This window comes from Ricinus communis, chromosome 8 (genome assembly GCF_019578655.1).
Source record: "Ricinus communis isolate WT05 ecotype wild-type chromosome 8, ASM1957865v1, whole genome shotgun sequence".
In the NCBI taxonomy this organism is placed as follows: Eukaryota; Viridiplantae; Streptophyta; class Magnoliopsida; order Malpighiales; family Euphorbiaceae; genus Ricinus; species Ricinus communis.
The window spans coordinates 12,041,334-12,301,896 of record NC_063263.1 but is presented as its reverse complement, the minus strand read 5'-3'; the positions used below and the strand labels follow the sequence as shown (position 1 = coordinate 12,301,896).

At 33.3% G+C, this 260,563-nt stretch overlaps 39 protein-coding genes, 1 non-coding gene and 3 pseudogenes across 76 annotated transcripts; 18 read left to right on the top strand and 25 right to left on the bottom strand.

Annotated features, from left to right (window-relative positions):
• Nucleotides 1-1,022: 1,022 nt before the first annotated feature.
• Nucleotides 1,023-4,858, bottom strand: LOC8285276 (protein AUXIN SIGNALING F-BOX 2). Its single transcript, XM_002512820.4, has 3 exons — nucleotides 3,785-4,858; nucleotides 2,249-2,744; nucleotides 1,023-2,162 (listed from the first exon to the last, which is right to left on the bottom strand). Exons 1-3 carry the CDS (start codon nucleotides 4,234-4,236, stop codon nucleotides 1,395-1,397), a joined length of 1,716 nt encoding a protein of 571 aa, XP_002512866.1. The 5' UTR covers nucleotides 4,237-4,858; the 3' UTR covers nucleotides 1,023-1,394.
• A 9,243-nt stretch (nucleotides 4,859-14,101) lies between these two features.
• LOC8285275 (nucleolin) lies at nucleotides 14,102-18,440 on the bottom strand. Of its 2 annotated transcripts, none has more exons than XM_002512819.4 (2): nucleotides 17,618-18,440; nucleotides 14,102-14,402 (listed from the first exon to the last, which is right to left on the bottom strand). In XM_002512819.4, exon 1 carries the CDS (start codon nucleotides 18,281-18,283, stop codon nucleotides 17,633-17,635), a length of 651 nt encoding a protein of 216 aa, XP_002512865.2. In that variant the 5' UTR covers nucleotides 18,284-18,440; the 3' UTR covers nucleotides 14,102-14,402; nucleotides 17,618-17,632. The 2 variants fall into 2 exon arrangements, with proteins under 2 accessions (XP_002512865.2, XP_015570697.2); XM_015715211.3 differs by lacking the exon at nucleotides 14,102-14,402 and adding an exon at nucleotides 16,468-16,958.
• Nucleotides 18,441-21,565: 3,125 nt separating this feature from the next.
• LOC8285274 (long chain base biosynthesis protein 2a) lies at nucleotides 21,566-26,410 on the top strand. 2 transcript variants are annotated; one of them, XM_048378217.1, is made up of 12 exons: nucleotides 21,566-22,033; nucleotides 22,121-22,186; nucleotides 22,666-22,754; nucleotides 22,889-23,034; nucleotides 23,108-23,232; nucleotides 23,323-23,416; nucleotides 23,631-23,794; nucleotides 24,194-24,355; nucleotides 24,833-24,959; nucleotides 25,073-25,239; nucleotides 25,330-25,437; nucleotides 25,955-26,410. In XM_048378217.1, exons 1-12 carry the CDS (start codon nucleotides 21,908-21,910, stop codon nucleotides 26,048-26,050), a joined length of 1,470 nt encoding a protein of 489 aa, XP_048234174.1. In that variant the 5' UTR covers nucleotides 21,566-21,907; the 3' UTR covers nucleotides 26,051-26,410. The 2 variants fall into 2 exon arrangements, with proteins under 2 accessions (XP_048234174.1, XP_048234175.1); XM_048378218.1 differs by lacking the exon at nucleotides 21,566-22,033 and having other exon boundaries at nucleotides 22,119-22,186; nucleotides 22,846-23,034.
• A 4,247-nt stretch (nucleotides 26,411-30,657) lies between these two features.
• On the top strand, nucleotides 30,658-35,027 carry LOC8285273 (B3 domain-containing transcription factor FUS3). Of its 2 annotated transcripts, none has more exons than XM_015715207.2 (6): nucleotides 30,658-32,040; nucleotides 33,560-33,616; nucleotides 33,819-33,919; nucleotides 34,076-34,122; nucleotides 34,211-34,287; nucleotides 34,397-35,027. In XM_015715207.2, the coding sequence occupies exons 1-6, from the start codon at nucleotides 31,678-31,680 to the stop codon at nucleotides 34,682-34,684; spliced, it is 933 nt and encodes a 310-aa protein (XP_015570693.1). In that variant the 5' UTR covers nucleotides 30,658-31,677; the 3' UTR covers nucleotides 34,685-35,027. The 2 variants fall into 2 exon arrangements, with proteins under 2 accessions (XP_015570693.1, XP_002512863.1); XM_002512817.3 differs by having other exon boundaries at nucleotides 30,670-32,040; nucleotides 33,560-33,649.
• Nucleotides 35,028-36,276: 1,249 nt separating this feature from the next.
• LOC8273127 (V-type proton ATPase subunit C) lies at nucleotides 36,277-40,507 on the top strand. The gene is made up of 11 exons (XM_002512816.3): nucleotides 36,277-36,518; nucleotides 36,626-36,694; nucleotides 36,892-37,019; nucleotides 37,140-37,239; nucleotides 37,776-37,843; nucleotides 37,923-38,064; nucleotides 38,227-38,343; nucleotides 38,452-38,577; nucleotides 39,024-39,107; nucleotides 39,193-39,272; nucleotides 40,074-40,507. The coding sequence occupies exons 1-11, from the start codon at nucleotides 36,405-36,407 to the stop codon at nucleotides 40,174-40,176; spliced, it is 1,131 nt and encodes a 376-aa protein (XP_002512862.1). The 5' UTR covers nucleotides 36,277-36,404; the 3' UTR covers nucleotides 40,177-40,507.
• Nucleotides 40,508-40,614: 107 nt separating this feature from the next.
• Nucleotides 40,615-43,419, bottom strand: LOC8273126 (mitochondrial phosphate carrier protein 3, mitochondrial). 15 transcript variants are annotated; one of them, XR_007217022.1, is made up of 5 exons: nucleotides 43,032-43,419; nucleotides 42,204-42,306; nucleotides 41,368-41,384; nucleotides 41,160-41,266; nucleotides 40,966-41,079 (listed from the first exon to the last, which is right to left on the bottom strand). XR_007217022.1 is itself a non-coding variant. In XM_048378009.1 (4 exons), exons 2-4 carry the CDS (start codon nucleotides 42,210-42,212, stop codon nucleotides 40,780-40,782), a joined length of 225 nt encoding a protein of 74 aa, XP_048233966.1. In that variant the 5' UTR covers nucleotides 42,213-42,306; nucleotides 43,032-43,419; the 3' UTR covers nucleotides 40,615-40,779. The 15 variants fall into 15 exon arrangements, 2 of the variants coding, with proteins under 2 accessions (XP_048233966.1, XP_015570933.1); XR_007217016.1 differs by adding an exon at nucleotides 40,615-40,863 and having other exon boundaries at nucleotides 40,950-41,047; nucleotides 41,368-43,409; XR_003078153.2 differs by adding an exon at nucleotides 40,615-40,869 and having other exon boundaries at nucleotides 40,950-41,079; nucleotides 41,368-43,408.
• A 4,184-nt stretch (nucleotides 43,420-47,603) lies between these two features.
• Nucleotides 47,604-51,597, bottom strand: LOC8273125 (rRNA-processing protein FCF1 homolog). Its single transcript, XM_002512814.4, has 11 exons — nucleotides 51,358-51,597; nucleotides 50,347-50,508; nucleotides 50,110-50,207; nucleotides 49,915-49,980; nucleotides 49,708-49,813; nucleotides 49,401-49,443; nucleotides 49,084-49,156; nucleotides 48,624-48,711; nucleotides 48,261-48,317; nucleotides 48,106-48,184; nucleotides 47,604-47,862 (listed from the first exon to the last, which is right to left on the bottom strand). Exons 3-11 carry the CDS (start codon nucleotides 50,178-50,180, stop codon nucleotides 47,849-47,851), a joined length of 597 nt encoding a protein of 198 aa, XP_002512860.2. The 5' UTR covers nucleotides 50,181-50,207; nucleotides 50,347-50,508; nucleotides 51,358-51,597; the 3' UTR covers nucleotides 47,604-47,848.
• A 1,351-nt stretch (nucleotides 51,598-52,948) lies between these two features.
• LOC8273124 (mitochondrial phosphate carrier protein 3, mitochondrial) lies at nucleotides 52,949-56,519 on the bottom strand. The gene is made up of 6 exons (XM_002512813.4): nucleotides 56,055-56,519; nucleotides 54,628-54,989; nucleotides 54,503-54,546; nucleotides 53,722-53,936; nucleotides 53,495-53,619; nucleotides 52,949-53,410 (listed from the first exon to the last, which is right to left on the bottom strand). The coding sequence occupies exons 1-6, from the start codon at nucleotides 56,349-56,351 to the stop codon at nucleotides 53,353-53,355; spliced, it is 1,101 nt and encodes a 366-aa protein (XP_002512859.2). The 5' UTR covers nucleotides 56,352-56,519; the 3' UTR covers nucleotides 52,949-53,352.
• Nucleotides 56,520-57,952: 1,433 nt separating this feature from the next.
• Nucleotides 57,953-59,774, top strand: LOC8273123 (protein NETWORKED 3A). The gene is made up of 2 exons (XM_002512812.4): nucleotides 57,953-58,617; nucleotides 58,845-59,774. The coding sequence occupies exons 1-2, from the start codon at nucleotides 58,521-58,523 to the stop codon at nucleotides 59,543-59,545; spliced, it is 798 nt and encodes a 265-aa protein (XP_002512858.1). The 5' UTR covers nucleotides 57,953-58,520; the 3' UTR covers nucleotides 59,546-59,774.
• LOC8273122 (pentatricopeptide repeat-containing protein At3g26782, mitochondrial) lies at nucleotides 59,554-62,821 on the bottom strand. The gene is made up of 2 exons (XM_015715293.2): nucleotides 61,188-62,821; nucleotides 59,554-60,958 (listed from the first exon to the last, which is right to left on the bottom strand). Exons 1-2 carry the CDS (start codon nucleotides 62,154-62,156, stop codon nucleotides 59,915-59,917), a joined length of 2,013 nt encoding a protein of 670 aa, XP_015570779.2. The 5' UTR covers nucleotides 62,157-62,821; the 3' UTR covers nucleotides 59,554-59,914.
• A 155-nt stretch (nucleotides 62,822-62,976) lies between these two features.
• On the bottom strand, nucleotides 62,977-63,669 carry LOC107260786. Its single transcript, XM_015715300.3, has one exon. The coding sequence runs from the start codon at nucleotides 63,440-63,442 to the stop codon at nucleotides 63,116-63,118; it is 327 nt and encodes a 108-aa protein (XP_015570786.1). The 5' UTR covers nucleotides 63,443-63,669; the 3' UTR covers nucleotides 62,977-63,115.
• Nucleotides 63,670-64,761: 1,092 nt separating this feature from the next.
• On the bottom strand, nucleotides 64,762-68,542 carry LOC8273121. Its single transcript, XM_002512810.4, has 2 exons — nucleotides 67,520-68,542; nucleotides 64,762-65,738 (listed from the first exon to the last, which is right to left on the bottom strand). Exons 1-2 carry the CDS (start codon nucleotides 68,084-68,086, stop codon nucleotides 65,055-65,057), a joined length of 1,251 nt encoding a protein of 416 aa, XP_002512856.1. The 5' UTR covers nucleotides 68,087-68,542; the 3' UTR covers nucleotides 64,762-65,054.
• Nucleotides 68,543-69,115: 573 nt separating this feature from the next.
• On the bottom strand, nucleotides 69,116-71,809 carry LOC8273118 (annotated as a pseudogene).
• A 4,827-nt stretch (nucleotides 71,810-76,636) lies between these two features.
• LOC8273117 (zerumbone synthase) lies at nucleotides 76,637-80,128 on the top strand. Its single transcript, XM_002512806.4, has 3 exons — nucleotides 76,637-77,221; nucleotides 77,366-77,449; nucleotides 79,292-80,128. The coding sequence occupies exons 1-3, from the start codon at nucleotides 77,202-77,204 to the stop codon at nucleotides 80,094-80,096; spliced, it is 909 nt and encodes a 302-aa protein (XP_002512852.1). The 5' UTR covers nucleotides 76,637-77,201; the 3' UTR covers nucleotides 80,097-80,128.
• Nucleotides 80,129-83,661: 3,533 nt separating this feature from the next.
• On the top strand, nucleotides 83,662-87,647 carry LOC8273116 (transcription factor ICE1). The gene is made up of 4 exons (XM_015715294.3): nucleotides 83,662-85,260; nucleotides 85,888-86,112; nucleotides 86,427-86,597; nucleotides 87,299-87,647. Exons 1-4 carry the CDS (start codon nucleotides 84,058-84,060, stop codon nucleotides 87,380-87,382), a joined length of 1,683 nt encoding a protein of 560 aa, XP_015570780.2. The 5' UTR covers nucleotides 83,662-84,057; the 3' UTR covers nucleotides 87,383-87,647.
• A 404-nt stretch (nucleotides 87,648-88,051) lies between these two features.
• On the top strand, nucleotides 88,052-91,006 carry LOC8273115 (thioredoxin H-type). Of its 3 annotated transcripts, none has more exons than XM_015715299.3 (5): nucleotides 88,052-88,860; nucleotides 89,380-89,445; nucleotides 89,802-89,957; nucleotides 90,105-90,227; nucleotides 90,315-91,006. In XM_015715299.3, exons 2-5 carry the CDS (start codon nucleotides 89,425-89,427, stop codon nucleotides 90,480-90,482), a joined length of 468 nt encoding a protein of 155 aa, XP_015570785.1. In that variant the 5' UTR covers nucleotides 88,052-88,860; nucleotides 89,380-89,424; the 3' UTR covers nucleotides 90,483-91,006. The 3 variants fall into 3 exon arrangements, with proteins under 3 accessions (XP_015570785.1, XP_015570784.1, XP_002512850.1); XM_015715298.3 differs by having other exon boundaries at nucleotides 88,052-89,131; XM_002512804.4 differs by having other exon boundaries at nucleotides 88,052-89,445.
• Nucleotides 91,007-91,329: 323 nt separating this feature from the next.
• Nucleotides 91,330-92,926, top strand: LOC8273114 (mitogen-activated protein kinase kinase kinase 20). Its single transcript, XM_048377661.1, has one exon. It carries the CDS (start codon nucleotides 91,583-91,585, stop codon nucleotides 92,537-92,539), a length of 957 nt encoding a protein of 318 aa, XP_048233618.1. The 5' UTR covers nucleotides 91,330-91,582; the 3' UTR covers nucleotides 92,540-92,926.
• Nucleotides 92,927-95,057: 2,131 nt separating this feature from the next.
• On the top strand, nucleotides 95,058-100,342 carry LOC8273113 (aspartokinase 2, chloroplastic). Of its 2 annotated transcripts, none has more exons than XM_015715295.3 (14): nucleotides 95,058-95,349; nucleotides 95,521-95,998; nucleotides 96,097-96,179; nucleotides 96,266-96,306; nucleotides 96,422-96,576; nucleotides 97,203-97,352; nucleotides 97,478-97,573; nucleotides 97,838-97,954; nucleotides 98,403-98,522; nucleotides 98,599-98,691; nucleotides 98,776-98,898; nucleotides 99,082-99,198; nucleotides 99,663-99,725; nucleotides 99,940-100,342. In XM_015715295.3, exons 2-14 carry the CDS (start codon nucleotides 95,594-95,596, stop codon nucleotides 100,036-100,038), a joined length of 1,662 nt encoding a protein of 553 aa, XP_015570781.2. In that variant the 5' UTR covers nucleotides 95,058-95,349; nucleotides 95,521-95,593; the 3' UTR covers nucleotides 100,039-100,342. The 2 variants fall into 2 exon arrangements, with proteins under 2 accessions (XP_015570781.2, XP_015570782.2); XM_015715296.3 differs by having other exon boundaries at nucleotides 95,067-95,349; nucleotides 98,776-98,892.
• Nucleotides 100,343-101,753: 1,411 nt separating this feature from the next.
• LOC8273112 (uncharacterized protein DDB_G0279979) lies at nucleotides 101,754-102,539 on the top strand. Its single transcript, XM_002512801.4, has one exon. It carries the CDS (start codon nucleotides 101,823-101,825, stop codon nucleotides 102,405-102,407), a length of 585 nt encoding a protein of 194 aa, XP_002512847.1. The 5' UTR covers nucleotides 101,754-101,822; the 3' UTR covers nucleotides 102,408-102,539.
• A 195-nt stretch (nucleotides 102,540-102,734) lies between these two features.
• LOC8273111 (putative pentatricopeptide repeat-containing protein At2g01510) lies at nucleotides 102,735-105,375 on the bottom strand. Its single transcript, XM_015715292.2, has one exon. The coding sequence runs from the start codon at nucleotides 105,226-105,228 to the stop codon at nucleotides 102,769-102,771; it is 2,460 nt and encodes an 819-aa protein (XP_015570778.2). The 5' UTR covers nucleotides 105,229-105,375; the 3' UTR covers nucleotides 102,735-102,768.
• A 1,056-nt stretch (nucleotides 105,376-106,431) lies between these two features.
• On the bottom strand, nucleotides 106,432-107,322 carry LOC8273110 (light-regulated protein, chloroplastic). Its single transcript, XM_002512799.4, has 3 exons — nucleotides 107,067-107,322; nucleotides 106,777-106,935; nucleotides 106,432-106,674 (listed from the first exon to the last, which is right to left on the bottom strand). Exons 1-3 carry the CDS (start codon nucleotides 107,252-107,254, stop codon nucleotides 106,599-106,601), a joined length of 423 nt encoding a protein of 140 aa, XP_002512845.1. The 5' UTR covers nucleotides 107,255-107,322; the 3' UTR covers nucleotides 106,432-106,598.
• Nucleotides 107,323-108,419: 1,097 nt separating this feature from the next.
• Nucleotides 108,420-112,989, bottom strand: LOC8273109 (sialyltransferase-like protein 1). The gene is made up of 11 exons (XM_048377982.1): nucleotides 112,753-112,989; nucleotides 112,578-112,654; nucleotides 112,208-112,294; nucleotides 112,015-112,092; nucleotides 111,842-111,933; nucleotides 111,544-111,745; nucleotides 111,125-111,215; nucleotides 110,510-110,568; nucleotides 110,027-110,175; nucleotides 109,545-109,626; nucleotides 108,420-109,434 (listed from the first exon to the last, which is right to left on the bottom strand). Exons 1-11 carry the CDS (start codon nucleotides 112,868-112,870, stop codon nucleotides 109,057-109,059), a joined length of 1,413 nt encoding a protein of 470 aa, XP_048233939.1. The 5' UTR covers nucleotides 112,871-112,989; the 3' UTR covers nucleotides 108,420-109,056.
• A 115-nt stretch (nucleotides 112,990-113,104) lies between these two features.
• LOC8273108 lies at nucleotides 113,105-115,334 on the top strand. Its single transcript, XR_007216980.1, has 3 exons — nucleotides 113,105-113,251; nucleotides 113,389-114,423; nucleotides 114,581-115,334. It is a non-coding gene; the product is annotated as an uncharacterized LOC8273108 (transcript).
• Nucleotides 115,335-115,801: 467 nt separating this feature from the next.
• Nucleotides 115,802-121,739, bottom strand: LOC8273106 (RING finger protein 10). Its single transcript, XM_002512795.4, has 9 exons — nucleotides 121,418-121,739; nucleotides 121,025-121,071; nucleotides 119,568-120,809; nucleotides 118,634-118,722; nucleotides 118,073-118,175; nucleotides 117,886-117,990; nucleotides 117,401-117,515; nucleotides 116,568-116,762; nucleotides 115,802-116,365 (listed from the first exon to the last, which is right to left on the bottom strand). The coding sequence occupies exons 1-9, from the start codon at nucleotides 121,605-121,607 to the stop codon at nucleotides 116,211-116,213; spliced, it is 2,241 nt and encodes a 746-aa protein (XP_002512841.2). The 5' UTR covers nucleotides 121,608-121,739; the 3' UTR covers nucleotides 115,802-116,210.
• Nucleotides 121,740-123,204: 1,465 nt separating this feature from the next.
• Nucleotides 123,205-134,078, bottom strand: LOC8273105 (probable alpha-mannosidase At5g13980). 2 transcript variants are annotated; one of them, XM_048377979.1, is made up of 29 exons: nucleotides 133,607-134,077; nucleotides 133,397-133,480; nucleotides 132,626-132,714; nucleotides 132,282-132,456; nucleotides 132,062-132,181; nucleotides 131,875-131,961; nucleotides 131,711-131,782; nucleotides 131,096-131,209; nucleotides 130,410-130,510; nucleotides 130,225-130,318; nucleotides 129,957-130,124; nucleotides 129,778-129,867; nucleotides 129,318-129,383; nucleotides 129,156-129,212; nucleotides 128,756-128,975; nucleotides 128,497-128,636; nucleotides 128,264-128,338; nucleotides 128,071-128,130; nucleotides 127,920-127,991; nucleotides 127,126-127,173; nucleotides 126,830-126,949; nucleotides 126,480-126,545; nucleotides 126,153-126,265; nucleotides 124,754-124,838; nucleotides 124,339-124,449; nucleotides 124,162-124,257; nucleotides 123,889-123,936; nucleotides 123,701-123,769; nucleotides 123,205-123,603 (listed from the first exon to the last, which is right to left on the bottom strand). In XM_048377979.1, the coding sequence occupies exons 1-29, from the start codon at nucleotides 133,808-133,810 to the stop codon at nucleotides 123,382-123,384; spliced, it is 3,066 nt and encodes a 1,021-aa protein (XP_048233936.1). In that variant the 5' UTR covers nucleotides 133,811-134,077; the 3' UTR covers nucleotides 123,205-123,381. The 2 variants fall into 2 exon arrangements, with proteins under 2 accessions (XP_048233936.1, XP_048233937.1); XM_048377980.1 differs by lacking the exon at nucleotides 126,480-126,545 and having other exon boundaries at nucleotides 133,607-134,078.
• Nucleotides 134,079-135,114: 1,036 nt separating this feature from the next.
• Nucleotides 135,115-143,553, bottom strand: LOC8273104 (alpha-mannosidase At3g26720; the record flags this gene model as incomplete). The annotated part of the gene is made up of 29 exons (XM_048377981.1): nucleotides 135,115-135,626; nucleotides 135,723-135,791; nucleotides 135,884-135,931; nucleotides 136,138-136,233; nucleotides 136,311-136,421; nucleotides 136,552-136,636; nucleotides 136,764-136,876; nucleotides 137,070-137,135; nucleotides 137,359-137,478; nucleotides 137,587-137,634; nucleotides 138,177-138,248; nucleotides 138,345-138,404; nucleotides 138,550-138,618; nucleotides 138,798-138,937; nucleotides 139,058-139,277; nucleotides 139,599-139,655; nucleotides 139,761-139,826; nucleotides 140,329-140,412; nucleotides 140,513-140,680; nucleotides 140,795-140,888; nucleotides 140,976-141,076; nucleotides 141,252-141,365; nucleotides 141,731-141,802; nucleotides 141,884-141,967; nucleotides 142,135-142,254; nucleotides 142,359-142,533; nucleotides 142,700-142,788; nucleotides 142,878-142,961; nucleotides 143,083-143,553. Coding segments are annotated over 29 exons (3,312 nt in total), but the record flags the coding sequence as incomplete, so codon positions are not given.
• Nucleotides 143,554-144,474: 921 nt separating this feature from the next.
• On the bottom strand, nucleotides 144,475-146,760 carry LOC112533796 (annotated as a pseudogene).
• A 2-nt stretch (nucleotides 146,761-146,762) lies between these two features.
• On the bottom strand, nucleotides 146,763-148,017 carry LOC125370914 (ankyrin repeat-containing protein ITN1-like). The gene is made up of 2 exons (XM_048378365.1): nucleotides 147,661-148,017; nucleotides 146,763-146,780 (listed from the first exon to the last, which is right to left on the bottom strand). Exons 1-2 carry the CDS (start codon nucleotides 148,015-148,017, stop codon nucleotides 146,763-146,765), a joined length of 375 nt encoding a protein of 124 aa, XP_048234322.1.
• LOC8273100 lies at nucleotides 147,900-152,336 on the bottom strand (annotated as a pseudogene).
• A 1,418-nt stretch (nucleotides 152,337-153,754) lies between these two features.
• On the top strand, nucleotides 153,755-155,663 carry LOC8273098. The gene is made up of 2 exons (XM_002512787.4): nucleotides 153,755-154,320; nucleotides 154,494-155,663. Exons 1-2 carry the CDS (start codon nucleotides 153,880-153,882, stop codon nucleotides 155,418-155,420), a joined length of 1,368 nt encoding a protein of 455 aa, XP_002512833.2. The 5' UTR covers nucleotides 153,755-153,879; the 3' UTR covers nucleotides 155,421-155,663.
• A 929-nt stretch (nucleotides 155,664-156,592) lies between these two features.
• On the bottom strand, nucleotides 156,593-171,239 carry LOC8273097 (histone-lysine N-methyltransferase, H3 lysine-9 specific SUVH4). 3 transcript variants are annotated; one of them, XR_001534804.3, is made up of 16 exons: nucleotides 170,269-171,239; nucleotides 170,093-170,158; nucleotides 169,914-169,982; nucleotides 169,207-169,261; nucleotides 168,922-169,028; nucleotides 167,953-168,129; nucleotides 166,249-166,347; nucleotides 165,325-165,423; nucleotides 163,237-163,286; nucleotides 163,061-163,149; nucleotides 162,081-162,240; nucleotides 161,846-161,951; nucleotides 161,558-161,740; nucleotides 160,518-160,754; nucleotides 157,078-157,258; nucleotides 156,593-156,997 (listed from the first exon to the last, which is right to left on the bottom strand). XR_001534804.3 is itself a non-coding variant. In XM_015715474.3 (15 exons), the coding sequence occupies exons 1-15, from the start codon at nucleotides 170,740-170,742 to the stop codon at nucleotides 157,145-157,147; spliced, it is 2,085 nt and encodes a 694-aa protein (XP_015570960.2). In that variant the 5' UTR covers nucleotides 170,743-171,239; the 3' UTR covers nucleotides 156,593-157,144. The 3 variants fall into 3 exon arrangements, 2 of the variants coding, with proteins under 2 accessions (XP_015570960.2, XP_025012031.1); XM_015715474.3 differs by having other exon boundaries at nucleotides 156,593-157,258; XM_025156263.2 differs by having other exon boundaries at nucleotides 156,593-157,258; nucleotides 170,093-170,187; nucleotides 170,269-170,409.
• A 3,354-nt stretch (nucleotides 171,240-174,593) lies between these two features.
• LOC8273096 (N-alpha-acetyltransferase MAK3) lies at nucleotides 174,594-176,689 on the bottom strand. The gene is made up of 4 exons (XM_002512785.4): nucleotides 176,287-176,689; nucleotides 176,082-176,205; nucleotides 175,944-175,999; nucleotides 174,594-174,971 (listed from the first exon to the last, which is right to left on the bottom strand). Exons 1-4 carry the CDS (start codon nucleotides 176,482-176,484, stop codon nucleotides 174,726-174,728), a joined length of 624 nt encoding a protein of 207 aa, XP_002512831.1. The 5' UTR covers nucleotides 176,485-176,689; the 3' UTR covers nucleotides 174,594-174,725.
• Nucleotides 176,690-177,532: 843 nt separating this feature from the next.
• LOC8273094 (ethylene-responsive transcription factor ERF113) lies at nucleotides 177,533-183,512 on the top strand. Of its 2 annotated transcripts, XM_048378265.1 has the most exons (3): nucleotides 177,533-177,919; nucleotides 181,274-181,533; nucleotides 182,370-183,512. In XM_048378265.1, exons 2-3 carry the CDS (start codon nucleotides 181,344-181,346, stop codon nucleotides 183,011-183,013), a joined length of 834 nt encoding a protein of 277 aa, XP_048234222.1. In that variant the 5' UTR covers nucleotides 177,533-177,919; nucleotides 181,274-181,343; the 3' UTR covers nucleotides 183,014-183,512. The 2 variants fall into 2 exon arrangements, with proteins under 2 accessions (XP_048234222.1, XP_002512829.3); XM_002512783.4 differs by lacking the exon at nucleotides 177,533-177,919 and having other exon boundaries at nucleotides 181,073-181,533.
• A 4,965-nt stretch (nucleotides 183,513-188,477) lies between these two features.
• Nucleotides 188,478-191,579, top strand: LOC8273093 (cytochrome b-c1 complex subunit Rieske-4, mitochondrial). Its single transcript, XM_002512782.4, has 2 exons — nucleotides 188,478-188,838; nucleotides 190,636-191,579. Exons 1-2 carry the CDS (start codon nucleotides 188,640-188,642, stop codon nucleotides 191,277-191,279), a joined length of 843 nt encoding a protein of 280 aa, XP_002512828.1. The 5' UTR covers nucleotides 188,478-188,639; the 3' UTR covers nucleotides 191,280-191,579.
• Nucleotides 191,580-191,955: 376 nt separating this feature from the next.
• On the bottom strand, nucleotides 191,956-193,552 carry LOC8273092 (protein COFACTOR ASSEMBLY OF COMPLEX C SUBUNIT B CCB1, chloroplastic). Its single transcript, XM_002512781.4, has 4 exons — nucleotides 193,030-193,552; nucleotides 192,811-192,935; nucleotides 192,406-192,558; nucleotides 191,956-192,293 (listed from the first exon to the last, which is right to left on the bottom strand). Exons 1-4 carry the CDS (start codon nucleotides 193,363-193,365, stop codon nucleotides 192,107-192,109), a joined length of 801 nt encoding a protein of 266 aa, XP_002512827.3. The 5' UTR covers nucleotides 193,366-193,552; the 3' UTR covers nucleotides 191,956-192,106.
• A 2,806-nt stretch (nucleotides 193,553-196,358) lies between these two features.
• LOC8273091 lies at nucleotides 196,359-207,377 on the top strand. Of its 6 annotated transcripts, none has more exons than XM_048377838.1 (13): nucleotides 196,365-196,707; nucleotides 198,098-198,501; nucleotides 198,597-198,733; nucleotides 199,450-199,578; nucleotides 199,657-199,740; nucleotides 200,479-200,655; nucleotides 202,461-202,602; nucleotides 203,600-203,760; nucleotides 203,846-203,972; nucleotides 204,115-204,195; nucleotides 204,361-204,441; nucleotides 205,372-205,452; nucleotides 205,657-207,377. In XM_048377838.1, exons 2-13 carry the CDS (start codon nucleotides 198,178-198,180, stop codon nucleotides 206,938-206,940), a joined length of 2,808 nt encoding a protein of 935 aa, XP_048233795.1. In that variant the 5' UTR covers nucleotides 196,365-196,707; nucleotides 198,098-198,177; the 3' UTR covers nucleotides 206,941-207,377. The 6 variants fall into 6 exon arrangements, with proteins under 6 accessions (XP_048233797.1, XP_048233796.1, XP_048233795.1 ...); XM_015715393.3 differs by having other exon boundaries at nucleotides 196,368-196,707; nucleotides 199,450-199,563; XM_048377839.1 differs by lacking the exon at nucleotides 204,115-204,195 and having other exon boundaries at nucleotides 196,362-196,707.
• A 1,009-nt stretch (nucleotides 207,378-208,386) lies between these two features.
• On the top strand, nucleotides 208,387-217,664 carry LOC8273090. 2 transcript variants are annotated; one of them, XR_001534782.3, is made up of 16 exons: nucleotides 208,387-209,041; nucleotides 209,576-209,670; nucleotides 209,787-209,900; nucleotides 210,216-210,320; nucleotides 210,452-210,523; nucleotides 212,214-212,326; nucleotides 212,744-212,878; nucleotides 213,813-213,881; nucleotides 214,256-214,343; nucleotides 214,428-214,499; nucleotides 214,581-214,681; nucleotides 215,497-215,614; nucleotides 215,914-215,973; nucleotides 216,073-216,183; nucleotides 216,816-217,036; nucleotides 217,288-217,664. XR_001534782.3 is itself a non-coding variant. In XM_015715396.3 (16 exons), the coding sequence occupies exons 1-15, from the start codon at nucleotides 208,936-208,938 to the stop codon at nucleotides 216,921-216,923; spliced, it is 1,467 nt and encodes a 488-aa protein (XP_015570882.1). In that variant the 5' UTR covers nucleotides 208,391-208,935; the 3' UTR covers nucleotides 216,924-216,938; nucleotides 217,288-217,664. The 2 variants fall into 2 exon arrangements, 1 of the variants encoding a protein (XP_015570882.1); XM_015715396.3 differs by having other exon boundaries at nucleotides 208,391-209,041; nucleotides 216,816-216,938.
• Nucleotides 217,665-218,784: 1,120 nt separating this feature from the next.
• Nucleotides 218,785-224,808, top strand: LOC8273089. 2 transcript variants are annotated; one of them, XM_002512778.4, is made up of 16 exons: nucleotides 218,785-218,913; nucleotides 219,016-219,137; nucleotides 219,460-219,554; nucleotides 219,654-219,767; nucleotides 219,940-220,041; nucleotides 220,203-220,274; nucleotides 220,852-220,964; nucleotides 221,278-221,412; nucleotides 221,697-221,765; nucleotides 221,942-222,029; nucleotides 222,128-222,199; nucleotides 222,272-222,372; nucleotides 223,255-223,372; nucleotides 223,761-223,820; nucleotides 223,935-224,045; nucleotides 224,403-224,808. In XM_002512778.4, the coding sequence occupies exons 2-16, from the start codon at nucleotides 219,041-219,043 to the stop codon at nucleotides 224,490-224,492; spliced, it is 1,437 nt and encodes a 478-aa protein (XP_002512824.2). In that variant the 5' UTR covers nucleotides 218,785-218,913; nucleotides 219,016-219,040; the 3' UTR covers nucleotides 224,493-224,808. The 2 variants fall into 2 exon arrangements, with proteins under 2 accessions (XP_002512824.2, XP_048233800.1); XM_048377843.1 differs by lacking the exons at nucleotides 218,785-218,913; nucleotides 219,016-219,137 and adding an exon at nucleotides 219,241-219,360.
• A 784-nt stretch (nucleotides 224,809-225,592) lies between these two features.
• Nucleotides 225,593-231,123, top strand: LOC8273088. Of its 2 annotated transcripts, XM_002512777.3 has the most exons (16): nucleotides 225,593-226,039; nucleotides 226,789-226,897; nucleotides 226,983-227,077; nucleotides 227,158-227,271; nucleotides 227,530-227,634; nucleotides 227,798-227,869; nucleotides 228,158-228,270; nucleotides 228,459-228,590; nucleotides 228,684-228,752; nucleotides 228,968-229,055; nucleotides 229,170-229,241; nucleotides 229,346-229,446; nucleotides 229,995-230,112; nucleotides 230,318-230,377; nucleotides 230,487-230,597; nucleotides 230,697-231,123. In XM_002512777.3, the coding sequence occupies exons 2-16, from the start codon at nucleotides 226,801-226,803 to the stop codon at nucleotides 230,811-230,813; spliced, it is 1,464 nt and encodes a 487-aa protein (XP_002512823.1). In that variant the 5' UTR covers nucleotides 225,593-226,039; nucleotides 226,789-226,800; the 3' UTR covers nucleotides 230,814-231,123. The 2 variants fall into 2 exon arrangements, with proteins under 2 accessions (XP_002512823.1, XP_015570948.1); XM_015715462.2 differs by lacking the exon at nucleotides 230,697-231,123 and having other exon boundaries at nucleotides 230,484-230,597.
• LOC8273087 (LRR receptor-like serine/threonine-protein kinase RPK2) lies at nucleotides 231,121-236,385 on the bottom strand. Its single transcript, XM_025156262.2, has 3 exons — nucleotides 231,952-236,385; nucleotides 231,601-231,672; nucleotides 231,121-231,482 (listed from the first exon to the last, which is right to left on the bottom strand). Exon 1 carries the CDS (start codon nucleotides 235,241-235,243, stop codon nucleotides 232,091-232,093), a length of 3,153 nt encoding a protein of 1,050 aa, XP_025012030.1. The 5' UTR covers nucleotides 235,244-236,385; the 3' UTR covers nucleotides 231,121-231,482; nucleotides 231,601-231,672; nucleotides 231,952-232,090.
• A 6,340-nt stretch (nucleotides 236,386-242,725) lies between these two features.
• Nucleotides 242,726-247,196, bottom strand: LOC8273086 (UPF0496 protein At3g19330). Of its 3 annotated transcripts, none has more exons than XM_048378616.1 (4): nucleotides 246,629-247,196; nucleotides 245,045-246,492; nucleotides 244,040-244,249; nucleotides 242,726-243,091 (listed from the first exon to the last, which is right to left on the bottom strand). In XM_048378616.1, the coding sequence occupies exons 1-2, from the start codon at nucleotides 246,726-246,728 to the stop codon at nucleotides 245,423-245,425; spliced, it is 1,170 nt and encodes a 389-aa protein (XP_048234573.1). In that variant the 5' UTR covers nucleotides 246,729-247,196; the 3' UTR covers nucleotides 242,726-243,091; nucleotides 244,040-244,249; nucleotides 245,045-245,422. The 3 variants fall into 3 exon arrangements, with proteins under 3 accessions (XP_048234573.1, XP_048234574.1, XP_048234572.1); XM_048378617.1 differs by having other exon boundaries at nucleotides 242,726-243,019; XM_048378615.1 differs by having other exon boundaries at nucleotides 242,726-244,249.
• A 2,180-nt stretch (nucleotides 247,197-249,376) lies between these two features.
• Nucleotides 249,377-251,131, bottom strand: LOC8273085 (UPF0496 protein At3g19330). Its single transcript, XM_002512774.4, has 2 exons — nucleotides 250,823-251,131; nucleotides 249,377-250,718 (listed from the first exon to the last, which is right to left on the bottom strand). The coding sequence occupies exons 1-2, from the start codon at nucleotides 250,920-250,922 to the stop codon at nucleotides 249,649-249,651; spliced, it is 1,170 nt and encodes a 389-aa protein (XP_002512820.1). The 5' UTR covers nucleotides 250,923-251,131; the 3' UTR covers nucleotides 249,377-249,648.
• Nucleotides 251,132-251,871: 740 nt separating this feature from the next.
• LOC8273084 (proline-rich receptor-like protein kinase PERK8) lies at nucleotides 251,872-256,535 on the bottom strand. 3 transcript variants are annotated; one of them, XM_048378094.1, is made up of 8 exons: nucleotides 255,291-256,535; nucleotides 254,621-254,752; nucleotides 254,286-254,497; nucleotides 253,708-253,834; nucleotides 253,365-253,436; nucleotides 252,939-253,125; nucleotides 252,721-252,853; nucleotides 251,872-252,381 (listed from the first exon to the last, which is right to left on the bottom strand). In XM_048378094.1, the coding sequence occupies exons 1-8, from the start codon at nucleotides 255,340-255,342 to the stop codon at nucleotides 252,118-252,120; spliced, it is 1,179 nt and encodes a 392-aa protein (XP_048234051.1). In that variant the 5' UTR covers nucleotides 255,343-256,535; the 3' UTR covers nucleotides 251,872-252,117. The 3 variants fall into 3 exon arrangements, with proteins under 3 accessions (XP_048234051.1, XP_015570906.1, XP_002512819.1); XM_015715420.3 differs by having other exon boundaries at nucleotides 254,621-254,838; nucleotides 255,291-256,509; XM_002512773.4 differs by having other exon boundaries at nucleotides 254,621-256,513.
• Between the last annotated feature and the right edge of the window lie 4,028 nt (nucleotides 256,536-260,563).

Sequence of the window (260,563 nt, the reverse complement as noted above, 5' to 3'; positions counted from 1 at the left end):
CTATCTGCTCCAGTTTCTGCTCTTGGATATAAGTTATGGAGTAAAAAACTTCATGCATGAAGGAAATGAGGGAGCAACAGAAATAATTTGAGCTAAGCTGTAACTTAGTCAAACAATAACATTTCTTAATTGATAATTACAGTCTAGAGCTATAAAAGTATTATTTTTTTGAAAGACACATAATCAAACACTACTGATTCTAACCTAGGAAAAAAGTGTGAAAAATCAGTAGTTTTAGACAGGAGGGATGACCTGGCCATATACATACAGATACTGTGTTTGCCATAGTGAAAGAAATGTGAACCGTACCATTTCTGCGACTAGCGCAAGATTTTTGCTCCAGCAATCAGCACAAAGCTTGTCAAGGCAACAATATAATTATCACAAATCCGAACAGCTTTCGTTTCAGCCTGGCAGTCTCCAAGTCATGAAATTTCTACATTTTCATATGGTATGGCTACGGAGTATTATCATGCCTATCACAACCAGATTCAAATACAAGGAACGGCTAATCTTATCCTTCGTTATGCTCAAAGATTAAGCTCCATTCTCGGCTTTTAATATTTTTAATATTCAAGTCGTTTTTGTTATTTTTCTTTTAAGAGGATGAATTCAGAAAATCTTATGCAATTACTTTTTGATTTCTTGTCTGTTTTCAGAACATTTATAATCTCAGGCTGGCCAACTATACAAACAGGCTAACCCGTGTTCAAACCTTTACACTTTAGGTCCGAGTCCAATATATGTCGGTTGATTGAACCCGGGTGTTTTAACTAAGCTTGATCCATGCATAAAATGATATAAAAAAAATTATAACAAATGTATACAAAAGAACACCCTGTCAAAGCCCCTCTTACAATATCAGACCAGGGACACACGACCTGTGATCAGGGCCCCCGCAAAAAATTGCTTGCCTTAACCTACTGGAGTGGTGTGTTCAGAAAAATAAATGAAGGAAAATGTTCAGAAATTGGATTTTGCAATCTTCTACAATTGGCAAGTTAAGATTCATAATGAACTAGTTGAGAAAAAAAACAATGCAGCATCAAAGCTATACATCCTTTACTCGCAAGGGGAAAACATACTGTTTCAGAGTTAATTGCGAAGCTGCAGAAGCAAGTAGCAAATCTTTACCTAATGCTTGTTTAGCATCTTCAGCTACTTCTAGAAATATCTGCTGAAACTGGCCATGTCTGCCAATACTAATGCAGTTCTATTTATAATAACAAAGATTACAACTAGCAAATCCCTGATAAATTCAACAGTAGCGTACCTCTAGAACACCAACAGGCTAAAACAAAGTCCACAAAATCAGCTGGCCTAAACAAAGTACTACTTGATAACAAAGAAAATAATACTTGGCAGAGAAGAGAAAGATAGCTCCCCAGATTCACCTATAAAGTCCACACAAAGTCCGGTGCATCATTCCGGTGCCCTACCAATGTCCGATATAGGTACATCTTGTCCACTTTCTGTGTATCATCAGCACTAAAATCTGCTTGCTCATTTTCATTCATGATCTCCACATTGAGCCATGGCATCTTCTTCGCAAGGGTCTTGCAGCCTCCAAGAGTAACTTCACAGGACGACATCCAAAGGGATCGCATTGTTTCATACTTCCCCACGTCCATTAGAAGTGCTGCATTACCAAAAGGGCTGTCCCTGATCTCTAGCTTCCGAAGTTTCTTGCAACCATTTAACACATACTGCATTCCCTTGTCACTATTCCCAGCAAATGCAATTGAAAGCATCTCAAGATGCTCAGCATACATCCCGATATAAAGGAAAACTTGGTCAGTCAAAAGGCCAGAAAGTGATAACCGCCTGAGACCCCTGCATGAATGAACAATTGCCCCAAAACCTTCATCCAATGGCTGCATGGTCACAGCGTCCGGTTTTGTGGGGTCGAGGATGCACAATCTGAAGCGGGTGAAATTGGGGCAGTTTTTGGCTACTGTTATAAGGGCTGCATTGGTCATCTGCTGACAAAAGTATAAGATTGAATCAAGCTTAGGGCAGCCGCTGGAAATGGCAACCAGGCCTTCCTCTGTCACTGCTGCATTTCCAACATAGAGATCGGATGGGAAGACCCTCAACTCCTGCAAATCCTTGCAAGTGGAAGCCACAACTTCTAGTCCTTTATCTCCGATACAGTCCAGTATCTGCAATTGCAATAGCTATTGTAACATCTGTGACAATGAATAAGCAACAACTTCAATTTCCAATATATCAGTTAATAGGATCATACCCATAAGCGCTGAAGTTTCCTGCAGTGGCGAATCAGCTTTGTAAGCTCACTACCTTGAATTCCTGGTGCATAACTTAGGTTCAAGGAAGTCAGGTTTGGGCACATGAGGTGAAAGGCTGGTAGGCAGTGAGGAGCAACATCCAAAAACCCTGACAAACTCCTGACTGATTTACACTTCTGAACTGCAGCCACTAATTTACTATAGGTCTCCGAATCAGGATCATGTACATAAGATCCTACACCCAAATCCACCAGTTGAGGCGCTTGCATCAATATCTTTTGAAGCGTATCAAGGGGCACTGCGCGATTTAACCTCAAGCTCCTGAGATTTGGAGATCTTGCTACAAGCCTCTCAAGAACTCCTAAATTAATATCTCCTTTGAGGCAAGCAAAATTAAGTGATGTAAGACATGTAGAGCTGTCAGGGAAACAACTAAGCCAGTGGCCTCTGTGATCCTCAACTTCATTTTCTTGCAGGTCCAGCTCCCTAATATACCTGGTTGAAATTCAAGAAAGTCGCAGAAAGTAGTAAGAACACCTCTATTGTCTTTACCCGAATTATAAACATCCATCATTCATGCTACTCTCCCAAGACATATTTTCTTATTATAGTCAGCCAACGCCGCAGGCTTTTGAAAAGATTAAATTAGATAATGATCTTGACATGCAGTCATACAATAACTAATCAGGACTATCTCAAAAATTTCTTAACTAAAATGGGTCTTCATGGACCTATACTCACATATGACGGATCTCACAATATAAATGGGATGCATTTATATCAATGTGGTCCATTATGGAACCAGTCTAGTCAAGAAATTCTTTTGAACCACTGATAGCATACTCAATGCTGATATGAAATAGGTGAAAATTTCTCAAAATTTTGGGACAGCAGTACATCCCTGCAGATGATACACTGATATGTTAATGAGATGAGGAAAGTGCCATCCACTATATCAATTGGCACGCCAACAACGTCAACTAAAAAAATAAACAAATAAACGCAAAAGCAGACAACAACTTGCAAAATGTGGAAGGACATGAAATAGCAAATGAAAACAAGGATCTGCAGAAAAAAGAAGTTCCAAATAGTCTTCTAGTTCACAAACAAGAAACAATTATCAAACCAGATCCATTGCAACTGCTACACCTTCCTGGTTAAACCAAAAATATAACCAGTGCAAAGTTAAACTTGGTCAGCTGCTAACCTACTAATTCGAGCAGTAGCTGCCTAACAAACAGGAAATTCCATGTAATGACATCAAACAGACAAAACCTAAAATGCATTAAGGACTTTGTACATATAAAAATAACTCGAAATTCACTTTCTACTTGGACAAGCAACACATAGTCAGCCAATCATGAAAAAGTCAAAAAGGAAATATTTTTCAGCAACCCAAATGAGAACCAACATTCCATCCAAAATAATCAAAAGTGAAAAAATAAAAGCCAAAATTGCTTGAACTTAAAAGGCCAAATCATCCACACAAAGGATAACCCACAAAAGATTCTTTCTTTATTGTTCGTTTCTCTTACCTACAATTAGCAGCAACAGAAGCAAGGCCATCAGTAGTGAACCCTTCACAACTGACAAGAACTAAAGACTTAAAATTCAGAAAAGACCTTGAAAGCAGCTCTAAACTCTCATCAGAAACCACCATCCTCTTCAACCGAAGCTCCTCCAACCCGACCCGATGCCGGGCAAAAGCTTCAATCCAAGGGTAAACATAGCCTCCCCAATCATGTGGTACCAAATTAAAATCAGCAAAATGAGGCTTTCCCTTCAAAGTAATGGACTTTAGATCAGGAAATCTCTCAATCACTCTCTCTGGACTGATCGCGTAACAGTTTCCAATAAAAACCTTTCGCCTGCTACAGCTTTCAATCCTGTACCATGATTTACATACTTGAGACACTGAATTCCTGTCTCTGTGAGACGTTACAAAATCAAACACGTGCTCTAACACCTCATCTGGGAAATAATTCATTCTTACAAAGATTGGGAACAAAAAACAAGAACCCACTAAAAATAAAGGAGAGATTTTTGATACAGAAAACAACCCAGATCTAAAGATGTAAAACTTAAGGTATAGATCTTGCAAGTACAATAATAAGATATCAGATCTGGAGATGCAAAAAATAACTAATGGGTATTATTAAAAATGAGAAGAAAAAAAAACTGAACTTTTCCCAAGGAAGTGAAGGAAAAATGGCTAATGGTTGATGGGTTATGACTAATGAGTGATCATATTTGAATCAAATAGTGATGATTACAGAAATTGAGAAGGAAAAAGAGAAAAAAAAAAAAACAGGTCAGAGAGCAGAACAGGGAGATCTAAGAATCTGATACTTCCATAAATGGAAATTGTTAACTAAAAATCAAAATCTAATGATAATAATAACCAATAATAGCAAAATGAAGAAGCTGCTGCTGCTACTACTACAACTACTATACTAACTACTAACTACAAACAGAGAGAGACTACGCTCAGATATTCTCTTCTCATTTCTCTCTTCTCTCTGTCCCTCTCACCCTCTCTGAAAAAAGAAAAAACACATAACTCAGTTTGTGTTTTGAGTTTAACTCAGAGAGAAGCAGCTGAGATTTTTTGACCGTAGTTCAGTTTTCTTTTCAACTATGGTTGAGCTTGTGGAGTTTTGAGATCTCATGGCGAATATGATTCGATGAAAAAGTTAAGACAATCTTAACCGTTCATTTTCGTGACATGCATGTGTCCTTATCTCTCTCGTTTCGAGGGTAAAGTTTACTTTCAGTCCTTAACTTTAAGCCTATTTCCCATTATTGTCCCTAAACTTCAGTTGGTCCAACAAAACCCATTTAAACTCTAATTTTTTATAAACAATAATATCCTTAACTTCAACAGATAATGATTTTGGCATCTTGAAAATATCAAAATCTGCCATTAGATCTGTGAGGTCTTCATTATTTCAATTTTATTTCAATTTTAAAATTTCAGAAATATTATTATACAGAAAGTAATTGTTAGATTTAATTTTAATATTTCTTTTGACGAGTAAAAGTCTGGACTAATCGGATAATGAATTTAATTAAAATAATATATATTTTAATAATTTATTTGAAGCATAGTGGTAAATAAAAAAAAAGAGAAAAAATTATAAAAAAACTAGCATATAAATATAGTGAAATAATATGCTATTTTATTTTTTAATTTATATCTTATTATTTTTAAAATGTAATTTTATCAATTTATTACAATTGTATCAGAAATTCGCAGTGAGGATATTATAGTCACATAAACTAAAAGCATATGACTTTTGGATAATAAATTAAAATTCAAGGACAATAATGAAAAACACGCTTAAACTGAGGAACGGTGGTTGAAATTTTCCCTTTCTTTCGTCTCTATCTACCAAAGTCCTTTCTAAAGAGACCAGCAATGGAGTGTCAGACAAATGCCATTGGGTTTTCAGAAATATTTCCATTGTGCCATTAAATAGATAAGATTTACCGCTTCTGTACTCGCGAGAGTACACAGTACTCGCATCGCCGGTCGTAGACATCACCATGTGGGAGCATCTTAACACCCTAGTTTCCCAGGCAAAGCAGTAACAAAGCGAGTACAGAATATCTATACTCGCGAGAGTCTGCTTTTATTTTTGTTTTGAATATAGACCTTTTTTTCTCTTTTTTGTTTCTGGAAAAATTACATTATTTTTGTGGATAAATGAATTAATGTTTTGATGATTATTAGGGTTTTTATTGAAGAAAAAGGGAAATAAAAATGTGCATAAAAGATCCTACACATGAACTTAAGAAAGTACACATTGCATTTGTTTAAAGGCTTTATTATTGTTGCTGTTGACTTTCTTTTTCTTTTTACCAACTAAAAGATATTGGATTTCTTACAACTAACCTTTTCTTTTTTAATCAGATGTTGTGAACAAAATCCATGTGGATTGACAATTTTGTTAAATTAATGTAGAGATTAGGAATTTCAATAGATTGTTAAAGATTTGAATTTTAGATTTAGATTTTATAACAGATGTTTTGTTTAATAATTACATAATCTTAATAATTAATTATCAAAATATTAAAGGTAAAAAAAAATATCATTTAATATATATATATATATATATATATAAATATTTAAATTTTAGGGTTTTGAATTTGAATAAGTTTGGAATATTAAAAATTAGTTAAGGATTATAAAAAGAGATAATATAAATTATCTACATATTTTTAAAATCTAAAATATAAGTAGATATTTTATATAATTTCTAGTTCCTCCATTTCAGGAACTTGAACCATCGGTTTAGATTTAAGAGCGATTCTTGGATAATTTTTTGGAAGTAATACTTTGGTTGGATTATAGTTTCAAGTCTGATTCTAAATTAATGATCTTTTCTATCTTTTCTTTTTTTAATCTTCAAATTCAGGTTCCTTTATCACTTGACTATTATGTTATTTTATAAATTATATATATGATTTCAGTAATTAGCTCTTACAAATTTAATTTTTCTTTTCCTGGTTCACAATTAGCATTTTTTATCTCCAAGAACTATAATTAGTTACAAAATTGTCTTAATTATGAGTGATGAAATTTTATTTTCAAGAAATAAAATTGATGTTTAATATAATTTTTAGAAATTATTAGTATGAAACTGAGTGGGTTCCTAGTTAATAGCTGAACCGTTGGCTCTGGATAAATAATTAAATTGATAAATTAAGATGCTGTTGTATTCGAAATTAATATTATCTTTTAGTTATATAATAATAGAGATAGTTTTTTTCAGAAAAAATATGAATCTTATTCCATATAAAACTTGTCAAAATTTGAATTCAAAATATTTATTGATGAAGTGTGTACGAAGCAATTGACCAAAATATCAATGAAAGATACTCATAATTATTTAATTATAAATATCACATTCAAATTATTTATTATTAAGTGGATATATGGTTTTATTGTTTTCATTATTATATATACGGTTAAGTATTTTCAAGTGAATTATATTTTTTTTGTAGAATTATAATTTATTATTTCATTAATATGATTATTAATTATCAAAATTATTTTTTATATATTTTTTACCTTTTGATGTCTACTTTTATTCTTAAATCAAAATATGTTTAAAGATTTTATTAATTAAATATTTAATTTCTTTCTGAAAGAAAAAATAAAAAGCAGACCTTTACTAGTGCTTTTCAAAATCTTAGCTGAGTTTGACTAAGACAATTAAATAACGTTAGCCTTATTATACTAATGGTAACATCATAGAATTAATAATTGAATTGTCTAACATTTAGCTTACCGAATCTCAGACCTTCATTATCTCATTATTTACTAAAGATTTGGAATATAAAGAAAATAAATTAATTAAAATTCTAATTTCATTTGCTTGATTTGATTTATTAAATTGAATAATCAATATCATTTCACAATTAGCTAATAACTTGTATAACACTTTGCCTGTTCAGAATAAATAATCAAATTAGTTTTCTTTAATCACCATATACTTTTAAACTCTAAATTTTAAAAAATGAATGCACCCATTTTTAATTAGTGTCTCAAGTTTATAATCACATAAAATAAACTTATTAATCTCTTCTTCTTTTTTTTACTTAAAATTTGTTGCCAACCATTAAGTTTAATCTCTAAGTTGGTGTTCCCAATCATTTGTCACTTTGACCAAACAACCATAGTCCATGGGTTCAATCATCTCCCTTTTCCTCAGAATGGTTTGTGGGAATTTTTCTTTTTCCTGGAAAAAAAGAAAAGAAAAAGCTGCTTCATGAGTCAAATTGTCAAAAGATTGAACAAACAAATACTTTTCTTGGTGGAAATGATAACTGGAAGCAGGACTCCCTTAAACCAAACCCTTTGGTTCAAAATATTTGCTTCCAGAGTACATAACCTCTTTGTTATCATTACAAAATTATTTCTATTATTCTGAATTTTTTTCTGAACTTCTTCTTCTTCTTCTTCTTTTTTATTTATTTATAATTATATCATAGCCAATTTGAATGGCTCTTGCTTTGCTCAAAATAAACAATAAAGGAATTCAAGAAACTACCCACCAACATTGGATAAAAGTTTATTATTTTTATCATTGCTTCTGTTCTGTCCACACCCTTATCTCCAAATATGGCTTTATGATCTGTTACCCCTAACATGGTAACATTTTTTCCACTTTTCTAAACAGATGCCCTTTGCTTTCTCATCCCTCATTGTTTACTCAAAACCCTTTCTTCTTGTCCCCTTATTTTTTTTTTTTTGTTTCTAATTTATTCAGACACTTTCTTGAAAATCTTTTGCCTTTTATTGGAAATATAGAAATGGCTGTGATATGAGTATTACTAAATTGGTTCTTTCGAAAGAGATGATTTTTATTTAAATATCATAATCAATTAAAAATTTTTTTTAGAAAATTCTCTAACAATGCCAGAGTGGTATATATGTATCAAATATAAATCTAGAGATAAATCAAAAAAAAAAAAAAAACTGCTTCTGGTTTCATTTATTGATAAAAATAGACATAATTTATTTTTTTTAAGAAACAATTATTTAATTTCTTACTCCATTTATTAATATTGTTAAGAGTTAAGCATCGAAATCCTCTGATATCTTGAATAGTATGTTGGTATAAATTTAATAACTTAAGTTTTATTATTGAATAAATAGCCACTCAATGCACAACATTATGAGAATCGAGATACTTCTCTAGGGACACTGAACCCTAAAAATGGACTTCCTCTTTACAAGTCGACCCTGAACCCTACAAATGGAGTAAGAGGTTTCCATGCCAAACAACAAGAACCCTCGACAGTGTTGCGGGCTATAACTTAAGCTTTTTCGAGGAATTGGGTCTTGCCCTATTGCCTAATGCATGCGTACTACAAATAGTGCATATGAAATTGTTCTAACCCTAACCATGTCATCTGGGATTCTCTTTGTTTCTTTCTTTCTTTGCTCGCTTAAACTATAGAACTAAAAAAGAATACAAGTGTTTGTCATTTTGCCTGCAATTATATGTTAAATAAAGCCAGTATTCCTGTAGTTGATCTTTCATACTTTAATTATTTTCATATCATTATCGCCTTATGTACGGTTTGCAGATTCTTTTTTTCCTTTTATCATCTGTATACATCCACAAATTCCTACTGTTAGGCATCCATTTGGAAGACCATCAATCCAACTAAAAATATGTCTTTCAAATTTAATAGTTAATATTTATGGGATATTTAATATATTTTGATCATATAATAAAAAAATAGTCATTCTTTTATATTTGCTAAAAAAAAACAAAGCATACGTGAAAATTTAAATTGAAAATCTTTTTTTTTTCTAAGTGATCTTATTATTTAAACTAAATCTCATATATTAATCTTGTAATTTAGCTTCTTATTTTTGTGCATTTTATTCTTCTTCATTTTTCTTTGATTTTCTTGTTTACTTATTGGCTCTTCTTATAGACGAGTGCTTGAGAGGGAATTGAAAATTCTTAATATTTATAACTACAATTCTTAACCGATTAAAGAAATCGAAATGGATACATGTTGATTAGAGCTTAATTACCTTTTAAAACTACATGGGTATTATTTACAATAAAATGAAAAAATTCAAATCTCGTCGAGTTAAAGAAAAAAAATTCATAATTTTCTGGATTAGCAAACAAATAAATCACTCGAACAATACCAAAAATGATTTGAATTGGCAACAAAAAGAGTAAAATATATCAACATGTATATATATGTTCAAAGCATGTTTGAGGAAAAAAGGAAACAAATAATAGTTGAAAGAATATATACATATAATACATTAGCCTAAACTGTGGAATATTACTTAGGTTGCAGATACAACTATTGAGGAGCTGATAGAAAAGGTTTTGTGGCCGAAAAGCAACTAATACGTTTGGCAATAGTCAACTCCTCTGGCCAAAATCTTACATAATAATAATAATAATAATAATAATAAAATAATAAAATATAATAATAATAATAATAGTTTTTTAAACGTATTTATTTACCATTTGCTTTAGAAAAAAAACCTCAGATTTTAGAAGAAAAGAAATTAACATCTTTAAAAGCTGTATTCTCTTATCATACTTTTAATATGTAATTGTTATATATAATATATATAAAATTATTTTTATATAATTTTTAATTTTTTTATACAGATTAATTTAAATTTTATTTAATAAATGTATAAAAATATTAAAAAACACTCTTTAAACTATAGTACCTTAGAATTTATTTAAATTTTTTTATAAAGTAAAAGTATAAAGATAAAAATAACTTCAATAAGCTAATCCATTCAGAGAGAGAAAAAAAAAAAAAAAAGCAGATCCTTATCCTATGGAAACAGACCTACCTATGACTTGCCCAAAGGTTGCTTAGAGTCACCCCCACCATCCGCGGTGGCCGGTGGCCGATGTCTGATATGTTTATCTTTCTTCTTCTTATTCTTCTTCTCTTTTTTTTTTTTTTTCTTATCTCATTTTTGTTTTCTTTGTTTTTTTCCTCAACAGTGAACATGTTTTGGAATATGCAGTGTATGGCAGTCAAAAATGACCCACTTGGTAGAAATTGTAGTGGACCACTTAGGGCTAGTATTTTATTTAATTTCTTAATTTTTAAATTGTAATTCTGGTGCTAAGTATTATTTACCTACTTTGTTGAATTCTTTTGATGTGGGTCAGTGCCTAAGGAGCATCATGTGATGGTGGGTCATGCTCTCTATCCTCCTTTTTATGTCTTGTTATCTATTCTCTTTCATTATTTGCTTACTTGTGTGTATTATCTTCTTCATGTGTATGGATAAGTTTTGCTAACCCTTCATTTCATTGGCACTTCCCTCTAACCCATTGAGTTTTTCAGATCAACTGCAAGTTTTCATTTTCAATTTGAAAGGAATGCGTTGAATTACATCTTTCCCCATGTTGGCAAGGTTTCTCTACACTAAAATTTCTTTTTCTGTTTTCCATTAGTTCATGAGCTTACTATTTGTTAAAATTCTAAAATTAAGAGTTAGTTTTTTTATATAAAGGAGCAGAATATTCTAAGAAAAAAAGTTAGTAGTAGGTGAACTATGCAAAATAGAGCAGTCAGCCTCTTATAATCTTTATAAAAAAGCGTAAACTCATTTAGTACAGAAGAGATAACTCAAATTTAAAATCTCTGAGTTCTAATAGCAAACTTTATTACCACTTGAACAAAATTAAAAATTATTTTTATTTTTCAAAAGAAAAATTTTCATTCCTTATTGCAAAAAGCGTCAAAGCAAATCAGTAATTTTTTTATTTTCATAAAATTTACGCAATATGAAACCCTTTATTATTTTAATAGAACTTTCTAAAATAATTTACCAATCGATATTTAAAAAAAAAAAACACTGAGCTAGATTATGTAAACTCTAAATTAATGATAAACCAAAGAGTTTTTTTTTTTTTGGGTGAAAACTCAATTGATTTTTCCCTTTTGTACAATATGCACAAAATTAATGTACCTAACATACATTTAAGAAAATACTTGAGGAAAAATCTTGTTATAAATCCAAACTGGTAATGCAACAAATGCCAACTAACCCAATTCCAGTTCCCTTGTCTTTCATGAGAGGTAGATGCCCATGATTGGGTGCTATTGAATCATCAGTACCACCAGTTCTTATCATTACCAATAATTTAAACACCACCAAAAGGGTGGATTTGGTACAAAGATTACAAATCATTTCAAGATTCCACGGATTCTTTTCGATGTAGAAAACACATCTTTTTTACAGTAGAGCACAGTATTAAGGTATCCTAATCTATATTAGCTCTGTTAAGATTCATTGGACAAAGAAAGACCTTTCCTTCAATCCAAAAACTTTTTCTTGAGAAGGGTACTGCCATATTTTGTATATGAATGCTTATTGAACTTAAAGTGAAATGCACACTTTGATATATAAATATAATTAAAAGAAAAATAATAAAAAATATGATTTCACTTAATTAAAAATTAATTCGTTTAACTCTATTTTTTTTAGTACGTATCAATAAATAGTTAAAAAGAAATTCTATAGCTATTTTGATGTATTGCACCTAAATAATTGGATAATCGAACACATCTTTTAAGTATTTTATATCTGAGTAATAAAAAAGTGATAAATATTTATAATATTATAACTATTTTATATACATTACTCGTCTAACCGTGAAATATTATGTACCAAGAAAAATTCTAATCATAAAATAATATTTAATATAAAAAGTTTTTAAAAAAAATGAAAAACATAATATCAGAAGACTGAAGCTACGATGTAATTCATATAAAATGTACGTAATAAGCAATGAAGGTAGTAGTGAGAGTACAAAAAGGAAAAAAGTTGAATTAAAAGGATTAAAATTTGCATTGTCTGAAGAGGGAGTGGTTAGGCAAAAAGGTGGACTAAATTTGTAGACCCACTTGCATATTATTACAAGGAGAAGAGCATAATTGAAAGGGAAAGGGAGAAGAGAATTATAAATATATAAAATTTCGTTTTTCTTTAAAAAAAGAGTCATCACTCATTATTATCATTTCAATATTCAAATGCTCCTCCCATCATTTGCTAGGATTGCTGCCATGTGAATTGCATTTAACTCAACTGGGTACACAAGGACATTACATCAGCGTATCAACAACACCATTATTTTTAGCATACATCCACATAGTATTAGTAGCAATTAAGAGGTCTAGTCTACAAATACACTTGTTAAATAACCTGTGAGATTGTACAAATTCTCAACTAGCGTATTTGATATCATCAAATTAAAAATTCCTAGTATAAATAATAAAAAAAAATGATATATCTCGTAATATTATAAGATCATGGCATTATTATTTTATATGAGCCCGATGTTATTAAATTAGTAATTCAATAATTGAATGTTTATCTTAGGGAAGGGGATGGATGGAAAGTTTGGAGGAAAAAAAAATCTGAAAATGGGCATGCGGAATTATAACGCATGGTGGTCCTTAGTAATGGCACGTATGATTGTGAGAGTAAGCATAGGATAGGAACTTTTTATTTGAAAGGGAGATGAAATAGAAGATGTTCCTTTTACCAATTCAGATGGTCCATAAAGTTTTTTTGTCCCACTATCAAACTTTTTCCTAGTAATCCCTACAACAGCAACAAGGACAACGAGTTTCAGTCCTCCCTCCATACACAAAGTAGAACGAAAGCAAAGCAAAATGAAAATGAAGGGTGGGCTTGAGAAGAAGTTAAGGACCACACCATCCCATCTTTTGTTAGAGGAGAGAAGAAGAGCACACTTGACTATTCTCCTTCCCTCAGTTGGTCAAGATGAGACCTTTAGTGTCTGCATCATAGTTGCATGAGCTAGAAGAGTCCTCTTCATAAATAAGAGAAGAGATCAAGGGTTTAAATTGTAACACCCTTTTCTCCTTTAAAAAGTTCCTAGAGTACCAATCAATAAATAAATAAGTCTATACACCTTGCATCGCCTGGTACAGGGAAAGATTTTCTTTTTCTTTTTTTTTTTCTTTGGAAAGAGTTGAAATTGTAGTTTAAATTCCTTAGAGAGAGTTGTCTCACGCCCCTAGATATTCTCTACCTACCAACCTGTGTCGGTTTGGGTACAGATACCCTTCTGTGTTCGAGCTTTTCCTGTATTAGTTGAAATGATCAGAAAGAAGTGGGCCTATATTGGGCGTAATTAGTTCTCATCAACACATAGGAGAGAGGGACCTCCCCCATTGACTCGACCAGTGGCAAGGGTATAAATGGCCCTATATAAATAAATATAGACTCCAGGCCTGATAAACCATGGATCGTAGCATAATTGTGAGAGCGATAGACATCCAAAGATAGAGCAGAGACCCAGTAATAATGGAGAAACCGAGTCATATAACATGCATTCTCAACCAGAAGTTCAAATAACAGATGATGAGATGAAAATGTGTGCCTAAAATTCAACTGCTCAAGAATGCCATATTATTTTTCTTGATAATATTAATTGGAAGATAATTCCATAACATATGCCATCTTAATATGTAGTAAGATCTCATTTTGATTCAACAACATAAGAACCAACCAGATTGTTAGTTGCTTTTATAAGATGTTCAAAGACTCCACGAAACTCCAGGCTAGGATACCCATCTAGTAAGATGCCATGCAGTCAATGATATCTGAAAAGTGAAAAGAATATTAAGAAAAGCTCAGAACAGAAGCTGAAAACAGGACCTCAACAATCACATTGGATATAAAAGGACCAGCATATGCAAGGCCTAAACAATTATGGCAAGTTCATTTGCATAGCCTAAACTAACCACCCCCGCGAAGGCGAATTCCATTTATGGATATTTCATATTTATACACTTGTCTAAAGAATTTAGAGAAAACTAGAAAAAAGAGGGAAGAGCAAAAGGTTCAGCGTGAAAGCGTGCTGGCTAAGAACGGTTTCAGACAATGTAATAAACTTAGGCTGGGCCAGATTTGGATTCTAAGCAAACACGAGATTAAAAAAGACAGTTTCAGACAATGAAATAAACTTATACTGGGCCAGATTTGAATTCTAAGCAAACACAAGATTAAAAAAGACAGAAGCTAAGGCTCTAGCCAATTAGCATAGTTGCATAATCTATAAGGATTGAGACAGTTAGGAAAAACAAACAAGAATATGGGAGTTTCAGACATATATCCAAGAACTTGATAACCGTCATAGAATATCGAAGCGAAATTTGCTCAATAAAGAGATGATTAAGTTCTCTGGAAGAATAAATGCCTCAGAGAATCCAGCCATGAACTACATAAAGATCCTTCAGATGTCACGCCGTTGCGTAACAAATCAAATTCTAGTTGGCTGCGTAAATAGTATTACCTTAGTGATTAAAAGAGAATTTCTTCGATTTTTGCTACTTAATTCTGAGTAACTATTGTTCCAGAGAGTATCTGGCTAAGCAGTTAACTCTATAAGAAGCACTGAGATCAATCCAAGCACCGAGATCAATCCAACACGATACTTGGGCAGCTAAATGCTAATGCAACTAATTTCAGGTTGAATGAATTGTCTTGGGACAGTCGTTTAATCTGCTAAAGAACCAAATGTTGGACAGAAAAGGGCAACACGAGATGGAAGTCAACCCCGACTTGAAAATATCCAGATAAATGCTTGTGCATTGTACTCAGTATAAACATGCACATAGCATGATTCATCTGAACGGCCATTTCTGACACGACATATGCTCATGCCAGATCCTTCAGTTGGAAACTCAAGACCAATACTTATTTTGCAGCAAGAAAGATGCATGGATAAGGACATGATTCGCGCAACATAGTTGTAATAAAAGACCAACACTTGTAACCAATACACAAGTGCCTGCACAGAGGACCATTATTCATTCAAGGGCTAGTGCCAGTCAAACTCTCAATTCAAAGTTCCATAATGCACGATCAAATGTACATGCATACAGACATAAAATCTAGCTCGAGCTAGGCTCGGCTAGACGTCAAACTTTAGATGTAAATTCAGAAACCAAACTATTAGTCAACTATAGTTCAGATTGGCTGGTGCTTCTAATACAAGCTGCAGTAAGACTAGGAGGTCATGGCTCATCACAAGCATTATACTCATGATCATGATAAAACATTGACAATTGGACATGCAGAGAAAACACATACAACTTCATCATAACATAACTTCATACTAGATCCTTGAGATATAAAAAATAACTAGTGGGTTCAACCTACTCAAGCTGCAGTACAGTTAGGATGTGAAGGTTCATTGTAGTCATGCCAAAACTCATAAATATGACAAGACTTGAGCATTGGACACATAAGGAACGTATGAAGCAAAATGTACAAAAGACTAGCTAGCATCTCCTCAGTATGGAGCAGTGACATCTATTCTAATGCAGATGGAAACGCAATAAAACTTGAGGTTTCCAATAGTTAGACAGCAGTGCTTCTTTTTTTTATTCATAAGATACTTGAAGCACAACTTGCTTACCTAAATAACCTGATATTAGAAGAGGAGAGATGAAAACAGGGCGCTTTCATCAAGGAAAACCAGTATGTCTGAACAGAATCGGGCTGAATATTTTAGTGAAATATGTTGGAAAGTAAGGTAGGGGGGTTTGGATTAATAATATTCATAAAGTAAACTTCTTCTCTTAGTACATTAAGCAGCCATATCTTCTCATTTACACCATGAACACCCTAACAAATATGCACTTATCATCATTCTCGGAGAGGAAACAAAAAAAAAACAGATGCAAACTTCCTTCAGTATACAAGTTATACTGCTTATACAAAAACCAACTTGACTGTAGAAAAAGGGACTTGCATCTCCTAGCAAAAACTCCATTAAACTTCTTTCCCGAAGTTAAAACTGCAGCTCAAACACTTTTTAGTCCTGTAAAAAGTTTTCACCACTACTATCTTCACATAATTTAGCAAACTATAAACTACTTCTTACCCCACATTGGAACCCTCAACGTTTTGAGAAGTATCACTATACAACGAAAAAGTACCATAAAGTAAGAAGATTTATCATATACAGACACTTGAAATAGAGGTGAGGGAATCCTCCTACACCTCATCCGCACAGATAATCCAACACTATAACGATTGCAAATTGCACTCTTTACCACATATTTACAAAGTAGAAGAAAATTATATCCCAGATATTCCCATAACAGTTTGTTGTGGGGGAAAAGGCATATGAAACTTGATGTCACATGAAGCTGCAAAACAGAGCTGGACTTGTTCAGCATGGAAACATTTATCTCAATGGTGGACTAGGCCACTAGGCAATACATAGAGCAACGTTTATTATAATGGAAGAGTTAATTGGGATGACCACTTAAATATAGTACTCATATTATTTCCATGCCATGAAAAGATAGTCTTTCTAATGTAGCTATTCAAACGTGTCAATTTTCAATAAAGTGTTTTGTGTTTTCTCTTAACTGTGGTTAGCTTTGGCCTTTGAAGCATGTTCTATCAAACATTATTGATTTTTTATGGCAAAAAGAAAAACAGAAAAGCACCGGATCAGTGATATAAACCCCAACATTGAATGCTTTGCTTAATTGTTACCAAATTGACAGAGGGCCTTTTATATGTTTGGTGAATTTTCAAAGCAGTGTGTACAAAAGCAATTCAACGGCATCCAAAAAGAGAACGAAACAAGATACTTAAACTATAAAATTGCTGAACTTTCAAGAAATCCTAGTGGGATATTAATCTAAAGTGCAAAACCAAAGATCCAAGAAAATGACAATGCCTAATCAGGGTTACAACATTGAATTTTTTAACACCCGAAAATAGCTCTAAAACTCTCCAAAATCACTAACACTAATTACTAAAACCCCCAAAATGAAGTAACAATTTCAAAACTAACCTTTCCTTTGAATAGTCAAGCATCACTATCATCATCATCATCATCTTCTTCTTCCTTACCAAGATTTTTACCGATAAAAATTCCAGGATGCTTCGTTTTTCGCCGAGTCCTCGACGGTAAAATGTTATCCAAATCAACCTCGGCCAAAGGATCATCCTCCAACTCCACATCATCATCATCACCACCGTCCATTTCACTCGCATCGTCATCGTCGTCGTCGTCATCATCTTCCTCTTCTATCATTATCCCTTTACCTTTCCTATCCACCACCGGATTCTCTTCCTCTTCCTCTTCTTCCTCCTCCTCCTCCTCATCATCGTCGTCGTCGTCGTCGTCGTCTTCATCCGCATAATCAACATCGTCTTCTTCTTCTTCTACTAAAAGGACGTCGTTTTCGGGTTTCTCTTCGGGAATCGAGAAATTAGAGGCGATATCGTTACTAGAAGATTCAAGAAGTTTGTTTTCTCTGGATTTCTCTTCATTGCCGTTGTCATTGAGAGAATGCGATTTTTGAGTTTTATTCGGCTGATTTGTTTCTTCTGCTTTTTCTTTAATTTGAGAAACTGGAAGTGAATCGAGTTTACGCTTGGAAGGCAATGTGGTGTCGTCTTTACTTATGGTTTCTGGCATTGGTACTTCTTCTTCGTGCAGGATAGAATCGGACATCTTTGGGGTTTATTGGAGAATGACAGGTTTTTAGGGTTTTGCAGGATCCTCTTCTTAATTCGTCAAGTTTGGAGTAAGTGACGATAGAGGGAGGCCTTTTTTAATCTGTTTACGGCATGTCATTTGCTCCGCTATGCCATGTTGTATTCTTTTCTTGTGTTCTATTATTATTAGTAGAAAGAATTACAAAAACATACACTACGGTTAGACATTTTTTCACCCTGTGGTTTATTTTTTATAGCAAACTGACCTTCTTACAACCTCATAAATTAATATTTTTAGATTTTTATGATAATAAATTATTTATAATTTTATTATTAAAAGTTACATTACACTAATATTAAAATTATAAAAAAATCAATTATATATTAATTATAAAATTATAAAAAATTAAATCAGAATATATTTTTTATTATAAAAGTATCGGATCATATGAAATTTTTTATATTTTTATTATATTGTCGGTGAAAATATCTTTTAATTAAAATTAATCTACAAAAAATAAATTAATACCTTGAGTTAGAGTATAATTTTAAATTTTATAATATATATATATATATACATATATTCGAATTAAGACAATATATTCTCGTTATGAGTTAGAACATTATGGTAGTTAAAATAATTATAATAAATTTAAATTTTTTTGAATGTTAAAAGAAAATAAATTTAAATTTTTAATTTAACTGTTACATCAGCTTTAACAAATAATCAACTTTAAAATTTGTTAGAAATTACTTTTTGTCAAATCTATTTGAAAGAAGATAATAATTTTTAATCTTTTTAAAAATAATTTTTAAAACTTAAAATAATAAAAAAAATTATTTTTTAATACAGTATTTAGTTGAAATTTATAATATTTATAAAATTTATTTATAAATTTAAAATTATATATTTTAACCAGAATAAAAGTTAATTAATTATTTTATATAATCAAATTTGCATAAAATTTATTATAACTAAATTAAATTAATGATAAGATAAATAAATTTATTTTAAAAAAATTATATTAGTAAATCAATATATTATCCATTAACATCAACATATATAATTTAATTTAATTATTTTTATTTTATTAAACAATATCCAAATTAGAGCTTTCGCACTGCGGTAACAGTCACTACGAATACATAACCTCCATATTAATATAATATACTTTATTGAGAAGGTATTTTAATTTGAAAACTTAAATCCCCAGTCCCCAGGAGAAAAACATGCAAATGAATTCCACCAGGGGAAGCTTCAAAAATCAACCATATGAAGAATGGAACATTTTATAATTAGAAAATACAAACTGTCATCGGTAAAAAAGAAACCGAGGACCACAATGATAAATAAAGTCTTCTAAAGAGAAATAAAAGTCTAAAAGAAAAGTATTTATTATAAATATTATAAATTTTTATAATTATCTAAAAACTATATATGATTAATAACAATACTAATTTATGAAACTTGAACTGCAAGTTAAAGGCTCTTGAGGGGAAAGTAACTGCAACATTGTGGCTGAGGCCCTTCGTCCCACCAAGTTCACAAACTTTCACAGAAAACCTAACATGACTTCTTAATGAGATCCCACGACGCGCTCCTAATGTCCTCCCTTAATAGCACAATTAGCAGGATCTGCATCTCTCTGCTAATTTCCAATATTTAAAAATACGCTAGCATGACGTAATCAGCCAGTCTCATCCCGTACACAAAAGCTGACCGGTCAGTGTCATTGTGCCTGCCTTTTTTTTCCCCTAACGTATTAGACGAGGAGCCATTGGCACTTAACCTATTTTTTTAGTTCAATTAAACACAAATTTAGGCAAAATCTTTAATCTAGGTCCTCTCTCTGTTTAGATTTTTAACGGATCAAACTTCTGTTTATTTGTTGCTCACCTGGATGATAAATGGGTTCCATCTATATTCACTGTCTTTTTTTTTTCTTTCTTCCAATCACCGTTGTCCCACACTGTAACTTCTATCATCAATTCATCATTATCCCGCCACTGTCTTTTTTTTGTTTTCTTTCTTATTGAATCATAATTACTAAGCACAATAAATTAAAACAATATGTGAAAAATAATCAATTTAAATTAAAATTCAAAAATATAGAATGCTAAATCAATAAGCAGGCTTAGTTGCAGTAAAAAACACAGCAAGCTGTGAAAAAGCTATTGTTTTTCTAACTTAGTTATAGTCGTAACCATCTCTAAATTGATTTGTTGATAGTGCTAATGATTTGTTAAAAATCTGATGAGAGGTGGAGTGAAAAATATCAAATTCTTTTACTAATAGATTAAATTGTATTGATGATAAAATCAAATTGTTCAATCCATTAGACTTTACTATTGCTTGCTAACACAACCACTAATAAAATTCATTAAAATCAAAAGTGGTAACCTAATTGCTTGATAAAACCGCATCAAATCTTTTGAATTTATTAAACCTTTATCATTCGATTCTTTACTAGTAATTATTTAAACTCTAATTTGAGATATGGAGCAAAATAGAGTATATACATGAAAGAAAAAAAAAAAAGAATCAATGGTATCTAGCCCCAATTTGAACTCTAATTTGAGATATCCACTAGAGAAGATAGTGATTGTTGTAGATGCCTTGAAAAATTTAAAATTGCAAGAATGAAGCAAATTGCACCGCCACTGCCACTATAAGCCAATAGTTGATGTAACCGTCGTCATTGCTGTCACTGAACTCTCTACTAGTTCCAATTCAACTATTATCATTGAAAATATATTGGGAAACTAATTTCATCAAAGAGTTATTTTGATAAAACGAATTCTAAATTGCTTGTGACTCTCCGGTACGAGTTTCATTATTATATTGGAAGAGATCATGAGCAAAATGTGGACGTGAATATTCTTATGAGTCCATAATTAGATCATGATAAATTTTCAAAAGATGCACATGAACAATCTTAAAATCGAAGGAGGTCGCCATTTGTTCTAAACTGAAGTACAAACTATTGTTTAACGACTTTTTGAACTCTTAAAAACTTAGTTGGAAAAACAAACTTCTGAATAGATGGAGAAAGAAGAAGAGAGAGAGAGAGAGAGAGAGGAGTCATGGTGTTAAGTTGACCGTTATATTGGGGTTCAAAATACTGGTTTTTTACAATTTAAGAATTAAATTGAAATAAAAAATAACTTTAAGTGCTAATATGGCTATAGGCCCAAATCTTAGGGGTAACTTTTTGCCCCCAAAAAATTTTCGTAATATAAATTTAACTGAGTGCTATAAATAATCATCTGGCCCGAAACTGCCAGGTTGTGCCCGGTCATTGCGTCCAAATAAAATGGACATAATTACAACAACAAGAAAAGGCTGTTCTTTTGGCTCCATCTTCCTTCTCGGGTTGAATAACCCGACTTAAGATCCACGCTCGAATATCCAATTACCGATTAGTCGCCTTCAACATTTTCAAATCCAATTCCAAATATTCCACCTCCTCTTTTGTCACCCACAGAAAATCTTCAAGATAAAAATATATATATATATTATCAAGTTCAGATCTGCTCTGCATCTCTCCGGTCTGCTTCTCATTTAGATTTGGATTGTATACAAATATAAATTTTAAATACTACACCGAAAAAGAAAAGAAAAGAAAAAAATACCGAGGAAATGATTGCAATTCCGTACTTAACAGCGTTAACAACGTACTTTAGCTATGGATTATTATTCGCGTTTGGTCAAATCAGAGATTTCTTTCGTAAAATTTTTGACTGGTGCAAGTCTAACAATCTTCAGGTCTGTTTTTCTACACTAGCTTGTTATTTATGCTCTTGTTAATTAATGATTTCATTAACATATGATTTTAATTTTCTTCTTAAGCAGGGTTATGCCCCAATCTGTTTAGGACTTGAAGATTTCTATATTCGTCGTTTGTATCTCCGTATTCAGGTTTTTTTTACTAAATTAGCTATTTTTAATTTTTTTTTCTAGTTCTTTTAGATGATATTGCTGTTGCTGTTTCTGTTTCTGATTCATTGAAATAATTGGATTTGTTTCATGATTTTATACCATTCAGAATGCCCTGCCTTCTTCTTCTTCTTCTTCTTATTTTTAATAATTAGAATTGAATTCTATCAACTACGCATGGCTATTTCACACATGAGAATTCACGAACTAGAATTCAATTGAATTGGATTTTTGCAATTTTTAGATTTTCCAAACACTGAAAGTCGTGCTCTGTGGTGTTCAAGATATTGTCTAGCGAGTATTTTATTCTTTATAATTTTGTAATCAGAACACTTGAAATGCTGGAATAAGATCAAACTTTTAATGGCCATAATGACTTCTGCACGTTAATATGAAAGAAGGAGACTTCCTATGATTTGGCAAATTGATTTCTTTTTTCTCCCTAATGTTCCCCTTCCTAGGACTGTTTCGGGAGACCAATAGCTAGTGCTCCTGATGCTTGGTTTGATGTGGTTGAGCGTTTCTCGAATGACAATAATAAGACGCTAAAGTAAGATTCTCCATTGTCCTTCTTTGTAGCATTATGTTTCTTCTTGAAGCATCATAGTTTTTGGTTTTTATCTTATCTTGTCTGTCTGAAGTAACGGGATTGAGAATCTGTGTAACTGATTGCCCCTGGCACAGACGATCCACAAACATGAGTAGATGCCTTAACTTGGGGTCGTACAACTATCTTGGCTTTGCTGCAGCAGATGAGTACTGCACACCTCGAGTAATTGAGTCATTGAAGAAATATTCTCCTAGCACTTGTAGTAGCCGTGTGGAAGGGGGTGAGTAATAATTTTGTAAAATATATTGAATGCATTTTTTGTCAAGCTTTTTACTAAATCAATTTTCTCATAGGAACAACGGCTTTGCACAATGAATTGGAGAAGTGTGTTGCAGACTTTGTTGGAAAATCAGCAGCTATAGTTTTTGGCATGGGCTATGTTACGAACTCTGCTATACTTCCAGTCCTGATGGGGAAGGTCGATACTGGACTGAGTGTGCTATATACAATCTTTGTTCTTAATTGTCACTTTCTTTTTCCTCTGATGGTGTGATATTATCAATTACAGGGCAGTCTGATAATCAGTGATTCCTTGAACCACAACTCTATTGTAAATGGTGCACGTGGATCTGGAGCTACCATTCGTGTTTTCCAACATAACAGTGAGTTTCTTGGACCTGGTTTTACCATTTATGAGTTTTCAAGCCATTAATAGAAACGTGTCCACATTGCTATACCATGCAGAAAAGTTTTTTCCTTTTGGCTTCTCTTGTCTGTATATCTTTTATAATTTGTTTATACGGTGCTTTTAAATGGAGACATGCTGTCTTAAACGTATCTCCTGCTCATGTTTGTAAATTGTTTTGTTACTTATAGCACCCTCTCATCTGGAGGAAGTCTTGAGAGAACAAATTGCAGATGGACAACCTAGGACTCACAGACCTTGGAAAAAAATAATGGTTATTGTGGAGGGGATATACAGCATGGAAGGGGAACTCTGCAAACTTCCTGAGATCATAGCAATTTGCAAAAAATATAAGGTAGTGCGAACAAGGTTGCAGTCATTTCACTATGTATTTTAAGATCCCATCTTGTGGTTCATTTGATGGTTATTTAGAATTAATGCTTTGTATGTTCTTTTTTAAAAAATTTCTCCAGAGTGCAGCCATTTGTACAATGCACTACTCAGCTGGGTTGTTATGACGCTTTCCATTTATGTACTTTCTGTCACTCATGTTGTGCTGATCAAGCAATTTGTTTTGGTAGCTTGATTTAGTAAAGAAGCTGCAGTGTGATATGTTGATTATGTGCACCTCAAAACTCAGGAAAAGACTATGAAAGCTTTCACTTTGATTTCCTACTGATAACTTAACTGTATCTGCAATAAATATTTTTTTATTCCCTTTTATCATTGACACCATTTTGATATTGTGATACAGGCATTTACATACTTGGATGAGGCCCATAGCATTGGAGCAGTGGGCAAAACAGGAAGAGGAGTTTGTGAGCTCCTAGGGGTGGATACTGCTGATGTGGACATCATGATGGGAACTTTTACGAAATCATTTGGCTCATGTGGTGGATATATTGCTGGTTCAAAGGTTTGTTTGTTTTCCTTTTCTCCCGACTTAATTCCTAATTTTGGTGAACGCAAAGAGTAGTTTATTAGCTCAAGTTTATATTAGGCACAATATACTCATCTGAATGTTGCTGCTATATCTAAGTTGTTCTTTTCTAAGATGAATGAAATGACAAGGCGTGAAAAGTTACTCTTTAACATAGAGGAGGCATGGTTAAAACAAGGTGTCATGGTGTCTGATATATTAATAGAGAGAAAATTGGCTTTTTAATTTCTCCTCATAATGCTGTCTTCCTTACTTGGTTCACTTGTTCTATTAGCTCTTTTGGATGGTGAAGCAGCAGCAACATTCTTTACTGCTTTATCTGCAATTTCAATGTGGTTTACAAAAGTGATATGATCTATCATCATTCTTTTTTACCAGAAAATATAATGATGCAATTGAAATGTCTTCTTTTTGCATTTAGTATTTGTAAGAAGCTTCCATTGTCTCCTGCAGGAGCTTATTCAATACTTGAAGTACACTTGCCCTGCCCATCTGTATGCAACATCAATCTCACCACCAGCAGCTGAGCAAATTATATCTTCCATTAAGGTTATTCTTGGGGAGGATGGTTCAAACAGAGGTTTGGATAGATGCCAATGTTACCCAGTTTTAAACTTTGTAAAGTGGATATGTTAAGCACAAGCCTCATCTTGTCAATTAAATGTGTTTTGAACTGCTTTCGTTTTCATGTAGGTGCACAGAAGCTTGCGCGTATACGTGAGAATAGCAACTTCTTTAGGTCAGAATTGCAAAAGATGGGGTTTGAGGTTCTTGGAGACAATGACTCTCCTGTAATGCCAATTATGCTTTATAATCCAGCCAAAATTCCCGCCTTCTCAAGGGAGTGCCTCAAGAAGAATGTTAGTATCTATAGATTTAAAACCTTTAAATGCTCTACAATTAGTGATTTCTCACGTGAATGTCTACGATTTATCTTGGTCCTGCTGCAGGTAGCAGTTGTGACAGTGGCTTTTCCAGCAACCCCACTATTGTTGGCTAGGGCACGCATATGCATATCTGCTTCTCATACTAAGGAAGACTTGATTAAAGCTTTGGAAGTAAATTCTGATATCTGATTATTTATCCTTTTTTTGGCTGTTGTATTTGTTTCAGTATTTATGCTTAGAGATCCTGTGATCTCCTTGAGTTTGGCATGCCCATACATGCTAGTTGGAAGTTAAAATTTAATTTATGTATATAGAATGAGCACCGTTTATCTCATTTAAGCATGATCTCATGTGCACATGCACGAGTGGAGACACACCTGTACATGTGTTTGCAAAAAAACTCAGCCAGATTTGTAAGGTTGTGAGCTTCTATATGCTTGTCTGTGCTGTACATATGATTTGTCTTATCAGGATATGTGATTGAAATTGATTGCTAATATTGTTCTGCTCTATTGACTATATGTGCATTTTTACACACTGAGCCAAACGAGGGTAACTCAACGTATGCTTTAATTTTGTTCTTTAACATGTGCACCTGGTCACTCTGACACAGCCATTTCATGATGTATTCTTCTTTCGCAGTATGTTAATACCATAAATCCTTGCTGGGTTTCTTTTGTTCTTTCAGGTCATTAGCCAAGTTGGTGATCTTGTGGGTATAAAATACTTCCCAGCAGAACCAAACAAGCAGCAGGAAGACGATAAGATTGTGAAGCTGGATTGAGTAACTAACTAAATTTTTCTCGCATACTTTGATTAATTGGTTGTTGCAAGCAGCAGATAGGAAGAAATATTGTTGAAGCTGGAAGTACTTTGCATTATAATTTCTCTTGCATTGGAACAATTGGTAGTTGGCCTAGAGCATCAGCACCTGTACTACTAGCCCCTACCATTTAGTCTCCTGTATTTGAAAGTGTAAATTATTTTTTTGCTTTAAGTGGATCTAAGTTTTGCCTCCAGGCTCATGCCAACATGAGTCGCCGCAGAATGCAGCAGCTTGTATTTCCCTTTTCATATTTTGTTAACTTATCCTCTGATTTTGTCCTATTTTTATGATGATCTGTACATATGTGGTAATACCCTATTTTTTGTGTTCTCTGTTTGAAATTGTATTTTTCTGATGGAATTTTTCATCTCTTTGTAATATCTGTTGAGAATTTCCTGCTAGATTCTTTTAATTCCTTTTTACCTTCCCCCTATTGTTCATCTTGTCAGTCCGACCTGCACTTGACTTGTAAAGTAGTACGGAGTACAAGGCCTAGATTGTCTGCCTTGCAGTGTTAGTTCAAAATCAGTTGTTTTTGTTTCTTAATTGATTCTGGAAAAAAAAAAAAAGACAGAAATTCTAAGCCAGGCTGGAAGTTGAATTTTGCCTAAGCTAGTTTGGGTTTTTAGTGTGGTAGTGTTCTAATATTTCTGAAAGTCACTGACACTAGAATGATTTAATTAAAATTGCTTCAACATCTGATAACCTCTGGTTTAATTTTGTCAGCTTCATAACATTTAGAAATTCGAAGTTCTTAGGCTCTATTTTGGGAGACAGTTAGCTAATGGTTAATGCAATAACAACCATTTCCTTCTCCTTTCCTGGCCTGCCCGAAAGATCTAAATATATAATAGGGTTTTTATTTTTTATTTTAATTTAATTGATAATGCATAAATATTAAAATACAGTAGTCAATTAGATACTTTCTTCTATCTTTTATTTACAAAATGAATTTTATAATTATATTTTTTGAGAGTTGGCACCTCTATATTAACATAATCTGACACTTAAATTGTTGTAATTTAGTATTTTATATTTTTCACACTTCAAATTCTTTTCTTCTTTGTTGTTGATAATAACTCTAGCAGTTTATACAGTTACTTAATATTATTTCAAGATAGTATTTTCCTTATTTTATTTTTGCTTTATTTTAAAGATTCTAACTTTTTAAAAATATTTATTAATAAAATTAATATTATATTTTTATTAAATATAAAATAAAGATTATAATTCAAAAATAAACTTTCTATTTTATATTTTAAAAAAATTTTATTGTAATATTATTTTATTCTATAGTAAATAGCTATGTAAATTTATATCTAAAGATCAAATACATTTAATTTAATTTTTTTATTAAATTACATTTAAATTTGTGTTTAAAAGTTAAATATATTCTATTTAATTTTTTAAAAGTAAACTAACATTGAGTTTTAATTAGACTTTACAAATTAAAAATAATATTTATTTTATTAATTTATTAATATAATATATAGTGATACATTATATAAGAGTATATTTAATAAAATTTTAATTCAGATTTAATTGATTTAAAAATAATAAATTATGAGTCTATTTACTAAGAAAGTTATAATTTGATTTATTTAATTCTTAAAAAGATTAAATTTTTAATTTGTGCAATATTTGTCATTTAAAATTTGATTTTCAAAAATATAAATTTTTTTAAATGTTATTTTAAAAAATATAAATACAAATTTTTAAAATATTTCCAGGTGGGTCAATAATAAAATTTATATATGTTATTTTGAAAATATAATTTTTTTAAAAATATTGTAATAAAATAGAATATTATATCTAATTTTATGATTTAACTAAAATTTAAAAATATTTTTAATTAACTTTTAAATATAAATTTATAGAGATATTTACTAAAATATCTAAATTAAATATATTTAATTGTTATAGTTGAATTTAAAAAATTATTTACTAAAAAATTAAATTAAAAGTATTGAACTCTTGAACTGATCAAATTGATCCTTTGTCCTTAAATCATAGCATAATGTTGTGGTATATACTTATTATTGACCCACCTGGAAAGCAATTGTCTCATCAGAACTTGTCCATATAGGCAGCAAGAAGACTACAATTTTATCTTTAATCTCTCAATTTCTTTCGTTCTCTAAGTTGAAAAGGAAATGAGGTGTGGTTTTGGATGCTTATGGAAAGAATATTTGTAAACTGTATGATTATAATAATTTATAAAGCATTAAGGAGGGTGATTCATTTTTCAGGATATAAAGTTGATATTCTCTCATTTATTACGTTGTTATTTTTAATTATTATTTCCATTTTTGCATGGGGAGCACGTGTCTTCGTTTCAGGGCCCCGATCCCAAATCTTGCCGGTTGTACAAGTAACCATGCTTGGAATTTGAAAACCCAAAAGTATCTCCGTTTCGAATCCTTTTAATTAAGGCTCAATTTAATTAATTAACTAATGATTTTCACCCAATATTTTAATTTGCTTCTACACAATTGAAAATTGTATTTATTTTCATTGATTCTTTTTATTTACTTGTATTCTTTTTATAATTATGGATTAAATACACTTTTAGATAAATTTAAGAATATTTTTTCATCTTCAATTTATACCCAACAATATATTTTGTATACTAACAACAATATTATGATAATATTAAAAACGCAAACTTAATTTTTAATTAATATTCGTAAGATTTCTTCTAAAAGGTTTATTAAGATGCATTTATGTGCATAAAAGTTTTTATAAATATTATTGAGATCTGAATTCTAATGTTAGATTTGTTTGAAAACTATGATAAATACAATTTTGTTCCAAATAAACTGGATTTAATCTTATTATAACTTATATTTATATTTTTGACTTTTTAATTAAGAGATTCATACAGATATTTATGCTCTACTGTATAAAAAATATATTTTATACATAAAATAATATTATATATGATAAGATATTACTATACTAAAAAAACAAGTCTAATTTAAGTATTTTTAAATACTATTTGTATTTTTTTCAGAGAAATATTTGTAAATAAAATTATCCGATCGCACTTATTATTTAAATGATTTTAATTTATCCAGACTAATTATAATGCTAAAAAATTGTACAAATGGTAAAATTTCTACATAATATATTTAATAAAAAATTAATTACATGATAAATTTTGTATTTTATATTTATTTTTAAAATTAATATATAACTTTTTATTTTCTTAAGATATTAATTATATATTTTGATTTTAACTTTCAGATAGAATTCTCAACTAAGATTAGCTCATTTGGCTATAATTTGAATAAAAATATTAAATTGGTATTAAAGTTGCCTATCATTCCACACATTTTAGAACAGTCATATTTTTATTTGAAAATGATAAAAGTATAAGGATTATAATACTTTTAACTGTTACCACAAATAATAATGAAAAGAAAAACAGATAAAATATTATGTTGTCTTATTTTTTTAATTCATCTAAATATAAATAAAATATTTTTTAAAAATATATTATTAAAATATGTATTATGTATTTACTTGAATAATATCATTCTTTTCTCTTTTTAGAATAAATAATGTTACTTTCAATTATGGGATGCATCAACAATGACAATATTAATTTTCTTTTATTATTATTCTTAGAATTGTAACTACATTAATAAGTTTTAGTTAATAATTTTATTAAACACAAAGAGTAAAATTTATTTGCTAAATTTGAATATTAATTTAAAATACAATAATTATTAATAATTAAATTTCAAATAAATTCTTTTTATAACTACAATTACCAAATTTTTTTAAAATTATTAATTGAATAATTGAATATGTAATATTAATTTCAAATTTTGGCTCACCCATAATTTTGAAATCATTTAAAACAAGAATTATGATGGATATTTCTCATAAATAGTTTAAAATGAAACAAATTATATTAAAAGTCTAGAGAATTAAAAAAGGAATATCACATTTGCCACCATCTAATATAACAAAAAATAATAAAAACTCAAATATAAAGATATAATAGGAATATAAAACCAGCATAATAACAAATCTAAAATTATATAAGTTAGTAGTTAAGTAGAAATTTTAAATTAATTAAAAAACTTATCATTTTAAACTATTTTATATTTAATTAAGATTTATAGTATATGGTATCATCAATTTTTTTTTTTTAATTGTTTGAGATATTAGTTAAATTAAATTATATATATTTATCATTAAATCAAGCCAGTCACTGTTTAACAAATCATTTTGAAAAAAAAATTAAATTTTAATCACTGAATCGGATATTAAATATCTTCTGGATATATATATCAACAACTCGCAAAGCATCAAATAAGACGAACATACATACGTAAATGACATGTGGATCCTCGGCTTCACTCAACATCCACATGTGTCCTACAGAATCACACACTCACAACAATGGGTTACCGTACGAGCACATAACACCCAAGTAGACACATGCACATATGATTTGAGATACTATTATATAGGTTTAGCGCGCAGTGAAAACCAAGACAAATAGCGGTTTTCTGTTTTCCATTATCGGTTTCGGAACAGGAAAAAAACCACTGTTTCAGTCATCTTCTTGAAAAGAAAAAGAAAGAGAGAGTAGAGTAGCGGTAGTATTATCACATGGAATTAAAGACGGAGAGTCCAATAAGACCCTAAAAACGCCATTGATTTCAGTAGACAGGAAATCAGAACTTTATCAACACCTGTTTTCTCTTCACCTTCCATTCGTCATCCCTTTCTTGGCCATTTCCCTAACCACCCCCTATCACCATTTTTTTCTCCTCCATATTCTCTCCTTCTCTTCACTATTCTCAATACTAACCCTAGCTCTCTCTCTCCCTTTACTCCTCGTAACCCATCTCTCCAAACCCTAGTTACTTTTTCCCTGCTTTGTCTCCACTTCAATTAAAGAAATGGGTATCACTCAAAAATATCTAATACCAAACATATGAATCCACATTTCACATTTTGTCTCCATAACCTCCTCCCCATTAACCCTAACATGTTTGTCTCTCTACCTAGAGCATGATTTTCTACTCCTATTACTACCCAAACCCGTTGTTGTGGTTGTTACTTTGAGCTAGATGATCATTATTAGGGTAAAGATAATAATCTACATACATATGTGTAATGAGAACAAAAGATCTAAAGAAGGAAGAAGGAATACAAGTAGCACAAATGTCACTACAACCAGAACTAGGTAATGTACTCACCAAATACCCTTGCTAAAAATAGAAAAAAAAAAAAAAGAAACAAGAAAGAAAAAAGAAAGAAAGAGAGAGAGAAAGAAAGAAAGAACTAACTCCTCCTCTCTTTTTCTCTCTGTCTCTCTGTCTCTCTCTCTCTCACTCACCAGTCCCAGCTTTCTCTTTTCACAGACAACCCATTTCGTGATTGCCGAGCGTCGATCACCGGTATAGTTTCGATCTGAGCAGCCACAGAGACACTGTCTATCACTGAAATCTAAACACCCACAAAATACTCAGTCTTTTTCTTTTTTCTTTTTCCCTTTTTCTTTAAAAGAATTAACAAGGAAAAAGAATACGAATAACATTGTTCTATATCTATATCTAAAGCTAATGAAGACGGAACGAGGGGCGGTTCACGAGAAACCCGAGGCCTGTACTTGGATAACAAGTGGAGACAGTGTTACTGAAGAGGGAGACAACAAAGCTAATAATACCTTTGAAGAAGCTAGCAGTGATCAGGGGTCGGGTCGGACCGTAATGATGACCCGAAGTAGTGGTGATGATGATAATGTTGTTGCTGTGCTGGGCTTTAGTGTGATAAGGAAAAAAAGGATGCCTAGACAGAGAAGACCTTCATCTTCCATTAACAACCTTTTCTCTTTCCCTATTGCTACTAATGCTTCTTCATCTTCCTCCTCCACCACCACCACTACTACTTCGCACGTGCCTGACCTCCCCTCTTTCCCCGCACGTGTGAGATTCTTTTTTCTCCTTTTGTTTTATTTTACTTTTTAATCTTTCTTTTATGTCATTTATTATTTAATTGGGAATTTGCTAGTTGACTTCATGGGCAATTTGTTGCTCAAAGTTACTGCACCAAGGTGAGCTTTGCTAATTCTGAGCATATATTATGCTGTTAATTAATTAATTAATTAATTTTCATCCTTTTTTTTTCTATATAACCAAATGTTTATTTGCTATTAATTTTCAGTCAGTATATTTCCCTGTATAAATTTATCAAAAAATACTCATTATATTATTGTAGTCTTTTCTATAACACGCAGATTTCAGTCCAATTTTATATGTTCAGATAATTTCAAAACAGATCCTTCTGCAAAGAGAATTCGTGAATTTTGTAAGTGAATTATGTTAGTGGCCAGCCTCTTTAATAGGCAAGGTGAGACTCAGGTTCGAGTCACCTTCACCGTTGTACAGAAAGATGAATCGTAGAATATCCTGAGAAAAAGAATTGACTTTTGTAAAAGCAAGTGAATAAATTCAGCCATGGAAAAAATTGACTTTTGTAAACTGACAGTCCGGTATAATCGTTTATTCTCATATATATAATAAAATTGTTTCGATTTATAAAACGCAGAGACAAGGGGGCTGATCCTGGAATCGGAGAAAGGATTTGCAGGTTCCCGATTAAATTGACTTATTTAAAAAGAAAAGGCCTTATTCTTTTTGAAGATCTATCTCACACACGAGGGGATATTTCTTGGCTTGATAATAACACTTGGCCACCTTTTAGATTATAGAGACTGGACACAATGCTTATGCTTGCCAATCTATTAATTCACAGTAGTATAAGTGAACTCTCTTTGAAATTCTTATGAATATCTGTGTAGTTATATATGTATATGTATAGTTATAGTGCATAAGCATAAGCAGAGTGAAGAACTTGATGGGGCAGCTGGTTGGATTAACTGAATTTCTAAATTTAACAAGCTTTTATCATTTTATGATAAGTACTCAGAGAATGTGGAATTTGCTTTTCATATATACTTCCACTTATCAAAACATCTAAAGTCTATTAATTCTCTACCGAGCCATTAGTCCGATGTAGTATCTTTGTCGATGATATTGTGTAATGGAATTTTTGTCGAGTACTTCGTTGTTTGCATGCGGTCTACATATAGTTACTTTTGTACTCTTTATGGTAGAGAGCCGACTTCAGAATTAATAACGCAATCAACCTTTTCAGATTTGTTTTTACTAATTGTCGCAATGTGCTTGACATAGAATTCGAATTAGTGAATTTTATGATTGTATTGAGGGTGTATATTCTGCCATTTGCAAGCAGACACGATACATATGCGGGTCGAATCATATTTATTATTATATATGATGGCGATATATATTAGTCATGTTATACGATTGTTGGAGTATATGAAAATTAATTTTCACCATCTTTCTGATTTAATTTTTAGATTAACATTCCTATTTGATGTAATTATTGCGATGATGACTCCGAATTTATCCTATGCCATAGGTAATTGATCAAAGGAGATTGAGTTTCCTCTTTCAAAAGGAACTTAAGAACAGTGATGTAAGCTCCCTAAAGAGGATGGTTCTCCCAAAGGTCTAATTAATATTTGCATTTCTCTTTTGTTAAGATTTTATGTTGTAATTCTTTGTTATTCGCTTTCACTTGTAAAAGTGCACCGATCATCATAGAGGCAGCATTTTTCCTTATATGTCCTTAATCCCGTAATGGTATTTTATTGTGATGCTATGGCATAAAATTGCAGAAAGCAGCTGAAGCACATCTCCCTGTCCTTGAGTCGAAAGAAGGGATTTTTATTAGCATGGATGACTTGGATGGCCTACATGTTTGGAGCTTCAAATACAGGTTCTAAAAAAATTGTCGTTTTATTCCCATCTGTCACTCCATTGAAGGTCATTTCGATGAAGTGGATATTAGCTTGCTGCATAAAATGTCACATGTAAGGAATATTTTTCCCTTTATATATGCGCTCAACGTGTTAGTTCTTTATATTGTCATCAGGTATTGGCCTAATAACAATAGCCGAATGTATGTACTTGAAAATACCGGTACAGCCTTTATCTTCTCTCAAAATTCTCCATTTATTGCCCTTTATTTCTTCTAATGAATCATCAATCTTGTGTTGAATTTTGCTAGGGGACTTTGTTAATACACACGGTTTACAACTAGGAGATTTTATTATGGTGTACAAAGACGATCAAAACCAGAATTATGTATGTAGTTTAACTCTAAATTTCAGATTAATTTGAAGGTTTGTGGCATTATTTTTTCTTTAACTCGTAAATACTAATAGCAACTGAACCTCAATGTTTAATTCCTCAGGTCATTCAAGCTAAGAAGGCCTCCGATGAAGATGTATATGCTAATATAGCTAGGACTGCAGTCAATGATATCGTTCTTTACGATTGCGAGATCAACAAATCAAGCTCCTTTTACATGAATTATCCGATAGTGGACAATACCGGCTTGTCATTTATCTACGACACCACCACCTTCTCTGACGACTCACCGCTTGATTTTTTGGGCGGATCTCTGACTAACTATTCAAGGATTGGGCATAGGGAAACTTTCGGACCTGTCGAGAGCTTGTCTTTGGATGAGTTCAATTAGACTGGGCGTATATTAGGTAGTTGCATATTGTTGAAAACCAAAAGGTTATGCATGCACTACCTGAGTAAAAAGAAAAAGAGAAAGAAAAAGAAAAAGAATGGAAAAAGGGTGAGACTTCATTTTGCACCAAGAAGTGTACTTTTTGAAGTGTGCCCTGTAAATTGTATGTAATAAAGGGCAGCGACTGTGTAGCAGGAGCACTGAAAACTTGTGGCATGAATACCCAATTTCTGTTTCTCTGTACACTGATAATCATCGTGTCATGAGATTACAAACTGTTAACTAATTTGAGTGTTGCAGTTTAATACCAATAATATGAATGCTGATTGTATCTTAAGTTTTAGTTTATCTGTTCCATAATTACGATTGATGAAGAGTATCTATGCATTATTATACTTCAGAAAGGTAAGTCCAAATAGGGAAACACCAAAGCCCTGGTCACAGAAATAATAACCTTCTCTATTGTTTTTCTCTTATTTCCTCCTTTTCGTTTTTCTTCTCTTTCATTATGTTGCTCTTCTAATGTTTGCTTTTCTCATTTTATTTTGATTAGGTAAACACATCATGAATTGCTTTATTATGAGGATTAGGTTAGGGTTAAAGTCCAATTCAATTTTGAAATATAAACGTATTTATTTGTTAGGAGAAAACAAGCAAACTAAGTTTTCTGATATTTTACTTTTAGTAATTTTAAATTTAATTATTATTTTTGTGATAATAAATAATATAGTCTCAATTATTAAAAATCTAGGGCGCATGGCATGTGAGTGAAAAATTAATAATCATTGAGATTTGAATTCTGAATTTATTTTCAAGCTAGTTTTAGTTCAAAGTAAAGAGAAATTTAAAACATAAAAACGAAAACTAAAATTAAAAAAAATTGGTTGAGCATATATAATACGTTTATTATAATAAATATAAATATATTGAGATAATTTTTTTTAATAATTATATAGTTAATATTTTATGATTAATAATATAAGATATTTTTCAAATTAAATAATAAATTTAATAGCTAAAATTATTTTTAATCTAAAACATAGCATATTTAATTATTGTTTATATAAAAATATATAATTTAATAAGTATTTAGAATAATTTTTATAATTTTAAATATTAAATTTTTTATTAACATTTAGATATTATCTTTTAAAATATAATGAATAATAAGAAAGATATTTAAATTATTTTTATTTTTTAGAATATAACAAGTAATTACAAAATATGAGAAATCTTATTTTTTTTTATAAATTTATATTATTACTATTTATAATAACAATAATAGAAACAATAATACAATGTATAAATAAGTAATCATTTATTATTTAATTTATAAATTAATACATGTACATAAGAATGAATTGACTATATTTTATGCATATAACAAGAGGTCAATCCCGTTTGACAAAAGTTAATTTTGGAAAAAAATATTATCTTAATTTAGTATTTTATATAAATTTTATGTTTTTAAAAAAGTATAGAAAAAAAATGCTAAACCTAGTTTATTAAATAAAAAAATCTTATACGATTTTAAACCACCCAACAAAAGAAATACAGCTTCTTCCAAAAGAAAAATAAATAATAAATAAAAGTAATAGTGGAAATCTCACCTCCTGCGAAACTACTAAAAGGCCTCTGTTTCTGTCTGTGTCTCTCTTTCTGTGTGTAAGCTTCCAAATCAAAAGAAGGAAGAACCAGGAAAAAGAAAGGCTAAGGAAGAATGGCGAGTAGATATTGGGTGGTGTCATTGCCAGTTCAAAATTCAGCTTCCACTTTATGGAACCGTTTACAAGATCAAATCTCTAAGCATTCATTTGATACTCCTCTTTATAGGGTTATCATTCAATTTCTCTTTCTCTTTACTTCACCTGATCTGCTTTTTTTTTTTTTTTTTCCCGCATCAATTTTTTCTGATTTTGATTTTTGGGTTATTCTGTTTAGTTTAATATTCCTAATCTCCGAGTTGGAACCCTCGATTCTCTCCTTTCCCTTAGCGATGATCTCGTAAAGGTATATTCTTTTTTTATCTTAATTTGACCAAACTCTGCATCTTTAGCTTAATCTGCAATGGAATTTTGTAATGTCAAATTGAAAGTTTGTTCTCTTTTTTATTTAGGTTGTCGAATTGGATTTTGATAGAGTATTAATTGGACTTGTTGTTATAAGTAAATATTCTGAGTTCTTGTTTGGTTGAATTGAATATGCAGTCAAATAGCTTTATAGAAGGAGTGTCTCACAAGATCAGAAGACAGATCGAGGAATTGGAAAGGGTATCTGGTGTGGAGAGCAGTGCTTTGACTGTTGATGGTGTACCTGTTGATTCATATCTCACCAGGTAGTGTTTAATTGTTTAGTTAAATATTGATTCAGGCTTATGGCCTTTTCTTCTGTTTGTTCTTTGATCACAAATTTCTGCAATTTTATGAACTGGGTTTTCTTTGTTTCATGATGATAGGTTTGTTTGGGATGAAGCTAAGTATCCAACAATTTCGCCTCTAAGGGAGACTGTTGACAGCATTCATACTCAAGTTGCAAAGATTGAGGATGATCTCAAGGTGATATGATTATTTTCTATGTACTAGAACAGTTGATTTACTTTTAATGCAAGTTTCAAAATAACTAGAAGTGACAAACTAAGATAAGGCATGGCATGACCTCTTTTGTTAAGGCATTATCACAGTTGATGTACTTCTAATCCAGCGTGTAGAGACAGTTGTATGCTGTTACTGTCTTGACAGCAATAATATAACTTGTGTGGGATTTATGACCTATATGCAGTATGAGTTATTTCATAACCATGGTGTCATGCATGTAGCATTTTTTTTCTGAATCAATTGAAAAAAACCTTTAGATTGTTGTGCTTATCTCCATTTTTAATTTTGTGCTCTGAAGCTTTTTTCTGCTACAATTTATATATTACTTTTGCATGATTGTGGGCTACCAGCCTTATTTTGGAGTCTTTTCTGCATTAATTGGTGAAACAGTTGAAGGAATTTATTGATTATTTCCCAAGGAAGTGTAAATGTAGGATACATGACTCATGTAGGTGGCACTGAAAGTTTTGGCCTTCAAACTTTGTGTCTTGTGTTAGGTTCGTGTGGCTGAGTATAACAATGTGCGCAGTCAACTCAATGCCATTAACCGGAAGCAAAGTGGAAGGTATAAGTTTCCCTTTTATATATTACTTAAAGTTACTGTGATTTTTATTCCTTGTATGACCATTGCCTATGTAATTCAGCCTAGCAGTCCGTGATCTTTCCAATTTGGTGAAACCAGAGGATATTATTACCTCTGAACATCTTACGACGCTCCTTGCTGTTGTTCCCAAGTATTCACAGAAGGACTGGTTGGCGAGCTATGAAACATTGACCAGCTATGTGGTAAGATTTGTTTCCTTTATTTGTGAATCATTAGTTCAATGATTGCCAAACTGTTGCATTAGATTTAATTAAACTTATTAATTTTTCACTTAACTTTTCTTGAATGTCCGTACTTAATTTCGTTTTACAGTTACCCTGATTCATTTGGCTTGGTGTTTTCAGGTTCCCAGGTCCTCCAAGAAGTTATACGAGGATAACGAATATGCCCTTTATACAGTGACACTATTTAACCGTGTTGCAGACAATTTTAGAACCAGTGCACGTGAAAAAGGGTTCCAAGTGAGTATAATTTGCCATCAGCATAAGTTCTCGAATATCTTACATCAAATAATTGAGTTGCCGGGAAATTTCTAATTGACAACTGTGTCTACTAATCTCATGTTTCAGATTCGTGATTTTGAATATAGTCCGGAAGCACAAGAGAATAGGAAGCAAGAGTTGGAACAATTAATGCAAGATCAGGAAAGCTTTAGAAGCTCTCTTTTGCAATGGTGCTATACCAGTTATGGAGAGGTAATGAATGTTCTGTCCTTTCCTTTTCCTCTTTTCTTCTTCTTTGAGATCATATGATGCACGATAGGTTTTGATTGACATGCACATGTATGTTTGTTACGGATTAAGGTTTCATGAATATAATTATTTTGAATTTGAACTTAGAGGGAAACCTTCTGGGTTATTGTAGACCTAATTGGGCTATGGTGATGTTTAAAAGAAATAGAGCAGCAGTTACATAGCTGGAATTATGTCTTCCATTATCTAAAAGTCTCTGACAGTAAATTTAACTCTGGATTAGTCTCTGATCAAAGGTACCTGGAGTCTTATATCAATATGGTTCTTAGAATTGCTGAATTCTTTGAGGCTTTTAAATACTATTAATCTGTCAATTGATCACTGTAGAAAAATGTTATTTGCATTGTACCCTTGTAATTCTCTTGTAAACAAGGATTTATCTCGTACAGGTTTTCAGCTCCTGGATGCACTTTTGTGCAGTACGTGTTTTTACAGAGAGCATCCTAAGATATGGATTGCCACCAGCTTTCTTGGTAAATACCCTCTTTATGCTGTACATTTCATATTTTCCTATGAAGGTTTGTTCTTCATCAAGCATTGGCTATTGGGATATTTCAGGCTTGTGTTTTAGCTCCATCTGTGAAAGGTGAGAAGAAAGTGCGTTCAATTCTTGAAGGATTGTCAGACAGTGCAAACAGGCAAGTTTTCAAATGTACTCTCAAATATTGTCCCTTGTACATTGGATGAGCTTTACCTAGTAGACAAACTGCTACTGCTTGAGGTTGATTTGATTTTCCTGGGACTGCTTGTATGCATGAAGGTTTCAAGATTATTTGTCTAGTTCTCTTGTTTGGGGCAAAGCTTTTTGATCCTGTTGACAAATAAAAATTGTATTACGTCCAAATTATATTACTGTGAATGGTCAAGAAAGGTTTGGAGGACTGTCACATGACACTCTTCATCCTATATTAAGAGGGGTGTGTAGTTCAAAGTTTGTGAAATTCTAATTGCTGTTTCCTTTGAGATTCGGCATCTCTAAGAAGATTAAGTAGACAAAGTTTTGTAATGCAAGAACAAATCAAAATCTAAAAAATCCATCTAAATCCACTGCTGGAAATGGCCAGGAAGATGGAGTTGGTTAAAGACTAAAAGCACTATGGCTCTGGCTGTATTAGCTGTGGGAAGAGCAATATTCTACTGATTATTCTTTCTTTGCTTTCCATAGTATTTCCGTCGGTTGATGCCTTGTTTCTTTTCTTTGTTTCTTTCAATGTAAATTTTTTGGAATCCTTCTCTTCCTTTTTGTTTTGTTTATTTCTGACATTGCTGGGTGAGATAGTCTTACCCAGTGATTTATTATTTATCCATGTGCATGCCCCACCAAAGGCGCATTAATTCATCTGTATGTTTGTCTCTATAATGAATAGGGTTTTGTGAGCCTAGGTACATTCCATTGACTCCTGCACATTCTTATTTTATTTACTGATTTGGTAATGCAGTACATACTGGAAATCTGAAGATGAAGTGGGAGGAGGGTTGGCTGCTTTAGGGGGGGATGCCGACGCTCATCCCTACGTGTCCTTCACAATCAATCTTGCGTGAATCATGCACAGTCCCAGTTCCTTGTCTGCCAAATTCCAAGTCCAAAGAGTGCTTTAGACATCAATAAATGGACAGGAAGGAAGATACTGTATATTAGCATTTGATAGGTCAATTCTTTGGTTTATTTATAACTGGAGCATGTCAATTTAAGTGTTCTTGGTTTAATGAGTGAGCAGTATTTGCGGGGAAGATTCAGCACTTTACCATTATGTATTGACACAATTATATTTTGAGGTTCCAGCTTTGGAAACATGTTTGTAGTCATTTGCTTGATGCACTTGTATTTATTGTATTAATGATGATTTGCAGGACATGCTGCAATTTCTAGTTACTCGTTGTGCTTCCCTTTTTAAACATTCTGCAAGGATTTAAGCATGCTTGATTGATACTACATTTCTCACGTAAATATTTGGGTCAGTATTTGGTGTCCCATGAAACTAGTATCATAAAAATCTTACCTTCACTGAAATGTTGTATAATAGTGGAATAAAATATCAATTTTGCTGAATTTCTCACATATCTATAACATTGTGAATAAATTGAATAAATCTAAATGATCCAGAATATCCATGAAACAGAATCAAATTTTCAGTTTTTTAGGCATTATGCGTCCACCATGTTCAACTGGTACGCAATTGAAAATGATATGTCGGTCCTAGTGGTGCCTGGAGCTCCTTTTCCATAGTACTGAACCTTGGGCAAGAAGAAGTTTCTGATAAGATTAATTCATAAATCATAGGTTAATATTAATACTATATGGGTTGAGGTTTGACCTGTTACACTGCTGAGTTGTGTTTTTTAATATCAATCTAGTGAGTTCTGTGCATATTATTCCAACGTACTGTTTTCAGAAATTACAAGCTCAGCAGGGCTGCAGGAGCAGCACCACCAGCAGTAGCTGAACTGAGAATTACATCAAAGGCCATTTATATAACATCCCAAATAGAGCAGCAAGAATTCACAACAATCTTAGGGATACTTACAGTCCTACAGAAGCTTTGAATGCATCATAGATACCCCACTGTGCTCCAGTAAGAGTTCCAATCATGACAACACGGAACTGGCCCCGCAGACCAATCTTCTTAACAGCCTGCACAACCAGAAAGGAAAAATGAACCAGATAAGCACAATATTTTAAGCATGGAGTAACTGAAATAGAGAAACATGATTCTAGAATGAAAAGTTACTCACACTATCGACAGTTGCGCCTTTGGCATTATTGAGGAAAGAGACGAGATTATCAGCAGGATTGGGATTGGGTTTAGAAGCAAAGGCTTTAATTTGATATACAAACTGGGCTTGATTGTATGTGATCGACACAGCTAAATGAGGTTTTCTTAATTATTTTTTTTGAACAAACAGCTGCATCATCATGAGGCCGATCGACACAGCATGTAGACGTCTCCGGTATCCATTGGCTGGCACCAATGAGGAGACTGTCCACGGAGTTCCAATTGCCTACCAACCACTAGTGCTAAAAACTATGCTAATTACCATAATTTAGGACATTATGTGCTATGGAGTGGGTCTCTGGTTCTCCCAAGTGAGCATACAAAATAAAAGCAAAAATGCTTTCACTGAAATGAAGACCGGCATTTACCATCACATGGTGCTCTTACCATCTAGCTATCTACTATAAAATTATTCACACTTGATCCCCCCAAGCAATATGTTTCTAGCAACTGAATAAATTCTTTCCTCTACAATGCGTTTTCTTATTTTTTGATCCCATCTCAGATTTGACCCCTGCTCACTTGCAATCGTGATTCATATTTGGAACATTTTTAGATTATCAAAACTAGACAAACTACATTAATAATAATCAACTCAATAAGAAAGGACCATTGCTCAGCCATGCATCATGCACTGTTGGGGAGCGACTTCATAGCAAAAGCCATGTTTGCTAAAACATAAGAAGCCTCCGTTTTTTATTTTACAAGAAAACATTATTCCAGGAAAACATATGTGGAGTTCTGAGTGATTTCATTAACAGGAATTGAAGAATTTCCAATTATCAAATGACCTACATTTTGCATAAAGCGTGTCCGAGAGGGAAGGTCATTCAGTCAATTTGTTGCAGTGCAACGATTATTTCCTCCCAGAGGCATCAACCATCACCATAGGACTCCACTGCTCACCAGCAAATCATTTGCACTTTTTCCTCAAATTTATAAGGGGCATTAAGAAAACACACAGCATCGCAGAAGAAAAAGAACTTGATGCATTCACATATCCGGCATACATATTCTCATATACCAAAACTATCCGGTATTGAAGTGGAAAGCACAAAATGTATCCCCACATTTGAAAAAAAAAAAACACAGTTAGCATATTAAATAATCCTGCGACAGAAATTTGCACATCATATATCAAACATTCAACTAGGATAGACTAATCAGAAGATAAGTGGAAATTCACAAGGAAGAACACAGAAGATGTAAATACTACAAGCTCAAAGTTGAAACAAAATGCAAAAGATCAAGAAAATACATAAGTAGAAGCTTCAGCAGGCACAGACAAGAACCCAGCTTCACATGATTGGAGGGCAAGAGAAAATTCGATCACTCTGACAAGGATGAGTTACAATGCATCTATAACCAACTTTGGATAATCCTATGTTCTATTGGCTCTCTGACCAGCACAAATTTCTCGCTCACACATTTGCAGTAACCAATGAATAGACACGTTTATGAAAATGAAAATCACACTATCTCACCTTTAGTCATATCCTCAACTTAAACATCTGAATATTATCTTGTCAGAAGCGAAAAGATCAAATAATTTAGTCGGCATACACAAAGCAAACAGACTCTGCACTTCGTATACCAACAACAAGAAGGGCGACAGAAATTTACCTTAAGGCGACAGCAGCAAAGGGACAGCAGCAGCCGATGAAGAATGCAGCAGCGGGTGGAGGCGACACAACGAGTAGACAGCAGCAGCCAGCAACAAAGGGACAGCAGCAGCCGATGAAGAATGCAGCAGCGGGTGGAGGCGACACCACGAGGAGACAGCAACAAGGTTTTGCGAGGGTGGAGGCTTGATTGAATTAGGGATTAATGTTGGGTATATTTGTTTAGTTTGTTATATCAAAATTATGCAGTGTAGTTTTATTTAAAAATTATATAAATTATCTTAAAACTATGTAGTAGTTTTTGTCTTTGATCTTGTATGGAAGCACATATTCATATTGATTAAAATATTATACAGAGGATTTTTATCAAGAATATCGAAACCATTTTATCTTTAGTTCTTCTTTGTTCCTCCAATGTGGGCTGCCCTCTTTTTTATTAAGAGAGAGGAAAACCGGGTTGGGTACAATCATTAGTAGTCTAGTCTAGTGCACTTTTTGAAGTGAAATAAAATGTCTCAAATTCCTGATGGAGAATAGAGAGCAATCTTTCCGTCCTTTTCGTCAGAAACTTGCTATTTGAGATGATTCTGACTCCGACTGAAGGGTATACGACCCTGTTCAACAGGAGCTGGGTGGTAGAAAAACTGTAGTAAATGGAGAATGTCACCTAAGGTCAACAGATCAGTAACATGAATCCTTGACCTATACGTTCTATTCATATTGGCAATGATCGTTGAAGCTGTAGAACTGCTGTTTGCAGACTAATATAGGGTTTTGGTGTCAACAAAAGTGGCTGTCCGATGATTTTTTCTTAAACAACAAAAGTGGCTGCACGGTATTAACTTCTTGTTTAGTTAGCATCCAATAAGTTGGAAATGATAATAAACTGATGTTTAATCTCTCTCCTCGTCGCTATCCTTCATGTACTCTTTTCAGAGAACTCCTTCAGTTCCATTACGCCACAACATAACAACTATGTCAAAAAGTAAATTCTTGAGGTAGAGAACTCCAGTTGAACTGACCACCAAGGAACATTATCCGCAGCATCCTCGACAGTTAAAAATTATTTAAAGTTAAGGTGTTGAAGTAATTAAATAATTAAGATTATACATTTAAATAATTTTATTTTGTTAATAATTAAGATATTAAAAATTATTGGTCGAAGAAAGTATAAATTAATATTTTGCATGATTATTAAAGCTTATCAGGTTTGAATGTAATATAAAGTATAATTACTTCAAAATGTATAAGTTAAGAGCCATTTTTCCATTTTCAAAAAAAAAAAAAGAAAAAAGCCATTGTTCCCAAAGGCTCATACAAACATTACACACTTTGTTTTTTTTTTTTTTTTGCATCACGAAAATTGGATTGATTTTTTTAATTTATTAATAAAATATTTAAATTTATATATAATATTCTACTTTTCATATAAATATTGAGTTTAGTCATTATATATATATATATATATATAATATTTAATAATCTTTACATGATTATAATGTATTTTTATATTTATATGTACATAAATAAAATAGCTTTCATCCTATTAGAGTTCGGTCTCGTTGAATATTCGAAAATACTCATCCGACTGCTATTTTATTTTTTAATCTTTTTAATTTTTTAATTTTTAAGTTAATTTCATGCTGAATAAAAGATACATATTATAAATTATTTAAATATTATAAAAATATAAATTAAATAATTGATTAGACTATATTTAAAGTTAAGGTGTTGAAGTAATTAAATAATTAAGATTATACATTTACTCGGAGAAGAAATACATATATATATATATATATATATATATCTTATGGATAACTACATTTAGCATCTAAAAACATAAATAATGTTAAACTTAGTTCAGCTCTCCTCTGACATACGAAAAGAGTCCAAGACTGTTGTTGCTGTTAACACATTACAAAAAAAGCTGCGGGAATTGCAAGGCAGGATATATCCTTCTACGGCCCAATTCCATAGGACTGGCTCGGCCCAACCCAGTTTCCCTGATGCAAAAAAATAAAAGAAAAAAACCAAGTGTGTAGAGTTTGTATGAACCTTTGGGAACAATGGCTTTTTTCTTTTTTTTTTTGAGAATGGAAAAATGGCTCTTAACTTATGCATTTTGAAGTAATTATACTTTATATTATATTCAAACCTGATAAGCTTCAATAATTATATAAAATATTAATTTATACTTTTTTCGACCAATGATTTTTAATATCTTAATTATTAACAAAAAAAAATTATTTTACAAACCGATGCTGCAGACCTAGTTAAAAAAAATTCTCTTTACTTTTCTTTTCTCCGAACTATTATAATATTATATTATAATGATCACTCACTACAACTGGCTCTCTCAAAATTAAATTTGACTTTTGCTTCCACAAGAGCTAGCAAGCACCATGATGATGATGATAATGGGGTTGAAGGATTCGTTATCCACCCAGCTTTACCTGGAGGAACCCACAAATTTAATAGCCTAATCCACACATACCTTCTATCATATCTCATGCAACGAAGGCATATTTTATGTATACTTTATTTTCCTTAGAATCTCAAATATACAGTCTATGTTATAATAATGCTCAAAAGCCACTATCTTCAATCCTTGAATTATGGCTAATATTGTCTTGGACATTTTCCATGTCAACATAAGTTTGAAGTGAAATTCTCTTCTTCTTTTTTTTTCTTTTTAATTAATTTGCAACCCCAAATCCCTTAAATCTGGTTTTAGTTAACTTTAAAGAAAAAAACAATAAGGAATGATATTAAGCATTTTGGTAGGATTATTTATCATTTAAAGTAATGCAATGATGTGATAGGAAAACTTGAACAGCACACAATTTTCCAAATCTCCAATTCTAGGAGAAACCCACTACCCAAATTAATCATGATGCTTCACATGTTTGAGACATCGATTTAATTTTGCTAAATAGACACTGCTTTTGCAGGATGATTTAGTGGATGCTAAGTTGTCGACGATACACTACATGGTCTCAAATATGCAACATATTGAGCAAGAATGGGCGATTAGTGTCACTGTCACTTTAGAATCTTATTTCTTTTCAAGAATCAGTCAATCTAAAAATTCAAGAATGTAGATAATGGTCTCCAAGAATGATTTTAATATCAACAACTGGGATATGAAGGGGGGAACATGGACAAAGAATGAGCTGATGCATGGAAAGAAAATGGACGTTTTCTTTATATGTATATATTTAGGGATTAACAATAATACAAGAGGAACAGGAACATGCACATATGGAGTTGAGATAGCAGCAAGGATTTGCAAAGCTTTTCTCTTAGTTACTGTCTCCTCAAGCCCTCTCACTTGTCCTTGTTGCCCTAAAATATTCCTTATGTTTGCCCTAATATCCACACTACAAAGATCTTTTCTCAACCATAGAATATAAAATCGATGCCCCTTTTGTGTCTGTTGATCCTTGAAATCTTAATAATAATATTAATCTCTTGAGGTAATGTCTTTAGTTGCTTACTATTTTATTGCATCCCAACCAACTCATATTTCTAACAAAATGGGTATCATTTTCCCTTTGTCTTAGATCTTGTATGGAAGCACATATTCATATTGATTAAAATATTATACAGAGGATTTTTATCAAGAATATTGAAACCATTTTATCTTTAGTTCTTCTTTGTTCCTCCAATGTATTCTGCTCTAAAGCTTAACTCGATGCCAATTAAAAATCTACAAAGTGGGCTGCCCTCTTTTTTACTAAGAGAGAGGAAAACCGGGTTGGGTACAATCATTAGTAGTCTAGTCTAGTGCACTTTTTGAAGTGAAATAAAATGTCTCAAATTCCTGATGGAGAATAGAGAGCAATCTTTCCGTTCTTTTCGTCAGAAACTTGCTATTTGAGATGATTCTGACTCCGACTGAAGGGTATACGACCCCGTTCAACAGGAGCTGGGTGGTAGAAAAACTGTAGTAAATGGAGAATGTCACCTAAGGTCAACAGATCAGTAACATGAATCCTTGATCTATACGTTCTATTCATATTGGCAATGATCGTTGAAGCTGTAGAACTGCTGTTTGCAGACTAATATAGGGTTTTGGTGTCAACAAAAGTGGCTGCACGGTATTAACTTCTTGTTTAGCTAGCATCCAATAAGTTGGAAATGATAATAAACTAATGTTTAATCTCTCTCCTCGTCACTATCCTTCATGTACTCTTTTCAGAGAACTCCTTCAGTTCCATTACGCCACAACACAACAACTATGTCAAAAAGTAAATTCTTGAGGTAGAGAACTCCAGTTGAACTGACCACCAAGGAACATTATCCGCAGCATCCTCGACAGTTAAAATGTAGCCTTCTATCACCTTTTCTTTTGGAGGACAGGTTCAGGTTGATGTTGCATTAGTGCAACTAGGATCCGGATAACAGCTATGTTACAGCTAAGTCTGGGGGCCCCATGGAAATAAAGGGATGCAATATTTGCCCCATTATTCCAACAGACTGAATTAATTTATCCTGCGCTGCCAGTTAGATTCGTATGTGGTTAACCATATGGTTACCCAGTGGGGTGAAGTTTAAGTGCAGAATAAAGATATGCAACTCTCAACTCAAGACTTTAAAACATTAGTAAGACCTTTCCGTTCCAACAAGCAGTACAGAAGCTGAAAGTCATTAATTAAGAAGAAAAATAATTACAGGACGATATAAGCAAAATGTCAAAGTAGAGATTTGAACTATTATAGATCTGGTGCCAAATTCTATTACTATCTTTTGATGGAAGAAAACAGCCCAGCTCATTAGAGGTGTCAAAACCGTCATCTCCTTTTCCTGTATGATGTCTCAAAATCTTGGAGCTGCACCAGAAGCATACAAGTGAGTCAGAAAAATCCTTAGGAGCCGATCTCAGAACAAAGTGATAATCATAAAAGTAAACAAATGACTGGAGAAAAGGTGCAAATGATCCTCGTAATTTTGCATATATAACAGTGGCTTTGTCCTATATCAGCCAGATTTATCTTTGTAAAGATCAGGCCAGTTGAATCTGCCCATTCTTATCACACCAAGACTATAGATCGTGCTTTTCAAATGAAGCTTACCTCCACCCATTGTTGCTTCAGGCAACCGCTCAATTGAGTATTTGTGTTGTGTAATGTACATGATTGGCACACCAGGGACCTGGAAGAAACAAGGAATTTTGTCACAGCGCAATTACATTCGAATATATTGAAACTATCTTATTTCTTTAAGGTACCTTGCGTATCCTCCGCTTCAAATCTCGGTCACATGTAGCAACTATATAACATTTATGCTGTTGCACACAAAAATTGTTCAAGTCAAGCCAAGCCTATATTAATTAATCACAGAGTAATAATCTGATAATTATGAACGATGATACTATGGCAACTAATAAAAGGAGAAAAATCTCCACACAATACCTAAATAAAATATTAATACAATGCAAGAAATAAATTTTGCAAAAAGCAACAAAGCCATGGCAATGGTAGATAATACTACTTGTCTTATTAAAGTCGTAAATCATAAACAATAACACTTAAATAGAAACTTCAATTAACTATAAAATGACATGTGCAAGATTTTAGCAAAACAACCATACCTGAGTAACTCTGTCAACAATGCAGTCATCAGCATAAGTCCCTTTATGAATACAGGGAAGTCTCTCAAAGCGTGGATCCTTAGCAATCCTGTTAAAACAAAAAGCAATAATTTCATGTCAGAGATAAAAAAAAATTTACAATCAAAATTCTAACAAAATGGAGTAATGATGTCAATTGCACATGAACCAGTTGTTGGTCCATAAAATGCATAGGACAGGCGATGGAGATATAGGATAGCTAAAACTTGCCATAATAAGTATAGCAGATATCACAAGTACATAAGGAGTCTTCTATATTTTTGTTTTCAAAAATCAATCATACTAATTATAAGCAGATATTATCCACCCCCGCAGACACCTTCCAAACACATAAATCAAATAACTTCAAACCATGACGCAAAGAAAACAAAATGATAATATCAGCAAGTTTTTGCAGTACTTAAGTTACGGAGAAAAGTACCTGAGAGCTACACGGTATTTCTGACCTAACTTCTCAAGTTCTGCCATCACACAATCTGTGATACAAGGTGTACCTTTAAATTGCAAAGGAGGAACACATCAATAAAATTAGAGCAGAAATAGCTAAGATTTACCTCATTATTTGATTATTTACTAAGACAATCAATGTATAATTCTTTCCAAAGCCGATAATAAATTAGCAACAGGAGTACAAAAATGACCACTATGGCAATTTAAGGCATCAAACATCAACAGAGATAGAGACCAACCAGCACAGCCAAAGTACAAGATAAAAATATGACCCCAGACGAAACTCACATTTTGCATACAAACAATCCATCATCGCCTTCTCCAAATCCAACTGCAATCCAATAGGGAGGAAAGAGGGAATTGTAAGTGCTAAATAAAAGAGTAAAATTCTGAGTAATACCACTAAACAATAAATGCAAAAAACTATTATGATCATCTAAATTTTGAAAGTAACATAAATTAACATCAAATTACTATAATTTTCAATTGCATTTTGACCTTCAAAGATTTCTCTCCTATTGTTAAATATTTAAGCTTTTACACCTATTTACCAAAGCAATCACAATAAATTGAGAACACAAAAAAAAGCGCTCACTTTATTTTGGATGGAGAAATTGATAAAGTTGGTATCAACCAACACCCTGTAGGGTGGCCCCAACGCGGTGTTGTATTTGAAGTAAAGCGCAGAAGAAACTTGTGGCCTAATTTGCAGTAAAACATCAAAATTAAAGAAAAATGATAAACCTTTAGATGAAAAATAGATTAGCCACAACAACGACCAAAAATATAAAAAGAGGCTTACACATTTCTGGGGAGCTTGTCCTTGGAGAGGTCCTTTTTCTTAGGATTCAAAACCTCTTCTTTGTAACTTAACATAGAATTAAACAACACAGTGAACATAAATAAACAGAAAAACAAATAAAGCTGATATATAACACGTGTAGAGCATAAAACAAATTATTATAATAATATTAATAATTTAAAAAGAAGAACTCACTGTTTAATTGCTTTTGAGGTGATTATCTTCTTCATTGCTGCAAATTTAGGTCCTTTTTTTGCTCTTCCCATTGTGTACACTTGAAATTATAATAAAACCTAAAAACCATTCAACCAAATAGTATTATATCATCTTATATCCGCAGAAATTATGAATCTATATCATGCCATAAGTCTCCAATCTCAAGTTAACTATCATGTTTTACAAAATCTGGAGTCAAAATTTAACTGAATTTACCAGAAGAGCTGTAGTAACGAAACCGATGGAGAAGATGAAGGAGGTTAGAGGCGGTGCGGTAGCTTCGGCGATGCAAAAGAAAATGACTTTTTTTTCTTTTCTCCGGAATAAAACCCTAGCAAAAACCTCTCTCTGGCGTCTTCACGACAGCTGGGGTCTTACCTGCGATAACCGGCAAGTAATGGTATTGGAACTAAAGTCTAAATTTCAAAAAGAAGAAAATATTATTTTAAAAAATAGGCAGAAGGAGTATTTAGACACCTAAACTTTAATCATTTAGTCAATTTTAATAGACTAACTTTCATTTTAAACTTATAAACACTTAACTTCTGTTTTTATAACTAGGGATGGAATTAGGTACGGTACCCACATATTTAATAATGTCCGAATGCGAACTTATTTAAACAATACATACCTGAACCCGTCCCACCCATTTAATAATGTCTGAACAAAATAAAGATTCTGTACGTACTTTTAAAACATAAGCAATTAATGCCTCTAATCCAATTTATAAATTAAGTCTGGCTGATCCTATAGTACTTTTAATATCCAACTTCAAAGAATTCTATTTTATGAATTCTTTACCTAATGCCTCTGCTTCTCAAAAGAATTTAATCAAATCATTATTTTTTTTAATCACTAGTGTCAATCAGACAATGTTCATAATCAAATCATTCATCTACTAGACAACCACAACTACGAATCATTAACATGCTTAATTTAAAAATCATTTTTAATTTTTTTGTTCATAATCAAATCATTCATCTACTAGACAACCACAACTGCGAATCATTAACATGCTTAATTTAAAAATCATCTTTAATTTTTTCTTAATCACTAGTGTCAATCAGAAAATGTCCATAATCAAATCATTCATTAGCATGCGAATCATTATCAAGAGTAAATCTTAATTTTTACTCTGCACAAACAGTTCAATAATGCAACGGGAACAGCAATAAAAATGGCAGCACTAAAACAGTATTTCATCGTTAAAAATAGCAGCAACAATACCTGACGGGAACAGCACCAACGATGGGCGACGGGAAGAGCAGCAACGATGGGCGACAGGAAGCGACGGGAACAGCGGCAACGATGGGCGACGGGAAGAAGCAACGATGGGCGACAGGAAGCGACGGGAACAGCGGCAACGATAGGCGACGGGAAGCAACGGGAACAGCAGATGGGCGACGAGAATGGCAGCAATGATGGGCGATTGGGAACGGCAGCAATGAAAAAACCCTAACTTTGTTCTCTTTTGACAATTTTTTGTGAAGTTTTGTTTTATCCTTTTCCAAAAAAAAAATTAAACTGTAAATATAATTTAATATATTTTTTTTATATTTTAATTAACTCTCCCTGTCGACTTCAACACGGCCGTATTGATGCCTGTATTCCCAACACGGGCTGGTGTTTATGCCCGTGTTACTCTCTGTGGCCGTGCTCCCTAAAAGTTTCTTTTTCTTTGATGTTTGATGCATTCAACACGGCCGTGTTGATGCCTGTGCTCCCAACACGGGCTGATGTTTATGCCCGTGTTACTCTCTGTGGCCGTGCTCCCTAAAAGCTTCTTTCTTTGATGACGATGCATCCAACACGGCCAGTGTTGAAACCAACACGGCCATGTTCAGTTTCCTCATGCCCATACTTAGCTCATTTCGGCAGTTTTGACGTCCAATTAAGCTCAAATTCTTCCCTTTATCATCCTTTGACTTCTTTTGAACCTAATGCACACAAACAAACGCATAGGGTGAGTGTTGGGATCAATTCACATCCAAATATCCATAAAATCAATCTTAAAAACCTCTTTTAGATGTGTGTATTTTACGCACATCAAATAACCCCACACTTAGCTCATTGCTTGTCCTCAAGCAATCAATAATAAAATAAGAAAAAATAGTATGTATACTATATTACTAGTATCAATATATTATGTGACATATTAATATATATATAACTTATATTTTTTATAGAGTATAAAGTATATTATAATATTATAGTTATTTTTAATATATATTATTGTTTGTATTTCGATAACAATTGCTTTAATTATATAAATGATAAATATAAAATAATTTTTTATAGAGTATATGTATTATTTATATAATATAAATAATTATTTATAAATATATGTAAAAAATTCGATTCTACGATTTGGTTCGGATCAGTACAAGACGGGTCGGTTCTGATACAATTACAGTACGATTTTTACTAAAAAACCAGTACCATACCATAATAGTAAAAAAAATATCAGATCGGTACAATTCGGTTATAAAAACTTTTGATTTTTTTTTATTCTGATACTTTTCGGTACGGTTATTCGGTTCGGACGAGAATCACCGAGATCCATATTCAGCCCTAGTCCTTGTTACCCGAACCTGTTCCAAATCCTAATAAGAAGACCCACATACTACCTGAACTCGATTAAAACCCGATTAAATTAAATGATTATTAAATAAATTTTATAGTTATTTAAATGGATAGCGGATACCCTACCCGTTAAAAATCCGTTTATATGAACATATAAAGGAAATTAAATGGATACCCGTTTACCGAACCTATTTACAATAATTCAAATTAATAGAAAAAATTATAAAACATAAACTAAAAAAGAAGTATTCAACATTAAATGTTTGAAATATTAATAAGACCCAAGCATAAATTCAATAAAATTTAAAATAATGTTGTAAATAAAGAGTGCTAATCTACCCCCATCTGCCCGTTATTTTTGGTTGTCTTGACAGGGGACATCTTGATCCTAACATCGGAGTGAAATTTCATATCTTGATCTAACTAACAAAAGGTATTCATGATAGGGAGGATGAAAACAAAACCATCCCTCCGGAGTCATATTAGCCAAAATGACAAAAATTGATTTAAAGTTCTGAATTTAAAAAGAATTATCTCCTTTGCCTTGGGAGTCATCAATCCTATGCTTGCTTATTATCACTATAGTTTTCCCAGCTTCAACATTGAACAGCACAATAAATCTCTTCTCCTCTGGAATTATTATGCTTTTGCAAGCTCAGCAGCAGGGGCAGCAGGAGCAACACCACCGGTAGTTGGCCTGGAAATAAAACATCAAAAGGCCATTTAACATGAAATCCAAAATAGAGCAGCAAATTTTCACAACAATCTTAGGAATACTTACAGCCCCACAAAAACTTTGAATGCATCATAGATACCCCACTGTGCTCCAGTAAGAGTTCCAATCATGACAATACGGAGGGGAAGCCCACGGGTAAACAGGCCCCACAGACCTAGCTTCTTCACAGCCTGCACAACCAAAAAGAAAAAAATGAACCATATAATCACAACATTGTAAGCAAGGAGTAACTAAAATACAGATGCGCAATTCTAGAATGAAAAGGTACTTACATCACCGACAGTTGCGCCTTTGGCATTGTTGAGGAAAGAGACAAGATTATCAGCAGGATGGGATACAATAGCACAGAAAACACCAGCAACATAACCACCAGCAAAACTAACACCGAGCTGTAGACTTTTGCTGCATTGGTCCTTTGGTGTAGGGATGGCATGCTTGTAGATCATCTCAACAATAGTCTCAAAAGATGCAAACTTCATCATTGTATCTATGAGAAAAATATTTTGTATGAGTTGCCAGTAACCACAACCACTAATGTGGTAAGCAGAAACAAACCAGGCACAATCAGCAACTTGCAGATGCAGACTCACATCAAAATGAACACAAAGTACAGGCTAAAACTCCCTTATCCTAGCACTAGCACTCTAAGCCTCAAGCTCAGTGCTTCACAAAAAAATGGAACCTTTGAATGGAAACATACAAGGGAACAAGAAACAGAAAGCAATACTGAGAGATCTCATTAGTGAGATATGAAGAACAATCAAAATGTTATTATTAATATAGAAGCTTGCTTACTTGCATGTAAAATAGTAAATCCACTCACTATAACACAAATAAGTTAATATATTGGTTCCTTTAAACTATTCCTAAGATTGCATCACAATAATTAGAATGTTGGCCACATCAAATTCACACTTCAATAATAAATTACCAAAAAAAAAAAGGGAAAGAAAATCAATGGCACATATATTGAGCTAAAAAGGTCGGATGATTATAAACTTTTTCTTTGAAAAAATTATAGGAAAAATTAAAGCGAAGCTGATGGCAACTTACATGGAATCTGCCGTCCCCAGAGAGGAACAATACCTTTGTACAACCTGGAATAATATGACAAGTTTATTAATAAAGCAACTAACAGTTCCACTGAAAAAGAAGCTTTGAAAATTCATAATCATTACCCAAGAGCGCCTTCAGATTTGACAAATTTGGGAAGTCCATCTGACAAGCCCCTAGCAAAACCAGGCTGAGTTTGAACTCGAACCTTTACTGCCTCAAAGGGGCAAAGAGCAACATCTGCAATAACCTCAGCAGATGCTGAACCAGCAAGGTAAATCAAGGTCTTGTACTTGGCTGCATGCTCAGGCCCAGCAATGTCGGAGTAGTACTTTTTGAAAAACTCATAGAATCCAAATTTGCAGGCACCCTGAGCACTGTAACCAAGGAGGGTAGGCACCCAGCCCCTGAAGAAGCCTCTCACTCCTTGCTCCTTGAGCAGGATTCCAAAACCAGATGAGATGCTTTTGTACTTTGCAGGATCAATCTAGCAAACCACACTATCTTCACTTTAGTTTATGACCTTATTATATAAGCATAGCATGCCAAATCAATTATCTAATACATATACATAATTAAATTAGCATAACTGCCGCTTCAAGAAGCAGCAAACTAGAAGTATCCAAATTTTCTTCAGGTTGTATAATGGATTTATTACTGCAATGCAAATTATAGATAAAAAGCAAATTCTGTTAGTTTCACCATTAATGATCACTAAGAAGGTCATAGAATCCTGTTATCATATTAACATACAAGCAGTTAAATGCATAATTTACCATATATACATAGCACCGACCACTGAGAAAAATCATTATTTCTGAGATCTCACACTCATAAATACAAGTAAATCAAAGTCGAGGCTGAAAACCCAGATCTAAAATATTAATTATTATTCCGATAAGTTATACTACCATGATAAAGGACCAAAAATTTGGAACATTACTAAGAATTTGTGGGATCTATTTTTTCTTTTTAATTCAGGGTAATAAGAAACACAACTGGCGTCATCATCATATATAGTAAATAAAAGACGTTGGTAACATCAAAATGAACAAACATTCAACATAAGAAATGATCAAATTAAGTAATAATTATATGACACAAAGGAATAAATTACTGTACACGTACAAAATCGATAATTGCACAAACAATAATCCGTATATAGATGAAATTTGGTGAAAGACTATATGCAGCAAATTAGTAGAGGAAAATGACATCATAAAAACTCTGTAGCAAAAAATTTTCATAAGAAAAAGGAGTAAACACTGACAGAATGAACAGACAATTCGAAGAGCTGATAAAAAAAAAAAAAAATTCCTTCCACTAGATCTCTTTAAGAATCTAAACAACATATATATACATAGACAAGCATGAAGGTGAATAATAAAAAATTACACAAAACAATACAGTGAAACAGAGATCTAGTACTAAAATACAGATCCAAAAGAAAGCAAACAATACAAGCAAAAGTACCAAATCAGAAAACAGATCTAAATAAAACCTAAGAAACGACGAGAAATAGACAAATAAAACACGACAGTAAAAGATATACCTGCATATTGCACTTGACAAGATCAAGAGGAGTAACAGTCATGTGAGTAAGACCACAGCTAAGAATACCACCAGCTGTACAAGCAGCGTAGAAAGCAGGAGAGTACATCTCGATCTTCCCTGGCTCACTTGGAGCAGGGATCACGAAATTTCCGCTGCTCTTCCTCATGAGAGATGGCGACGGCGACTGTTGGTTAGAGTGGAGGAGTTTTGAGAGAGTGAGGGTTTTAGAAGAGGAAGAAGAAGAGTAGAGGAAGCTAGGGATTAGGGATTGTTTTGAAGAATCGGAGAAAGCCATTGGAATTCAAAATTTGGGAAAGCTGGAGAAATGAGGGTTTTCTGAGGCTAAAGGAAGCGAGAGAGAGAGAGAGAGAGAGAGAGAGAGAGAGAGAAATGAGACAGACTAGTCTCTCGCTCGCTTGTGTTGCCAATAGCTGTGAAGAGCTGGCCAATTCTTAGTTTTATTGCCTCAGTAACCGGCCCTACTTGCTCCTGCTTGTACTCATGCCCCTGGCGTTCTTTATACGAGATGTGTCTCTTACCTTATGGCCATGCTCTTAGAACTCAATTACAGTTTTACCATTGGAGAAATTATGATTTTTGCCCTATTGTCTACCATGGTCTGATTCTAAGTTACCAAGTAAAAGATTGACCCTTCGGTGCGTAAGACGTCCAGTAAATTTTTGCCAAATGTATATACTTGGAGAATTTTAGTTATTCAGTTATTTTAATGTCCTAATCTTTTATATAATTTTATAAATATTTAATATATTTTTTCTTGTAATTTTTAGATGCTTTTTAATATCAAATTTTATTCAATATGTATATATAAATTGAATATTAAATATTTTAATATTATTAAAAATAGAGTTTAAATGTCTATCAAATTAAATCAAATTTTAAAATATTCAATAATTTATAAAAATATAATTTATTAGATTAAATTAAAATTTTAGATGTCTAAAATAGGTATTTTATCATAATTTTTATTACATAATGATACATACAATATTTGGTTTTGGTTGAAATTATATGTTGAATTTATCTTTTTTATAGAATCTAAATAAAATTTATTTATAATTGAATTTAATATATTTATATTTTACATAATAAATGTAAAATTAAGCATGGTAGGTATAAAACTGAAATCATTATTATCTTGTTGTTTTTCTTAAAAGAATTCAATAGTAATATTGGTGGAGATGTTTTCTTATTTAAAAGATTTATTATTAAAAAGTTGATGATTAAGATTAACATCTTAAATTCTAGATTTTCTGTCTTGAAATGTAATAATTATAATAATATACCGGCATCAAGAGGGCCAAAGTGAAGAACTAAGACACGAAAGTAAACGAGGAAGACACAAAGGTGAGGAGCATAATTTAGGTCAAGAAAGGGAGGGGCAAGATGAGTAATTTGGATGGAACAACAGTGGCATTTGTGGAAGACGGTTATGGGAACGACCTGGCAATTTCAATTTGGCATGGCTGATGGCATATTCCTGGAGACATATTGGAAACGCAAACACCAAATACTATATTAGTCAGCTAATTTCTTTACCTTTTCATGGTTGGTTTGTTGGCTATTCAAAATCTGACAAATTACCATTTTGAACTAACATTGCTCATCTTTCCTTCACGGCTGTGCAAGATGTATTCATGTTTTTTGGTCTTCTCCCCCTGAAGGCTGCTGTGCTCAAGAATAATTACTATGTAAATTTGTTTGGTTAATGTGAGCAAATTACCGGCTTATTTTAGTTTATTTTTCTATTATGGACCAACCAAACAATTGTCGAGAAATTGTTGCAAAAGAAAACAAATGATTTTACATTTAAGTTATATTATAGTGTATTATAATTGGAAAAATTATGAACAAATAAAGAATTTGAAGTCAACCTTTTGAAGAAATTATCAGTATTGCTGTTTCAAGAGTCAATGCTTCATCTTGGGGCCAACTATTTAACATTATTCATTATGATAAATATGATGTCTGCTTGGCCCCAAGAGAAAAAAGAAAGAATTTTAGACCAACCTCTGAATTGAACTTTCAACAAACACAACTCAAATTTTCATAATTGTTTCTCTCATCAACCTCTGACCAATTAATATAACCATTTTTGTTCATTTCTTTCTTGTTTTTTTCCTTCTTCTTTCACCGGCACAGCAGCACCGACGATTTTTTATTCAAACCTTGGTATTAATGCATTCTTTTGAAAACTAAGAGAAGGGAGAGTGCATCAAGCCCTAATTTATGTTTCATGTCAACAGCTGCTTCGTCTCCATAAATCCATGCACTGATGTTGAAGATTAAGAAGGGCACATGATCATATCTGACAAGAGAATCTCTACCTGCCTGTTGTGTCCTGTCTTTAGAGCTTCCAAAATTCTTAACTTCCATCCTTTGTTTTGCTTTGTTCTATTTTTAAAGCTTGGAGAAATTCTTGACTGAAAACCATCATTGCTGTTCAATGGGAAACAATGGATCACCCTTTTCTTCTTCTTCTTTGGCTGCAGATAATCATAACAGTATACAGCAATCTCAGTGGCTTCGGGCAACACTATCAGGTCAGTTCTTTCAATTAAATGAAGAAAGAAATAAAATGAGATCCATTCGTTCTTTCAATTAAATGAAGAAAGAAATAAAATGAAGGTGTCTAGAGTTATGATTCACGTAGTTTCAAGGCATCTTTCCATCCTCTGCATTATTTAGCTCAAATGATGCTTCTCCTAGTCATGCCGCAGAAGGATGCAAGTTATGATTCACCTTTTGTGTTTCTTTCCTTTATATGCAGACATGAACAAGAGAATGAGGGCCATTATGACCCTTTTGGCAGAGGATGAAAATTCATCAGCAAAAACTAAGAATTATGATAACCGGAGGCTGGAACTCTTTCAAATGCTTGAACATTTCAATAATTCTTATTGTTCTTTAGCTGAAAAATACGATCGGTTGAGGTCCAAGTTATGTCATGTAACTGATTCAGGGCTCATCCCTTCATCTTCTAACGCTAATAACAAGACAAGATTGGTAGGAGGTCTTGATGATCCTAAACCGGAGCTTTCTGTTTCCTGTCTGGATTCCATTCTTAGCGATGCTGATGTTGATTGTGATAATGAAAAAGCTATAGATTTATGCGACAAGAAAGGTATCAATAAGATCAATTATAATAACTTAGTACGAGATCAGTCTATAGATGCGGATGTCCTCAAAGCTAGTTCTGAGCAGGGCAATAGTTCTGAGCACGGAGGTACATGGTTTGAACTCAAGTTTCAAGTTACAAACCTGATGGAGGAGAATCTGAGGCAGCAGGCCGAGTTGGCTAGGAGAAATATTGAAAAGAAACTAATCATTAACAGGCTGCAGTTGCAGCTAGAACATCTGAAGGGTGAGAATAAAGACCTCCAAAGTTGTATCAGCTGCTTAAAAGCTGTCGACAAGGATAAGCAATTTCAGATGTCAAAACTAAGAAGGATGTTTTCAGGTAGTTCATAGGTTGAGGATGTTCATGAAAAAATTTCAGTTGCCGTTTCTGCTCCAGCATATATTGTAGTTCATATCAGATACAACTCTAATTTCCAACATGAAAAATATAAGAGCATCCTCTGGAAAAAAATATATGGGAATTAATTTTCCCACATGGTTGTCATCCTCTTTGCAGTCATAAAGTGACTATGTTTCAGATTTCAACTTGATTCATCAATGAATTTCTTGAGTTCTACAACTAAACTCTTAGATTTCAGAAGTTTTCCAGCACCATGTCTTTCCGTAATTGCTGCAAGAAAAGCTTGCTGATCCAACTGAAAATAACCTTCACAATACAAGTAAAATTGCTACAAATTTTTTCTTCCATCTATATAAATATCACCAATAATCTCCACATGAACAGAAGCCATCCTTGAAGTGATGAAATCGCTTTGAGTCTCTTACCACGACTTCTCGATCAACAATCTTTGTAATAAGCTTAATCATAGTATGACAGTCACCACAAACCCTAAGATTTTTGATGATATGAATTGTTGAACCAGGAAATGAATTCATGACTCCAAAGGCAACAGCCAGCTTCTCACTGTGAACTCGTAGGGTCATTTCCTTTTCTTCCTCATCAACATCATGAAGAACTGATGCCATATTAGGTACATAGCCAGCCTGTTGTAGCTTTACAATGAGTTCATCCAAAAAACTATAAATCTTCTCATAGTGAGGATGCTCTTTATCTCCAACCAAGAATACATGCACCCTGCCCTTAAGTTCAGCCAAACTGAATCCAGGTGGTTTAATAAGTCCACGATCTTTCACAAGTACTCTCATCCTTTCAACTTCTTTCCATCTTCCAGCATCAGCATATATGTTTGAAAGCAAGATGTAATACCCACAATTGCTTGGATCAAGCTCAAACAGTTCCCTTGCAGAAATCTCTGCAAGTTCCACATTTTTGTGAATTCGACAAGCTGCAAGAAGAGAACCCCAGAGTACAAAATCAGGCTTCACCTTCATCTTCTTTATCAAACCATAAGCTTCATTCAGATAACCAGCACGCCCAAAAAGATCAACCATGCAACCATAATGCTCAACTCCAGGTTCTACTTTAAATTGATGGTTCATGGCATTGAACCAGTACCAACCTTCATCTAACAGACCAGCGTGACTACAAGCAGCTAGCACTGAAACAAAAGTTATGTAATTTGGTTTGACCCCACTCCTTATCATCTTGTAGAAAATATTCAAAGCTTCTCTTGCACAACCGTGCATTCCATAACCTGCAACCATTGCAGTCCATGACTTCACATTCTTCTCCTTCATGCCATCAAATGTTTTCCTTGCCATTTGTACCCGCCCACATTTGCAATACATATCTATTAAAGAGGTACCCACAATCACATTATCATCCAAACCCATCCTTATGACCTGTTGATCAAAGCATGGCAAAAGTAAGCATAATCCAACCTAACAAAACTATTTGAATGATGCATTCAAACATACAAGAAGCAGATGGCTTAACTAAAATTTGATGCAAAATGCAGAAGTCATTTATCATTCATCAGAGTAATTAGAATATGTTACTGTCATTGAGGCAATATTGTTAAACGACCTTATACTTTATGAACAAACTCTCCAATAGGAAAGCATCAAGTACCTGATCATGTATACACTTCCCTGTTTGCAAAGCCCCAGAATGCGCACAAGCTAACAATAAAGTAGATAATGTCACCGCATTATATTTTACATAACCATACTTTATCATCCCATGAAAAACTTCAAAAGCCTCACTGGATAACCCATTTTGTGCATAAACAGCAATCATAGAATTCCAAGAAATTGCATCCTTCTCAACTATCTCATCAAACACCTGCCGTGAAACACCCACCTCACCACACTTTGCATATGCATCTAACAAAGTATTCTCAATTCCCACATCTTCATCCAATCCCTTCTTCACCACGAACCCATGAACTCCCTTAGTCATTCCCTTCCCGGAAATACGAGAACATGCGGATAAAACCGAAACCATAGCAACTGAATCCATAAGAACCTCATCTTTCTCCTCGTTTCTCTCACTCTCTTCAATCAAGAACTGCTTAAATAGCAATAATGCTTCATGGGCATGGTCATTTTGAATATACCCAGTAATCATAGACGTCCAAATTACAATATTTCTATGAGTAATTTCATCAAACAGGATTCGAGCATCGCTTAATCGCCCACATTTTGAGTACATGTCAACCAACGCTGATGAGACAAAGAGGTCTGATTCGAACCCAAAAACCAGTGCTTGTTGATGAGTCTGTTTACCCCAGTGAAGATCGAGCAGAGATGAACATGCTTTGATTGCGCAAGGGAAAGTAGAGCGATTCGGTTTGAGATTGAGCTTCCGCATGGAATAGAAAGCTCGAAGAGACTCGATTGAGTCGCCGCTCCGAGCCAAGTCGGCAATGAGAGAGTTCCAAGAGAAGACATTGGTCTTCTCGAAGTATTTGTTGAACCAGGTTCTGAGGTTAAAGGCAACTGTTGCTGCTGCTGCTGCTGCTGCCGCTGTTGTTGCAGATGCGGAGTACTGGCGTTTATGGATTTTGAAACAGAGAGTAACAAGTGATGAATTCTTCATTCATTCTTTGTTGGAGCTTTTGGGTTTCTCTCCCTCTGTGTTTGGTTTTTATTTCAAAGGACAAGTCACTGGATATCAGTTTGTATGAGTTTTGGAGGGAATGCTTTTGCTTCTAATAGATGCGTTCGTGTGATTTTTCTTTTTATTTTTTTCTTTTTGTTTGAGAGATGATAGGTGTGTGTGATTAACACTTGAATAATGGGCACAATTCATTGAATGTTTAAGGACACTCATCTCTACATTTTATTTCTTCAATGTAATTTATATTGAATTTGAGAATATAATTTCTTTCCGCTTCACCGAATCTCTTAGGATAATACTATAAAAGCTCCTTTCTTTTAATTTTCTTTTTCACTTTTCAGTCTAAATTTCCGATAATTCAAAATTACAGATATTATAAATTTATGAATTTATCAACTTGATGCTACTGTCATGAGACGTGATACGATACATGTAAAGTTAAGAAGCATGAATCGGATCCGAGACATAGATACTACAAGGCAAGACACAAATGTCATATTGATATTAAAACAAATTTAATGGACACAAATGGACACTTGCCTGCATTTCAACTCGATGGCGTTTTTCAATTGCATATGACACAGCAGGGTATTTTAGTCTTTACAGAGAATGTGACACCTCTACTTTCCAGATTTATATTCGTTTCCTTTTTCCTCTGAGACATGAAAACCGAAGAAGGTAGCAGGGGGTAATTAAGTCTATAAACATTAACTAGAATCACCTGCTAGCTTCTTCAGCTTTCATATGCAGTATAATGGCAATTAATTTATTCTACAAGATCTGTTGCATAGATCCATCATCCAAGAAATATGGTCTCTTTTATTCATTAATTTGGTCTCAACAGCAAATCAAAGGTACGATGATGGTAAATGCTGTAACTAAGAATGAATCCATAGAATCACTTCTACCACAAATTGAATACATACAGATGTCTATGCTTAAACAGCAGAAAGCAGTCTAATTGCAAAAATTATGCAGCTTCCAGTGGTAAGATAATGATAACTGAGCTTTACTGAGCTAGAGGAACTCTTCCCTATAAACTCACCGGAGCTCGGAATCGGAGCTAATGCCTCTGCTTTTGGAGGATCTGTAAGCCACTCGTTGGTTGGTGATGGGAAGAATGAAGACATATTAGGTGCAGTTACGTATGGAGAAACACCAGGAGAAGCTGAGGTCACAGGCTTGCTATCAACGGCAAGCACATCAGAGAAGAAGATAGCAGTTGACAAAGCAAAAGCAGCAGAGAACTTGAAGAAAGTAGCCATGAATGAATGTTGTTGAGAGTGAAATCTGCCGACTGCCTTTTCAAGGTTAGATATAGTGACCGAAGGGAATGAGTGTGACCATTAGTTGATCATCACGGGTAGATAGTATCAAGATTTAATTCTTTTGGCTTTTGCATATAGGGCCTTGTTTATTTATTTATTTATAAGAACCCATTTGTTTCTCTTAATGCTTTTGTCTTGAGCTGTAGTGTGGCAATTTGTGAATTTCCGGAGGGAGATTATCATGGTTAGTAATAAAGAATGACTATAACCATAGTGCTCTAATAGGAGACTCACTGGACTTACGACTGTACAACATGAGTAGTCGTCTTTTTTTAATTTTTATAAAAATAAAAATTCATCTAGCGTAAATTATCTTTCAAGAGTAAATACTCTTACATTCTCTATAAAAAATAAATACAGAACACCTTATTTCCCCAAAACAAACACTCTTACCATATGGAAAACCTTACCTAGCTGTAATATATTTAAAAAGAAATGGGAGCAAACTATCACTCACATTAACGATGGTGGTTGAGCTATCAATTAGATTCTTTCCTTTGTGCCTGTGGGCACCAATTGGCCCTATGTAAAGGGGGGGGTAACGGAGGCCGTGGTTAATAATTTCACATGCTAAGTTTGGATAATTGGGGAAAAGGATCCATATCTGTCATGTTCCTTACCCTATCCCATTCCCATGTGTCTACGTTTGTGAAATAAAGGCTAATCTTGACATGAAGTTTCAATTAAAGAGGTTAAGACCCATTCCTTGTGTGTATTTAACCTTTTCTTCATTAGTTTCAAAAAGATGAATGATTGGTGATTATATGAATACTAGAAAGTCACATATCATCATGAATTTAGGAAAGACCAGACTATAATCTGTATTAATTTGGAAAAAGGTTTAAACAGTATTAATTAAATGCAGAAGGGACTCTCTTTCTTCCTTCCTTTTATCTCAAATCCCCGCTGTATCATTTCACCAATCATCATCATAGTTACAGCAGCTGGCAATCTCAATTCTCTAACAGAAATAAGATCTTTGGGGCCACAAAGACAGAATAACTATGTACCTAATCTCATAGTTATCCAAAGAATGTATTGAAGTTCCAAGAGATCCTGGAGCACAGGAGCAAAGCGCAGGGCACAAGCCGAAGTGTAATAAGTTTTTAAGGCCAGAACTGGCGAAAGAGCCGAAATGCGGCCGAACATATAATTTTTTTTCTTCATTGTCGCAATAAATATCATAAAAGAAAAACTGCACTATCAAAACAAAAATGATTAACATTTGCACAAGGGAATGTGAGTAACAGAGATAATTCAGACAGAAATCGAATAAAATTGTATTAATCAGCAAAAAAGAAAGTACAATTTAACATTTCTTCATCCTATAATAACTTATTGTCTTCCTAATACAGGAAAAATAAAAAAGAAGCATTTTCTTTCACTCTACAATAACACTTGTAATCCTACAAATCAACTCCCAAACCAATCATTTTTTTTTTCTTTGAAGGGGGTGGTAAATATATGTCAAAAACAATACAACAGGATTTGAAAGTACCATCATTTGCAAGAAATCATGAACTCAAGTCGAGGAATTATAACTTTGCAATTAGAGAAGTCTAAGATGTGCAGTATCATTCAAGCGTTTTATCTGCCAACCTGTTTTCCAAGAATGCTGTAATACTGTTACTGAAGAATCTTCTATGCAAATTTTATGCGACATTACTGGACTGCAGCCCAAGAGGCCTGTGAGGACGCACTTAATAGGAATTGAATGAGTGAAAACACCAATACAAGAAGAGATGGAGGAAGATGAGCTCCTGATGTTTAAGTTATGGAGTGGATTTTGGTGGTTGTCTTCCCTGGGAGAGATCTCATCCTCACCATCATGATTGCCGGTGGTACTCACAAATTGTAGCCTGCTTTTACCAGATTTCTTCCTTGAAAACACAGGTCGATGCCTATGATGCATATCCCAATGCTGTGGCAGTAAACCAGGTGGATCTCGATCATGAGAAAATACCTGGCTCTCATTTTGATGATGCAATGAGAAATCTGATCTCAATTTAGCAGGCAGTCTGAGGACTGTCCCATTTAGGAACTGAACCATCCTAAATTCCACCTGCCTAAGTGATTCTCCAGATGGTGCACAAAAATCAGGCTGAAAATTTTCAATCAAGCTTAGCACTTCAGGTGTATAAATTTCTGAACCCGGGCACCCTTCCCAATGCCCCAAACTCATCTCTACTAGTGCATCTGATGATTGTATTTGTCCCTCTGCGAAATTCATTGCCTGCATGATTGTAAACTTAGAAAATTTGTTCAATTTATAAAAGCAAACAAGGATGCAAAAAAGATCTACCTAGTAATATCCTAGCTCCTACCATCCAGCAGGAAAATATGAGCATTTAAATCAAAAACCATTGAAAGCATAAGCTACTAACCAAGATCTACCATGTATATCTATATATATATATAGGCAATTTCATCACATATACCAAGCCCTAGTCTCATCTTTTTGGAGTCTTCATAAATATTCTGATGGCCAACCACTTGGAATTGATATTTCTTATAGTTCAGTTACTGGGGGAAACACCTATCAATAAATTACAGGCTATCATTCTTCTCCCACAACAACAAAATCTTTAACTTCCTCTGGTATTGGCAGCATCGTCAACATCCAAGGAATCTCTCTCAGCAGTTCATTGGATGCTTCTGCCACACAGGATCCAATAATTAGATGATGTCCACTTTTCTAGTTCACCTGTCTTGTGGATACAATTATTTCCTTTCCAGGTCCTAAAACAGAGTGACATAATGATCATACAGTATTAAAGAATTTAAAGCAAAGCCTATCCGTTATGCTCTATTTCAGTCACTGGTATCTGTGAATAAAATAACTCTTTGGTAAACTTCACTGTGAGTTCAAAGAAAAATCATATCTACTCCTAACTTAACTATAGTCCATAAAATGTCCTTTACTTTGCCCTACTTAACCCAGCCCTTAATTCTCCAACATGCCAAAATGTTTCATCAAAGAACTACACAATATACTTTGTGAAGAAAAAAAATGTTTGGGCATACTCAGCTGTGAGTTCACAGATGCATCATTTCTACTCCTAATTTAACTTTAGCTTGGCCAACTTACTCCAGCCTTAAATTTTCAAGCGTGCAAAAATTATTTCATTGCGCAATCACGCAATCTACTGCAAACCTGTAGACAAATTAAGATAACTTTCCAAAAACGAAAACTAATGAGTCAGTAGTTTCTAATATACAATGACCTAACTAGAACACAAACATTTACATCGATCTTTCATCCCCCCATTATGCATTTCTTTTACATTTATGTCTTCCAACTTTCAGCTTTCATAAAGCATGCACAGACAAAGACATAACATGGTGCAAGTAAAGCTTAGTTAGTAGTTTCTAACATAAACAACCTAACTAAAATACAAACAATTTTACATTGTTTACTAGTCATCTCTCTCTCTCTTATGCACTTGCCCTGCATTTATGCCCTCTAAATTTCAACTTTTCATAAAGTATGCACAGACCCCACAAAATGGTGCAACAAAAGCTAACAAGTTAGTAGTTTCTAACATATAACAACCTAACTAAAATACAACATTTACAGTGATTGCTAGTCATCCCTCCATTATGCACTTTCCTTACATTTATATCTTCTAACTTTCAACTTCTCATTCAACATAGACAGAGAAGCACTAAATGGTTTTAATGAAAAATAGTATACATCATAACTGATGCTTCAGCACATGCTCATTGATTTTTTATTTTTTATTTTTTTAAGAAAAAGAGAAGTTGAGATTTTATCAAAAGTTTATACAACAAGCACTACCGCACTAGGCATTAAATTGAAACAAGCAATCCAATTTGTAGGGAGCAATTAGACTTGCCAATTTCTTGTTCCGGCTCTAAATTTAGCTCATCAAAATTCATAAGAATACAAATTTTATATTACATGCCTAATTCGCAAGATCAGCAAAGCAATTTAATTTTAACTGTATAGTCCACATACAAAGATTTTATGAAAATGCAAATCCAGAAGTTTACCTGACAAACAGAAACCGCCATTGATCTAGCACGATCCAAAGGCGAACAGTAAACAGCATTAAACCTAACTCCATGAGAGTTCAAAAACACAGCTAAAGCCCTAGCTTGGCGTTTCCCATTCGTAGTTAAAGCCGCCACGTGGCACCTTCCACCTATCAAATCAGGTCTCAGATTAAGTTCACACTCTCCATGACTAATTAAAAACACCTCCGTAACCGTAACCGCCCGATCTTCATCAGCAGCAATCCCGTCTCTAGACGAAGATGAAAAACTCCGCGAAAAAACCGGAGGAGGAGGAGGAGGCGGTGGGGCCAGAACATTGTAAGGGTCCCACACCTTAATTGAGGGGCCAAGACGGGGCGTGCCTAGCGAAGAAGGCTGCGGAGAAAGCGGAGATGCCGACGCGTGGCAAGGTAACATTTCTGGTTCTTGTTCCAGAACTTTTTTAATTAAATTGTTAGCATCATCAATGTCTCTTGAATTACCTTCTCCAATATCATCCTCCTCTTCTTCTTCTTCTTCTTCTTCTTCTTCATCGGGTACTTGTACGGACTGCGTGGAACCCATTTTAAGGTAATGAGTTTAATGTAAAGGTATTAAATGGAAAGATCAGATTCTTGATAATGGAATTGGAATTGAAATAGAAATAAGAAGAAACTGCATTGTAAAATTAGAAATGCGCAGAGAGGTAGTTAGGGTTTGTGGAGATCAAATAAATTATATTGAAGAGTGTGAAAAGGGAAAAACTGAGGGTTCTGCTGGAAATAGAAATGGAAATGGACAGAGAGCTAAAAGCGCCAGATCTAATTTTCTCTCTCTTTTGTTTTTCACTTTACATTGTCTATTACCAGAGAAGGTACTTCTGTAGTAGATCTACTTGTTTTGTTTATCTCCACTTTCCTTTTGTCCGTTTCAACAAAACGGCTCTTCTTTTTCTTTTTTTCTTTTTTTTCTTTTTTTTTAATTTTTTGTATCCTATTGGTGCATCGTGTTTTTTTTCTTTTACTGTATTATACTTATCGATTCGTAATTATCTTTTTATATTTAGACATTTCAAATTAGTATATAAACATTAAACTAAATTCTAAATAATGTTTAATAAGATAAAAATAAAAAATTAAATTAAATACATATCAAAAATATTTTTTATTTAAAGAATAATTTTATTTTTACAATAAAAATAATATTCTAATGAAATAATTTACTTTCATGAATGAATTATTTATATTTTTATTTTCTTCATAATTGACCAAAATAAAAATAAAATATCAATTAATAAAATATATAAAAGTTAATAATATAAAAATAAAAAATAAAATTTAGCTCTTTAATATAGAAATTCAAATAAAAAACTCTTTATATTTATATTTTTTTTAATATAAACTCTTTATATTAGGAGTCGGTATATATATATATATATAAATATATATAAAGAGTTCCCTAAATGGATTCTTATGTTATGTTTACACATTAACTATTATAAAAATGAGATTATAATATAACTATAGTTACAAAATTAAATTTCAGTAGTATAATAATGAACAAAGATATTCAAAGTTAAAAACTTTAGATTATCCATCTAAGGATTTGTGAGTTGCTAACTCGAGATAATTTCATTGCTGAATTCAATTTTAATCTACAGATTATAGAAAATGACATCAATAATAGGCCACATTGCCTATTTCAAGATTTTCTCTATGAACATTATTATGTTTCCTAGTGCATCAACGTCGATTTTAACAGAACTTCCCTCTTTTATCTCTCCAGTCAAGATTTCTTCTGCTAAATTGTCTTATATCAACCTTACAATGGCCCTCTTCAAGGGTCTTTCTCCATATTCATAGTTATTTCCTTCTTTGATCAACTTCCTCTTCATACCCTGTCACCTGAAGCTCTATGTTCTTGGTATTAAGCCTTTGATAAACTTTTTCAAGCATCATTTCCACAATCTGTTGTAGCTTGGATTCTGCAAGTTGCTCAAACACTATGACCTCATCTATCCTGTTCAAGAACTCTGGCCTCAAATGCTTCTTTAGTTTTTCTGCTACAGATCCTTTCACCTGCTCAAAACCATGTTTATTTCCCTGGAGAACTGCTTTTCCTCCAATATTAGAAGTCAGAATGATAATCGAGTTTTTGAAGTCTACTTTCTGCCCTTTCCCATCTGTCAATATGCCATCATCCAATATCTGAAGAAAAACATCATAAACATCACCATGGGCTTTCTCAATCTCATCAAACAGGATCAAAGTATGGGGCCGCCGGCGAACAGCTTCCGTCAGCTTTCCTCCTTCATTATAGCAGATGTAGCCAGGAGGTGAGCCAATATGCTTTGATACTGAATGTTTTTCCATATATTCACTCATGTCAATCCTTAGCATTGCTTCCTTGGACCCAAAATACTCGTCAGCTAACGCATTGGCCGGTTCAGTCTTTCATACCCCTATAGGACCTATAAACAAGAAGCTTGGAACAGGTTTATCTGGGTCTCTTATGCCAGCTCTAGCTCGACGAATTGCTCGGCAAACAGCTTTAACAGCTTCGTCCTGTCCAACAATGCGTTGTTGCAATTTCTCCTCCATTTTCAACAGCATGCAGGCTTCTCGGGGATTTACTTTCTCCACAGGAATTCCAGTCCACATGGAGACAACCTTCTGTACGTCCCCTTCGGTCACAACTGATAATGCTGGTGATTGATAATTCTGAAGCTGAATTCTTGCACCCGCTTCGTCTATCAAATCAATTGCTTTGTCCGGTAGAAACTGCTCGCTGGTGCGCATTTAAGTATGGTATAAAAATTAGAATCTTGTAGTCATAAACTTAATTAGACCTTGAACAAAAACTAGCAGGGCAAGACTATATGGAGCCAAAAATTAAAATGCATCCAGCAATTTGCACAAGCAATGAAAATGAAGCACTGTAAAGATTTAGCAAAAGCCATTAGGCTAGTTCTGAACTCATGTATCGCTTAGACAAACGAACAGCTGCCTCCAAAGCCTCATTCGCATATTTGACTCCGTGGTGATCTTCATATTTTGGGACGAGACCTTGAAGTATTTGAAAGGCTTCATCAATTGAAAGCTCAGGAATCTCGACCTTCTCGAAACGCCTTTTCAGCGCTCCATCTTTCTCTATATATTTTCTGTACTCCTGAAGTGTGGTAGCCCCAATGCACTGCACATGCACGAGGAACTAAAACTAAGAGAAGACAATGAAAATTCTGAAAACTCATAATTTTATTATGAGACTGATGATTTTACCTTCAGATCCCCTCTTGCTAGGGCAGGTTTCAGTATACTAGCCGCATCCAGTGCACTGCCGCAAGCACCAGCTCCAGCAAGTGTATGCAATTCATCAATAAACAGAATTATTCCTCCATCACCTGCCTTCACTTCATCTACCACCTTCACTAATCGTCTTTCAAATTCTCCTCGAAAAATGGTGCCAGCAACAAGGCGGCCCATGTCTAGAGCAAAAACCTGAGTTCCAAATAATACATTAAGCAGCAAAGTAACATTGTAAGCATTTATGCTACAAGTTTTGCGAAAGATTTTATGTGTATACCTTCTTTCCCTGGAGCTTTGGAGGAGCTGTAGCGTTAACAATCTTCATTGCAAGGCCTTCTACAACAGCCGTCTTTCCTACACCAGGATCACCGATAAGACATGGATTATTTTTCCTTCTTTTGCAAAGTACTTGCATAATTTGTTCCAGTTGGTGTTGCCTTCCGAAAAGAGGGTCCAACTTGGCCTATCAAAAAGACCAAACCAATAGCATATCAAAGCTAATAGTAGCTATGAATATGATAATGTGAGACGGAAAGAAAAAATGAGTTTACCTCTTCTGCCATCTTTGTTAAGTCTGTCCCATATTTGCAAAGCATCTCTGTCCCCAAAGAGTCCATCTCAAGCTTCTCCGTTGCTAATTGTTAGGTTGTTACCACCTCTGGCCTTGCAGGAGGTATATGTGCTTGCTTCTATATATACTTGCATTCATTGATTAGATTAATGTATTACTAAATCCAGAGCATCTGCATATTAATGCCAAACCAATTACCAAAGTCATTGCTTGCACTTCCCCAAGTCTAGATTAAACCATCGCATCCTCTTTCTTTCTTTATTTTCCTTCTCTATATTATCAATAAACTAGGGAGGGTACAGCTTTCAATGAGCCCATGAGGCATGAGCATTAATTTTGAAATGCATTATTTGTTATGTGACCATTGGTGTTCCTTCTTTCACCTTTCGTTATCTCTTCAATGACCCTTGTATAATCTTTGTGTATGTCAATAGTTAATGGCCCACTAAAATTTTTCCACAAGAAAAAAAAAACTACTTTGTTGTCGCAAGTGCTAAGAGGCTGAAAAATATACATATCCTTTGTTCAATTTGCTTGGACAAAGATGCTGAAAATATGATTTTTGAATTAACTCCTTTTCTTCTTCACCTTCCATTAAAATTTCTGATTTCATTGCACTCTTCTTTCTTGTTGCAATGTATTGGTGGTTTGAAGAGGTCTAATATGAGAAGTTGATTGAAGAACATCAAGGTAGTAATGAAGCTTGAGAATTCATTCATCAAACAAGCAGTTCATGAGCACCAGATTAAGGTTTTAGGCTAGCCACATTAGGTAACTTAAGATTTTTGCCTCATCAAAAGAGAAATTAAGTTGTCAATTGCAGGAAATGTGAATTTGAAGCCTGTATGATAGATAAAATAGTGATTATGAATGTTGACAGCGTAAGAGATATACACACCCTAAGTATGATTAATCATTTCTTCTTCTTTTTTAAAGAAAAAAAAAAGTTAGCTAGTATAAGTTATTTTGTATCGTACGTTTTAGTCTGTCCACATTTTCTGACTTACGATGGTAAGCAAAATTATCGGACATCAGATAGATTATCTGCAACCTGCAATGTTATATCGCTAATCTGTTATGTCCGCTCTGATGAGCCAAGCTTAGCAATAGTGTAGTAACGCTACAAGGTTGTCAGTAGGGCAATAGCTTAGAAATCAGGATCTCAGAAACACTTATATGGCAAGGATCTGTTTCAGGAATCATCTCTTTAATGTGTTTAGATCTTGATCACGTACGACCACTATGACAAGGCCAAAATCAAATCATCAAAGTAAATAGTAGTACCTTACAGTGAAGGGAAATATAAATAAACCAGAAGGGATATCAAGGTCTTTATAATGCTGCTGGATAAAATGGAAATGAAAACCAAGTGGGTTGCAAACCACAAACAGTTATACCAAAGTTAAAAACTACTCTGTAAAACTAGTAGAACTAAAAAATAAAAACAAATCAAAAAGTAAAAATGGGCAAGTGACCCATTAAATATAATTGTGTTGGCGTCCAGTTCTGCAGTACTGTTCTTAACCAGCAAGTGAATTTCTTTCGCAGCTCCCACAGGGGCAAATCAGTTCCTTCTTGTCCTGAGCAACCATTACAAAATGCATTTTCATCATGCTATTACATCCGAGGAACTTATAACAAGAGCCTAAATATCTGATGGAATCTCCTGATCCTGAATAGGATCAACCGCAGTACCAGGTGCCATATACAAAATAGTCTCTCCGATGTAAGAATGATCAAACTTTCTCTTCTTGCTCTTTACAACCTTTTTTTGCCAACTCAGAATCCCCTATCGTTGGAATAAATTTACCAACAGAACCGTCAGTAGACACAAGTAGAATATTATGGGGCTTCAAATCACAATGCACATAACCATTACTATGAATAATTGATGGATAAATCCTGTTTCTTAATTTGGGTCTCTTTAGATTAGCTAAATAAACCGACCCAAATCTTCCTAGGCCAATGAATGGTCCTCTCCACATGGACACGCCAGGATTATGCATGCACACCCTCTGCTCCTTCTATTGTCACTGGCTCAAATCTCCTCGTCATTGGTCCCTACTCTTCTACTAATTTTCTAAACTGAAAACAAGACATCTTGTAACTTGAGGTATTAATACCAAAATCTCTAAAATTAAGAAAAATGCTTGAGGTACAAGTTCTATAATCCAACTTGCCGCGTAGCCTAAAGAAAGCTGTTACTCTGGAATTGACTTAGCGTTTCAACTGTCATAATGAAAAAAGAAATGCTTAACCTTTTATTATCTACGTCACAGAAAGACGATTTCTTTTTTCTTTACCAAAATTCAATAGATTTGAACTCTAAGTGGTCTTCAGGTAAATGTCTTCCAGAGTTCAAAAAATAGACTCTGGAAGTGATAGCAAAATTGAAGAGTTCATGTAGTATAAACAAAGTAAATTAGTATATTATCAGTACAAACAATTAAATACATAGTAAATTAGTATGGAACTAATTGATGAATTTTGTATATGCAGTGTTAAGAAAAGAAAGTCATTTATCAAACATGTAATCCTAACAGAAGTTTTTATCAGAACTTTGAGACGAACCAGACTTGCTTACTTTAAGTTCATTAATGGCTATACTTAAAAAATAATATATGATAAAGGAACTTTTTCAAGTTGAGTAAGGACTAATTATTACCCAAGAAATTGCTAGGTAAAGAAAAGAGTTAGGTAGCCCTACAACTGACAATCTTGCTTCCCCTAGTTACTGCATTTAGCTTGTCTTTAGTGAGAGAAAATCATAGTACAATCCCTAATATGAAAGTCAGTGAAATCAGAGTGTCCTTTATCCTTCTTGATTGCACTTTTCCATAGATCTTCTTATTTTGTGTTGGTATTCATGGTACAAGTTTCTGTGAATGGTGTTGCATGCATGTTTGTGTATACCTGTTCTTTCGCTGAAGTTTCAGAGAAACTTTACCAGTATTAACCAATCTTTACTGCAAGTCCTTCTTCAACCACAAGTCTTTCCTACCCCGTGATCACCGCACTGGTTACTCTTTCTTTTCCACAGGGTTTAATATGGATCGTTCTCTATGTTGTTGGATTCCTGTTGGAGTGTAATACTCTTAACTTGCCCTGTAAAAAGGCCAAACCAGGATAGATTAAGCCCTTCAAGACAATTAAATAACTAATTGCTGTGTGAAAAGTAAATGACAAATTGAATTTGTTATATTATTTAAAATTAATAAATATGTGTTAATTATTTATTATTTTATTAAGCATATCATTTATTAATTTCTGTTCTTTTATTTTTAAAGTATGCTTTATCATGTTGATGGATATTTCAAACATCTAATGTTAGACCGTCAAGAGTATATAGTCTATGATACTTTATTTTCGCCCCTAAAACATCAATCTGATGATTTGTCATATCAGCAATTAAAGTTAATTAATTTAGGGTCTTACAAATTAGTCCCACCACGCTCTAATCTCTAATAAAAAATCTTTACAAACTATTACAACCAAACTTTTTTGACTCCTTTATCAGTCCAATGTAACAGTGAGTGGGATCCAATTGATCACTAGACATGTCTATTTATGCATTGTCTGCCCATTATCACATGGAAATCATGAGAACAAGTTGTACACTAATTTGGTGTATTACTAATTAATGGCTCATATCCAGACTTGGGTTTTTTGTGGGATGATTTAGTTAAGGGTTTGTACAAGTAATAGTGAATTATAATGGCATGTTTGTGTATTAAGATAATGGTTCAAAGTGTAGAGGTGTGATTAGATTAATTAAGAGACAGCAAACATTACAGGTTGTAGGAACATCAAGTTGTCTGCCCATTGTCTCCACAGTCTAAGTAACAAAAATGACAACTTTTTCTGTTCCTTTTCATGACCCAATTATTTGTATCTTAAGATCATAATTTAATATGCTTATACTGTAATGCTGGCTTAATACCCGGATTAATTTGTTAAGCGTAGCATGGACACACCAATTGTTTGTCCATCTTTTTGCTCTGAATTTTAGAATTTCCATGTTCTTTTTACACTACTATTTACAAAAAAGGAAAAGGAGAAAACCCATTTGACCGTTTATGAACCTTTTGTAATTTGGTAGTGGGGTGCTTTTCTTTTCTTAAAAAAAAAATAATAAATTATTTGGGACTTTTTTAATGCCTCAAATGGATATTTATTTTTGAAACGTGGTTCAAAGTGATCAAAATACAAAATGGTGCCGTTTCACAAAATTCGTATTATAGTTTTCTGATTTTATTTTATTTTTTATTTTTATCTTTTTCACTTTACTTAGCCTTTTTACATTTTACTGTGTTCAAATGAATGAAATGATCGTTTGAATTTCAATAATAATCTCTTTGTTTGCTTTTTTCTTTTTTGCTGTAATTTTATAACTATGTGCAAATATAATTAGGGATAATTTAATTTGTACTATAATATTAGTAAAGACTTATATATAATCAAAATTAGGAATTAATGGACACTAAATAAAATTTTAGATTAATTTGTTAAATTTGGGCCTATTTAAAAGCTCAAGGGCAAATTAAGCTTTATCCTATAGGCTATGGTAGACTTTTTAGGTTAGTCTTTAAAAAAAGTACCTTTTGTCTTTAAATGTGCCCTTGATTAAGACTAATTAATTAAAAATGAAATACATATTATATATGGTCGGTCCAGTAATCTAACTTTGAGCCAGAATCAAAATCTTGTTAATGATATTCTTTTTACAAATTATATTATTTATTTAACATTTTGATTAATTTTACTGTTCTACAGCTGGTTCAGTTTGTTGTACCAATAATAATAAGAATTTAATTATAAGCATAATCATCTCTTTCCTAACATATCTAATGGAAGATTATGCTTCTTCTTCTTTTTTCTTTCTTTTCTTCTTCTTCTTTTTGTCACTTCTCATAATTGTATTATCTACTTATTATCCACTGCCTGAACTTGAGATCTAGTGTTTAGTAATATACAATTTACTAGTATCTCAACTTTTATAGCACTAAAGTCGCATAAAATATAGCACATACCAAATTGGTTAAGTATTAATATTAAAGATATTTTATTAATAACATACTCATAATATAATTAATTAAATAATTCATTATAAATTCAAAATACAAAATTAAAAAGATTCACTTTTATATTTATATGCGTATACATGATCTTTTAAATAATAATTACATTTTTTTTTATATTCTTTACTATTTCTTTTACTAATAGGAGTATTTGACCATAATTTTTAAAAAATTTAAAATATATTTAAGAATTTTTAATGAATTACACTCGAGTCTAACACAAGTGAATATAAAAATATGACTATTTTTTATTATGCGGTCCATATGAAAAGCAAATCTACTTTAATAAAAAAAAAAATTATAAGTTTATATTATTTTCAAAATGTTTATGATATTCGTATGTAGTTCATCGATCCCTATCCATCGTGAAAGAGTCAGGGCAAAACAAAGAAAGAAGCAATAACATAAATATTGGTCTGACTTTTGAAAAATGAAAAAAAAAAAAAAAAAGGGATTAAAGTAGTTAAATAAATTGAGGTTCTGATTTATAGTAAAGTTCAGTAATAAATAGGACAGGTCATAAGTGCCAGTAGTACCCCCTCACCATCTTCAACTCTTCTTCTTCTTCTTCTTCTTCTTCTTCTTCTTTTCTCTCTCTTTTCTGTGCATGGAAATGTGGGTCTAATAAAACTGATGTTTCCTCTCTTTCCTTCTAATAAATTCTCGGCCAAATCTGCTTCTTCAAATCTTGAGATCCATCTGAGGTTTTTCATATTATCGGATCTTAGCTTTCAAACTAATTAAACATGCTCCCTTCAGTATACAGGTTCTTGATTCAGTTTCTCTTTCAAATTTCTGTATAAAATCTTGATTTGTTATACTTTTCTGTCATTTTTTTTTTTCTTCTTATAACGATTTTATTTCTTAACTACTTGTCTCGCATATTATGTTTATCTGGAACCATTAATAGAGGGTTGAAGATAATCATTCATGATGGGTTGACTGCTAAGCACGCAATAAGATCTTACTCCACTGCCACAGGTGCTGCTCGAAGGTCAGTTCATGCTGTTTTTTAGTTAATACTCTAGCTACCTTTCTTGATTTAGTTTCTTTTATCACTTTGCAATGTTCAGATGGCTATATATCACAAGTTGCAGTGAATTCAATTTGCATGCTGCCTTTGCAGTCCAAGATCCACATTCTTTGATTACTTAGCAAACCTTGATATTGAAAAGCTTTTAACTTCAACAGACACATGTTTATTTTTACCAGTAAATATATAATGAGAAAAAGACTTACTTAACAAATAATAAAAAGAAGAGGAAAAGAATTGATGAAGCAAATGGTTAATAGCAAATTAAATACAAACAAGACTATTAGGGAAGTTTTGTTTTGTACAAAAGTCATACAAAGAATAAGAAGATAAAAGAGTCTAAATAGTGAGGGTCTTTTATGACTTAATTAAATTTTTAAGTTTGAGTTTTTAAACAAACTCTTAAATCATACTAATTATTATAAAAAATATGTATAAAATTTAGACTTTTAAGAGACTTTTTATTTCATTTTTTTTTTTAAATGACTTAAAAGTTACATTTTCTCTCCTTAAATTTAGGGAAGAAAAAAGTTACTCTTAAATACATTATATTATTTCTTTCATTTTTTTTGATATTATTTTTAAAAGTTACATTCTTTCTCATCACTCATTTTTTTATTAATAAAAAATAAAATAGAAAATATTCTTGAAATACACACAAATTTTAAAATAAATTAAAATGCAAAGTTAATTGTTTTTGAGATTTAATAGAGATATATATGAGGTATTACTGGGACTCTTTAAGATAGTTGCCATAATTTTTGCATTATTGCATGTTACCATTCCGAATGGACCTTTTTACTTATGGGGAATGATGAGAAGTTATTTGTTTTCAAATGAAAATAAAGAGTTTTTATTTCATTTATTTTAAATCTACTCTTTATACTTAACATATTATTTAAATAAAAAATAAAAAAATTTATAAAGTAAAAATGTTTTACAAATTTTCAATAAAAAGTTTTCATTTTTTTAAAAATAAAAAATAAAAAAAAAATCTCTACAATCCCTAGCAACCGTTTTCGTTTTCTTCTTCATTTATAACCTTTAATAAATTAATTATCAAGGAAAAACTTTTGGACCCTTTTCTTTTAACAAAATATATGTGCAATAAATGATGCAAAAATTAATGGTTTTTAGTTTCCTTCTATTTTTTGAAATGGAATTTTTACAGCCTTTTTTATTGCTGTCACATGCAAACTTAGCACTTCAAGGTGTGTTAATTGCACTCAAACACCATTAAGTTGACTATTTTATTATCATCCGGATGAGATTTTTTCTTTTTCTTTTTTTGTTCCAAATACTTTTGGCAAAGATACAATGGCTAAGTGTTTAAATTGATAAAATGTCCATGAATATATTCTTTCGTTTGACTATATGAAAAAGTTGCGGTCCACACCATAATTAAGATCACAAATGATTGGACTTTGAATGATGCTTTACTGAATTTATATACATATAAGTCATAACCTTAGGTTATAATAATTTGAACCTTTTAATTAAAAATCTAACAATTTCCTCAATAAAATCTCTTACTTTACTTTGTTTAATTATACCTTCCCTCGATCAATACTGCTTGTTTTTTTTAAATTGACATATACCCAAAAATGATATAATATATATATATATACACTTTAAATGTTGGAATGGCATTTTGCATCATTTTGGGCATTCATCTTTTCTTTTATGTGGTACACACCACCATCTTCTTCAAGATGACATAGTCTTATAGAATCCTTCATTTTCTAATTTCTCTGCTACTGTTTAATGATTGCTTTGCTTTTTATGCTTTGAAAATTAAATCAGGCTTGAAGGTAAAGTTGCCCTAATAACCGGAGGTGCAAGTGGACTCGGCAACGCAACAGCCCACCAATTCATCCAACATGGAGCCCGAGTTATTATTGCTGACGTTGACTCTAAGTTGGGCCAACAAGTTGCCACTGAGTTGGGCTCTGCAGCCCACTTTGTTCGTTGTGACGTGACAGTGGAGGCCCAAGTAAAAGATGCAGTAGAAGCTGCAATGGGCCGTCATGGTAAGCTCGACATTATGTACAACAATGCTGGAATACCCGGCCCATCTGTTCCGCCGAGCATTGCGGACCTGGATCTTGATGAGTTCGACAAGGTAATGCAGATCAATGTTCGGGGCATAGTCGCCGGGATAAAGCATGCAGCCCGAGTAATGATACCCGCGGGCTCCGGGTCCATTCTATGTACATCTAGTATATGTGGAGTCTTGGGTGGCCTTGGCCCACATCCATACACAATATCAAAATTTGCAATACCTGGGATAGTAAAGACAGTAGCAAGTGAGCTATGTAAAAATGGGATCAGAATCAATTGCATATCGCCAGGCCCAATTCCGACACCAATGTCTGTGGGCCAAATAGCCCAGTTCTATCCAGGAGCTACAAGAGAGAAGATAGTTGAGATAATGAATGGAGTTGGAGAGCTAAAGGGAGCAAACTGTGAAGAAATAGATGTGGCAAAGGCTGCCTTGTATTTAGCATCAGATGAAGCAAAATACATTACTGGTCATAACCTTGTTGTTGATGGAGGATTTACTTCCTTTAAAAGTTTTAGCTTCCCTCATCCTCACCAAATTGTGTAATGTTTACCATATCATTGGTTTGTTTTTTTTTTTGGGTCGGTGAAGTCTTTCTTTGCTTTTTTGCTCATTTTGTGCTTCTTGGTAACTGTTTTGGAGTATAACTAATAAATTTTGTTAACTCAACATGAGTAAATAAGTATAAATTTTTGCACTGACTACATAACTGTAGAACACAGTATCTTGCCTATACAGATCAGTACAAATCTTTTTAAAAAAAAAAAGGGCAAGTGCATCCTTTAAATCAATGTTTTTAGAGATTTATTTGCAAGTCTTTCTTTCTTTTCCTTTTTCTCTTTTCTTGAACTGCTTTGCTCCATGTTGTGGAGCTGTCTGCTTTTTATTATTATCACGAGTGGTGCAACCTAAACATTGATTATTACCTTTCCATCAGTTTCCACCTTACAGCTTAGTATAATAAGTAGCAGTAGCCCACTTCCATGCACTGTAACTGTAACTGTATTTAAGGATGTCTGAATAAATATACATGACTTCTTCAGAATTTCTGTTTTCTTTTTCTTTTTCTTTCTTTCCATCTCAATATTTAGATGGCAACCTTAATTTTAGAACCCCTAAATGATTTTTGTTAGAGAGTTCTGTTCTCATTTGTCCTGTAAAAATTCAGGAAAGGAATCTTGATGTTTTCTTCTTCTTTCTTACATCAGAAATTTGTTATAACGGTTTTTGAGACCACAAGACAACAACTTTTGCTGATGAGCAATTTCCAAGTCACTGATGAAGTTCTTCATAAAAGAGTCAATGCCCTTTCTCCTCACCACAATTTCTTAATTATATCCCCATAACCATATAATCTGATTTTCCTAATATATATAAGTACATACATGCAAGTCAATGAAGTTTTGGTCTACTGGTAATAGACGAGGTGCAAATACACTTAGGGACAATTTGAATAAAGCACATAAAATAGAAAACTTTTCTTTGACATGATTAATTAGTCAAATACTAAGTACTCAAGCTAGTTAATTCTAATCATAATAATAATAACCCAATTATAAGATCATCAGATTGATATGATAAAAAAAGATATGAAAATGGGACCATATGCCTAGCATAATTGGGCAATAATGAAGTATATAGAGTTGGAAAGTGGTTCTTTGGGGAAACAAAAACACATAACTATAAAATATATATATATATATAATTAATGGTATAGGTCCCACCATTGTTGAAGCTGTATCATGGGCTAAACTCATCAGCTTCTTAGCTTCACAGAAACCATTCTCTCTTATCCTCAACACAAAGCTAAACGAACTGTAACGTAGCAAAGCTCTTTTGAGAGTCAGAAAAAACTCGAAGGAAAGAGGAATAGACAGAGAAAGACTTAGCTTGAGGGAAGAACATGACATGGGGTACCCCCCCATTTTTTCACATGTTGGGCCAAACAAAACCGTCAAGCTGCAACTGTGATATGATAATTTTGGCTTTTCCATGGATGATGAGTAAACAGCAACAAGACCCACCCCCCTTATCATTACTATTGCTCAGTTTCTTCTCAATGACTTTGCATGTAAGCCATGTGTGCCCTATTTTATCATCCGAAAGAGAAAGGACTAAATATGTTAATAATACTGGTGGGCTATCAACAGTGATCTAGTTGGTTAAATCTATACAATTCTAAGTTTAAATCAGTAAGAAAATCTTAACAGTAGAAAAAAAAATTGAATTGTGAATGTATCATCCGTGAAACATGTTAATAATATGATTGAATGTGAATATAAATTACTAATATTTACAAGAAATGACAATATTTTGTGGAGTTTAAGTCAGATGGCATCTTTTTTGTTGCTAAAAGTTTACAACAATAATCAGATGATCAAATCAACCAGAGGCGTAGAAATAAACTCATGGGAAGAATCTACATAATTATAAAACTGAGAACGTTATAAGTTTTGGAACAAGAGCTTACACTAAAAATTAAAAATTCTGCCTAGAAAAAAGCTGAAGACTGGAATCAGGAAATTTTGGTAAGCTACGCAAGCAGAGGCGCAGCCAGTTAGCTTAGCTAAGTCACAGATAATTGATAATCATCACTTTTTGAAAAAAGGGTGGTTAAAGTTGTCTTAAAATAGTATTATTCTTACAAGGAAAGAAGTTAAGAGAAGAGTTTTAAACAATAATAATAATATTCAACAGTTAAAAAGAGATTGAAAAGAGGCCATATACAGTGAGTGACAAGTGTACTGGAAGAGAAGAAAGCAGAAAGGCTTTGATTGGGCAGTAGGTGCGGTGAAAGGTGAAAGATTATCACGAGAAACTTGGGTTTTCCCTCTGCACAATTTTATTCCAAAACCCTTTTTTTTTCTTTTCTTCTTTCTTTTTTCCTGTTTCTGACAATTGGCAAATTGGGTTCTCAATTTTCAAAGGTACAGTAGCAAATATACATATATATGAAGTTAGTTTCAATTCAAAGTTTTGAAAGCAGCCATATAAATAGACTTGTTTGCTAGGGCATTGAATTAATGACTTGAAAAGTGACTTGCATTTGCATGTTGGCTCTCTTCAACTTAATAGTTGCCACATGCAAGCTACGATTCTATGGATCATATTGTTTTTCTTTTGATTCATTAGGCTGCTGCTAGTGGATAGGAACGCCAGCGGGACCGGCCGGCAAGGTTTCTAAATTTTTATTTTTTGTTTTGTAAAAAATCTAAGATTAAATAACAATGATAATACAAATAGAGTTCTCTAGGAAACAGAAATAAGGAAAAAATTATGTAGTTTTATAAAAAAATTACCACAGTTGTTCTTTCTATAAATGGGTATATTTATTTATTTATTATTCTATAATTTAAAAATAGTTATTAAGAATGACTTGAGGATGAGTTCCTTATATATAAATACTTCAATTTTGAACCAAAAAACCTCAAGAATCACTTTATGTATATGCAATGATTAAAAAGAAAACAAACTGTGTGTATATGCACAATAAGATACTGGGATTATGCTTTCCTTTTTCTTTAATAAAAAAAAAAAAGAAAGAGTTTTTTCTTTGAAGTTATATGTGGAACTTTTTGAAACTGACAAGGAAAGTTCCCTACAATTGTCTTTCATGTTACTTATGGTCCCCCAAGTGTTAAAATAACATATACTAGTCAATTAATATTCCCTCTCCTTGGCAATTGAATTTGCATGTCAAATATCTTTCTAGGATTAGGCAATAAATAAAAATATTCACCCAACATATATTATGAACACACATCATTTATGTGACTTCATTAAAGATCAAGGATGGAGATGTAATTTTCTTTCTCTGCTATATATATATATATTTTCGATAATAAAATGAATACATAAATAAATATATTAAAAAATAAAATTAAATGTATTATATCTTTTTATTTTTTAATTAGAATTTATATTAAGCTATTTAAATTTCATTTTATATAATATATATATTAAACTATTAGGAGATTGCTTACTAATTAATTATATTAAAATAAAAAAAATTAATTAATAAAATTAAAATAATATAAAATTAATATTACTGATTAATTATAAAAAAATTTTAAAAAAACATTATTAGAATTTTACACCCATTTTAAAATAAAAAATAAATTATAAATGTCGGAGATGCTATTGTAGATGGGATGCAGCCAGTGATTCAGAAGAGGGTTGGGGTAAAATCGTTAAAAAGAAGAAAAAGTCTCAGTGAAGGTTAGAGAGGCGGGGAGGAGCAGACACATAGATAAGCCAGACAGCCTACAGAGGCAGTGCTCTCCATTCATTTTCTTTTTTCTTTCGCATTGGTAAAAGTCAAAAAAGAAATTACAGGATAAAAAAAAAGGAGGAGAAAAAACGTTCAAAGTTTTCGAATCTAAATTTCTATTCATTTCCTTTGCTCGCTCAACAGCTACATGACGCCACCTCTCTTCTCGTAACCTTCTTTTATAACTGCCTTCTTTGTTTCTCTCCATAAGCAAGAGCCACAGTATCAAGAACACAAATGGTTCTTAACGGCGTCGTTTGGATGGAAGGAGGAGCAGTTCGACAGCAAGAAGAAGAAGCTGAAGAAGAAGAAGAGGCTGTTTCTTCTTGGACCAGAAATACCAATGATCCTCAAGAGCCCAAAGAAGAAGATTTAGGCATCATAAGTGCTACTTCTCTTTCTACTCTGAAATCCATGCTTGAAACTGACTGGTATGATTTTAATACTAGTAATAATAACAGTAATATCAACTCTTCTTCTGATATTATTATTAACCCATCTTTTACTCTACAAAATCATCACCATCGCGATTTTAGAGACCTTGCTTTTTGTTCCAGTTCCACACCTGAAAACCTTCTCTTACAGCCTTTAGATTCTTCCTCTTCTTGTTCTCCATCACAAGCTTTCCATCTTGATCCTTCTCAGTCACACCACTTTTTGCCTCCAAAATCTTGTTTCTCTTCTCTTTTTAATGTTACGAATATCCCTTCTGATAACCATAATAATAATAATAATAATAGTAATAGTAATGGCTTTGATTTGGGCTGTGAAAGTTCTTTTCTTTCTCATTATCAGTCTAATCAAGCTTCTAACTTTATGGGTTTTAGTGGGTCCGAGTCTGAGTTTCAAGCTACCCAGTTGATCCCTTTGCCTGATAATGGTGTTGGAATTGCAAATGGTGGTTTTGGTAATGTGGGTCTTGAGGGTTTTGATGGTTCTTCAGGGAATATGTTTTATAGCAAAGCTAAGGTTTTGAAGCCACTCGAGGTGGGTTCAGGTTCACATTCACCACCTACACTGTTTCAAAAGAGAGCTATGTTGAGACATAGTGATGATAAATTGGGGAGTTTGGAGATATCAGGGTTAAGATGTGGAGTTGGAGGAGAAATTGGAGGTGGGAACTGGGGAGAAATTGAGAGGAAGAGAAAAAGGAGTGATGAAGAAGGTGAAATTGAGGAAGTTAGTTTTGATGTTTCAGGTTTTAATTATGATTCTGATGAGAATAATGGAGATGATGGTAAGGTAGAAGAGAGTGTTAAGAATAATGGTGAAAGCAATTCTATTGCTAATAGCACTGTCACTGGCGGCGGCGGCAGTGGTGATCAAAAGGGGAAGAAGAAAGGGATGCCTGCAAAGAATTTGATGGCTGAGAGAAGGAGGAGGAAGAGACTAAATGATAGGCTTTATATGCTTAGATCTGTTGTACCCAAGATTAGCAAGGTAATAGGTGGTGAAAGATCAGTTCTTTTCCTTTGTGCTTGATTTTGAAATGCTATTTCTTGTTCTATCACTTTCATTGTTTTGATCTTTGTTTCTCACTTATGCTTTATGTTTTAAATTAGTTCACTTTGGATCTTGAGGTCTGGGTTTTGCGCTCTTGGTTGGACATTGAATGTCATCCTTTTTATACTCTAGCTAGCTTGTATTCATATAAATAATGTTAATCGTTGTTTTTGTTAAAAGAAACAAGCAACATCTTGGGCTATCCCTTTTCCTTTTCTCTAATTGATATTTAAAATTTGGCAATTAGTTTTAAAGTTTGATATATTCATTCTTGGACACTCTTTTTAAACACTCTCTATATAATTGATTCTCTCACTTGTTACTTTTTAATAGAAACCCGGATTAGATATGTTATTCTATATTTTAGGAGGCTGGCAACTTAAAAACTTGTTATTTAATTATGTGAAATTCGAGACATGTGCGCTGTTCTAGATTAAAAATGCTTTTTGGAGTTCCCTAAGTGCAATACTTTTAAAGTGCTTTTGGATCCTTAATGTTTTGTTCCTCGATTTGAAAATAAGGACGCCCTGTTGCCCACTCATTATATTTGTTATGCTCCCACAGATGGATAGAGCTTCAATTCTTGGGGATGCCATTGATTACTTAAAGGAGCTTCTGCAGAGAATCAATGACCTTCACAATGAATTGGAGTCAACACCTCCTGGTTCTTTGCTGCCTCAGTCTTCAAGTTTCCACCCTTTGACACCAACACCTCCCACCCTTCCATGCCGTGTGAAGGAAGAATTATGCCCCAGCTCATTGCCAGGTCCTAAAAGCCAGCCTGCAAGGGTAAGTCCCATCACCTTTGGTGCTAAAACAGGTTTATTTCAGCTCTAATTTGGTTTTGTTTATGTGATGATTCATGTCCTACCATATTATTGGTCTGGCTCTGGCTGAGATAGGAAAGAAATTAGAATTCGAGAGACTTTTAGTTGGTTTCATAGTATTGACATTTCGTTGTAAGAAGACATTCCTCTAGTTGTATTTAATATTTTCAGTCAATTTTTTGGAACCCAAATATTTGGATAATCTCCGGCATGCATAGGAAAATGATGAATCATGTGCTTATCTCATTTTAACTAATGAATTTGGGGAATTTGCAGGTGGAAGTTAGAGTAAGGGAAGGAAGGGCAGTCAATATCCATATGTTTTCTGCTGGCAGACCAGGTTTACTCCTCTCTACTATGAGGGCTCTGGACAACCTTGGCTTGGATATTCAGCAGGCCGTCATCAGTTGTTTCAATGGGTTTGCACTGGATGTTTTTCGAGCTGAAGTATGCTTCTTTCTTTCCATGTTGTTTGCCATGAAGCATGATAACATATTGCATTTGACATGCACATCAGCATAGTCAACACTTTTCTGCTTATTTTGGTCACTGCTACTGCCTTCCATTGAAAATCTTTCATACTTATAATATTTTTTGATTGTATGAGTTCTTGACCATCAGAAGTATCTGCATTTACATGGGATGATAGAAGGTTAAAACGTAGAGATTATCTGTAAAGGCACAGTATGAGAGTGCCTCTGCTGGTGTCATTGCCATGAGGATTCGCTCATATTTGCTTTTATTTGCTCTTCATTGTCTCATTTAGTTCTATACCCATTTCTATACCAAGTATTGCCACCTATTATATTGCACTAGAGAAAAATCTGTAAGGTCACTTGGTTTGGATTACCACAATCAACAGTGTTAAATTTTCTCTAATGTAATCTCTCCTTCATGTAATATGACCCCTTTCCAGATTTAAATGGAATAATTCACCGTATAGTCACAGCAAATTGCAAGCATTTCGGATCATCCCATGGGCGCCACAGATCACCTTAAATAAAATGAACATTAGATGGTGTCAAATCAGTTCACCATGGCTTTTTAGTAACACAACGAAGCTTTTCTCCTCTTGTTTATGGCCTGAGGATGACTTAAAGTTGAGTGTGGTAGTGAAGAAATTGATATTTTCTTTTCTTCTTTTTCAGCAATGCAGGGAGGGTCAGGATGTCTTACCAGAGCAAATCAAAGCCGTACTGCTTGATTCAGCTGGCTTTCATGGGCTGATGTAACCCAGAGTTTGTATGTGGCATCATATTCACAAACTGAGGCACTAACCGTAGCTCTTCTCTAGCTCAAAGTAGTCTGTAAATTGGAATTTGCTTCTCAATTTCCATTGAAAAGCACCACTGTCATCATACACCTGGTGAGATTTGTAGGTTTGATAATCATCATAACCAAACATGCCTCAAAAGCAGCAGGAAAATTGTGGTGTTGTTTAAGTAACTTTTTCTTTTTTATTATTATTTAATTTTAGAATAAACATCCTTAGTTTTACCTTCTCTTTTCTGGCTGTGCCTTTTGCTGTTTCTGAAAGCTTTGATTGGTATCAGTAACCCAAGAAATGCATGGTTCTATTTATTTTTCTCTTTGAGATCAAAACATGGTCAAATGCTTTCTCATCATGGAAAATTGACAATACGAATTCGCAGATGATTATTCAGTGCCTTTGATTTGAATATATCATATTTTTTATTATTAAAGATTATTTGATAAAATAAAACTTTCAGTAGACTTTTTATTTTATTTTTAAATAAAAGAGTTAGTTTTGCTCTTTAAATGTGAAAAGTCAAACTTCAAATAAAAAATTGAATAAACTTATTTTAATCTTTAAATATTCTTTTAAGATGGTTTTTATTGTATAAATAATATTTTCTTAAACTAAAATTATGATTGGAGATGTTCCAAAGATTTTCTGATGAAGTTCTGTGCTTGGTTCTCTAATAATCTACCATTAAAGACTGTTTTTCTTTTTTGTAAAAACTCATTGGATATCTTTGGAAAAGAAACTTCCATTTCTCAGTAAGCAGTTCAGATCTTTTTGACCAATAAGTCAGCAATGCCTATATATAACAGCAGCAACATATTGATCCTCTTACTAATGTGACAGATTTCTGATAAAATCAACTAAAATCCGAAATAATTGCATATCCTTCTAGGGCAGGCTGTTATGGAGGAATTATTATTATAATTAATTCTTATTTTGGTTGCAAGGATTTAATTATCCGTTTTCTTTCCCTGCATATGTAACAAGCTAAGAAATTGACCAAAAATGCCAATTTGAAGCTAAAGAAAAAAAAAAAACTAAAAGAAATTGATTTGGACGGTTGAGATAAATGCAAATTTTTAGGCAAAGCAGAAGCTTGTTAGTCAAATTCAGCTAGTCTGGCTAAGATTAAGAATGGTATGACCAAAAAAAGCATGCAGGCAAGAGGATAAAAGGGCATAATCGTACTTGCCCCAAGTTAGTTTTTAGAATAATATGGTTACATCTTTCTACCTGAAAGAGGAAAAACCTGAAAAAAGGTTACAGAATATAGACCCTGTGAAGGACGCAGCAGATGCCTTTATCCTGTTTCCAGTCAATTCTTCATTCCTTCCTATTTCTCTGCTCAAGTTTGTGAGAGTTTTACATGCCATTTTCCTTCATTTCCTGCAAACCTGAAATCCTTGGATTTTGAGTAATATATAATTTCTGTTGCATTCAAAGGTAACATGTTCTTTCATTCTCTGCCTTTTTCTTTTTCTTTTTTTCTGTTTCATTTTGTATAATTATGGTTATATTGATCTTTGTTGGGAATGATCTAATTCTTTCCTTCTGTTTCTTCATCACCATTTGAATCTTTTAATTGATTAAGCAGTATAAATAAAAGATATGATCCTTTTACTTCTTCTTTGCCAATGTTCTGTACATCCATTCTAACGAGGCATTGCATTATGTATGAGTCAAATTAGGCAAAGCCCACCAAGAAAAAGACATGGTAAAGGAGAAATTGTGCCTCAGTTGAAAAGGAATTATAGATAATAAGGGCTGTTTCTTTTGAATGTCAGACTGAAAATAATAGACCTTAAGTTTTCCATCTTTACTTGTTTATTATATAAATTCTTCTTCTTGAGAAAAAAAAAAAGAGAAAGAAAAAGGAAAGCATATAATGAGAACCTAACATATATGTCCAATGCATTTTCTTGGCTGCATCTCAAGCTATTTCTAACAGGCGTTCTTTGACAGGGAGCAAGTGACAATCTCTTTCAAAGCCTCATTTGTGCATAAGCAATGGGACATTGTTGGAGCAAGGTGAGTTTCTTTTAACAAGCTACATAAAAATTTGATATTGTCACATTTCTGCAGGAAAACTCTTTTCCCATAATGTCGTATGCAATAATCTGAACTGAAAATCCTGTTAAGCTCCAGCTTTAAAACTTTGAATAGCCATATCCTACATATCACGAGACTATAATATGCAAAGTTCGAAGGATGCAGCTCAAAAGTTCATTAGTTCTTCTGGTTTTAGAACTCTGAACTTACAATTGGACAATAATTACTTATTACTAATCTTCAAGTATTAATATTGATGATAATCAAGGCATTCTTTTTTGGCATGGCTTGCCATTTCTTATACATTATTTAACGGATTAACATATTTCTTGCAGGTTTGTATGTGCTGTCATAATATTAACAATGCTGATGGCAAGGTGAATAATAACCAAACTGATCATATAAATTGTACCTGTCAAAATGTTCATCGAATAAATACCATCCAAAAATGGGAGCAAATGTTATCTGAAGCAACTAGGGACAGCAAGATTGTAAGTTCTAATAATTTAGAAGATCCAACCCTACTGCTTTCCTTTTTCTTTGCAATCTCTCTCTAAATATTTTCTGAATTGGGTTTTACTTTGTCCTTGTTACGTATATTCTTGTCTAATTTCTAACTTTTTCCCCTCCTCCAACAGATCATAGTAAATTTCTGCTCTTCATGGTGTTCTCCAAGTAAATCGATAGCACCATTGTACTGTGATCTTGCTAATAAAAATCCTTCCATGACATTTTTAAGTATAGACATTGATGAGCTGAGGGTAAGTAAATATAATTCCTTTGAAGATCCTGACGAAGTTGTGGTAAAAGTTACATGTTTGATAAATGATGCTTTTGGTTGTGAACAGGAGCCTAGTTCTACATGGGAAGTTAAATCTACGCCCACATTTTTCTTCCTTAAAAATGGGAGACAATTAGACAAACTTGTAGGAGCCAACAAGCCAGAGCTTCAAAAGAAGATTTCTGCTGTTACTAGTCTTGCAAATGGCCTTAAGCACACAGGACAGTTGGGTTAAAGATGAAGGTTATAGAAAATATTACAACCTCAATCTGGTGCTCATGACTGCTTGTTTGTAGAATGAGTTCTCAAGCTTCACTGCAAATTTTCTCCAATCAGTTTCCCTTCTTTAGACCTCTTCAAAACCACAAGGAATAGAGTTAGTCATCATTGCAACAGCAAGAAAAGTGCAAAGGAAAATGGGGAAATGTGCAAGAAGAAGAGGACTGAAAATGAAACAATTTATCTGATCATCCTAATGCAAGTGTAGTTATGGTGTTCAGGAGAAGAAGGCACGAAAAATTAGCAGCAGAAGGAATTACAGAAGAAACTAACCTCCTGTTGGTTAAGAGCAGCAATGGATGGCTACAAAAGTCCTAACAAAATCATATTTCAGTAATCCCTTGTCAATTTTAGATTAATCTTAGTGAAAATGATTCCCTTTAAACAATTGCCTTTCTTATGAAGCATTAAAGAACCTAGTAATTCTTTTACCATAATGTATCCAAAAAAAAGAAAAGTTGGAGCGTATCAGTGATTTCATTTGAGTCCTTCTAGAAATAATTAAATATGAGGTCCATGGTTCAGGCATAGCAATTTATTTGTAATTGTATGAACTGCAAAAAATGATTACTAGATGGGTTTGTTATTGCTTCTTCCATGATAATATGTTTAGCAGATGGGTTCAATTTGTAAGGTTAAAAGTGAAATGATTTGCATAGAATATTTGTATTAGACAAGTCCAACACTAATTTTTATGGGCTCAGGAAGAATTGTACCTATAAATATATTGAAATTTAGTAAAGAAAACAAATAAACCGTATAGTTTTAGGTTTTTTTGCGACGTAGATAATAAAATGTAAGACGTTCTTTTTTTCTTATATGACGGTTGAAACATTGCGTCAGTTCCAGAATAACAGCTTGTCCAGGAGATTTTTCTCTTTAGGCTTTTAAACGGCAAGTTGATTCCAATCAAAAGTTGGATTATAGAACTTGTACCTCAAGCATTGTTCTTAGGTTTAGGAGATTATAATACTTATACCTCAAATTACATACGTCTTGTTATTTTAGAGCTCAGATTGTTTTCAGTTTAAAAAATTAGTAGAAGAGTAGGGATCGATGAAGAGAAAATTTGAGTCAGTGATAATGGAAGGAGAAGAGGATATGCATAACCATGGCGTGTCGTGGTGGAGAGGACCATTGATTGGCAAAGGAGGATTTGGGTCTGTTTACTTGGCTAATTTAAAGGAACCCAAATCAAGAAACAGGATTTATCCATCAGTTATGGCCGTCAAATCAGCAGAGGTCTCTGAATCAGCTTCATTGCAGAAGGAGAAAGAGGTTTTCGACAATCTTTATGATTGTCCTTATATTCTTCAATGTTATGGTGAAGAAACTACGACTAACAAGGCTGGAGTGATGTTTTACGATGTTCTTTTAGAGTATGCTTCTGGTGGAACCCTAGCTTCTCTTATCAAGCAATCAGGTGGCTGTGGGTTGCCTGAATTAGATGTGAAGAGATACACAAGGTCTATTCTTCAAGGCATTAATTGCATTCATAGCAATGGTTATGTGCATTGTGATTTGAAGCCTGATAATATTCTACTTGTGTCTATTGGCGGCTCTGATGGTAAATTTGTTCCAAAGATAGGGGATTTTGGGTTAGCAAAGAAAGTTGTGAAGAGCAAGAAGAGAAAGCTTGGTGGTTCTTACATTGGAGGGACTACTTTGTACATGGCTCCTGAAACTGTGATTGATCATATTCAGGAGGCTCCATCTGATATTTGGGCTCTTGGATGCATTGTTTTTGAGATGTTTACTGGCAAGAAGGTTTGGGATTCAAAACCTGATATGACAACTAATGAGCTTTTGGAAAAGATTGGTGAGTGTTATGAACCGCCTAAAATGCCTTCTCAGATTTCAAAAGATGGAAAGGATTTCTTGAAAAGGTGTTTAGTGAAGAAGTCTGCGTTTAGATTTACTGCTGAGATGCTATTGAATCATCCTTTCCTGTCAGGATTAGGTGATAATGAAACCTGCCAATTGCGGGGAAGGTATTGGAGGAAGAATCGATAAACTCATTTGACGCATCGTCTGATACCGATACTGAATCTTGCGCTCCTAATGTTTCTGAGAGTCGGAGTGTTATATCTGAAGAGGGGTCTCCTTTCCATTCTTTGTCAAATGATGTAGGAGTGAGTAAGCCTGGTAATTGTGTAGATGATACACAGCTTCATGCTACAGTCTATGCCATCCGTGCCATGGGCCTTGTCTCATGAGATGTGCTAGTGTTAAAAGAACAGAAATTGGCGATGATGTTTCGTAGTAAAATTAAATGTCCAAGTGTTCTCCAAAAAATTGTTTTAAGTTTTTTGGGTTTTGACAGTTGTGCACAGTTTTATTGTTTACAGAGATGTTTGAAGTGAGAAATGCAGCAGGATGCGACAGTTCATTGAGCTTGCACCAGCATGAGCAAATTATATGATAAACAAAAGGCAGTCATGTCTTTTAGCATGTGCGGTGCCAAGTCCTCCATAACATGTATGTATGTTCACTTGATCAAGCCAATGGCATGCATGATCTTAAACAGGTATCGAGGCTGCTGAGCCAGGGGCCTGTTTGACCAATTCCTTGCCATAAATTTGTAGAGTTTAGCCATTTTAAACTTTTGCTTTTGGTATAATGTTGATTTTGGTCTCCATTAGGAATGAAGTTATTCTTTCATTGTTTTCTTTCGCTCCTTCATTCTTTGATACATTGTGCATGGTAAACACAGTATTACTTTTCTTTGTGCTTTCCTTCTTTCTTTTTTTCTTTTTTTGTTCTTTTGGTGATTTGCAGAGGTCTTGCGTATGTATATTCTAATAAGCAACAGCCAATGAGTTTCTAGGATGCAGTTAGGAACAGAAAATGCAATGCGTTATGGCTGCTCAGGACAAGAAGAAATTGATTTGCCTACGTGTCAACGGAAAGAGAAATTCACTTGCTGATTGTTGAACTGGTTCCCTTTTGACAGCCTTGTAGCCATGCAGAACTATTGGGAAAAGAAGTTCCAGGGTTCTAACATGACAAAACATGCGAAAAGAAGTTCCAGGATCCAGAGCGTTGTCCGATATAACATATCATATTCTGTTGAAAAAAATTTTAATCCTGACAATTGGAGAAATTATTTGTACACGTGTCATTAAAAGATTTATTCAATGAAATTTTAATTAAATTTACATAATAATTTATTAATTATATGCAAGAGCCAGTACTAAATTTCTTTCTTAAGAACATAGGAAAATTAAAAAGAAAAAAAATCTAAAATCATATGAATATAACTCTTAATTTCATTTTTATAATATGAATTTGAATATTTCGAATCAGTGGTTACCATTGAATCTTCTTGAAACTTGGATTATGCATGGGTTTTGACCGGAGAGAGAATAGGATAGAACGAAATGACTAAACAAACAGACAAATAAAGAGAAGAAGAATGCAATTTTAAGTATAGACTATAATGGAGTTGATAAAGATAGATTAATCAGTGTGTATATTATATAGTAGTAAACCAGTTGGAAAATTTCACAGAAAAACAAGTCAACCTAATTGATTATATTATTAATTACTCCAATTAAATAGTTTTATTTTGGACAATGGACTTATGATAGTACATAGTTTAGCAGGGCGCAACAAGTGCGTGCGCGTGATTGTCATTTGTCCCGTACTGTGGGCCAGATGGGACCAAATTGTTTGTGGCCTTCTTCTCAGCGTCAATGCCCGTGACTCTTTCTCTTTTGTCTACTTATGTATAACCTCCTATTACTTAATTCCTTAATTAACAACATAATTAAAAAAAAAAGTTATAAAATAAAATTATTGTCTGGTTTATGTATATGCTTTCACATACATGATAAGTCGATAGATGATAGATAAATATGTATTAATTTTAAATAATTAAATATATATCAATATTTTAATTTTAAAATATAAAATAAAAAGTTTTACGGCTAAACATGTAACGTCGAAGATTGAAATTTTGAATTAAAATTTTTATATTTTGAAATATAGTAATTTATTTTTCACTAAAAGGAATTTTTCATCCTTTCTAACTGACATACTAATTATATTTACCGTTAAAAAAAATAATACACGTATGTTATTTTTTTATATATTGTAAAATATACACATGGTATATGTTAGAATTACCTAATTAGAAATATAATTAGATATTAATTTATTGGGCCTACTAACAAAAATATTAATAACGTTATTAATTGTATTTAATTGATTTTTTAATAAGATTAATAGTGACATTAAGATAAAATAAAGCATACAAATTTAACTATTTTTTCCCTAAATTATTGTAGAAAAAAAAATCAGAGTATACGTACTACAAGGCAGACAGAAATCCTGTTGCCTAGATTGATTAACGCACCACAAGAAGTGTCCTCGAAATTCCATAATCGATCACAGCCACATAACAAAAATCTCTCCTCCGTTGGATCTCCACAGCACTGATTCTCTCAAATCTCGACGTCCCAAGAATCTAAACCCCACAATGGGCCACCCCATACTTCCCAATCTCAAAATCCTAACCGTTAACTTTGACAGACTTAAGAGGGTTTTGTTTACCCTCCAAAATTAGCACAAAACAAAAACTGAAAACACGTTTCCACGTTCAAAATAAAAGAAGAAAAAAGAAGAGGAAGAAGCGCCGCCGTTAAATCGATTCATTTCAGGACCCAAAACAACACATTTTCTCTTCTGAGCCGCCAAGGAAGTTCCTTCTTCTTCTTTGACGGAATCTCGAATTCGCTCAAAAGTAAACCCTATCATTCGATTCTCCATTTCTTTATTAGCCAACTGCTACATTTACTTCTCTCTTCGGAGCTCGGTCCAAGGTATATTCTTTAACGTTTTCTTAATCTTTTTAAAGATTCTAAACTCTTTTTCCTTTTCATTTACACGTTCTTGAATCTATTTTAGTGTCATTTTTTGATTCTGTTCAGTTCTTTTTAGTGGATGTTATGTAAGCAATACGAGAAACTTTTTTTAAAATTTCTTTTACGCAGATCGAGTTCCTGAAGGTGAAATCAATTCCCATAATTTGTCGAAATAGCTTGAATTGATTGATCTGTATTTATTATGGCTGCTGCGTTGCATTTTGGTGGTGGTAAAGTTGCCTGTCATCCAGTTTTTCCAAAGAAGGCATTGCAATGCCAAGCTTTTGGGTTTGCAAACTCTGTGGCCGTTCCGAGTTCTAAGGGGCTGTTTAAAAGTGTGAAATTTTCTTCTTGTACAAGTAGAGTTTTGAGAGTCAGCTGTGAAGGACGGAACATTGATGTGCTTGAAAGGAATAAAAGCGAGAGTTTCATTGACGGTAATGTTGAATCTGAGAAGCAATTCACATGTGTAATGAAGTTTGGCGGTTCGTCTTTGGCTTCTGCTGAAAGAATGAGAGAAGTTGCTGATCTTATACTTAGTTTCGCTGATGAAACGCCTATAATTGTTTTATCTGCTATGGGAAAGACAACTAACAAGCTTTTACTGGTATATATACTAGTCCTGTTTTATTAGGTTTTCTTTATTGAGATTTTCTTTTGTTAGGAATGACTTTGTTATGAAATTGTTGCTTTCATTATTATTAGGCTGGAGAAAAAGCTGTTTGTTGTGGTGTGACTAATGTAAATGCTATTGATGAGTTGAGCTTCATAAAGGAATTGCATCTCAGGTAACAATGATAAATTTTCTTAAACTGTTTTGAAGCAAGAATTTGTGAGTCAATTTTCTCACTTTGTATTATGTTATTTTCATTAGGACTGTCGAAGAGCTTAAAGTAGATAAGTCAGTTGTTGCAAGTGAGTTCTATTCTGCATTTGTACTATGGGGCATTGTTGCTTTGACAGTTGTTATAGTGAACAGGAGAATGGCAACGTGGAAAATTGCTTATGCTGTTCATGTTCCCTTTTGCAGCTCACCTAGAAGAATTGGAGCAGCTTTTGAATGGAATTGCTATGATGAAAGAGTTGACTCCACGGACAAGGGACTATTTAGTTTCTTTTGGGGAATGCATGTCCACTAGGATTTTTGCAGCATATTTAAATAAAATTGGGGCAAAAGCCCGCCAAGTAAGTGTTTTGCTATCACTGTCTCCCTTCCCTTTTTCCCGACTAGTTTAATACCAATGAAATAGTTGTCACTAATTGTTAAATTCATTTCCCTAATAGTTCTTATTCTGTCAGGTAGGTTATTATGCTCTTCAGAAATAACTTTAGCAATCTGAGTATGAATCTAGAAAAGGAATAAATAATCTAAAATTCAAGGATGATATTTTACAGAAAAATGCAACTATTGTTTAAAGCCACTTGACGAATTTTTCTTTTCCTGGATCTCTGTAGATTATAATTCACAAAAGGGAAAAAGGTAGATCATTAAACTGTGAGAATAAAGTTGGGACTATGACTTCATTGATTAATTCATTCCTTCTTGTGGTGTGCTGTGTATTATTCCACATTACTGGCAGACATGCTGTTGTAACATGTTTAGAGACTAGACTATTTATAACTGTATGTCTTTTACATGGATAACTGAAGATTAAATTGGATGGAAGTTGATTTACAAATAAGAAGAGCGAAAGAATTAATAAAAATAATTTTTATCATTACTTTTATGCGCCTCTGTTCATATTCCTTGAAAGCACAAATGGCATCTGTGATGACTGCCAAGAGTAACATGCTTTTCTTTTTTGTGGCAGTATGATGCCTTTGATATGGGTATTATCACCACAGATGACTTTACAAATGCAGACATTCTAGAAGCAACTTATCCAGCTGTTGCAAAGAGGTTACATGGGGACTGGATCAGTGATCCTGCAATTCCAATTGTTACCGGCTTCCTTGGGAAGGTCTTTCTACTTGCTAAGTGCTTAGGGCATCTTGCTTGTGAAATTAATGAACTCTTTAAAATGGAGAATTTCAGGATAGTTTCATATGATGCTGTACTTAATATTTTGGCAATTTCAAATTTTAGGGATGGAGATCTTGCGCCATTACTACACTGGGTAGGGGTGGTAGTGATTTGACTGCCACAACCATTGGAAAAGCACTGGGTTTGCGAGAGATTCAGGTATGCAGGCATTGAAAGTATGCATATAACTTTTCTTTTTCCCTTTATTCCTTCTAATCACTTTTTGGTATTAAGATGTGTGACATGAGAATCATGATCATGTAAATGTAACATCAACTATTAGCAAACTAGATGATTCTTTTCCTTACATAAATGAATGATGTAATTATTTCTATCAACAAAGTTGTACAATGTTTAGAATTCATTTCTGCACCTGTGTTTTTATTATAATATAAAGTTATTTTAATTTCTATACTTTTACAGGTGTGGAAAGATGTTGATGGTGTCTTGACATGTGATCCTAACATATATCAACGTGCAGAACCTGTGCCATACCTAACATTTGATGAGGCAGCTGAACTTGCATATTTTGGTGCACAGGTATCATTATTCTATAGAATTTGACTTGGTTGAGTGTGTGACTCCTTTATATTAATTGAATTCCAATTGTCTTCTGGAACTTGCATCAAAGTCATCACGTGATCTCCTCTGCTCTCTTACTTTTATTCCTTTTATCCAAGATTCAAGTAGGAAAGATAACAAGATCTGATGTTCAGTTTGATGTATAACTGCATCTTACTTTTTGATTTATAAATACTGACTTTGTGCTTTTGATCTGCTATAAATTACATGATCCTATTCTGTCTTGACCACACCAGATTGAAATTCCTTTCTGCCAAAGTAGTGGAGTCAATTGAGCCATATACATGTGTGATAACTAGTCTATTGATGGGAACTCCAGATAATACTGGCAGCAAACTTTGATGTTGGGAGATGTAGTTAGCCAGTGTGTAACTTATCTAACCTTGTTCTTTTGACCCTTCTGCAGGTCCTGCATCCTCAATCCATGAGACCTGCAAGGGAGGGTGATATCCCTGTTAGGGTTAAGAATTCTTACAACCCAAATGCTCCTGGAACTCTCATCACCAGGGCACGGGATATGAGTAAGGTTTGTATTGGAATAAGCAACATGATTTTATTGTGGACATGTTCAAACCACTTTAATCTTCTCTCTCCTATTTCAGGCAGTACTGACTAGCATTGTTTTAAAACGTAATGTGACTATGTTGGATATTGTTAGCACTCGTATGCTTGGTCAGTTCGGATTTCTTGCCAAGGTAAGAAGGCTAAAATTTGTTTTCAATCTTCTTGTCCTGTGAGGTCTCAACTTCTATAACTTATAAGACATTTTGTTTAATCAGGTGTTTTCGATCTTTGAAGATTTGGGCATATCGGTGGATGTTGTAGCTACTAGTGAAGTCAGTATTTCCTTGACACTAGACCCGTCAAAGCTTTGGAGCAGGGAACTCATTCAGCAGGCAAGCGTATGGTTTTATTTATGCTTTTGTACTCTCAAGTTGTTGAGAGTTTTCTTTAACTTCATTTAGAATGCAACTTTAGCAGGCATTCAATGTAGAGGATTGTAATTTGAAGCAGGATTTCACATTTTCATCCAATGTTGACATGCAATCTGTTGTACTATATTTTTTTTGTCTTCTTCTGTTCAGGAACTTGACCATGTTCTGGAGGAGCTTGAGAAAATTGCCGTAGTCAATCTTCTTCAGCATCGGTCAATTATTTCTCTGATTGGGAATGTTCAGAGATCATCGCTGATACTGGAGAAGGTGGTACTCTATTGCACTGCTTACAATTATTATCTGAACTCACTAGATTTAGAGTGATATGTATGCTACTTTCTTAATCCTGTATGTTATAGATGCCTTGTAGCCACTCGTCGTGACACATATTTTGATTGAATGGATGGCTCTATATTAAAAGTCGATGGAAAATTTGTGGACAATATTTATTTATAAGAAATTAATTCCTTTTTCTTATAATTTTTTTTTTTAATTTTGTTGATATACATCTCATCTTGCATAAGGCTGCAATGCAGGCATTCTTGTCAATGGGACTTGCCTGGCATGCATTGCCTAGAAGTTGTCTTAATGGAAAGATAGGATTCAGTCACCAGATAGATATATAGCCATATGAACATACTTTCGCACAATCATTGCTGTTCCTTTGGATTATTCTTATCTGGCTATTTCTTTTCCCTCCTTGTTTATTTATTGGTATCCTGCTATGCCAGGTATTCAATGTTCTCCGAACCAATGGTGTTAATGTTCAAATGATATCTCAAGGTGCATCTAAGGTATTACCTACTCTTTTGGAGGCTTTGCTTGTGTATTATATCATTGCTATTGCAAACACTATAAGCACCACCTTTAGACACTGCACTCGTTCATGGCTCCGGTAGTCACTTATGTGGTGCATCAGGTGCTTGTACAAGCCCTGGTGTGGAGCAATTTTCTTCTCTCTGAAATTTTTGATTACTAACTGCTATGTGATCTGGTTTTGCCAAGCAGGTTAATATCTCATTGATTGTGAATGATGACGAAGCAGAGCAATGCGTCAGGTCTCTCCACGAAACATTTTTTGAAAGCGACATCTCGGAATTAAATTGAGAAGGTTAAGCTATTAATCTACCTCAACGACCAAGTAATTAATCGATTTGCATCTCCATATCCTATGACCATGGTAGTCCTCGCTCAATGTTAAATTCATTATCTGATTCTTTTTCTTCATGCTTAGGGAATTCTTCCCTTCCCATCCTGCGAGATTAGCATGTGGCAATATGACCTCACTGTAATTGGAATATTTTAATTTTGTTACGAAGAGGTCCTCCCAGGAGTGGGTGTGATTAAATGTTGAGTCCTATTGTATTCAATTGTCTTAAAGAGTAGTGCTATGCATATATCCATTTTCCTATTCTGTCTGCGTAACATTTTATTTCTGAAAAGCATATTTATCTATACTTTTTTTGAACAATTGATATCCACATGGCATTATCCAAATGATATGATAGTATTGGGGTAATGTTATAGCTTTAGACTAAAAATTTGACGTGAAAAATTATGGCAAATAGGGTTCTTCAAATTATTGAGCCATGGTATGTATCTGTATTTTTGGAGATAGAAAACTTGAAATTATTACTTTAAGAGGAATTAATTGAGGAAGGCCACAAATGGTTGCGCCTCTTTTCGTATATGGAAAGAGTTGCCCCGTTGGAGGTCCAATTTTAATTTTATTCAATAAATAAACCTCTAAACTTATATTTTTAACTCCATCTAAAATTCAAATTAGCTCGGAATCTGCTCTCTTAAAATAATTAAATAAATTAAAATCTTACAACATTAATTTTAACATTAACATGTTTTGACTCTTTGAATTCCTATGTTTTTTGGACGTTTAGGACTGTCTTCAAAATAAAAATTAAAAAGAAATTTTAAACATGATCTACGCATTCAGAACTAAAACAGTGATTAGCAGATAAATTCAACTAACACAATCATGTTTGACATTGAGGTCAGAAAAATTAAAATTAAAATTTTAATTTTATTTTCTGAATTTTAAAATTATTTGTATAAAATACATGATTTTTCAAAAATTAAAAATTAAAAAATCACTCCAATAGATTAAAAAAAATAAAATAAAAATATGCTTTTTCAACACTTAATAGCACACTGAACATTTTTAGCATCTCCTTAGAAGAAAACTTAGATTATTTCAAAAGAAAAAAAACTTAAATTTACATCAACCACTTTTGTATATAACATTTTAGATTCACATTTAATCACTATGCTATTTTTTTCAAATACTTCTATGTGCAATTGTGCAAATTATTCCAATGGATCAAATTTCACAATTATATCAACGGATCCAATAGTGTACTCATATCAAATTGTGCTTTTCTATCAGCACAGCTAATAGCATACTCTACTCAAACTAATTTAATTTGGAAATAGATGTCATGGTTAATCTAATTTGGAAGATTTAACATTTCATAAACACAACACAAAAATAAATCTCTTGAAAAAGGGTAATTTATATATTAAATAAAACATTTAAGTGATAAATAATATTTAATATAACCAGTTTAATATATATATTTTTTTTGTTTAAATAGATGTTTAACTGAAATTTTGATAGAAAAATATTTAGTATAAAATTATAAAATAAAGTATATATTTAAACATAAAAGAGTAAGTAGTGTAATGCAAAATATACAGAAGATATACAATAATTGTCCAGAAAAGGTAAAATAATGCCAAAAACCCGACCCTCTTACCCATAACCCGACCCTCGTTCCCTATTAATACTTGGATACAAGCCCAACCTTTTCTCTTCTCTTTTATTTTTTAGGGTTTCTCAATCCACCCACAGCTGCAAGCGAAGCCATCAACTAACCATGGCTTGTACTATCGATTTCCGATGTCTCGACGAAGGCTTCGGAGGCAAAACCTACAAAAGGAAACGCGAATCCCAGTTCCAGTCCCAGTCCCAGTCCGGAAACGACGACGCATCAATGGAAATCGACGAAAGCACAGTTGTTCCACCACCAGCGAAACGGTCAGCTTTAGAGTCGACAGAAAACCCTAACAAACCGGTGTATGGAAATCCAACATACGACGGCGTAATAGCAGGAAGAGCGTCGGGGCGGAAGTGGAAACAAGTGAGAAAGCAGAGAGCGTCGGCGAAGCACGTGAGCGTAAAAGGCACGACGTTCGAGGAGAGGGAAAGGCAGAAGGAGATAAAGAAAGCGTATAGAGAGAGAATTAATGAGTTGAAAGAGGAGATAAGGAGGAATAAGCAAGAGAAAAGGAAACAAAGAGAGGAGAGAGAGAAGAAGAAACAGGAGAATATATTGAAGTCCGGCACTAAGTTGCAAAAGATTACTAATCCTAAGACTTTGAAGAAGATTTCTAAGAGTAAGGATAGGAAATTGCTTAAGCTTGTTCCTGATGATCTTGTCAATAGAAATAAGAAGATATGATAACTACTGGGGTTTACATTTTAAATGTTTTTTGGGTTTTGTTTGTTGAGTTTTGTTGGTGCTATCAATATGGATAGCTGTAAGAGTTTAAGATTTTGGATTTTAATTATTAATGAATTTTTGTTTCTATAAGTCTGTCAACTTGTTCAGAATTAATTCTTGAATTGTGTTTGGAATAATAGGAGTTTCTCCCCATAAGAACTCATATCTGAAACTGTACAATTTGATTGAAACTTGTCTCCTGTTGTGTCCATAAATTTGTCAGGACGGATTCGTTTTCCCAAAATTTTATCTTTGAAAGAGGATAATGAATTGTTGAGTACAAACTAGAGAAAAACAATTTGCTTTAGTCTTTTAAGCTTTACCAGTAATCCTTACAGGAGCAGAATCCATCTCTGAAATGGTGAAACCTGCTTGAATCTCTAACGGTAATTTCTCTTCTAGCTATTTTTGATATAACCTTGATTGCAGCATGGCAGTCTGTACAGGCTCTTAAGTTCTTCATCACCAATATTGGTGATCCCTCTGGTGTGCTTATCAGTGCAAAAGCTATTGCTAAGCGTTCACTGTGATACTTTAATGACTCGATTTTGAGGTCTTCCTCTACATTGTGAAGAGTACAACTTGCATCAGGCACATATCCTTCCTTTTCCATATGTTCTGATAACCTAGCGATTTTCTGTAAGATTTCCTTCATTCGTGGGTGCTGCTTATCGTTTGCTGAAAATACATGAACCTTGTGTTTAATTTCAACCCAACTGTAAGCTGGAAGTTTCTTGAGTCCGCGCTCTCTCATGGCCTTCTTTATCTTCCCAACAGTGTCCCACTGACCTGCTGCGGCAAGGATATTGGACATGGTGACATATGGGGCAGCATTTCTAAGCACATCCATATTGAAGAGTTGGTTTGCTGCTCGTTTTGCCAAATCATGGTTCTTATGAATCCTACAGGAGTTCAATACTGATGACCAAATTATCTCATCGGGTTCAAAAGGCATTTCAGCTATCAACTTCTCTGCCTTGTCAAAACGTCCACTTCTACACAGCATATCAACCACACACGCATAGTGTTCTCTCTTTGGAACAAGTTTGTAGACTTTAGTCATGGAACTGAAGTATTGCAATCCTTCTTCAACTAGTCCACAATGGCTGCAAGCTGATAAAACGGAAAGGAAGCTTACTGAATCTGGTTGATAACCTGACAGAACCATTTCTTCAAATGATTTAAGAGTGGCTTCACCATCCCCATTTTGAGCATAAGCTGAGATTAATGCATTCCAAGAGATTACATTCCTTCCCGGCATCTCCTTAAAAGTTCTAATTGCCTCTTTTACAGACCCGCATTTTGCATACATGTCCACGAGTGCACTTCCAGAATATACATTTGACCAAAAACCTGATCTAATTAAGTAAGAGTGTAGCTGTTTCCCCAATGATATTGAAGCCAAATTTGCAGAGGCTTTCAAGACACTGGCAAAAGTAGCTTGATCAGCACTTACATTGGTTCTCCGCATCTCATTGAACAGTTTTAGACCTTCTTCAAGAAGTCCTTTCTGAACATTAGCAGAGATCAAGGCTGTCCAGGGAACTGTGCTTTTACTGCTCAGTTTCACAAATATCCTTTCAGCATACTCAGATCTTCCACACTTAGCATACATGTCAACTAAAGAATTTGCTACCAGAACTTCTAAATCAGCACCAGTCACAATGGCATGGGAATGAAGTTGCTGACCCATTTGCAAGTCTAGAGTATTCCCTGCGATACTCAACATGGTCGCGAAAGGAAAATTCCTCCTTTCAAATTTTGTGAACTGCAGCTCGCGGAAAAGATCAATAGATTCTCGGTACTGTCCGATCCATGAATAAGCAGTGATCATCACATTACAAGAAACACCATCCAACTCTGGCATCTTACTGAAAAGTTTCCAGGCATCATTTACACAATCATGCTTTGAGTAGAAATCAAGCAATGAATTCCCCACAAACACGTTCCAGACAAGACCCATCTTCACTGCATAACCATGAATCTGTTGCCCAAATATTATATCATCTAAACCAATACAAGCACATAGAACTGCTTGAAAGGTAAAATCCGAAGGCTCAAACCCCAAATTTTGCATCTCGGTGAAAAGCCTTATCGCATCTTCATTCAATCCTTCTTTTCCATATCCTGTTATCAATGCATTATAAGTAACAGAGTCCCTTTCAACCATTTCCTTAAATATCCGATGAGCTAAATCTAATCGATGCATTTTGCAATAAGAATCAACCAGTGAATTGCAAATAATAACAGCCGAACCGTGCCCCAGTTTAACAACATGCGTATGAACTTGGAATAATTCTTTGGTCATTTCCGGATCATTACATCCCGACAATAGAGTGGCAAATGTTACATAATCAGGCTTCTTACCATCCCTAATCATATTAGAGAAAAGCTTGAAAGCTTCACTAAATTGATCAAACTGACAATACCCACCAATCAAAATTGTCCAAGTAACAGCAGTACGATCAACCATGCTATCAAAAAGCTCCCTAGCGATAGAAAGATTACGCTCTTTAACGTAACCCAAAATCATCATATTTACTGAGACTGTATTTTTGTGAGGCATTTGATCGAACAGGTCGCGTGCTTCGGATAATTGGCCTCTTTGAAGAAGGCTTTTGACCTGGTAATTGGAGCGAGAAGTAATTGGGTTGAAACCCGTTTTGACGATTCGGGCATCGATAAAGATTCCGGCATTATGATAGGATTTGTTTTGGGGTTGAGAGGCCGAGAGAGAAGCAAGATTTTTAAATGGAATTTGTCTGTGTGGTAATTTCATATGAACGGTTATGGTCGTTAATTAAGCGCGCACTTGCATCTTTAAAAGGTCAAAATTGGTTCAAAGCTCTTCTAATATTTCACTCATCAAGATACATACATTAATTAGTAGTAATTAAAAATAAATGAGATATATTCAAAATATTATAAAAGAATATAATCTCTTAAAATAATTCTTAATAAAATTAAAATTACTGAATTTTGTTAACATTTAATCTAATAAATAAACAAAAGACTGTTTACTTATTAAAATGTTTTATCGAATGATTTTAACTTATAATATTTTTACGTTTTGTTTCAAATGGAATTTGAAATTACTTGAAATATAAAAAATATAAGTAAAATGTTTAGAATAATGACAATATTTGTCATAATTGCTTTCTAGAAAACATTATAAAGAAATTGCATGAGCATGTCCACAATTGGCTTCATCAAGCATGTCACAAGAGAAAGCTCATTCCCTACAAATCTCTTACTTATCAAATGCTAAACATGAAAAAGATGCATTTCTTAGACTTAAAAATCCATCCAAAATTAAAATAAAAAGCATTAAAGAAAATGAACAATTAAGCTTTCTCCTATAAATAAAATTTCAGATTTGAACCTTTCTATAAAAAAGAAAAAAGAAGAAAAAAATTTGTAAAGCTAAGGAGGTTCCAGTATATGAATAATGCTTGTGTTGGCGGGAGTTCTCGTTTTAAAGCGATTCGTATATTTATTTCTTATGTTTTTTTGGTCATATGTCTATTGCCCAGTTCTTCGAGATCGATCATCAATTAATTAAAGAAATAAGACATGTTTTCTTCCTATTTTGATACTTAATTTCACGTTATGTTACAAATTCAAACGGTTAAGATGCATAAAATAGGCCGCTGAATATAAGCAACAGGCTAATTCCTTGTCAATTAGCGATGAATTTCTGGTTACTAATGGACTCAGTCCGTTGCTATGTTTTTTTAGCGACCGAAATCCACGCAAAGTCTCTTATTGGCGATAGACTGTTTGCTGTCGTCACTAAACTTTTAACGACAAATAGTTTACCATCATACTGAATCGGTCGCGAGTTCTGTTTAGCGACGAAATTGAAACCTTAATAAGCTCTTTTTTCTTATAGTGTAATTATCGGTCTATTTGCTCTTTCTTTCGAAGTGTTCATTTATCATTCTATCACTTTGTTTCTTGGAAAGATTTTATTCAGCTGGAGTTAGTTATATAAGTGTTCGCAGATATCATTATTACTGAATTCGTGCGCAATTATATTACATAGTCAAGCATGGGAAATAGCTTGATGTATATATATATATACATTCAAAGCAAAATAAGCGTTTATCTTAAAGTCCTAGATTTCCTGGACATATCTATCTTCAAATTCTAGTACACTCCTCTCTGATACTCACGGCTACAGAATTCTCCTCCGAGATCATCACAAGCCTCTGCGCAGAAAACCCTGCAAAAGCAACATCATCATTAATTAGTACATCCATGCACAAAAATCTACTCGTGAAACAAAAAGAAGTTCTACACTGCTGCAGGGTACTTGAGGTATTACGTCTTTGCATCATTGTATTCAAGATACTCTCTTTCAATGGGCTCTGAAGCAATTCTAGCGGCTGCTGCGTCGTTTCTAGCCTCAAGCTTTACTTCAGGAAATATGTTTGCCAAACATGCATCTCCACCTAGGGTTTCACAAGCCTCTGCTGGAAACACACTGCAGGAGGAACATTGTGTCAGTAAACCCTAATGAGCTCATACTTTAAAGTGAAACCCAGTTCAAAGAAACACTCATGCATTCAGGTTAAGTAAAAAATATTGATTGAAAGGAGAAAATTAATAGCTTACGAGATGACAGAGCTGTAATCAACTGTGGATGTGTCATAAGCGACAGTAGCATATGCTGCTTTGATTGGAGAGGCACGAGGAGCAAGAGATGAAGCGCCCAACTGTGGTGGAGATAATATCACTTGTGACAAGTTCTTGGAGGGTTTTACAGGGAAAACAGGAGGTGCAATGCTCAAAGCTGCCTGCATCTTGATAATGTTTCGGGAAAAAAAATAATGGCAGGTATTGGTTTTGGTTAATTCACAGGTACAAAGAGTGGGTACCAATTTATAGATCAGGTAAGAGCAAGATATTTGTGTATTATTGGATAAGGGTTACTTTTTCTTCTTGATGTTTTGTAAGAGAGATGGAGAAGTTTTAACAGGTTCCAATCAACTAGGAGATATTTTCTTTTCCAATGTTCAAGATATTTATCTGTAAGAATGTCTGTATTTGCCTTGTCATTTACTGAAAGGATCAATGCATATAGTTCATGGCTAAGCCAAGATTTTATAATTAGAGAGAAGCAACATAATTATACATTTATGGAGTATGTCTATCTTTATTTTGATTTTTATAAAGCTTTTCTGGAGTGATGTTGTTTGCTAGCAATAATATTAATCAAATTCTTGTTCACAGCTAAAGTGGATAGAATTACAATTTATTTATTTATTTGGTTTGGTAAATCAGAACAATTTAGCTACAATTACCTTTTTATTAAAGCAGAAAGGATCAAACTAACTTAACTAAAACAAACAAATCCTCTGGCTGCATTCAACAAAATTTTGGTGCAACAGAAGTTCTTTTAGATTAATAGTCATTCAGGGTTATATGTTCTTCTATAAACCAAAATTGCATGCAAATGGCTTTGTAGAATCATAAAGCTTTGGCTATTTAAACAAAAATGCCATCACTCGTGACACTAATATATTTAAGTGTGAAAATATTGTAATGTGATTGCATTGTGATCGCAAAGTATATATGATATTTTGGTAATCATTTTTATGAAAATATTAAATTGGCTATAATTTAGGATAACTTTAATCTTAGGTTTAATTCTTTTCACTGATTGAGTAATTTAGATTAAATGTAAGTATGTTAAGACTTAATTGTGTATAGATACTTTAAAAAAAATGGTAACCTATCAATAATGATTTTAGAGATGATTAAGATCGTGCAAAGTGTAGTGTATTCAGAAAGTTTATGGGTCTTCCTCTTACCTGTAATCAACCCATTGTTTCAAGTATAAACTATATTGTACAAAATGATCTGGTCTAATAAATCTAATTATCATTTATTATTATTATTATTTTAAATCACTACTTTCAACTTTTAAAATCTAAGGGAATACAAAGTAATTTATATAATTGCAACTTGAAAAAGAAATGGATAAATAAATTGCACACACAACACCAATATCATCAATATGTTATTACATGATAACAAATCTAATGATTTTAAAAAGATAAAAGCAATTCTATCAATAATAATAAAAATAATAATAACAATTAAACAAATATGGCTCCAGAAGAAAATATCTAAGACCAGATCACTCACGTCCACCTCTCTTGTATACATGTGAAAGCCATTCAAGCGCAGCAGTAGTATGCATGTCAAACTCTAAAAAGAATAGCTAAGTGCCTTCTTGTAATCTTTTAGAAGAATCCTCAGAAAGCGAGCAGGTTTTGACTCTCTAGCCCACATGAATAAGTAGGAAAAAAAAATTAAAAGACAATTTGTGAAGAGGGGTTCAGTAATGTTGTACAGTGGTTAGTATATTTCATAGCATTTTCTCCTTGTTGCTAAAGTAGGTTCTGAATTTCACAACTTTTTCTGGGAACACTTGATAAATGTTTAATCACTTGTAGCAGAAATGTTGAGTTAATAGATTCATCATCCAAGAAACCAATCCCAGTGGAAGTCCATGCCAACTCGATTGTGACCAACAGAAAATTCTGCCTTCTTGCAACCTACTGAAGGGCAAACATAAAACAGTTGCGGTCGCAGATGTTCATACCTCAGATTTCGATGAATGCCTCACACATACCAGATCATCCAATTTATTGCCATCCATTTTGTATAGAGAGACACCTTCCATTTGGACAAAGTGATCACGTGCTTCCTTTCTTAGACTCTCAAATGGCATGACCTCCCATTTGTTGTAATTTGAGTACTTCCTGACCTCACTCATATCTGAAGATCCTGAGATGGGCCCATTGTTGTTAGTGTCTATATTTCCCCACACCTTGCAACTTCCAAACTGTCCCGGACCCTGACCCCTCTTTAAGCGCAAAGCAGCAGCGTGAGCTCTGCTTATCATTTCTCGACTTGGCACATCTGACCAGTCTTGTTTCCTCTGGGCTCTCATGGGAGAATGAATCCTAATAACCTGAAAATATAAGCCATAAAAAACAGTTAAGTTAAATAGCTTGACACAAATATTACGCAAAGGATAAAATATTGCTATCTATTTGCCGTAAAAGGAAAACATAGTCATACACCAAGGCATTCTAGGAGCTGATAATATGCACGTCCTTGAAGCGGATTGTGCCCCTTCCTGGGAGTAGAGAAGTATCGCGTCCTACAAGAAGTATTACAACAGCAGTTAGCAAACAGGGGACAGAAGGCAGCATCTCCTATGCACATTTTGAAAACCTGAAGTTAATTAAAGAAAGAAGACGATTATGAGAAATTTCTTAAAGCCTTAAAGATATAAAGACATCAACTTATTTAAAATGTTGCATACATAGAAAAGAAAGAAAATAATTACACGACTTTCAGACACCTAATGTTTTAGATATTCTAACTCTCTTGTTCCTACCCACTTTAGACTTTTGAGAAACTTCATAGATGACTATAAAAAAACATAAAAATAAAGGGCTTATATCTTAACAGAAAATTTAGACAGAACTGCGAGAACATTTATAACATGTGAGTGAGGATAAAGCAACAAACATCGCAGATTTGAAAATTAAGTTTACCATTCAGTATAGCCAGGATCAACTGTGAACCCATATATGTCAACGATGTCACACATCGAAAGTGCTAGTTCAATAGATTTCATTCCAGTTCCCTTGGCACCTCTGCGTAGCACAATTCCTTGGAAGAGATAAACAGGATTGGGAATATTCTGTAATGCAAATGTTACAAGAATATTAGGTGCTTTCAAGAAAGGTTAGGTTATCTAATCAGACTACTGAAAGCCATAATATTCTTGGCCAGCGGACCTACTATGAAAACTGAAGAAGCAATAATGTAAAAGAATGATTGAGGCGGTATCTATTTTGATTGATTGGAATGAACCACACTAAAGATTCTGTAGGCCATGCATATAATCTTATGAATGACAAAACCATTGTTCAGGCAATCCAGCATGAAAGCTGACTGCATATTCAACCATTTCCCATAACAAACTATTTACATGCATAAACATGATAAAGCTGGCTTTTAGATGCCATACTTACCTTTATCATGGCATTAAAGTCTCTGTGGGTTACACTTTTGATTATAAGTACTTCATCCGCTGCAGCAGAAAAAACTTGTTAGAATTTGGCATTGCCTTTCGAACTCGTTGAATAAGATCAAAAGTGAAAATACACATGCATCTTTATCAAATGAAATGACACGAAAATCCGGCGACAAATGTATAGAACAAGTAATATGTGGGAATGTGAAGAGATTGGTTCTTATAGTTGTACTATCATACTTGAGACAAACTAAAGCCAGAATTCAATTAAACCTTCTTCTCCTCCACTCCACCTTCCAAGTGAAAAAGAAAAAAGAGCTCTCTGTTTTATCCTAGCTAGCAAGGAAAACACTTCAGTCTGCATTCTGAACTAGGTTCTTCCATTCTAAAATTATGTGTAAGGCTAACAATGAATGTTTGCCTTTTGATTAAAGAAAAGCATAACCACATCAATGGGTCACATCTGATTGTCCTCAATATAGAAGCTACCATACATAGAAGACTATGGTAGCAACTTTGCCAGCACTGAGCCTCATAAATACATTCGTTATTTTAAGAAATAACAATAAACTACATAAATCAGTTGCAGTGTGAAACCAAGATGAAAACTCACTAGATCCATTGAGAATCTTAACCATGTTACGAGCGGCACCCCTAACAACAAGGCGGAATTCCCTCTTTAGCCCCACGTGCTTGGCATATTTCTGCACAAAAATCAGAAGGTGACATGAGCACTTGCACAAAATTACTAACCACAGCTACCAAAAGAAGGCAGAGGAGACCCTAATATACCTCTATATGCAACAAATTAAAAGACAAAATAATGAAATGGCCACATTGAAATACAATTGCAATAAAGACTGAGGATGGGGTTTTAGAAACTATTCAATCCTTGTGCTGACACAATACTCAAATAAAATAAGGAGAAAAAAAAAAGGGAAACAATTGGCCAGAGACTGGGGTTGGTTGGTTCATTTGGAAACAATGCAACATTCAGGTTTGAATTAATAGCCCCTACTATTTCCAGTTTACCACATTAACGGGGGCTTCATTGTCTCGTATAACAGCATCATGACTATCAATCTCTTTTCCAAACTCTGTCTTTAGTAAATCTCCTGAGTTACCAACAACTGCACAGGTTTTAAACTGCCGGGGACGGAAAGGGGGTTTTGCTGGTAGAATCAAATTAAGATGTTCCTCACAAAGAGTCTGATTGTAGCATTTATCAGTTCCTCTGCAACCCAAAAAAATCAGGGCATATAAGCTTAAAGTATTCCAGGAGACTCATAGAATTTTGGGGAAAAAATTATAAGGGAAAAAGGAATCATACAATTGAGCAATCCTTTTTGCTGCATAGTCTAACCACCCATCTGGCCGAGTATCAAGGTATTCTCTTGTTAGCACTGTGGTCATGTTACGATACTGCATCTCTAAAGACATTAGAATGTATCATTTCCATAAAGGATAACAAACTAATTAAATGAATAAACACCAAGCACCAACCTGTTCCCACAATAGAATTGCATCACAAACATCATAATGATACTCCAGTGGTTCAAAAATCTTAAATTGCTCATTATACTGAGATTGAAAAAAAAAAAAAAAGCGGTTAGCATCTTCTAAATATTAACAAAAAGATTTTCATAAAAAAGTCCATAGACATGATTGAAATAGAAGAATAGAGAGAGAAGCAGACCCAAGTGCTGTTAGTGCCTGGCGGAAACTTGAGAGTTAACTTGCAATGGTCAATGATATGTGCCGTCAAACCGAGCCCTCTGTTTGCCTAAATTCATTTATAGCTTCAAGATTTCAGTAAAAGCACAGAATTCAATTCACACACTAAAGATTTCAATTACATCATTAACAAGACTCTTAGAAGCAGCAATAATATTATTGCTTCCATTTTAGTTCTAGCTTTTTCACATCATTTTTGCATAAATTTTTTCAAAAGTCCATTGTTTAATAATTCAAAGCTAGCCAAAAAGAAAAGATTCAGAATCAATTACTTCAAAAATGGAGAAAAACAGATTCAGATCTAAAAGTAGAGAAAAATTGAAATAGCTAACCACGCATTGTTGAACAGAGAATTGAAAATTAGATAAAGTACGAATTTCTTCTTTATACAGATCTAAGCTTCGATCACCTGCATAAATTATAGAAAACATCAACTAAAATGAAAAAACTAGGATTCTTTTCAAAGTTTTTCAAAAGAAACTAGAAAGAATTAAGAAAAAGAAAAACCTGAGAAGAAAGAGGACTGAATAGCGAAAACGAAAAGAGAGAGAAAAGCGGCAATGCAGACTAAATGGAGAACTGCTGGTCTTCTACTGACGCCGCTTGTATTCTTGTGACCTCTCATTTCTCACTCTACTCCTAATCTACTCTCTGGCTCAACTCAAACTAGAGATTAGAGCATAAAGAGAAGAGAAGAAACACAGATCAGAGTCCCACAGACCAGAGTATAAGCCAAAGCCAAGCCAGTAAGAAAAAGGAAACCGACACCGTTTAGTCATCGGGTATTAAAATGGTGTCGTTTGGGTCCGTCATTTGGACCTGTTGCGTGACAAGTGGCATTATACAGTACTGCGCGCTCAGGTCGGTACTAGACACGTTTTTCTTGGGGGTCCAGCTTTTGTAAAGCGCGGGGATTTGTCTTCCAAAACAAAACACATAGTTGGAGGGTCTTCTTTCTTTCGCTTTGGATCAACACTAGAGCTAGAGCATTCGTCACATGAACAAGGTAAGTTTCTTTCTTTCTCTTCTTTTTCTTTTTTCCTTGAATTGAGTTCTTGCATTTTCAGATTTCCAAGAGATTATAATTGTTTAACAATGACCTACTTTTTGAATAACAATGTTACAATTGTCTTGAATAATAAGGTTTTGGCATAACACGGTGGACCAAGATATGGAGTAAGTGGTCAGTTTTGCCAATAATGGATCAGAAGAAGATGTTTCAGGCTCTTCAAGACGTATAAATAGCCAAAGAAAGGATCATGTGCAGTGATTATGTGGCTGCCAGAAAAATTTTACTAAAAATTCAGTGCTATCTTCCGCCCTTTGACGACATTGCTGGGATGATCGCTGTCTGTGATATCTTACACTCGGCGGGCTATGGATTCTTGGGCTGTGACACTGACTACTACTGGATTCTTGAGGTTTCACCGTCGGCCACTGAGTTTGCTATCAAAATCCAAAATAACAAGTTGGTCACACTTCTAGACCCAATTAAGGACAACTTCCCTTGTGCTGCATCAGCTCTGAAAATCACCCATGATGCATTTTCTGTGCTTGCTAATCCAAAGAAACGCTCTATGTTTGATATGAAGCGGGCTATTAGGTTGCAATCTTATGGTTCTGAAAACCTGCAGGAAGTTCATGTTGTTGATTCCCCGAAGGAATACCTTCAAGCTGTCAAATGGCAGGAGTCTGAAGTAAGGTATACTAGGTTTCCATGTGATATGCTGAATGCTATCAATGTTAAAGGCACTAATGAGCATAGTGGTGGAAATTGGGCGCAGGAAGCAAGTGATGGTTCTGCTAATTTTCAACAGGAAATTGATGGATTTAGTGCAAAGTTTCCTTGGGATGTTACGTCTACAAGCAGTGATGATCACGATCGTCACAACTTCGTCACGAGGACTGAAGAGTTTGCAATTGGTCAAGTCTGGGCTGCTCATGACGATGAAGGCATGCCTAGAAACTATGCACGGATTGTTAAGATTAAGGTTCATGAATCACCCTGTAGAATGTATATCAGCTGGTTGAAACCTGTCCCAGATACTGTGCATGGGAAGAAATGGTGTGAGGCAGGGTTGCCTTTGGTCTGTGGATTATTCGACGTGGATAGGGGTCAGACCACTCTTGTTGAACCGACATCATTCTCACACAGGATGTCTCCAGATGAGTGGGCTGGTTGAGATTTACCCCAGAAAGGGAGAGGCTTCGGCAATATACAGGGATTTTGAACCACTAGCATGATGCTCAAATCTCAATGCAAGGAATGGCCGCGCATTGCAAATAGTAGGAATTCTAACTGGATATTCCAATCAAGGCAGTATGCTGGTGGCAGGTTTGGTGAAAGTAAAGGGACTGAAAAATGTATATAGCACAGGTAATGCTAGTGAGTCTCCTTTTCAAGTTCCAGGAAGAAACTTATTTATGTTTCCCATAGAATTCCAGCATACACTTGTGCAGATGAAGAGATGGATAAGCTCTCGAACAGGATGTTTAAGCTCAACCCTTCGGCGACACCTGCCCAGTCCATTGAATCTCTGCCACTATCGGACACAGAACTGCTGAACCAACAAAGAACAGCAAAAGATTTTGCTTCAAACCAAGTATGGGCTGTATATCATGGTACAGATTCAATGCCTAGGCGGTATGTTGTATTGGAAAATGTCGATTCAGAGAGTGAAATATTGTTACATACTTGGAGCCTTACCCCATATTGATTGATGAGATCCACTGGATCAAAGAGAACTTACCATTTGGTTGTGGATTGTTTGAAGCTGGCAAGACCAAGTTGAACTTGAAGTTAACTAGGTTCTCACATATGGTAAAGTGTGAAAAGAATAATTTCTTTTACAAAATATTTCCAAACAAAGCAAAGATTTGCGCAAAGTACAGGAATTGGAGTAGCAGGTGGAAGACTGCCGATTTCAATAACTATCAATGTCAAGTTGTTGAAATTGTTTCAGAGTTCTGTCAGGAATCTGGGTTAATAGTAGCCAATTTAGAAAAGGTGGCTGGCTGCGCTACTTTAGTTAGAAGGCAGTCTTATATGTTATTCTCTATTATAAGTAAGAAAACTTTTAATTTATCTTCTTTTTTTTTTTTTAAATCCTTTAAGAGTCACATTTTTTTCTTCCACATTTGTTCTTCATTTAGAGAGAAAGAAAATAATTCTTAAATATATATATTTTTTATTTTTATTTCTTTTTTATCTTTAAGAGCTATAATTTTTTATATATTTCTTATTAATAAAAAATAAATAAAAATAGAATGGAGCATATTATTAACACATTCATATTTCAAAATAAATTAAATTAAAAAGTTTAACTATTTTAGACATACAAATAACATTTGTTGGAGATGCTAAGCGGCTTTAAAATCATAATAATCCAGATGAGCACAAGTTTCAATTACACAAAGCACCACTTGTTAAATTTAACTTATGGACGGTCCATTTAATAGGAACATCTAGAAAGGAAAACGAACTTAAATGATTTATTAATTAGTTATTACATTTATATTTATCTATTTTTAATTATAATTATTTAATAATAATAAATAAAACAATCAATACTTGATAACAATTGATAAATTATGTCATATTAACATTTAATTTAATATATTAACATGGTAGACCAAATCTACCAAACATAATCCTTCGTCTTAATTCCTTATCAGTAGCGCTGACCATCTTGTTATTCAGACCTCAAAGCTCCAAAAAACAAGACTTTTAGGGTAGAAAAACGCCAAATCTCTTGCCCAAAATATATGGGTCAAAAGGTAATGGCAAGATGAATTCTGAAGAGCTCAAGCTGTACATTTTGAATGTCCTTCACACTTCTGACAATATTTTATTCTCAGTACCGTCTACAAGTAGTCTAAGCTAATTCAGAGTTTCATTTCACAGGATCCACCTCTCAGAATGAACACGATTTACAAAAGTGCAGCTGTAAGAATAAGCTTGCACGTCAGTAGCGCCTACCACCTGCTGTGGACATGAGGACTCGATTCTGTTTCTTTCCTTTCTTTCCAATCTCATTCATCTTAGATACATTCAAATTTTCTCCAGAATTCATTCTTGAGGTTATATTCGCAAATGTTGGTGTACCTGTATTTCTCGTCCCTGCATCCATAAACAAAAAAGATCCCATGACTGGAGATGGAAAAAAAATTCGAGGTAGTTGCCTGAACGGCCACAAGGAAAGGGAAAAAGAAAATTCGTTTGTGCCATTGTTTATTTTAGGTATGAATCCATAGGCATTCAAAATCTCGTGCATGGGGAGACATGCCAAGAAAAGAGTAGAAACATTAAACTAGAAAAATACCAGATACACCAGTAGAATCATTTGTCACTTTGTTGCTATGCAGAGCGCTGGTTTCCTCAATTTTCAAGGTGGGAGAATCGTGGCCAGCAGCAAAACCAAGCCTTGTAACATTCGAAAACAGTATCTTCTCCCCAACAACTGGAGGGCTTGATGACATTGGGGGGCTAGATGGCATTGCAGTGGAACTTCCAAGGGCTGGAGATTACATATATAAAGAGAGAAGAAAGAAAAGAGGGAGCCACAAGTAAACCACTAAATACAAATAGTCCAGCAACAATCACCTAGGACACATTTGCAATATTAAATAACCGGTGATAAGAGAACAGTCAGGACTGCAAAATTCAGATTCTACAATGGTCTTTTAGATAAAAGAACTATCTCAACATGTAAATTAAGAACAATAAGATTTAAGAAATTACAAGTCCAGAAAGACAGGCTTCATTACAAAATGCCAAGCCAAGAACCATGGATCCTGGTAAGATCATGATGTAATATAACTCCGATGCCACAGCAATGTTATTTTGATAAAGAAAATTAGTAAGATATTCTCTTATTTAGGAACTAAGCTTTTGTGCATTTACAATTTTGCGGAGAAGTCTATAATCACTAGTTCTGTTGGACCATCTAACCTAAGATTTAACGCAGCTAACCAGGGAGACAAATACACTATTTAAGGCCGTGGAGAAGTTCAGTATCAATCAATATGGAAGTACTCCAGAGTTCATCTTTAGCAATTTATGGGACCAGATTGATTATTAACCTATATGGATACCACCATAAAATATTTTGCCATTACAATGACGTAAATCTGCACATAAACAGCAGAACATTACCTTCAAAATCATCCATGGAAAATTTAGGAGAGTCATTGAGGAAGGAGTGTCCAGAACCAGATAAAATGGAATCAGGATGGGCAGCAGCTTCTGCCTTGATCTTCTCCTTCCGCTCCTACAAACAATGCAGTTCTAAAAGTATGGTCTCATGTTACGTTTTCACACAAAACTGACTGAAATGAGAAATAAAAACAACAAAATCACCATTGAGAACAGAACATCCAAATTTTTAACCAGCATATACAATCATCAGCTCTCCAAACAAATATCATACACATTCCTAAGCATACCAATCTTCTTTTAGGTTTTTCATCCCATAGAAGAAGAACATGTTGACAACTCAAGTTGTATAATTAAGGTCAAAATGAAAGATGTGGAACATAATAACAGTGGAACTAGTGGCTGCATAAAAGATCTTCAATTCATTCCAGGATATGAGGTTTATTTGAATCAGGCAAGATACTATACCACCTATGTGAACAAACCTTTTTGGCAAGTTCCTTCCTCTGCTTCTCACGCTTCTTAATCTCATCCATGAATGGAAACAGGGCATCAGGAGGTAGCACCTCACTCAGATCAATCTCACATAGCTGAAAATTGGAAAGTTGAATAACCATTACATGACTGATGAAATTGACAAATATACAGAAGTCAACAGTGAAAAAATGGTACTTGAAATGTTGTTGTCAAAGAAAAATGGCTCAAATAACGATAGCGCCTCCTCATGGCCTCCGACTGAGTTACTACCTCCAACTGCAAGATTTTTCCACTTATTCTGCATTTAACAGATATTTAACTCAGTAAGAGGAATCGAAGATGACATTCTATATTTTCCAGTTGCTCCAATTACAACACTCAAGAAATCAGAAGCAAGATTTTTGACGACAACGCTATTTTGCATCCATCCCAGTTTCAAGTAGACTCCCTATTCCTTTTCTGATAAATCCTTTCACCAAGATATTTACAAGAGGGATAAAAGTAGAGCAAAATCGAACAGTAAAAAGAATTGAGAAAACAATTTAATTATTGAGTTTACGTGGCTCCAATTGTTAGACAAATTCATTGCACCAGTAGAACACAGATATAAAACCCATCTCATAGCAGAGGTCAGGATCTCAATCTCAGGCAACCCTCTTTCTAAGTACTACTTTTTATTGTACTTCCACACGTCTTTATATAGCCTTTTCATTCACATCCACGGACTTGGAGGAGACTAAAACTTGTTACTCATACCTGTGCGGAAGCATATCATAGCTCCCATAGTGTTGCAGAAGACACTTCATGTTTAGGGGGTGAAGAATGAGATGCTGACCATCAACCGCCTGAAAACCAAGCACAAGTGAAAACAGCAACTTCAGATTTCAAACTCCAAAAATTTGGTATAATACTACTGGCACAGATGATGTAATTATCACACAGAAAGCATACGTGAAAAAGATAAAAGCAAATAGTAATAATAATACTGACTGTGATGAGTGTTAACCCATGGTATTTACTAGTTATGGTATAACCACCTGTCCTTACTATCAAAGAAATGTCATGCACCCAGTGCATAGGCCATGCAAAGTTTCCAATTAACAGGAAGCCCAGTCACTTTCTTACTAAATGCATGCTTAGAAGAGCACTGGCACTTTGATATTTATTGGCCTTCAAAAGTGAAAAAGAAGATTTAAGTACTGATGTGACTCATTAAACTGTAGAATTCAGTTCTTGTAGTTACTACCTTCTGTCCATTTTCATTTGACATCAATCACTTTGAATAAAACCAACTTGCTGACTAAAAGGAAGCCTTATCGGCTCCACATTTGCAAGTAAAAAGTACACATCAATTTAACTGTCAACATTCAGTTGCATTTTCTTCATTACCACTCTGAATCTAATTGAGAACAACAAAATACACAGACAATCAACACATCATGCAGATATATGTTACTCTTAACAAATAAGAAGCAAACTTTTCTAGGCACAGCTTCAATAAATCATGCTAGCTAAATCAATTTATAAACCTCATTGAGAAGGCAACCAATGCAAGCTTATAATTAAACTCCTCGTATGATCCCAACGGCTGCTAAATTAACTGTCAAACTAAGCAATATGACTACCTAAACGGCTACAAGTTAATAACTACGCACCAAATGAGGAAACATGCAATCTACATATCCCTAACCTGGTAGAAGTAGTAAGAGTCACTGTCCTTCATGTCTCGTGATTCATTCGAGATTTTTTGCAAACTCTTGCTTTCAGTGCACGAGGAAGAAAAAGTTGTGCCTTGGCCTTCTACAGTCATAACTGCATCCGATTTGAACTCTGACCACTTATTTTCATCTTTGAGATCAATGGGCCGTATTAAACTTCCAGTATTGCCACCTTCATCATCAGCACAATTTACATCTACAGTTGACAAAAGCTTCTGAGATTGTTTCTGGCTGTTGGCATGTTTGTAGTTTCTACTATTATCACTGTCCCACTGCTCATTCCAGTACTTCTTCCTCTGTTCTAATTTCTCCATCGCAGCACAAACATATGGAAGCTTCTCTAAGTCATCGACAAGACCTGAATCTGCTTTGGCTAACCAACCATCTAAATCTGCTATTGCTTTTCTGACAGACAGCTCTAAATCTGAAGTGAATGTAAACTTGGAGAAGGGGTTGTAGATGTCGCTGCAACTCATAAAAGTATCCCTCTCTGTTTTAGTTTTCAGAGATGGAGTAATGGAATCCTTTTGTCTTGTTAGAAGCATGAAATCTACGGTATTACCAACACTGTACTGCTTCACATTCTCAATGTAGATGGTGTACAAATCCTTTTGAGATACCATCACAAAACATAAAGGGCATCTTTTAAAGCAATCACCTTTATGATCCTCCTTGCCCAACAACAAATACCGAAGAATACAGGGGAAACAAAAAATATGTCCACACGAAGTTATTTGTGGGCACAAAGGATATTCCAAACAAATTGGACATTGCACTGGAACTGGGGTGGCATACCTCACACAAATTATATCATCCCAAATAAGCATTTTATCAGGATCCATCGATGCAGGTGTATAATTCCCTTTATCTAACAAAACAAACTTGTAATTAGCCTGAAGGAACAAATCTTTGTTATAAGGCTTTATCTTCTGCTGGCGCCTTGGAGGAGGAGCCCTAGGTTTAGGCCGACAAATTGGATCATAATGAAAATTCAATAAATGGTTAGCATTCATCATCTGCGCCCTTCTTCCTGATGAATATGCACTGCTTCCTTGACCATTGATAGGACCGTTACTTTGTTGACCTTGAGAAGAGGACATAGTTCCTGATGTTTTCCCTTTGGACCCTTGACCATCCAGGCGAGACTGAGAATGTATCTCTCCATTTTGCTGAGGCAAACTTTTCTTCTCATTTAATGTCCTTGATCCATTCACCTAAAGAAAAATATAAACAGCAAATTAAATCATTAAACATCACTAGACAAGAACAGCTTCTATCATTATTTCAACTCTGTACTTCAAATTTCTTCTATTTAAATGCCCATAAAATAATAACAGTGGAAACAGTTACAGAATTCAACTTTTAATGGGTATTTTCGAAAATGGGAAAGGGCAGTGTAGATTCTTAATCTAACACAAAAACCATTAACCTGTTTGGAAGATCCACCAGATTCTTCTGCAGCTGGAGCGAATTGGCCTGTCATTATACAATGCATTAAACATAGATTAGTCACGCAAACCCAAAAATCGCCAAGCAATTTTTTTTATATATAAAAAAACTAACAATACAGCGATTCAATGCAATTAAGTCACAAAACAAATAATTAAGTTACAAACAGTAGCTTGCAACTGGAACCAAAAACAACCAAAAGCATAAAAAAATTGACAACCATAGACAAAATTCTAACTCACATAAACTCCCTAGGGTTCCATCAAAACAAAACAAACAAACAAAAACATAAAATGAAAAAAATTTAACTAGATAGAACCAAAAGGAAACGAAAAAGAAATAAAGGGAGGAAAAAAGAAAAAGAAGAAGAAACCTGATGGAGAGATGGGAGATTGAGGAGGATCGGTGAATTGGATAGAGTGAAATTGGCGGGAGAGGGAAGAAGGAGACTGAGGAGAAGAGATAGTGATGTTGCCATGATTAGAAGAATTAGGGTTTTGAGAGATTGAATCGAAGGAAGAAGACGAAGTGGAACCTTGAGATTCGATGGGCAAGATGGACATGAAATTTTAAAAAAGAAACGGAAGTTCTGGTAGTTGGGCGCGTTTGTGTTCGCTTTGTTCCACGACTCCACACTCTTATTATGGCCACCGAAGCTTTTCTCTTTCTAATACCATAAAAAAAAAAAAAAAAAAACTCACTTCTCTCTCCGTGCCACCGGTATCTGCCAGCATCTCCACCGAATATTGGTTGTCACGGTGGTATGATTTTACAATTCTGGCCCTCTTTTTTTCCAATTTTTCCAACGATAGTTTTTTTTTTTTAATTTCTCCAACCATATTTTATAATAATAATAATAATAATAATAAATATAATAATAAATTGTAAAATGGCAAAAAGAAAAAGTAAGATTTTCGTAATAATAAATCAAATTTTAAATTTTTTAGTAATTTTATTTAATTATTTTAAAATTTTATAATAATATTTGTTTTTAATTTATTTTAGAATATTTTATGATAATAATTTTAAAATTTTACAAGAAAAAAATAATATTATAAGTTAAATATATTTATTAAAAGAATAATAATTGTGAATTAGTAAAAATAGTTATAAAATTGTTTATATGTATATATATTTTTCACACATTTTATATTTAAACACAATAAAGTTTTATTGATTTAGTAATTTTCTTTTAGCAAGTAAAATTAACTTGTTATATTATTTATTGTAAAATTTTAAAATTATTGCCAGAAAATATTTTTAAGAATAAATTAAAAATTATAAAATAATTAAATAAAATTACAAAAAGGTGAAAATTCATAATTTAATTGATATTAAGTATTAAAAAAATATATATAGAAAGATTAATGATAATAGATATGTATTTAACTTTTAAAAGAAGTGATTAAGTAATTATGTTTACGATACGGATAAGAACAACTTGTAATTGATCTTTTATCCTTATTTTTTTTTTTGAAAGAATCTTTTATCCTTTTTTAGATGTTTATTAATTGTTGGATTTTGTAATTCAATTTTTATCTAATCTTCCATTACGTTTTTTATAATTATATATTTTGCTTAATTTGATGATTAATTAATAATATAATAAAGTTTAGACAAGTAAATTTCACATTATATTACAAGAGCATAAAAAAGGAATTATTTATTTCAAGCTTGACTCACCAAGAATATAATAAAGTTTAGACATATTTTCTTTTTTTATCGAATAAAAGTAATCAACTTATTAGATGCTTAAAATCTAAGCTTTAGAATCAGAATCCAACTAATATTTTTAACATAACATTAGATAATAGCTCAACAAAAATGAGCCACCAGTTTATGAGAAATATCACTACTATTATTATATGAACTTGATCTATTATATTATTAAAAAATTATTTAATAAAATATGATTATTTTATTTTAATTTTTTTATATCAATTTTATTTTTGAATAGTTAACTGTTTTGTGTTAATTTTAGTTAATTTGTACAAATAAAACTGACATGTAAAAATAGATTGAATTAAATGTTATAATTTCATTGGATAAATCAAAAGATGATGATGTGATAGACCATATATCTATGTAATTATTTCTTCCAATTCAGAAGCTTGTCATTTAGTTTTTGATGCAAAGTTATTATATAATAAAGTATGTCAATTTCAAACACAACTATTCTAAACTTTATTTCTCAATAGTTATAAAGATGGAACATAGGAAGTGATTACTATTTTTACACCCACACCTGACCCATGATACATTCTTGCAACAAAGAAGAGCTCCAGAACATAGTTACCAAGAATATCTTTTGGAGCATTCTACCAGTGGTACCATTATTTAGACATCAAATACATGGTGGGATGTATGACCAAAATCAATGGCAAAGGTGCGAATTTCCATGGGTGCAAGTTGTACCACTAGTTTTGCAGGATCTACAGGCCCGCCCCTTGCCACTGTTTCTTGTTTCGCCGAGCCCTCTACTTTCCAGACAAGTCTCTTCTTTTCCATTTCTTTCCTTTCTTGATTGGCGGATAAGCTTGTTTCCACCACTTTGCCAATCTGTGAATAAAAAAAACATGGGAACAACATATTACCATTGCTAGCAGAAAAAAATAGAAATGATGCCGGTTTAGTGTCAGGAGACTATTGCTTCTACCTTCTTGCCAGGGAACAACTTCTTCAGTTCTACACTCGTCATTACTGAAAGATCCTTGTCTTCCCCAATCTGTGAATGATTCCATGAAGTGGAGCAAAGAAAAGAAAATGTCACAAACTGAGCTAAACACAAATGTTAATGGAGAGATGAAAGAACATGAACAAGATTTGGGAAAGAGAAATTAGAACCTCGTATAAATGTGCTAACCGCAGGAGAACTTTTCCATCATCAAGCTCCTGCGTATCTCAAAGAAAGATAATATTGTCAAGAGTAGAAAACGGATGTTATCAAATAAGAAAACAAAGGGCTAACGCCAAGCATCTCACTAGTTATTGGTACATGGCCCTGTAAGGGAGCTGGCCATTAAGGCCTGCTCCTAAGCTTAGGGAAGATTCTTGTTCCTTATACATGACTTGCCAAGTCAACTATAATAAACTAGGAAATGCTGGATTCCTGATTACCTGTAGAGTTATAACTGCAACATTATCAGGTAACCTGTAGGAGGGGTCAATGCCTGAGAAAGTGGTTATATGAGACTTCATCCAGTTATCTTCATCCTGCAAAAAGAAATTATTTATAAGAAACCAATTCACGAGAGTGAGAATGAAATGGCCTGTTAAGTTAGTTAATTGCTTTACCTCTTCAGCAAAGGCCAGCAAGAGGGGTGAATATATCTCCTGCCCAAAAGAACGCCGCCACTTGGCACCTTCTCCTACAGGATCAATTCTAAAATAATATTTTCCTTGGATCTGCAAAAAAAAAAAAAAAAAAAAAAGAAAAGTCAGGTAAGATAATATACAGATTAAGAAAATGTACCAATGAGGTCCCTTTTTAATGTGAACTTCGGTGGCAATCATCAGTTAACTGACTATAATATAAAATTTTCAGTTTACATGAATCCAAAAGCTTGGACTTCTATTTGCGTTTCAATGATATGGATGCAAGGATGTTTCTTAAGAAAAGAAGCGATAAATCAAACAGTTAAACCAGAATTCTATTGAAGAATTAGCTAATTGTTGCACTTGCATTCCATAGCCAGTGAAATGTGCTTACCGTCAATCCTGCACATTTGTCCAGAACACAAACTGTTTCATTTAGGGCTTCTGCAACACCCCTAGAATCGTCAAGTAGCAATCTCCTACATCACAAGAAGAGTAGGGGATGAATGGATGAGACATACCCGTTTATAGTTTTTTCTAAAGCTACAGAAGCACATAACACTTGGCTAATGACTTAGCTGAAAATCTGCTCCATGTCTTACACTACAAATGTTTATAAAAGTAATGCTACAAAACACTCCCACGCGTAAATGGAAGTTTTAACTTCCATCATCCACTCAGCTACTTTCTAGACAGTTTGGAGAGAATGTAAAAAGAGAGCCTTTACACTATGCGTGGTTGGAGGTTAAATGAAGGGAAATCCAAATCACCCCTGAATCTTGTTTGGCTATTAAATTCTTAAGAGGAAGAGGAAGGATAATCTTTTTCCTTCATTCATCTTATAGAAGGTGAAATTGATTACACTATAAAAGAAGTTCACCTAAATGAGAAGCAATTAAAAGTTTCATGCTTTGTCCTTGTCACCCTTAATATTAGAAAGAAAGAAAGATATAAATTAAACAATGAGGATTTTTATGTCTTTTACAATTTTAATTCTCTTCTATTTTCATTCATCCAAACAAAAGAATACCATCTCTTCTCAGTTGTCTTTTCTGAACTAATTGTTTATTTTCCAAAGATAATAAGATTATTTGCTCTTCCTATTCCATTCCATCCCTTCTCCTTCCATTAAAATACCAATCCCTTCCCTTTCAACTTGATAAATGGGTTTTAAGTAGAACCCATCCACTTATATACACTATAATTGCTCAGTAACCAAGCGATGTGGGATAAATACAACTTCTAACACCCTCCTTCAACCTTAGCGTGACATGCAAACGGGCCGGATCCAAACCCATCATCGTAGACAAAAGGCCGGCTCTAATACCATGATAAATGGGCTTGACTAGAACCTATCCCTAAAAGCTAGCTCAAAGGAAGAGGATGCCCAATCCACTTATATACACTATAACAGCCCAATAACCAAGCGATGTAGGATAAATACAACTTCTAACACATCTCATCTAGCCTTGCATAGTGTTAGGGGAGAGGAGAAATTTCTTTATACTTTCACTGAATAGGCTTAGGGCTGACAAATCTCAGCATAGTTAAGAGTCTTACGTAAATTCTTTTGATGTTGATAGTTTTTCTGGATTCCGTTCCATACACGTAATCTCTCTTTCTCACACAGGCAGCACCATTTTGGTGTCATACAGTGATATTTTTCCTCTTTAAAACAATTATTAAAAACAGGACGACACAAAGCAAGATTACTCCATTAATTAATAAAAGTAATCCCTTAAGACAGTAACAACAGTCAACAAAAGTTAAATATGTGAAAGGTGATAACAAACCGATGGAGCATCAGCTCTATTTGTCCATCCACTAAGCTAGATCCTCCTAGAGGTCGATCCACCAAAACTGAAAATTCTTTCTTATCATCTTGAGTATAAATTCCAAGATTAATCTGAATGCACAAAGATGATACAAAAATTGATATTAGAGACACACAACTATATCCTCCTCAGCACTATTATGTGATCCAGTAATTGAAAAGAAAAGGCCCATTCCTACTAAGTGTAAGCTGAATACAGGTTCACTTTTTAAAAGATAGTGCATGTGAATAGAAGCTGCTAGTGTTCCCTCACTTAAGCAAGACAGTTGCCTTTAGAGAAACATACAGGGTAATAATTTCCAGCAGCAGGTTGGTTTACTTCCAGGTCCCAGTCTGTTCTATAATCACGAATCTGAAAACAGAAAAGCCTTTGGTTCATTTGACGTTTCAAAATAGAAAATGAGTGTCAACAAAAGAAGCAACTTTTCATATATGCAACAAAGCAAGCCAATTTTGTAAAAAAGTGGCATTCTTTTATCTATCTTCTATACAAAACTGTTGACAATATTTAAGTTTCATGAGGACATTGTTGAGAATATGAAAAGTAGAACTTTAAGCTAACAGCCCTACATCATCCAAACAAAAATCCAGCTGACAATTTTTAGCATGAAACAGAACAACACATATTCGACTTACTTTTTTGATAAAATCACGTCCACTAGAATCCACATAGAATGTTTTTTTGGTATCCAAAGTAGTTGTAATTTGTGTTGCAACTTCTTTGCCAGTTCCATCATCGATGGGTATAGGCCCAACCTGTTACAGCAGTTACCATAAAATGCACCATGTGAAATGTGTAGCAATTAAGATCCAGTGAAAAGAGAATTTTTAGATCAAAACAAACGGCAAGTCTGTATTTCATTTTACTTCCAGGAAAGCAAATATATTGCTTAAATAGAATTAATTATTAAGCAGTCATCTGGCAATCTTACAATAAATTCGACTTCAACATGCTCTCTCCCCTTGTATAATCTGGTGACCTGCATGCATGTACAGAGCAATTAATGAAGGGCCGCATAAAACTGGAACCTTTACGAGGAAAACTACACATCTAAAAGTAAAACCAAAGCACTACACATGCAAAATCCCTAAAGTTCCATATATTGTCCAGACCAAAGTCCTCCCCTTGGTGTTAGTAATAGTCCACCAAGGTTTTTATATACAGATTATATCAATAGATCCTCCCCAATGTGTGAAAGGGGTGGTAGTGGCCCCCACCTACTTCATGGCTCTCATACCATTTTGAGACCCTAGTCTGCATGGTTTACTGGCCTAATAGCTTGGGATGGGGCTAGGCCTGTACCTGAGGCTCAAAAGTCACCCCTTAATATTAGTAATAAGTTCGTCAAAGCTCTTACATATAGATCAAATGGATAGTCCCTTTTCCAATGTGGGACTATAGTTTTATAAAACAAACATAGAATACTTCGGAGTAAGTAACTTGTTCTTTCCAGATCATAATGTATAGTTAACTACACTTTTCCATAGAAATTATTTGTCAATCTTCTAGGCCCATAAATTCGGAACATTTAAATGTTACCAAAAGAAGTTAAATTTATAATTTCCAGTTGAAGGTCAAACATTAGGATTAAATTGAACTTGAAAAGAGAGTTCATAGTTTATCTATTTCTAAATCTAATTTTCTTAGCATCTAATATGTGATAAAATATCTCCAACTTTTTCAGAAGAAATTAAACATAAGCACAACCATGTTATAAGAACAAACCTGATAAATCCATTGATTAATCTGTTGATGCACTTCATCAATTATAGGTCCATGCATAACAGTCAAAGGAAGCTGGAAAATTGAACAAAATTGTCTAATCAGCCAGAAATATTACTATCTGATAATATCAAATATGTTAGGCATTACAAACCTGTCTTTCAGGCTTTATGGGAAATGTCCCATTTGGACGGAAGATATATGCTCCTGCATTCTGGAGGAACAAAAAAAAGAAAAAAAAATGATATATGCACTTGGAAAGGAGATCTAATGCTGATATTGAACTGAGGTCAAAATCCTTTGTAAAGGAGAAGATAAAGTTGCAAGAGGAACTTCTTTATCCATACCTGAGGATCTTTATCATTTCCGGTTCCATTATATGCGGTATAATAACTGAACGACTGTTCAACTGATTCTTCAACCTAAACAAGTTAGCAACACGTGTTATTTATACAAACAATTTTATATTAATGCTTGAAAACATATATAAAGACAGATACAACAAGACATAAGAACAATAGTAACAATCTCAAAAATAGTTCTAGTAAACACAGATTTAACAGCATGGTTGCAAACTTACTGAGCTTCTGCTATTAATATAACTAGTTTGTTTGCTTTCATCTGCAGAAAAAGTAAGCTTCAAATTTCCCTGACCAACTTCTACAGTAGATTGTTCATTTCTTTGAAATGTGTGTATGGCTGATTTGATTGAAGATGCATCTATCATTGAAAGCAAAACCATTGAAATGAAAATTAATGTCAAGAAGGAGAAATGGGCTTAAAGTCGCCTTGCTTAGTAAGATTAATTACAACAAAATATGACAACTATATTAACTAACCTGTGGTTTTGGCACCTGTAATGGTGTAAGTGCTGAAACCAAAAGGTGGAACAGATACTGCAAATGCAAGCTGATATTTAGGTGTACCCATTGGTGGTCTACCCAAGTATGCGTGAACATAGAAGTTCCTTAGATATACAAAAGCATCTGCTAGAGGGAGAAGTTGTGATTCAATTTCTTTTCCCGCAGAATCAAGCACAGTAACTTTGTCAGTCATAACCTACAGAAAATTGGATCTTGTAAGGCAGACGAATTACGAGCCCATCTTCTTATATTTAGCAAAGTTATATGTAGTGGAAAAAGGTGAAAATCCAAATGTATTTCCTCAACTGAGATCTAGTCATACATTTTAATTAAAGTTCAAGATAGTGAACATAATCGCATGAATGGAAATACTTACCGGAATTCGAATAACATCATTTCTTGGCCATCCTAAAGAATTGTAGACCACAACAATCTGTGGATCAGAAGATACACACATATAATGTTTGAACATGGAATAAGAAATCACAGGTAATTTAAAAGTAGGATAACACTACTTGGGATGCTATATTATGCTTACCAATTTTTTCCCAGGAGATTCGTTAATTTCTGATGCAGGACAGTAGCTTATATTTAGAAGTGGGCACTGGAGGAGAGAAAAGAAAAAGGAAAGAAAATTTGCATGTGAGCTTAGCTTAAATCTAAACTTCACAGAAAAAGATACCATGTAACTATTGCATCCTGCTGACTTCAATGTTAACATTATTGGAAACCCATTTTGTGGCAAATGCGACTTCAAGAAGCTATGACAAAGAAGGTTATAATTCCTACACGCGTTCAAAATTTTCAAATTGATGACTGACCTATTTCATTTATCATCACATACCAATGCCACTCAAATATTAAGCATGTCTCACAGTACAAATAAAAGAGCAAGAAAGAAGATAATAAGAATAAGTGAATTCATTAGGAAATGGACAAAGAACAATTCATCCTCAATAAAAAGGATCCATGGAAATATAGGCTTATGATTTGTTTGCCTGTTGAAATTTTGTAGCTGGACTCTGACATCCATTCTGTGACGTCAATTCAGCTAAGCAAGCAAGTGAAGATGCAACAACTTTTTCAGCCTGCGTAAGATGATAACAGAATGGTTAACATTTAAAACTAAATAAGAAAATTCAAATTAAACAAAACTGTGGTCAAACCAAATAGTCACCTCTGTGTAGCCTATTGACAGTCGTTTAGCATAATCATTAGCCACATGTTGCTTCTCTGTACCAGTAACTGCATCATGATGCTGAGCAATTGCCATAGCATCTGCCAATGAGTCTGTGTTTGGTCCTGCATTACTTCTCCCTTTAAAAAATTCTAGTTGCCTTGCAGCCTGATTTAATGAGAAAGATAAGATCATAGCCAGGAAAATTGTTGTTGGATCATGATGGATTAGTTCTTCAAACAAATTAGAACAATCGCATGAATGATACCAAGTAGTAGCCGCTCATCATTCTGACATAGCGTTTCAGGGCTGGTCTACTTGTAAAGTATCCTGTCCAGTAAGCATTTGCCCGATCTGCATAACTGGAGTTTAAATGGTCAAGTTCTCAGAGTTGTTTAAAGTAAAGAAAGAATCCACAAACAGATTATTAATGACATCAGATGTTCAACTCACGGGAAAAAGTCCCCAGTCTTTGCTGGCCAGGACTCATTTGTAGCATGCTTTGCATCAGTATATATGGACGGGGTAGAATAGAGAGCATTGACACGCCCATCCTAAAAAGAATTAACACAAGATCATTGAAAATTAACTGAGTTAGCCAATAAGATGAGATGTAGCCATGTAAATGGTAAAAATAACAGAATGCAAATATTTCTCTATAATTTTGATTGTGAATAATAAAACAAGTCTTAGAAGGTATTTCTATCTCTAGAGATTAATTTATATGGCAGTAATGATCTTCATATTGATCAACAACCCCGACTTAGCTCCTGTCTTTATTTGCAACTGGTAAACAATAAGGTCCCAGCAAAATGGTACTTGAACCTGGTAATGGGAATAACAATCCTTTCATGATGAATGAGACATGTAATTTACAGAAGATCCCAATACAATCACCATATATAACTGCCATAGGCAATTAATAGTAGTTGAGCAATCACTAGTTGGAAAAATTTAATTTCACTCTGTCCCATGTCATGTTGACCATATTGATCCAATTGAAACTCATTTAACCAACTACCTAAGAATAACCACTATTTTGAGGACATACCAGAGACAGGGAAAGTGTTTTATTAAATAATCACAATGACTTAAAAACCAGCTAAAAAATCAACCAAGAGGATTTGTGGAACACTTACCATGTTAACATAATGGATCAGCTTATCCATCTGTCGGAACCATGTCTCCGCATACTGGAACTTAAAGTCTGTTCCCATGGTCCACATTATATGATTTGTTCGGGTTATGTTAGCCTGAGAATGGATTAGTTGCTGTTAGCTTTAATTGATGGAAGGTCCTTGTGAATAGAACACTAGACTCTCTTGCATTGCTAGTTTGGAAGACAACTAAACAAAAATGATTAAAATTCCAACACAGATATGAAACTCTTCATCTCTATTGAAAAACTGATATGACCCAATAATCCTCCAGGAAAAAGAAAAAGAAAGAATCTTACCAGAAACTAGACATAAATATAAAAGAAGTTCAGTAATATTTCAGGTAGGCCAAACCAATAGCCATTATGGTCTTTCGTAGACATGCAAGCTCGGCAACCCTACTCAAACAACTTCATCTCTCATCCGGAATGCATGGCATGTAGCAGTTTTTTCTACAAACTTAGGTATCTACATAACTAAGACATTACTCAAACACTTGGTTTTAGACTTAAGCACTGTGCTTAGAAGAAATATGGAGAGATTCATTCAGTATATCCAGCTCAGAAAATTAGAAAAGTCCCTACATGATAAGAGTACCTGTGATAATGCAGCAGCAACAAAGTCATCGACTCGTTCTTGGACATTGTAATCAAACAAATTGATATCATCCTTCCATGGACAAAAAAAGCAACGTTAGCATTACAGACTAGCAAACACTCAAGACCTTCATAATAAATGATCAGCTTTTTCTACTGTTTTACTTGAACAACAGGACTCGGGTCATTGACTTCAAAGTAGAAACCACCAGGTGGAGGCTCATAGTTCTGGGGGAATGCACCAGCAAAAATCTATAACAGTGAAAAATAATGCTCAGACTGACATGAAAAGATTCTCGCAGAAAAATTAATGCCTCAAAAAAATCAAATCTAAGAAATCTGTTGTATTAACCTGTGCAGATGAACCAAGACTCTTAGAACCTTGCCAAACAACTTCAAGACTCTTCTGAATTTTACGCTTAGCCCTATCTTGGTAATCTATCCGCCCAAAGTAAAGAGAGTCAAATCCGACCTGCAGAGAGTAATTGCATCAGTTTCTTGTAAAGCTTGATAAGAGGGGGAAAGATCTTAATCGTTGCAGAGGTAATTGAAGTTAAAGATGGAAAAGGTACTTCAGCTCCCAATAAGTAAGCCTGCACTGCAGAATGTCCAAAAGGGTCTATTTGCCAACCAATTCTTGGAATCACACCAAATTCATTTTTGATAAATCGATGCCCTAGTGTTGTCTGGTCAATCATGTCTATGTAATGCACCACTGCCTCATCATGCATGCACATGCCTCCATTTCTATACCAATCAGTGAGAGAGAGTGAAAAATTTTTCAGATCCTGAGAAACATTTTTAAATAGCCCAAATAACAAATTTTTCATAAACATGAAATTCAATTGCTAATCAACACTTGGTATCCAAATTCTTTTTTGTTATAGAGGTCTGGCGCAGTAGCAGTATGTTTTACATGAATTCCAGCTGACCCGAGCTCACAAGTTTCTTGACAACTTGCTGGAGAGTCTCTCTCTGATTTCTCCACCATCGTTGGAAAAATGCCTACGTAGCAAAAGAAGAAATATAGTCATAGATTACAAAAAATTTTACAAATTACAATAATTGAACAAAAAAGGTCCAAAAAATTAGTGTCTAGTTGGTAATCTATGCAATAATTGCTTATATGATGGGCTTCTACAGTCCTTATGCAGCAGGACTGAAATGATACTCCCTTATGCAGCAGGACTGAAATGGCACTACAAGATAGTGCCAGCACCAAAAGTGCAAACGCTTATGCTTTGAGGCTTTTCCGCAACAATAAGAAAAATGCTTCAATTGAACAATTCTAGCAATTCCGAGATGTTGTAGAAGTTGATAACAGTGCTAACAACTTAAAACAGCAATGATACAAGGATCATGCATGCAATTTAATATAACAGACTGGTGGGTTTTCTTTGTATTTTCAATTCAACTACCTATTCACTTATTGTTCTATGCCTACAGTATGTCTGCTTCTCTTGAAATCCAACACCTCCTCCAGAGTATAAAAGCCTCATTCTCCATTTTATTCCAGATAATGCATGGATAACACTTGGAGCTTTTGAAGATCAGCAAAAATAACCCCCAAATAATTTATCTCTCAATATAGATTATCCATTTTTTTTTTCTTTTTTGCCCCCACCATTGTCTCAATAAACAAACACTAAAGTTAGAAATATCAGAAATGGGAAAGAAAAAGACATACCTGTTCGACATAAATGAACTTGCGGTTCTTGTCAGCCAATAGTGCAGGAATAAGAGAATCCAGTACATTTTGCACGCAAGCACCCTATCAAAAAAAACCATCAAACACTCTTTAGGAACATTCATCCGTAACAGCATATACAATCAACCAATTACTACACCTATAGACATGCATATAAAGAAAACAAAGAAAGAAAAGAAAAGGGATTACTTGGATTGAATTGTTAGAGCCAACATAGTACTGATCAACAGTCTTTAACCAACCAACATCATCGTGAGTGTGAGCAACCAAGTGAACATTGAGCTTATCTGGAACTATGCCTTGTGAAGTGTTATAAACGATGTACTTCGAGTCTACCCAAGAAATTGCAATGCCCAGATAAAGAAACACAAAGAACAACACTTTGATCTCCATTTTGGAGCTTTAAGTGAAGTAAGAAACAGTAACTCAGTTGAACAAAGAGATCATAGACAGTTGTTTGTGGGTTATAACGATTAAGAGTGATTTATCAGATAGGCAAAGAGTTTAGGTTTCTAATGGATAAGGCTATTAGACTTTATAGAATTAGAAATATATATAAGAAAAAAAAAATGAACTTTGTCAACTTCTTTAGCAAATGTTTCTCTTTCTCCAGTGAAGCTTCCATCCGAGAAAGTAATAAATTATAGTTTTTGGGACTTAATTGTAGATTTTGAGACTTAATTATTTGCTTATATTATTAAAATTCGTTTTAAATTACAAGAAATGTGACCCAGAGAAATGGGCTTGGCTTTAAAGCGGGTGCGCTTACGAAAAAAACAGCTCTGTTAGGCATTAGCATTTAGCAGGTAGCAAGTGCCAAGTAGGTCGATTCTTGAATTTGTTAATTGTACTCGAAAAGCATATTTATTTCCTTTTAAACTGATTAAGCTATCTTTATTTGGAATCAAATCTGCCTTAACTCATTGGTCCATTGATATAGCCTTTATAAATTCGTCTTATTTTCAGCCTCAGTAAGTCAGTGTGTTTTAACTTGAATTAAACTTATTATAAACAGCAAATTAATCATTGTCTTTCTTTTTGTAACTAGTACATATTATAGTTTTTTTCTTACTTGTAAGCCTTGCGAACTTCAAATTTTTCCTCAGATTTTCCAAATCCAGACCTTACCAGTGAAGTGTCGCTTTGGGGACTTTTCCCCACTAGTGCAGACTGTCCCTACCCCAGATCAGGGTTGCTTGGCTTTGCCACTAGCTTCTAAGTTTAAACTTCAATATTGTGACTTTGAAGACAAGTCAAGGGACCACATTGCAATTGACTAGGTTGCTCAGCCAGTTTTGAGCATCAAAATCAAATGCAGTTCTGAACTTCTCATATCCACTTGCAAAATTTTGTTTTTTTTTTTAAGGAATTAGTTATTTAGGAGGATATTCCTCAAATTATATGTATTGAGTAGTGCGTTGATCGTTTGGAGAAAAAGTAATAGACGGGTAGTTGATGTAACTTTTGTTTCTTTAGTTTAATTATAAATGTATAAAACTTTTGGCTTGTTGCTTTTTATTTTCTAACTTGCTCAACCTCCCTATTTAAGATGCATTTGGGTTTAACCTCATGCACACTGTCAATTGATAATTGGTAATTGCTGTTGCTAATAATGAATAGTTAAGTGTGAAGTGCTTGATAATATTTTACTAGTAATAACACATATCATCAGGTTCCCTTGTGTTCCCAGACATAAGTTTTTCCAGGTCAACCGTTTTTTGTTATTATTTATTTCTTTTCTCTTCACAGAGAACATATGCTGTAATTTACAACACAGATGAAGCACCTTAATTGTTGGTGATGCACAAGTCCAGACCCTCTTTTATCTATTTGTTATGATGCATTGCTGATCTATGAAACATGAGACAATAAGGATCTCAGCGAACTCATTTGGGTACCAAAAGAAGTGGTGCTTCGCGGCTTGCTCAAAAGGCCAGAGTGGTTTTTCACTAAAGTGACTTGTGCATACAATCACAGATGCTCATATCATTCACTAACCGAACATTTGGAGATAGTTAAAATCTATGGAGAAGGTGCGAATTTCCATTGGACCGAGTTCCACAACTAATGTGGAAGGATCTACAGGTCCTCCCCTCACCACCTTATTTTCTTCTTCGGGGGAGCCTGCTACTTTCCAAACCAATCTCTTCTTCTCCATCTCGGCTCTTTCTTGATTAGCTGACAAACTCAACTCTGTAACTTTAGCAATCTAAAGGACAAAACAAGTGAAAGCATAGTGTTATTAGCATTAAAATTTGTGGCTTCTTAATTAACTGGAAAGAGCAAATATATCTATTGCTTTTACCTTCTTGTTTGGAAATAGCTTTTTCAATTCCACACTTGCCATCACTGAATAGTCTTTGTCTTCTCCAGTCTTCACATCATCAAATGGCCCCAAAAACAAGTTAATTCATATTATAAGCATGTGTTCGTACAAATCAAAAGAAATAAGGCACTAGTTAAGACCTCATATAGGTGAGCCAACCGAAGAAGTACTTTCCCATTTTCAAGTTCCTGCAATGTTTAGAAAAAGAGCAAACCATCATTCCTCAGACTGATAGACCGAGATAAAATCATGAAGCTTTACAATTTATTTTTTTGATCAAGGACTCGTGAGTCCTGACAAAGTTGCCATAAAACAGTTGAATGATTCATAGTTCTTCGAGGACAAAAGATGGAGCTAATTCTGAAGAATTCACCAGGTGTTTTACACTACTTACCTGAAGTGTTAAGAGAGCAGTATTATTAGGCAAAGAGTAGGATGGATCAATCCCTGAAAAAGTAGGTATATGGGAATTCATCCAATTACTTCCATCCTGCAAAACCAAAAATCACACCTAAGAGTTGCAACTTCATGTGACATGGTCTTGGTCAACTTCAAAATTTGTCATACCTGCTCTGCAAAAGCCAACAGAATTGGAGAATATATCTCTTGTCCAACTGTCCGACGCCACTTGGCACCTTCTCCCAGAGGATCAATTCTAACAAAATACCTACCTTGGATCTTCAAAAGTATGGATTACCCAGTTATTAAGTGAAAGTTACTCCTAATCATGGCAGCACCATGAAACAACAAACATATTTTTGTTGGAAAAGGTTTGATTTGTGAAAACCAGTTTGCAAGGTGTACTTACAGTTAAACCCTCGCATCCATTTGAGAAACAAACTGTCTCATTTAGCACCTCGCCAACACCTCTTTTATCATCATGAATCAACCTCCTATGAAGCAAACACAAAGATTATGAAGCGTCCTAACACAAAAACCTGATTGAATAGAAGAAAAACATTGAAGAGGATTAAGAACAAATAAAGTTGAATATATAGTATGAAACTAAGTATAATAAACCTATGGAGCATCAGTTCTATTTGGCCATCCACTAAACTAGATCCTCCTACTGCACGATCCACCAACACTGAGAGTTCTGTGGTGCTGTCTTGCACATAAATTCCAAGATTGATCTGGACGCACGAAATCCAGAAAGGAAAGGGAAAAAGAAAAAAACAGATAGAATATCAGGACTAGAAAACCTGAAAATTTAGAAAAGGTAACAATAGAACAAATGTGCTTAAAACAAATCTTAGTGAAGATAGATTTAGTAATAAGATTAGATTTCTTTCTAAAGGATGAGAAGCATTTGGTAAACAAACATACAGGGTAGTAATTTCCAGCAATTGGTTGATTCACTTCGACGTCCCAATCGGTCCTGAAATCCCGAACCTGTAAATCATTTGGAAGGGTAAGAACAAAATAAAAAGACCAATATTTAACAAGAAAACAAACATCCCAACATAACCATGAAGTAAAAATTCTTATTACAAATTATTCTCTTCTAAAATCCATTAAGAAAGACAATCAATCTTCACAAATACTAAATACAGCAAACAAAAAGAAAGAATAAATTTGGATGAAAGATACTCAATAGAGTTTAGTATCAATATACCCGTTTAATAAAGTCACGTCCATTAGAGTCTGTATAAAATGTTTTATTGGTCGCCATGGTGGTTGTAATCTGTGTTGTGATTTCTTTTCCAATCCCATCATCCACAGGTATAGGCCCAATCTGAATGATGAATATAGGAATCATTAAAACAAACCCATAAGTGACTTTTGAAAAGAAACAAGAATACTGGCTCTTAAAACAAAATCATTAAAGAAGAGAGCAACTTACAGTGAATTCAACTTCGGCGTGTTCCTTCCCCTTGTAGACCCTGTTAATCTATGCACGCACATGGCATTTTGTTACTGAAAATAGCAGTGACCAAATCCTTTGTGGAACTAAAGCCCGGAGACTTCTTTCCCATATAGTCATTTTCAAAATGGGATTACAGAAGATATGAAATATGTTCAAAAGTATACATGGATTGGACATAGCAATGGTAGATGATACAATTATCTATACCATCGTGATGTCCCAATTCCTTAAAGATTTTAAATAAACAGGAAAATGCACCAACAGCTTCACTAGTAAAGTACCTACAATATTTTTAGAAATTAAATTGAGCACAAAACACCCACTAACAAATGTCCTATCCCACTGAAAGATTACTTAATTACAATACTGTCAAAGAAGCATAATATATGCAGCTCTCTCTTAATCTTCACCACCCCCAAGTGCTTTATTTTGCACTCAATCAAGGACTTTGCATATTGCAAGCTTAACTTCACGACAAAAATATAAAAGCATCAAGTGATAGAAACAAGATGGTTAGATGATAATAGTTTGTGCACTTAGCTAGGTATTCTTGATGTAGTAACAACCTGAGATATCCACGGGTTCAGCTGCTGATGTACTTCATCTAATAGATTTCCCCTTACAAATGTTAAAGGAACCTGAGAGAAAAAAATTTACTTGTCTTGAGTTTACAGTGACAGCTCCTTACTTTAACAAACCATAGAGTTGCTCAAATGTTAAGTGAATACAATTACCTGGTATTCAGACTTTATTGAGAATGTACCATTTGGACGGAAAACATATGCCCCAGATGCCTTCAACAAATAATGAAACCATCGTCAAGCTAACCAGCAATGTAATAACCGTCTCTCACAATGAGAGATGAAAAGAAAATTTACTGTATATGATGCAAAACACAGACTTCAATAGGATAGTGTAAGATGCCAAATATTTGATTACCTGTGGATCTGTATCAGTGCCATCATTTCCACTGTAATAACCATATGATTGTTCAACAGCAGTGGTAACCTCAAGTAAGAAATAGGACATGTCAGCAAATCAAGAGTTCAGCCAGTTAGAAATTTTAAAATGGTATCAAAGAGTAAACCAAAGTCAGGAAAAGGTTAAAAAGAGCAAGAGCACCATAGGAAACCACAAATCACATTAGCTTCACCAAAATAGTGTACTATAAACTAAACTTAGCTTACCAACATTCTGTTATTGAGATAATGAGTAAGTTTCCCTGCATTTGCAGAGTAAAGCAGCCTCAGACTTCCTTGGCCAACTTCTATGGTCCCACTTGTACTCTCCTCCAAGGTGTATACCGTAGAGATGGTTGAACTAGGCTCTTCAGTACAGCAGGATAATAAGATAGAACAAAATGTCAGCACCTTTATAACAGAGTACTCTGTTTCCTAGTCAACCATTTCAAACAAATACATCATTTACAAAAAGCAATATTACTAACCTGTCCCTTCTGAACTTGAAACCATGTAGGTGCTGAAACCAAGGGGTGGTAAGGATACTGAAAAGGCAAGCCAATACTTGAGTTGTTCACTTGGGAATTTACCCAAATAAACTTTAACAAATTTGTTTCTCATGCGCAACGTTGCATTTGATATAGGTAGAAGCTGAGATTCAATTTCTCTCCCGGTAGAATCTTTTACGACAACTTTTTCAGTTGAAACCTGTAGCAAGTTTGATATAAGGTTCACTAAATGAAGAAGGAAGTTCTATTTCTTAAGAAAATTGATTTTTTATCAACTAAGAAATCATTGCACAGATACTGAGAAAGATTTCCTTCATTATATTTTGAGTCAGAGTTTAAATAGCTTAGAATGCACAGATAAAGCTTCCAGTGTGACACTTCTCTGCAGAAATGCATGTATGTCCAAGATCACAAAGCATAGTGTCGCTTAACCAATTGTAGACAGTTCCTAAAATGTAACTTGTTTTCGGTAAGAGAAGCTCCCACAGTTTCAATACTCAATAACAAAGAGCACACTTACTGGAATTCGTATCACTTCCTCTCGCTTCCATCCTAGGGAATTGTATGCAACAACAACCTGAAAGAAAGGAAGAAAATTACTTATATGAGAAAATGATCTATTATACATCATCTCAGAATGCCAAAGAACAAAAAAGAAAGAAAAAAAAAAAAAAACTCTTACCAAGCTTTTCTCTTCAGATAAACTGGCTTCTGACGGAGGACAGTAACTTAAATTTAGTAGAGGGCACTGCCAACAAGATCCAGGCAATAGGGTCAGTAAACTTCTACAATTAATTCTGGGAGAATAACAGACAATCAAATGTGAAGTTGTTCATGATGCCAGACTGTGATTGTGTAGAATGATTAATATTCTGTTTTGGGCAAGGATTCACTTTTCTCTACTCCAGCAAAAGCTACCATGAAGATCTAATCATAGGTTTGGATTTGGAATCATCAAAGTTGGTGCAGACAAAGAAAATAAGAAACTTAGAGCATTCAGAACAGGCAAGCTACAAGTAGAAAGATTAATTACAGAAATTAAGATGCATTGCAATCTTTTGAATTATCATAGATCCTTGCAATTATTTTGAAGGCTATACAATTGAAAAGTGCACACACAGTCTCATGGTATTAATTTAGGCATGAAACTAGAAGCCAATTAGTGATGCATGCAGATCATCTGCAATATCTTATCTGAAATATTTGTTGAATGACACCAAGAAATATCACCAAGAGAAATTATATATTGCCTGCTGAAAGTTCGTGACAACGTTCTCCTGTCTAAGGCTTGACTCTGACAAGAAAGCAAGAGAAGAAGCAACTAACTTCTCAGCCTGCAGGGAAATGTAACTGGAGCTCATGAGTTCTGTGTTAAGTTTTAGTACTGGCAGTGGCATGCTACAGACTGTTGTTGGATATCAAACTGATATGTACCTCAATATGGCCAATTGATAATCGCAAAGCATAATCAGCAGCAACATGCTGCCTTTGTGTACCACTAACTGCATCATGATGCTGAGCAATTGCCAAAGCATCAGCAAGTTTGTCAATCTTTGGTCCCAAACTACTCCTGCCCTTGAAGAATTCAAGTTGCCTTGCCGCCTAATTGAACAATACACGAATTAAAATTTGAAAACAAAATGAGAGCCTGCTAGGACAATCAGGGGGGAAAAACACATCTGAACAATCAGGGGGAAAAAGGGCACAAAAACTTACAAGGTAGTAACCACTCATTATTCTGACGTAACCTTTAAAGGCTGGCCTGCTTGTAAAATAACCTGTCCAATATGCATTTGGATGATCTGCATACCTGAAAAGTAATTAATTTGCTCTCTCCATAAGGTTCCGGAAGTGAAGGAATAGGTATGACTAGTTGCAATGATAATATCAAACTCACGGGAAGAAATCTTCAGTTTTGATAGGCCATTGTTCATCTGCTGCATATTTTGCATCAGTATAAATGGATGGGGTTGAATATAAAGCATTTACACGACCATCCTGACAGATAGCAAATGAAAACATTTACCACCAAATTTCTTTTGTCATTATTGTGGCTTTAGAATATAGTAAAGCTCCAAACAAGAAGGGAAAGAGGACACGTGGATGTAAATCCATTACTTTTTCCCTCAATGCTTAAATCATCAGAAAGATAAATAAAAAATAAAAAAATTACCTCATTAACATAGTGAATGAACTTGTCTATCTGCCTGAACCATGAATTTGCATATTGATAGCGAAAATCTGTCCCCATCAGCCACATTACATGATTTGTCCTGGTTACATTAGCCTAAATGGGAAATAAAAGATAGAGAACAAAATATTAACAGCCACTAAAGTTAGCTACAAATGGAGAATGGAAAACATTCAATGTGCATTTAAGAAAAGTATTACACAGTTTAACATAAACACCCGCAGTGGCACTTACCCTTTTCAACAGATGTGCAGGATAATATCCATTGAATTATTTGTGACAATCAAAGTAAACAGCAAGGCTTGAGTTTTCACAAATTAAATGGAAATTTAATAGTATTTATTAGCCAATAATCTGCATTTTATCTCATCTAATATGTTTAATATGCCCCAAAGACATGTCTAAAATGCAGCTTAATGGAAACAGAAATAGATATTAAATAACCAAATGTAAGGTATCACCTGAGCTAAAGCAGCAGCTACAAAGTCATTGACTCTCTCTTGAACATTATAGTCAAATAGGAGAACATCATCCTGCAACCAAAAAGGTCATGTAAGTACTAGTTCCACAGAAAAGAAAAACAAAAATATCCATGTTTGTTTCATAGTATTTACCTGAATAGGCGGAGATACGTCATTTACTTCAAATGTGAAACCATCAGGCGGATCATAATGCCTAGGAAATATGCCAGTAAATATCTGTATCAAATTGAAAAGACAAGAAGTCAACAAAATGCTAGGAAGATACAAAAGAAAAAATGAAGCTCTACCGCCACAAAGCATGCTATGATCCATAAATTCAAATAAAATCTCATTCTCAAATCAAACATGAAATCCAAAAGAAATATGTAGATTCCAGCCCCAACCTGTGAACTTGAACCAAGAGACGTCGAACCCTGCCAGATAACCTCAAGGGTCTTCTCCTTTAATCTCTTAGCTCTATCTTGGTAATCAATCCGAGCAAAAAAGAGGGAATCAAATCCTAACTGCGAAAAGAATGTTCATAAGAAAGATTAATAAGCTCAGAGATTTAAAAGAAGATCATTGAACATGATTCCAGAAAACACCCTCTCTTATTGTTTAGATATACCTCAGAACCAAGCAAATAAGCTTGAACAGCAGAATGTCCAAAAGGGTCAATCTGCCAACCAACTCTAGGAAGCTGACCAAACTCATCTTTGATAAATTTATGGCCTAGAGTTGTCTGATCAATCAGATCAATGTAATGCGGAGTTGCCTCATCATGCATACACATGCCACCATTTCTTAGAAAGAGAAATTTAGACAAAGGAAAAAAAGAAAAAAAAAAAAACTTACGAGTCAAGAAGAGAAGCAACTTCATAACTTGGATTTGATCATATAAGATCCAGTATAGAAACTATAGACATTAACTTGAGCATATAAAAACAAGGATACTTAATGAACATTTACATGAATTCCAGTTGACCAGAATTGACAAGCTCCTTGACTTTAACCTTCATTGCATCACTTTGCTGTCTCCACCATCTCTGAAAGAATGCCTGAAAAGATAAATAAATAACCTTTAGCATAAAAGTAATGAACCACGTGTAACTTGAAAAGAAAAATGATAGTAGCAGAAAAGGCTAACCATCTCAACATAGATGAACTTGCGATTCTTATCCTCGAATAAAGAAGATATAACAGAGTCCAAGACATTCTGTACGCATGCCCCCTATATAATAAAATCCATCAAAATTTAATCAAAAATACACAAACCAAGCACAGAATTTACACTAACAAAGCATAAATTGAACTAAGAAAGGCTTTACAAAAGAAAAAGAGAAGAAATTTACCCGAATTGTATTATTGCCACCAAAATAGTACTGGTCAACAGTCTTTAACCAGCCAACATCATCGTGAGAGTGAGGAACCAAATGAACATTGATTTTTCCAGGAACAACTCTTCCTGTGGTGTTGTAATCTATGTACTTTGATTCAGTGAAGCAAATTCCAGCAAGATAGATAGTCAGAAAGAAAAGTGAATAAATGATCTTCATGGTTATAGCAATGAAAGGACACTGGAAAGAGAAGTAGTGATGATCATCTGGTGATGGATGGTGAAAGTAGTAAGTGAAGATTTGGTATTTGTTAAACTTTCTTGAAATGGGTCTCTGTTTGTATAGCTTGTGAGTGAAGGGAGCTTGTGAGTGAAGGGAGCTTGTGGATTTTTCTTGATTGTGAAGAGGCGTGCGCCCTGAGACTGGGCGTTGCGAATATTTTTGCTTTTGAAGAATAATGAAAGTGATGTGTGAATTATTATGATTTGTTTAGGGATCTATTTATCTAAATTAAATTATGTCTGCGATCTTATCCATTGGAGTTTTCTTTAGCAAATTAACCATTGGAGTTTGGATTTGAACAGTTTTACTTTGGTCTTGTTTAATTGTTATATTAGAGCCCTAATGAGGAGACCAAACCCCACTCTCATCAACGAGAAAAAGGATTAAACTGCAAAATTAATTAAACAAATTAGAGTGTCGATAACTGGAGATTGAAGCAGTGGAAAGTGAGGATTAAACAGTTGATAATGCTCTAATATAACCATCAACCATAGCAGCAGTTCATTGGCTATTTTATGCGTATAAGAATTCGAATTGGCAGCCGAGAGACGAGAGGGTGCAGGCATGTTATCCCTGCTTGTAAGTTACTGTGGCAAGCTACAGATGTTCAGGAATGTTAGGTTTATAGTGTACGGATATGCAACAGGGTGCAACTGAGGTTCTCATATTGTGTATATTACATTTAATAATGGATAAATTATATATAAAAAAAGTAGCTACAAATTAATTAGATCATTATTTTAAAAAATTATAAATTATAAAATTATATAAAAATAAGTGAAAACAATAGTAAATTATAAATTCTCATAGTTTATAATCACTTTTTAATAAATACATAAAAATTATAAAATTATAGATTAATTTATATAAAACAAAATTTAAAACAAAATTTATATAAAAATACTTTAGTATGTAATTTTATATTAAAGTTATATATTAAAATATTTTATATAATTTTTTAAATAATTATATAAAAATATTGAAAATAATCTCTCTAGATTTCACTAATATTTTAACATAAATTCATATCAATTCTATATAACAATACCAAAAATCCTTAACGAATTCCTTGCATATCAGAACAAGAATGCAAAACTTGTATTATTTTCACAATTTTGGAGCCAACTAAAACATGGCCTCAAAGTATCCCATATTGATAAAGCAGGTTTCTGGCATGCTTCCTTGCCCGTTGGAGGCTGGAAGAGGATTAGCCCAAGGGTCAACGAACCAACAGGAATAGAAAATTACGAACAGGACAGCAATGACAATGAAACCAGTGCATCCTAATCCATTTGATCTCGGCAGCACAACGTATATGCCTAAAGCAAATGCGATGGCCTGCGTTATGAGGGCAGCCAGAATTAAATACCATTGAAGGTTGTGGTATCGAGCGCGAGCCCGGTGGATTTTTGCTGTAGTTAGCGGGAAAAGTATTGCACCGAGAGAAAAAGTAAATGCAAAAGTATCAAATACCAAAAATGCTTTGAAGGCTGCTTTATCTTTGTAGATTGGCATGCCTCCATTTGGACCGTCATTATTGTATCTATCAGGTAATGTGAAAGCTGCGGCGAAGCTAACGGTGGCTATTAGCATAGCCACCAGTAAATAGACTTCGAGTGTGGAGCTAATTTGTTAGAATTAATTTTAACTTTATCTTTAGTTTCCAATAATTTGTTCTGCTTCTAATCCACCTCTTATAACAAGTAAGAGATACCAAATTCTTCATTTTTTTGATTTGAGTGTATATGAAACAAAAGCGAAAAGAAAGTTAAATTTCTTTTTAATATGTTTGAGCACACCAGGTCAAAATTCTACTAGTATTTCAGTTGATTGATAGTGTCCACCACTGGCCCAGAACCCGCCAACAACATATATATATATATATATATATATATATACTTTATATATATATATATATATATAAACTTCCAATGGTGTTTTTAGTTCTTTGTTTGTGGCATTGATGTTTACTCTTTTATCTCCAGCAAGTATTGCGATAATGTCGTATGCTTCGAACAGAAGAGCCAGATGCAAGGGCGTGTTTCCATCTTTGTCACCCTCATTTATAAGCCCAACAAGTCTCAGGTTGCCTAAGACACAGCATCCTCTTTTCCGCCTATAACTGCAACATGAAGAGCTGTTTGGCCTTTTTCGTTGATTAAGTCGGAAGCGTCTGGCCGACATTGCAGTATCTCTTCTGGCGTGGCCTAGAAATGCAGCAATGTGAAGAGCCGAGTCACCATCGTGGTCTATCAGGTAAACTGCGGAACTATCATTGTTCAATAAAATCTGAACTTTTTTTTTTAATCTTGCATCGGGCAGTAGCATGATGAAGAGGACACCGTCCAAGATCATCTACCTCTTATAGTAATTTCGGGCCTTTGTTTTCCTAGTCAGAATTGGTCCTTAAAAGGGACAAAAATAATAAACTTGTTAATGCAAACCAATAACTAATACCAAAAAAGGGAAAAAAAACCTCTAGATATAAAAGACTTTCTCGCATGTCTTAATTGATGTAATGAAAAGGCCTTATAGTTTAAGGGTTTAACACTTAGAGGACTACTGTTGTTTTGTATTATTAAGGGTTAATTTGGTTATATACATTCTGTTTTTAGTTTTTTCATTTACAAAAACTTAAAAATGCAAACCCTTTTCTCATTCGTTTATTGGTTTTATCTCTTCTACTATGAGCAGACAGCAATTCGTTATCTAAGCTGTGGATTATTACCTGCTCTCATACATGCTAGGAGATGCAATGCTGTCGTTCCTTTGGGACCCTTATAAGAAAATGAAGTTGGACACAGATCTACGATTACCATGCAATACTTATGTACATGTTGGCTACAGCAACGTAGAGCGGCGACTCATTACTGTTATTCACAAAACTGGCTAATTGAGGCTATGCGGCAATCAAAAATTTCACCACTTCATAATGACTGCACATGCAGTGCAAAGCAGTATCCATGTCCCCATTCACCTTTCCTACTAGATCCTTGCAGACTTTCTTTCTTCTGCTTTCAATGTCTACAGATGATGCTTGCTCTATCAAGAAGTCAACAAGTTCTAGGCACCCAACTCTTGCAGCGATATGCAAAGGAGTGTCTCCTTTGGAATTTTGCTGCCAAATTAAGTGAAGGACGACATTTGAGGCAAACTTTCTTGATGAACTGCGTCTGCTCGAATTCAGCTGCAATGTGAAGAAGGGTGTTTTTCTTTGGTGTCGTGTGGGAAAGAAACACTGAATCTTCATCACATATTTTTGTGTCGACGAAAGCAATATCACCTGATATAGCAGCATTGTACAGCTCAGGATCCATAGCTGTCGTTGTTGGATTCAAGATTCTATCCTGTCTCTCTTCCGAATCTCTTTGTGGTTCACTTCCACGGGCTTCTGTTTGGTTTTATAATAAAATTTAGTGATCTATATCTATCTGCAATAGTATAAACTATAATTCAACAGAATTTGAGTCATACAAGTCATTACTTAAAATTTCTAGACGTGGGTAGAAATGGTTACTTTTTTATTGCGGTGATGTTTCAACGAAATTGAGATTGAGATATGAACACGGTATAGCAGAAAGCCACGATGTGCTGCGCATTCTTCGTGGATAATAAATTAATCAGGAGTGCCCTCTCTTTTGGGATGTATGACTTAAGAGTCAACTTTAAACATTAAAATATTGATTCTGCAACCTTTAGAGAATCAATTGTATACTAATTAAGAGTATGTACTCTTTAATATGCTAATTAAGAATCATTAGTTATTAAAAAGTATGCGAAGGATCTATGATTATGTTAACGATCTAAGTATGTGAATTGTTAGATTACTAAGTGTTATGAATACAAGTAATTAAGTTTGTAAGTGAAGAGTTATATAGGTGCTATTATAAATAGCTTATGATGTTAGTATTTTGGTAGAGGCGAAAAGCTATCTCTTGTAAGAGATAAGAGTGTCTCGTATGCTTTAATAATATAAAATATTTATTTATGATATATTTCTCTCTTTTTAAGAATTTTTTCTTGTGTTGTGTTTATTGTGTTTATCTCCTTTTCCTCTCCAATAAAAGTGATCCAACAAAAAATGTACATGAACTACTGGACACTTACAGCTGAAACTTGCAACATGCTTTGAATTATTCAGAATTCAAGTTGGATATAATTGAAAATATTTGCTTTACTCAGTAGTCTAAATAATTATATAGGCATTATTTAAAGGACCCCGTAGCGATACAGCAAGTTTCTAGCATGCCTATGTGCCGATTTAAGGGCTTTTGTTACAGGCATAGAATATGGATCAACAAACCAGCAGACCTGGTAAACTAAAAACAGGCAAGCAAGAATTATATAACCAGTCCAGCCTAGTCCATTTGATTTGGTCAGCACTATGTATATGCCTGAAGCAAATGCAATTGCCAGTGCTATAATGGCACTTGCAATTAGTTTTTGTTGAATTTTATTGTATCGAACACGAGCACGATTGTTTTTTGCTGCACTTGAGTGAAGAATTACCCCTCCCAAAGAAAAGGCAAATGCTAGAGCATCAGATACCACAAATGCTTTGAAAACTAGCTTGTCTTTAAAGATTGGCATGCCTTTATCTGGGCCACCGTTGTTGTATCCACCAGGCATAGTGAATGCTGCTGCGAAGCTTACAGTGGCTATAGGCATGGCCACCAGAAGATAGACTTCCAGCCAAGCTTTAGTCTTATGATTGTCCAGGCGTTTAACAGCTTCAGAAGTAGATGGGCTTACTTCTTGCGTTTTTTTCAGCCCAATGCACATGCCGCAGACGGACAGTATCTTCCAATAGATATTCAACCTTTGCAGCTTTACAACCGAGCTATTTAAAGAGGAAAAAAAAAGTGAGGAAGTAAAAAGACTAAAATTGAAAGTGTAATCCATCTGTTACGGAATGACTAACAAATTCAGACTCTAATTTGAAGTATGAATAAGAACTTTTTATCAAGTTCAAATAAAATTAGTGGTTGCAAACAGAAAATTCTATCTGTTACAGCTACGGAAGCAGCATACCTCTTTAAAACCTGAATGGATCTCAAATGTTGTTTGGAGTTTCTTATTTGTAGCATTGATGTGTACTCTGCTATCCTGAGCAAGCATTGTAATGATATTGTATGCTTTAAGAAGAACAGCCAGATGCAAGGGCGTGTTTCCATCTTTATCTGCTTCATTTATAAGGCCAACTAGTCCTGAACAGCCTAAGACATACCTCACCACTTTTTCTTGTCTTCCTAAGATTGCAACATGAAGAGCTGTTTGGCCTTTTTCATTGATCAAATAGCAAACATCAGGACGACATTGTATTAACTCTTATAGTACATTGACGCGGCCTAGAAATGCCGCCATATGTAGAGCCGAGTCTCCATCATGGTCTAACAGGTAAACTGCAGAGCTATCATATTCTAATAAAATTCTAACTGCTTCAATATTCCCCCCACACAGCAGCCGAGTCTCCATCAGGATTTGAGGTCTTTGTTCAATTAATTTCTTCATTGGAGTTTGCCCTTAAAAAGAACATTAATAATGGTGAGCTTGTTACTATAAAACCATGGAAAAGGAAAAATTGGATATGGAGCTATAGACATAGATATTATATGTTGTGTTTTAATGTTGATAAATGGTTATGGAACAGACATAAATATTACGAGCAATCTGTAAAAGAGGTTTTTCTTGTAAGGTTGTTAGATGTTCATCTTATCGGTTTGTAAAGCAGATTTGTTGATCTTTTTGAGTAATTGATTGTTGTTGATTTCTGTTGAATTCTTTTTGTGTCTGTTCCGTTATGGATGAAGCTAGAGATGATTTGCTTCAAGCAGTTAGTGTTCAATTAGATAGTAAAAATTATACATATTAGAGTTATGTGATGAAAAATTTTCTGAAAGAGAAACAAAAGTGAAGATTTGTTTCGAATGCTTCTATTAAGCCTCAAGATGGCACCGATTATGTGGCATTATTAGATAAATGGGAGGTAGATAATTCAAAAATCATTACTTGTATCAATAATTCTGTTAAGCATTCGATAGGTACTCAGTTAACAAAATATAAGACAGCTAAAGAGATTTGGGATCATCTAGCTAGACTGTACACAGTCTAATTTTGCAAAACAGTACTAGTTAGAATCTGACATTCGTGCTCTTCAACAGAAAAATATGAGTATTTAGGAATTTTATGATGTTATGGCAGATTTGTGGGATCAATTAGCTCTCACAGAGTCTGCTGAATTATGAGCCTTTGAGGCTTATATTACACGAAGAGAGGAGCAGAGGTTGGTACAGCTTTTAATGGTTCTTCGTGATAAATTTGAGGGATTTCGCGGGTCTATTCTGCATCAACAAGAGCACTGATGAGATTGCTGCTTTCCTCTGCCCAATTTCAGACACTGAAATTTTCAATGACCTTTTTGCTTACAGAACCCGCATTCATCACGAGCAACAAATTCATATGGTCTGAACTGAAACTTAAAGTTTGATCGAGGAGGCATGGCAAAGAATGATGGAGTAGGAGCTGAGAAAACCTCTTTTACAACAGAAGACTTAAGACGAATTTCTTCAACTAAAAGTTCACTAACAACAGAGTCAACAGAAGGCAGTAGTTGACGATGCAGAATAGACCCACGAAGTCCCTCAAACTCATCATGAAAAGCCACTAAAAAATATATCAACCTTTGCTCCTCTCTTCGTGCAATATAAGCCTCAAAGGCTCGTAATTCAGCAGATTCTATGAAAGCTAACTGATCCCACAAATCTATCATAGCATTATAAAATTTCTGAATACCTATATTTTTCATATTTTTCTGTTGAAGAGCACGAATGTTAGATTCCAACTGGTACTATTTTACAAAATTAGACTGTGTATATAGTCTAACTAGATGATCTCAAACCTCTTTAGCTGTCTCATATTTTACTAATTGGGTACCTATCGAATGCTTAACATAATTATTGATCTAAATAATAATTTTTGAATTATTTACCTCCTATTTATTTAATAATGCCACATAATTTTGAAAGGCTTAACAGAAACTCCCAAACATATCCCCACTTTTTTTTCCCTTTTAGAAAATTTTTCATCAAGTAATTCCAGTATGCATAATTTTTACCATCTAATTGAACACTAATGTGCTTGAAGCGAATCAGCTCTAGCTTTAGCCATAACGAAACAGACACAAAAAAATTTAACACAACAATCAATTACTCAAAAATATCAACAATCCTACTTTATTTATAAACAGATAAGATAGACATCTAACAACCTTATAAGATCAACCTATTTTCCAGTTTGCTCATAATATTTATGTCTATCATTTATCAACATTAAAACACAACCCATAATTTCTCTACTGCCCCTAACCATAAAAAGCCCTATTACCAAGCAAAATAAATCCAATCCTTTACTGCTGTTGTTGGATTCGGTAAGAGGAGAGGACGTCCAACTTAACTTAAGAAAATATCAATCGAGTGGTAGACGACGACGAGAGCACAGTTGCGGTGAAATCCCAGTTTCCGTCAACGTCGAAGTCGTTTTCAGCAGTAGTCGACGTCGAGGCCGGCCCGTTTTCAGTAGACGCAGACGTCGTGGTCGACAGGGTTGCCTTGTTGGAAATCAAGGAAGAACGGTCGTTTGCAGACCGCCCGTTTTCAGCAGCAAAACCCAACGCCCTTTCTGGGTTTTCTTTATCTTCAAATGGGTTTCATATTTGCAAAGCAGAAACTGCTGCTGTTTACAGCAGAGGGTCAACAACGAAACTGCTGCCGTTTACAGCAGAGGGTCAACAACGACGTCGTCGTTTACAGCAGAAGCCAGTCTCTATGCTAGGACGACACCGTTTTCCTTCTGCTATACCAGACAACACAGCAGCAGAGGCTAATCCTTCTGCTAGTCCAAACAACAAATAGAACCGAATGTCCTCATTGCAAAATAAAACAATTTAGCTCTGATACCATGTTAATATTGAAAGGAAATCATATTGTACATTATCAAAAGAAACTTAACCCTAAAACAAAAGAAAGAAAGAGGGCCATTTATACTCTTAACACTAAGAAGACGGAAAGGACTATACTACCCTTATAATAAATATTGATTTACAGTAATTAACACTGTAGACATAGCTAAAGTGGTACCACATTGCAGGCATATATATAGTATTCTTGATTTGGTTCTCTTTCAACTTTTTGGCCTGCAGAGTTGAGTTTGGATTGGGTTGTGTAGAAGTAACCTGTTCTCACAGATGCTAGGAGATGCAGAGCTGTCACTCCATTGGTGCCCTTGTAAGAAAATGAACTTTGACATGAATCTAGGATTAGCATCGCTATTTCCGAAGATAAATCGAATACAGCAAGGTAACGTGGGGACTCATCAGCAATATTGACAAAACCAGTCAACTCAGGATGCGCAGCTATCAAGGATTTCACCACTTCAAAATGACCATTCCTGACAGCATGATGCAAAGCAGTATCCATTTCCCCATTCACCCTTTCTATTAGCTCCTTATTGCTAAATTGACCATTTCCTCTGCTTTCAATGTCTGCAGATGATGATGCTTGTTCGATCAAGAAGTCGACAATCCCGGGGCACCCAACTCTTGCAGCAACATGAAAAGGAGTATCGCCTTCGGAATTCTGCTGCCAAATGAGCGAAGGACGACATTTGAGACAAACTGTCTTGAAGAAGTTTGTCTGCTTGAATTCAGCTGCAACATGAAGAAGATTGTTTTTAGTTGGTGTTGTCTGGAAAAGAAAAGGTGATTCTTCATCACATATATTTGCCTCTGCGAAAGAAATGTTTCCAGATTTAGCAGCCTTGTACAGCTCAGGATCCATCTAAACTTGTGGCCTCCAACTGATCGCCCCATTTTTCCTATATAAGCCAGTAAAGTGGAGTCACTTTTGTCTCAGGCAACCTAACCTAACCTGTACCAAATGTCCAAATCTTCCAACCCTTCAATGTGAATGTCGGGTTTTATTTTTTATCCCATATCAATTCAATCTTTGTCTTCTTCTTTGACATCGGGGTGTTTACTAGTTGAGCGTTGTGAGTAAGCATTAATATAACATCCAACTGTGTCTTTAATATATATAATCAAGCATTTATATACTAGATCACTTTTTTGGTAACCTCGTATTATTTAGGGGAATTTATAAATAACCTCTAGCTTGCACTTACATTTTTTATTTTTTTAATGATATATACTTTTATCCATTATCGTAACTGCCGTTTATTTAAATATTAATATTATATGAAATTATTAAAAATAATTACAAAGTATGCTTAATTCTATATTTTTATTTATTTTTTTAAATATAAAATTTTATTTTTTAGATGAAAAAAAAAAGTGTTGCATGTTTAAGTGAAAGATATTTTTATTTTATTCTAAATTAAATTTTACATGTGACACTTAATATTTTGACCAATTCAAACTTAATAAACCAATATGATACTAACGAAAAGAATATTATAATGAATAGCACATAAAAAAAATAAGAGTATATATTTTTAAAAATTAGAGGACATAAGGATTATATAAAATCTCAAAGGCATTTTTACCCTTATTATTCATTATTTATGATGCCTTGTATTTCTATTGGGTAGTTCTCAATCATACTTGTTTAATGATAATCATGTACTAATCAATATCATCATTGCTACTTAATAAATAACAACAAACATCCAAATATTATTGTAATAACTTATTGGAATAATTTAATATTAATATTTATTTGAAACAATACTAATTATTAATATACATAATAAAAGATTTAACCATGTTTAGTATTTTCTAAAAATTAAAATATATAACAAATTAAATAGAAAATAAAAAAAATTAACCTCATAATGGTTATGAGATTTTTCAATTTTGTATCCAAATATAGAAAATTAAATATACTAAACTCATAATTAGCTTAAATAAAAAGATTATTATGTAATTAATAAAATATAAATATTTCCAAACATATCTAAAATTTATGTTTTGATGAGGTTAAAAGTTTATTTAATTATACTTAGATTAGGATTAGATTAAACTAAAATTTCAAGAAAAAATTGCTTTAATTTATTAATAAAAATATTTATATCAAGTTTCATATTTAATATTATATTTAAGGATCAATATTTTCTTTTTTATTAAACCGTTGGAAATAGATTGACTAACTTTGAAAATTTTATAATAAAGAAAACGTAATATATAAACGAACTCAAAATTTAATTATTAGTAATAATTTTCAGTATTAAAGTTGAATATAAAAGAATAAATGATTTTTTAAAAAAAATATTTTCAAATAAGATATATCGGGATATTATCAAGGTAATGTCTGGCCATTGATAGAGGTACCGACTTATCGTATTAAATATTGTCGTTTTTATGCGATTCAAAAACGATCCGTTACTTAAAAAACTGTTTGGTCATAGGACCAGCTCTAAACTATTCGAGAATAAACTCATATAGAAAAATCTACAAAGACCAAAACCCTATCCCTAACATTTGCCCAAAAAGTATCTGCAAAATCCGAAACCTTAACTATGGAAGATAGTTTCAGAGTTCGAGTCGATAAAGCTTTTGGCTCTCTTGCCTCCGCCACCTCCACCTCCACCTCCACAGCAGCAGTGCCACCGTCTTCCAATTTGAGCGCTTTATGGAGCCTAACAGACGACGAAATCGAGCGAAACGAGTGGAACCGAGACAAGAACAGTCCTGAACCCGAAACTGAAACCGATTTATTTCTTTTCAAGAAAGGTTCTTCATCCCACAACCGTGGGAAGTCTGACGTGGATCTCCGATTGGAGCTGGAGAAGGACTTAGATGATCTCGATTATGATGACGATGAATTGGATGATGAACAATCACGCGATGGCTCAAGTACCTCGTCTAGCCAGTTGGCGAATCGAAAACCTGATGATTATAATGATGAAGAATGGGAGATTAAGAACTCCATTGGCTTGGATTGTACTCTTGATTATGAGGTATCTCTTTTTGCTTCTTCTTTTCTAAGTATTAATTTATTTGATTGAGAATGATTTTACAATAGGTAATTAATATTGATGATATTAGTTACAATAGGTAGTGATTTGACAATGTAATCCTGTGAATTATGTGTGGCGAGCTTCTGATTGTCAATTTCTTTATTTGAATGTAGGAAGAGGAAGACCAATATGACAAAGTGGCTGTTGGGAGGGAAAAGGCTGGCGACCGCTTGTACATGAAGGATATGACTGACTATGGGATAAATGTTGATTCCAGCAACGAGTTTCCCATTACGTTTAAGGATGTTGTCAGGGACCCTCGTGCGAATCACATTGCTGCAAAACTTAGGCTTAAAGAAGATGCAGAAGCTGCTAAAAAAATGGATACTTTGCGGGTTTCTGAGAAAGATTCGCCAGATATTTTTCGTGATCATGTTAAAATGAATGATGATGGTAACTTGAAACCTATACTAAAGAGAAAGGATGATGAGTCTAATTCTAAGTATAAAAATAATCAGTTGGATTTGAAGTTGCAAAAACGCGTCCGGTTTGACCCAGGATGTAAAGATGGTTGTGATAAGGAATCTGATGAAGTTGGTGATGTGCACATGGTTAATGATTCAGAAGATAAGTCTTTGGTATATCCTTTACCCCCAGATTATCCTTCTGGGATTCCAGATTATATGCGAAATCCTTCAAAATATACACGGTATACATTTGATTCATCAACTGATGTAGATGAGCAGTCTAACCGACAAGCCTTTAAGGACTTTCTGAAAATGCTGAAGAAGACAAAAGGTACCGATTCACAGCCAGATGATGCTTCCGGTGAGCTTCCAAAATCAGTAACCTTCGTACCTAAGAGGAAAGTTGGTGATTCTGAGATGGTAGACAGCCGCAATGAGTCGAAACAAAACCAGGACTCTTTGCAGAGGAGGGGTTTACCCATTAGCATTCCAGCGGCTGATGCAGAAGATAGTAAACCTAGTGCCATGGATGAAGATGAACCAGAAACAGCCACTGATAAGAGAGAGAGTTCACAGAGAGCAGGCCGTAAGTATCGGGCAAAGGTCAGACCAGAAACAGAAGATCCCGTTTGAGAGGTCTGCCACCTTTTGTGACACTGTACTAATTGCTATTTCACGGAACCTTGTCTGACTGGATAGTTATGCATTTGCATTTCTTACAATGGTATGTGATTTTACAGTTTTCTTACCTTTAGTTGGTTAAGAGCTCAGATCTTGCTTAGAAATGATCAGATGGGATTTACATTTCGTATGATACACATTTGTTGTCGGTTGCTAATACTTCAATGTCAAAAGTTCTAGTTGATTGATCCTGAATAATGACTTGCCGGTAAGATTGCACAGAGGACAACCAATATGTTACAAAAATCTATTAAGATCTTAGCCTCATTGAGGATTTGCTTTAAAAGAGATTAGGTAGTGTAGATTGTTGATATTATATCTAGTAAACACCTATTGGAAAAGGTTAATAAGAGTAATTTCAACCTCTCTGTTCATAAAATCTTATTATTAAATCGTTGCGAGCATAACTTGACTGTCGATTGATGTTCATAACAAGAAGTGTTGGTGGGAGATTTTTGTTCAGAATTCAGAGAACACCCAAGAGGAAAATGCTAATAGTCATGTGTTCATACTGTTATCCACCTTTAAGGTAATCGCCCTATCTCTCTCAAAGACCCCAGTACTGGTACTCTCCTTTTCCTGCTTATTCATTTTCTTTCCTTACATTTGAATAGCCTAAGATTTAATTACATTGAAAAGGAATTCAGTTTTAATTTTTTAATTTTAGAGTAACTTAAATTTCTCAACACGACCATGCAGTCTTAGTAATAATCCAAAATTATTAGAAGAGTGGGTTTAGTAAAAATTAGGAGGTGGAGTTCGTGCATACTCATGGCAAAGAACGTCTTTCAGCAGGATATCATGGGTGTTGCTTTTTCATTAAATAAAAAAAGAACACCTAAACATATTGTACTTCCCTTTTTCTTTTTCTTTCTTTTTTCACATCCCAAAAGACTAAGAATAATTTTAATTCTTTTATGTACTTTTTGACATTTTTTTTAAATGTTACGCAAATTCACGTACAGCTCCCAAATTTGAGTAATATAGTCGTTCATTGCACATTACATGGACTACAATTACATACTAATAAAATATTTTCACCCTGAAAGTAAACCTGGAATATATATAAATAAAATTAACAAATAATATAAAAAGATAATGCACCAAATAATAACAATTCGTAGTATAGTATGTTAACAGAGAAAATTTTAACATTATATAATTTCTAATATTTGAAATTCTTTACATATTTTTTGAAATAACGTATATAGAGATATATAAAGAAAAAAAATTAACCCTAAATACAAAGAAAAAAGGTTTGGTACGTGCCAAAATATCAAGAAGCTTGGTTAAGCTTTTCACAGTCGACAATTATCAGAATTTACATGAGCAAATGTGACAATTTTCCATGGCTCTCATTGAGAATATAAACCTTAAAGCGAATACTGTGGTTGTAAATGATGTGTTGCTCTACAACTTTCCATAGTACAAAATTTCCTTTTCCTTCTTTTTCCTCGATTGTTCTCAGCTATAATATCATTTCAGTTTGACCTTTGTCATTCAGGGCTTAATCAAGTATACGAACCCCACTGAAAAGCGCATCTAGGCTTGGAGGTCATAACACTACATGCTAGCAGAAAGAAAAAATATACAAGCTGCAGCAACATACCTACTACTCCGATTTTACGCCATATGGCCCAGTACTCTAGCAAAATGAGTAGCAGCAGCAGCTAAAACTAGAACAAACGCTTTCTACAACCTGCTGCACCACAATAGCAAGCCATCTGTATTATTTTTCCATCAGGGCCAGAGACACTATCAAGGGCATAGCCGTAGTCATAAGTAAGCTCCTGTAAACAAAAACCAAAGGCAGCGAGTCAAAATTAAGTGCTATTTGTCCTGAAAATAATTCTTACTAGAAAACTGCATCTCATATAGAATCCCAAAAATACAGTAAGAAAATAAGATTAATTACAAAAATAACAAGTAAACCTTATCTAGCAGTAGGGCTATAAATAAACCAAGACTCTCGTGAGTTACACAGAGTTCAATTTCATAAAAGTTCGTTCAACATTGTTTCTTTAGTTAAACAAGCTGAACTGGAGCTCAATTTTGAGCTAGGTAATAACTAAGACTTATTCTAAAACAGATGATATTTTGATTTTGTTTTAATGTAACTGCAGGTTATAATTACTATGTGTGTGGCCTTAAAACTACTATATGAAAATTTATACCATATAATTAGAACATAAAAATATACTAGCAACATTCCTTTAAAAATTTTTGGAAGTGTGGCTTTTGTCCATAATCATGATCCCAAATGTTCAAAACTTGATCCAAAAGCACATAAATGTATTTTTGTAGGCTATCCTGCAAATCAAAAAGGATATAAATGTTTTGATCCAGTTTTGAAAAAAATGTTTATTTCTATGGATGTCACTTTTTTTGAAGGACAATCATACTTTGACAAATTTCATCTTTAGGGGGAGAACACTAGTGAAGATGTCTCAAATGATTCTGGTTCTGATTTAAATTCTGATTATGATTTAATTTTTGAGTTTTTTTTTCAAATAATGGTATTTCTTAGGGGTCTGATCATGTTTCAAAAGAAAATGGGTCAAAAAATAAAAAAAGTGTGGAAACAAATGATTTAAATATTAAAAATACTGAACAACTATTGATAGGGTCATCTCAAGATCAAAATATTGAAACAACTGATATCTATGCGAAAAAGTTTAAAGGTCTTGTATATTCAAAAGAACATCAAGCACAAAAAAGAGCCACCATCCCACAGCACCATCAAGAATCTAATCAGAGGTTGGATCATAAAATTTATGGTAAGTCTCCAAAACTTCCTACAAATAATTCATCTAGTCAACTTGATCTTTCCATTGCTCTTAGGAAAGGTGTCAGGTCTTGTACTAAACATCCTTTGTCAAATTTTGTATCTTACAAAAATATTTCATCACCATATTGTGCTTTTATCTCAAAAATGTCTAGTATGGTTATTCCAAATAGTGTTCAGGAGGCTCTAAATGTTCCTGAGTGGAAAGAAGCTATTTTGGAGGAGATGAGAGCTTTGGAAAAGAATGCTACTTAGGAAAAAGTAGATCTGCCAGATGGAAAGACAATTGTCGGATGTAAATGGGTGTTTACTGTGAAGTACAATTCAGATGGATCCTTAGAAAGATATAAAGTTCGTCTAGTAGCCAAAGGATTTACTCAAACATATGGAGTGGACTACTATGAAACTTTTTCTCCTGTGGCGAAACTCAATACTATTTGAGTGCTCGTCTGTTGCAGCTAATCTAGATTGGTCTTTGAATCATCTAGATGTGAAGAATGCCTTTTTTGAATGGTGACTTAGAGGAGGAAGTATACATGGAACCTCCACTTGGTTTTGCTCAGAAATTTGGAACCAAGGTATGTAAGCTAAAGCGATCTTTATATGGCCTTAAACAATCTCCTAGAGCATGGTTCAAGAGGTTCACAAAATTTGTTAAAGGTCAAGGTTATAATCAAAGTCAATCTGATCATATACTCTTTTCATAAAGAGTTCTATTGAAGACAAAATTTCTATTTTAATTGTCTATGTAGATGATATAATTTTGACTGGAGATGATATAATTAAAATAAGAAGATTGAAACAAAACCTAGCCAAGGAGTTTGAAATGAAAGATTTAGGCAAGTCAATTTATGCATTCTCTATATGAAGAACATCTTGAAGCTGTATATCGAATTCTTCGTTATTTGAAAAGTACACCAGGAAAAGGACTTTTTTTCAAGAAAAATGAAAAAAGAGGAGTTGAGGTGTACAAGGATGCTGATTGGGCAGGTCCATTCACTGATAGAAGGTCAACTTCTGGATACTGCACATTTGTTTGGGGTAATTTAGTCACATGAAGAAGTAAAAAAGCAGAATGTAGTTGCTAGAAGTAGTGCTGAGGCAGAATTCAAATCAATGGCACAGGGAGTGTGAGATTCTTTGGCTGAAAAGGGCTCTATAAGAGCTTAAAAGATCTGTGAGTTTACCTATGAAATTGTATTGTGACAACAAGGCGGCTATTAGTATTGCTCATAATCCTGTTTTACATGACAGGACAAAACATATTGAAATTGACAAGCACTTCATAAAAGAAAAACTTGAAAAAGGAATATCTGTACTCCATTTGTACCAACTACACAGCAGGTGGCAGATATTTTAACTAAAGGATTGTTTAGACAACAATTTGAATTTCAAGTTAGCAAGTTGGGCATGACAGATATATTTGCTCCAACTTGAGGGGGAGTGTTGATAACTTAGAATAACTAATTAGTTTTTATTTGTTAGAGATATGGATAAACATTCTAAGGTTCAGGGATAAAATAAATTAGTTCCTATCTAAGATTTTTTCTATCCTTTAGCTAGTCTATATAAGTTGTGTTTTTCCTTTGATATATGAAAAAAATAAGAGAATATTTCTCTTTTTTCCTTTCTCTATAAAATTCTACAACTTCAAAGAATTACATACTAATTCTCTTCCAGCAAGCTATAAGAGTTATTTTATAATATAAAAATTTATACCGTAAAAGTAAAACATTAAAAATTTACATAGTAATTCTTTTTATTGTGGGCTAATGGAATAGTAAATTGAAATATGCTTAACAAGCTCGATTATGCATAACAAGTCCGAGTGTTTCTTTGTTGTTTAATATCATCACTTAACTAACCGAATTCAAAATAAGCTTGTTTAGTATAATAAAAGAGCTATTTTTTTAATAGAGCTCGAGCTACTTAAGAGCTTAATTATTTCCAAACGAGTCAAGCTCGAGTTTCATTATACAAGCTTGACTCAAACTCAAGCTGGCTTGAGCTCGAGCCTATCTACATTAAACCACATGAAGCTCAAACTTGTTGAAGTTCAGCTTGGTTCAATTCAATTACAACCCTATGTAGGGTAGTCACAACAATATTAAGTAATTGAAAGCAATTTTAAACTAATGGGCATATGGACGGACCAATAAAACTCAAAATTTGCATTTTACAAGTGAAGCTATCAATGGACCTGTAAGCACCCACTTTTAGCAACCATATATCATGAGCAAAAGTAGAAAAGAGAAGACATTTACCTGCAACGGAGGTATGTTGTCAGCTGCAAATAGCATCACCCTAGCAAGTTTGAGATCCTGGTGCGAGCTCAAAACACACTGAACAAACAGATTAGGCTCACAACTATGGTTGATGAATCTGGCAATATTTCCATAGGAACCTGCATCAATGCAGAATTCTGGCACACTTTCAGATTTCTGATCATCGAGTCTCTCAGTGTTGCTAATTGTCGGTACTGATACATCTCCCAATCGCCTCTGTTGGATGTAGAGAACAACCAAAACATACTCAGTGTATCAAGGATATAAAAATACATCAAAATGACAAAACCACAGTAAACTTTCACTCGGTCTACACTTTGCTTTGCTCCCCGTTATTCGAAACATCAAATCCCCAAGGGGTTCTTATGTGGTTATACAATGAAATGCAGGTTTTACAATTGTTAGTTAACCGAACAAGATTACTATAACTCCATTGCAGAATAACCAAATTCACGAATATCTGTCTCAAGTGGCTTAAATGTCATTTGCCTCCGCTCTCTGATGAACAGAAATCTGAAAGTGTGCCATAATTCTTCTTACTTGTCTTTATTGGTTACAGGGCTTATGAGAAGAATTAGCATCCAAACCAATTCAAATATATTGTATTATATATATATATTCAGCAAAACATTTAGCATAGTACACTTGAATCCTCACTTAACAAATGAGAATTGCATGGCCAGAAGGCCCATGACCTTTCACATTCATCACAATTCAAGTCATTCTATCCAAATAATCATATTCATATTTCATAGAATTTAGTGCTTGGATCTCAAACTTAGCAGCCTATAGGTCCCTGTCCTTTTATATTGGGCAAAATTTTAGTCCCTACATCTAAAGGATGAAGGACTAGAATTCTCATTCAAAAGTATAGGACTAGAAGACTATATCATTTAGAAGGTGACGGACTAAAATGCAAATGAAGTATAACAAATCTAAGAGATCAACAATCATATAATTCACTTAAAAGCATGAGTACATGTGCTTTTACTAACTGTTGTGGGGAAGAATTGATGTACCTCTCTTCCACCAATTCCCTTCATGGTCTGCAGGCAGTCAATTTCAAATATGTAATTATTCTCAGACACATTGTCCAAGTCTTCTGTCCTACGTAGCACCCCCACGTACTCGCAAATTGGAGCCCCAGAAGGTATGAAGTCCCATGATCTTACAGCCCAACCTTTCTTGGGGGTCCTAAAAACCTGTGATGTTAAGCAATAGAATGGGTGAAAATATTACCACACAAGAAAATTAACTTTATTAAAGATGCTAGAAGACGTTTAGGCAGATGGAAACAATAATGAAACCTCAAAACGGTACTTCAGTCCTCTCTGAGCTGTCCGATTGACGCAATGAGATCCACAGCCACAGTTTGGACCACATTCAAAGACTATTGCCTTGGCTTCAATTAGCCTAAAAGTAAATAGAAGAAACCAAGAGTATTTTTAAGTAAATGTTGCCAAATAAAATCTCACCAAACTATTCATGATTAAAGAAAAGCTTCCGAAAACAACTTCTAACTAATCTCTGAATAACACACACCTGCCACCATCACGATGTACATACGGAAAATCGGAGCCATTAAGCTTGGCACAAGCACATGTCCGAGGATCTAAACAAGCTCCTTTGCAGTCACATCCAACAGCATTAGTGGGAAGCTTAATATTCTTGGAAACTTGAAGAGCTTTCCGATATGTAAAACCTGAAAGATTTAAAGTCCAAAACTGGCTTATATTGACAGTTTAGTTCTGGTAGCATATCACGAATGTAATAGAATACACATAAGTAGTAATATACACTCAGAATAGCAAACAGAAAAGGGAGGACAGGCTATAAGTTCAACAAGCAAAAGAAGCTAAACAATCATGCATCAAGAGCAACATTTGTTACATTAAAAAACTTATCCAAACACAGTACTAACAGTGCCAACCAAAAGAAAGGATAAATGAATGGAACCCCAACCATCAATATCATATCCACCTCCATAAAATTTGCACACGAGTCCATTATTTGGCTATGAGCTTTGCATGTTTGCTAGTTAAAAGCATCTCAAAGCAAAGCATGAAGCATAGCTATTGGTTTTGTTTCAAAGTCCATACCAAATATAATTTGAGTTGCACCAAATACAAGTCAAAGCAAACAGCAAAACACCTCTTAGTAAGGTGCATTGTGCATTTATAATATCCATCATTGATAAATGAGCTTGGGTAGAACTCAGTCCCAAAAGTTAGCTCAAAGAAAGAGGGTGTCAATCCATGTAAATACACCATAGCAACTTAGCAATATGGCCCCTCACGCTTAGCATGACATGAAAATGGGTCGGATCAAACCCATCATCACAGACAAAAGTCTTGTTCTGATACCATGATAAAAGAGCTCAAGTAGAAATCGTTCCTAGAAGCTAGCTCAAGGAAAGAGGATGATCAATCCGCATATATATAACATAACAGCCCGATAACTTAGCAATGTGGAACAAAAACAATTTCTATCAAAGTAAAACCCAACTTTAAAGGTTAACATGCCTGTCGGTGGAACAGGTGGATCATCAACCAAATTTGTAGCTGGAATTGGAACAACCTCTTGGCCCCTACTAATGTCTTCGCACACCAATCTTAGCCAATCAAAAAGTAGAAAGTTACTAAACATTGAGAAAACAACAAAGAGCAATGCACTTCAATAACATAATCACTATTTATACCCTCTAATTTCTGAAATTGATTGAGGAACGCGTCCATATACAAAATGAACCTGTCGTGAGAGTAAACAAGTGTGATGTTTGAGAAGAGTGAGAATGACATTGAATAAACCATGAACCTTAGAACCAAAAAAGGAAAATAAGTATTTTCCTGATTTGATATGTGCATGTGATGGATTGAAAGATAAAGCATGTCATTAATCCTTTAAAAATGCTAAACCAAGGTTATTGTGATATAGAAATATACACAAACCTTTCTAACATCATATGACTCCTGCATGTCAAGCTGCCACATGAACTAATGCACGAATAGTCATAGATCTTAGCAGGTTCCATTTAATTGCTTGTGATTTTGAAAGTAAACATAAAACTAGCAAAAACAAGCGTAGCATATTCAAAGCAAATGCTATTTTACCTTAGGGAATGCAGTAGTCGATTAACTAAGCATTTAAATCACAAATATCAGATTAATCAACTATAAGATGTTAATTAGATGAAATCCAAGTAGTTTGTTTAATTAGTTTAGTATAGTTAATTAGTTTTATTTAATATTTTAATCCATTTTCAACTTCTAAATAATAGTAAATATGATCAATTTTGGTATTTAGCATTACCCTCCTCGTGGCAATGATACTTCACTCACTATATTACTTGAAAGCTACATAGCGTACTTGTTAGAAAAAACCAAGTATATAATGATATGAAAACTTATTGAAGAAGGCTAGCGACAATGGAAATGGGAATTGAAGTTCCAAATAAGAATTACCAAAACTAAAAGTTCAAGGGAATATACATGCTATCAAAGCATTAATTTGTTTGAAAAGCAAATAAAAGATATTTTCATGAATTTTCGTTTATTACTTAGCATAGTTGTTGAAGGCAAAAGGATCCTAGAGCCTAGACATGCTCGAATTGAGCAGAAAAAAGAAATAAAAAGATAAAATTTAATGGGCTAATAAAATTCATAACACATGCATAAAATCATAAACTTAAATTCAATTTTTTAAAATCCAAAATAAAGAAGATGCAAACATGAACCTACGTAGATAAATGCTTTCTAAATCCAACACAAAAACTCCAAAGGGACATTTTTGTTTCCCGTTGCCTTTTTTCTTTGACTTGTAGAAACCTTTCTTGAATCTTCCTTTCATTTCTTGAAGTGATTAGGTGTATATGGGCTTATGGCGCATCTTATTCTTCTATATCATCAATGGCCCAATTTCATTGCTAAAACTACTATTCGGGTCTAATACTAGTGAGGCGCGCCTTCTTCCAGCCTCACCAATGCCTCCAAGGCAAGCACCTAAATAAAGTTGCCTGCCTCAAAGGCTTTAAGGAGCAAAGGCTTGAGCCTGAGGCGCACCTTTTAACAGTAGGGAAAAAAAAATCAATTAAAAACGTTTTTAGTTTCATGAAGAACTTTAATTAAGAAACCGTGGAAAGGCAAAAACTTGTAACTCATTCCATGAGATTTAAACATACCCTACTCCTGCTTCCATTAGTAGTATTAGTCATAACTAATAAGTCAAGAATCATAACGATAGTAGAATGAGGACTTTAATCAAGAAGCGATTAATGGTAAGCATATGTTTATATCATTGTTATCAAAATTGCAAGTTGACTTACAATTTTAGAGTTAAAAACATATAAACAGAACCACGTATAAACCTAAGATCAAGTAAAATCGACTTTCTAAAAAGTCAAAATTATATGATTTACAAATAGAAAAACTAAGCTCAAAACAATCTTGAAGTTTTACCATTTGAATATTTCCAGTTATAATATTGCATCTTGGTTTATGAAAGCCATTATTGATTGTTTACCTTAACAATGTTTTCATAATTTAAGCTTTAGATACCAATTTTTAGCTATTGCTAATTTGTTATTAGTTATTCATAGCTATAATAGTTATATGCATGTAAATATGTTGCTATTGCTGTTTGTCATTATTATTAAAATCGCAAGGAATTATTACACACACAATAGAGCCAAGCTTTTGTCATGCAAGCAAAACTGCCATGATTCATGTGAGTCCACTGTCCTTCAAAACTGAAATTACAGTACAATTAATTGAAACGGAAACATATGAACCTGGTTAGTGGTCAGTGTTGGTTGCCCTTCCAGCCTCCTTAGACGATACTTATACACGGTGAATCCAGAAATGCCTTTCTCTGCCCAATATTGAACAACCTACAAAATATTTCTATTAATGAAAGCAAGGGAAATTGAGAAAAGAAAAATGTTTGCTAAAGGACAGCGGAAGAAAAATAATAATTTGCGCTAGGGAGAGCAGCAATCAATTGCTGAATGCAAATAAGGCCACCTATCCAGCTAAACATGACAAAAGTACAAAGCCAAGGGATTGAGAAGGTAAAGCTTAATTAGTTGACCTCTCGCCCAATTCAAATCTGCCCAGGTGAATGAGGTAGAGTGAAATCACTATAAGAAACTTACAGCTGTTATGGAAATTCAATTGTAAATTTTAAGAAGACTTCAACCTTTCAGGCACCCTCTTTTTTTAACAATAATCAGCAGTCTGATCATTGAACTTTGTCAAGGCTTTAAAAATTTAATCCCGTCATCGTTATGTGCAATAGAAAAACCAAAACTTAATATGGTAGCAGAGCAAACTGATTCATTCAGCTGAAATTAAGTTTGCAAAGCTTAAATTTAAAGACTTAAGACGGTAGCCGAATAAATAAATAAATGGCAGTAGAATAGTGGAAACACCAGCAATCATCTATGTTCAAAGAAAGATTATATAGAAGTTCAATAAATATTATAGCAATTGAATCCACTTTTCCGGCCACTTACAAGACATTCATATTTCAGGACTCATAAAGTTTACCCCACACATGTCAAAGAAAGAAAAGGTATATCCATGATTTAGCTTTTTGTAGCCCTAACTAACTGTTGAGGCATTAGCGTAACTTTCATAGACAGCATATTGATGCAGGCCAAAGTTCAACATTATAACAATTACACAAACCTTGCATTTGCTAGAATGAAATTTACCTTGTACAACCCATCATATGTGTAAACTTTGCCACTGTAGCTGCTGGTAGATTCGTGGCCACGAACAACTCGTACAGGCATACTTTGCTCCACACAATTCTGCAATTAAATGCAGTATAAGCAACAATTCATTCGGTAATTCTACCATCAAAGCTTCAATAGAGAACCTGTGAAATCAGTGTTGCAAGGCCCCAATAAAAGGCTGATTGTCTGACTTTTCTTGTTTACTATAAATAAGAATGCTTTCCGAATCTTATTAGCATTTAGCTACAAAAGTTGGCTTTGAATGTTTCATATGCAGAATGCTAATAAGACTCATAACATAACAAATGCACAAAATCATAATCTAGACTCCTACATTTTTAAATCTAAAATAATATACATGCACATCCATAAACTTAGCTAGCAAAATTTTTCTTTCTATATCCAAAATACAAACTGAAAAGGAACATGTTCGAGAAACAGAACCATAACTATAGCCCTCCTAAATAACTGTAATTCCTAAAGCATGTCCATAGGACAACTACTCATCATCACTAAGCTCATTACAGTCATCCTCTTCTTTCATCAAATTCCTTACTTTCCTCTTTCTCATCTTCTTCAAATTTTATCTCTTCCTCATCTCTAAGTATTAGTATTAGCCCTCTTCCGAGGAGATCTTTTGGCCTTCTCGACTTGCATGGGCCTAGCACTTGATATGGATGTGGACACTACATCATTTTTCTCTTAATTGATCTAGTATGAATATGCCTCCTCTTTAACTCCGCTAGCTCTAACAACCGCACCCCATGTCAAATACTCATCACCAAACACTAGTCTTTATCAGATTCTCCAGCCGTTGTACCCATCAACCATTCATTAGTATCTCTGCATCTCCCAAAGAAATAGGATCAATGTGGTTACGTGCATCATACAGTGCTACAGCATTCAATTATATCTCACAAACACCAAATTATTCAAGCATTGTTAAGAGCTACTTGAATCTTCTTCTTTCTTTCTTTTTATAACTAGTAAAAACCCTTCTCAAATCTTCTTTCGATTGCTTAAAGTGATTCAGAACAAATAAACTTATGGCACATCTTATTTTTATTTACCATAAAAGGCCCAAATCCAATCAGAAGTAGAGAACAAAATTTACATCTAATATTAATGTGCAACTCTTCTAATGCATGCGGCTCAATGAAGTTGCTTGTCTTTAAAGCTATGAGGCATATAGGGTTGCGCCTTTTGTGCCTTGAGCTTGAGGCATGCCTTTAAAACACTGTGTCATATATACCAAATGACAACCAACCTAGCTGAAGAGAATCTAGAAAGGACTCTTACTGTCAGGCGTTGCTTTTTCTCAAATCCTATCATCAAACAATTGCTAAAGCTAAAGAAAAAAGATACGTGCAAAACAATTTAAAAACTTTGCACTAGTAGATGGGGTATTTCCACAAAAAAAAAAAAAAAAAGAAACACGACAGAAATCCAAAATGTCACGGCCTCATAATCTTGTAAAACTTGTATATTTAGAATGTAGAGTAATTAGAAAAGAACATGGCTTGAGTTATACACAAACATTGACAAGACCAAATCACATTGACCATGATTGAGGGCTTCTTTCAAATTTCACCATTCTGGAACAATATGTACATATACAAAATGCAACCATTAATAACCAGTGAATGTTAAAGCAGAGGTCGTTATATTCTGAACACACACCTTGAGTGCTAAATTACCACGCTCCATAACTTGGTCGCGAATTTGACGCTTATTCCCCGTTAAGTCATGTCCACCTTGACCGGTATAGATAACATCCTCTGCATTATCAAGATCATCCTCATACATTCCTGACAAAACAATGGCTATCGCAATAGGGAATGTATAGTCTCTGTATTCCTACAATTTCAAATGGAAAAAGTTATAAGAAATTGACAATAGGCCATAAGCAAAATAATCAGCTTATCATTTGCTTTGAAAAAATTAAGAACCCTCATACTACTAGTCAAATGTTTGATAAAATGTCACATGGCAAAGCAATGCCATAAGAAAAGGCAAAACCTATAAGTTGTCCTGCATCAGTATGTGTACATGACACACAAAGAGAGCAAGTTAACTCATCCAAACGAAAACAAACTTGGGCATGGTTGAATCATGGAGATCACTGAAACAATAATACAAAGAAGAAAGCTTTTTAGAAAAATTCAAGTAGTATCCCTTCTGAAAAGTCTTCACAGAATCAACTACAAGAAATACCACATTGACAACTCAATCATGGGAGATTAACAAGAGAAACTTCATATGAACTTCCAAATACCATAAATAGCAGCAAGGTATCCTGAGTCACAAAATGATTTGCTCACTGTAGCAACATAATTTGACAAAAATCATTGAAGTGACAACAGGTGAAACAGGATGAATACTTACGTCATAGGTAACTTATGAACTCCATTGTCCAAATCAAAGTTAAATCATCAAAAAGAATGACTTGCAAAATAATGGAGAAAGGGTGAAAGAATTCTAAAAGACAGTTGTACAAAATTATAAATCACAATTGACATTCAGTAATGAATGCATCCTTGCGAATATCTTTTCATTTGAAATGTAAGGACAGAAAACAAAAAAGGAAAATTGATGATTGCTATTGATAATCATGATAAAGATGATTATAGTTAGTATTCAGATTACAACCTTACTATAGGACAGCCCCATATAGTCAATCCCATTCAGCCAGTGGCTATGAAAACCAATTGCAACCATTTCCGCACGTGAATAGAACTGATGCCCAACATCGATACCTGTCATTAAAGCCCACCAATCACAACTTTTGTACTTGAAACAGGTGAATATTATGAATCAATGCTCATAAAGCACACGTGTTATAGCACCTAAATTAAATTTATATTTGAAATATCAAACCAAAACAAAGTTTAAAACAACAAATGACCAAGAAAAATATATGTACAAGATGCAGACCTGGAAGGTCACCAATCTTTTTCTCAGGGTACATTATAGCATTAGTCTCGATCATCTGCCAGAAAATTTCATTTGAAGAGAAAAGCAGAGGTTATGTCATAATTGCACAAACAAAAGCCATCTACTTACAACATACTTCCATCTATCATATTGTGCACAAATTGTATAAGGATTAAACATAGCAACAACTGACAAAACCAGCAGAGAACAAAACTATCATTAAAGATTATACAGTGCGAGCAACGCACTCTACATGAAAAATCTAACTGCACTGAAACAAAGATATCAATTTTGGAGCAGCTAATGATTGCAATTTAACAAGGTCCTATATCATATTATAAAACTACTCAATCAGAAATAACAATCATCAACACTGTGTCTGAAACTGATATCTAGAAAGCATTATTGCTAGACCAAAAGTGATATGAACTAAATAGTTGATTCATTAAATGTGTGAAATAAAAAGAAACTCACACCTCCAATAGTGATTAAAAATTATCTTATGCAAAGGATGGTTTACAGCAACCTTTGATGTTACATATGTAACCACAAAGAAGGTTAAAGTCCCAAAATTCACAACAATCGCACTACTGGCAGTCAAGAACAAAAGAAACAAATTTATGAGGAACAAGTAATAAAGAATGAGCAACTACTAAAGTTGTAGAAATGGCTAAAAGGGAAAAAAAAAAAATTAAAATTGCACTTGCCTTGGATATTGCTTTTAAGTCAGGACGTTTGGCCTTCTTCTTAGTATCAATTTCAACCGCATTCTTTTTCTATACAAATTTGTAGATGAACAGGACACGTCAACTGTTTAACTTCCACATTTACTAGCAATGGTAAGCAAAAGCAATTTCGGAAAAAGAAAACCAACAACTAATCTAACCTTTGATTTGGAATTTTTTGCAGCCTTTTTATCGACTTGTTCCTTTTGGCACCTCGTCTCCTCTTCCTGAACACCGGAAAAGAGAGCGTATCAAACTACATGCAGAAAAATAACAAACTTGTTTTTAGAAAGAAAAAGAGAAAGGAAAAAGATGAAAGAAAAGAAAAATGCAAAACCTGTACAAAATGGAGATAATGCTTGTTGAATAATCTAAGGGTTTCTTTAACCCTAGCATTAACACTCTTTTCCGTAACAACTCCCGCAATTTTCTCATTCACATTCGCTACTTGACTCTTCAAAGCTTCAGTACTGCTGACCTGCATTTCCTTTTCCTTCTCCTTTACCACCATAACCTCCTCATGTTCATCCTGATGTTCATGCTCATGCTCATGCTCATGCTTATGCTCCTCATTAACATCATCCACATTTACCCTTCTTCTACTAAACACATTTGCCCTTTTCTTATTCCTCTCACCATTCTCATCTAATAACTCCACTCTCTTTCTCACTAATTCCTCCTTCTCCGCTCTCTGTTGTTTGGTTGCTTGTATTCTCGCACTCACTCTTCTCTTCATCGTTCCTTCTGTAATACTCTTGTTTTCCTTTTCTCTTTCCACCTCGCGACTACTATCAACACAAACAGCCACCATTTTTCCACTCTTAATCCAAGATTAGGGATTTTTAAGGAGATGAAGAAGCGGAGTAGGAGGAGCCTGAGCTGTTCTCTCGCTGTGATTTTTTTAAAAAAAAATAATAATAATAATGATAATAAGAAACAAACAACAAAAGAAAAAAAGAGCTCTAAATTCGAGAGAGGGGACAACAGTTTGATTGATTAGAACAAATAAATAAATCTTTCTTTCTTTTTTCTGGGGGGAAGGGCTAAGCTAGAGCCAAATATTTACAAATTGCCCGCTTTTTTGCTTTGAGGCTATTTCAATCTCCCTCCCATTTTCTTTCGATTCTTTTTTCCTGAGTATGTTTCTGTGTCTGTACAAGAGCGTAATAAAGCAGTTTCTTTTTTTCCCTTATGTTTTTCGGGAAAAAATAGGGAAGGTCGATCTGGTGTGTGTGATGCTAGAATAGTGAGTGAGCACCAGGCTTCGTGATTTGCGGTGATTTTGCTTTTCTGCTGATTTACCAATAGAACGATCTCACTTCAAAAAGATTGGGTTATTTCAATTTAAGGAAATTCATGATTTTGTCAATTCCTTACGAATATCATACGACAATTACATTCAAAATAAATAAAAAAATTATATTTAATCTCTAATTTTTGCAGACGTGGAGACCAAAAGACTTTATCGGGGCAACACAAATATGCATATTAACAACAAAAAGAAATGTATGCTTTTCAGCTGTTTGTAATAAATAAAATAAAATTAAATATTTATAGTATTGCATCGCTGCTCTTCAATTATGAAATTTCTTTAAAAGACTTGGATTATATATTTTTTTACTAGAGAGGGAATATACTCATTATTTAATTTGGAAAAAGATTATTAGAGCATCGTTGGAAAGTAATATGGTTGTTTTTTGTATGTTTAAATATTACCATGTTTTTATAGATCATTGGAATAATTTTAATTTTTAACATGGTAAAATAAATTTTTTCCGTTTCAAAAAAATAGGTAATTTTTCATTTTTTTGTCCTTTTCGAGTTAAAATATATATTCTTTTTCCGATTGTCAGTTAAATAACTACCGCCGTTCAAACGAGTAACCGATTATCTATTTTGAAAATAAAATTCAAAAATTTCTAAATCTGCCACATTTGTCTCAAAAATGTATTCATTAATATAATCGCTTAAAATTAAATTTTGACTTTGTTATTTTGAAATTATAAATATGTCTTTTGATTTCAATATAATATTAAATCTTTGTAAATCTCAATAATTAAAAATCATATTGTAACAATTGAAGAGTTAGCAAATCTAACATAACTAATAAGATAGTTGATATTTAAAATATCTAATAAGGGCATTTTAGTAAAATAAAAATAATGGTATTGACTATTAAAAAATATTTTTAATTTATATGTAAAATAAAAGTAGACTATCTTATCTAAAAAATATTGAATATTAAAAATACTGTTATTATTCACATTAATGTTATTGGATTTAACAAATAATTTATCAACATAATTTTTGTCGTTATTGAGATTCAAATAAAGAAAATTAGTATCATATTGGAACTCTAAATTTTATTTAATAAAAATTCATAGTTTCAAAGCAAAAAAGCTAGTAAAATTTAATTTTAGACAATAATATTGATATTAATAAACTAAGAGCATATATGACAATAAGTTATCCAACTAAAAATTAAAAAGATTAACATTTTAAATCGGATAAAAAGTAATAAATGAACTATTTTTTTGAGACAAAATGTTAAAAATAGTAAAAATTAAATGATATCAACTATGAAAGAAAACTAACTTTTTAATCAATGTATAAATTACAAGTAAATTATTTTTTTGAATAAGAGAAAGCAACACTTGAAATGTATTAATGGCTCAAAGCCCATGGGCAACTCTGTATAACTGACATACGAAGACATGTTTATGTTTAATATATACAATTATATGATCAATGTTTATATTTATTATAACAAGATATTGTTATTTTATTTTTATTTCAATATATCAAAATTAAGAATATTAATTATAATTTTCTTATTAGAAAAGGGATTCCTGAAAGTGCGGGGATTAGGGCTGACCACGGATCGGTCCAATTCGGTTATTTATAAATCACCAGTACCATACCAAATCTCGGTTATTTTAAAATTGAAGGTACCAGTACCGTACCAAATATAAAAGGATCAAATACGTATTGTACCAATTTTACGGTTCAATACAGTTCGGTTCGGTACTATTGTCGGTTCTAAAAAATTTTAAAAATACAACTTTAATCTCATCTTTAATCAAATACATTTAGAGAAAATATGATTACTAACCTAAAAAAAGTAGCATGAAAATCTGAATTAAAATTGCAATCACATTCTTGAACAACCTGTTTCGCAATTCAGTCACTTGCAAATACAATAATTCGTTCAATATTCAAATACAAACCATTAAAATATATATTACTGCTAGCATAAAAATATTTTACAGATGACAATCATTAAAATAAATAAATCTATAAACTTTATGTAGCACTAAAATAAATGTCCAAAATTAGTAAAAGAATGTTATTACCTCCCCTCAAAATTAGCACTCCACATTTAATCTTGGCATAAGGGACTCACCAATCTCAATATTTTGAATAATTTCTACAATAAAAGTAAAAAATTACGTCAATAAGACTTAACAGCATCAACAATAAACAAATATATGTAAGAAGTAAATAAATGTTAACTGACTCTATGCTTTCAATATCCTCTATTGATTCTTCTAGTTGGATAGGTTTATTTGAACTTATAAGCCAATATTGACAACAAATGAGGATCTCCGCTGTTGTAGGAAGTAAAGAACTTCTATATTGTTAAAAGATGTTTTGACAATTTTTTTCTCAAGTTTTGTTTGATCATTTAAAAAAAAAAAATTGATAAATATAATTTAATATATTTTTTATATTTTAATATTAATTTATAATATTTTAAAAGTTAATAAATTAATTATTTCTAAATATTTATTTTTTAAGTTTTATTAGTATAATAATATAAAAATCATTTTTATAATATTTATTTCTTAATTTTAATATTTATATAAATTAATACTTTTAGTATAATTAATATTATTATTCTTAAAATAAAAATATTATATAATTAAAAATTAATTTATTAATAAATATAGTGTAAATAATATTATATTTATATAATAATATCTTTTATAAATCTTACTAATTTATATAACTTTTTATTAAATTAAGTAATTTTTAATTAACTTGTCAAAATTTCTAGATAGTAAATAAATTTCAAATATAGTATTATAGTATGTATACTAAATTACTAGTATCAATATACTATGTGACATATTAATATATAACTTATATTTTTTATAGAGTATAAAGTATATTATAATATTATAGTTATTTTTAATATGTATTATTTTTTATATTTCCGATAGCAATTGCTTGAATTATATAAATGATAAATATAAAATAATTTTTTATAGAGTATATGTATTATTTTTTTAATATATGTATTATTTATATAATATAAATAATTATTTATAAATATATATAAAAATTTGGTTCTACGGTTTAGTCCGTATAATGCGGTTTTTACTAAAGAATCAATACCATACCGTAATAGTAAAAAAATTCGGATCGGTTCAATTCGGTTATAAAAACTTTCAGTTTTTTTCGGTTCTGGTACTTTTCGGTACGGTTATTCGATTCGGGCGGGAATCACCAAGATCCATGATCAGCCCTAGTGGGGATCCCTACAAGGACGAGGCTGAGTTTTCTTCTGCCCATAGGGATAGGGATTCCTCATTAGCGCCGTTGCCATCCCTATTCAGAATGTTTATCATAATCTGATGACTAGAAACAAGATGACACACATATCCAAATAGATCAGGTAACAATTTCACAGTGGCTTGACTAATACAATGAATAGCTTCAGTTTTTTTTATCACGTATGGCAAAACTTCTTGCAAGAAAAATGGCCAAACTTCAATATCCAAAAATTTTAAATTACAAGCCACAATGGGATCCACAGCACCCTTCCTCCGGCATATGATCATTATTTCTATGGCTATCTTCTATTTGGGCCGCCATAGTTAGTGAGGGGTGTATATGTGGTTGGGGAAACAGTAGCTTCAAACGAAATGCATCAACACCGTTCAAATAGTAATGAAAGAGCCGTTTTGCTCTAATAAACCCAAGACGACCATATAGTGCAAGTGCTCCTTTGTTTGTAACTTCTGCTTCTAATGTCACCTTCAGAAAATAAATAAACAATGAACGCCAGATAAAGGAGAAGAAAATCCGAATAGTCTACTTAACTAGTTTATTGGAGCTAGCTTTCAATTCATCCCGCGTAAAGATAAGTAATGTCAGATCATAAATCTTAAATAAAAAAATTTTATACGGCAGATAAGTATATCCATAGTTTTGCGGTGGCGTAAGTCTAGATTCTTAACAACAAAATGGCACCGGAAAGAAAAAACACTATAAAGTTAATTTAGGACATATCGATACTCAATTATAGGTGGATGAGGAAAACAAAACTCATTGAACACAAAACAACATCTTTTTCTACAAAATAACTTTCCCCTTCTCAGAACTGAATCCTTTTAGTAAATTGCAGACAGGATGCAACAGCATCTAATAAGTTAAGTCAAACAATAATGGAACTAAAGCATTAATCACAGTGACAGTATGACCTGAAAGCTCAGCATATCTCAACAACATTTAGCTGCAACGCCTCATCAAATCATTGAGCTGTTAAACTAGCGAACATTTATGACAAAAGAAAAGAGAAGCCTTTCCCTGAATCATAACATTTTCTTTTCTCGTGGCACAGATCATACTTCCTAATAAACTACTGTAAAAGTTTCCATGGTAGGACACTGATATGAGAAACCAATTTTTCCAGAAGAATTGACATTCAAACAGATTGCGTTGCTGAAGCAACTGTAATAAAATCAATAGAGTTTATTGTGTGCATAGATATATTAGCAAGGATATCTCTAGGTGACTACATTACTTACAACCAACAAGCTTGTTCACAAGAGGAGAGGTCAAGTAGATACAAATTCTACGTCAAAAGTTATAGAAAAGAAATAAATGAGAAACATGATCTTAACAACAAAGATTTGACAATTAATACATGCTATTCTTGCAATTGTAAATAAGAAATGAGAAGTAATCAGGAATTTGATTGATTTAAACCGAGACTGATAATCATACCTCTTCACAGCCTGATTCCATCATCACTTTAATTGATCTAGTAACAAGTTCAGTAGCTGCAACGTCAAGAATTAAACTTAATGCAGCAATATTTCAGTGTAAATCGATAGAAATAAGAGAGATACGCTATTAAATTACCAATGCCTCTTCCTCTATAAGGTTTGATAACAACTAACATAGCAATGTAGCCTCTAAACGTTGTATTCCTATGCTCTCCCATCTTGCAGACCACCGTCCCTACGCATTTACGTTTATGAAACGCCTAAAATAAATCAAAAACAAAAAATCAAACTCCAAACACAGAGCGTTAGGTCAATTTATAAAATTGCAGAAATTGAAGTACCAGGAAAGAGAGTTGAGGCCATAAATAAACGAAGTAACGGTAAGTGAAAATTGAGTAAGGCTCGCTAAGTTCTTGGTCGACCAGGCTCATGATTAACGGTAAGTGATGTTCCCCGCCGTAGCTTACGTATTCTATTTCCGATGCATCGAACTCTTCTTTTTTATCTCTTTCTTCGTTTATTTCTTTACTTTTTTCCATTCTTTTTCTCTTCTTTCTATTTCTCGCTCAACGACGGCGGCGCTGATGGTTTCGTTCTCCTTCGAAAGGAGGTTAACGGCTTACGCTACGGCGAGCCTAGGCATTCCCCGTGGGAGTAATAAACACAACACATGACGCGATGGCTGTGCTATCCAGTGTGATGAGCATTTATTCCTATTCGGGTCAGGAGTGGAACCATTACCAAGGTTAGCCCGGAAGATCTACAATATATATCGGGTCAGGACCAGGCCCGTTATCAAGGTCAGCCTGGCCTGACAATCTTTTCTCTTGTTTTCAAATAGGATTTTTCTTTTTTCCAAAAGAAAAACGGTTTTCACATGTCAAAGTGGTTTGGATGGTAAAAAAAAAATGATAGAAATAGGAGTAGAAATGACTGATTTTTATTACTCATACTTTTTTAAAAAATAAATTTTTTATTTTCAGAAAAATCAAGTTAAATTAGTTATAAATAATTAGATAAATAAAATAATATCTTATTATTTATATTTATATCATTTTTATATAATTGTACATACTATAATAACAAATGAAATGTTATTCTTATTTTTATAATAATTAAATATTATTATTAAAACCAATAATAAAATTATTAAAATAAAATTTAATTCTCATTTTAATTTAATATATAAAAAATATTTTTTTTATTTTTATTTATTTACTGCATTCAAATTTTTATTTCTTGAACTAAAAAGTTCAAAAGATTAAAAAATTATGTTATATATATTGTTTTTGTATTTTTTTATTCAATATATATATTTTAAATTATATGATTGCATTATATTTTTTATATTATTTATTTATTAAATCAAAATACCATTTTGAAAATTTGAAAACAAACTTTTTATAAATTAAATATAGAAAATCAAATATATCAGATAAAGCGAAATATATAAGTTAAGAAAAATTTAAAAATATTACAAGTAATGGCACTGGAGTCTTTTCATATTGCAGTAATGTTAATTCTTCTTTTAACATTTTGGTAAACTTATTTATTTATTTATTTATAGAATTGGAGTTCTAGGTGACAGATACATCACTTTAACGTGCAGCAATGAAAACCCTACAAGTATACAGCCTAACCCTATTCTTAACTTAAATCACTCTTTTTCATCTTCATTCTTTTCATCCTCTGCATAGAATCAGCAGTTTCCTTCTTTCTTTTATCTGTCTGTGTTCATCTGAATAATTATATGTCTGAGATCAGACATGCCCACGCATATCAAAAGTTTAATCGCGAGAGCGAAATTGATCAAGTTGATGATGAATAAATAAATTATGCAAGATTCTTAATTAGTTACTTACAGGATTGGGAGGCATGAAAAGATCAGGAGATCGAAGAGGAAGATGGCAAGATGATCTTCTCTATATATCTGCCAACAACTTCTTCAAGGCCAGCCAGTTATTGATGACTAAGGTGAGTATATGCTTTACTCTCTCTCTCTCTCTCTCTATATATATATATATATATATATATATAAATTCATTCATGCAATTCTTTTTTTCTTTTTAATTATAATTATTTTGCTACTCTAAAAAATATATGTCCATTAGCTCTAGCTGTTCGTTACTTGCCATTGTTATGGTAGGGGCGGCGCTAGTTTTACTTTGATTTTGACAAAAAAAATTATTGCCTAGTATAATAATTGATATATTTATAAGTTAGAATATAAAATATTTATACATAAATATCAATTTATTTATTTATTTTAGTGAATATACTAAATTTATTATAAAATTACAATTCACCCCTTTATTTCATTTATGTAAGGATATTATTATCCTGAGGACCAAAAGGTTTTAAAACCTAAAATTTTGAAAGGTGTAGGTATACTTTATCTCTTGAAACCTTCAAAATCCTCTAAATTTTTAATGTTGTAAATTAGTGAATTGAGAAAGTAAATTCTTCTTAGAATGTCGTTGTATATATCTAACTCATAGAAAAATTAATTGAATCCTTTCAATTATAAAATTATTAATAATAGTTATATATTGACCGATATAAACAGAAACCAATACGACTGACCATATAATTGATTTTATTTATAATAACACGATATACAAACTTCAAACAAAAATTTCAGAAAGTGAACATATTTTGTATCATTAATCCTACTGGACCAAGTCTTCCAATCATTCTTTTGTGTGTGTGTGTGTGTGTGTTTCTTTTGTTGTTAAACGTGGTTATAAGTGAAAGAAATTGGACTTTTCTGATGATGATGAAGTTCTAATACTAAGGACTAAGACTGGCATATGTACACATGCAGAGGCATACTCATCAAGAATTGACATGAAACCATGCGCCATCTCTTTCTTAAAGATGTCAATGAATGGGCAGAGCCGAAATGGATGACCTGAAAAAGGCATCCAATTAGTAGTGATTCCTCAATCTATATCTTGAAATTCTTGATATAAGGATGGTTGATTAGAAGGTTTAACACGGCACAAGTAATTTTTTTTTTTTTTTTTCTTCAGCAGCTAATAAAGTTCAAAGGTCGACAGTTGATAACCTAAAGCAAATTCCCCTTGAAACACAGTTAAGGAGGAGAATATCAAATTAGTATTTGTAAATTAAGCTACCAATATGCCTTTTCTAGCCCTTCACCGACACCACTCCACCTTTCACTGTTCTATATTTTGATGTGGGCATGCACTAACTCTTTTGTTTCCATTTTGCAATTATTGGGTATCATCTAATGCATATTAAGTTGGATCCACCGTTTTTTTTTTTAGAATTTTACTGTATATGAGTTGTCTCTAAATTTTAATCTTAGGTTACACTGAATTTTAATCAATATTTATAGTTAGGGAGAAGCTTTATTGATCATCAGCATGGAATAATTAATTATACAAGAAATATATGTTTTACAAAAGGGTTTGCCACTATTATGAAACACTTCTGTTGTTTATGAATTAATTTCATGTATCTTAGCATTTACATATATGTATGGATAAGTAAGTAATATATACAGTTAAAGACTTTCTTATAGTCTATGTATTTGAGACCCAATAAAACTTATGACTACCAGAAAGTTATAATTTAATAGAAATTTGAGTATTCAAATTTGTCTTTTGACTTAATACTTAATATTATTGGTGAAATGATAGTAACTAGAGATAAAATACGTTAATATATTGTTGTATTATACAAATAAAATTGATGAGACAAAACAATATACAGTAAGACAAAATATAACATAATATATATATATTTTTAAAAATATATATAAATATTACTATATAATGAAATATTTTTTTAAAACGAAATTTATAATTTATAATATAAAATATTTACAATTTATTACAATAAAAAGTTTATTTCTATTTATAACTAACTCAAATTGAGATCGCAATTATTTATTATGTAGTAGTTATTCTTATATTGAGTATCGTTATAAAAATGTGTTACTAGATATGGTAATATTTTTATATTTTATATAAAATAATTAATATATATTTAATTATTTTAAATTAGTAAACCTAAAAAGACGAACACTTAAAAGTAAAGAATTTTTTATTTTTATGAATTTATTACATGCTCAAAGTTTACATGTCATAACACAAGCCACATGTATGCTGTATATGATAGTATGGAAGTTGAGAGAAAGGTTTTCTTAAAAAGAATATTTAAATTTTATTTTTGTCTAGAATTATAAGTAATAGAAAGAAGACAAAAGGAAAAGAAAGAAATATAAATAGAAAGAAAAATCTATTTTATATTTTTCCTTAAAGACTGAAAGAAATAGAGAAAGGTTTTCTCTTCAATTTTTTGTTTTTTGTTTTGACTATTACCAGCACATTACTTCTATAAAATATTCATATTCATTAGAATGATCACTGGCAATAGCAAGTTCATCAACTGAAATACTGAAATATGTGAGCCAATTTTAAAGAACTTGTTGAGAAAATCTATTCTTTTTCGTTTCCTTCTTGTATAGTTTCGTTTGGTGATATCCTTTTTGTATAAATTTAATTTCTTGAAATGGACAAAATATCTTAAAATTAATAAATTCACTTGCAAAATGCCTTTATATCTATTCTTGGAGCTACCCTTTTTATTGATTATTTAACTTATTTATTGAAACTCAAATCTGATAGCAATTTAAAGACAATTTCAATGTTACTAAGCTAATATTGATTGATAATTTACAACTGGACTAAAATTTATATATAGATAATTTTAAAATTAAAATTTGAATGATTCATGCTGGTATTAAGAGAGTGACAAATTATACACTAAATTTAATATATATTTTTATATGTACACTAAGTTGACAGATAATTAATACATATTTATTAATTTTAAAATAATGAAATATATATAAATAATCTAATATCAAATATCAAAATGTACGTTGTGCTATATAAATATGTAAGATAGATTTTTATATATAGTAATAAATTTCCTTCTTTTTTTTCCTTCCTATCAATTTTCACATCCAAGGGACAAATAAGACTTGACTTTAACTTGAAGCAATCAGAACCCTACAAGCAACCCTCACCCTTTTATTTAATCTCCTGTCAATTTTCTCCTTCTCCCCTTCTTCCTTTCTTCTTCTCCTTTATTTTTCTCTTCTTGCTATAAAACTTCTTTTTTCTTTTTCTCTCACAGTATCACAATATCTTTTTTATTGATATCTTTCTTGGCTTTATTCATCTTTATCATCATCATACAGATCAAACCACAAATCTCCACCTGCCTTTTTGGCTAATACATATAGCTAATATTATCTTCCTTTAAGAGATCTCTACTCATGCACTATATCTACAGCTAAAAAAACTCACTACAAAGAAAGCAGCAAGAAGTTCAAGAGGTTAACAAGGTGGATCGAAGGCTTGGAATGAGGCCACTTCCTTCTGATGTATCAGAAGAAAAGGGAAAGCAAGATCATGTCTTGCTTGCCCATGTTCTTGATCATGCCATGGCCAGCAACAACAGGCTGGAACATGTGCAGGGAAATCCTCTTGATCAGTCTGCAGCAGGTAGGGCAGGACATTACACTACTACTTCTCCAACTACAAATGATCAAGGTAATCAATAGTGCCATATCCGCTGACCTACTACCTGCCGCGTGATCTTTCTTGATTATCTGAATTTTCCACATTAAAATTAACTAAAACGTGACAGGAGAGTGTCTACACTTGCCCTCAGGATCAGAAAAGAGATTACTGGTTTAATAAATCAATTATTAGTTGCCTTTAGGTTATGGAAGTGAACTCTCTTTTAAGTCTTTCTTTTGCTCTCACTTTCATTTCGAATCATTCATTTTGCGAAGAGGACTAATTTCTTTTTCCTTTTTAATCAAAGAACGATTATTTTGCATTTGAGGTATTGGTATATCTTCAAAATTTTCTGAAAACCTAAAAGAGAACCATAAAGAAAAGAAAAAATTGTTTTGCATTTGTTTAGGAATTAAGTTCTTTCCGGGTTGTGAGTGCACTGTAGTGGAATATTACATGTTAGGACTAAATTAGAAATGTAAAAAGAGCAACAGCAAGAGATCTCAGGTTCGAATAATTTTATTTTCACTGAGTGAGTTTTTATCTGAATGGCGAAGACAAAAATATAATTATATATGTTGTGTAGTTCACGGTTTGTTAGGCTTTCCATAAATAAATAAAAAATCATAAAAGTGCAAATTTCTATCGATTTCTCTCTTTTTATTCTCTTGTTAGTCGAGACTAATTCCTTTCATTTCTAGGCGTCACTGGAATTCAAACTGATAATAACCTTAGGGTTTTCCAGATGATTCTAATATTATTATCTTTCCCTAAGCAATTTTAATTCTCTTGGAAATTTTTAGCTGTAGCATTCAGAGTTGTATATTATTATAATGCGTGGCTTATGTTTATTTGACATAAACTAGGGAACATGAGAAGAAGACACTATAGAGGTGTAAGGCAGAGACCATGGGGGAAGTGGGCGGCCGAAATCCGTGACCCGAAGAAGGCTGCTCGTGTCTGGCTTGGAACATTTGACACGGCAGAAGCTGCAGCGACTGCTTATGATGCAGCTGCTCTTAAATTTAAAGGCACTAAAGCAAAGCTCAACTTCCCCGAACGCGTTCAAGGAGCCGGAGCAAGACCAGATAATTTAAGCTTCATGGCGACTAATCAAAATGCAATTCTTGTTCCTAATAACAATTATAATGTTTTTGCTCCTTCACAATTTCCTCCACCTCCTCTTCCCATCATTCGTCCACCTGCAGCAATACCTGAAGAATTCCCAAATCTTTATCAGTACGCCCAGCTCCTTTCCAGCAATGATGATAGTTATCTACAATATGTTGGTTCAGGTGGTCTTAATTATAATCAAGAACCCTTTGTTTCCCCTTGTTTGTCTATGACATCTTCTTCATCAGCTTCCTCAGGATTATCCCAACAATTGCAGCCAGCTGCAGAAGAAGAATTTTTTTCTAGGTTTCTCCCCCAGATGCCCGCAGGTTTTTCTTCTGGTACCCATAGTCATCAGCAGGAGAGGGAATTTGATCACGGTAATGCTCCCTTCTGACGTATTAGGGTTCAGGACTTCACAAGAAGCCGAAAAGCATGAACTGCGGTTAAAGTCTCAGCTGATCGGCGCACATAGAAAGAGATAATGCAGCTTCAAGCTCACTACCTTTCAAAGAAGTTCATTATTTTATGGGATTTCCTGTATTTGCACATTTGAAAGAGGGCATGCATGTGTTTTTCTTTTAGTCCCCTAACTTTTGCCACAGACCATATCTTCTTCGGATGATCTTAAGGTCGATGCATTTTCTTCTATCTATCTTGTATTTGTACTCTAGTACAAAAAATGAAGGCAGGTATATAAACCACTGGAACCATGACAAAGAAATATCGCTTTCACTGCATCCATTGGACGAAGCTGAAACCAACCAAAGATTAGGATGTAACCTAATTTCCGAATGTGCCATTATCATGTTCAATCAGATGATGTAAAATGATATGCTTAACATGTGTTTGAGAGAGTTTCAGTAACAATATGCTTAATATGTGTTTGAGTTTAAGCTTATGTCTTCTATCATCATTTGATGAATGAAGGAAACTAGTTGAGAATTTTCATTGATGATCATCATTTGATTTACTAAATGTTTTTGCTGACTATACAAGTCAAACAGTTAAGTGATAGATTGAGGAGGAAATGTATTTAAAAAATACCAAAAAGAAATATTAATACAGAATTAATTATCTGTAAAGTCCATCCCTCATTATTTATGAAAATAAAAATGCTGAATATATGTAGAGTTGTAATATCAAAATCCCAAACTTAGATATCTCAATTGGCCATCATAAAAGTCCAATAATATTCTTTTCAATCAAAGGTAAACAGAAAGGTACACATGCTTGAGAATAATATACTTAATAAAGAGGCTATTCTATGTTTATAATATATACTTGAAGTGCATATTACCCTAACTTTGTCCCCCACTTTCAAAGAATATATCCAAATATGTGAAAATTAAGGAGGAGGAGAGAAAGCCATTTCAGCAAAACCCAGTTGATTTCAAGTTAAGATTAAAGAAGAAGAAAAGAAAGCAAAAAAAAGGAAAACTGAAGAAAGACAAGAGAGTGAAGTGGGACAAAAAGCATAGAAGGTTCTTCACTTGTTGATAAAAGGTAGCATCAAACTACATATATATTTATGAGATATGACATTTCTTTGGGAATTCAAGGCCAGGTTCACCTCCCATTTTGCTAGCTGACAGCAACCCATGATAATACATATATATATATATGAATATGTAAGATCATTTTCTTTTAGGATATGATTTTGCATTTCAAAGGTGAATGAATGCTTTCGGCTGTCTCGCTCGTCAATCTTTGCGGCTGTTGCTGTCATGTTAGCTTGCCTCTGATTGCAAGCATGCATAACCTTATTAGTGCAATCCCAGCGACAATCATCACCGTTGCACGATTTTTTGGTATATATATAATTAATTTAGAGTGTATCGGATAGAATTTATATAAAAGGTATAAATTTTTTTAAAAAACTTTTAACTCAGTTGTTACTTTTTATTTTATATTTTTTATTAAATAAAAAATTATTAAATATATTCAGTTTATCACATTATTCATTGATTAAATTAATTATATAAAAATATATATTTTTAATAATTTTTTCAACCAAATAAAAATAAAAAGCAAAACATAGCACAAAGTTATATACAATGCAATTGTATTCTATCATATCCTTTTAACCTATTGCCATTTTATTCTAATTTTAACTTTGATGTTTATTTTATTCGATATTATATTTTTCTATTTTTGTCTTGTTATCGTTCGAATCTAATATGATTTAACTATTATCAAATTACGTTTAATTATTAAATATGTAGCACTCGTTAACTACAAAACATCGAGAATAATTAACAAAAATCCTAATCTAAGACTATTGGAATTTCAACCTCTCGTAGCAATGTATAAGTGACCAAACTATTTAAATAAAAAACTGACAAATGAGAAAAGAAATCAAAAGATAAAAAAAGTGCATTAATTCTACTCGATCCGACGTGTGATATAACCATGAATTGTCCACCCTTCCATAAATAGATTGGAAATAAAGAAGATACCATCTACCATGGTCAAACAATCTCAATTATTTAAAGGAAAATTCTTATCTAGATTTAGTATGTGTTCCTATTTATACACTAAACCGATAAATATTTGTTACATATTAATTAGTTTTAAATAACAAAATATGTATCAATCATTCAATATTAAATATAAATCATCCATTCATATGTGTTATTCTCTTATTAGTTATAGTGTATACATCAAAGTTATGTAAGAATATTTTATTATTTAATTAAGAGATGTAACTATGAAAAAAAAGTACGGAAATTAAAACAATAAAGGAATTTGTAAAATCACACAAAAATGATGTTTGATTATTCTTTTTTTGTAATTAAACCTCTTAATTAGATTATTTTGATGTTGTTTAGGTATACTAACCTTTATCAAAATACTTTTGACCATGATGTTCACTACAATTAATGATGAAATTTTGTGCTCTATCATGACTGTGTGTAATTAACTTTTAAGAAAAAAAAAAAGATACTTATCCAGTAAATATAGCTATTTATTTTAGTATTTGGTAAATATAGTGGTAGATTGATTAAAGTTTGATTTATGAAGTTAATTTAAAAATTTAAGTTTTATGTATTTGATTGAAATAAAAAGGTTATTTAAAATTTGAATTTAATTAAATTTATGAAAATATAGCTGACATTAATTGTATTTGGTAGCAATGAATTCTATTAAATTGTACAGAATTCATTTTTAAGTCTAGAGTCTATGTGTGTTTAGTTGAAATAAAAGTTCATTAAAAATTATACACAATTAAACTTATAAAATTTGTTATAACAAACCTAAATTCTAAAACAATAAATAGAATTTTCAAATTAATAAATTTTACATTAGTAAATCAATATATTCTATAGTATTAAAATATTTATTTCATTTGAAATGAATTCTAAATTATTATTTAACCCTCAAACATAAAAAGAAAGTATTTATAAATGAGTGCTAAATACAATTTATTTATAAATGAAAATGAATTTCAATCAAACATTATATAAACTATAATATGGTAGAACATGTTAAACTTTCAAATAAATTTTATATTTATAAGTTAATATATTTCGTAGTACAGTCTATCAATTTGTTTAATTTTTTCTCAATATCTTCTTTCTATTTTTTTCTCTTCTCATTATTATTAGAAACACTAAACATAAAAATTCATGTATAAATAAATTGTATAGAATTTTTTTCCAAATATAATAAAATTTTGTGATGAATTTCATCAAAACACTCAAAGGGTTAATTGAATTCAAGTCAAAAGGGATGAATAAGAATAGATGCTTGAAATAGACAATGCATATATGTCAAAGGAGACAATGACATGCAAGGAAGGAAAGCACGTGCTAAATTTGCCGTCGGCAGGAATGGAGCTTCGATTTTTACTTTCTTTTTCCATTCAGACACTGCTTACTGCAATGCTACTGTCTGAAATTTGAATCCCATGCCAATGTTTTTGTATATCCTGGTGCTGCTGATGATCAGCATCATCTGATAATTGCAAGGCAATTGACATCCATTTTCCAGGAATTTTCTCTGTTATTTTTCCTTAAAAGAATAAAGAAAGAAAAGAAAATTATCCTTCCCTTAAGCCCAAATCCAATAACCTTAGGCCCATACTTTACTGAATATTTATTTTAATATCGAGCTCGCAACTAAGAACAGTGTAAGACTTGGTCGTGTTTGATGAAATTAAAATAAAATTGGAGAATTAATGTTAAGTTGTGTATTATTAATGATGTAAATTTGTATTGATTAAAGTATGTAATTTAAGGTTTAGTGATGGTGAGAAAAAGAAAAAAGAATAAAAAGAAGAGGAAGATAATTTAACAGAAAACTTTTAGGCTTTTGGGTTATTTATTTATTTATTAAAATTCATCAAAAAATTTTATTAGTTACTAAAATTATATGGACTTAAATTATAATGGCATGTATTATACTTGTGTCAAAGTGTATACTTATTTGTCTTAAAAGTAGACTTTTGGATTATTTTGCACTTAAAGTTCATTTATTCCTAACTTCATTGGTCCTAGACCTCTCCACATAATTCATACGACTCATTTAACATTAACATGCCTATTATATTACTCTTTAGTTCAAGTGTACTCCCAACTTCCTTGACCTGATCTTTGCAAATCAGGAATATGCTTAAACATAGAAATTGGATCTTTATTATAGTCATTTTAAGCTACTTGAATTAACTGAATAATATATAGTTTTAAATTGTTAGACTAGCCATATCAGTCTCTTTATTAAACAAAAGATACATATGTAACCTTAAATTTCCATTACTTACATCAGTTAAAAAGCACAAGAGCAACTCTTCTTATGGAGCATACATAGTTTTATCTAAAACTTTCACCTAGTCATTACTATTTGTGCTTACTAAAGCCCCTACTTGATACATCCTTCTCTAATTCTTTATTAACAAACTTCTCAAACATAGTGTCATCATCAACACCATCATCCCTCGAGTTATAATGAGAATCAATAGTCATTTTCCTCTTAATTAGGATCATTAGCGTCATCACTTTGGTCTTCATCATTCTACTCATTGTGTTATGCTCCTTCATATCATTTCATCTTCTTGGTTATCCATTTACTATGGTTGATCAACTACATTATACCATAATTCTTCTTGCATCATCTCATCTTTATTCCTTGCATAAATGTGCATAATATTCAAATCATTAATAAACAGAGACATCTTTATAGCATCATGTTCACTTTTAAAGTCTCCCAATCCATCATTCAAGCTATTGTTTTGATGCCATAAGATGACTTTTTCTTCGAGTACTGACTCAAGCTCTCTCGTCTATTTCCAATCTAGAAATCTTACTTTAGGAGCAAAAATCAATCTATCAAAATTGTACATCTTAAACTTAGCATTGATTTCACTCCAAAATATATGCCCTTGGATAGTAAAGTACTATAAATTAGGCAATGCAAAATAACAAGAAAAATAATGCAGGTTAATGTAAATTCTTTCATGATAAAGTACAATTTTAGAAATCACATGCATTGTACAATTTTAACTCATTCCAAGTATAAATTAAGCAAGCCATTCATTCATTCACTAAACTCCACTCTAATGATTTCATGAATACTTAATTAGATAAATCTCATGACTTTAACATTACCCTAAAATTGAGGAATAAAAAAAAGAGTAAAAAAAGACAGTGAGTTAAAAGACAGTATGGAGATCTGATTGCAAAATCATATAAAATTGAGGAATTTCTAACGGGTAGTATGATGAGAAACATTTGGGGTACCAATGCAAAAATTTGAAGAATTGAACGCTGATTGGATACATATGGATAAATTCTAGTACCAAAGGCAAAATTTACCCTTTCATAATCAATGCTTCATACATGCAGACGTGTCAAAATCAGAGTCACTCGTAACTTTCCCCTTCTGATCATCATCACCATCAACTCAGTCTCAAAACGTTCCAAAAATCTTGCAGAGAAGCAGCACGCCACCACTCGCCGATCGATACGCAAAAAATAAACATTTTAATATACAACTCGTAAGAACAGTCATAGAAGGTGTAAAAGATGTTGCGTGTAGCAGCAAGAAGGCTGTCTTCTCTATGTTCAACGCAGCCATCGTGGAGACCTAACCAGGCTGCTACCTCGGCAATCGCGTCGCGGAACCCAATCAACGGCGGTGATTCATCCTCATCGGACGATGTTAAATCGAAAGTATTGAATGATTATTTTGCTTTTCGGCCTCAATTTCACATCCCTCATAGAGGTTTGAGTTCTTACCCTCTTTTTTTCATCTCGACTTTAGGGTTTTGTTTTGATTTTAATCTTATGTTTAGGGTTTTAATTTTGGAGCTCATAGATCTATATATTAAACTAGAGAATTCAAATTCCCAATCTCCTATAGCAAACTAACGACAGAAATGTTACAAATTTACTGGATAGAAATGTTAAAAATTCAAATGACTAAAGGCATAAACTCCTAAATTTCAGAAAATATACATAGCAACAAATTTAGCAGGATTCTGTCATGCGGCTCCAGTTTTTGTTTTTGTGTCTTCTATTTTCTTTTTTATTAGATTCCGCTTTTGCACCATGAATGTGATTGTATTGCTAAGGAATTTTGAGCGAAAGTGAAAGCCTTTCAGTATGGTGAAATAAAAATGTTAAGATAGGACATTTTAGGGCAATTAAGACAGCATATTGGTGATGAGATCTTTAATTATGTTCTTTATTTGAAATAATAGATCGTAATGGATACACGATAGTCTTGTATGTGATTTGTTGCATTTCTTGAGGAGTGATGCATGTGCCTATTTGTGAGGCTGAGGGATTTGAAATGAAACTATAAAACTGAAAGACTTTCTTTATGGTGAAATTGAAATGTCAAAAGAGGACTTTAGGGACATTGCAACAGCATACTGGTGTTCTGATTTGTAATTTCCGATCTTTATTGGAAATGATAAGTCATAACTTTGTAGCAGTGGGTTGGATGTAAGTTAGATTTGTATGGGGTCTGCTGGGTTCTTCTTGAAGCAATGATATATGCCCTTATGTGTAGCAGTCTAAGCACAATGATTATTGTGAAAAGATGAATTGCATTAATGATAGCAAGGAATGATGTGAAGCCCCATATTGAGAAGAGGTGTAGATGTTATAAACAGTTTTAGAGTTGAGTATTGTAACATCAGAATTTTGAATTTTTCAATAATTCTTTTTTTTATTCTCTTTTCTTTGGTTAAGCTGGTTTTCTTGCTCACTGAATGTGTTGTAAGTTCTTTGGTGCAGTTTTAAATTGTGATACTTTTTCCTGCATTAGCAGGATGGATACCATGGTTGAGGGGGTTGAAAATGTCACTAATTTCTAGACAACCATCTGGTTTCATCTAGTAATTGTCCTTTGGTTTCCCTAACCTTGGCCCAGCATTTCACAATGAAGCATTTTATCTGTCAAAAAGAAACTACATGACTCTTGATGGACACTCTGCTTACCTATGTACTGGAAGCAAGTTCCTCAATCGGTATATACCATTTGTTTTTCTTTTTTTTTTTTTGTCCCAGACACAGATAGTATGCAATGGCAGTTTCTTCGACATATCATCTGCTAATTTGCAAATCTCATCCATTAGAATTTGTCTGCAATCCAATACATTTCAAGAAAATTTGAAGTTAGAAATGTTGATAGATTTAAGAAAAAAATGTTAGGCTTAAGAAAGAAATGCAGCCAAACATGGGTATTAAGAGAAATGACAAATTTCAAAAGCATCACGCTAGTAGGAAATGGTAATTTGTTATCATGTGAAGAGCAAGTGTAGTAGTCAGTGGCATCTTGAAAAATTCAATATTGTGTCAAGAAGAGACGGTTGTGAGGGATTTATATGTATAACAGCGTGTAATGTTTGTTGACCACAAATTTTTCTTCCTTGTTTCTCCCACCAAGTCAATGCTCATTTATGGTTGTTGACAATCAAGATGGGGCTTTGGAATGGAGCCTACCTATCATGACAGGACAGTCACCCGTATTTTTAGGGGTTTGTAGTAAGGTTATGCTTGTTCTTGGTTTCAGGTTTTTCTTCAGATTCACTCATGCCAAAAAATGAAGATGGCATAGTTTCAGAGGTTCCAGCAACTGTGGCAGCTATTAAGAACCCCACTCCAAAGATAGTTTATGATGAGTACAATCATGAGCGTTTTCCTCCAGGTGACCCCAGCAAGCGGGCATTTGCCTATTTTGTCCTTACTGGTGGCAGGTTTGTGTATGCTTCATTGATTCGACTTCTTATCCTTAAGTTGGTGCTGAGTATGTCTGCGAGTAAGGATGTTCTGGCATTGGCCTCTCTTGAGGTTGATCTTTCAAGCATTGAGCCAGGCACTACTGTGACAGTTAAATGGCGTGGAAAGCCAGTTTTCATCAGGCGCCGAACAGAAGATGATATCAAGCTGGCAAATAGTGTTGAGTTGGCATCTCTTCGTGATCCACAGCCAGATGCAGATAGGGTCAAGAATCCTGAATGGCTAATTGTCGTTGGGGTCTGCACGCATTTGGGTTGCATTCCCTTGCCAAATGCTGGCGATTTTGGTGGCTGGTTTTGCCCTTGCCATGGTTCACATTATGATATCTCTGGAAGGATTCGCAAGGGTCCAGCTCCGTATAATCTGGAGGTGCCTACTTACTCCTTTTTGGATGAAAACAAGTTACTCATTGGCTGAGGTTTATACTTTTCTGGACCATGGTTCTTTTGGATATTTTATTTTTCTTAAATTTACTCAGATAATGCCGAAGAGTTGTTGCATATCTTGCTTTGTGCTCCCAATTACTTGGGACATGTTTATTTTTTAGGGATGTTATGCAACTGGGTAATTGTAACCTTTGCTGTTCGGAGTTGCTCTTAATCCTGAATAAGTTCCTTCGTATAGCATGGATGCTATTTTAAAACCTGATGATTTTTCAGGATAGTTTTGTTATTTATTTTAATCAGCATGTTATGGTGTGCGCACCAGATGTTCCTATGTCGTATTCATTCTTCTCCATTGGGGTTCAAACTTATAATTAGAGATGGTGTAATGTAAACAACTAAAGCAATTCTTGTATCCTCTGAGGGCATAGGCGTAGCCATTGCACCGACTCCGAGTTACTGAATTTTAAGTCGTGAAGATTTTTCTTTTGTGGATCATTGGGATTGGAGGGGGAGTGAGGGCTCGAACTTGAGCACAGAGGGGAGGGGGGAGGGGGAGTTTTTCTTTTGTGGATCATTGGGATTGGAGGGGAAGTGAGGGCTCGAACTTGAGCATGGACTACGAATCATGAAGGCTGGGGCGGGTTAATTTCATCCATTAAGTCATAGAAAGGATGAGAGGAGTTTTATAATGAAACTAGCTCACCAACTTAAAGTAATACGAATGCTTGCATTTGAATTGTTACACTTTATGATAATTTTATACTCTTCAAAATTTTCATGTGCAAGAATAGTTGCATCGTTAATCTGAAAACCCACTGACAGAGATGTGAACTCCATGAGAACAGAATTGGTGTTCTGTCATCTCTCAAAGATGCCCTTAACATAGACCATGCCTTTTTCACTAAGCTGAAGCTCCTTCCTCATTTGTTCTACCTGCTGGTCATCACCTTGAACTACAATCTCTGATAAGGTACCATCATCTGAAACCATCATTTTAACCTTGATCTGCTCCTTTCTTGATGCCCGCTTCCAGTAGTATGCTCCTCTGCATTTACCGTTCCAAAAGCATTAGAACCATGGACCTCACCTCCCAAGGTAAGACTAGAAAATCGGTTGAAGAGAAGTCAGATTCCAGAAAAAGGAGTTGTTTTACTTACGCTAATGGACTTAGAATGGTGATCCAAAACCAATTATTTCCGAAGTCTGGTAGAGTTATAGTAAGCACAAGTGCAACACTTGCCAAGCTGATGCAGGTGCAAAATGTAAGCAAGGCTGCTTGGCCTCGGCTTGGTATCATCATGCCTTCAAACCTATGTCCAATGGCAGAAGAAGAAGCATAATTAAAAGAAATCTCAAAGGTTTGGTTGCTGCAAAGAAACCATAATTCCAGTGCTCTCCAAATTACATCTGGACGCAACTAATTGGATTAATGACTTTAGCCTTTTCTTTTCCACAAATCCTCTTTTTGACTAGCCATTAAGTAATGAAAAAATCATCTACTGTGCCGTAAAAATGCATGCAATTAGATATAATTAAGGATATGAAAGTGGCAGTTCACTTACGTAATAGTCTCTCCTCTATCAGTGACCACAAAATTATTTCTAGTGAAAAAAGATAAGATTTCTCCAGCAACATGATTCGGTGCTTTCCTCCCTTCCCCTTCACCAATAAACGTCTTTTGCACAATCTACAATTCAAGAAAACAAAAACGATAAAAAGAAAAAAAAAAACCCATTTGTTTTGAAGCATCAAGAGATTCTAAAACGGGAATAGCATAATACCTTAGACTTAACAGAACGCTTGATGAGGGACCAAAGACCAGGAACGGAGATAACAAAAAGACCAAGTGAAGTATAGTAACTAGCCGAAGAGTAACCCATGCTCTCTGCCACTGAAAACATTGAGTCATGGTGGAGCTGCTCCACAAGAATAGCAGAGGAAGATAAAACATGTTCTTGGAGAGAGACGACGCGAACCACCTGTCTATTGGGTGTTGTTGGGGTTCGAGCCTGACCTGGCCCTGGCCATAGATGGTGCTTCTTGCACGATAATTTCGAAGGAAGAGAAATGGAGAGTGGATTGGGTGATAATAACAGTTTAGCCACTGCTGCTGCCATTTTCGGTGCCTGTTGCAAACCCAGAAAAGAATTCTTTCAGATTTATCAGCTCATAGCGCTCATGGTCCACCTCTGCCTCTGCGTGGATTATCAATGATCAGCCAACATGAATGGTCCAGATTTTTTCATCTTCTCTTGTCTCTGTTTTTTCCCCTTCTCAGCTAGTAATCCAACTCAAGACTTATTAGTATATAATTATTTTTAAAAAATACATTATTATGACCTTTTGAGATTTCTCAAGTAAAATTTAACTCCATATTAAAAATGTTCACATCAATTCAAGTGAAATCTGAACATTATGATTGAAATATAAAATACAATGCGTGGTACCAAAAAAAAGGGATTATTATCTTATTATTCTTTTGATGGATTTAAGAAAAGAAATAATTGATTGATTAATAATTTCAATCATATTATTTAAACGTCAAAAAATCTAATAATAAAATAAAATAAGTTTAAAAATAAATAATAATAATAATGAAAAGGATTATAGCTGTGGAATATTCATACTGCAGCTGCCGAAGTAAAGACAAGAAAAAGAATATTAATAAAACGTTTACTTAGAGACCCAAGTCTATCTCATATAATATTCAAAGTCCTTCTCTCAAAATCTAATCTCATTTTTGACCGGCTTCCTTCCCTTTTGCAGGACAAGCCGAGCCATATCATACTCCTTATCAATTCATCTAATTGCATATTTTTTGATGATTTTTGTAACAAAAAGAAAACAAAATTATTTGTATATAAAATACTAAAAAGGACAATTAGTATAAGTTGATAAAATAATTAAAAAATAACAAAAGAATAATTGCTTTGGGGATGTTATTAAGGTGAAGATTGAATAACTATCAATTTAGTGTCATATTTATAAAATATTATATTCTAATTTTTATTTGTATTTTTCAATAATTTGTGAATTAATTATTTTCATGGGACTGAATAATGAGAAAAAAAAAACTAAAACACATAATTTTTTAAAAAATTGGCCTCTTTCTTAATTTTTCTTAAAAAATAATTCATAGTTTATTAATCTAGCACTATTATATTACATTAGTATATAAACATATCAATAAAAGTAATATTATGCTATAAAAAGTATGACTATTAAATATAACAATAATATAAATTTAGTAATTGCTAAAGTGTTAAAAATTTATCCTCATTCCAGATATTATATTTGTTCACTCTTTATTAAATATTTATTCAATTATTAAAATATAAAAAGTGTCAACCTGTTTTATATTTACTAACAGTAAATAAATTGAATTTAGTGATTTTCTATTAAATTAACATTTGATTTGCTACAATTATATTATGATAATTAGACAACAAATAAATTAATTAAAATAGAATAAAAATTAAGAAAAAATGCATAATTCACAAGTTGTATGTTTGATATTTATTTAATTATGGTCATTTTATTTTTTATATTGAATTATTAAATTCAAAATATACAAAAAAATAAGAATTGAATAATAATTAGTTAATTAATTATGAGTATATTAATGTCACGTGGACCCTGGTCAATCATTGCATAATCAATAAATGTTTGGATTCTTTCCGTGAGCCACTATTTACAGCCATCTCATGCCAATCATTCTCTTATATCAAACCAAATTTAATATTTTTTTTATCTTACAAAATGATTTTTTATTCATTTTAAATTATAGTTTTAAGAATTTCTAGAAAAATTAAATTGATTGAAGAATATATAAAATTAGTCAAAATATTTTTTTCTAAAAAAAAAAGTCAAAATATTATCTAATTTTAATAATTAGAATAAGATAATTTTTGAAAGATTAGAGAATTGACTTTTAATATATTATAGTGAGTTTAATTGTTGAAATGATCACTTAATATATAATCTACTAGATTAATTTATTTAACAATTAAATTCGTCAAAGAAGACACAAAAAAATTAGTCGGAATATCATCTAATTATTTGAATAAAATAAACAAAAATAAATATTAAACTAAAGTCTTCATAATTTTTTTAGAAAATTATAAGTCAAACACATTTTCTTATTTTATTTTTGTTTCTATTTTTTATGCTAAAAAAGCCACAACTAGTGACAAAAATATATAATTTTATTCATAATTTTCAAAATTAAGTACAAGACTGACCATATTTTTATTTTTTATATGCGTGATTGAAAAAATTTAAAATTTAGTGCTAATCAAAATATATAATTTTTTATAATTTAGTTAAAAGGAATTATGATACAGAGACAAATATTTATTAATTAAATAGCTACCACTGTAATTTTTAATGTAATTTTATTGTTCATAAATTTGAACCAGGCTGTTAAAATTAAAATTTATTCAAAATTCAAACTATAAATCAACTTATTCATAGGAGTTTAAGGGTTAAATAGTTTGGAATGATTTATGTTTCTAATGCATTATAGATCTATATAGAATTTGGTTTCATTAAATAATATAAAATAATTAAAATTTTCAAATTTATATGAAAAAACTATAGCTTTTGAACAATATTAAATTTATTACACCATTTGAATTATTTATTTTATATTCTCATGATATTTATTAAAGTAATTATATATTTTGAACTTAACTAAATAATTAGATATTTAAAAATTTATGTTAAAAATATGCTAAAAATACCACTTATATATATTTTATATAAAAAAATATATCTAAATATAAATTTACTAAAATTAAATTTTTATTTTTTTTAAATTTATGTTGTTCTGAATTAGGTTTGATTATATATTGAATTTTTATTAACCTTAATCATCTTTATAATTTTTATATTTATTCGTGTACTAAAATCGTCTATGAGAGCCAAATTTTAAATTTGAAAGATGCAATTAAAATCTGATTGACCAGCTTTTTGAATAAGTTTGCCTATGGGCCTCTCATAAATGAAAAAAGAAAAAAAGAATTAAAGAAATGTTTTATTTTGTTAATACAATTATTGGTGATGATTGGCTAATAAAAAGGAGGAGTGGGCTAGAGCCAAGCCGCGCTTGAGCGCGCGAATTAGGAAGGATTCAATGGTCACCATAACCGTTCCGAGAAACCTCACTCGTCTGATCTTTCTTTTTTCTTTTTTTTCGGTTTTTGTGGTGCGTGTGTTTGTCTATCTATCTACCTATCGTATGTTCCTATTTTTAAAGTCTTTTGTTTTTTTTACCCCCCACCCCTGGCTCTTGCTCTCTCGCTCTCAATCCCTAGCCATTATCCAATCCAATTACACCACCGATACACAGTCCTTTCTCTCTATCCCTCTCTCTCGTTTCTTTCCCCGTTTGTTGTCTGTTCTTGAACCTTCACGGCGGCTTGTTCTTGATTAGTTAGGTTTCTTCGAGTCTTTCAAAGGTATGGTCCCGTTTTTCTTTCAATTTTTTAGGGTTCGCTTATTTCGATTGGAAGGGTGGTGTCTCTGTGTTTTTACCTAATTCTGGTTGTGTTTCTACGTTTATTTTATTATTATTTATAATTGGATTTTAAAGGAGTAATCTTTTTGGTTCTTTGTAGTTTGTCTCTGTTTATTTGGGGTTTTCTTCATTATCGATTCTTGGGGGTTATTCCAATAAAATTAGGTTTTTTTGTTTGATTATGGTGCGTAGCATTTTTAAAATAAAGTAGCTATTTTTACTGTTATTGCTTTATTTATTTTGATTATATTTAGCGTAAGTTCTACTTGGTTGGGAGGTGAGGAAGGGACTACTTTATTTATCTAACAAGGGTTTTATTGAATTCACATAATGTTTTTGTTTTTGCAATTTGTCTATCTCTTTCAATTATGAAGAATGCTTAATGTTTAGTTTAAATAGGGAAAATTTCAACTTTGAGCTTTATTAGTTAATTTATTTACCAAAATAGTTTTTGCCTTCACAATAAAATTTACTTTACTGTCAACCATGAAGAATAAAGTTTCCCCCTTTTATTTTCTCACTGTTGGCAGGTCATATTTGAACTTTGAAAAATGTGTGCTGTGGTTTCTCAACCATTATCTGCTTCTGGTTGACATTTTTTTTTCTTTTTCAACTAATACTGGGCTTCTGCTGTTGCCTTCTACGTGTCTTACCATGTTATACTGTTACAGTGTTTCTGGGTTTGAGACTATTTGATTTGTTCAAATGGGAGCAATAATATTTTAACTGCCGGTTATATGTCAACCTGATATGAACCTATTTAATATTCCTTTCTTTCTTCTTCTTCTTCTTATTTGTTTATTATTTTTGTTACTGGAGCTAAAAATGAGATTGCCTTTTCTATGTGTTGCTGTATATGATGCTTGAAGTTATAACTTATCTGAAAATTAGATTAAAGCTTTTCGCTAGCTTAAAATTTCAGTGCGTTAGACTGCCTTCTGTAATGCTTTGGAGGAAAAGACTTAAATATTGTGCATGTGTATTTATATTTGAGTAGTCTCTTTAGAGATGTTTGCCTTTCAGTAATGATTAAAATTATACAGCATTTATTTGGCATAAATTTACCTCTTGTCCACATATAGATGCACTTTATATGCATATGACGTTCATTGTACTACTTTGATAAATATTGGTTCTGTTTTCATCATGGTTACTTTTCATAATTGCTTCACATAAATACACATATGCAAAAGCAAATACATTTAGATGATGTGGTTCTCCATATGCCTGGTTGATAAATACATGGAAAATTTTAAGATGGCACTGTTAGAGCTTTACTTAGTTATTAAGACTCATGCTAATTAAAATGTACTTTCAAATGCTGATATCAGTTAGCATATGAAGGGAAGGTGATCTTGCACTATCATCAGTATGTTGCTATAATCTTCTGCTGAGGATTTATTGACATCTCATGCCAATGGTAGCTGATCATCGAAGAAAACGGCTTAATGGTGTCAGCATTGCAGGTTGCAGTTCTTGGGAGCAATATAAAACCAAAAAGAAAAAATTGGAATCACCAAAAAATGAGTTAAATACAAAGTCTCACATTTCTCTCGAGTGGGATGGCAACAAGAGAAGGGTTGTTGCCAAAAGGGAACAAATTGGTTTAAGGCAGAAAGATTTGAGGGAATTTGTTGATCCTTCTCCTCAGTGTCATAGCTTCTTAGCAGATGTTCTTGCTATTCCTCAAGAAATTTTTGAGGTGGATAATTTAACAGAGATTCTTTCATATGAGGTAATTATTATTATTTTATATTAGTAATGTCAGCCTGTCACTTGTATTTGTTTTCCAAACTTAGGTTATGTGCTTTTACCCGGGGCTTGATGCAGGTTTGGAAGACTCATTTATCAGAGAGTGAGAGAAAATATCTTATGCAGTTTCTACCAAGAGGATCAGATGGAGACAAAGTTGTGCAAGCATTGCTTACGGGGGACAACTTTCATTTTGGAAATCCTTATCTCAAATGGCAAGTATTGAAATATGATGACTCTATTACTTTAGAGTGATTTGCATCATTTTGGATAACCTATAGGGGTTTAGTAAAGAAATATAAGACCCATGTTTATTGGTAGAGTTAAAATTTTGGGTTGGGATTTTTTGCTAGATATCTATTCTGCAGCCTATATTTTTGGACACAGATGCAGTTTTCTTTCCTTCTTCTTTTAATAGGGGACTGTCTTTTGCTGCCATTTTACTAGATCAGGTGTTTGTATGCATGAAGGTACATGAGGAACAACTTGTTAGTCCATATTCTTTATCATGCACAGCTTTCTTGTCTGTTGCTGTTATTTTTCATACATGAGGTAAGATTCTTACTTCAGCATCTAGATGAAGAAAAATAAGAAGCAAAATTCCTAATAGGGGGAAGAGGTGGTATAATTAGTACTTTTTTCTGTTAGTTGCTAGAGCCATGCTGGGAGCATCTTGTTTCTACCATGCACCGATGTCGAGTTCTGTTTATTGGTCTTTCTCCTCCTTTTTCTGGTATATAAGTTATCATCTCTGGCAACTGCCTGACCCATTATTGCTTGCTATTGGCATATAAAGACTTCTGTGCAGCGGCAGCTTCAATATAAAAGCCAAATACTTGCATGTCTATGGTCTTTCAAATAACCATAATATTCACATAGAATGCAAGTCTGATGCTCTAACCAGTTTATTCATTTTAACGTGTGGTTGCAGGGGTGCTTCAGTTTGTTCAGGAAAACTTCACCCTGATGCTGTTGTCCATCAGGAACAGTGTATAAAGGCAGATAAGAAAGCATACTACTCTGAGATACAGAATTACCATAATGAGTATGCCAGACATAAGTAATTTGTCTATATTTTCGATTCTTTTGTTTTAAGCAGTCAATATAACCTTTATGATTTTTTTCCTTTTTGTGGCAGCATGATAAGATATTTGCAGAAGCTGAAGGAGACCTGGGAAAGCAGCAAGGATCCTGAAAAGGAAGTTTTGCAGAAGTTATGGAGGTTGATATTCTTTGTGTGCAATAAAATGTTAGGCTTGCTGTTGATCTACCTTTTATAATATTGCCAATCAGGAAGCACATAGTAATTTCTGGGCAATCTTCCTTAGTGTTTCTGTTTTTCCCCTATTTTATGTGTTTTTTTTTTTGGCTTATTAACACTAGAAAATGTGATGCTGAAATTTTAAGCAACAGGAAAGAGGACTATGACTGGTAATATATTTTTGAAGAACAGAGATCTGTCAGATTGTGGACTGTCATGAATACCTTAATTGTGATTTCAGCTAGGCTTGTGAAGCTAGTTTGTGATTTTCTTATGAAATGGCAATCCCTGAGGAGTTGCATTATTTATTAATTCTCATTTTTTCTTGTCTAGTTCATACTTTTACGCTCATGCTCATTATATTTTTTAATCTCTTTTGGTATGTATTAGAACTTATACTGATTGTTTTTATTTTATAATCTTATGATTTAGTTATGGTGAATGTTCAATTTTTCTCAATTCTTGTTTTCATACAAGTTTGTGAATCACTTTGTTTGAAATGGGATATGTTTTAGTTAACATTTGAGGTATTGATTTGTCTAAACTTTAAAATTATATTGGTAACATCACACTAATTTTTGGAGAATTTAAGCATTATCTTCTCATATATGTTCATGACTCTTTGGGGTTTGGTTCTTTTTTTGATTGTTTTACTTCACAGTTTTATTCTGATTTGGACATACTCTATGATTTATGCAGGTCAAGAAGGGATGTGGATAAACAAAATTTCTCACATGCAAATGAGTCGAGATTTCATGACCCTGAGGAGACTTCTGCGGCTACGTCTGAATCATGCTCCTTGGTTGCGGAGGAGAAAGCATGTAGCAGCGACAATCAAAACTCTTCAATAACGAAGGGTGGAGAAGTTCAACGGAGGTTATTATCTTACCACAACAAAGCATACTTTCATGTATTACTGTTCTCAGTTGTCACATGACTAGGTTCTTTAAAGTGGATTAAACTATTGGTCTTACTATTGGAGACAAGATATATGCTCTAGATGTGTCTTCTTACACTTGAGTTCTTCAATCAATAAAATTAAACAAGATTATGAATGGAAAGCAAAGCACGCGCCAGTAGGTCATCCTATATGAATCTCATATTTTAGAACAAAATATCAATTTTTGCCCAGGCATTTAGATTCTTGTGATGTAATCTTCGTGTTTCTCTTCTTATGGCCTCTTGCAAGAACCACTTATCCACTTGAAAGCAACACAATTTGATGTTATGAACTCTATGCAACCTTCATTGCAAGATAAACTTTTGATGAACAATTTCTTACTAACATATCAGTCTACATTTTTCTAGTGTGCTAGTTGTCTGAGTAGGATTACATTTTTTTGGTCTCCCCTAATATTTCTTTTTATTGCAAACTTTTTGTTAATAGCCTCTTTAGATCTAAGTTTCATCAACAACCAACTTGGAGAGTTCTCCTAGTGGTTGTTTATCCATATTCTGGCTTGATTAGTATTAAGATTTGTAGCAGCATTTCACCGAGTAGCGATATTGTTAGAGAGGGTCTGGGAAGTAGAATGATTGATGATAATATTCTATAAAGTAAGTTTCTATCTTGATATCATAACCATAAAGATCTCTTTTTTCTTTTCCGTTTGGGAGGGTGAGGTTGTCGCTGTGGATTTCAAAGCTCCCATGGTGATGGAATTAACTAGTGAAGAGAGGAGTGCTGACAATACTACATGTTAAGAGATACATATTGCCTAAACTAAGGTGCAATGCTGCAAGCTAATGATAAATGAACAATTCTGAGGGATCACCTCCTAAGCGTCATTGTTGGAGAATTGCAAAGAGAAACACGGGGAGATGTAGTGGGGGATTTAGAGAGTCCTCTTCAGGTGTTTAGCAAGATTTCTGAGAGTACTGTTATAACCTGGAATGCTATGATTGCAAGCATAAACTAAGTATGACCTTAACAATGAGGGTTTGGATTTTTTCATGGAAATACGAGGTGGATTTTCTACCATGAATTTACTGTAAACTGAGTGCTTAGAGGTTGCAGGTTTGCGAGATCTATATGCAGTAAAGCAGGGCTATGCCTATGTGATGAAATGTGGGTTTGATTTAGTTGTTGTGAGCTCCTTAGCTGAAATTTGGTAGTGGTTGGTTAATTGAGTAATATGTACTTGAATCAGGCCCAGAGCTCTGCTGTTGCAAAGGAAAGGTAAGGTTGGAGAGAGAGAAAGGGGAAAGAGATAGGGTGTGGGAAAAGAAATTCCTTTTCTAGTCAGTAAGAGTCTTGACTAGTTGGATAAAACTGCAACCAAGTTTTCAAATTATGCTATGCTTGACAAAAGTAAAGCATTGGATAAACTTGAAAATATGCTCAAAGGTGGATATTTTTTTGGTTGGCAGGGCTTCTATTTACAGCATTCAAGCTCTTTTTCAATCTTAATCTCATGGGTCGTGATATATTTTCTTTTGCAATAATTTGTTTAACCTAGACATTTTAGTTTCAGAATCTTTCTAGTGATGCTGTAAATAAGCATCTAGGTATTTATCCCCCTTTTCTCCCCTATGCTGTTGTATGCGCATGGCTTTAATGGTGACAGAAGAATTCTATTTTTCTGCATAGTTGTTAGCGAAATGTTCAGTTCTTCACCTTTTGTTTCGTAGTCATCATTCAATTGTGAAAGAATCTTATTCCATGCTGCCTTCGGTGTCAGGATTTATGAGAAACGCTTCATAGAGGAGAAAAGGAGAAAGCCATCGGTTTCTTCTGATGATGCAAGATTCAAAAGAGGAGAAAAGCTACAAAAGCATAATATCCACCACACTGATGGTGTCAAATATATGTCATACTTGAAGGTCTGGATTTTTTTGAAATTTCCTAATTCATAGATGGAACTCTCTGCTTTACCAATGGCCTTCTTGGGTGGATGATTTTCTAGTATCCAATCCTAATTTGTGAACACTTCCATGCTGATTCTTTAAGTTCTTAGCAATACAGGGCGTAATTGATTGATTGATTTATTTATTTAATTTTTTTGCAATTGCTGCTTTTGTTGTTTTGTTCTTCTACAGCTGCTGCATGTAATACACATGAATAAACATTAAATGACTGGAGATAGGGGTGGTGGAGAAGATCTTGAATGCATCATGTGTACTATCATAACTTATTGCTAGGGATAGATCACGATTCTCATTTCTGATAATGGAGATTCTGGTTGGACCTGTAGTTAGTCTGATAAGTTCAAGTTATTGATAGACAAGGGGAAAGAACTTTCTTGTAACTATTTTAGGCATTTGATAATTTAGCCATAAAAGGCATTAATATTGCATGCTTTAAGGAGTCTCCCTATAATTAATTCATATTTCATGATTGCATTTGTTATTTCAGTCTGAATGTGGCCATGGCTGCATGACTAGGGGCCAGGGTATTAGCTATTTTGCTACCTATAATCTTCTTGACCACAATAAGGTTGGACATTACTGTGTTTTAAATTGAATGGTCTAGTTGCTTTTCCAGCTTTGACTCATGCTTGCACTCTAACTTCGATCACGTGGACTGTTCTACAGCCAAATATTTTGACTTTCAGTATTGAAGTTAATTTGCTTGACATTTGACACTTCAATATATTTTTATTTGTTCAAATGAGTGTAATGACGTTTTATCCTGTATGCTAGGATGGTTATCAAAATCAGTGTTTACCTGGTAGCAAGTAGCAACTATGTCAACTGATATATGCATTTATATATGACTTGGGGAAGTTGCCAAGCACCATAGATTTGTAAAGCACAGTCAGATGTTCTGATGTTACAGGCTTTAACTAATCAGTTTTCACGTGTCTTTGATATATTTCAGATAAGCAAAAAGCAGCATGAACTTGTTAAGAGTATGAAGCAGTCTGGTAAAAGCATTCAGTCTAAGTGTCTCAATCGTGTGTTAGGAAACTTTGATACACTACAGGTTCAACCATATGAAAAATTTGTGAAAGAGGAACAAAAAAAGTTGCGGGAGCATTGGTTAGTTGTATATGGTGACTTGAACAACTCTTTTTTGACTGTTAAAAAGATTTATTCTCTCTCAAATCGGATTTTATTTATCTAGGTTGCAGTTAGCGAATAAAGATCTTCCTGCAGCATATGAAAACTGGCAAAACAGACAGTTTCAGAGATGTGAGATAGCCAAATCTTTGGAGTGCGACATGAAAGACAGACTAGAATCTTTACTGGAGGTTTTAATTTTTTCCTTCATAATTTTGCTTTTTGTCCTTGAGCATTTGGGTCATGTCTGCATCTGATTTAGCAGCAGCAATTGTGCAACAGTAAGAATTTTTCTTGTTACATGTTTAATTGTCGGTTTCTGAATACATTCAGGATGGCAATAAAATGAATCACGAGTGTGTGCTTAGGAATCAAAATGAACAAGGAGATAGAGGATATGAATCTGAAGAAGAGGTGTGATACACTACATCTATATGTCTGTAATGTATTCCTTTTTCTCATGCATGTGTGCTCACCTGCTCACAAGTCATGTCTGCAGTGGCTTTAGTTGTGTTGGATGATATGAGATATTGTGTGAATGTAAAGACTTTATATATTATTTACATGTTGTCTATTCAGGATGAAGAGGATTTTTCTGAGGAGACTGTTTGCGAGGATGAAAATGATCAAGGAGCTAGGAAACACGAACCACTTCTTGAGGTTAGATACTATGCCCTGTATGGTTACTTTGTTCCTTGTGCATGTGTCTTTATGTCTTCATTAGATATGATTGTGTAGGGTGGCACATGGGTGTTCCTGGGTCAGGTTGATTAGATTAGAGTCTATATGTTAACCCAAACTGTATTATTCAAGTTGCATATATTCCAATTGGAACCCTTGGTTTAATTGTTCTTAAAAGAAAAACTTGAGGTTTAAAATTGAAAAATCAATAAATTCAGGTTGGTCGGTTTTTGCTCGGGTTCAGTTTCAAAAATATAATCTGAAGAAGCTTATTTAGTCGGGTTGAATTTGAATTGGATTTGGATGTACAAAGATCAACTTCGGTCCATTTTTAACTATCTGATTTAAGCTTTTTAAGGATAAAACAATATGCCATCCATTTGTTTGTGCTAATTCTTTTTTATACTGCATGCTATATGAACAATATAATCAGATTGAAATTAAAGAAATTTTTAAATTGAAATGAAAACAGCCAATCAAACATTTAGTAACACAATCACCAATGTAACTAGAAATTTTGCATAGTATTAAATATTATAAACGATGGGAAAAAGTTGTTGCAATTGGGTATAATATGTACAATAGATAAATAAAATAAATAAAATATGCGACACTAAATAACTAAAGCTATTATGTTTGTACATTCATTATATATTTATTCTGGTTGGGTTGCGTTTAAGTGTTTTTCTTTCCTGCCTCAAAAATAAGTTCAACCCAATGTTGATTGGTTTTAGTATTTCTACCCATCCCAACACATCACATCTTAGAACCCAATATATTTTCTTTGGTGGTCATCGGGTTCGTTGGATTACGATTTTGTTGAACACCCGTAGGTGGCAGCAGAAATTGTGCGACTATACTTCTCTTTGTTTTATACATGTATAACTTGTTGGCTTTTAATCCATTCAGGATGAAGACAAATTTAATGATGATGCTGTTTTTGAGGATCAGTTTGATCAAGATTTAAGAAAACATGAATCAAGTGCAGAGGTTTGATACTCTACTGATAATTTTGATACTCTGCTGATAATATTTCCCTTATTTATTTTGCGTGCGTGCTTATGTCTGCATGTGATATATTGTTGTTGTTTGTCCTGTAGAAACTTATTTAACCTGATTGTACATTATTCTTGATAGTAAATATACCTTGCTGTTTCTATGCTTAAATTGTTGGTTTTTGATTGGTTTATCTAGGATGAGGAGAAAGAAAGCCATGGCACAACTTCGCTCGAGGATCAGAATGATGAAATAAGAAACCAAGACTCTTATGTGGAAGATAATGAAGGTTCTGGTTCTGGAACTTCACAGTATCAGTCCCCACAGCATATTTCTTCCTTCAGCGGTAACAATGATCTTAATCCCGTACATACAGTACCAGAAAATGATCACATGGCCTGCAAGTCGGACGATACTTCTCCAAATGCATCTGAGTACTCAGGTAATGCTAATGCTGCAGATGCTTCCATTAATCCGGGGATTCCTATCTCTGCTGGAAGAGATCTCTGGCCAGCAGTTAGCATGCCACATACTTTACATACTTTTTATGATTCATCTATAAATCATGAATATGGATCAACTGGTGAGTTGTCACTCCCACATCCAATTAATGAAGCTCAACGGCCCCAATTAATTGATTTGGAATCTGATGTGCATGAACAAGACACCAGAAAGAATTTGTTGCAGAGACAACCTGATGTTGGTTCCTTCAGTTCGTACCCAAACCAGGATCGTAGTGGGCTGCTTCAATCCCTATTTAAGGGCCAAGATATGCTACCCTATCATAGTGAACAAAAACAAACCGGATTAGATTTCCAGTTACCACAGAATATGTTGATAGAGGATGGTAATTTTAATGGTCATCTCCAGAGGCAGCTCCAGCCCTCACTGCCACTGGAGCAAGGGCAGAGGAGACACGGTGAGAATTACATGCAACAACCTATGTCAGAGGACATGTATTCTGAAGGAGGTGCATATTCAATTCCAAGGCAAGGACATGAACCGCCAGTTAATTTACAAGATTGGCCGGTCAATCCTGTCCGCATGTCAGCAGGGCTCCAACCTCAATTAAATAATGATGCACTGTTAAATCAGAACTGGTATTCTGGTGAGCATCAAGTTCGTGGCGGCTGGAATAGTACGGATGGTGCAAGTGTCCCGGGGCAGAGAATGGGAAGTAATACGGATCAGAGCTTATATAGTGTTCTATCCCAGTATAACCAATTGCGAATGAGTAATCATTCTAATTCAATGGGGCCTACTGAGCAGTTCATGCTGCCGAGAAACTATGGAATGGAAAGTGGTGTTTCTTCTAGGATAAATACTTCCTTACCACAAGCAGCACTTTCTATGGACTATATAAATGGACGTGATACAACTAGTTCTTTGATGTCTGATGATATGGGATGGGTGACTTTGCCTCAGAATCCAGCTTTACACGATCCAGTGGGAAAATCATACCTGAGGTCATGGAATCAATAAGAATATTTTTGTTTTCCTTGTCAGAGAGGTTCGAGTTTATGATCTCGGTTGGAAGATTTATGACAGGAGATGTCATATGCGTAATGGATAAGACTTGATGACTTGTCATCTAGAGTAAATAGATGTTTTGAGGTTACAGCACATTTGCAGTTCATGAAAGAAAAGAAAAAAGAAAATTACCGAGATAGGATTTGTACATACCTTATACAAGAGCCAACTGAAAACCATGTATATATCCAGATGTTAGGTGGGCAGGTGCATGCGAAGATAGGGGAAGGATCAAAAAGGATTCTGATATCTCTATTTGGTAGGTGGATTATGTATTACATTTTTGATTCGGGTGACATTTCTTTCTTCAATTTTCCCTTATTGACTGATAAATTATCTTTTCAATAATTTTGGAGCCTATAAATTGTCCTAGGCTCTCTCTTTCTCCCTGTCTCTTTCTCTTTGGTTTTCTTCTGAATTACTGCATCTTTTTAGCTTATCAGTACTGCATAATTGCACTAATGGATACGCAGCTGAAGAAGTAAATGGCAATTGAACATTTTGGAGTTTGTTGGTTTCAAATGGTATGATGTCTGTCTGCACCCACTTTAGTAACAATCCTTGTTTGACATCAACATGTTTTATAGCGGCATGCTAAAAGTAGAGGAGTTGGGAAGTGGTAATTTTGGTGGAAGCCATATGATTGTTGTTGTAGGGTTGCAGTGAGAATGGTAGGTCCAGTTTGCTGTGTTGCTGTGCTGGAATTTGGCTGCAATTGCAAGTAAAGTGGGTATATTTGAGGCATACGGGATGTCTTGTTTTGGTCGGACCCCTTGTTATTATGTCTGTCTGGCTGTTGTTTGCTCCAAACTTGCTTTAGAATCTCATGAGACAACGTTGACCGGCTCTTTTATTTTCTTGTTCCTTTTATTTTTTTCCTTCAAAAAAATAATAAAATATTTAATACGTGAATTAATAAATAAGAAAAAGAAAGGCAGGAATTTCATTTTTGGTATCCGAGAGTTCTTAAGAAAAGGCTATTAGATGTCGAGTCTTTGATGCTCCGTGGCATTCGTTGTTAGACAGTTAACTCCTTGCACACTTTTTGATTTTTATGATCTTTTGAATCTCTAGCCTTTGTAATTCTCTTTATCTTTTTTTAAAAATTATTTTTTATCATTCCTGTTAAGTCTCTAAAATATAATATAAATCATATATTTGGTTTGGATAAATCTAAAAGATAATATATAAAAATAAATATCATTGGAAATAATTGTAAGTTGAAAAAAGAAAAAAGAATTTGCGTAAGTGGTGATGATTTATTATTGCCTTAACCGTTTTACCAACTCTACCCAAAGAGGAAATATTTCTAAAATTTCAACGTTGGCACAAAAGTTTTGGTACTAAACAGTAAAAACTGCTCAAGTGTATAGTAACCGCTATCACAACTTTCACTCAGGCAAAATCGAATAAACGGTTAAGACTTCCTACAGGAAACTGTAACAAAACTAAATGCCATTTATGTTGTGTGGCTAACGACAAGCTGGCCGACAATTACCCAAAATATAATTAAAAATTAAAAAAAAAAAAAAAGAAACTTGTGAATGTGAGTAACCTGAAATGAATTTGCCTCCGAAGAGGAAGGGGGCGTAGGTTACAGTATTGATGAAAGAAAGGGCGACAAGTGCGAAAAAAGAAACTGCTGAAATTTAAATCTAAAAAGCTCTGGAATTTCAAAGAAACAAATAGAAAGGAGTTACTGAGCTTTGGTTACATCAAAATACAAAAAAATACGTCCCAAAATTTTTGATTTTGATTCCAAAACTAAAACACTTGCTCTTTTCTTGGAATCTTCTTAGCTTCACCTCCTCATTTCCCATAAGAGAAAGAGAAAGAAAAAGAGAGAAGAGAATAAGAGAAAGAAGTAAGAGGGGTTATGCTCATGTATTTATTACGAAAATAGAGCTGAAATTCAAGTGGCTAATTTTAGATTTGGATAGAAAGAAGATGGACAAGAACACGACGAAGAAGAAGGAAGTGATTAGATTGGAAAGGGAATCTGTCATTCCAATTCTTAAGCCTAAGCTCGTTATGACCTTGGCCAACCTTATTGGTATTTCTGTTGCTTTCTTGTTGTTCATTTATTTATTTGTTTTTCTATTGGTTTTTGTAAAGATATGGGTCATCTTCATTTCTCAAATATAGTAATTGAGTTTATTTGTGGAGTTGGGTCATTTTAGCTTTATCAATTAGCTGCTCTACTTTTATCATTTAAAAAAAAAAAATCTTTTGTCCTCTTTTTTTTTCTTTTTCTTTTCCTTTTTTATTTTCCCTCTCAAGTTCTTTTCAGCCATAATCTGGACTCGGGACGTTTCCCAGTTTTGCAGTTTTTTTTTTTTTTTCTATACTTCTGGTCTTGCCATGGATTCCCACCAGCTCATGCCCATGAAAATTTGTCTACAATCACAACTTTTATACCCAGACCATCCTGCCATCCCGAACTTCCTTGTGTTAATTAGTGAATTATGCATAAAAATTTTCTGGTGGTGATGGTGTAGATGATTTTGATGCAATGCTTTGTTGGCTCAGTTTGCATTTTATCGTATCTCTCAACCAACCTTGAATCTTTTTCTTGATTCTTCTGCAGAACATACTTCTGACCGGGCTGAGTTTCTAAAGCTCTGCAAGAGAATTGAGTATACTATTCGAGCTTGGTATCTTCTCCAGTTTGAAGATTTGATGGTAATCATGTTTTCCTTGCCTAATTGATTGGCTTTTGTTTCTTGTTTTTTTTTGGTAGTGATCCTGTTCTGCAATATTTCTCATTCACTCTTTAAATTTATCTAATGTGTCTGCAGCAACTGTATTCCCTCTTTGACCCTGTGAGTGGGGCTCAGAAATTGCAGCAGCAGAATCTATCTCCTGAAGAAATTGACGTCCTTGAACAGAATTTCCTTACTTACCTATTTCAGGTATTATGATTTTTTAATCATAGGTGTTAATTTCTAGGGTGGGTGAGTCTGGACCAAAAAGAAAAAGCAGTGATCCTTTAATTGATATTTTAACACTAATAAAAGCTGCCTTAAGTTTGAAGCAATCGTGAAACTTTATATCTAAGGTAAATGGAGAAGAAATTCCATTGGCTAGATAAGGTGTATCTAAAATGCAACCCAAGATGAAAACTAATTCTGTAATACAGAGAGTATTTTATATACAAAACCTCAGGAAATTCTCAAACTGTTACTACACTGCCGGTACAGGTTTTCAGAATTTTTCTTTTCATACAGGTAATGGATAAGAGCAATTTCAAGATAGCAACTGAAGAGGAGATTGAGGTTGCACACTCAGGGCAGTATCTCTTAAATCTTCCTATCTCAGTTGATGAATCTAAGGTTTCTGATCACTTCTTATAGAATGATTCCATTTTGTAGTTATTTGCTCTTCATTTATTATGGCTATGTGCACTTCGAGTTGCTTGTCCTGCTATTATATTGTCTTGCCTTTTTTTTTTCCTTCTGTATAGCTTGACAAGGAGGTTTTGAAGAAGTACTTTGCAGCGCATCCTCGTGAAGATCTTCCAGACTTTGTTGATAAGGTATTGAACTTTGAACTTCAAAGACTGCTAGCATTATGAAAAGCTTTAGGCCATTACTAGTTGTGTCATTGTGTGGGTACAAGTTGGGATACCTAGGTTCCATCATGCAAAGCGATGATTGAAGTGAGGACGTCAACCATAGATTAAAATAGGACAAGTAAAGTGGAAATATGTAACAAGAATCCTATGTGATTATAATATAGTAGCTAAGTTGGGAGTTCCACAAGACTACAATTTGACCAACTATGATGTATGATTGTGTGTGTCAGCCCGTTAAGAGACAGCATTCACACAATGTTAGCATGTTAGATATGAGGTTGGTAAGATGGATGTGGAGACATACAAGGAGGAACGTTATTACAAATGAATCAAAAGGATGAACAGCATGCAAATGAAAGGTTCCTTGGACTGGTGGAATTTGCAGTCATTTAGGAAAAGTTTAGAAAAAGAAAATTGAGATGGTCTTTAAAAGTGCAATAGTAGACCAATGAATTCACCGGAATGAAGAACTTATTGAAGTTGTAGGAGAAAAGAAAGCGAGGGAGACCTAGGATGACTTGAGGAAGTGCTGAGAAAGGATTTAGTAGTTCTAGAGCGTTCTGAAGCTAGAGCCTGTATTTTGGAGTTAAAAGGATCCATTTAACCAACTCCATCTTATCTATCATAGGGATTGGGCTAAGAGGAGCTGAGTTTTGTATCTGCAGTGTATCATTTTTCTGTCATGGATACTTGCTACCTCGTTATGCTTGCTATGTAATTTTATATAGTATGTTTACTATTTTAAATGATTACTGCACTTGGCACTTGGGGTTCCAAAAGGAATCTTGATTAGTGCCACTTTACTCTAGATAATCGTTTCTTTTTTTTTTGTAAAATGTTCGATATGAAAGAAGATGTTTTATTGTTTTATGTGAACAAAGATTGCCAAGGATATTTATATGAGTGAGAATGTAACTTTGTGCATATGATAATATTTGATGGATAATATTGAAAATGATAACAAGGAAGTAGGTTGCATTTCCAGATTCAGCTGCTCATAAAGTTATTGTTTTCCTACTTCCCTACATCTTGCCCTGTTCAACTTTTTCTAGTAGAAGCTGCTGCAATCCAGATGAAAGCCAGTCTGTAGCCTTTCTTGGTGCTTGATTGGACCAAACTAACCATTTCTGGGAAAGCCCTTTAGCTTTGAAAGTTTTAGGCCTCTGTTTAATTTTGTTAAACTCTTTTACTTGTAAGAGAAAGAATTCTAAAATGCTAAAATGTTGAAGCAAAATAAAAGACGACAGAGAGCACAACCTTATTTGACAATGCCATCTATTTCCTTATATTATTTGACGGAACTGCAAATAAATTGGATATCCCTTTCTAAGCTTATCGTGTGCTTTAAAATCTAATAGCTTACTAGTGGTTTCAGTGTAAACAGGGAATTTACATGATGACTTTGCCTGAGAGCAAACTGCAAGATCTTGATGACTGTTCCATACTATTATATAGTCTGTGGTCTTTATTTATCTCATGTTCCTAATGGGAGGGGCATAATTTTTAGTTGAAGCACTCTTTTTCTAATGGTGATGAATCTTATTTACTGCAAGTTTGCTTTCCGCCAAACCCCACCGCCACTAGCTTGTCCTTTTATATCAGGTTTATATTTCACAAAAAAGCTAATATCTATTATGATCTCATGTTTAAGTATGTTATCTTTCGTCGTGGGATCGGAATAGATCGGACAACTGATTATTTTATCATGGAGAAAGTGGACATGCTGATTGCACGTTTTTGGGCATATATTCTGAGACTGACTCGGTAAGCATTTTTGCCCCATAATCTGGAAAATATAATTTTCTTGCAGGATACTGTCAATATCATCAGACATAATTCTGAGGAAACAAGGTTAAAAAAAAAAAGTTTTGAACTTTTATGTGGCCAAGTACTTAATTGTTGTTGAAGCATCTCCATGAACCTTAAACTATCATTTTTGATTATGTGATTGTATCATTATCTGCAATGTTGATAAAGTAGTATGCCCATATGAAATTCTTTAGTATTTCTGATTTTCTAGTGGGAAGTTCCTGGAAAGACTTTCTTTCTTTCTTTTTCTTTTTCTTGGTTTTCTGAGATGAGTTTCAACTGCACTGTTTTCCCTTTTTCATCACTTGACATTTAATTTGTTTTATGCATTTAGTTTTCTTTTTAATGTGTTCCAGGATATGGTGTTTGCAGGGTAGAAAAACTTTTGCGCAGAAGGTCAAGTATGCGGTGTAAGAAAGATCCAAAGAAGAATGATGAAATTAACTCTGAAGCAGATCAGAATGACTTATGCGTTGAGCGAATTCGACTGGAAAATATGGAACTGAGGTTGTTTATCACGTGAATCTTTTTGTTCGATTGATGTGGTTATCATTACAGCTCTGCTACTTGCCTGTATACAATGTAACTGAGCTGTAGTTGTGCCATCCCAAGCTGTTTGGGAATGCTTTGCTTGCATCTGATAATCTGCATGAACTTTAAAAAGTTATCCAGCAATTAGAATTTAATTTAGCTTCTTACCCCTTTTTACATATGTTTGTGAATCATCATAATATCTACAAATTTTCTTAAAAAGACTGTATTTATTCTAATTCTTGTGTTTTCTTGTTGTGCTGATGTTGCTAATTTTGTACTCTTACTTTTGTCTTTGGGTTTACATTTTGTTAAAATCATTTTGCAAGCATTGAGTGAATAAATCATCCCACGTAGCAAAAAAATATTACTCTCTCACTCACACATGCACGTGCGTGTGCACACAAACTCATGTTTGCATATATTCACCCGCACTGTCACAGACATGCACCAAATTTAGGGAAAACATGGGAACCAGTTTGTGAGATATTTTTCGGCATTAGCTTTTGATCAAGATTTTGTTCAGCTTCACTTGGTTGAAATACCAGTCACTTCATTGTTACAAAGTGTAGTAACGTTATATGAGGTATACTGTAACTAAGTCCAAAAAAAAGAGTCTGGTTAGATAAAGATTAAGTCCTAAAGTTTATTTGTCCAGTAGCTGTTAATTATTGGTGAAATGTTAGAAGCTTGAGTATCTTGCACTTGATGGCAGTGTTCTTTTTTTTTCTTTTGTCCTTCTTTTGGTGCTCTGTGTTGTGGATGGTTTTAATTATGTGGCATTTTATATAATTTAACCTTCTGTGGGACAAAAAGATAAAAATGCTCTCATGTACAGTACTGGGCATATGATTAAACAAAAGTTGTACTAATTGCTTCTCAATGACATACTGATTTGTGTTTGTTCCAGTGTTAGGAATTTGCTAAGCAGTACAACTATCCAAGAACCTACGTTTGATAGGATAATAGTTGTATACAGGTACAATATATTTTCAAATATCTTAAATTGTTGCTTCCTGAAATTTGTGATTCTGAACATATTGATGGTTGTATGTACAGATTTTGATGCTGTTTCTCATCACAATATTGTAGTAATTGTTGAACTGTATTAACAATAGATCTGTATGTTGATGTGAAGGCGATTGTCCTTTTCACCTCACGCAGCACTTTTATGGTGCAATCTGTTATTTATTACACTAAGCTCTTTTCGTAATAGATACTCTCATGAGCTATGGGATTTTTGGTTATCTTTTATTGGGAGGGGGCATTAGCGCATCATGAACTTGTTTCCTGGATCATTTTACACTTGAATTAAAACTGATACTCATGCAAAGTAGAACAATGATTTTCCAGGCGAGCAAGTAGCAAATTGAAGAAAGAACGAGGAATATATGTGAAACATTTCAAAAACATCCCGATGGCCGATATGGAAATAGTTCTTGTGAGATTTTTGCCATCTCTCTCCTTCTCTCTCCCCTCATTTTTACCACTGTAATGTGGTTGTGATACTTTCATGCCTTGACAGCCAGAAAAGAAAAATCCTGGTTTAACTCCTATGGACTGGGTCAAATTCCTAGGTTCTGCTATAGTTGGGCTGGTGAGTTATTAAGTTTAGTTCAATGTTGTTTTGCCTTTTATTTATTGTTTTTAGATGCACTTAGTGTGCTTTCTTTTGCAGGTTGCTCTTGTTAGTTCACTTGAAATGCCTAAAGCTGATCTTTGGGTCATCTTCGCTGTCCTTTCTGCAGTGATTGGTTACTTTGCGAAGACATACTTCACGTTAGTGCTCTCTCTCTCTCTCATTCACGTGAATGCATGCACGCACACTTTTTCCACTTGTTAATTTTATGTATAGGTGCATATGTTGTTTCTCAGTGGATTTCAGTCTGATCAGTGATAAATGATCTTCTCACACTGCATGATTATCAGGATCTCTTGCTATCCTATTCTGCTAATCACAAATTGCCTTTGTAATCTATGCTGAATTTCATATATGATGCTAATATTTTGAAGTTGAGACCGGGTTAATCAGTTTGATTTCGAACTTGCTAATGTTATCCCCTGGCTTTATTTGGTTTGTGGAATAGAATAGAGCTGGAATGAAATAGAAAATACTACATATTTATGGAATAGCTATTCTTCAGTTATATATGGAATTTGTATGCCGTACATAAATATTTAGATTGTAAAGCAGCTGTTCTATGGGCATACTAATCCACATTTTAATATTTGAAGTAAATTTAAGATAGGAATTCAACATGGAAGGGTTTGAACTGGTGTTGATTGTAAGCTGAAACTGGCCTGAAAGGGATTCAACTGGTGATAACTAGACTCAATCTGAAAATTCTGTGCATTTGCATATTCAGAAGATGGAAATTTGATGAAGAATTCATGGTTGCAATCAGCTTTTTTTATTTATTTATTTGTTTTACTTTTTTTGGTTATTTATGCTTCCCATTTGTAGGCCATATATATTTGTTTTATCTCATGGCTTATCTATTTATTTATCATTTCCCTCTTCCTCTTCTTCCCCTTTTCTTTTCATATTTTATGCATACTGACAATGTGGCTACTATTTCTTCAAATATCTGCAGGTTTCAGGCAAACTTGGCTGCATATCAGAACTTAATTACACAGTCCATGTATGACAAACAGTTGGATAGTGGAAAAGGCACTCTTCTTCACCTGTGTGATGATGTGATTCAACAGGAAGTCAGTTTCAAGCTGATGTTAACTTTTATTTGTACTGTCACATGTATTGGCTTTTTATTGACTGGCAACAAAAGGTTTTGTGGCATGAACTATATATTATGATGTTTATAACTGTTGAACTGAGATTGCTATACTTTTCAGAATCTTACAACCCTATTTATGAAGACAAAACCCTTTGTAGTTACATACTAATGTGTCCATGCTTCAAAATTTCAAAGGACTTACCAGATTTGGAATTCAGGAATATACTACATTTAATTATGTTTTGCCAGATGAATCAATCAATCTTTTAACTGCAGGTCAAAGAGGTTATTATCTCATTCTTTATATTGATGGAACAAGGCAAAGCTACTATGCAGGTATAATTAATTCCTACTCTTGTATTTTTCTTGATTGGAGGGTGTATTTTAAGTTTTTGTAGCATTACTTATGTGCAACTTTGTGTTAATGTGAAATAGGATTTGGATTTGCGCTGTGAGGAACTAATTCAAGAAGAGTTTGGAGAGAGCTGTAATTTTGATGTCGACGATGCAGTTCTTAAGTTAGAGAAGTTGGGCATTGTTGCTCGGGTAAGACGCTGTTAGAGTTTGCAATTTTGTTTCGGCCAAAATGCGAATGCATTCGATTCCTTATAATTGTGATGACGTTGTTCTACTTGAGCATCCAAAAATGACCAGTTCATTTAGTTGGAAAGTCGTATATTGGCATAAAGTTGCTAAAACATGAGTGCAGTACTGGTTCGCTTGGTGCTATACATAGGAGCATGTTGGTTATGTAGGAGCATGTTGTGGTCACTCAAGTATACCTGAATCGGTTGGTAATGGTGCTTTTGTGATTTGCCCTTCTCTAGTGTTCTATGCCAATAAAAGGTTTGTTCCCTTGAGTGAAGCCGAATGATTTCAGTTTGGAATTCCGACATGAAATTGTTCAGGGACATCGACATAAAGTTGTGGAATGCATATGGATACCCTTTTTAAAGATTTGACATTGTACTCATAAGCACTAAAGCAAGAGAGTTATGTATTTGCTAGTGTTAGTTTGAGTGGTACAAATGTTCAGGGACTCTCACATTAATGCCGTGTATGTGAATTTAAATATGTAATTAGGAAGGATGTGAACTAGTCTGTCAACAGAATCATGCACTTGCTATGTTGCATTTTTTTATGTGTGCCTTCGGACTCTGAATTATCTTCTTAAGCAGGATACAATTGGACGGTATTATTGTGTTGGCCTAAAACGTGCCAATGAGATTATTGGTACCACTACTGAAGAGCTTGTCCTCAAGGCAAAACAGGGTGTTAGTGCTTGATGCTGTCTTTGGAAGGTGAGCTTCTTTCCAGATCACTCCTCCAAAAACTGTTACATGCGATCGGCGGCTGCACCTATGAGCAACTCAAGATGTCTGATTGCTATGTACACCTGGTTGCTTTCTGCTCTGGCTTTCACTTCAATTGTCTGTTAATATTTGTAAATAATGAACGCATGTAACTTCATGTAGTCTCTCACTCTGTTATTGATTTATTCATTGCATCTGATACGTCACTTAATCAGGATAGTAAAACGAACTGAAGTCTCTGGCTTAATTATCAAATTTTCTGTATGTTTATTCATCTTAAATTTCCCACTTCCCACTTATGGTGTGTAATTCATATGATATGCCTGGTTAATTATAGGCTAGGAGGAGAACAAAGAGTGAAGTGAAGCCTGCAGAGAGGAGCAAAACTCAAGAACAGAAGATCTTAATGCATCATATCAGAAGACTGCAAGGGCAAAGAAGGAAAGCAATGGGGTCTCTTTGCAGCATTATTTCTTATTTATGTGATTTTTTTGGCCTTAACAGTAACCAAATACCAGGCTCAGCTGGAGTTTGGTCTTGTTATGGCTAAAACGGTAGCTAGGAAACTGCCTACCCGAATACCGGACATCTACATTCATTATGAGTGACGGTCATACACTGCCAAATTATTTTCCAAATGATTCTGTTTGTTTTACGTAAAAATGTTTTCTAGTGTTCTTGGGAAGTTATCATAATAATTCTTTTCCTTTGGCATCTTTCAGTATTTAGATGTTTGCTATGGGGAACCAAAAAGGGATAATTATTGTTTCCTGTACATAAAATTTCAAACAAAACAAAGAAGCTTCAAGGTTTTATGCTTTGGACTTGGCAGCATCCAATTTCATAGTGAAAAATCCTTTCTATAGATGCAGTTTCAATCTAACTGTAATTCTATTTGTATTAATTTGGTTGTTTAGTCCCTAATTGGGCATAAAACTATGATATAATATGCAACTTTGATTACAAACTGATAATATATATATATATATATTTTAACAAATTCTTTTTCCTCATCACTGAGGTTACATGTGTACTCTTAGACTAACAGTAGAAAAATCACCATTTTATTTAAACTAAAAAAGAAATAACATAATTGAATTGAATTGAATTTATTTTTAATTAATTAAAAAACTATAAGGGTTAACTCAGCTTTTTTCCAATGCATTGCGCTCAACAATGATATATCTTAATGTTCGATGCACTAGTTATGTAGAAGGAAATAAATAATAATTAAAAGAAAAAGAAAAATTAATTTTTATTTTTATTTTTTAGAATTCCAATTTGTGATGAAGGAATATGTAGAAAGATAATATTACAAATCTTAGTGTTTTTTTTTTTATACCTCATTATTAAGAAGAAGGTGTAACTAAAATTAAATATATTAAAAAGGGTGTGTATGCAATTTTAAGTTTTTAATCTTTTCAAGAACAAAAAATGAGGGGATTTTTTTAGAAAGTCTTTAGGGTTATTGGGAAATGTTGTTTCCTTTTTCTTTTCCCCTAATTTTCTTTCCTTTTTTGCTGTCTAAATGAAAGCAATAATATTTTTTCTTTTATTTTTTTTGAAAATAGAAAAATAAGAAATTCATTTATGTCACTTTTTTTCAAATATAAATATTTTTTTAGAATAAATAAAGTATTTTATACTTTAATAAAGTGACTATTTTTTTCTTTTAGAAAATACTTTAATAAAGCGATAAATCTAACATTAGCTAAGAAAATTGGAAAAACAAATAAAATTTATAAATGGAAAATCAGAGTTAGTTACACATCAACCGCTTTATGGACAAAGAAATTTCCCGCCAAAGAGAAAGCTCGGTTCACTTCTGTAATTGAATTGAAGTGCGAATCCTTCTTCCAAATGATGACAAACCTAAGACTCATTTATTATAATTCACTTTCTATGGATTCCAAAAGCAAACCCTCTTCTCTAATCTCTCGAATCTTCTTAGCTTCACTTCCAGGTAAAATCTGTCTGTTCCAATCTCTCTACCTCAGACACTTACATATACAAATGCATAGAATCGAGCTGCAATTTGCAACCCTTTTTGCTCAACTGATTTTAGGATTGGGGTTCACTGAAATTCGGAAATGGGGAAAAAGGAGAAAGAAATTATCCAATTGGAAAGAGAAACTGTAATTCCAATTCTCAAATCACACCTCATCCTTACTTTAACCGGCCTCATTGGTACCTCTCTCTTTCTCTTCAATTTTCCTCTTTTTTTCTGTTTGCTATAAATTGCAAAATTTGATTCGTTTGAACTCCATTTAGTCAATTCTCATGTTCGGAAAACGAGTAGTTCTTAGAATTTAGGAAAAGAAACAAAGAAAGACATATAAATCATGCCAACATTGACATGATTTTGTTGAATATTCAATTTTGCACATGATTTATTCCAAACAAGGCCAATGTCTGTTATTTGTTTTCCTCAAAACCTTTGTTTGCTTGTACACCCTTTTATTCAAGACTTACAAATTTGGGGAAAATCTCAATTTTTATGGTTTTGCAGAAGATAGTTCTGACCGGGCTGAGTTTGTAAAGTTTTGCAAAAAAGTCGAGTACATAATTCGAGCTTGGTACCATCTGCAGTTTGAAGAATTGATGGTAGTCAAACTTCTCTGAAGTTATTCTTTCATGAGTTGTTCTTTTGTTACTGTTGTCAAATTGAATTAAATAATAATAATAAAAGAATTTTCTTTGCAGCAACTTTATTCCTTCTTTGACCCTGAAACTGGAGCTCAGAAGTTGGAGCAGCAAAACTTTTCTCCTGAAGATATTGACATACTTGAACAGAATTTTCTAACTTACTTGTTTCAGGTATTATTAGTGCTTGATTAAATATGTATGTGCCTGTGCTTCAATGGTGTCTCCTAAACTAAGATGGAAACAAATGCACTCTGATTTCTCCAAATGAACATTCTGTCTACGTAATTTATTGGTACACTGCGTGTGTGGAATTTTTCAATAGTGGTCTCATTTTGTTAAACAGGTTATGGATAAGAGCAACTTCAAAATGGCAACTGATGAGGAGATTAATGTTGCTTCAGGGAAGTATCTCTTAAATCTTCCCATTATAGTTGATGATTCCAAGGTTCGTTATCATAGGCATTTCATTTGCATTTTGTTGAGGTTCATTAGTATACATTACAAAGCCTATCTTTATGTTGTATGCAAAACCTGGAATTTTGTGTGCCATTGTTTATCCCAATATTCTCTTTTTCATTTCACCCTTTTCCTTTTTGGTGGGTGTAGCTTGACAAGGAACTTCTAAGAAGGTACTTTGCTAAGCACAGCAGTATAAAGCCTCCCATCTATGCTGATAAGGTATTTCATTAAATTCATATAAGAAATTAACTGCTAAGTCTGGAGGATCTCCTGGATTGACTGCATTTTTGGATATTGGCTATTCTCTTGTTTTGTGTTTGTTTGAAGGGTGGAAGAAGAAGAAATTGATGCCTACTATTTAATTTATCTATATATGCCTTTTTTTTTCTTTTTTTTTTTTTATCCCCTTAAATATTTTTTTTTTCCTGGTCATGCGGTCTTCTCCCTCCATGCATTGCAATATGCTATAGTTGAGTCTGCTTATGTGGAATGCACCATCATATGCTGCTTTTCCTACCTCACAATCTTGTTATGCTTGTATGTGAATTTTATTCAATATTTGCCATATGGAAGCTTTGTCCCATTGCTAACAGTGCGACTGAACACTAGGATTGAAAATTGCAGCAATCTGGTCTTCAGTGAATCCATGGATTGGTTCTTTTAAATTCGCTAGCAAGGGTCTCTGCTTTTGTTGATACTTGATAGATAGTGTATAACAAATTTATCTTTCCATGATCTGTCCGTTATGACTCTTTCTCAAGAGAACTAATCTACTTAATATTATCATTTTTTTTAGTACATTATATTTCGACGAGGGATTGGCATTGATCATATGACTGGTTATTTTGTCACGGAGAAAGTGGACATACTCATTACACGCCTTTGGGCATTGCTTTTAAACCTAACCAGGTGAGCGGATTTTGGCCCATTCTGTAAACACTTGATTGTTTGGAAGATAATTTGAGGTTGCGATAGTTCAACATTTTCTGCTTCAAAGAACTGCTACATGACCATGTTGAATGAAAGCAACTGGCATCTTTGCAATCTTATTACTAACTGTCATCTACACTACTAATCAAATATCTTGGGCATAATATAATTATTTGCACGCATGGTTCCTAAAGAATATTTTCCAGATGTAGAGGATAACATGACGTGTAAGTAACTTCAAGTGTCACTAACTCCTCTCCTGAACTAATAACAGAAGCCATGTTGTTTGCAGACTCGAAAAACTATGGCGCAAAAGGTCAAGTGGCCAACAAAAGAAGGATGTAAAGAAGAATGACGTGATTAACTCCAAAGCAGATCAGGACTATGTTACTGTTGAAAGAATTCGTCTAGAAAATATGGATATAAGGTTGTGCAAACATTATTTGAATGCTTATAGTTTTTATTATAATGTTCGCAGTTTCGGAACTCATATGTACACCCTGTTTCTAACCCCTAGTGTTTGCCACATAACCAGTTGGAGGGATATCTTAAGCAGCTTTTCATGATTGAGATTGAAGTTTGCACATCTTTCTGAATAGATGAATCTGACCAATACTTGGCATACTTTAAATACACAAACAGCAATATTTAATTTAATTTGCATATATTGAATTACTAGTGATGTTCCTGTTCTTGCTTTGTGTTCTTAAGTATTAGCAATTTGCTGAGCAAAACTACAATACAAGAGCCTGTGTTCGAAAGGTTAATAGTAGTTTACAGGTACCACTCGTCTTTATTCATTTTCTCTTTAATTAATGTTTTGCATGATGTACTTTTTCTATCAGCATTCTAATTGCAAAATTTACTTGATGGTAGGGGAATGTAATTACGAAACATGCATTTTGAGTTATTTTGTTCTTAAAGTAATTCTGAAAGGGCGAATACTGATTTATCAGGCGAGCAAGTACCAAAACAGAAAAGGGACGAGGAATCTATGTGAGGCAATTCCAAAAAATTCCAATGGCTGATATGGAGATAGTCCTTGTGAGATCTTTAGCTACTTACTCTTTTGCAAGCCTCCCTTTTGCTTTGATTTTCAGACACAATATGATCTGGTGTTCACACTTTGGTGCCTTGAGCAGCCAGAAAAGAAGAATCCTGGGTTAACCCCAGTAGACTGGGTTCAATTCTTGGTTTCTGCTATAGTTGGGCTGGTGAGTTTTATTAGAAGTTTTGTTCTCATTTTCCTGTGAATTTACTAAAACATGCCTTGACTTTCTCTACAGGTTGCTGTAATTAGTTCGATTCAAGTGCATAAGGCTGATACTCGGATCATTTTTGTGGTCCTTTCCTCAGTGATTGGTTACTGTGCTAAGATATACTTATCGTATACTCTGTTCTCCTTCTCTCCAATTGCTTTTCTCCCTTTTGAATTATATACTTATTTTTATATGTTTTTCATTTGAGCACTAGGCATATTGCATTCGAGCGAGTGAGAAAATCTATTTGCAACAAATTTACCTAAGCAGGTGAATGTGAAACTTTTTGTCACCATAAAAGAGTTGATCAGATCCTTCTCATTACCTCTTGCTAGACTAACTCTACTGAACCATTTTTATTGACACAGCATTCTCAGACAACATTTGATAGATTGTGATAGTAGTTTAAAATTGATGGTAGGTTGACTAAATTGATTCTAAAGTTACCGTTTATCCTTGGCATCTTTGAAATTCTTTTGATCAGAATGCTCATAGTTTGGGTTTTGTGCACCGGAATTTGGCTGTAAATTAGCCTTGCATCGTCGTATTCAAGTTAAAAAGTTGGAGAATTCCTAGTTGAACGTGCTGCTGGTGCTCATAGCGCCTTGCATTTTTCATTTTTTTATCTGATTTTCTTAAATTCTTTAAGAAATGAAAAGCAAATGAAGTTGGATAAAAAAGATTGCTGGAAAAACTTCTTGTATTAATCAACTAGAACCAGAAAATACTTATACAACTTAAACTATGATTACAAGAAGAAGTTGAAAAGCTTGTATACTACAACAAGTAAACTAAAAAGCTACATGATGCTTTAACTAAATATTTAAACTAAGCAAAAACAACTAAAAGAAGCTACTAATATCCAGCAATTAAGACAAAACAAAGAAACAAACTAGCTGACATACTGCTAGTCTTAACAGATTTAAGGCTGTATACATTTCAGTTTGGCTCTTTCTTTTCTTCTCTTCTCTTTTCTTTTCTTTTAATTGATGTAGCTGTTATACTTGCAGGTATCAACAGAGTTTGGCTACATATCAGACATTAATTACACAGCTTGTGTATGACAAACAACTGGATAGTGGAAGGGGTACTCTTCTTCACCTGTGTGACAATGTCATTCAACAGGAAGTGAGTTTTGATCTTGATGTTTCCTCTTCTATCCATATAAAATATGCTGACATTTTCTACAACTACCAGTTATCGATTTCGATGCCTATACTTGTTTACTATTTAAACTGTAGTTAATCGGTCAATCAGACTGCATGTACATGAGTTAAACCTAGATACAAAAGGATAGTTAAACAGATTGATTTCATTGTTTCATGGAAGATAATGCATATTGTTTATGGTATGTGCTTTTCACGAATCGTTGTATGAGCATTATACTTGAATTTAGATGCATTTTTTGAATGTCTGCATGAAAGAACATACCCAGTTGCTTTCCATTATTTGTTCATGAAAGGTCTTGCATATAACTCTATCCTGCCATATGGGTAATCAACCTTTCTTTGTTCAGGTCAAAGAAGTTATTATATCGTTCTTTACTTTAATGCAAGAAGGCAAAGCCACTAGGACGGTATGAATCAGCTCTCGCTCTATGTATTTCCTGTTAGTGTCTCCTGATTGCTGATGGATATCACGTGGATCTTCTGTAGCATTAGTTACAATTCTATATGATACTGTGTATTAGGATTTGGATAAACGTTGTGAACAACTAATAGCAAACAAGTTTGGAGAGAGCTGTAACTTTGAAGTGGATGACGCAGTCGAAAAATTAGAGAAGCTGGGCATTGTTGCTGAGGTAAGATACTACATTTTCCATTTTATATCCAGTTTGCATTTCTCATTAACTTTATATTATAAGGCTGCAAAGTTAAGTCAAATAAAAATTTGGTTACCTCTCCATTCCTCTGCTTCCTACTATTTGAACTTTTTTGCAAAATACCACTGTGGCCACTTCATTGAAAGGGCTAAACTCTCCTTCTGGGCAATGAGTGACATGACTGTTAATATGACCAAAAATCAAACTTGTTGAACTTTGTAATGTGTTACTCCAGGGATAAAACTAAGCTTTTGGGTTAAATGTCCAACTTCAATGGCATTTTGGTTCTTTTTTGGTGAGTTGATATACTTTCTGACTGATTATCTCTGAATACAGGATACTCATGGGGAGTGTAGTTGTGTTGCACTAAAACGTGCTAATGACATTATTGGCGCCACCACTGAAGAGCTTGTCCTGGCAAGATAGGAATTTGGCCATTCTTGATGCTGTCTCTTCTGATCTGCTATTGCCAGTTGTGTGCTCTCTGCACCCATTAATAATTCTGTGTCTGTTAATATATTTTCTTTTTTAAAATATTTGAATGCATTTAACCTTACTGTATCCAAATAATCAAGGGGTGCTACTTTGTTACGCAATGGGTTGGGGTTGATTTGTAAATGCAAAGTGAATATGCAGTAGCAAATGAGCATGAAAATGACAGCTACATATGTATAGAAATACTTTGTGTTTAACAAGGAAAAAAAATGAAGGAAAAATGAGATCCAAATTGAGAGTTTTCTTTCTTTGAAATTGCAGGACATACATCTGCAATTCAATCTTAAATTATATAAATATGTGATCATTACATACAAAAAAACTGCTCCTCACAGCCACTCTCTTGAGCTGTCAATAACAGCTTTTACACTTTTTTATCTTGACAGTTTACTTGGATCAAGAAATAAAAATACACTTATAAATTGCTTTAATTTAATATATTAATTTTTTAAGTCATTTATAAATTGCTTTTCTCAACTGTACTTTTAGGAAAAGTATCTATTCATCTATTTTTTGAAAAAAAAAAAAACAATTTTCAAAATTCAAAAATTTATTTAAAATGAGAATTAAAGTTAGAAAATTATTTTTTCAAACTCAATGTCAAAGTCATGTTTTTCTTCAAAAGTAAGTTTGACAAAAATGGTTTATATTAAAAAGATAAAAGAAAAATTAATCAATCAATTAAAAAAAATAAACCTACTTTTTAAATACTAAACAATAATTAAAATCAGACCCTTAATTTTATTTTGCTGTATAAGATGCTATGCTATTTTAATTTTAATTTTCTTTGATATAAATAAATCGTGAATTAATTTAGAGTGTGCCGAAAAATAAAATAATATTTTAAAATTTTGTACGTAACAGCATATATCCTCCATTTATATGCTCTTGAATTAATTTTTAATTTTTTTTAAATATGTGTAAATGTTAATAAGCCAACATTTAACTGGCAAGACCATATCAAACGAACGCCTTAATAAATATATCGGCCTTTGCACTATTTAGCTACTGGCCTTTTCTAGATGGATAATCGTATTAAAGAAAAATAAAAATTCTTGTATAATTGGGCCAGGAAGTCGTAATACAGGATAGAAATGTGAAATTCCTACAAATTCTTTTCTTAGCAGGACTTGCATCGACTCCCTAAGCAGATATATATTGACGTTCATGGAACATTATCACCTACTTCTGTTCCACTCATTAATTAATTCCCTTTTCCTTGAGGATTACGGAAGTGCTCTGAATCTATGGCCGGAGAAGTTCTCTGCTCGGCGGGTAGTGTTGGTGGTGCATGTCAATTGCCAACCTGCTTTTGCCATGACATGGATATGGACGTTGATGCTCATGTCTGCACTGATAATTCAAGCGACATGCCAGATTTAACATACAAGTACGAAGTCATCTCAAGAAGGAAGAGGAGCTCATTATCTTTTACTGGGTGTCTGGATTTTCTAAAGCTTATATTCTCCATCAAATAAGTGAGTGCTATATATATATATATATATATAGTACATTCCTTGTAACTTGTATGTTAGGTTAGGTTAATTAGCCATTCATTAGCGGTTCCTGGCATTCTTATGTTTTACAGCACTATATAATCAAACTTTTGGATTCAAGAAGCTGATCTTTTGTAATTTCAAAATCATAAAAAAAGAAAAAAATACAGAATAAAAAAGCCATTGGCTATAGTCGAATATCTATCCTGTGGTGAGGAGATCTTTGCCATATAAAATTCTAATGAAAAAGAAAGAAGAAAAAGCTTTTGAAGCCTTCACAGGTTATGTACTTATGTTAGTGAAGTATGGCAATGCCAAATATCCAAATTAGAAATAGTATAATTAGGCATATCAAAAATAGTTCCTGGCTAGGCAACAGGGTCTAAACGAAAGAATTTGATGGTAGTTGATTAACAAAGAACAAAGAAACAGACAATATACGTTCCATCAATAATATTACTATACAATTCAATGGTTAATGATTCAACTAGCATAACAGATCTCTTGCAGGCAGCATACTCAATCATGCCTTCTCTAAGGGATTATTGGCTGCCGCACAAATTTGAGCGCCAAACTTTCCCCTACCGAAGAGAGCGGGCCTGGCATTGCATTTGCACTCTTCACAATCACATTGATGAAGAGCAGAAAACAACTGAACAAGAAATTACATTTTCTGCATTTTTTTTTTCTTTATCAAAGAATAATTAATTAGAAGTAAACAAACATTACAGGCAGGATAAAGAATGGGAAAAAAGAAGAAAGACATAATACATTTGGAGAGAGAATCTGTAATTCCCATCCTTAAGCACAAGCTCATTGCTGCTTTATCCGATCGCATTGGTAATATCTCTTTGTTCTTCTATAATCTATAGATATGCTTCACATAATACGAAAGGGTATATAATGTTTTGATTGATTTATGTAGAGAGGAAATCTGATCGTGATGAGTTCTTAAAGCTTTGCCAGAGAGTTGAGTATACTATTAGAGCATGGTACCTTTTGCAGTTTGAGGATCTCATGGTATATATTTTTCTTTTGGGAGTAGATATATATGGTTATGTTCATTTGATGTGAATGTGATGTCTGATTGTTTTCTGCAGCAATTATATGCCCTCTTTGAGCCTATTCATGGCGCCAAGAAATTGGAGCAGCAGAATCTATCCCCTGAAGATATTGATACTTGTGAATATCAGTTTTTAACCTGCTTATTTCAGGTATATATATCCTGCTTCTTTTTTCTCGGAAAACTTTTCCATTTATAGTTTATGAATAGCCTAAGCTGATAATACTGAAAAACTGACTTAGACTCGGACTCTTTCCCAACAATTATTTTTATATTACATTTCTATTCTTCTGATGAATGTCTTTTCATTGCCTTTGGTAGAAGGATTACTGCTTGTTGCAATTTCCAAGTCTACCTGATTCTTTCTTCTTCTTTTTTTCTTTCTTAAAGTAGTTCTCTTATTATCCAGGTGATGGAAAAGAGTAATTTCAAAATAACAACTGATGATGAGATTAATATTGCTCTTTCTGCACAGTATCGTTTAAATCTTCCTATTGTTGTTGATGAAACCAAGGTAAGGTTTATATATGTAATCAGCAGCTTTTGCAGAAAAGGATTTCTTCCAACATATATATTTTTGTCTGTTTGTCTAGTCAAACATCCATATAAGTTAGTAGGGATTTTCATTCTGGTCTTCATAATTTCTGAATCCAGTGTTTCTGTCTTGTTGAATGTAGCTTGACAAGAAGCTGTTTACGAAGTACTTCTCCAAGCATCCTCATGATAACCTCCCATACTTTGCTGATAAGGTAATGTTAAGATCAGCTTCTGGATTGCTGCATGGTTGAAAATTCTTTTAGCATGAACATTGTAATCAATCGTATTAGGCTGTTCATGAATGATTTTGAAAGCATAAAATTCCAGGATGACATGGAGCAACCTTGGCATTACACCGAGGCTCGCCCATTAAATTCTGAAAATATATATTCAACATATTGTGCTCCAAATGAAAATATGTGCTTATGTAGTTTTTCTGATGAAGTATCTGTGCGTATGTGGGTGCACATGCTGATGCTCGTTTGTTTGTCTGCTTTCAGTTCATAATATTCCGGCGTGGATTTGGAATTGATAAGATGACTGCTTACTTTATCAAATCAAAAATAAACACAATCATTTCACGTTTATGGAGGTGTTTCTTAACAATTACTTGGTAAGCACCAACGCCGGTCACGCCTCAGAAATATTAATAGTTCTGTGATACACCCCCTCTGCTGAAATCAGTTTGATCTGTTGTTACACTATGGTTTTGAGATTTAATACTTGTTTAAACTGAATTTGGAGAATTTCTTTGAGGCAAAGTTTGTACTTTATATTCTTATTAGGCTTTTCTACTTGTAGTTTAAAAGGACTTTTCTACAGCAAGCCAAGAGAAGAATATAAGGAAGATACAGATCCTGTTGAAATCTGCATAGAAGCAGAGCAGGATGATATTTATGTTGAGCGAATCCGTATCGAGAAGATGAAACTCAGGTTTTTAAGTGGCAACTTGAAATTGCAATTATGGTCACCTTGTGTGTGATGCCCATTTCTGGTTTTTGAAATTGGTATTGTTTGTTTCCACAGTCTTTCTAATCTTTTTGGCAAGGTCACAATCCAAGAACCTACCTTCCAGAGTATAATTGTAGTCTACAGGTAGGGACCTTTGTCTTGTTTCTGATTCAACTTCAAATCTGAAAACATGGTGGATGGTTTTATGTACTCTTATCCTTACCTTGTTTGAGAGACTACACAAAAAAGAGAATTATTTCCATAACGATAATATCATGAATTTACAAATTATCGAAATTCTTCTCTAACAGTGTTTTCAGACCATGAAATAAATCAATGGTGTTAGTGTAAATCTGTAGGAGAGCAAGTAAGAAAAAGGAGACAGAAAGAAATATATATGTGAAGCATTTTAGGAACATTCCAATGGCTGATATGGAGATAGCACTTGTGAGTTTTTTCTTGATCCTATTGCGTTACATTAATCTTGTTATATTATATTTTTCAGTTTTCTTCGTTTGCTTTTGCCTATTCATTTAGTGTTGGAACTTGTTGCATTAACAGCCAGAAAAGAAAAATCCAGGTTTAACTCCAATGGATTGGGTTAAATTCATTGTTTCTGCAGTAATTGGACTGGTCAGTAATTGCAGTCTCCATGAAATATAATGTACTTGACGTCCTTGGTTTTAAGTCTTTTGTACCTTTCTGGTAACATGAACCATATGCTGCTACCTGTACAGGTTACTGTAATTGGTTCACTCAGCAGTCCTAAAGCTGACATCCGAGTCATTTTCGCTATTCTGACATCTGTGGTTGGCTATTGTGTTAAGACATATTTCACGTTAAGTGTATTCTTCTCTTTCAAATCTTCTACAGGATTTTGGTGATGCTAATTTAATATGAAATTGAACTTTGATAACATAATTGAAGGCTTACTACTACTGAGACTAAATACAAGATCTCATTAAACGCATAATATTCTGTATAGCTTTATCAGTATTCTGAGCTTTGGTTGCAATAGTAAAATTGTTCCATTATAACCTAGAGGGTCTGGATTAAACAGCTTCTGCATAAATTGCAGAAAGTTTAATCCGCAGGACTTACTGTAACCCTGTTGCTATTCCTACTAACAAGTAGAAATTAACTATAAAAAAGAAATAGTAAATGAATATGTTGGTCAACTGACTAGTGAAGATTCTGATGCAATCAATTTTCAAATAATTTAGTGCTTCTGTTCTTACATTTCTTGTGCAGGCTACATGCATTTTTTCCTGATAACTTTGTTCCTCAGATCATTGCCTTACGAATCTGTATTCGAACATTGAACATCCTCGTACAGGTTCCTTACACATTATACAATGGAAGTTAATGCTTATTTGGTTTCAACAGGTTTCAGAGCAACTTGGTTTCTTATCAGAGCTTAATTACACAGTCTGTGTATGACAAACAACTAGACAGTGGAAGGGGCACTCTTCTTCACTTGTGTGATGACGTGATCCAACAAGAAGTAAGCAGTTTGCTTAATCATACTTGATAATGTATAGAACATAACTTGTGTTTTGAATTTTCTCAAAGCAATTCGCATTGGTGTTAAAATTTATGATTATGGTTAATAAATTTTAAAATATAAGTTTTCAGATGCACTAATTTTTTCGTTTGGAGACTTTGTAGACTTCTAAATTGTTACAGAACTTAATAACTTAAATCTACAGGTAAAAGAGGTGATTGTTTCATTTTTTGTACTGATGGAGCAAGGAATAGCTAGTAGACAGGTACTGAAACCCGATTGAGCCCTTTTTTCTCCCTTGCTTTCATTCTGAAGAGCTTATAGACACAATAAGGCCATATGCTAATGCATAGTTTTGCAATGATCTGAAGTAGGAACTTGATCAGCGGTGTGAGGATCTTATTAAACAGGAATTTGGTGAAAGCTGTAATTTTGATGTAGATGATGCTGTTCAAAAGTTAGAGAAGTTGGGAATTGTTGCTAAGGTGGGATTCTCTTTTCTTTCTTGCTGTTTACTTTTTCCAGCAGGAAATATGTCAGTTGTTCAGTAATTCCAATGATTGAAATGAGGATTGTTCTACTAGGATACTTCTGGAAGCTATGCATGTGTAGATCTGAGAGATGCTAATGACATAATTGGCACCACAACCGAGGAGATTGTCCTCAAGGCTAAACAAGGTGATAATGCTTCCAGGTACTGAGAACAGAAGGCCGTAGACAAAATGCTTCTGATTTGAATTAGTCAAATTTGCCAATATAGTATCGCCTGCAGTATAAGTGGTTATTCTGTTATCCGGGGCGTATGTATCGTATAATTTCATTGGTGTGAGCTTAAATCTTATCACTGAGAAACAAGATAGCACTAAAAGATTTTCAACAGATAGGGGTGATATTATCAGTAGTCAAATTTGATTGCAACTTTAGATATGGTCCATCCTGCTACATTTTGGCATAAGCCAATTGACTTGATTCCAAATGCAGATAGTTTCAAGTTAACAAAACCATGTGTACAAGCAAAAAAAATGGACAGAACACTTATATTCTTTCCAAACATGTAAAGGAAAGCGACACCGCATTCCCTGTTCAGCTGAATCGGATTAGAGGGGTACATTTTTTTTCTGAAGGCAAACTATAACAAAAAAGATTTGCATTGATGAACTAAAAATGTTGTACATTATCTATCCTGCCTTACAACCAATAATTCCCGTAAGAACTCTTTGTACAAATGGCAAACAGGATCAGAATAGTATTGATGCCTGTTTCTGCCCAGTTCTTTATCTTGTGACAGTTAATGTCCAATAAGCCAATGGTATGTGAAGTACAATCATGATCGAGTATCCTTCACTGCCTCAATAAGCTGTGGATGCATTCTGCCAAAAGATAAAGTAAGAGGTAACAATTATAATTATGAGGGTTAATAGGGTTAAAAATATTTATAAAAACTACTTTAGCACAAGTAAACAAAAATAGAAAGATTATCAAGGTTACCTTATCCAACTTTAGTGTCGGTGGTTATTGTCCAACCATGATTTCAAGTAACTGGAGCTTGAGAGAGCACATCTAGGAGGCAGAGAAAAAGAAGTAGAGTTAATTGTACTGTTGATGGAAAATAAGGCAAAACATCTTTTTCTTGAAATGGGTCACTCCAAAATTTGTCTTTGAGGTACATAGTTAAATAGGCAACATAGGTTTTTCCTTGTGTAAAAGTGACAATGGAATTTGGAGTAGAAAAATTTTAGGTGTCTATTATAAAATCTTTTTTTTTTTTCTTTTCCTGGACTGAAGACAAATGCTCATGTACACCACATACAAAGAATTTTGAGATGCAAATTATTTTACCTCAAGATATAGAATAGCCCGCAAACATAAGCAGCTTCACTGTCCAAACAAGTCTACTTCCCAATATTCGTGGATAAGAAACTCTTTCTGCCTGGTTATACCTAATTTCTCTTGACCAACCTTTGCAAAATAGATGCTTTCACAATTTCAATTGTTTCAGTTTCTCAAGGACCTGCTTCATTGATGGCCGCACAGAGAGAGACTCTACAGTGCAGGATGCAGCAAGCTTTAGCATTCCCAATAGATTTTCCTTAGGCCCTGATTCCCACAGTTTTACAGAGAATAGCTCTGGAGATCGTCCCTCCTTGATCAACAATTTGGCCCAAGCAACAATATTGAAGCCATTCCCATAATCAGAAAATGATGGATCAAGAGATTTCTTCCCTGACATCAGCTCTAACAGAACTACCCCGAAGCTATAAACATCTGACTTGTCAGATACCCTGCATGTGGTTGCATATTCTGGTGCAACATAACCAAATGTACCTGCAACGTCTGTTGTGGCATGGGTCTGAGAAACTTCTAAAAGCCTAGCCAAACCAAAGTCTGATAGGTAGGCATTAAGCTCCTCATCTAGCAGGATATTACTAGGCTTAATGTCCCGATGAAGTATGCGTGGTACACAAGAGTAGTGGAGGTAAGCTAAAGCTTGAGCTATATCAAGAGCTATTTTATAAATCACTGACCACTGTACCTTCTTGATTGACCTTTCATGAATGAAGGTTTCAAGGTTTCCACCAGAAAGATAATTGTAAATTAAGAACATTTCAGAGTCTCCCACATAATAACCAATTAATGTCACAAGTTTCTTATGTCTAATTCTGCCCAAAGTTCTTATCTCCGCATCAAACTGTTGAATGCCTTGAAATCTGCCTAAGGAGAGCCTCTTTACTGCTACAAAGTAACCCGGTGCCAGTTCTGCTTTGTAAGTTGACCCGAAACCGCCAGTCCCAATCAGGTTTCTAATGCTGAAATGCCCAGTAGCTCTGACCACAGCATCGTAGCTCAGTTCAGCTGGAGCATCTGCAAAAGTCACTACTACCTTGCCTCTTAAGCTGGAGAGTCTATTAAGCTTTCTCTTCCAATGAATAAAAATGACAACTCCCACCAAGAATAAACAAAATACGGCGAAAGCAGATACTGACAGTGCAAGTATCAAAGGCTTCTCATTTCTGTGACGATGCCATTTTCCATCTCCATTTGAATCAGTTGATGACTTAGAGGATGGACAAGGTTCCAGGAAGGTGTTCCCTCTAAACCAATCACAGCTACTCAGGTGTTGAAATTGGGGTAAATGACCAGAGAGATTATTAAAAGAAACATCGAATACAGTGAGATTGGTAAGGGTTGAGAAAGATGAAGGTATCTCGCCAGAAAGCCTGTTATTATTAAGTAACACTACTTCAAGATTTTTGGCATTTGGCAAACTTGCTGGGATAGATCCTGTAACAGCATTGTGAGACAGATCTAGAACTACAAGAGAAGTCAATTGATCCAGTTGAGATGGAATATTTCCTAATACATTGTTCATTCCAAGAAGAAGTGATTTTAAAAGTGTCAAATTCCCTAACTGATTAGGCAGAGATCCTGACAATGTGTTTCCCCTTATATCAAAATATTGAAGCATCATCAAGTTGCCAATGCTGGGAGGGAGTGAACCTCCAATCTGATTGTATGCTGCTTCAAACTGTATCATCTGTGGACAACTGACAAGCAACGACTCAGGAATCTTACCTGACATATAGTTTGCACTCAGATTCACAGAGAAGCTCTGCAGATGATTACAATTTGAGACTAATTCACTAGGGAGAGAACCATTGAACATATTTTCATTCAACAACAACCTGTATGTAGGTTTATTCTTAGTGGCCAAGAATTCATCTCCTACTGAGAACAAAGGCAATGAACCAACAAATTGATTCCAACTAAAATCATGGACAATAACAAAGTCTTCCTCTCCCATTGACCCTAAAGAGGTAACCATCTGAGGACCCCAGACAGGAATGCTAGAGAATGCAATCCGTACATCCTCCATGTCCAGAAAACTGTGATCTTGACCAAAAAGGATCATACTAGCATCACAACTGCCTTTCTGAAAACTTGGAAGAGCCCTGGACATATTATTTTGACTAACATTGAAATACACCATACATGGAACTTGCAGCTGCATAGGAAGGTAACCCACCAAATAATTAGAACTCAAATCCAAGAAAGTAAGGTTCTTACACATTCCCAAACCTTTTGGCACTACACCTTTGAAAAAGTTGAAGCCTAAATGCACTACTCTAAGTGAGCACAAATCACCCCAGCTGCTGGGCAACCTTCCGCCAAGATTTGCTCTAGGTGCCCACAAAATCTGTAAACTGGGGAGCATCAAGACCTCAAAAGGAATACCTCCCTCAAAAGCATTGAAATCCAATCTACTACGATCACTCAAGTCACCATTTATATTACCAACAAAATTGCTTGAATTAGTTAATACAAAAACAGACAATTTTCTACAATTTGCAAGCTCCTTTGGAATCTTTTCAGAGAAAGAATTTGTGGAAACATCTAAGATACGAAGCTCAGAAATCTGACCAATCTCAGCTGGAAGCGGACCCTGTAAAATATTCCCATCAAGCAACAAAGTTCTCAAATACTTGCATTTACCAATCTCCTTAGGAATACTCTCTTTCAAGAAATTATTAGACAACTTCAAATGTCTCAAGAAAGAACATTGACTAGAGTTATCAACTTTAATTCCACCCGTGAGCTGATTATTAGATAAATCTATAACTTTCAACTTCCCATAACCAATTAAACTATCAGGAATTTCACCAGTAAACGAATTAAACGATAAATTAAGCAAAGAAAGAGACTCAAGATTGCTTATCTGATCAGGAATTTTCCCAGAAAAATTATTCCCTTGAAGCTCCAAAACCTCTAAGAACCGAAGATTCCCAATGGTAACTGGAATGTCACCAGAAAAAGCATTCTGAGGAATTACCAAAGCTCTCAACTCAGTCAAGTTTCCAACAGAATCCGGCAAAGTTCCGGCAAGAAATGAGGTCAAACTTCTGGAGGTAAAGTTCAAAGCAACAACTCTCTTAGAAACTTCATTACAAGTAACTCCATACCAGCTACAGTAATCACTATTTGGTGTCCAACCAGCAAGAAGATTAGAAGGGTCCCTAGAGACTGATTTCCTGAAATCAAGAAGTGCTGCTGTGTCATTGAGAACAAGAGGTTCTGCTTTTGTCCATGAGGATGATGATGCTAAAGCAAGAACGAGAAACCAAGTAACCACCATATTCTTCTCTTCCCTCCGTCGTCCACCGGAGCTCGCTGGCAAGGATGAAAGATCTGATTCTTGAATTATTTATCAAGGGGTGCTTCCAAAGAAAGAAAAACAAAACAATTTAAGTTATATAAGAAGATATAATCAAGAATCGGTTATAAGTATTAAGCAGCAGAAAGAAAGATAATCAAGAATGGGCTATGTTAAATTATGAGTACTGGACAGTAAAAACTGACCAAATTTGAAAAGTTTGGAGGCAAAAAAAAAAAAAGGGTAAAGATCTGATTCTTGAATAGTTATTAGTACTTTTAAAGCAAAAGAAAGAAAGGTAATAAAGAATGGAGTTATATTATAAGTGACCTGAAAAATCAAGAAAAGAAAGATTAGTAGAGAGAGAGAGAGAGAGAGAGAAGAAGAAGAAGAAGACAAGAAGAGCCGGCGTATGCCGCGGGTGTTTGTATATAACGTTGATGTGTTTTGTCACATGCAAACTCTGTTATGATTCTTTACATCTCCAGACACCTATACTCGAACAAATTAGTCAGCCAACTCCTTTAACTTTAAAATTTATCTATTAAGCACTTATACTTTTAAAATAAACGTTTTTTTTTTTCCTTTAAACCTTATTTTTTTGTCTTCCTTCTTTAGATTTTTTCTTATTTGTAAAGTTTTATTTTTTTTATTTTTATCTTCTTTGTCTAAATCATTTTTTCTTTTTATTTATTTTTTTAATTTAACTCTTTGTTAATTCACCTCTTCCTCTATCTCTAATGAACTCGCACCATCAACTTTTCACTCTTTTTCTCTTTACTCGCCATGGCTCGTCTCTTTCCACCACTTTTGCTTCTTTCATCTCTTTTTTTTATCAAATTTTTTTTCTTTTAACTTAATTACAACGCAACAAGTTGTTTTGGCTAGATGGTGACTATTCTACTTCTATTAAGAGTTATTAGCCGAGTTAAGCTTATTTTCTATTTATGAGTTACTCTAGGTTATAGAAAGTTGATGGAGTTGAAATTAAACCCTTTTAGAGAAGATCCTATCTAGTTAGTTGCTCATATTCATGATGATGTTGATTGGTTAAAAGACTGTTGATCAACAATATGTTGGCTTTGATAATTCAATCCAAGTGAGAGTTGCATGCAACATGTTTGACAAAGTGTCACTTTAAAAAGACTATCTCTTGGGTTGTGACATTTATGATGGCATTATATTTAATTATACTTTATGGATTATTGTTATATTATTAAAGCTTGTGTATACAATACGAATGCTCGATTTTTTATAAGCTATAAAATCATTTTATTGATGGATTTTATTAATAAGCTTGCAACATCTTTGTTAATATTTTGTTGATGGATTTTTATGGGAGATTTAGATGTCTAGAAGATGCTAACTCTGGGTTTAATAAGTTGTATTCATTTTTACTTTTTTTGTGTACTAACTTTAATCTTTGTTTGAGTACAAAAATTAAAAATAGTACGAAAAATTCAGCCAATCTTGTCATAGGTCAAGCTCAAAGTGAATTCCATGCTAGAAAATATGCCTTGATGTGCATCATGAATTAATTTGCAGCCAGTTAGGTGTTAAATTGTTACTAATTTTGTAAGTAAGGGTGTGTGATTGATAAATTTTGAAGTTAAAGATGATGGGTGACTAATATGTACAAATACAGGTGCCTTAAGATGTATTATGCCTTTTTGATTTGTTTTGTTTTGGTAATAAAATAGAGTGAGGGTGAGAGTGAGACTGCTCTCTTTTTGTTTGCTTTTGTTTGTACAGAATTTATTGATTTAATTATGCATATGGTTAAAAAGTAGTCAATTATGATTAGTAAAAAAGTAACGTATTTTGCTAATTAATTACTAAATTTTAATTTCAGTTTTTGAAGAGCCTCCTGACTGACTCAGACTCAGTCATCCTGATGTCACTCTTGCGTCTAATCTTGATTTAGTCATCTTTTTATTCATGAAATTTGAAAGCCTTCGACACTAAATATGTTTGAAAATATTTGATTTTGTTGTTTATTTTGGAAATTAGGGTCTAATATCATTTATTGCATGGTTTAATAAATCATACAAATGGCTTGCGTTTTGCTAGACATTCATATCTTATTATAAAGATGGAATTATGGTATGGTTTGGATCGAGGGATTAATAGATAAAAAACTTTAAAAGATTTATGTATTTAGTTTAAATTTATTATTTAATAAATAAAAATATAGTTTAAATCTATGAATTTAAAAAAAAAAAATTATTTGCTAAAATTTCTCACTTTTTAGAGTTTAAATTCACACCTATTACGTAAAAAAGTTCAAAATCAACCATTTAAAAAAAATAATAAATTATTTATATTATTTTTTTATTCCAGGGTCGTCTTTAATAAATTTATCTCATATCAAAATTATCTTTAACTTTAAAAAACATCTATTATTTTTATGTTTATTCAAATGATAAAAAATTTAAAGTTTATGGATTTTAAATCAATAAATTCATGAATTTTAATTAAATTATGGACCCAAACAATATTTATTTGATTTAAACATGAAATTTCTCTAATTTTCCAAATTCTAACTTCTTTTAATATTTTTATTTTCTCTGTATAACATTTTATGGAATCTCTTAACCCAATTAAAATTAAAATAAAAAAAAAAGGAACAAGATATTGCAAGTTGGCTTCTTTGTCCAAAAATTCATGGCCCAAGAAAATTATGTCATTGTACTTTCTTCCATATGCATAAAGAATTAGAGGAATAAGAAGGGACCCACAAGCTTTTTATAAATGGTGACAGTTTAAATAACTACAATCTTTATCTTTCATTTGATGTATGACTACATGAATAACCTCTTTTATTCAATTTTCATGTTCATCCATTTAATTGTTTGCCAAAAACCCTACACTAAAATAAAATAAAATAAAAACAATTAAATTTATTAATTAAGACTTTAGAATTTAATAGCTAATTTAATTTTAATATTTTAAATATTTCTTTGAATATTTATTATTTAATTTTTATCATTTTTTTCTTCTTTTAGAGTGCTCTGAGATAAAATTAGTTAAAAGATATTAATTAAGTGAGTGTCAGGATTGAAATAGTACCGAGGTATGTGTAATAGATTGAAATAAAACTTCATGTTTCATTAATGTACAAATAAATTAACTATTAATACTTATAAATAAAAATACATTATAAAATAAAATATGAAAAATCTTATACTTAAATAAAATGAATTAAACAAATGATGTTGGTTAAAATAAAAAAGACATTCACATAAGCAGATGTTTTACAGACACAATGCATAGATTAGTACAACACATCTTGGTTAAAACACAACGTTTGCTTTTCTTTCTTCTTTTTTTCTTAAAAGAAAATAGGTTTTGTGATGATCGAAATTAGTGAACACCTAATCCCACAAGAGGATATACTTGGAAGCATAATAGAGCATGAGCCACCAATCGAGCTGAATGTTTGTCTGCTATCGCTATTATTATTATTCTTTCTTTTTTTCTCGAAAATGTAATGTGTGTATTTTTTCAATAATATAGATCGAAAATTAAAATGAATAGAGTGTGATACCCGACAAGAAAAGACATCAAAAGACTTCAGAAATTAATATATTATTATTCTTTCAAACAATACAAATAAAATAGTAATATGTTATAAATTAGTTAGACTAATTCGAAATACTAAATAAAAAGAATAATGATATTACCGTTACAATATTACCTAAAGAACCCGTGTAATATAAACTTTGATATTTATATTATTCTTTTATGAGAATTTGTGTAATTTAGAAAAATTAAAGTACATATATTAAAAAATTCGGTTCAAAACATTTTAATATAATCAGTATCTCATAAAATTAAGGGCTTTTGGTAAAAAAAATGATGCTAAAGTGGTAAAAATTGTTTTCTATAATAATTGAAGGGTTAAACTGCAGTGGTTTTCTTATGTAGTTAGAAGTTATTTGAAAATAATTGTTATTGAACTATACATTAATTTTTTCAAATAAGAGTATTAAAATTCTACCAATTATAGATGATACTAGTCTGAATTGAATTAAGTTTTCAATTTAGTACAAGTTTATTATTCAGTGATATTTAGTCTCAATGTAAATATACATGCGGTTCTATATTTGCAACTTACTATATATTTATTTTTGAATTATCTTTGGCACCCCATTGCAATTTTCAAACTAACAGATATAATTATCAATAATTCATTATCAAAATTGGATATTCATGACTCGTTAAATATTCCATATGGGTGAGGATAGATATCCGAAGTGTGATAGTTAAATTTTAGTGCTTTGCGAAATTAAATTAAACATCTAAAAAGATGGCAAAAATATATATTAAATTAGTTTTATTTGATTTTGATTCCGATATTCATTAAAGAATTAAAATAACTCACTCTAGCATAAAATTATTTTTCGGTTTTCAAGTTTCTTTTTCACTAATTAGTTTGATATTTATCAATTTGATTATTCAGTCTGGATAGAATTTATCAGATTCGTATTTCGCCATACCTAATGTATTTCTTTTAAATGAAATAAAACTTCTATGATTGAGAACTGTAGAGTTTGATTATTAACTATTTCGATTATTAATTAAATATTTTAGTATAAAATAAAGTAAACTTGTGTTTGTTTATCCTTTAAATCTAATGGACATTTGTGTCTATAAATATATTAGAAATGGTAGCAGAATCTTTATAATTGAAAAACTAGAGTTGAATGCTTGGTCCTCTAATATTAATTATATATTTCATCATAAAATAAAATATATTTATATTTATTCGCACTTCAAGATAATAAATATTTGCATGTGAAAGTATACCGAAAACATAAGTTTATTATTGATGTCTCAACTAATAATTTAAGTTTTTATAATAGTTTAAATTTTTAGGAGAAATGATTTTTTGATATATAATATTATAGCTTTTGTGAATGAGAAATCTAAAGTTCAAGTTTTTAGTTAATTCATGCTATTAATTAAATAATTTAGCATAAAAATAAATTATGCCTTTATTTGTGCGTGCTATAAATTTAATATACAATTAAAACCGTAAATAAATTGAGTCGAACTTTGACGAGCTCTAACTCTTCTCCTTTTAAATTTAATGAGCTCATGAATAGCTTGTTTAATATAACTCAAGCTCGATTTGTTAAATTGTTATGGAATAAAAAAAGTAATATATACATAATATATGTCTATAATATAAATTATATCATATATATAAATGTTAATTTTAAAAATAAGATTAATCGAACTTAAGCTCGAGTCATTAAACAAGCTCATAAATAAATTTGTTCATGAGCCAGATCGCAAGACTGGTTTTTTAAACAAACTGAGCTCAAACTCTAAGCAAGCTGGCGAGCTATAGAACAAACTCTATCAAGCTTGAGTTCAACTCGATAAAGTTATTGAATTCAAAATTAAATTCGAGCTCGGCTCAATTAGCTTATCGAACAATCTCGAATGAATTTTTTATTGAGTTGAATTCCGAATAGCTCACAAAATGTTTGGTTCTTTTACAGCCTTATATACAACCACGTGTAAAAGTAGGTTGGAAATATATTACTATTATAGAAAACTTTACCTAATAGCTAAAAGTTTTAGTTGAAGTGGTTTTTTAACACAGCACTGAAATCTTTACAATCAAAAATTTTAAAATTGCATCATTAATCACTCTCATTTTATTAATTAAATATTTTAAAATAAGAAAAATAAACGTGTATTTTATTCACATTTTATGTTCAATAGACATACACATATGTAAGTAAAAATAAAAATATAAAATTATTTTTGAGATTTTCCCTAATAGCCCTTAACATTGAATGGTCGTTAACATACAATATTTTCCATAAATTTTATTGCTAAAAATAAAGCAAGAAAAATTGTTGAAAGTGAGCCCTCGGTGGGAGTCATTGTTTGCCTTTGACGCCCACTTCAACCACTTGTGACATTTCCTTTCATGTCTGTTTTCCTTAAACTCTTACTTTAATTCATCGATGCTGAAGATTTCTTATAATTTTTAATGTCTTTTTGCCATCTCTCTTTTTTCGAGAGGAACATAATTTGCAGATAACAAAATAGAGAGGAAGATCATTTTGTAGTTAGCTAAAAGATAAATAAAAATTACATCTTGTTCTATCTATTTGTATTCCATTAGATGATATGACAATTTATATGATAATTTAAAAATTAAAATTTTCTATATATAGCACCCACGTGAGATTTTTTTTTTATTGGAAATAATAAAAAGGACTTTTATAATATTAAAATTAAAATTTAAAAGTTTTAGTGCTAAAATTTAGGGTGGGTAAAGATAATTTAGGCCTCCTAATTGTGAAGCAGAAAAAGGCAAAAACAAAAAGACCCCATGATGGAAACCAAAGCTTAGAGAAGACATTTTGATTCTCATTTGTCCGATCCAAATGCATTGCAGCATGAAAAAAGGTAACTTGTTGACCCGTTTTATAATGAGTAGTGATGTATTTGGAGACTTGTATTATTATGGTGGCAAGTCTTTCAAAGACACACTCACAGGGGCCATAGCAGATGATAAATATTAAATTCCATGCACAGTGTTATGCCTTTTTTTTCTTTTTAAATCTCAGTGTTATGCTTCTTTCTTTTCTTAAAAAAAAAAAAAGTAATATTAGATAAGAAAAATAATATTAGATTTAATTTTGATGTCTTGGGTTAAATTTTATAATAGGAACAGCAGTGATTTAATCATTGATTTATTCCGCATATACAAATATACTCGTGAAGATTAAAACAATTATCAAAGCATTTTCAATAGACATAATTTTCGTTTTGCACACTTTTTTTTGGCAAGAAAGCTATTTCTATTATTAAATCAGCTTAAAGTTGGTTTATTACAAGTAATTTTATATACAAAGATTCATATTATCATGAGATAAATATTTGTTGTTTAACTTATTTTAAAAATATATTTGGCCTAGTTTATATATGTGCATCACCTTTTTATCATATTCGTAACTAGTTCAAACTTAACCTCTTTAAAATTTTACAAATGAAAATATTAACTATGTGATTTTTTTTTTAAATATAGATATTCTATTAATGAGAATTAATAGGTACGTCTTGATATAAAAAATAAAAATAAAAATTAAATATCAAGAAATACATATAAAAAAATTCATTTCTAGCAATTGTCAAACGTGATCAAATTGCAGTTCTGTAGGAAGAACACTCCATTCGATGGTATTAACCCACATATCGACTTTATAAATATTTTTTAACGTGTTCGATTATTTGAATGCCAGATTTAAACTTTTTTCTCTTTATCATTTTTATAAAGGAAAAACTCAATACTCCCGCAACACAACGGAAGACCATAAAACTTCTATAAAAAGATAATTCAAAAATTTCATAATAAAGGACCGTAAATCTTCTCAAGAAAAACACTAATAGTTAATTATGAAATTAATTAATAACAAAAAGAAAGGACCACCATCGATATACTGTGTCTCTCAATCATTTAATAAGACGATTAATGTGCATCTTCTTAGTGTATCATTTTCCATTATGGACGACGAAAACTTTCTGTCAACATTCACAACTCGCAATTCTTAAAATAAAAAGGGAAAAAAAAAAAAAAAAGCCATACTGTTACAAGATGCTTGCGGGATGAGGACCAATTGCACCAATTTCTTACCCTGTTAAGTATAATCTACGCCATTGATTTTGTGGATCTTGTCTTGGATCTGTGATCTGACCCCATTAATGCAGCACGTAGCCTATCCTCGGGAACATCTGATCACGGCCAACCAGTTGGCATGAACAGATATATATATATATATATATATATATATATATGGTTGAGATCTGATCACAAGCTCTAGTTCAGTAGTAGTGAAGGACTGGCTTAATGCGATTATTAAATTTTTCCTTTTAAAATCACATGTATTTCCATCCCTAGTTCAAACAAAGAATTATTCTCTTATAATATGGTCTAAAGTACAGTATAATATACCTCGACTTATTTGCCCAAAGTTGGCACAACAAATTATTTCTTTGAAAGAGGCTACTGTTTGCTACATTTATACACAAAGTTGGTAACCTTGGAGCATTACAATTGACTCTTTACCATTGTTTTGTACGATTTAATTTATAGAATAAAATTCTAAAACTAATTCAGTTGATAGGTGAATGTCTACTAGTACTCATATCTCAGGGCATATGTTGTTTCTTAATCACTAATGCTAGACTAATTCACAAGTTATTAGCTCTTAGATAGGGAAAGATAGAATCATGTTAAGATTGTATGTGAAATTTACAACTCTTAGAGCAAATGATTGAGAAAAAAACAACAACACCAGTAGATAGTTGAAACTGTCTAGTTCTTCCCATAATTGGTCATGGCAAACTCAACACTGTCTATTTCCTATAATTGGTCAAGTATGACATAATTTAAGACAGCACATTAGACCAGAAAACCACATGTGACCAACCAAATAATTGGTCCCAAATGATGTTGTTTGTCTACTCTTTCTTTTCCTGGTGAAATTATCTTTGATCTGCTGGCTCTTATATAGCTTTGTTCTCGCTTGGGTTTAATGGTGAATAATGGACCAAGAGGCTTGGCCCACTTGAAAACCCAATAAACCACACAGATTTCTAGTACTCAAGGCAAGTGTCAAAGAATGCATGGCGTATTAAGAATTTGTAAGCAATGCAATAGAACCACAAGAAGGAAAACAATTATTCTTGACAGGTTCGGAAGTTAATAAATTCAGGAAGAATAATTAAATCTGGTTCATATTAATGACTTACCTATGGGTAGAAGCACCAATCTACTCGCTCTCAGAAAGTTGGCAGTTTGAGTTCTCCACCATGGTTGTCATCAATCTCATTTCTTTAGAAAGAAGTTAAGAAGCAAGAAGCTATTCCTTCACTTTCTGATTGATGATTCTGGCATTAATTTCTGTTAATCCAGCACTTATAGAGAAGTCCACAAACAGAAATTGAGTTTGAGATGCAAAACTGCAACATCAAGAACATTAGAATAAGTAAGGATTTTGCTGCAACTGAAATTTCTAGATATTGCTAGTCATTGTATGCTCGAATCACCTGGATGCAAATAAATATTTCTGATAAGCCAATAAAATGCTATACATAATGTTTCACTAGGATCAAAATAAAATTAATATAGAACTATGACTATATGCCCATCATTAAAAATTATAAGTTGATTATCCGTTAGTATTTTATGAAGATTGTTAACTTAATTCAACAAAGTTTCATATCCAAACTAGTTGGGATTGGAGATATAGATTCTCCTCCCCAAACCATCAATCTCTGACGGGCTTGTTAGATGGGAACTAACCATTCATTTAGCCGATAGTAATAGATACTGAGACATAATAAACTTAATATAATAGAAAAAGATCCTAAGAATAATCATAAATTATTCTTGAAGCATCAATAAAGCTCACAAGACCAGAGTCAATATTGATTAGTTTTAAAGCAAGCAGCTATTTCCTCCTGCAATCCCTCACCACTCTTTCCAACACAACAAAAAGGAGATTAAAGAGGAAATAACATAACAAATGTAAAGACGAACCATTTATTTTCACCCTAAATGAAAATCTAAAAACGTGTCTTTGAAGGTGACTTTGACGAATATTACATGCATGTTCTCAAAAAATTACAATTGGAACAAAATGCAACTCTAGGTCAAGTAAACCTTTGTGTGTATTCTAGCTGAAAAGACGTAATGCAAGCAGTCAACGTTCATTTTCCAACACATGCAGTACTAAAATAAGATGCAACTGTTACCGCTTAAGTAATCAGCTCCAGTAGCTTTCATTGGAATAAAGGGAAGATCTCCATGCTAAACTCATCACTGTATATCCCTGATACATCAAAGGAGCACCTGAAAGACCCCAATTGATTCAATTGGGAAGTAATGTAATCTGCTTGAACAAGGAAGCTTTTATCCAACACCATATTGCAGGAATTAGAAAAAAGGTTAAGCCAAAATTCATCAATCACAAATTTTGAAATTGAATACTTTTAGGTGTACAAAGTGCTATTGCTGCCCCCCAGTTCTCACTGTTAAAAAAAGGAGCAAAGGTTATAGTCAGGGTGTACATCTTAAAAATGGGTTTATAGTTTTTTAACACATTGACTAATCTAAAGGGTTACATCAATTGCTTAGGAATTAGAGGTCTGATAAACATGTATCTCTTGTAAAAGCAGATTTCTCGCCCTATTGACAGCAATAAAATACAGGCATATATGTTTTTCAAGATTCTTGAGCTGATCAATGACAGTGGGATGGTTTTTCCTAAGGTGTTTCAACACCTCTGAAATAAAATACTTGTCGCTACCTGTACCCAATCCCAACCGAATAAGATGCTTGTCATTTTCAATGGAATTATACAGAAGAGCAACAAGACGGTCTACAGTATCAAGCTCATTATTTAATACATAAGTACCCCTCGCTGCAGCATCAAGTTGTTTAACATGAGCAAGCTCTTTCTTAGTAAGATTGCTCGGAAGACTTGTTACAGCGCAAAAAGGGCAAGCCACAATAGCAACAAGGGCATGGCCAGTAATTGCCAAAGCAGTCAAAGTAATAGCCACAGCAGAACCAATGAAACAAAGGGCAGAAGCAAGAGTAGCTCTACGAACAAGATGTACTTTAGAGCGAGACTTGCGAAGTCTGTGATCTAGCTGTTGGCTTAGTTCAGAAAAACTGCGATGAATGCCCTCAAATTCATGAGAAAACGGACAAGGAAAAGGGTTATCACAACGATCAAATTGCATAAATATTTCATAAGCATAATCACATTGTGATTGCGTAAGTGAGTCCATTTCAACAGGAAGGACTTCAAGAAGATTACGAATCGGACTATAAATATCACGCGCACGAAAGACACTTCTATGGAGGAGGAGGCAGAGATCAGTAGTGCTTTCACTGTGATCAAAATAGTTAGAGACAAGGCGAGTGAGAGTGTTGGGTTTGGCGTGACGGAGAGCATCCTCTACGCATTGGCGATTTGGATGAAGAACTTGAGCTAAAACAAATTGACGAACATCTTCAACATCAATGTTGAGACTGGACTCAATCTGTTCTCCGTTTTCGATTTCTTGATGATGAATTCTTGAGCGCATTTCATTGAACGAATTGGATTGAACGTAGAGAGCGTATTCACGGGTGAGATTAACAACTGGAGATTGTAAAGTGCATGATACTGGCGTTCCATCAGTTGAATTTCCAGCTGCGAGCGAATATAACACGTGCACATTTACAAATTTCATTCAGGCAATTAAACAAACAAGTTACACGCATGAAAATCAAAGATAGCGCACAGCTACAGAAACATAACCTTACCAGTCAGATAACTGTAAAATTACCTTCACAATCGTGGTTGAGATCGATGATTGTAGGAGGTGAGTTTGGTATGGACGTTGACCTTGCCGCCGGTGGTGATTTGAGAGAGAGGCACTGCAGCATTTGACCAAAATTTAGTCACGCACTAACACTAGCAGAGTGGAGTTTTTCCGTCGGAAATGGGGGGCGATTTTTAGTTCTGATTCAAGAAACGACACTTCAGGTTGAGTATTCAAATAATAGCAACCGCTACAATTGTTTCTCCAAGTATTAGCTTCACATGAGAGTTTAGCCTTTAGAAAAAGGCTCTCACTCATCAGTCAGCTCGGCCCCTTTCCTATTCACCTATTCAGCTTCGCCGCCTAGTAAGAGAATAGGTCCCGTTCAGTGCGGTAACGAAGTATGTCTTTCTCTCTCACCTTTCTTTTCTCCGCCTTGCAGATCAATATCAATACTTTCTTCAAATGATGCCCAGTGCCCATTTACCCACCCATTGTTTAAAAACTGACCCTGGAATTTGAACTACAAATGCTATTCCATTTTTAATTCATTTGCGATCTTCGCTTTCATTAGATTCCTCAGTTGTTATTTATTTATTTATTTATTATTATTATTATTATTAATTTTAGCTTTGACTATTGATCGGTCTAAATTGTTTCTATATATAATATGGTAGAAAAATGTGTTTTATCTCACTTTAGTTTTTCTTGTCTAAATTTAGAAAATAATGCAAGAAAGGAGAATTTGAGTTTAAAACATACTAATGGGCGGTAATTGGACTGCGGCTATTAAAGGCTCGAAAATTAGACACATGGGCTATTAATAGTTTGGGTCTAGCTTAATTCATTAAGGCCCAAAAATGAAAGTTTAAGTAATTATTATATAATTAGTAGATAATTATCATTTGAGTAGTTTAGTTTGTTTAGAACAATAATAAGATAAACTAAATGAGTTGTTTGAGGAGGAAAGAACTCTGAAAAAGAGAATCTCTACAAAGAGTAGAGGTGAATTAGAAGAAGGACTTCTTCAACTACTGAATCTCTATAAGACAAGGGTTCTATTCTCGGCAAAAAATTCTGGAGTGAATCAATTAATCTTTGACATCTTACTAGCTTGCGTGGCATCACTCTTTGAAGAACCGGAGAAGTTTTTCGAAGACATGGAGAAAGATGATCAATCTTCTTCATTCCTTAAAGAGCACTTTGAACTTTGAGAGAGTTTTAATTTTCTGTTTTATGAATCTTAAGTCTTTCTATTTAATTACAATGATCATTAGATTAAGTATGTTAGGCTAAGTCCAATAAGTGTTTAGTTTGGCTTTTTACTTATGTATGAACCTTATATATTTTGAGTTTAATGAATGATTTCTTTTCCTTCATATGTTCATTAGTTTCATCTATTATTAGTGATTGGCCATCATATCAATTTAGTAGTAATATGTGTTATGAAAATCTTTAGGTTAAAAGTATTAAAAACATCATCTTTACTTTAATCTATGTTGGTTAAGAACCTAAGTTGCATCATTAGCTTGAGTGATTTAGGGAAAAGGCACATCACCATCTCATTTGTTAAATTAGGGCTTAAGGGAATTAAAGGAATTACTAAGTAAAAGTTAGACTAAATGTTATTTTATCATATAGTTCATATTAATCATTCTAGTTGCATATTCACTTTCTAGTTATTTAATTTCTTTTATTAAACTAAGATCATTCTCAAAATATCAGCTTAGCTTGTTTATATTTACTTTCAGTAATTTGTGTGATAGTTGGTTTTTATGATATATGCTCTACAATTCCTTGTGAGATCGATCTCTTGGTGAGCTTACCCGAACTACCATTCAATTCGTACACTTGGGAGTACTAATTTAGACACATCAACTATGGCTAAAACTTGAGATATCCTTACGTTGAAAATGGATATGTTAAATAGTTTCAGCTTTTACTACTTTGAAGTTGAGTTGAGTTGAGTTTAGGGGGGTATCAAGCAGACTGTGTAGCTTCACTCTATTTAATGATTTCAAACTCAAAGCTCTATGGATTTTAATTCTATTTCGTATCCACTGGTAGATATTTAAAATGTTTAAAATTAATTAAGCTCAATTTACACTATATATTATTATATAAAAAAATAAACTAAAATTTAGATAAATTAATAAGTTGGAATTCATGGAGGTTTGATAATTTTTTATTTGTATATTAACTTGATTTTTTTTTAAATTGTGTAAAATTAAATATTTGATTAAACACATTATTTCAATTATCTGAATTTAAATTGGATTCTTAATAAGACATTTAGGCCACTAATTGAATTTAAAACAAATTTAAGAATGGTTATAATTTACACATTGCAACCGAATGTTCATTCATTCTCATGTGAGCATAACCACTCTGTTTCGAGCAATTAGATTTTGTGATAACATCCCGCCACAAGCTTGCACTATCTTTTTTTGCCTGTTTGAGAACAAAAAAGCGATGGATGTAAACATATTGTTTTGAAATCCTTGTGCACCAGACAGGGACCCAGAGAAAAGATGAGCCAAACCTGCAAAAGATTAGATATCTAAAGGCATGTAGAGTTCAAAGATCTTTCACATATGAGGGGAAAAGAAATGGATTATTTCAAGTCTTAACAGAACTTGGAACATTTTGCACAACCGACATTGATATTCAGAATTCTTTTTATTTAAGCTTTTTTCTTTTCCTGCTGAACCTTAATTTGCCTTTTCCAAGTAAAAGAAAAACTGATACCAGGACAACCAAAATGCTCACTGATTTTGCAGAGGAACAACTTTATCTGCACAAGGGTTACTCAAATATCCAGATGCTGTGGAAATTCATCAAATTACAGAGGTCTTGAAATTAAATACATGTTAGGTGTACAAAGTGCTATTGCTGCACATCCAGTTCTCACTGTTAAAAACAGAGCAAAGATTTAGATCTCTGCGAGGGTGTATTACATCTTAAAAATGAGCTTATACTCTTTTTAAACATTGAGTAGGGGAACTGTATGGTTCAAAGAAATCTAAAGGATATACATCAATGTCTTAGGAATGAGAAGTCTGATGAACATGTATCTCTTGAAAAAGCTGAATTCTTGCCCTATTGACAGCACTAAAATAAAGGCATATATGATCTTCAAGAACCTTGAGCTGATCAAAAAATTTGAGATGGTTTTTTCTAAGGTGTTTCAACACCTCCGAAATGATATACTTGTCGCTACCCAACCCCAATCCTAATCGAATAAAATGCTTGTCACTTTCAATACAATCATGTAAACGAGTAACAAGGGGGCCTATAGTAGTAAGATGTTCATCTAACATATAAGTGCCCCTCGCTGCAGCATTAAGCTGCTCAACATGAGCAAGCTCTTTCTTAGTAAGATTTCTAGGAAAATTTGCAGCAGCACAAAAAGGGCAAGCAGCAACAGCGAAAAGGGCATGACCAGTGATTGCCAGAGCAGAAAAAATAATAGTCACAGCAGAACCAACGAAACAAAGGGCACAAGCAACAGCAGCTGGCCGAACAAAATGCACTCTAGAGCGAGACCTGAGACGTCTGTTATCTAGCTGTTGCCTTAATTCAGAAAAACTGTGACGAACGCCCTGAAAGTTATGGGAATCTGGAAAAGGAAAAGGGCTATCACAGCGATTAAATTGTACAAGCATTTCGTGAGCATTATCACAATGTGATTGAGTAAGCGACTCTAGTTCAATAGGAAGTTTTTCAAGAAGATTATGAATAGGGCTATAAATAGCACGAGCACGAAAGACGCTTCTACGAAGGAGGAGGCAGAGATCAGTAGCGCTTTCGCTATGATCAAAAAAATTAGAGACAAGTCGAGTGACAGTATTTGGTTTGGCGTGACGAAGAGCGTCCTCTACGCATTGGCGATTTGGATGAAGAACTCGAGCTAAAACAAATTGACGAGCACCTTCATCATCAGCGTCGAAATTGGACTCGATTTGTTCGCCGTTTGTGATTTCTTGATGATGAGTGCCTGAGTATATTTCATTGAACGAATTGGATTGAACGTAGAGACTATATTCGTGGCCGAGATTAACAACTGGGGATTGTAAAGTGCTTGACACTGGGGTCCCATCTGTTGAATTTCCAGCTGCAAGCGAACAAAACATTTGCACATTTACAAATTTCATTCAGGCAATTAAATAAACAAGTTACGCGCACGAGAGTAAAATTATCAGGTAAGCGATAAAATACCTTGAGAATGGTGGTGGAGATCGACGATTGTAGGAGGTGAGTCTGGTATGCACGTTGACGTAGCTGCCGATGGTGATTTGAGAGAGAGGCACGGCAGCATTTGACGGAGATATTCCGACACATAAACACTGGGAGAACGGTTTTTGGTGACGGAAATGGGTGGTTAGTATCTGGTTCCGATTCAAGGAACACAAAAGAACTAATTATATACTGATATTTCCAGTTGACTATTCTTCAATTATTTTATATAATGTTATCGGCTACAACTGGCTCTCCAAGCTCTCTTCAAGTCCTATGGAAAAGGCTTGATTGCAAAATAAATTTTATACTTTCAACTTATTTTTTAATTTAGCATTTTTTTAATATATTTTAATATTGATTTTAATTTTTAATTTCTGACTAAATTATCAAGATACCGGTATAATTTCCGTGATAATTTTAAAATTATCAATTTATATTATAATAAAAAATAAATTCTAATATTAAATTTTTTAAATATTAAATTTATTTTTATTAAGTATCTATGTATTTTTTTACTTTTTATAGCAGTAAAAATATCGAGATTTTTATTTTTAAAATTTGAAATTTTTAAGATTTAAAAATTAAAATGGTAAATTAGAAATTTTTTTAAATATGATTTAGTTAATAATTCTAATGTCGTTTTTTTCTATATTACTGAAATTATAGCCGTATCTACAAGAAATATAAAGAAATTAATATATATTGATAAAAGAATAATTGAGCTTTTCTAAATATGGATACTGACGTATTTAATATAATATAAAAAAATTACATTTATAAACTCGCAAATATATTTGGCAATATAAGTAAGTTATTACTTATGAAAAAAATTATTTTTATTCATCTTAAATCGTGATTTGCATAGTTAATTTATAAATAAAAGGAATGAAATAAAGCAATTTAGAGAGGGCAAATTGATAAATAAAAAAAAAAAGTGTATTTATGATATAAAAATTGTAATTATAAATTCTTGTAAGATACAAGACAGCTAGGAATTAAACAAAAGACCCATTTATGAAGAGGAAAAATAACACACAAAATCTCAGCTTTTACTTTGATATTAACAACAAATAATGGTTTTACAATAAGATTTCACATACATTTATGACAAGAAAAAAAAAATGAAAAAATTAATACAGCTGTTCTTTTATACACTTGGCAAACAGCTGAATTTCTTCTCTTATATTTCAAAAAGGATTAAAGAAACAAGAAAAAACAAAATCAAGTATAATAAAGCTCACACTCAACAATAATGGAGGCAAACAAATTTGTTCTTATTTTGATGCTTTAAATAGCTGGCTTCCAAGAGTCACAGTAGGTGTTCCTTCACCCATGACTGTGGTTAAGGTCATCTCTTTCTCGAGTATCCGGTCGAGTTCCATCACCACATAGCTCATGGAAGGCCGCCTTTCGCTCGACGGTTCCAGGCATTGGATTATCAGTTGTATGAACTCCTCCATACCTTCAGCTGTGAAGCGCGTTCCCAGCCTTTGATCAACAACGCTAGAAAAAGCACTGTAGTCCTGAGTATTTTGAACCTTCATAACAGAAGACAAGAAATCAATTTTACTTCCAAATAGTATGGAATTTAACTAGCTGCTCGGAAAGTATGCCAAAGAATGGAATATGAGGATATGCAACAACAGCTATATTGCTTGTCATCAAATGCTTATGTGCATGCAAGCAAATGTTCGTTCTCATGTGAGCACAAACCACTCTTGCAAATCTATAGCAATTAGATTTTGCGATAGCGTCCTTCTATAAGCATGCACTACGTTTGCCCATTTACAGAAGGAATGGAAGTAAGCATGTTGCTTGAACAGTCACAATATGCATTTTCAGCTGTGCAGAGAATTGCACTTGGACTTGTACAATACCCATTCAACCAGGTTTTGGCTGGAGTCTGGAGATGGTGATTCTGTTGCTTCCCGTCCACTTAGCAACTCCAGAAGGAATACACCAAAACTGAATACATCACCTTTGTCAGAAAATCGTCTGAATTCTCTCACCCTGCATATAGAAACGGCATATGATTGAAGTGCTAAGCTACATTAGCTTAACAGATATACAGAACATGTAAAGTTAGGAGCAATACTCTGGTGCCTGAAATATCTCATCTGCTGTGACTTGTGAAGATGGACCGGCAACATCAACTCTTCCCAGAAAATTAGGAAGTCCTGCATCTGCAACCTTGGCAATAAAATTTTCATCCACAAGAACATTGGCTGTTTTAAAATCCTTGTGCACCAAACGGGGACTCAGAGAGTGAAGATGAGCCAAACCTGCACAAAATTAGATATATAAAGGCATGTTGACTTCAAGATCTTTCACATATGAGGGAGAAAATTTTAGAATATTTCAAGTCTTACCAAAACTTGGAACATTTTTCACAACCAACATTACTATTCTGTTTTTTTTTTCTTAATCTTTTTTTCCGGGCTGAACCATTTATTTTTTCTATGTAAAAGAAAAAAATGATACCAGGAAAGCCAAAATGCTCACTGATTTTGCAGAGGATCACCTTTAGCTGCACCAAGGGCTATTGAAAGTCTGTGCTTGAATTCTAGCTTCCCATCTGAAAATTGACTAGGTCCTGAAACAAGACATCGGGACCTCAATATACATGAAAAATCAATTTTCCAAGGCACAGATTTATTTACATTGATGTAACAACATAACAGAACGAAATTGTTTGAAGCAACAATATCACAACATCAATCATGTTGCACAGATAATCTACACTTCACAATTCACCTATTAAATGAATGTCTGAATGGAGAGCAGCCAAAAATGTTTTAGATTCACGAATCCTCTAGAACACAGATCTCACAATAAGTAAGAATGGTGACAGGATAGGAAGTTACCGTACAAGTGACTGGATACGCTCCCACTAGGTATATACTCATATACAAGAAACTGTAGATTATTTTCCTGGCAATAGCCTAAGAGAGTCACAATATTTCGATGCTGAATAGGCGAAAGGTAACGCACCTGAAAACATATCGTATAATTAAGACATGATTATAGGAAAACCAGTATAATACAGATGAAGTTCATAGCCTAATTCTAGACTTTAAAAAGACAAGAACATGCAACAGAAAATGCACCCATATTGTTGAGTGGAAAGGTGATGGAAATTGCTATCCTTTGTTAAGCCACAGTCATAAATAGGGATACTGCAAGCTGCAATAAAGCCTTCTGTGCTATAAATCAATTTATTTATGTTGTCATGAGCAAGATTAAATACTTATTGCATATTCATAAGGATTTGCATTTACTATCCATTTCTCAAAAACTTTGTAAGTCAATAGCATATTCTTTACTGCTCTTCATAACAATACTAGGATTGAGATAAACTGGAGTACTTTAATGGGAATCTCTCACAAAATAGAAAAGTGTTGTCTTTCAATGTCAGGCAAGTTGCACAGAAGGTGATCCTTACCTCATCAACAAACTCCTGACTAGATGCTCCTGATCGCTTTTTGATGGCCACAAGCATCCCGTCATTAAGCAAGCCCTTGTACACTTCCCCAAATTTTCCTATCCCAATCAAATTTTTATCAACAAAATTTTTTGTAGCATGAGATAGTTCATCCATCTCAAAACGTCTTGCTTCTCGTAATGATAATTCAACCCCAACATGTCTTCCTGGTGCTGGTTATAAGGGGAAAAGAGGAATAGGAAAACCATGATTTTATCAGAAAAATTATGTTGCTTTAAATTCTAAAAACTCTTGCTTTAAATTCTATCTTCAGCCACATATAAAATGAATGGTACCTTGGATAGATGGATCTGAGGACCCTGTCTCAGAAGTTCTTGAAACACTCTTCTTGTGAGATAGGCAGAACCATATAAGAAAGATAACTATGCCCACCAATGCCACGACTCCTGCAGCACCTCCTAATATGGCTGCAAGAGTCTTTGACATTTAGTACGGGAAGCACTTCAACTATGAGGTAATGTATTACTTGTATGTGAAGTGATATACATCGAACCTGGATCAAACACCAGGTGAAAGCTATAATCAGCAATGAAAAGATCAAAAGAAAAGAAAATACCTTCTGCACTTAAAGTGAGCAACACTCAAATCCATTTGATTTCTGTGGAACAATGAACAATAGAAACAAGTAGCTACGGCAATAATGATGCAGGAACTGAAAGTTCTTTCAATATCTAATCTCTAATGCCCTAAAAGATCATTTTAAGAGTCAAATAATAGTAATAAGCGAACTCCTCCGCCGAAAAGATATACCATCCAACTCCAACTAATCAAATACAATATCCAAGTCCAGATACAGAAAAAGCTAGCAGAGCGTACACTATCATAAGTGAATTTCAATACCAGTGTCCAAATTCATCAAAAAAATGTTTAAAAGTCTATAAGCAAGGAAACTGCTTTAGATTAAAGAAACAAACAGATTATAAATAAAATCTCAAATTTTCATACCTGTATTCCCAGAAAAATAATGCAGACAGGTCTCCAAACACCTCAGATTCATTTGCCAATAACAAAATCAGGTAAGTATCCAAATTACCACTATCATCAAAATCAGAAATTCACACACATTAATTCCCACGTTGAAAGAAGAGAAAAAAGATATCCCTTTTATCCCTCTCTCAAAATTCAAATTAAAGGAAAAATTTTCAGAAACTAGAGTGAACTCAAGAAAAAGCAATATAAATACAGGTGCGATCAAGAACAAAGTTGCAAATGTCAAAGAGTAGAACCACAGACAGATGCAGCTCTGAGGACTGCAAGAAACAGCTAAAGAAAGCTAAACAAGAGAATGAATAAAAATCAATCAAATCAATCGCTCTGTTTGTACTTTTTTAATTAATAAATTGGAGAATCATCGTTGGATACAGACAATGCCGACAGAAAGAGACCTCGCGCCGACTACACTTTCAGGGTTTATTACTATAACAACAACAACAACAACTTCCCCTTCTACCAAACCACCCCTCTAAAATACACTGGAAAAAACAAAACCCATTACTCTTTTAAAAAAAACCCACCAAATATGTACAGCTGAATGAATAAATAACTCCCACCCTTTTATTCTTTTGATGTTTAAACTTCAAAAGAAATAAAATTGCTTTAAAAAAGAAAGATTGGGACTCTGAAACTAATAAGCTCGAAAATTGCGTTCTGTATATGAAGAAGAAGAAGAAGAAGAAGAAGATAGATGATGATGAACAAAAAGTGAGAACGAGAGGGATATAATATTTATTTATTTATTCATTGTGTGGGCTGTAAAGCAGTATAATTGTTGTTGTCTGGTACTGCAAGTTGGGAAGAGGATGAGTTTATTTTCTGAGTACTGTACAGGGCATCTTTGGCTGTAACAGATTCACATCTGCCTCCTACTACTATACAACAACAACAACAACAGCAACAAAGAGATATAAATATATATATATATATGTACATATATACAGTAGTAGTAGGCAAGGATAGGAGATTTATACAGATATTATACACCTATATGTCATAAAGAAAAAAAAAAACAGATATACTACAGTACAAATTGAATAAACAAAGAAGGAAAGTTGATGAGTGAGAGATTCAAAGCTGTGGGGTTGTTATCCCCACCAGCCAGCTATGTTGACATTGCTCCTACTATTCTAATCCCCTTCTACTTTTCTTTTTCTTTATATTCTTTTACATATTTATACTGAGAAAGTTAAGGGATCAAACTCATAGATAAATCTCTTAAAAAGAATAGATATATACTTATCTATTGAAAAAGATAAAGACTACAATATAACGGCTACATAACAACACACTGCAGAGCTCCCAATAAAATAAAATTAAAAAAAAAAAAAGAAAGTCTAAAACACCTTTCTGCGTTTCTTAGTTTAATGTTAGAATTCGGACATGAAGACGTTGGATTCTTGTCCCTCTCGAACATGTTACAATGATTCAAGAAAGTGGCCTATGTTTGCTGCGCTTATTGGGTTCTATTGGCCACTAATATTATTATGAGGTTGGAGTTGGACGTTCCTCATATGTTCTGCTCTCCCTCTCCACCTCACACAACAAGTCAAATTCACGGCTCTTTTATTATTATTACTATTATTTAATTCTTTTTTCTAGAACTAACTAATTCATATTTCAAGTGAATCCAATGCATAATTCACAAAAAAAAAAAAGAAAAAGAAAGGTTATTACAGCAAATACATCCTTACACATTATATCCTAAATAAAAGTGAAATGTTCGTTTTTTCTAATATGTATTACTTTTATAATATAATATATATATATATATATATATATATATATAAAGGTTATTTATGAATGGACGAAAAAGAAAACATTGGCGAGAGGATTGAAAGAAAATATATTCAAATACATGGGGAGGCAGCAAAATAGATTTTTGATGTTAATAAAATAATAGGTCAGAGATTTAATAAAAAATATTAAATATATTTTCCGAATCTGAAAAAAAGAACCACAATTTCAGGACCTAATTATAATTTTTCCTATAAATATTAATAAAATTGAATTTCACTTCCAATTTGACCAATCTCGATAGCAAAGATTTTATAAAAATACGATCAAAATAAAAATTAATAAATTATTACTTAAATTTATACATGTGCTATAATAAATAAAAAATATTTTATATTTTAATTCGTACTGTTTATATTTATTTATTTTAAATTTAAACAAAATACTTTATATAAAAAATTTGTTGGTCAGTGTTGTGTTATTGATTGACGCAAGCTAATGTGTCCCAATGGGACACAAAGACATGATTTATAAGTCTATTGCTGCATTATGTTATATATATTTTATTTCCTTAACCCCATAGTCATAGCTAACCACCAAAATATTGATTGCTGGAGTCACCATCTAATCTTATTATTTCCTCATTTTGTTTTCATTCACACACATGATTATACATCACTTCTAAATATTCATAAAGAATTCGATTTAATTGATAAAACGAGATTAGTACTGTAAACAAAACTAATACAGGAATATGGATGATTGATGTTAGTATATATATATATATATATTGAAGCACTTATCAAACAATCCCATTAATATTTTTCCAAAAGGGTCTTTTATTATTTATTAATATTAAGGAAATTTATCATTTCTACAAGGAAAATTATAAAGAAAAAAGTTATTTTTTTGTCTTGCAGTCCACAAATAAATTAAACTTCTATAAAAATTGATAGATGACACAGCACTTGTGGATTAATAATTCAGGGGGAATTAACTATGCTTAATGAAATAGAATATAATAAATGTCAACGTCCAAAAACAATTTTTTAAAAAAATAAATATAATTAATATATTAAATGAGATAGTATTTCATATAATTAAATTTATTATAATTATACTAAATTTTAATAAAATAAATAAAATTTATAAATGAATTTCACATTAATAAATTAATATATTTTATAATATTAAAATATCTCTTTCAACTTTATTTATTTTATTTTATTTTTTTTTTATATTTTTTTAGATAAAATAATTTTTTTTTATAAATTTCAACTAAATATAATATAATAAATTTAAACATTACATAATGAGTAATGAGTAACCTCTTGTCTCACCCAAAATGGGACCACTGGCTGTGTGTCAATTGTATTTCCCTTCATGGGGGTCACTCTAAGCTGTCTCATTAGCAAGTAATTTTTGGTGTTCACACTACACCTATTTTGTTCACATTTTAGCATAAATTTGAGGATTCCTTGACTGCCTTTTTCTCTCGCACCTTTTTTTTTTTTGGCTTCTTGTGTTGAATTGGAATTCATTCCAGGAGAAAGACTACAACCTATGCTGGCAGTCTTGGTGCACAATAGATTGCATGCATTTGGGGCCTCCATACCAACAGGAACAGATGAACCAAGTTTGGCTAGGAGGTGGGCAACAGCCAACAGCCCCAACTTATGCTAGAACAGTGAACCATGGCTACAACCTCAGTAGAGTCAGTAGCAAATAGTGACTAGAGAGAATTCGAGTCTAGCAGCCAAGAGGATTCCCTACTCGACTGCCATTTGCTTCAGCAATAACAACTGGTACCACTTGAGAAACACGTCGAGAGGCAGCTGTTTAATTTAACCTAAACCCGACACTCTGCTGTAAGATTGTCACACTTTAATGTCACGTTGTTTAAAATTTGCGCCACTGCAGGTCACCGAGACCTTGGCTAGCTGTTTTTCCCTTTTCTTTTCTTTTTCTTTTTCTTTTTCTTTTTTCTTCTCCTATTTGTGGAGATTCAATCAACGGCGAGATAATTATTTTTTTCTAACTCGTTATAAAAATGATAATTTATAATGTAACGATTAAAAATTTAAACTCAAAATCTCTTTGTTTTAAAATAGACATGTTTACTATTTAAACTAAATATATATTTTTTTATTCTCTAAAAGTAACGGAGTAAGACATCGACTTCTTAATAAGTCTTTTGATTACATGATGGACTCTTGGCGCGCGTGTAAACAAGGTGCTCTACCTAACTGAGCTATAGCTCTTAACCTTCATATATTATATTAAAAACTAACATCAATAAATCCGCAAAAATAAAGCGTGGGCATGCCTAAAAGAGTCGCATCGAGCATATAGAATAAGTTTGGACAGTAGTCCTCTAGGGTTAAGACCTAGGCACACTAATTTTTATATTTTTTTATTACTTTTTCTCATATATTTCTTAAATAATAAAATTAGTTATATTTCTTAACTATTGAGATTAATCTTTTTTGCATATGTATATCCTGTGACTGTTGAGAGTAGATAGAACTTTTACATTATATCAAGTATTTTTATAAATTGGAATTCAATCAGACCAACATATCTATAACTTGAAATATTGTTTAAAAGACTTAGACAAGTCTCTAAAATATTATATAAATTTTATGAACACCATCAAGTATCTAAACTGAAAATCAAAAAAAGCCCATCATGTTTTTAAAATAAGAATTTGATGATAAGAAGAGTTTTATGTATTTAAAATGAGAATTTATTGAGAACCTAAGCAAGTCTTTAAAATGTAAAATAATTAAAGATGACGAGACCGACAAATTTTAAAAATACAAAGATATTGGAAGAGACATGCAAGTCTCAAAACTCGAAAAAATTTGAAAGGATTATCCACTTCATAAACTAAAACTTGAAGGGATCTTGTATATTCAAAAATTGTTAAAACTTTCTTAGATATTTTTTAGCACGATGTTGAAAAAGAAATTTCAAGTTTTATTCAATTTTTTTTTTTTAAGAAAAACAATTATTTCAATTCTTAATTAGCAAATTGAGCTTCAATTTGAGAGAATGTATTGAAAACTAAGGTCAGCAAACCTACAGAAATAAACAGACTTGTAGAGTTGAGACGTGAGTACGTTAATTCTTATTATATATTTTATCTTTTCTTTTGTTATTTTTCCTTGTATATTTCTTAATTATTGAGATTAACTATATTTCTGAGATTATATACAACTCTTGTTTTATACAAACTATTTTCTATCAATAAAAAACACACAATTCATATAGAGATTAACATATTAGATTAGGTTGATCTCTTATTTCTAATTTAAAAAGAAGATAATAGTTTAAAAGTGTACATCATAATTTAAATTGATCAATTTTTAAAAAGATATTTTTCATTTATATTTTTGACTAAAATTTATTTCATTTTTAGTGTTGATTGAAATATGTTGTGAAATTTTTCTAATTTGCTCTTATTATATGGAAGAAATAATTATGAT

Excerpts from the sequence above, each read along its gene's own strand:
- LOC8285276 (XM_002512820.4), bottom strand. The coding sequence starts at position 4,236 with ATGAATTATTTCCCAGATGAGGTGTTAGAGCACGTGTTTGATTTTGTA. Across the intron at positions 2,745-3,784 it reads TCTGTTGCTGCTAATTGTAG|GTATATTAGGGAGCTGGACC; the intron begins GTAAGAGAAACG and ends AATTTCAACCAG. Across the intron at positions 2,163-2,248 it reads GGAAACTTCAGCGCTTATGG|ATACTGGACTGTATCGGAGA; the intron begins GTATGATCCTAT and ends TTGCAATTGCAG.
- LOC8285275 (XM_002512819.4), bottom strand. The coding sequence starts at position 18,283 with ATGTCCGATTCTATCCTGCACGAAGAAGAAGTACCAATGCCAGAAACC.
- LOC8285274 (XM_048378217.1), top strand. The coding sequence starts at position 21,908 with ATGATTGCAATTCCGTACTTAACAGCGTTAACAACGTACTTTAGCTAT. Across the intron at positions 23,233-23,322 it reads TTCCAGTCCTGATGGGGAAG|GGCAGTCTGATAATCAGTGA; the intron begins GTCGATACTGGA and ends TATCAATTACAG. Across the intron at positions 24,960-25,072 it reads GGAGGATGGTTCAAACAGAG|GTGCACAGAAGCTTGCGCGT; the intron begins GTTTGGATAGAT and ends GTTTTCATGTAG.
- LOC8285273 (XM_002512817.3), top strand. The coding sequence starts at position 31,678 with ATGAAGACGGAACGAGGGGCGGTTCACGAGAAACCCGAGGCCTGTACT. Across the intron at positions 32,041-33,559 it reads TCCCCTCTTTCCCCGCACGT|GTAATTGATCAAAGGAGATT; the intron begins GTGAGATTCTTT and ends CCTATGCCATAG. Across the intron at positions 33,650-33,818 it reads AGAGGATGGTTCTCCCAAAG|AAAGCAGCTGAAGCACATCT; the intron begins GTCTAATTAATA and ends ATAAAATTGCAG.
- LOC8273127 (XM_002512816.3), top strand. The coding sequence starts at position 36,405 with ATGGCGAGTAGATATTGGGTGGTGTCATTGCCAGTTCAAAATTCAGCT. Across the intron at positions 38,344-38,451 it reads CACGTGAAAAAGGGTTCCAA|ATTCGTGATTTTGAATATAG; the intron begins GTGAGTATAATT and ends CTCATGTTTCAG. Across the intron at positions 39,108-39,192 it reads GATTGCCACCAGCTTTCTTG|GCTTGTGTTTTAGCTCCATC; the intron begins GTAAATACCCTC and ends GGGATATTTCAG.
- LOC8273126 (XM_048378009.1), bottom strand. Across the intron at positions 40,889-41,159 it reads TTCAAAGCTTCTGTAGGACT|AAACTTCTTCTTGCCCAAGG; the intron begins GTAAGTATCCCT and ends TAATCTTATCAG.
- LOC8273125 (XM_002512814.4), bottom strand. The coding sequence starts at position 50,180 with ATGGGAAGAGCAAAAAAAGGACCTAAATTTGCAGCAATGAAGAAGATA. Across the intron at positions 49,444-49,707 it reads ATTTCTCCATCCAAAATAAA|TTGGATTTGGAGAAGGCGAT; the intron begins GTGAGCGCTTTT and ends ATTGGATTGCAG. Across the intron at positions 48,712-49,083 it reads AAATACCGTGTAGCTCTCAG|GATTGCTAAGGATCCACGCT; the intron begins GTACTTTTCTCC and ends TTGTTTTAACAG.
- LOC8273124 (XM_002512813.4), bottom strand. The coding sequence starts at position 56,351 with ATGGCTTTCTCCGATTCTTCAAAACAATCCCTAATCCCTAGCTTCCTC. Across the intron at positions 54,547-54,627 it reads AAATCTGAAGGCGCTCTTGG|GTTGTACAAAGGTATTGTTC; the intron begins GTAATGATTATG and ends ATATTATTCCAG. Across the intron at positions 53,411-53,494 it reads TTCAAAGTTTTTGTGGGGCT|GCCAACTACCGGTGGTGTTG; the intron begins GTAAGTATTCCT and ends TTTTATTTCCAG.
- LOC8273123 (XM_002512812.4), top strand. The coding sequence starts at position 58,521 with ATGGGAAACAATGGATCACCCTTTTCTTCTTCTTCTTTGGCTGCAGAT. Across the intron at positions 58,618-58,844 it reads GCTTCGGGCAACACTATCAG|ACATGAACAAGAGAATGAGG; the intron begins GTCAGTTCTTTC and ends CTTTATATGCAG.
- LOC8273122 (XM_015715293.2), bottom strand. The coding sequence starts at position 62,156 with ATGAAGAATTCATCACTTGTTACTCTCTGTTTCAAAATCCATAAACGC. Across the intron at positions 60,959-61,187 it reads GGAAGTGTATACATGATCAG|GTCATAAGGATGGGTTTGGA; the intron begins GTACTTGATGCT and ends TTTGATCAACAG.
- LOC107260786 (XM_015715300.3), bottom strand. The coding sequence starts at position 63,442 with ATGGCTACTTTCTTCAAGTTCTCTGCTGCTTTTGCTTTGTCAACTGCT.
- LOC8273121 (XM_002512810.4), bottom strand. The coding sequence starts at position 68,086 with ATGGGTTCCACGCAGTCCGTACAAGTACCCGATGAAGAAGAAGAAGAA. Across the intron at positions 65,739-67,519 it reads TGGCGGTTTCTGTTTGTCAG|GCAATGAATTTCGCAGAGGG; the intron begins GTAAACTTCTGG and ends ACAATCATGCAG.
- LOC8273117 (XM_002512806.4), top strand. The coding sequence starts at position 77,202 with ATGCTCCCTTCAGTATACAG. Across the intron at positions 77,222-77,365 it reads ATGCTCCCTTCAGTATACAG|AGGGTTGAAGATAATCATTC; the intron begins GTTCTTGATTCA and ends AACCATTAATAG. Across the intron at positions 77,450-79,291 it reads GCCACAGGTGCTGCTCGAAG|GCTTGAAGGTAAAGTTGCCC; the intron begins GTCAGTTCATGC and ends AAATTAAATCAG.
- LOC8273116 (XM_015715294.3), top strand. The coding sequence starts at position 84,058 with ATGGTTCTTAACGGCGTCGTTTGGATGGAAGGAGGAGCAGTTCGACAG. Across the intron at positions 85,261-85,887 it reads TTGTACCCAAGATTAGCAAG|ATGGATAGAGCTTCAATTCT; the intron begins GTAATAGGTGGT and ends ATGCTCCCACAG. Across the intron at positions 86,598-87,298 it reads TGGATGTTTTTCGAGCTGAA|CAATGCAGGGAGGGTCAGGA; the intron begins GTATGCTTCTTT and ends CTTCTTTTTCAG.
- LOC8273115 (XM_015715299.3), top strand. The coding sequence starts at position 89,425 with ATGGGACATTGTTGGAGCAAG. Across the intron at positions 89,446-89,801 it reads TGGGACATTGTTGGAGCAAG|GTTTGTATGTGCTGTCATAA; the intron begins GTGAGTTTCTTT and ends TATTTCTTGCAG. Across the intron at positions 90,228-90,314 it reads TAGACATTGATGAGCTGAGG|GAGCCTAGTTCTACATGGGA; the intron begins GTAAGTAAATAT and ends GGTTGTGAACAG.
- LOC8273114 (XM_048377661.1), top strand. The coding sequence starts at position 91,583 with ATGAAGAGAAAATTTGAGTCAGTGATAATGGAAGGAGAAGAGGATATG.
- LOC8273113 (XM_015715295.3), top strand. The coding sequence starts at position 95,594 with ATGGCTGCTGCGTTGCATTTTGGTGGTGGTAAAGTTGCCTGTCATCCA. Across the intron at positions 97,353-97,477 it reads TTACCGGCTTCCTTGGGAAG|GGATGGAGATCTTGCGCCAT; the intron begins GTCTTTCTACTT and ends TTCAAATTTTAG. Across the intron at positions 97,574-97,837 it reads TGGGTTTGCGAGAGATTCAG|GTGTGGAAAGATGTTGATGG; the intron begins GTATGCAGGCAT and ends ATACTTTTACAG.
- LOC8273112 (XM_002512801.4), top strand. The coding sequence starts at position 101,823 with ATGGCTTGTACTATCGATTTCCGATGTCTCGACGAAGGCTTCGGAGGC.
- LOC8273111 (XM_015715292.2), bottom strand. The coding sequence starts at position 105,228 with ATGAAATTACCACACAGACAAATTCCATTTAAAAATCTTGCTTCTCTC.
- LOC8273110 (XM_002512799.4), bottom strand. The coding sequence starts at position 107,254 with ATGCAGGCAGCTTTGAGCATTGCACCTCCTGTTTTCCCTGTAAAACCC. Across the intron at positions 106,936-107,066 it reads GATTACAGCTCTGTCATCTC|TGTGTTTCCAGCAGAGGCTT; the intron begins GTAAGCTATTAA and ends TTCCTCCTGCAG. Across the intron at positions 106,675-106,776 it reads GAATACAATGATGCAAAGAC|GGTTTTCTGCGCAGAGGCTT; the intron begins GTAATACCTCAA and ends TTGCTTTTGCAG.
- LOC8273109 (XM_048377982.1), bottom strand. The coding sequence starts at position 112,870 with ATGAGAGGTCACAAGAATACAAGCGGCGTCAGTAGAAGACCAGCAGTT. Across the intron at positions 111,216-111,543 it reads ATGAAGCCCCCGTTAATGTG|AAATATGCCAAGCACGTGGG; the intron begins GTAAACTGGAAA and ends ATTTTTGTGCAG. Across the intron at positions 110,176-110,509 it reads ACTTTAATGCCATGATAAAG|AATATTCCCAATCCTGTTTA; the intron begins GTAAGTATGGCA and ends TTTGCATTACAG.
- LOC8273106 (XM_002512795.4), bottom strand. The coding sequence starts at position 121,607 with ATGTCCATCTTGCCCATCGAATCTCAAGGTTCCACTTCGTCTTCTTCC. Across the intron at positions 118,176-118,633 it reads TATGATATGCTTCCGCACAG|AATAAGTGGAAAAATCTTGC; the intron begins GTATGAGTAACA and ends TGTTAAATGCAG. Across the intron at positions 116,763-117,400 it reads TTCCATGGATGATTTTGAAG|CCCTTGGAAGTTCCACTGCA; the intron begins GTAATGTTCTGC and ends TGTAATCTCCAG.
- LOC8273105 (XM_048377979.1), bottom strand. The coding sequence starts at position 133,810 with ATGGAGATCAAAGTGTTGTTCTTTGTGTTTCTTTATCTGGGCATTGCA. Across the intron at positions 131,962-132,061 it reads GTCTTGGTTCATCTGCACAG|ATTTTTGCTGGTGCATTCCC; the intron begins GTTAATACAACA and ends TCACTGTTATAG. Across the intron at positions 129,213-129,317 it reads AATCTCCTGGGAAAAAATTG|ATTGTTGTGGTCTACAATTC; the intron begins GTAAGCATAATA and ends TCTGATCCACAG.
- LOC125370914 (XM_048378365.1), bottom strand. The coding sequence starts at position 148,017 with ATGCCTATAGCCACTGTAAGCTTCGCAGCAGCATTCACTATGCCTGGT.
- LOC8273098 (XM_002512787.4), top strand. The coding sequence starts at position 153,880 with ATGGAAGATAGTTTCAGAGTTCGAGTCGATAAAGCTTTTGGCTCTCTT. Across the intron at positions 154,321-154,493 it reads ATTGTACTCTTGATTATGAG|GAAGAGGAAGACCAATATGA; the intron begins GTATCTCTTTTT and ends ATTTGAATGTAG.
- LOC8273097 (XM_015715474.3), bottom strand. The coding sequence starts at position 170,742 with ATGGTGGCTGTTTGTGTTGATAGTAGTCGCGAGGTGGAAAGAGAAAAG. Across the intron at positions 161,741-161,845 it reads GACTGAAGTACCGTTTTGAG|GTTTTTAGGACCCCCAAGAA; the intron begins GTTTCATTATTG and ends TTAACATCACAG. Across the intron at positions 157,259-160,517 it reads ACAACATACCTCCGTTGCAG|GAGCTTACTTATGACTACGG; the intron begins GTAAATGTCTTC and ends TTTTGTTTACAG.
- LOC8273096 (XM_002512785.4), bottom strand. The coding sequence starts at position 176,484 with ATGGAAAAAAGTAAAGAAATAAACGAAGAAAGAGATAAAAAAGAAGAG. Across the intron at positions 176,000-176,081 it reads TTATAGAGGAAGAGGCATTG|CTACTGAACTTGTTACTAGA; the intron begins GTAATTTAATAG and ends TTGACGTTGCAG. Across the intron at positions 174,972-175,943 it reads TGGAATCAGGCTGTGAAGAG|GTGACATTAGAAGCAGAAGT; the intron begins GTATGATTATCA and ends TATTTTCTGAAG.
- LOC8273094 (XM_048378265.1), top strand. The coding sequence starts at position 181,344 with ATGAGGCCACTTCCTTCTGATGTATCAGAAGAAAAGGGAAAGCAAGAT. Across the intron at positions 181,534-182,369 it reads TCCAACTACAAATGATCAAG|GGAACATGAGAAGAAGACAC; the intron begins GTAATCAATAGT and ends GACATAAACTAG.
- LOC8273093 (XM_002512782.4), top strand. The coding sequence starts at position 188,640 with ATGTTGCGTGTAGCAGCAAGAAGGCTGTCTTCTCTATGTTCAACGCAG. Across the intron at positions 188,839-190,635 it reads ATTTCACATCCCTCATAGAG|GTTTTTCTTCAGATTCACTC; the intron begins GTTTGAGTTCTT and ends TCTTGGTTTCAG.
- LOC8273092 (XM_002512781.4), bottom strand. The coding sequence starts at position 193,365 with ATGGCAGCAGCAGTGGCTAAACTGTTATTATCACCCAATCCACTCTCC. Across the intron at positions 192,936-193,029 it reads AGCGTTCTGTTAAGTCTAAG|ATTGTGCAAAAGACGTTTAT; the intron begins GTATTATGCTAT and ends CTTGAATTGTAG. Across the intron at positions 192,294-192,405 it reads ACCATTCTAAGTCCATTAGC|AGGAGCATACTACTGGAAGC; the intron begins GTAAGTAAAACA and ends CGGTAAATGCAG.
- LOC8273091 (XM_048377838.1), top strand. The coding sequence starts at position 198,178 with ATGCCAATGGTAGCTGATCATCGAAGAAAACGGCTTAATGGTGTCAGC. Across the intron at positions 199,579-199,656 it reads AATGAGTATGCCAGACATAA|CATGATAAGATATTTGCAGA; the intron begins GTAATTTGTCTA and ends TTTTTGTGGCAG. Across the intron at positions 203,761-203,845 it reads AAAAAGTTGCGGGAGCATTG|GTTGCAGTTAGCGAATAAAG; the intron begins GTTAGTTGTATA and ends TTATTTATCTAG.
- LOC8273090 (XM_015715396.3), top strand. The coding sequence starts at position 208,936 with ATGGACAAGAACACGACGAAGAAGAAGGAAGTGATTAGATTGGAAAGG. Across the intron at positions 212,327-212,743 it reads TATATTCTGAGACTGACTCG|GGTAGAAAAACTTTTGCGCA; the intron begins GTAAGCATTTTT and ends TGGTGTTTGCAG. Across the intron at positions 214,344-214,427 it reads CCGATATGGAAATAGTTCTT|CCAGAAAAGAAAAATCCTGG; the intron begins GTGAGATTTTTG and ends ATGCCTTGACAG.
- LOC8273089 (XM_002512778.4), top strand. The coding sequence starts at position 219,041 with ATGGGGAAAAAGGAGAAAGAAATTATCCAATTGGAAAGAGAAACTGTA. Across the intron at positions 221,413-221,696 it reads CTAGAAAATATGGATATAAG|TATTAGCAATTTGCTGAGCA; the intron begins GTTGTGCAAACA and ends TGTGTTCTTAAG. Across the intron at positions 222,200-222,271 it reads TTTCTGCTATAGTTGGGCTG|GTTGCTGTAATTAGTTCGAT; the intron begins GTGAGTTTTATT and ends CTTTCTCTACAG.
- LOC8273088 (XM_002512777.3), top strand. The coding sequence starts at position 226,801 with ATGGGAAAAAAGAAGAAAGACATAATACATTTGGAGAGAGAATCTGTA. Across the intron at positions 227,635-227,797 it reads TTGTTGTTGATGAAACCAAG|CTTGACAAGAAGCTGTTTAC; the intron begins GTAAGGTTTATA and ends TGTTGAATGTAG. Across the intron at positions 229,447-229,994 it reads TGTGTTAAGACATATTTCAC|GTTTCAGAGCAACTTGGTTT; the intron begins GTTAAGTGTATT and ends TGGTTTCAACAG.
- LOC8273087 (XM_025156262.2), bottom strand. The coding sequence starts at position 235,243 with ATGGTGGTTACTTGGTTTCTCGTTCTTGCTTTAGCATCATCATCCTCA.
- LOC8273086 (XM_048378615.1), bottom strand. The coding sequence starts at position 246,728 with ATGCTGCAGTGCCTCTCTCTCAAATCACCACCGGCGGCAAGGTCAACG. Across the intron at positions 246,493-246,628 it reads TCTCAACCACGATTGTGAAG|CTGGAAATTCAACTGATGGA; the intron begins GTAATTTTACAG and ends ATTCGCTCGCAG.
- LOC8273085 (XM_002512774.4), bottom strand. The coding sequence starts at position 250,922 with ATGCTGCCGTGCCTCTCTCTCAAATCACCATCGGCAGCTACGTCAACG. Across the intron at positions 250,719-250,822 it reads TCTCCACCACCATTCTCAAG|CTGGAAATTCAACAGATGGG; the intron begins GTATTTTATCGC and ends GTTCGCTTGCAG.
- LOC8273084 (XM_048378094.1), bottom strand. The coding sequence starts at position 255,342 with ATGAATCTGAGGTGTTTGGAGACCTGTCTGCATTATTTTTCTGGGAAT. Across the intron at positions 254,753-255,290 it reads TTATTTTTCTGGGAATACAG|CCATATTAGGAGGTGCTGCA; the intron begins GTATGAAAATTT and ends AGACTCTTGCAG. Across the intron at positions 253,835-254,285 it reads GTCAGGAGTTTGTTGATGAG|GTGCGTTACCTTTCGCCTAT; the intron begins GTAAGGATCACC and ends ATATGTTTTCAG.